This window comes from Neltuma alba, unplaced genomic scaffold, assembly GCF_004799145.2.
Source record: "Neltuma alba isolate B1F8T4 unplaced genomic scaffold, ASM479914v2 tig00010592_pilon, whole genome shotgun sequence".
NCBI lineage: Eukaryota > Viridiplantae > Streptophyta > Magnoliopsida > Fabales > Fabaceae > Neltuma > Neltuma alba.
The window spans coordinates 241706-494695 of record NW_021635455.1 but is presented as its reverse complement, the minus strand read 5'-3'; the positions used below and the strand labels follow the sequence as shown (position 1 = coordinate 494695).

Below are 252990 nucleotides of genomic sequence, written 5' to 3'. Positions count from 1 at the left end.
TACTTGCAACTTAATCTAGCCCCCACCCCTGTGCCTGTCGAGAAATCGATCGCAACCTAAACACACCACAAAGGTAATAGATGTTCAACTACAGAGTTTCCAATAGGCAATTTTTAGCCATCAGACTGATTGTCTTTGTCACAATGCTACCAGCAGATCATAAAATAGAAAATAAAAACAATAAGGGGTAATTTTGAGAACAGCAGCAACAGAAAAGAAAAAAGCAGATGTCAGTCATGTCAAAGTACAAGACACTAAGACAACAAGAAAGCATCCATCTGCACCATCAATATTAAAAATTGGTTCACCAAGAAGGTTGATGGATCGCATCGTCATAAAAAAATGAACGACCCAGAAGGCTTTCGCACATCTCCAGTCATGGCAAATTCTTGTCAATAATCAAGAATTATTCGGGAAACTTGTACATGACGAGGGTAGATCAGCACACGGCATCTCATATGATGAAGGTCGGACATATTCAGGCACATATGATAAGAACATCATGATCCATGAAAATTACTAATGTAAATATGGAGTAAACAAATCCTATAACTGAGAGCATATGGTACTATGGTGGTTACTTTTGCTGAAACTGCAGAATTCGCCAATCTTAGACTACCACTGTATAATTCATTAAACTTCAGTTCCTCCTGTAACTGGTTTTTATAATCCTGTGACTAATGCATCCAGAAAGATACCAGCAAATCAATAAGAAAGTGAATGAATGAAAATGAAGTAATTAACAGTGAAATAGACCATTCTCATTGTTTGCAACAGTGAAGACTTAAGCCATTCCACGAAAGAACGAAAAAATCTAAATACGATATACCAAAGTCTTGCATGATTCGCTAACGGAAACTTTGCATTTGAAAATGGAGTTATCCATTAAGCAACGATTGATCTCAAAACACAATTGAATTCCATGCTTCTCTTCAAAGTACTTACTTCAGATAGTAGTTCCACTGTGCCCATAGTTATAGGAGAGAAATTACCAGAAAGACAACATCATGTACAAGATTGTCAGATCCGATCTTGTGAAGTTGCTTGCATGCTTCAAGCCAAGTGATATTCTTTAATTATTGGTCAACTTGCACCAGAACAGACTTTAGAGGGCAGCATTTTGGAAGATGCGCTTTTCCATTTTCCTTATCCCATATTAAATATGCATTAAATTGATCTTAATATTCAAATTAAGCATTGCTTGATTACTTTCTATGCGCTAAGTTTTCTCCCAGCATGCATCACTCACAGAGAAGGGGAAATTTGCGCAAGGATTCCTCTCTAATAGCATCTCTTCTAGTAAGATATTTCTCCAGTGAAGGCTATATACACAAATCCCAACTTCTTCACCACTAATAACAACGCATTAGAAAATGGCAATTTCGCCGAGTCCTAGGATTGTCAATGATATGTGGTGGCCGAAGAGATCAAATTTTACTAAACTGCAACTTCAAGCATCTAAACCTTTCAATTAACTAATGTTGCCACAATATTGACCAAATCCATGCAAATTCTTCCACAATCAAATGTGTTGTTTTCCGTTCTTGGATGAATTAAAGATATTAAAATGAAAAAAAATTGATTATCTACAGGCAAAGTAATAATAACAAGAAAGCACAAAAGCAGGGTATATCATTGTTATTCTTTTACGTGTGTGATATTCTGCCACAAAATTTGTGAAAGCTAAATTGTCATGAGTGAGAATTTTGTAGAATTTGGTCAACATCGTTGTTGCAACATCAATTATTGGTCAGGATGCACATGTTCAAAGCAGCAATATAATGGCAAAATTTGACCCCCTACCACACAAAATGAGATTTGTACAGTAGCGAGGTAGGGATGAAGTGCAAAAGTCACATTACTTTTTTTTTGGTCAATCAATTATTAATGATCAAAACTACAGATTTGACCACACAACCTCCATTGGAGAAATGTCCCAGTAAGAAAAAACGAAATATGTTTCTACTCATGAGCCTTTACAAAATGGTCTATAACGTAGGGAAACTTACCACAGTTTAAAGCGCTGTAACAAACTGGTAATTTTATGGCTCACAATTCCCTCTAGATGGGTGCTTCGAAACCGGCTCCAAGGTGGGCAGATGTTGAATCATCCTAAGAGCTACCACTACAATCCAGTATAGTAGCGCACGATGTGACCCAAAAACCTTAAAGAATATAACAAGAAAAGGGTAAATTTCCTCGCCGATTAAGATCCTATTGATATGCCATCATAATCATGAACCTTAATGCTGCCGTGAGGTAAGTATGTCCCTGATATGTTTGGGGTTTTTTGGCAGCGTTAATCCAAGTATCTTAGTAAAATCACATTGTAGGTGAATAAAATAGAAAATATTTACCCTTCTGAACATGCTCAGTCCGAGTCAGGCCCTCTTCAGACAGATTCACAAAGAACAAGGTCATGCAAGTCCCACTTGAGTCAAATCAAGCTGAGGATGCTCCACTTATGCATAAAAGTGAAACAGTGATCCCTATCAAGTCCAATATGCTCCCTGACTCATTATAGGACCACACTTACCACATGATTTTGTTTTTTGGCCCTATTTCCGACCACCATCCACTATCCCCACAGAATGGAAAAATAACTGACAAACACTGTTCTGAAACGATACTTGAAGCTCGAAGGAATTGTTTAATCTCTGAGTTGTCTCCAAATTTGGGAGAACCTATACCGTCTCCAACAAACCCAGAAAATAATACTCTTGGACGGTGCAGCCCAACAAAACAAGACGAACTAAAGGAGCATAGACGCAAAGCAAGCGAGAAGTACCAAAAATTGAAAACAAAAAAGAAAGAAAGAGAACAAAGAACAGTGAGTTGATACTTGATAGGACAAATAACTCTGTAGGAAAAAAATCAAGAAAAACATATACAAATAACAATCTCATAGTCAAGACCATTAACTATGGAAAATGGGTACAACATTAAGGATACAAAAAAGTGAAAGTCAATGAATGACCAAAATCCTCCATATACTGTCCTGTTCTTGGCATTTCAATATAGGATAACAGAAAACCAGATCGATGACGAGTCTTATGCTCTCCTCTGTCTTCCTTTAAGGTCTCAGGTTGCCGCAAAACAAAAGGGGAGAAAGGAGTAGAAGTGTAGAACACAACCAAAAAAAAAAAAAAAAAAACCAAAGAAAGACGAGGGATTAAACGCATAGGGGAAAAAAGTTTTTTTTCCAGCAGCCTATGATGGAAAAGCGAAAAGAAAAGAGACGAGGTATATTTTAAGATAAATATATATAATATATATTGCCTGGCTCCATCCTGTCTGCCTTTTAGGACCCAGTGAGAAGCGAGAAGAGAACACAAACAGCCACATTGTAAAGCTCTCATCTAAGAATGGATTTAGAAAGGGAGAGTGAGGCCGGTAACTCTCTGGGAGGAAGAACATAATGGCGTTGATTGCATGAGAGGGAAGAGAGGATCACGTCGTCTTCGTCGATGGCCATTGAAGACAGGAACGGGAGCCAAAGGCGCGCCTTTGTTCTTTCTTCCCTCACAGAGAGAGAGAGTAAAGAGTAAAGAGGAATGTGGATTGGTGGGGGAAAAGGGGGGATGAGGCTTTTTAGGAATGGAGGGAGAGAAAGGCGTTTTTCAACTTTCTGAGTGTTGCTGTTTGTGGAAACGCTCACCGTTTGGTGTGTCCTGTCTTGGGCTCCAATCGCTGCTTCTCTTTATTTGCCCCTTTCACATCGAAACCATACAAATTAATATCACCAAACAAACCAACAATGCCAGCCTGAAGGAATTTGATGCCTCCTTCCACCCATGCGTCCCTTTTCCCCCCATTTTCACTGTCTTGTGACGTCACTCCCACCCTCCTTCCCTGCCCTCCTTCCTTTTCTGGTATACGAGTACAAGTAGGAAAAATTGCATCTTTTGTTTTTAAATTTTAAAATATATATTTTGGCGGCTAATATTGACAAAATATTCTAAAATCCTAATATATTCAGTTTAATTTTAGAAATAAAAATAATTGAATTAAAAGATCTAAAGCATAGCATTTGAGATGAAGGAGTGTTTTATTTGGATATGCGTCCTCCTTTGGATGGTTGACCGTAGTTCATCGCAACAGTTAAACACGCGGGCCACAAATGAGTTATGAGAGCTTTTTTCAGGCCTTGGCTGTCAATATCAATCTCTCCATGCGTGATGCACCCTCTTCTGTTCATCTGTACACTCACGTATTTTAAGGGCAAATATAATTTACAAACCATCCTCCTTAAATGTACAAATTAGCGAAATTACAACTGCTATCTCCTGTCTAGAATATAAAGAGCACAGGGTTGATTATATATATACACATATAAATTTGACCAACATACATATAAGTTATTCGTTGGATCATAAATTGTTATTCTCCTTCAACAATTCAATTCTATAATCATTAAATTATTATTACCTCCTGTTTTTGATATAAAAGTCTATTTAATTTTTATTTTAGTCCTAAAAATAAGATCTCAACCCACTCTATCTCTCATATTTATTCATTTTTCTTTTAAAGTAGTCCTTGTAATAATAATAATTCTAGTCAATACACTTGATTAACAATGATAGCTTAGAAAAGATAACACTTATTTATTATAAATAACTAATTACTTTAATCTACTCAAATTAGTCAACTGCTTTTTATATTAAGGACCGAAGATAATAGTTTTTGTCAAGATTTACAATCTAATTGACATTAACTTAACTAATTTTTTTAATTCACTCAAATTTTTTTTTAACCAGGGGAAAAATTATGAATTTGATAGATAGAACGTATACTAGAACTAGTAGTTCTTACTTCGAGGCATGGCATGGGCGCGGGCGCCCCCTTGTTGCGTATGTCCTAGAAAAAGTCAAACAAGAAAAGTGTTGGATTTGGATTTTTTTTAATTTATAAAAGCAGGCGGTATTACGCAATTGTATCATGGAAGTAGGGGTGTGCATGGACCAGACTGGACCGGGTTTGTTATCAACCCGAAGTCTGGTCCAATAAAGACCTCGGGCTGAAAAAGACAGCCCGAGGTCTGGTCCAGTCCAATACCAACCCGAGGTCGGGTTGGACTGGACTTGGTCCTCTGGACTGCCTGGACTGGTCCAGGCAGTCTATGACCTAAATTTAATTTTTTTAAAAAAAATTTTTTTCCTTCAATAGGAGACAAGATTGTAACTTATTATATAAAAAAGTTCATCAAATTTAATCATTCTCTTTCAATTTCCCAATAATGTCATGTTTTATTAATTAATCCTCATTAATATAGATCTTATATTATAGAAAATATATACGCATGCTCATTACTTAGGAAGTTAATAAATAAATCTTGATTATTTGAATAGACAAAAAACTTATCTAGAAAAATTAAACCAAATTAAAATTATATAAATAATAATTAAAAAAAACCGGACTAGACTGGACTGGATTAACTAGTCTGAGGGGTCAGTCCTTAGTCCAGTCCAGCCCGATGAGACTAGTCCGGTCCAGTCTGGTCTAGTCTTGTTTCGGGCTAATTTTTTCTGGACCGGACTGGACCGGGTTTACTCGGGTTGGACTGGACCATACCGGACCACCGGGTTTTTGCACAGCCCTACATGGAAGTGCGGTGCCTTGCAATAAAACTTGATTATATATCTTCCTGTTCTCAATATATAACTTAATTATTGAGTTTTTTTTTTAAATATAAAACTTATTTATTATATTTATCAATTTTCTCTAAATTATTTCTATAGATATTCCCTCAGCCATAATCAAGTAGAAGATGGAGAGAGGGTATTAAGAAAGATAATTATGGTATTTTAGAAAAAACGTGTCATATTTCTTATAATTAACTAACTTATCTAACTTTGTTAATTTAGTCAAATTAGTTAAACGGGTCTTATATTAAGAACAGGAGGAGTATATAGTGAAATTGTTTAATAAATAAATAATTCTATTTCTATGTTTAAAGAGAAAGTTGATCTTAAATCCTGTTCATTTAGCTATATATTAAATGACAGGGAGTTTGGATATCCTTATAATCAATTGGAAAAAAAAAAGTATTTATATGCAAGTTAAGAGAAAACTCCTCTTATATATTTATTCCAAATGTCAAAAATTACTTTTTAAAAACCAATTCAGAATCAAAGTAATAATAAACGAAATGAGAGACGGGGGGCCTGGTGGGCTGCCCCTGCCCCGCTCTCGGATATTTATGCGCTACCCATAGTCATAGACGAGAGCTGTTTTGTTTCTATATTTGCAGTCTGCTTCCCTCTGTTGTCGTGCGCTTTGCCTTCAACGCCACGCAACTACCTTCTTCCCCCTTTCTTATTTCCCTCTTCCATTATAAGCGCACTTTATTTATATATGCTTTTATAAAATTAAGTAAATTTGACCACAAAATATAATAAAATAAAAAGGACAAATAATTAATATTTTAATGTTAAAAAAAGAGAGCAGAAAACGTCTCGAAATCCTGAATTCAACGCATAAGTTTTTTGGCCTTATATTTAGAAAGAATGGAAAAAGGGAACACGAATAATTCGTGGGAGGGGCTGAGGAGGGCTAAGCTAAGAAATGACATCTAAAAAAACGGCATTGAATGAGCTTGGATGGGTTTATATTTTTGAGGTCCTGATTGGCCCCCCAGATATTAAGGTTTTGTTAATGTATCTTTGCTAACTGTTGAATGAATGAATGATCCCTCCCACGTCGTGGCCAGATAAAAAAAACAGGTTGTCTTCTGCCTTATTATAGCAATTCCAAAGACACGGAAATACTCATTAATAGTAGCATTTATTTTCCCACCTTTAAACATGTCCCATCCCTCTGAAAGAGCCTTCTCCTGAAGTGGCCGCTCTTTTCTCTTTGCGGGCTGCTAAGTTTGGGGCTTTCCTGAAAGCATTGGGCTCGTGATTTAAAATCTGGAAGATATTGGGCCTCAAAGCAAATGGGAACCTGGACTGGGCCTCCAAGGAAGCATTATGCGGCCGGGCGCTCTGAATTAATACTCATGTCACTGTTAGCCATGCACGTTCCACGTACGAGACTTTGCGAGAGCTTAAGAAGTATGTGGGGGGAAAGTTCAGACCCATTTTAAATTCCCTTAATGTGGGTGCTCCACTAATTTTGTTCTCAAAGAAGTGAGCGAACAATTATGACGGGGATCATGAAGTCTCGAATAAATTGGCAAGCTTGGCGTATTCAATTTTGAAGTGATTGAAATCGGCATTACGTCGAAAGATGTCACCTTGGTCATATTTATTGATTGTCCCTTGGCACTTTGACAGCATTATATTATTTTAACAGATAATGTTATGTGCAGTGTCCATATTAGCTGGTTGGATTGGCAGGTATTTCTTCTTAAACCAAAGTTTTAAATTGTACGATTGAGGGGCCACTTTGAATTCAGATACAACCACATTTTTGCTGTAGTAGCAGCAGGAACCTTGTTCCTGAATCAAAACATCGATAAGTTTTTATTTTTCTTCATATTTTTATTTTCCTTTTCTTTTGAATGCTGCAACGGTTTGATTCAGTAAATGTCCCGGTCTCACACACACGTATATTCCTCCCTTCTGGGCTACACTGATATCTGACTTGTCATGAACAAAGATGATATATGATATCTAGAATATTCGCTGACTTAATACTATGCCGGTGTCCTTGTGTCTCAATTCCTGGCCCTTTTGCTTGTACTTATGGCGGACATTGCGCATGTTCTGGAATTAGCTTCTTGGCCACAGTGAATTAGTCAAAGCAGGCTTTGATCCTTTTGTCTTGACATTGATTTCTTTATTATTATCGAAGCTTCTTACTTTTTTCTTCATGGGCTTTCCACCACTCCCAAAGAAATAATTTTCCTTTTCTTTGTGAACCCCATTCTTCTAAAGGTGACCCCGCCATCCACCCATACAGAGACATAATACACTGGGAGTTGCAGCCGCACGTGTGAACCAGAACATGCATATATACTTTCGTGTCAAAGGAAACAATAATGTGTCCATGTCCCTGTGCTTCCTGCTTTTACAGTTTTCCTCCTGTAGAGTTTTTGACCACCACAAAACCTTACCTTCCACACAACATGTCTTGGGTTTCCCTTAACGATGTGTTTAGATCCCTCATAGTGTAATTGCATATAATTTTCTACTCAGAATGCTTGACATTATCATTGCAATAAGCTAGTGTTTATGGCAATGGAATACTGATAACTCACTTAAAATTTTCTATAATAAACTAAGCAGGAATCGAGCTTGTGAGTGGAGATTCATGCATCACAATGTAAGGTAAGGCTTGGAAGATGCTCCTGTCAAGCCACACGCGCGCTTCAGTTCTCAAAGAACAATCAGAGTCTCCACCAAAAGCAATAAAGAGGGAGAAAATAATTAAAAACTTGATTGACATTTCTTTTTTCCCCCACTTTTTCCAAGCTAAAATGGGGACATGATTCTTCACAATAGATTTTCCCATTCATCTTTTCTGACTGTTAGCTTCGTAAGGGGCCCTCAGCTTACAAATTATCCTCCATTCCATTGTATCTTTAACCAAGGACTGAAAAGTAAAAAATCATCAGAGCAAGTTGGCGAACGATATCAGGTGTGAGACTATGAAATATGGATCCTGTGTTGTATTAGTATAAATAAAGTTCCATAGCATTAGTACTCAGAATTTTCTTTACAAGATTAAATATACGTCAGAAAGGGAAGCAGCAATAACGACAAAGAGTCAGAGTCAGAGTCACAGAATCTACAGACTACTTTTGCATATATAGGAAAGATAATAACAAGTTGCCCTCTACAATGGGTCCCTCAATTACACAGCGGGGGAGTCTGAGACTTCTGATCTGGCAACAGCCGGTCAAATCGCCCCCCCTTTACCCTTCTAAGCCCATCACTTAATCATAAGTTTATTATGGCAACAATATGGGATATTTATTTGGTGTCGGTCCTGTCTGACAACTTGGCAGAATGGAATCTGCATGGATCTGCTTCAATGAGTCGTTGAACCACTTCCTTCATGGTTGGTCGATTAGCAGGAGATTTGTAGGTGCACTTAATGGCAATTCGGATCACTTGTATAATTTCCTCCCTGAATAACCCTGATAATCTCTCGTCTATTATTTCATTAATCCCTTCCTTGCTGTCTACCTTGTTTGAAACCCAATATACAATGTTCCTGTTCTCTCCAAACTCTGCCTCCACTGGCTTCTTCCCAGTTATCAGTTCCATTAGAATCACCCCAAAACTGTAGACATCACACTTGGTTGTTGCTCTAGCTGAATATGCATATTCTGTGACACCCATGAAGACACGTGGAGTCAAACATTCATTGAAAATTACATTACGAAACGCACAAGTGTGGAAAGCATTACTGATAATATTATAGGTCTTTTAACAGATGTTTTCTTCAAATATGAAAGATAATGACTTGTGTCAGAGAATTATTTACCTGGGGCTAAGTAACCGTAGGTTCCTGCAATCACAGTTGTGGTGGAATCTTTGCCTCCTCTTGCTTGTAAAACCTTGGCAATTCCAAAATCTGCAACCTTGGGCTGGTAATGAGCATCCAGGAGGATGTTAGTAGACTTGATGTCTCTGTGGATAATAGGAGGAAGCAGATCGTGGTGGATGTATGATAAACCTTGTGCTATCCCTAGTGCGATCTGATGACGAGTAGGCCAAGTCAAATTGATCCAACTTTTGTGCAGGGCGTCCCAAAGATTACCATTTGGCATGTACTCATAAACCAACAAGCTGAAGTCAAAGCTCGTGAAGTAGCTGTACAGTTTGACTATGTTCTTGTGTCTTATATTTCCTAAGGTTGCTACCTCATTTTTCAACTCCTTGTCCAAAACCATGCGATCTTCTTGATCTGAATCCTTTGATGTTCGACTCCATAGCTTCTTGACAGCAACAAGTTCACCGCTCTTCAACTCAATCTTATACACTGTACCGGATCCACCGTACCCCACTATATTCTTATCCACCATGGCCTCAATGATCTCCTGCCGATCATAATTTAATTTGTGGAAGCTCTTCAAGTCGTAAGAGAAGAATGAAGAAGACAGTGACTCGTCATCTTGTTCCGTTGAGGCCTTATTTTTGGTAGGCCTACGTCTCATGGCCAATACAGCTCCAAATCCAATGATGATCAAAGCTACAGCAATTGCACCTACCCATATGACACTTGGCCTTTTTTTGCTGCTACTTTGTGTGCACACAGGGAAATTCTGGTCTGATGAGTTAGCATAAACCGGCAACACACAGAGACGAGGATTCCCTGAAAAGCTTTCTAATAGCCCTCCTTTCATCAACGAGGAAGGAATTGGACCAGAAAGCAAATTGTTCGAGAAATTGATATAGTTGGGTAAGAGTGCAGATAGACTGTCAGAGATGCTCCCACTCAAGAGGTTATTGGAGAGATCAAGAACGTTGAGGGACTGCAATAAAGAAAATGAGCTGGGGATGGAAGAATTTAGCTTGTTTCCTTGCAGCATCAGTGAATTAAGCCTCTTCAGGTTTCCGATTTCTGAGGGTATTGGACCAGACAGAAGGTTGTAACTGAGATCAATCTTGACCAGATTGGCAGCACGAGATATGGTAGGAGGTATGAGTCCAGAAATTCGGTTCCTCTGTATGAAAAGCTCTGACAAGTTTCTAGAATTTCCAATGGACTCAGAAATGGAACCAGAAAAATTATTGTATGCCAAATCAATTATTGAAACATGAGGCAGGCCAAAGAGATCCCTAGGAATTGAGCCCTGCAAGTGGTTATTGCTCACTCTGAACCTCAAAAGAGTCAAGCATTTTGCATAAATGTCTGGTAGCTCTCCAGAAAACCAATTATCCAGGACAAGAAAATAGAGCAGTTTACCTCCCTTGCAAACCTCTGTTGGCAATGGACCGGATAGTTGGTTTTCAGACATGTCTAAAACGACCAATTCTGAGAACTGACCCAGATTTCTTGGGACGTGACCACTCAGGAAATTATCATAAATAGACAGTATACTCAAGGACGTTGAGTTTTCTATCACGGCCGGGATTTCTCCTGTGAGGCTATTGTTGTAAAGCTGCATGACTTCAAGCTTGGGAAGGCGACATATAGATTCTGGGATTTTCCCGGTCAACTTATTGACTGACAAATCAAAGTCTCTGAGCTCCATGAGATTTCCTAGCTCCTCAGGTATAACACCAACAAGACTGTTATAGTACAGCTCGAGATATTGCAGATTTTTCAGCATCCCAAGCTCTGGAGGAATATGACCAGTGAGGAAGTTTCCACTCAACTCAAGATCAACAAGAGACGTAAGGTTCCCTAAGGATGCCGGAATTTGGCCCTGCAACATGCATGTTGTGAGCACCATAGACTTGAGATTTTTGAGTTTGTGAACATCCTTCGGAAGCGTCCATAAGTTGAAGCCTTCATTTTCGTTGAAGTTAAGGACCTCAAGACTGGAGAGGTTGAACAAGGACATGGGAAACCGACCCGTGAAAAGGTTATATGACAAATCAAGAATCTTGAGAGACGTCAGAGGTGAGAAGTCAGGAAGCTTTCCAGCATGAGACATGTAACTCATGTTAAGCTCTTCCAAGTGGGAACAGTTGACAATGGTGTCGGGAAAGTTTCCCTTGAGGCGGTTACTGCTGAGACGAAGAACACGTAACTCCGGCAAGTAAGAGCATATATTCTCAGGGAACTCGCCCGAGAGCGACCAACCGGAGACGTCAAGACTGACGACGTTTCCTTGATTGTTGCAGGCAACCCCAGTGAAGGTGCACACAGCTTTTCCTCCGGTGACATCCCAACTGGATGGGTACTTACCGGAGAAAGAGTCCTTCATGAGAACAAAAAAGTGAGACTGATTGGTACTAACACTAAAGACCAGTGGAATACAAGACATGGAAACAAGAATAAGAAAGAAAACGGTTTTACGATCCATTTTGAGAGAAGAAGGAAAGCTGAACAGAAGAGCGGGTATAGCCTGTTCAAGATTATAATGTTGCACGGAAGGAGACGAGTGAGAGGTGTATATAAGATGAATTCAGCAGTACGTGACAAGGTGGAGGTAAGTGGATCACTACCGGGTGAAGCAGTAAAGAGATAGCTCTTAGTAGTGATGGAAAAGCAGGTTCTTGATGGGTATATACATAAGAGCCAAACATATATATCGTAATAAAGAGGCTTATACGATTATACTCCACTAGCTCATGAATAATTCATCGACTTTATACTCCTATATACGGGTTGCAGAATAAACTGCATCTGATCCGGGACACCGCATTATTCACTGACCACGACTTCTTCCTCATCCATTTGCTTTTTTTTTTTTTTTTAATTCCCTCTTCAACCTTGCCGTGGATTCCTTTCAGTCAAAACCTATAATACTAATTATGCGATTTCTACGATGGGTACAGAACCGAACAAATACCGTTCCAGTGATCTTACTTGAACCGAGTTTCTGGATAGTTAATTTGTTCGTTTCTTTAGCAAAGGTTAAAATCAGTGGATCGACGCACCTGAAATGGGTGCCTGTGCATGTTTGTTTGCAAATATTTAACACTTGAAACGTCTCATTCAACTATTTGAGGTTACTTTAACCACAAGGAGTTTAACTAACAGACTCCTCAACTAGGTTTGTTCAAACCTGAAAACGCTAGTGAGAGATCACGTGTAAAGTCAAAATATTTAGTCAGTGATTTAGTAGGGAAATTTTGATCAGGTGAGTCAAAAGAGTCTATCCTTCATTATTGCCGAAGCGCACTTCAGTCATTTCTAAACTAATCTCCCACCAAGATTCATTATAATAAGCGAACGAGTAACTTTCTTTTTGCTTTTAGAAATCGCCTGGTTACTGTGTGCATTTTTTTGAAAAAAATGAAATAACTCTTAGTGCTTTTAGAAAAATGAAATCTTCCAAAGAATAAATGTTAGTTGTACTACTTTTATCGATCACTGCCTTCACAACTTTTGCAACTCAATTAAAGTGGCCGTACTTTCAAAATTAATGTTGAACAGCTAGGTGAATTCATATATATAATGACGTTATGACAAAAATTCTTGAATACAATATGATAATCGTATTATTAATTTGTTAGTTTATGATGGCTCGTGTACCTGCTGATAATTTAACCCGTGAGTAAGCATCGTTTCCTTCGGTTGCAGGCTCTTTTATACTCGTTAGCAGATGATGATGACACCAATAATAAGCGGAGTCCGAATATATATCATGTTTGCACAAAACAAACATATAGTTTAACATAAATAAAGCTGGCTAGATCGTCGGAGAAAAGGACGTAACAGGACATATATACTCATAAAGTTTAGTGTTTTCTTGTGAATTTAGTTACGTCTCAATGATGTTCTGCTTGCCATTATTCCCTACTTGCCTCTCTCCCATTAACTAAAAAGAAAAAGAAAACCAGTTCTGGTGTTAAGGAAAAATAAAAAGGAAGAAGATGAGGATTTTTTATTAGGTAGACTTTACTGTAGATTCCACTTGCTTTTGCTTTTTTTCTTGCCCAAAATACAAATTCAACTGGATGTCAGCGATGAAACTAGCTAAAATTCGATATGGGTCACAGGTAATTCGGAATTATGAAGAAATGAGAATATATACATATAGAACTGTTTGACATATTAAATCAAAAGGGGCGGCTTAGGTGAGGTTGAACCCCCATAGGCTAACATGAATATATAATATAGATAGCCCAATCCCACATCAATCATCAATACGAATCTCTAATATCGCACGTCTATATGTGGAACGCGTCTAAGCAAAATTCCTTCCCCCCCCCCCCCGGGGGTAATATTGCTTTCGTTGTTTATTTCTGTTTTTTTCAAATTAACTTCACAATGCGGAAGAAAATATATATGTATTTAACGTTGTTGGAATTCAGCAGGGGAGAATCATTTTCATTAGTTCATGGTAATTGCATGGTTACTACAGATTATATCTTCTTAAACATGTCGGGGAAAAGGGTTTTTGTTTTTGTTTCATGCGAAGGAGTGAAAGTGGATATGAACGATGACAACATTAACAAATGAAGTCCTCTTTTCCGCTAAACCTTTTGAGGTTTATGTTCGATATTTTCCCACTCCAGAAGTTTAGGGCTGTGCTCCAAAGTTTGAGAAAAAGGGTACTTTTGTTGGTTAACCAAAAGATTAAAAAAGGTCAGAAATAATCATGTTGATTCACGTGGTATCGATCTAAATTGGAAACTTAGCCAAAATATTGGCGCAAAAGAACTGTGTTCTGGCTGAGTAGTTTTCACTAATAGGAGAATTAAGGAATCCTTATCGAAACACGAAGACCCATCGGTTACTAACTACTGTAATTAACTCTGTTTTCCGTGCATGCAATGAGGATTCATGGAGAACGAAATTAAAATATTAACAGGAATTATGATAAATTTGAGAGAAATTAGCAAAGCAGGATATGAGAAATGAATCGGACAGGTTGGACACTATGTGAAAGCCCAAAAAAAAGGGGAATCAAGCTGTGATGAGTGCTCAACGATGGAAGCGCAAAGCAAAGATGCGCACTCACTACTTTCCTTTTCGAAAGTTACATACAAAAAGGTGTCCATATACTACTATATTTTATCTCCACAAAGTTCAGATATGCCATTATACCTTTTTCTGATTCTCTTTTTTCCTACCGTGCCCCCACAAAGTCCTTCGCACTTGTCAACTGGTTAGTAGAAACCCAAAATTCCTTTTCCTTTTCCTTTTTCTCAACAACTCCTGTCGTATGCTCATTGTGCTTCTGCTCCTCATCAATCTACTAAGTTTAGATAATCACAATGCCCGTCTTTGTCCATTGAACAAGATTCAATTGAACTTGAAAAGCAGATTTTTTTTGGGTACAAGTGTGGGCCTAGCCCGAAAGAAAAAATCACCTCATCGGGGGATTGAATCCCAAGTTATGTAGGCTTCAAAGTTAATCAAGGATAATATTTGTGGAGGCTGGCTAGGCCCAAATTATGTAGGATTCCCTTCTTGCCCAATTAGCCCATAACATGACGAACACCACAGCCCAATTGAAACTCCAGGGTAGCATTTGGCGGTTCGTCGTCGTGATGGACCCATCACAATAAATAAATGCCAGAGTTCTGCTGTTACTTCCCATTGTTTTCTATGCTGGTGCAACCCCTCCAGACTTCGGAGTCGCTTTCAGTAATTTCTTTTACTCACTTCGTAGAAAAAATTCGCAGTCAACTTTGCTCCGACAATGAGTTCGGTCAAAATTTTAATTGTTGTCGGCTTTTACAGTACCATACTGTACCATACTGCCCCTTTGAACCACACAGGATACAATGGACAGAACCAGCTCAAAGTTGAGACTAAACAGGGTTTTGTATTTTATACTTCTGAAGCCTCAGGGAGAAAAATGCTACGGCATTGAATAGTAAAAGATAGACTCATAATTTACAATCAAATAAGGGGAATACTATTGGAGATTTGACGAAACATTTACTTCACACTCTTGGAGAACCATCTTCGTCCTTGCCCAGTCACAAGTCATCTTATTACTGTCACGATTGGATAAGGGTCTGCTATACTGAGAGGCGAAAGCTGAGTTTGTTATATACCCATTAAACGCGATTATGCCACCCCAATTAAAATCTGATTTTGTAATGTAACAAGTCTCTTAAGAGTTAACCCCGAAGAGAAGAATCAAAGAAGTGGATACCGAGTTAATTCCTTTATTGAAAACTGCTTCTTCTTATTCTAAGTTTAGCATGCATGATGCAGAATCAGTGGCTAAATAATTCACAAGAGTTCCCTCCTACTCCTCCCTGAAAAATTTACATTTTGTACTGCTGACAAGTAGGGAGGCGGTTTCTCCGATCCAACGATCCAAAACTGAAGTCTCTCAAGTGCTTGGCTTGAGCTTAAGCGTTTGAGTGTCCTGCATTTTCTTCTCAGAGCTGTCTTTGCTAATGACGATTCCGACCAATTTACAAGGCTCAGCATCCTCCAGCATTTGAACCACACTTCTCATGGTAGGCCTCAAAGCTGGAAGCCTTGCGGTGCACAGAATCGCTATTCTCAACATCTTCACAGCCTCGTCTTTATGCATATCTTGTATTCTAGAGTCCACCAAACCTATTATGCTCTCATGACTCTGCATCTTGCTGCACACCCAGCTCACTATGTCTTTGTTTTCCCCATATTCTGCTTCAATTGGCTTTTTCCCCGTTATTAGCTCCATCAATACTACTCCAAAGCTGTACACGTCACTTTTCTCGTTCACTTTATATGTGTACCCATATTCTGCACCGGACATTAAACATCACGTTGAGAAACGGAAACGTAATATTAAGATCAAATGAAAATGATGGATTTTAACTTACCGGGAGCGATATACCCATGTGTTCCTGCAATGACTTGCGTAGAATCCTGGCCAACACTGGGCTGAACAATCTTGGCAAGTCCAAAATCAGCAATCCTGGGCTTCATTAACTCATCCAACAAAATGTTACTAGATTTGACGTCCCTGTGAATTACTGGCCTCTCACACCCATGATGCAAGTACTCCAATCCCTTGGCAGCTCCGACTGCGATTTCATGTCTTTTTTCCCAGTCCAGTTCCATCTTCCCGCTTGAGTGAAGCCGATCCCATAAGCTTCCATTTGGGAGATACTCATAAACCAGCAAGCTGGAATCCTCGCTTGTAATGCTGCAGTAAAGCTTCACGACGTTCACATGTCTTATGGAGCTCAGTGTCTGCACCTCTGCATCGAATTCCTTGGACTTGGACTTCCCGTCATGCTTTCCCATCATCGGAGTACTACTGCGGCTTTTCTTCCGGCCGGCGGAATCCATATTCCATATGTGCTTAACGGCGAGTTCTTTACCGTTTGAGAGTAGGACTCTGTACACGTTTCCTGATCCCCCTTTCCCTATTAGATTCTCTTGCTTAATGGAATCTAGAATCTCGTCCTCAGTGAAACTCAGCACGTGGAAGGATTTCAGGTCCCAGGATTCTTCTTTCAAAGAGCGTTCTCGATATTTCTCCCTCTTATTCAGCTTCATGTAAAGAGCCAAACAAGCGAGAAGCAGGACCAGAGCTATTGTAAAGCAAATGATGAGGGTGCGGACGTTGCTGGGTATGCCTGGATGAGCAGAGCAAGGCCTGAAAGAGTTGATCGCGTCTAGAGTGCAGAGACCTGGATTTCCATCAAGACTACCATTGAAAGCTTGAATGGATAGAGATTGTGGGATTGGACCTGTTAACCGGTTGCTCGATAGATCAAAAAGGCTCAACCGGAGGAGTGTGAAACTAGCCGGAATCTCACCGGAGAGTTCGTTTCGGGACAAATTCAATGCATTAAGAGCTGGTAATTTACCCAAAGATGAAGGAATATTTCCAGAGAGTGAATTCTTTGCCAGTTCGATATCACTAAGGGAAGTACATGACCCCAAAGAGTCGGGTATAGACCCAGATAACCTGTTGCTCTGTAAATGAAGACTGCTCAAACTTTTCAGCTGCCCAATACGCGATGGAATTTCCCCGGAAATTTGATTCTCACTCAGATCAATTGTCACCAAGGACGTTGCTTCTGAAATTTCTTTCGGTATCTCACCGGACAAGCGGTTCCTCCTAGCATGTATGGTGGCTAGGGCCTTCGCGTTCTTGATATCTGACGTAATTGAACCTTCCAACTGATTCAGTTCAACATCGATTATCTCCGCTTTGGGCAATCCCCATATTCCAGAAGGAACCGTCCCCGAAAGCAAGTTATCGTTGACTCTGAACCGAATTATTGTCGTGCAGTTCGCATAGGTAGCCGGTATTTCACCGGAGAGCTTGTTCTGAAGTACGAGTAGTTTCTGCATCTTTCCCTTGCTGCACATATCAGGCGGAATAGGACCCGTCAACATGTTCTCCGACACGTCGATGAAGTTAAACTCTGCCCAAGAGCCAAGTTTCTGAGGAATGGGCCCCGATAAATTATTAGTGTACAACGATAGATTCACGAGTTTTCTGAATTCACCGAATTCAGGGGGAATTTCGCCTGTTAACTTGTTTTCAAATAGCTGCAGGCTAGCCAGATTCGTCAAGAACCTCAACTCGGAAAGATCGCCTTCAAGCTGATTCATGGACCCGTCCAGTTTCGCAAGGCTTGTGAGATTTCTGAATCCGATTGGGAATTTTCCGGTTATTGAGTTGTTGTAGAACTCAAACTGCAATAGCTTCCGAAGATTCCCAATCTCCGAGGGAATCTCGCCGGATATAAAATTGTCCGAAAACTCTAAATTTACAAGCTCAGCGAGATTACCTATTCCCACTGGTATTTCCCCTTCGAGGCTGCAGTTCGTTAGATATAGCCACTGGAGGCTTTTCAGATTGACCACCTCAGATGGAAAAGTTGTACGGTGAAAAGGGTTATCTCCAACGCTTAACTGCACGAGACGCGTCATGTTTAGCAGAGACTTCCATGGGAAAGTTCCAGAAAATCCGCTTTGGTTCAAAAACAGAGATCGCAACTGGCTGAGAGGAGATATATCGGGAAACGGGCCAGAGAAATCGTTGCTTCCCAAGTCTAAGTATACTAAGTTGACACAGTTTCTCAAATCCTCTGCAACTTTGCCATGCAAAGAGTTGGACCCGAACGCGAGCTTCTGAAGAGACGAGAGCTTGCAAATGGAGTCGAGAGGCAGAACCCCAGATAGCTTCTGAGACGAAAGATCGATTTCCGTTACGGAACCGTCGGAGTTGCAGGCAATCCCGTGGAAATTGCGGAGGGGGTTGGTGGAATTCCAGGAGTCAAAGACAGGGGAGTTTGACTCACGCTGGAGTACGGATTTCAAGTTGAGAAGGAGTTGACGGTCGTCGGACTGAACACCGGAGAGGAAGGAGAGGAGACAGAAGAGACAGCAAAGAGAGAGGAACATGTTGGATGAGGGAGTACGCAAGGGAGGAGACATTGTTGGTGAGGGTGTGAAATGAAGAAACTTGACGCAAAAGAAGAAGTGGCGCCTCAGCCAACAGTGAAATAACCCCGGAAATTTGTATTATCGTTACAACGGTCGGTCCCTTTCTTTTTCCCACATGAAAGCACTGGGGGAGAGTTAATGCTGCTTTTCCTAAAGCATTCTCACTCACAAGATTATGAGCTTTGCGAAATTGGCATCACTCAGTTGCTGTGCTGTTCCAATGAGCCAGCTTCCTTGCTTGGTTAAAAAACAGCCACCAGGCAAAAACTGCGAGTATTTTAGGATTTGCTTGAAGTTGAGACAATGATTACCTCAAGACTGACAAGGAGAAGACGACAGGGGAAAAGTTTTAACCGTGACTTAGAAGTTGCTTCGTTGTTGTCTGCGAGAAACGTCACTGACTCAAATTCATGTTGAGTTAGACCTACTTGTGGCGATGTTAATGCCATCAAGACGCATGTTTTATCTTGAAGTGGTAAAGATTTGATCAAATCGGAGTCAAGGATGACCATGTCAACCTCGGGCAAGTTTTGCTTCTCATATTTTTGACCTCCCTCCCTTGGCAGGTATTTTGTTTATTTAAAGAATTAATTTGTTTAAATCATGGTAGTATTGAATTTAATCAAGGTTGTTCAAACTAGTAAACCTATAAACCCCACTCCTAACCAATTTGGTTCGAAGTTTTGAAAGGGTTGAATTTTTTTTTCTTTCTATTAAATTTGAAATCATATTATTTTGAGATAGAAAAATAAAACAGCCAATTAGATTTATACTTTAGTAATTCTATTTTATTGAATTATGTGCATTTTGTACATAATTTTTTTTACCCGTGAATTGAGTGTTTTTTGCAATACTATTTTTTCATAATTACATATAAATGTTTTCTATATTTTAATTAAATTATAGTATACGGTTATAATCGACCTAATTTAAACCCAAATTGATGATGGGTCCGGCTTTCTTGAAATGATTAGTATTGACAATTAGGGAGCGCGAGGTGGGGAGTGGGGGAGGAGGGAGGGGATACTGGGGAAGAAGCGGTGTGAAACACGGAAGAGAAGAGCCGCCCAGGTTGACCAGGGAGATCCGGCGCGAGGGCAAAGTAAAAACGACAAGACACCACGTGGGAAATCCTCCCAATCTGACAAACACCTGACGGCGACCCCCTCTAATGCCTGCCCAACCAATTACTTTAATTGAGAAGCATTATCGTTAGTTGCTGTTCCATGCTACTGCCTCCTATTTTTAATATAAAATATTATTTAATTTTTATTTTAATATTAAATATTTCAACCTATTTTATCTTTTATATTTATATATATACTTTTACAAAATAGTCATGGCCAATAAATTTAATTAGCAAGAATATTTAAAAAAGATAATACCTATTTATTATAAATAACTAATTTAAATTATTTTTTAATTTTTTTAAATTAATTAACTAACTTTATAATTATATAGGAAGTAATATTTTGATCTATGAATGTTATTAAAAAATGATCACAAAAAATATCGTTGCTTAGATCTGCGATGCAGCATTCTGTACGCACATATATATGTGTGTGTGTGTGAGAAGCGGGGGGGGGGAAAAAAAAGTAGTCGTCCAAATAAAAGGTATGGATTAACCTGGTCACTTTCTCCAGTCATCAAAACCCCCCGTGTGTGTGTGTGTCCAGGAATGTGAGCGATGAAAGGAGCCGGACGCATAAAATTGTAAAGAATAGTATGCATATTAAATTTGTCCTTTTTTTTTATAATTAAAACAGCTTAATCCAATTTGATAAAACTTACTGTACTATATATAAAGTATAGGCTCACTCGTTCATCAATTAAGATGGGATTTAAAATATATTGTAATAACATCCAATACAAAGCTTCTGGATCTCATAACTCAACTAATACTAAATAACCTTCATAAGAGTTTTTTAAATACAAAATGATGAGTTCGAATGGTTAATAAGAAGTATGATGAGCACAAATATAATGGGCACGCGAGGTATGGTAAAAATCATACTGCCTCGATCCTTAATATAAGATTCTGTTTGATTTTTGTTTTGGTCCTAAATATAAGACTTCAATCCACTTTGTCTCTTATATTTATATATTTTTTTCAAAATAACCCTTCTAACAATGATAATTCTAGTCATTACATTTGATTAGCAAGGATATTTTAGGAAAGACAACACCTATTTAGGACAAATAACCAACTCAACTTACTTCTTTAATCTTCTCAAATTAATTAACTGGTTTTTATAATTAAGACAGGAGGTAGGTAGTATCTAACACGGTTCATTATGTCAAGATCCGTATCCTATGATTTCCCCGAAACGCGCTCTCTCGAAAACATTACTACTGGCGGCGACAATGAGATGATCCTGCACAGTGTGCATTGTTTATGCATGGCCATGCGAGCGCGAGCAAAACAACAGGAGATCTTAAATAGTTGTACCTTCGTTTGACAATTTGCATATTCCAGGCCAGTTGGCAACAACAAATCCATCCTACCCATATGAACACCGATTCACTCATTTTTGAAAGGATCTATGATGTTGTCTTGCGGGTTCCATCTCAACATTATATTAATTAATCAAATTAACCGTGATTAAAAATAAGGTATTATTATTTTAACAGCCACGCTATCCATACTATTTTTACAATTAACAAACACCTCTTCTCTCTTTTTAAAAAAAAAATGCAGATCTGTTATTCTCTCACTTGTCTTTTTTTTTTTTGAAAAAAAAAGAAAATATGCGGTCAAATTTGCGTCGGTGACCCAAAGTCTCAATTGATGCGAGATGCGAGCGCGACAATGAACCGCACGAGTTATGATCATTGGCTAGAGGCCACCGATCGGGAAAGAAATTAAAAAATCATTAGCTATATTATTAAAATACAAATACAAATATAGCCAAAAGGAATCAACACAATCCAATTTCTTCCGTGAAACGACTCCGGAAAAAAACAAAAAAAACAAAATCGAGTAGAAGACGGAAGCATTGAAATTGATATTGGGCACAGTGCCACGTATTGATTGAATCGGATTCATTTGGAGTCGTGAAGGACAAATTACAAAATGGGTGGGGGGCATTCTTTACCTTCACATACTTTATATTCGGCCTCACTGGGCCACTTCATAATATGAGTATTTTAGCTTCTAATATTTATCTCTGTACTCCCCTCGACATTTTAAAAACAAAAAAAAAATCGCAAACTGACAATCTTATCTTGTTCATGTTTCATGTGGGGGAAAAGGGAAGGCACGTAAATTTGAGTGTGTGAGGCCAAATAATTGAGCATGCACGATCTATAAAGTGAGAAACAAAAGAGAGAAAAAGATGATCAAAGGCCAAGGGAAAGAAAAAAGCATTGGGTCGTTGTGGAGAAAGGATTAGGAAGAGATAAGTGGAATGAGATCATCAGCTCAAATCATACCACCCTTTTATCTCACAAATAAAACAACAACTTTATATTGTGTATTTTTGTACCTTTTTCACCAATCAATCGTATAATCATTCAACTTTGAAAAGTGCTTTTTTATGTCAATTTTACTTTTAATTGTTAAAATACAATGGAGGTTGTTCACAACCGAGAAAAAAAAAAGGCACAGAAAATTTTAATTTATTTCGAGAAAAATAATTGGATTTTGTTTTCCTTTGATAGCCAAAGAAGAAGAAAGATGCTCAAAATTCCAAGCCTCCAGGTGTAAATTCAGAGCAGCAATCCATTTTCTGAAACAAATTAGCCCAGCAGAAACTCACGGATGATATATATATATATATATATATATGTATGTATGTATACCTTATAAGATAAATAAATGATACTTTAGAAGTAATATTATATTGCTGTAAAGGATAATGGGCGTAAAAAGAAAGAAGGAAAGGAAAGGCGAGGGACAGATAATCACATGCCAGAGGGGAAGACAAAAGCAAGCGATGGATATTACAAATATATAAACACACACATATTATACAGGGGTTGTTTTCTTTGTTCCAACTATTATTATTATATTAGACTTTATGTGACTTGCTATAATTGAGGCGTTTGAATGAGGATGGAATTTTTGGACATGTTCTAGATGGTCTGCAATTTTAGTCAAACGTCCCACCCCCTCCCTCCTCCCAAACCACCCTGGCCATGCCCATTGCTTTCAGAGTTAGTATCATACAAATTACGATGAGACAAGCATCTCCGTTCGTCGCAAGTGCCAACCTGTTATTAATTTTTTTAAGGGAAAAAAATTGATGATGATAACGATAATGACCTTTTTTCTTAAAAAAATGGTAAAAATTAATCAATGGAACCTTCTCCGCTGGGAGTTGCTAGTTATTTTTACCAAAAAAGATTCACCAGCAAGGGCGGCATGCAAATGGTAAATCTCAAGTGGTAGAAGTTGGGTCAAAAATTAAAGGAGCAGAATCCAGAGGATCTGACGTGGGAAGCTTGTGTCGTTTGAGACGCGAACAGGGTCAAAATATCTCTTGCCAGACTAGAACGTGCAAACCACGTATGCATGGCTTTTCATTAGGATCCTCTTCCGGAACCAGTCTCGGATGTTTATCTCTTTGATGGGTACCTTAGACTTATCAGATTGTAATCATTCATATCTCATTTATATAATTCAGATTTAATATCTTTTTTATTTTTATTTAGCCAAAATAATTATTTTAATATATATAGAATCTAAAACAGAAATAATCTCTTAAATGTTATTCTTTCAAAAAATAGTTTTTTTATTCAAAAATAAATAACTAAAGATTTTAAATCTGAATCGTTCAAATCAAATATAGATGGTCCAGATCTGATAAGTTTAAAATGCTCGTTAAAATGATAGTTATTAAAACCAGTTCCCTTCTAACATTATTATCTTCAGTAGTATTAGTCTTACCATTAACAGAGATATGCTCCTAATCAACTTTAATTTTCGTTATATCTTATGCTATTGATTGTCTCAGTATTTCTTTTTGAAATTTTATTTGACAAACTAAAGAAGTTCCAATCAAAACAACAAAAACGAAAGGGAAGAGGAGACAATGAGATGCTGGAAATAGTGGATGCTGTGTCACACGGCATTACGAAGATAAGAGCGCTGGCCATGTTAGGGTTCTATTAGGCTCGTCCCGTCCCGGCTAACATATAAAGCAACCTGCATGTATTTACGGGATACGCGTCTTCTCTATTAGCAGGCGGCCGGGCTATCAAAAGAATTAAGGATATTCACTGTAACATTTAATGTTTAATAATGCCCAACTCAAATACTCTGTTAAATATGGTACTTTAGAATTTACTTACTTTGTTGAATTGGAACATTATACCCCAAATCTTTTTTTAAATAAATTACAAAATAGTTGCAAACATCATTGAAATTCTAATTTAATCATTTTCAAAATTTGGAGAACTTCAAAGTGACAGATTTTATGAATCTAATGGGCTGCGCATGCGTGGGTGTGTGACATATGTCTGTTATATATTTCTCTTGGGTAATATGCTTCTATAATTGTCTAATATAAGGTTGGATGAGCATGCCCCGGTTGAGGTTACGGAGAGAAAGCGGGGGTTGGGATATGCAGGCGGGCACCGCCAGGACCCATTTCAGGAGAGCTGTCCCTATTTTTTTTTTCCAGGTTTCTTTTGACTTCTTTATTTTATTGTCATTTATAATTATCCTCTCTATATGTTTTTTAATTCATTTTTTTAAAACAGATATTGTCTGTTAAAAGGCCTTTTCGTGAGCAAACTGCAAATCCATTGGTGTTATCGTGAGAGTGTTTGAGTTAAAACCAAATTATTACTTTAAAAGTAATTTTATAATTATACAAAATAAGTATGTAAGAGTAGTTTTATTTTGATTTACGAAAAAATATTTTTAAAAAATATTTTTGTCATATAACAAACACTCCCTAAATCAAGTTGCTCCTCATCCCGATTAAGTGAAACAACACAATAAAATCTGTGACTATTCTTCTTTTATCCTTCTCTTGAAGATAATTTTATTTGAGACCTTATTAGATGTTAAATGTGAATAAAATTTTTAATAGCAATTTAAATCCTAATTTTTCACATCGAGAAGGATTAACTCATCTGCGACTCTTCCACTTCTTGTTGGGTGTTTTTTACTTTTTTACCACACGAAACCATAAACAAGTAACCCAAACATGGTGCAGTAACCGACAGGACCGAGCGACCCAAAAAATGAGATTGTCAGGCCCAATTTTACTGCTGACTGGGCAACTAAGTCCCTTTCTTCGGGCCAGCGGTTATTGGGTATGTTTGGACGACGTACTCAACTGAGACAAGCCCCTTGGTGTCAAATGAAAAAAAAAGGAGGAAGAAGAAGACGGCCCAATTTTATACCAGTACTGCACTGCTCCTGGGCCTACTCAGCCACGACGTCTCATATATTTGGCCCACTCTTCTTTACTTAAAAAAAAGGAAATAAAAAAAGAGGAAAGTGGGTGGGGTTTCCATTTTTCTTACACCCGAAGAATTTAGGCAGGGGCAATGGGTTAGCCTTTGCTCGAGCGGGAGAGACTGGCTCTAGCCTCGAGGCAGCCGACGGTTTGATTTGATCTGTGGGTATAAACTAAAAGCAGTTGAGTGCCGATAACGTTGCCTTGATTTTCTGCACTTCCCAAAATTGAAGAGTTGTCGTCCGCGTCGCCGCTTCTGTTTCGAACCAAGAATTTATACTATTACATGTGTAATCAAGAGATTAGATAAAAAGGGTTCTCTAATTTTGGAAATAGAGACAACTGTTACAATAAGGTCGTCATTAACATTATCCTTCTCTCTCTCTCTTTTTGGGGGGGGGGTTGTGGGCATGATAAATTGATAGTAGTTCTTTTTTTTTTCCCTCGCTGAAATAACCGAACCAGGTCTTAGATATATGGAGTATTTGGGTGGAAACAAAATTATTGTTTTAAAAATATTTTTACAGTATACAAAATAAATTATAAAAAATTTATTTTGATTTGTGAAAAATATTTTATCAAAGCATTTTTTTAGTAATCCCAACACTCTCATGATAGTTGCAAGTTTAACCACCAAAACTCGTAACTCCTGTGATGGGCACGTTCCCCATTCTCATGAAAGTTTGTGGCTGAGAGGGCATTTGTTTATGTTTTTTTATTTTTATTTTTCAAAGAGCTTGTTTATGTTAAAACCATTATTTTAATGCGAAATCAAGCGTATACATAACTGCCCCTTGGTTGAAGGGTACTGGCTGCCGAGAGATTCTTTTTTGGCCTGAGGCTGACGAGAGGTTTGATTCTTGTTTTCTCCTTATCGCATTATGTGAGTAACATATATCCTCAATTACTTATAAACTTCAAATTGTTTTTTCATCATCAATAAAAACATTTATATTTATTTTTAAGAAGGAAACAGCAACGTAACGAGACTGATTAATTTTAATTAACCCCTGCATTAATAGCTTGTCTTTTTGGCGGGGGAGGGGATGCAAAACTCGTTTCCAGAATATCAAAGGACGCGACTTCGTCAGTAGTGATTTTGGCACCGGATGGCTTTGGATTATTTCCGTAACGGAGCAGGCCTGTCGAGATACACGCTTATAGTTGCGGGTTTCTGGACAGGACAGAATTATTAGAGTGAAGAAGCTTGACCCGCTCTGAACCGCGAGTCCAACCGCTTCCCGAGACTCCTTACGCCAAGCTGAAACTGAGCCGCCGCCGCCAGAAACTGCACCGTCTGCGACGGTCTCAGTATTTCTACCACCTTCCTCGACGTCGACACTCGCAGCTCGTCGGCCCTCTCCAATACCTCCCTCATCGCATTCTTCAGCATTTCCAGTGCGGTGTCCAGCTCATCAACTTCCCCATCGATCAGCCTCCCCACTCGCCTCGCCAATTGCAGCATTGACGGTCCTCCTGGGATCTCCTGAACGCTCGCCATTGCTCCCGTCACGACCCTTTCTTGCCTCCTGGTATCGTCCTTCACTCGCTCCAGCATCGCCTTCTGCTCCGGCGATAAACCGTCCACGGCGCCGTCCACCAGATGAAGCACCAGGGAAGGCTTATAGTCCGCAATCCAGAGCAGAGCTCGCTCATAAGAAGTTAACCAGGTCGGGGAAAAGAGGAGGAAGACATCGTCGGCGAGTCGGGATCTCTCTTGAAAGTATTGCTGGTAGTGGAAGAGAACTTGGTCAATGAGGGCACTCTGTTGCTCCATTTTGAGGGGAGAGTCGGGGGCGAGGGAGAGAGTGAGGAGCTGATCGAGGAAGCTCTGTTGGCGCGAAAGCCATCCCTCGAAGAAGCTCTGGAATGAGCTCCGCGCATTCTGCTGCTGTGGCGTTTGTGCCATTGTTTTGGGTCTATGCAGTGTCTCCTCTGCCCGGAGGAACAGGGCGGGTATGGTGTTCTATTTATATGGCTTTTCATTGGAAAAAAGATGTTTCTTAATGTATAAGGATTTGGATTGAAGTGAGGGAGCAGTGGTTTCCTTAGTCGGGATAATAAATTTGAAAAGGCAGCAGGAAGAAGGAAGAGATGTCACAGGTTGTGTGCTGATGCCATGGCGGTGGGAGGGCATTCCCTGTTGTGCCGCGGAAACAGAACATCGAGGCAAGCATGTCATGTGACGTGAGTCAAAGTTCCTTCTATCCCTTTTTTTTTTTTTTAAATAAATTATTATTAAATTATTACTCCCTCCGTTTTTTATTATAAGATACGAATAACCGAATCACGTTGATAAAAAAACAGTTAAAATTAGTTAAGAACAATCAATGTGTAAAAAATATAATTTTTTTTCCAAAAATACCCTCATTAATAAGAAGAGAGAGTATGAGAGGGAACAATTAAATTATTGAAAGGAAGAGAAGTGAGAGGGAGAAAGAGTGTGAGTTGTAGACAATAAATATGGGTAAAATAGGAGATCAACACAAAAAAGTAGAGACAACTTTTAAGTGCTTCTTATATATAGAAACATGTCATAAGTATCAAACGTATCTTATAATAAGAAACGGAGGGAGTATTATTTTTCCCCTTCAAAAACCCATAATTTCACGCTGCTCTTTGCTCTATCCCCGTCTTCTCTTCTTCTGACCGACAAGGGGCAAACCGACATTCAGCGGTTGAGTCCTCTTTGGGCCACCCATCATAGAGTATTCATCTTGGGCCACTGCCTTCTTTTTGGGCCTCTTGCTCTTTGTCACCAGCCCAAACCATTATGCCCTTTGTGGACATGAAGCCTCTTTCTCTGAGATAAAATCCAGACTTGTTCTAGGATTCTTCATGCGTTGCTTATGGGTTGTTATTTTCAAACGCTAACGATAATGATATCCCGACGGAATCAGTTTGCCTTATTTACGGTGACGCATGATTACGTATTCAATTTCCCAGATTAAGTTAAATAAATGGCTGAGCCATTGTGGACATGATTGTAACGTTTGCGGTTAGTTGTTCAATGAGGCTGCGTGGGATATTTCCTTTTTCTTTTTTTGGGTGGGGGAATCGGTGGGATATGTATATATTTTTTATTTAATTAATTAAATCCGCCGTTGTCGAGCCGAAATTGGAAGCATTGATCACATGGTTTTGAGGTGACAAGGACTGAAAAGGGGTGAACGTAAAAGTGGAGATGTGAAGAAACAAAGACGACGGATATTTTAAGGTGATTAATAAATCATACGTACCTTTCACGGAATAGTGGAACCCAATGACTAAAGTGAAGCAGGACAAAATAAGTGATCAAACAAATCAAGACATTATTGACGGCTCTGCTTTTGCTTGAATCGTGTTATTACCCAAAAGGCATATTCGTCCCTGCTCCGCCTCCCCATCGCTACTCATATTATCTTCGCAGTTTGTATTTCTTTAATTTTAAATAATATAATAATCTGTGTTTAGTTATTACTAACAAATAAGCCTTGATGAACGATGCCCCATGCCCCTGGCTTCAGAGCTCGATATTTTAAATCATCCTTTTTGTTTTTTTTTCTCAGCTTGCGTTTGAATGTAACTTTCCTTCTGTGTGATATATCATCAACAAAATAATAACAACAACGACAGCCGGATTATTCAAGAGCTGTCACTCTGTGTGATCACCACGGCACCACCTCACCTACCGCTACCAGCTGCTATGATTTTTTCCCCTTCATTTTTTAATTATATTTTTATTTAAAATGGTGATCAGAACTTTTTTTTTTTTTTTAAACAAGAGTTCTCAAACACTCTGTTACGTTGACTGATTCTCATGCTCGCGTCTGGAACGGGACTATTCGTGAAATATCTTATTCTCACTGTGAAATTAAAAAAATAATTTTCGTCACAAACATAAAAGCTAATTAATTGATTTGAGAAAATTAAAAAAATAATTTAAATTAATTATTTATAATAAATAGATATTGTCTTTCTTACTTCCTCACTAATAGATAGAAACAAATGGAAATAACCAAACCACGTCTACAAAATGCCAGTACCATGCAGCTGCTTCAAAGCCAATGTGATGCTTCTTGGTCAGATAACTAATAATTAGAACTATTATTACTAAAAAAGGCTATATTGAAAAAATATATAAATATAAAAAATAAAATAAATTAAAAAATTAAATATTTAGAATCAAAATAAAAATTAAACAAGACTTTATATATATAAAAAGAGGTGGTAATGCTCAACGTCGCCTTCATTTTAGTTGTTGTGCCAAAATCGAATTTGTCCTCTTGGGGGACAGCTACTCTATACATTCATGCGAAGAAAGATCTCGATATTTTTAAAATACGAGAAACTTGTTGGGTACTTTTGTCACAATCTTAAGTTAACATTATCGGGTAATAGAATCTTCGATGCATGTTACAATGGAGAGAGGACAACTGAAGCTTTTCACAAAATCAAGGTAAGCTTACTATTTTCGTACCACCCAGACTAGATTAACGGCATTGCTTATATTTTAAGTCGATGTGAATCATTTTTTTTTTTAACCTTTTAACATTGTTCTTAGCTTGGGCCGTGGACTACTGAATTTGTGGTGGTTGGGATTACGCGATAATATAACATGTTAAAAATCAATACTTAATATCATCATTACGGCTTAACTCTGGAAGGGAGTCTATGTAGCATATAACTCTGCCAAATACTCTTCGGTCCTAATTATAAGACCCAATTGACTTATTTGAGGAGATAAGGAAGTAAGTTAAGTTGGTTATTTATAATAAATAAGTATTGTTATTCCTAAAATATTCTTGCTAATTAAGTATATTGGCTAAAACTATCATTATTAGAAGGATTATCTTGGAAAAAAATGATAAAAAAAAATGGGTCTTATAATTAGGATCAAATAAAAAGTCAAATTGGGTCTTATAATAAGGACCGGAAGATATAATCTGGGAAAATGATTAAAAAATTCACTACAAATTTGAGCATTAAAGTTTTTAAATGATTATGACTTTTTCTCCAGCCGTATGTAACACATCTTCATCCATATATAAATATATTCCATTTCATACATAATTAAAAACAATTTACATGTCGCTAAAAAATTAATGCACTGGATGAAAGATATGTTGTATCTGGACCTTCATACAAATTTTGGTTCGCTCAGACAACTAGGGATTTTATCAGTAGCTTCTCATATAAATGTTGTTTCGAAAAATAATAATAGTGGTGAGCTCAACTAAAATAATAGTAATAATAATAAATAAAAAAAGGACAGAGAGAATTCAACGACAACCATATTTAGAATTTAGTGGGGTATCGTTGCTGCCTGTTGGATAAGCTTTCAGGAGCCACTCAGCAATTCTTCCCCGCGCGTCCTCGTGATATTTTTGACGAAGAGAAATAATTCAAATCCAATTCATTGTCGTTTTACACATAAACGCCAATTCGCACGCGCCGTGTGGTAAATGTGGCATATCAATTTCTCATCATGACTCGCCTTGGCAAATTCTGGGAGTTCCGTCCATCCGTTCCGCAGCCCTCCCAAAAAAGCGAGGGGAAGTAATAACCAACAAAAACAGCTAAGAGATTTTGGTCATTTTACCGCTTTTTTTCTTTTTGCCTTTGTGGCCGAATCTTTTTTTCTGTCATTCCAAAACAGTGATGCCTTAATTCTTCTGCCTGAATCAATTCGAAGATGGATCGGTAAATCCATTCAACCAAGATGGATCTGTAAATACCTGCCGGGACGAAGTTAGATTCCAGCCACTGTGAATAACGCTCTTCTCAAGTATACAGTCTTCCTTCGTTTTTTCTTCTTCTCGTCCATGCTCTGATATTCAGATCAGCGAGGCTCTGTGAAGCCGCCGCCTTTCTCTCTCTTTCTTCCTGTTATTTCATACCCCCTCGCGGAATCGGTCTCGGCCAACGTGGCACTAGATAGCGGAGAGGGAGGCTAGCTGAGATTACAGTGCCAGACTGTGGGATGCCGAATCCCCAATCTCAACGTCAACGGTCACGAGCTGCATCATCATCGGCGCGGCCTCCGGCTGGGGCCAGGGTTCCGCTCAGGCAATTGTTTCGGGTGGCATCGGTGGCTGGGGGCATTCAGTTTGGGTGGGCCCTGCAGCTTTCTCTCCTGACGCCTTATGTGCAGCAGCTTGGAATTCCTCACGCGTGGGCTAGCATAATTTGGCTATGTGGCCCTCTTTCTGGTCTTTTTGTTCAGCCCTTGGTGGGGCACATGAGTGACAAGTGCACCAGCCGGTTCGGCCGCCGGAGACCCTTTATCTTTGCCGGAACAGTGTCCATCATTATTTCTGTTCTGGTCATTGGTCACTCTGCTGACATTGGCTGGTGGTTTGGTGACACGGAGAATTCTCGGCCGAGAGCAATAGTGGTATTTGTGTTCGGGTTTTGGATTTTGGATGTGGCCAACAACATGACTCAAGGTCCTTGTAGAGCTTTGCTTGCCGATCTTACTGGTAAGATCTTCTTGGACTTTGCCTTCAAATAATTGAACATGTGATTGTTCCGAGGCAATGAAAGCCTTAACTAAACCCTCCCTTGGAAAACTCTTCCAGTTTTAAAGTAGTAACGTTATAACTTCCAAATGCCGAAGCATTACTTTAGCAATTCCTTTTCTGAAAACCAGATATATCAGTATTCTGCCGCTAGATGCTTGACTGCACAATAATGCAATTTGTGTCAGCAACTAAAGAAGTTCAATAAAGATCAAACTCCTTTTGATATTTGTTATTATCTGGCTTCCCTATCAATGCTTGACACCATAAGTTGACTTGAATGGTTACTGATGTATCTAAAGTAACAGTCGAACAGAAGTATTATCAGATCAATGATCTAACAAGAATAGTTGTTTTTGTTCTAAATAATCTATTAAATATTGTAAATCTCACAATTTGAATGAATTTACTCAGACAATGATGTAGGAAATCAAACTTTGGTGCTCGATTTGAATATTGTGTGCTTTTGGTAAGTGGTATACATATCAATAACTTGATAATTTGTTAATGATAGGTACAGCGAACATGCAAACATGCCACCAAACATGCCACCAAATTATTTAAGAATCAATAATTAGCTTTAGAACAGGCTCTCTAGGTGCCGAAATTCAATTTTGGGGATCGCTCTTTCTTTTTAAAAAATTACTTTTCAGAAATTTTAAATGATTGTTTAAGATTTTAAAAATAATTAGGATAAAAAATTAGATTTTTTATTATTTCAAGAAGCTATTCTAAGTACCTTTTAATTATTTTAAGGAGTAATTTGTTGTAAAAAAATACTTTGTGATTTTTTTAATTATTAACAAACACAAAGTAACTTTTTCTTTTCGTAAAATTTCTAAACAAAAAATCATTTTTTTGGCCGGTAACAATATGGAAATAAAATATAAGTTCTAACAAAAAAGCTTACCAGATTAATGTAATCATTAATTTAGGGGCAATAACTTTTTCCTGGCAACATTCTTTTAGTAGTGGCATCTAACGTAAAAAAGTGGTTCCATTTTTATTCTGTGCCTTTGTGTGATTCATGCAAACTAGTAAAAGCGTTGTTTCTGGTTTAGAACACAAATAAATATTTGCGCAAAACATTCGAAACTATGTTAATATGGTACTTTGGTTATTGTAAGTTGTTACATACGCGCAAATGCGATCGTAAGAGTAATCTTCAAATCATGGGAAGCCTCTGTGAAGTGAAAATTTTCACTCATATCATCCCTGTCATAATTTTTGACCAGACATGGGTCTTGTATGCTTCAATTATTCTTTCTGTTACTTAGGGATAGAAATTGGTCATTCTGGAGGAAAAAAGAGAGGGAGAGGGGGGAAACCAATGAAAACCCAAATGGCAAGCCACCATGAGATTATTGTTTTTATGTCAATTGCAATTCATTGAGAAATGAAAGTGATCACTCGAGTGAAGAAACAATACTTTGACATCCTTCTTCCTCCTTTTCTTGATGTTTTCTTCTATATAATGTTAGGCAAGGATCATCGAAGGACACGAGTGGCAAATGCCTATTTCTCTCTGTTTATGGCTATTGGTAACATTCTTGGCTACGCAACTGGGTCGTTCAGTGGTTGGTACAGGGTTTTTTCTTTCACTGTTACCCCTGCATGTAAAATTAGTTGTGCAAATCTCAAGTCTGCTTTCTTTCTCGATGTTGTTTTCATTGTGATCACCACATATATCAGCATTGCAGCAGCTCATGAAGCGCCTCTTAGTTTGAATGGGGCTGCCCATACTGAAGAAGGGGCAGGAGAGTCGGGTACTGCAGAAGAAGCGTTCCTGTGGGAGCTATTTGGGACATTCAAATATTTTTCAGCTCCTATATGGATAATACTGTCTGTTACTGCACTGACTTGGATTGGATGGTTTCCATTTATTCTGTTCGATACTGATTGGGTGGGTCGAGAGATTTATGGTGGTGATCCAAATCAAGGTCTTACTTATGATGCAGGAGTTAGAATGGGGGCACTTGGTTTATTGCTGAACTCGGTTGTTCTTGCTATAACGTCATTACTCATGGAATGGCTAAGCAGGAAGCGGGGGGCTGGCTTTTTGTGGGGAATCTCAAACATCGTAATGGCTGTCTGCTTTATCGCAATTCTTGTAGTAACCTATGTGGCAAACAGCATTGGCTATCTTGGCAAAGATGAACCGCCAGTTGGCATTTTAATAGCGGCAATAACAATTTTTACCATTCTTGGGTTTCCATTGGCGGTAAGTTGCTCAAATCTGCTTCTCTGTGGTCAACACCTCCTATTGGTTCTCTGAACCCTCAGATTAGGGGGGAAAAGGTCCTATTGCGCTCTCTTACACACAATTATGTCAGTTCTACCATGATGTGCTAGAAATGCAAGTTTGGAATTGCCCCATAAAGAGGGCACAAATTCGATATTATGTGCGCGTTACGCATGATTTAAACTGACTTATCGATAATGATTATTTCAGGTCACTTACAGTGTCCCATACGCCTTAATCTCAGCACATATTGAGTCTTTAGGACTTGGCCAAGGTGAGCTTCTAGTTATGGTCTTCTTCTGTTCATTTCTTTTGGAGATTTGACTGCAGAACTGTTTATGTTGATTGTCGCTAATTACAGGATTATCGATGGGAGTTCTGAATCTGGCAATTGTGATCCCTCAGGTTTCATTGCTTTAAGATATTATATCCTTTTAGTTGAATGGGAAGTTCTCTCTGGAGTTTTTCTCAGGGGCTGTTGAATTGACAATAAAGCTTGATGAAATTGATTTTTACTTTTAGTATATGCCAATTTGAGGCTAATCAACTGCCTTAATAATTGAACCTAATTTTCTTGGATTAAGCTTCACTCAAGAAAGTATATAATTTGAATAATTAAATAATTGAGGCCTTGATGCATGCCTTCTTAGACCACGGAAAAGAGGCTAAAGTCCTCAGCAAAAGATTATATACGGATAGAGCTTAACAGACAAACTCCTCTAAACAATTGACGCTGTCGGATAAGCATCAAATGCAGGCCATCAACTGATTCCAATCTCCGAAAATGCTTAAAGAGCTAGATAGATTATATATCGAAATCCTCCTCGGCAAAATAATATTCATTTTATGTTAAAATGGATCGAGAATAATCTCAATAATTCCAGTCCTTTGTTTTTAAACTCAAATTCTAAAAGTAACACTTGATAGTTCCCTTTTGATTTATACGTTGTTAATATTGAAATAGGATTGTCATTTTGGATGTGAAAACCAATTCGTCTGCCGAAGAACATAATTGAATTAAGACCCTCAACTTTGAAACTAGCTATTACAGGAAGCAGAGGATATCATATCTAGTTGTACACAGATTACATGAAAATCTAGTTGCATTGACAAACAACTGATTGCCAGAAGAGTTCAATTGAGACATCATATCTAGTTTATAAAAATAATTATGCAGACAAGTTCTTCCCCGGTCTAAGCCATTGAATCTTTTTTGTGGTTTGAATTTAATGATGACTTGTCTTTTGTAAATATGTAAACCGTGAGAAAGGACCTATTTTAAGTACAGTTTCTATTTTTGGAGCTACTTGACTTATACATTTATGATTTTTGAAACAGATAGTGGTGTCTCTGGGAAGTGGACCATGGGATCAGCTATTTGGTGGTGGAAACTCTCCAGCATTTGCTGTGGCAGCTATTGCAGCCCTTATCAGTGGACTCATTGCTGTCTTGGCTATTCCTCGATCTGGTGGTGGTTCTCATAAGCCTAGATCCCACGTTTGAGGTGCTGTGTTCTTTCTGGCTATGGCACTGGTTTCTTTTGAAGAGGGATGGTGGTAAATCATGGGGTAGCAAGAATTTGTATATAGCTATTTTTGCTCCTATCTGATTTTAGCCTTTTTCTCGAGCTTCCTTTCATGAGAACCCTCTTCACCCAATCTGTTTCTAATAGACAATTGTATCCTTTGGTTGTGCTTTCGTCTTATTGGTCATTATTTAGCCATTGAGCCATATTTTTGCCGTTCTATAGTTTTCATAGGCCTTTGATTTCTTGGGAACTCGCTCTCTATTTGGGGATCCTGATGACTTTAACAGTATCCGCAAAACAGTCAGAATGGTTGTAGTATGTAAACCATGACAAATTCTCTGTCTAGTGCACGAAAGGTGAATGCTCTTCAATCTTCATGTCCAAGGATTAAAATAAATCGTGTAGCGGTTCTTTTAGGTATCCTAGCCCCTAGCATGTAACATTAAAAGTTATCACAAAATACTAAACAGGAGATTATCTGCAATCAGTGGAGAATTTCTTCATTGCAAGTCCGTCCCACCTGTATAAGTTGTTGCTTCTATGGCCAAAATGCTGTAGCAAATTTGTTGGGGTTGGAGCATCTTTGGAAGGTGCTAAAGCTTCCGTCAGGCAGCATACTTTCCAACCGAGATGAGTTACTGTTGATTGGGAAATATTCCGCATGAAGTGTTCATTGTGCGATGGTGATTCAATTGATGATGTATTGGAATCTTATGCATGCGTGTGATTTTTTTGTCTGTGTGAAGAATGTGCTTAGTGGCCAGCAGTGAATATGTGAATTGTGCTGATTGAAACCGTGGTGGAGACTCTGCTTCAATGCTCCATTTTTTGGCACTTCCTAAAGCAAAATTCTTGGTTGAGGGGTTTTCTTATCGTCAATTGTCAATAAATGCTTTCGAATTATGCAATAAATTATCGTGTTTTATTTTTATGCACATACTATCTGTGAAAGTGTCTACTGCTTTCCCGTACAAAGCCTGTTACCAAATTCCAAGGCAGCCAAGAGCATTTAAGAATATCAACTTTGGGTTGATTATTAATTATTATCACTATAAAACATATTGTATATTGCAAGTCAGATAATTGATATTCATAGTTCATGAATAACTATGCGTAGATTTTATATAAGCTTACAGAGAGAAATGTGTCTAATTTGTTCGAATAAAGGTAAAAGGAAGGAACAGAAGAAAAATCCCATCATTCAGTAAGGTGGCAACCCCTTAAAGTTCATTGTGGATTATTGTTAATATTAAACTACCAGACCATAATTTTCGTTTCGTATTTGATTTTGATGGAATATATGCATGGCAAGGAACAGTTGGGCACAAGGGCAGACGCGTTATTTAACGTCAGAACGATTTGGTGCAGCGTCTTGTTCACATAACATAAATACTAGCGAATCCCAGGTGATTAATTCAGGTAGTAAAATTGGAATTTGGAAGATGATAATCGCACAGGTGTCACACCGGTCACTCCGCGTAACCAGAGAGGTTCGAGAGAAGAGAAGAGAGGAATGTGTGTGGTGAATGGCCCAGCGAGGCAACGACGAGTTCCGGCAAAAGCATCCACCTTTGAATGGCGGTGGGAAAAGTTGAGAGTTTTAGACGGATACAACTAGGGAATCTGATCACACTTCTAGAGGAGCATAATCTTTTGCCCATATCAAGTTAATTCTAACGCGTCTTGTCACTCTTTTCCAGAAATTTGCATTTTAGGTATGTTATGTCCCAAAACACAAACAACTGTGACTGATCCCCCACTAATACCAACTTGGCTTAAGATAGATGTCTTCCTGATTGATGACGCTACATTTGCACGCCATTATCGCAACCTTCCTCGTTTCACTCCCTCCCCTTTGGTTTAACTCAGCAGACGCACCTGCCAATTTGGATGCCAGCTTCAATATTCCCATGCATCCCTTTTCACGGAAAAACGACCTTTTTTTAAAAAAAAAAAAATTGTCCATAATCAGTACTCACTGTGCTTATTGCTTTCTTCCATAATAAATTTACCAAGCATTTGGTTCTGTTTCATGATACATATCTTTCAGCAACAGCAAGGGAGGGAATCTGAGAAGGAAGATGGGTTTGTATTCAATGTAGCAGAATAAAAGCTAGCGCTTAAAGGCTAATGAGAATGTGGAAGACAAGTTTTGATGTTATGGGGCGAGTGATGAGAGAAGAATGGTGGTAGGAGGGGAAGATGCTTGTGGCTTGTTGGCTTCCCTCAACCTCAAGAGACAAAGCCACTGCCTGATGATGCTGTGGCCTGCACAGGGCCATCTTGCCACCATAGAGATATACATTAAATGGCTCTCATTGAAGCACGCAACTTCTCTCTCCCCATTGTCTCCCCTTTTCCTTCTGTCTCTTTTCCATATGGCCATCTACCTCCTTCCCTCTTCAACCCTCCTTGTGGGGTCCCACATCCATCCACACATGACACTAACACTTCCTCACCTCCATATAAAATATAGACGTATATATCCATCAGGATAACAGAACCTGCAACAATCTATTTGACCTTTTTCCCCTGCTAGAAATTGAACTTTTTGAGGTGATTTTATCTCGAAAGTGATATGAGAGAGATGAGTTGTACTCAGTAGGACACACATCATGGGTTATTTATGGCCTAATGGGCATTACCACTGATATAATATAAACGAGTTAGTACTGAGTTTGGAGTGAATGACGAGAGTGGTAAAAGGCAAAGAAGTGGACAAAACTTGGGAGTTTGGGTGGTTCAGGTTCAGATGAGATGGACCTAGACAGACAGTGAAGAGTTATGTTGGGACAAGAGAGCGGACTGGGGAAGAACGGAACATGCATGGCTGCCTTAAAACATGCAAAAACATTTCCCTCATGCCCTCAAAATTAGCAACCAAATACTGTGCATCAAACAGTCCTTCATTTATATGCATTGCGTTTTTTAATATTCGTACAAATATACCCAACCGCATTACTAGTACGCATGCTTCCTGTCTTTTTACGGATCAGGTGTCCCACCAGAGGAAAAACGAAGGAAACAGAAAATACTGTATGGGAATTGGCTTCTCCTTCGATTATTCCACTGCCTTTCCCTGCTTCAGGATAAAATTCTTTATGTTCCTCGCACAGAAATATCTCAGCCAAACACGGCGTTTCAGAGAAGACTAACCACTTCCATTGGTTAAATTAAGACCACTATTAGCGCCGTCATTAAGAAAACATACTAATCCTTTGTTGCTTTGACGGCTGTTAATTATAACCCGTTTCAAGCGAACACATTCATTGCTTTTTCTGCAGTTTTAATTCACCGTCCCTTGGGATAATGTTTCCTCTCTGCACTCGATTTCCGCAGTAGCATAATTTTTCACTTTTTGGTGCATTTGAGTCAGTTAGCGACACGTGCTCTTCCAAGGGCCCCAGGCTTCATGCATATAAACCAGTCCCTCCCATCTTCTCCTTCCCACATACAAGAGACCCTCTTCCCCTTACAATCCTCTGACAAACACAAAGGGCACGATCCCCAGTCCCTACGACTTCTTAGTTACCTCGTCATGTGTAATCCCAAGTCATCTCTTTCAGCATCCCCATTTCTGTGTCCCACAAAGACCCATCCCGCAGCCCCCCAGAAACCCATGGATCCTCCCTCTGCAGATCATGATGATGATCTTAGCAGATGGCCAACTCCGAAAGAGGTATCCTTAGGAATATTACTTTTGTAATTGTAATTTTACTGAACTAGTTACTTTATAACCACTCACGTGAAAATAAAAAGTTACTCTGTGTTCGGTTTATATTATGACATACCCATTAATGTTATTGTCTTCTTTTTTACCGCGTTCAGGTCGTATCAGAAATCAAAGACATAAGCAGGATATCAGGCCCAACCGCCATCACCGGTTTACTCCTGTACTCGAGAGCTATGATCTCCATGCTCTTCCTTGGCCATCTCGGCGAGATGGAACTCGCAGGAGGCTCCCTTTCCATCGGCTTCGCCAACATCACCGGTTACTCTGTCATCTCCGGTTTAGCCATGGGGATGGAACCTATCTGCGGCCAAGCTTACGGAGCCAAACAATGGAAGCTTCTGGGCTTAACACTACAAAGAACAATCCTCCTTCTTCTCTCCACTTCCATCCCCATCTCCTTCATGTGGCTCAACATGAAGACCATCCTCAATTGGTGCGGTCAAGATCAGGACATATCATCGATGGCTCAAACCTTCATTCTTTTTTCCATACCAGACCTCTTCTTCCTCTCACTTCTTCACCCTCTTCGAATCTACCTCAGGACTCAAGGCATCACATTGCCATTAACATATTGCACTGCAGTCTCTGTTCTCTTACATGTTCCTCTTAATTTTCTTTTGGTGGTTCACTTCAAGCTGGGTATAGAAGGGGTGGCTATAGCAATGGTTTTGACCAATCTCAACCTGTTCCTCTTCGTTTCTTCCTTTGTTTACTTCTCCGGTGTGTACAAAGATTCTTGGGTTTCCCCCAGCACGGACTGTCTCAAGGGATGGGCGTCTCTGCTTTCACTGGCGATTCCAACATGCGTTTCTGTTTGCTTGGAGTGGTGGTGGTACGAATTGATGATAATGCTGTGCGGGCTTCTGGTGAATCCGAAAGCGACCATTGCTTCCATGGGAATCCTCATCCAAACTACCTCTTTGGTCTACGTCTTCCCTTCATCTCTGAGCCTCGGTGTCTCCACGAGGGTGGGTAACGAACTGGGCGCGAATCGGCCGGCAAAAGCCCGCATTTCCATGATTGTGTCTATGTTCTGCGCAGTGGGCCTAGGCCTGGCGGCCATGCTTTTCACGACCCTAATGAGGCATCAATGGGGTCGATTCTTCACCGCCGACGAGGAGATTCTGAAGCTTACTGCCATAGCATTGCCGATTGCCGGAATGTGCGAGCTCGGAAACTGCCCGCAGACGACGGGGTGCGGGGTCCTGAGAGGAAGCGCAAGGCCCACCATCGGAGCTAACATCAACCTGGGTTCCTTCTACCTTGTGGGCATGCCGGTGGCCATGCTTCTGGGGTTTGTGCTCAAAATGGGGTTTGCAGGGCTGTGGCTGGGGTTGCTTGCAGCCCAAGCCTCCTGCGCTGCACTTATGATGTTCGTCCTCGTAAGAACAGACTGGAAGGAGCAAGTTCGAAGAGCAAGAGACCTCACTGCAGCCCCATCTTCTGCTTCTGATCACTCTGCAATTCCCACATTGGCAAAAACTGAGACTAACCACGACTCATGTTATCTTCAAGAGATAGTGATCAGTGACGATGAGCGGACCAAGCCGACGTCGCTTGAGACAGACCCGTTAATATTGAGCACAGTGTGAATTGAAGTGATCGGAGTTGTTGGTTTTAGCACCATTTTTTCATCCTTCCAATCGGGAGGAGTCGAAGGCAGAGTCCCCAGTTCTATTGGACTGTACTGTACAATAATTTTCCGCCCCACTTTTGCCGCCTTGATTATCCCTTGTCCGATAATAATAGTATTTGAGGAGGAAAAAAAAACCAGACTGATCTTTTAATTACTTCGTGCTAAAGGCATTGTGATGGGAAAACAGACCTGAGGCCCGGGATGAGATTTGGGCGGTCGAAGCTTTTTTATTAAGATTTTAATGATTTCTTATTTTAACTAAACCACGATACGAAATAACAACAACAATATGAGATTTTAGATTATTCATATTTAATATTTTATAAATTCATTATTGAAATAGTAAGTTGTAATAAATCTAAATTATTAAAATGTTATTAATCAGACCAGTGAGACTTGTAGTAGGAAATCAGATGCTAAAAAAGAATATCACTTTGTGAAGTATTAAATATAAAGTGAGAAAGCTTCCTTCATGCCATAGCGTGGCTGTGGGGATGGATGGAAAGAAAAAACATAAAGAATAAGAAGGAAAAGAGAGGAGATGGGGCTGTAAGCTGTCGGTTGTTTGTGAGGCGCAGGAAATTAGTGTTGCTGCCTTCCATAAAAGGTAAAGCTTGAACAGCCATAAATGGACCATAATCAAAGCAGCGCCTAACTCTTGCTTTGTTAGCCTTTTATTATTATTGTTTTAATATGTAGTGATGTGGAAAAGCATCTTGTTCTCATGTATGCTCCCTCTGAATTTATGTATAAGTAACATCTCCCAAGGTTATTGAGATCAAAATATTTGCTAAAATTAATCAAAAGCATTAAATATGTAAGATTTTTTTTTTAAAGACACCATAATTTACAAAAATAATGAAGGAGATGGACAGATAATGAGTGAAAAAACTGAATAAAAGCGACGTATAATTAATTGGAGTAAAAAAGTTATTTTTTTAAAGTACATTAGATTAGATTTCAGACAAATACAAAATTTTGCTTTTATATATATATAAGACTAATTTTATAATGCAAGGGGAGGTTGCTTATATATAGGATTGGGAGAAGTATACGTCTCCTCCTACCTCAAATAAAACAAAAGAAATGACAGAGAATTAAAGGGCAAAGGACAAAATCTATGATCCTGACCTCTCCAATCATAGTATAATTAGTGAAAGTTACCCCTCATGATTGGTCTTGATCTCTTTCTAACCCGTGTTTCCACAAAAAAAAAAAAAAAGATCTCTTAATCCTCCGCCTCCATTCTCTCTATCTCCATGTTCCATCATCCAATTTCTTCCCACACAATCACTTTAATCACCAGCTGAAATGGGTTGCAGGGGTCTCCTTTTTCCCTACCGTACCGTCTGCGTTATAAGCAAAAGACAGAGCTTGAAGAGGGGGAGATACAGATTAATGTCATTTTGTTCTTTTAGAGAGAGAGAGAGAGAGAGAGAGAGAGTAATAAGAGGATGTGGTGGCAGTGAAAAATGTGAAGAAGAGGAGGGGCCTGCTTGAAACTGCAGAAACAAAATCCAGCTGTTCTTGTTTCTGTCGACTTCTCACACGACAAAATTCGGAGCACTGCCACTTCCCCACCACTGAACCCAACCGTGAGATGTTTACAAGATCCATCGTGAGCAGCCATTAATTAGCCTCTTTAACTTGTGTTCCTCAGTGTCTTTCCTTTAAGACGGTTCATTCTGTACTAATACAGTTTAAAGAGGTCGCATATATATATATATATGTATGTATATGCTTTCATGTGTGCATGGGATGGCAGCGAGATACAGGAGGGGCCATCTTCTGGATTTGCAGGTTTTGAGTGGTACACCTAAGAATAAGGCTAATTAAGCTTTTGTCGTCTTGTGCTGCTTTTGAATCTCCTCTCTTCGATTCAAGCTCACCTTATCTCCTTTTTCTCTGGGGGGCTGATAATATCTGCATCCAGCTGCTATATCCTAGTATTGCTCCATACTCATTGAACAGCGCTTGTGGAGAAGAATTAATTGTGTGTGTGATCATGGGTGCTACAGCGTCACCATTTCCTTCATTTTGTTGTGGGAATCTACGTTTCATTCATATTCTAAGTTTCCAACACACATTCATTATTTGGCAGCACTACTCTGTCCTCTTCCTCCTTTCACTTTTCTTTCCCCCTCTTTCCTCTCTTCTTTAACGTATCTCCACGGATCATGTTAGCCAAAAAAGTGATATTGTTTCCTGTCCATAATAACGTTACTTTCAATCCCTAGTATTGAATTCAATATCATATATAGATATATTTTATAAAATTATTTCGTATTTTAGACAATGTCAGGTATTAAATATGAGTATGTCTTTCAATAGAAATTTAAACTTTAATTTGCAATAGGTTGTGAAGGCTTCTTATACAACTTTAACAAGTGGACATAGTTATGTTGACAAAAATAAAGAATTAAAAATAGCTATGGCTGATGCTGATGATTATGGACAGCCGGGCCTTAGGAATCATACCGTTTGACTTCTTGTTAGCATGTGACACTTACTATAGAGGTGTAATCGATCAGTTATTCATTGTATACATCAAATGTATGAATTTTTTTCCCAATCATGACATAGAATTTGATAATAATAATTCATATATGAGTTTTTTAATATACTGTTTTTTAAACGATTTCGATTGAAAATTAAATAAAAGGGATCACATGGTTTTTTTGTTCTTATACATCTGTGATACATTTAGCACAAAATACCTATAATATTTTTCATTAAAAAATTAGTTCTCAAAATTATGACCTACTTTGGTTAAAATCTTTAGAAATACGGCATCACTGCTTATGAGATAATAACCAATACTGTTTGATAACCGTATTCATTAAAATCTTTAGAATTTTGACTAAAGCTAATACCCTGCCAATTCATTATATCTGTCGTTTTAAATTATTCTATACAGATTAAGAAATATGAAAAATATGATATGTTTTTCTAAATTCGCCTTTTATTTATTCCAGGCAATACTTTAATAGTTGGGATATTTCTGTATTTGGATAGATGCTTTGGCACTAATGGATAACCGCAAAGCTTGTCCCCTCCATCCTCTAGCACACCAGATTGCCATGCATCTCCTGCAATATAAAGTTTTTTCACGCTGGATGACACTGGCTATTTTTTTATTGAAAAAAATAAAAAAATAAAAACATTATAAAACGTGTGTCTCTGTGTGTGGACATATAATTATATACACACAAAGACCGTGTGAGATGTGTTATGTCACTATGATGCTTAATGCAGGTCACTTGTAACACAATTTCACATATTAAGAAATGTATTAAATTGACTAAAATTTTGTAATTGTATCTCTTTTTTTGTGAATATGCAAATTTTATCTCATGTCAAAATTATTTTTTATATATATTTATAAAGTATTCTCATATCTCTCCGTTCTTTCTCTCTTTACAATAATTAAGCATTAAATAAAAATAAATTGAAAAATGAAAATTAAATATACAAGTGCTTTATGTTTAATTTATGATCGGATTGAAGTTCTCCTCGGAGCTGACTTGCATTTACGATGGGTCAGAGTGGCATATGTGGAACAGGAGCTGCTCCAATTGTCTGTAACCATCAAGCTCATAATTCATCGTGCCGTTCTTATTCAACGCAGGGGCCAATATCTTCATGCCACGTGTTTTCCCTTTTGGGGGACTCTTCTCCGAGCCGTTTCATAGAATTAGTTTAGATACCGATTGCTGTTATAAAATCTATACCATTTAAATACAAATTTAATAGTTTAAATTTAAAATTTTTAACTAATAGTTTTTAAATAAAAAATATTTTTTAAAAAATTTATGATTAAGAAATTATATATATTTTGGATTATGTACCATTTAAAGAAAAATATTTTTCAAAAAATTTAAAAATTTAAATCTTAACTGTTCATATTAAATTTGAAAATTTAATGAGTATCATAATACTTATTATTGTGATGAGAATCGAAACTAGTTTTTCTATTGCACTCCAACACCAACGGTTGCCCGCACGACACTTGACTCCCACTCTCGCTTTTTTCCCAATTACGTGCTTTCATGAATAAAAAATTTCCTATTTTGAAATCCAAATATGAGTTTGATATATTGCTTCAAAAGATAGCAAGAACACGACGAATGGAATCATCACTATATCATAATACATCAACATTTATAACACTTTCAATTTTACCACTCATCGTGACGTCTTTTAAGACATTAGAATTATCTACCAGGTTAACGTGAATGCACATGGAATTTGTTCTTTTGTTATAGAGTTAATTTATTTGGAGACATGTGTCTTTAATTTCAGACATATTTTATAGGCTTGGTAACTTTCAGAAAGTGCAAATTAATGCTGGAAGAGTCATCCGGGTTTGGACTTTTATAATGCATTGTTGAAAGAGCTGGCCGGAGAATATAATTGGCTTAATCTGGCAATCAGGAACATATGCCTCGTTCCTTCTTAATTTATGTCTCGTCACTCACCAAACCCATCTCCTGAGTAACAGCACCGACGCCATTTCCATTTCAGGCTTGGTGCCCTGTCCAAAAGGCAAAAGCTTCCTCCTCAACCCCTATATTTTAAGCCTGTTATGCCTTGTCTTTCCCTCTATCTCTCTCTAAAATATGCTTATGGGAAGTAGAATTATACAAAAGGCCTCCGTTTTTAAATCCCCCCCCCCCCTCTTTTCGGGTCCCCCGAAGGTGTTCGTAACAATGTCTCGCTGAAATGACCCCCACCCTCGGCCTTCATTTTGCAGTCTTCGTTTTATGGTCTAAGATTCTGCCTGTGCGTGGCAAAGCGCATAACATAATATAATTGCACATTTTCGTACACATACAACTCAGAGATTGCCGCCCCCGTGTTTTCTCCTTCAGTTTCATTGCATTCTTATTGTCTTCCATTATTGGGATCTTTCCTCCCCGCGAGGTGTCTATGTGCAACTTCTAGGTACGATATTCTCGGCGCCAACAAGAGGTGGCCATTATTATAGGTATTTTAACCAAGTTTCACTCTTTCACGTGAAGCTACCAAGGTTTCAATTATTTGTGATTTTACTACCAGTTGACACAGAGGTGTTATGGTCAAGTACGGTCCAATTCATTATTCAACTTTCAGTGAAGAGAGATGCCAATCGTGTGGTACTTCGGAACTGTGATGGAAGCATGAGAAGTTAGGAGTGCCGTAACGGGTTTCATTTCCAAGAGGTGGAAGGGTCCCTTTCGTACACATAGGATAAATGCTACGAGAGAATGCAACTTTTTGAGGTTGGTGTCATCTATAGGGGACACAAATTGTCATTTGTAGGCCACCAGAGGGTCTAGTGCTGCTTTTTGTGTGACTCTGAGCTCTACTTTTAGGCTTATAAAGGAGGCTTCCTCTGAATATGTCTTTCAAAACCCTACCTAGCTTATCATCAGTGCGTAGTACTACTTGTCTCTTGTACAATAGAGAAGGATGGTGGCCTCCTCTTTTACTCCTCCTTTCGGTTCTTTCACTTTGAGTCACCCTCCATTTGGCATGTCTCTACTCTCTAGACGAAAAAGCTTCCTTTGTTTTGGCCCACTTTTGTGCTTGTTCTTTTCCTCCCACTTAACCACTACATTCAAATTAAATAGCCTTATTCACACAGTCAATATTCAAAGACCCACTTAGGAGCCTATCCTCAAATAGATTATCCCCCCTTCACTTTGGCCGCTAACTAGCTTAGAGGGTGTCCTCATCACATAATGCATCTCATTCTATGTACACATAATTAGACTGTAGACCCCGTACACTTTATTTTAATCAGTTGAGACGCAGTGTAGTGCATAATTTATTGATAGTCTGATTTTCTATAAATTTTTTTGTAGGCATTGATTATATATGTATTGAACTATTAGTAATAATGGGGTTTATGGCAAATTGACAATTCTTGTCATAATTAATTATCCTTGCACATGATCTCCCACAGGCAATATATTACATCTCTGGACATGGACAAGCAAAACATGGTTGGAGATGAGAACAGAATTGGGGCTTATGTTGGTTCGCGCCTTCGGGGTGTACCATGAACAATTCTTAATTGTTTCCCAAAGTTGCTTGAAAATCTTTATTGGTAGTGATTAATAATTTGGCTCCTTATTGGTCGTCGTGATTCCTGCAATTCTGTGCGGAATCTTAACTTTTAAGTTGCTTTTAAATTTGACCCTTTGGACCCAATTCTCTAAGGATTATTATTCGAGCAGATGAACAATAATGCAAGAGAAAAAAATGAAACGGGGTTCCTTAATTAATGTGAATAAAATATGCGCGTGCAAGTTGAGTCTGAATAATATAAAAGAATGAGAAAAATGAATTGAATGAAAGGCGTGGACTTGAAGAGACTGTTTTAATTTAAATGCCCAAATACTCAAGCCGAATGAGACAATCCCATTTCTAGCCGCTACTCAACTGAGACTAGTAGTAATAGAACAAGATGGTTGTAAATTTGTTTGAGATCGAGGATCGATCATTACGACGATTTTTTTCTCCTTTTTAACTCTTACGCGTCAAATCATAACTCATAAGCTAGAAACCGACTTAACCAATAAATATCATATTATAAGCACAAGTGACCTTGTTTTGAATTGACGTGGAAGTGAAGCAAGAGAAGATGCTACTTCCCTCAAAGACGGTGGTAGTGGGCTTAGAATTTTCTTAATCTGGGCGAACAACATCTAAAAGGCATTTGACCTATTTTCATTTATAGTTGTGGGGTTTGACTAATTAATTCTGGCACATAACTATAATAACTAGCGACAGCCAATGATCGAAGGCAATTAAAGAACGAAAAGGAAAGTGTCCAAAGAAGCCATAAACGCCAATCAATTTTAAGCATAATGTTGCAAAGATTCCAAAACCAAATCGAGAAAAAGCAAGAAAAGAAAGAAAGAGAGATACATCATACACTCGTAGTGGTTTGTCCAGGCTTGTGTCATGAGTGGGGTTTGGAAATCGAAGACCAATATGCACTGAGATGAATATATCGGCAAGCTTAGAGAGTCAAAAATTGCCAAACACAATAGCGACAGAAACAGGATGAGACGGCATCCCATCGATGTGAGCACCGTCCCAAGCAATGGTGTGATCATAATTAGTTTGAACAGTAAAAAGATAAAAAGCATGTGCGTGTGTGCGTTGTATGTATGTGAACAAAGTGGGTTTAAAAGTCCAACGACAATAATCCACTTATATGCACACATAATGGTTTGCTGAGCCTGACCCTACTAAATCCAAACGAAAACAAACAATCACTTGTTGTGAGCGTCAAGCAAGGCATTTTGACTTTTAGGGGCTTCTGCAGAGTTAGCAGGTTATGAGCGATACGGAAGCGCAGGAGCCTTCACACTATTATGATCGGTTGGGTTCGTGTAATAAGCTAGCTGCTATATTTAATGGATTGTTTGGTTTATAACTTACTTGTTACATCCAAAGGCAAGTGTGTATATAGTTTAATTAATGCTGGAGCGATGACTTTGCTTCATGGTTTGAAATAAAGATGTATATCATGTGCACCAACTTCCAGCAGATGCGTAAACACGAATCTATTATCTACAAACACAAACGGGAGGAGCTGAAAAAATATGGCAGACAAAGATCGATGTTACGGCATAAGTCACGAGAAGCGATGATATGGTGTGGCTTTCAAGTAATGCGTTTTGACTACTTGTGCATTTTGGCTGAGTCAGCTGGTTACGAATAATGCCCGAGAACCTCATCATTATGTGATGTAAATTATTTGTAATACAGTGCAGGTAACCTATTGTCATCATAACATTAAGCGCGAGGTTACTGATTCGACTCTATAGTAACGACTTGATGGGCTGTAATTTGCACGTTTTAAGACTAGTGCGCTGGAAGGAACAAGTACTGGTACAAAGTTTGAACACAATCAACTGGCGTTTAGTTTAGCGTAAAAGACTAGTTCCTCACAACATTGTGACCTAAGATTTAAATTTCTATTAGGAGAGATTTTTACATTTAGCACGTAACTGTGTGCTAGAAGGAATGGTACAAAGTTTGAACGCAATCAACTAGGGTTTAGTTTAACGTAAAGGGCTAGTTCCTCACAACGTGATGAATTAAAATTTGAATTCTCATTAAGAGAGATTTTTACATTTAGTACCTAACTGTGTTTTGAATAGAATGGTCTCCAATGGAAAGATATTTATACCTAACAGAAAAAACAGTTTGAGCACTTTTGAAATTAAACCCTATTGTGATTGGTCGCATAACAATTGGCAAGTTGGGCCGTGCGTCTTAACGTGTTGATGGGTCAAAAGTTAAAAACACGTGAGGCCCATCAGAATCTATGGACTTGGAATGTCTGGGTATCTCGTAATAACAAAGAACGTGAAACGTAGGTAGGTGGAGGTTTTATTCCCAACTTGTGTTTGTGAACGAAATAAAAACTGTCTGGTTAAGAGTTAATCTCGTTATTTTTTATGCCTCGAGGAATATTAATTCTACTAGCGGCAGAAATGGTTTCGGAATGTAAGTGGTACGTTAGGATGATGATAATTTGTGGGAATGAAGATGCATATATGTTCCACATACCTTTTCCCAGCGTTAACGTTTTTTTTTTTTTTTGATACATTCCCAGCGTTAATGTTTATGCTCTAACCCAGCGTCCATAAATTCTTTACCCCGCCTCTATTTCCTACTGGGCAACCAACTTTTTTTCAAAGTCCAAAACTTTTCTGGGTCATTGACCAGGAAAGGAGTTCCTTTAAAAAAAAAAAAAAACTAAAAATCAAGCTCTTGGCCCTCATTCTTATCTCACGCTTTATGGTATTTGAGCTTGTCTTCGACACTTTTTTTTTTTTATTCTTTTGAGCAAAAGAGCTGGTCTTAGTTAGACTCGAGTTTTCAATTTTCATTTCACTTGAATAGTTGTCCACTGCTCTTTTTGTTTGTTCCAAAAAGCCTTTTGGGTTGACGCCGAATATTGATTTTGGAACAAAGCTAATCAACTTGGTTTGGATCGGGACGCATTGCTTCACTATTCAACTTGTACTCCTCCGGTCCTTAATATGACCCAATTCTTGAGTTGGTTTTGGTCTTAAATATAAGATCCATTTCTCATATTATCAATTTTCTCTAAATTACCCCTATAGACACTCCCTCAACCATAATCAATAGAAGAAGGAGATGAGGTATTAAAAAAGATAATTATGGTGTTTAGGAAAAATGTGTAACTTTTTATAATTAACTAACTTACCTAACTTTTTTTTTTTAAATGGGTCATATTGTATTTTTTTACCAAGTTTTAGATCCAGTGAAAAAGGTCATCCTCGTAAGGTGGTAAATTAATGTTTGATTTTTTTTAAAGAGATGTTCATATTTAGTACGTGATAATATTCGACCAGAATCACCCCAATAAAAAATATCTGTGCCAAACCAAAAAAACAAACTTGTATTTGCTTTTGAAAAAAACTTGTATTGGCGTTCTCTTTAGAATCTGAAACATTCTAATGGAGCAAATTGAAAATCAAAATTGTTAAAAAGTGGAAGTTGACGGTCGATTTTGGGACAACTTGATTGCCTAGGCCAGATGAAATTAGCGTTTTCTGCTTTAGATTATTGCCACCGACACGACAGAGGAAAAGACAAAAAAAAAAAAAAAGGCCGCTACTAGCAACTGTGTCTCTCAACGCCGGCTCGCCATCGGCGTGTGATGGGGAGATGAAAGCTGTATTATTGGCAACGAGCAACAGCCCGTCATATTTAAACGGATAATAATAATAATAATAATAGCAATATGTGGACTATAGCATTACTTTGAATAATGAATGCAATATTTGGTTAGTGTCGAAATATTCTCGTTTGGGATTTCACGATAAAACAATACTGTAATGATTAATGCATATTCGTAAAAATTGAAGAATAGCTGATGAATCCATTATTTATATTTGCAGCTACGATTAGTTATGCGTTGTAGGAGTCGCAGGGTAGTTATGGGGTTTGATCAAAGCTAATTAATTAATATGGAGTGGCAGATATTTGTAGCAAGAAAGACAAAAACCAACTGCGGAGAGAATAGTCAACAAGTAGTTAAATGGAACACCGAACATGCCAAAGCCTCAGAAACCATTGTTATGACAGGATGATTAAATTAAATAAACCTTTGTTAAAAACAAACCTTTTTTTCTGGGAGGAGTTAACCGACACAGGGGAAATAAAGCAACATCAGCGTTACAGTACACATATATGATGTGTGTGTGTATTTATGTATGCATATATGTAACCAGCTCAGTTGTGCTGGAGACACACACGTGTGTATAATTCTCCGGATAGAAATCCTCAGCCTAGTATTGCAAATATTGTCAATCAAAATAATATTTTACAACAATATATCTGATTTGATACCTACAAGCCCTGTTCATTACGTGTGAAGATATTTGAACAAATCTTTCATTAATTACTAATTATATATCAGATTCTAAATTTGTTTGCCAGAAGGAAGATTTTACTAGAAAAATATTTGTGAGATTGAATTAAGATGTGTTTTTTTGCCAACTTAAGATATTTTATCGGAAGAATCCCAATAAAATCTCACCGAAATACTTAAACTCAAATTAAGGCTTACGCTTTTAATAAATTCCTAATAAGGACATGAGGTTTAATTTAGGATTTTTGAATGTTGTCAAATGACTAAATTAATGGGAAATGACCTTTTCTTTGGGGGAAAAAATTAACTTAATAGACTTTGTTTAAAATAATTAACTTAAGACATGAGTGCTTGATTTTTTTTTTAACTAATCATTACATTCCTACTCATTTGACGGACTAAGCAGGCAATTAAAATTTCGAACCACTGAAAAATCAAATTCAAAATGAACTTGACTTCCACACACGAAAGTAATTAGTTGAAGAAGTAGTTCATCATGCTCTGTGATTCCACATTTTATTACCATACTCGTGACCGAGACATTACAATATAAAATACTCTCTTTCTTCTGTAAACGAGAGCTGGGTGAGAATTTACTTTGATTAAGTATCCACTCTCAATTTATAATTTTTGTTGATCAAACTATCCATATTAACATGTCGAAAGGTTTTTTATTTCCACAATGGGCGATTCAAATGCAGATGGTTAAGGTTGAGGATGATGAATTGAGGAAAAAAAATAACATGATTTTTAATAAACAATTAGCCTGATTAATTTTCCTAATCTCAACAGATTATTTGTTTAGCTTTTATATATTGGAATAACAAATAAAATATTTAGGATGCACATGTTTCCAGAATTTTGCATGCAAATAGTACTTTATTATGATACGTACATAAAGAGACCGTTCAGCTTTATTTCGCTTGAAATTAACTAAAAAAAACATTTATAAGATATTTTTTTTATTTTAAATATAAAATATATTTTGTATGTAATTCATATTATAAAATATAAAACGTATTTTATAGTACATTTTGTTATAAAATAACGCTATTTTTTTTTTTTAATGCAGCATCTGGAATAATGATGTGATGCCGTAATCTCCCTGAGACAGTGAAGTACGAAACATGGATAAATTTGAAGCAGGCAGGACTGTTATTTAAGATGCGAGAGACTATGTTGGACGTAAGACTATAGTTATCTAAACAAGAAGGGAAGCATCTCAAATAGCAAGAGGCCAATTACTACATAGCAGTAACTGGCCAACCACGCCTAGTTAATTACGTGTAAGCTCACAATTATGTGCTGGAAAACATTTTCTCCTTCTTCTTGGCGGCAGTATTAATACCTGGGAATACAAAACCTACGCCACCCACGTACGTAAACCACGAATTTTTCTTTTATCAATATTTAAATCGTCCTTCAAGATTTTGAGATTTTGTGTGTGTGTGTGTGTTCTAACAATTCAAAGCCCCCACTTCACTTTTTGCTACTTTAAAGCGTGTAACTCACAGCTTCCTCCTTGATAAAAATTTAAAAATCTGAGTTGCCAAGAAGACACCATGAAGCTTGGGATTATTTATGCGAGAAAATTATGGAAACTCAAAACTCCTTTCGGCACCATCTATGTTCTCATCCACTTGCATGTGTGTAGATACTAACAAATAATTAAACACGCAAAGTTGATATTTTTCATATTCTATAATTAAAATTTCGGAAATTTGTCATGCTCTTATTTACTTTAGAGATTTCTTTGATCCTGAAAGTATACAAGTCATACTGTTTTGTAACGTAATTTATGAGATAACACCCGCAATTCTGTATGTAGTATGTGTGATGAAATTACTGGTAGTTCATTATTTGAAGAGCACTTTATATTTGATTTGAATATAAAAGGATATCAAATGAAAAATACTACTTATCCAATCCTTAATATATGACTTAATTATTAAGTTAATTTTGATCATAAATATAAGAGCTATTTATCATATTTATCAATTTTTTTAAATTACCCCTATAGTTACTTTTTCAACCATAATCAAGTAAGTAAAGGAGAAAGGATATTAGGAAAGACGATCACGGTGTTTTAGAAAAAGTATGTGATAATTTTTATAATTAATTAAGTTACCTAACTTTCTTAATATAATCAAATTAGTTAAATAAATATTATCTTAACAACTGGAGGAGTATAAGATAATATTATGAGGCTGGAAAATAGAAGGCGAGCTTTGATTAATTTTTAATTAGGGAAAACGGGAAATGAATAGAATATCGATGATGGAAAGTCAAAAGAGACGGACCAAACCGACGGGGTTGGTCCAAGTGGTAAGCTGCTTGGTATTGCTTAAGTGAGGTCTCGAATTCGAGCCTCAGCGTATGTAGAAATTCTTGTTGGGAGACTTACCCACCACAGCTAGGTGCGTTACGCGGATCGGATCTAGATATAGTCAGAGTAAAACCCCGTAAACTGGGTGGGCAACAAAAAAAAAAAGAGAGAGAGACGGACCGAGCATGTGAATAGTGAATGGGAGGGGCAACCGACGGGCGGCGGGGACGACACACTGGATTTTAGACTCTTCCAACTCAGCTAGCCACGTGTTCTTCCTTGGATGGCGCACTACGCCTAACCCTTTTATTTCTTTATTTATCTCACAACAATATAAAAGATAAAATTAAACGGGTCTATAGTATGAACCGGACCCGAACCCGACCCACCAACACCTCCTTCTCAGGCCTCGCCCACGTTTTCCTGTTCCTCGTTCATTCTTCACACTCCATGGGGCGCTTCAATCGCCAGTTCCAGAGCTCTTTTGCCTCCTGACCTTTCGCTTTCTCTCGTTCCTCCGCCTCATTCACCTTCACTTTTCAGCAGCTGCCTCCGACTTCCTCCGTGCTTTCTTTCTCTCCAGCTTCTACCCACGGTTCCCCCTGCGAGTTCTGCTTCTGCATTCTTCCTCAATTTATACTGATCCTTCAGATTTTTCCTTTGAATCCCTTATCTTCTAGGTTTTTCGAGTTGATCCTTTCGGATCTTTATTTGATATATCTTTTCAATCTTCAAAATTTTTTTTGGATGTTCGGGTTCGATCCCTGTCCCGGATTAGCTTTTTCACGAGTCTAGTATGTTATTCGAGTTGGGCTAGTTATGGATGACTCGTTAGTTCGGTAATTTGTTCGTTGATTAGTTGATGGCGTCGTTCCGACGGACTTTGTCGCCGGCGCACCACGATCGGCAGTACCAAAACGGTGTTGGCTCGTTTTCAGTTTCCTCTCCTCATCACAAGTTTGCTCCTAGTGCCAAGTATGCTTCGCCATTACCAGTGTTGTTTGCGTACGTAACTAGATTGCGGAGATTTCTTGCCGGGTTTGTTATGCGGCGGTATGCTCGGAAGGGGCAGTGGAGAAGAGCATTGTTTAGCTGTTTGATCTTTTTCTTCTTAGGTTTCCTGTGGGGTATGTTTCCTATCGGTCACGTTGTCGATGACATTCGCCGTCAGGATGTCTCATTTGAGATCAAGCCGCCTCGCGCAAATGCAGAACTAGTCCCTGAGGATCGTGCTTTGAAGCGTGATGAGGCTTTTGTGGTTAATCCAGTGAGTTTGAGTGTCGATAAGCATATTGCTGCCGATGGTACGGTCGATTTTGTGCCGAGGAAGCAACTGATTGTAGTGACTCCCACATATAATCGGGCGCTTCAGGCGTATTTTTTAAACAGGTTGGCTCACGTGCTCAGGCTCGTACCTCCGCCAGTTCTGTGGATTGTAGTGGAAATGAATTCAGCTTCTATGGAAACTGCTGAAATACTGAGGAAGACTGGTGTGATGTATAGGCATTTAGTCTGCACAAAGAACTCCACAAGTGTGAAGGACAGAGGAGTTCATCAAAGGAATACGGCGTTGGAGCACATTGAGCGCCATAGACTAGATGGGATTGTCTACTTCGCAGATGACGATAACATATATTCCCTCGAGTTGTTTGAGACCTTGAGAGACATAAGGTATTTCGACCTTGCCATCAACCTTTGATCTTATCACACTTCTTCACTATTCATGGCATAAACAATGCGGCTTGAGATTGATTTTGTGTTTTATAATGAATCATAATTTGTATTACAGCATTAGTATATCTAGATTTGATCCCTATTGCGATTGTTTGTAGGTTTCATTGTTGCAATTATACGACATAATTTGCATCTCGTTTGTTGGGCTTGTGCATGTCATAAGTTACCGTTATTAAAAAGGATTGCCACTGGTTTTTTCGGTTGTACCGTTTGTATGTTCTCTCTTTATGTGTAGGGAGATCTCAGTACGTACTTGAATATTACGTACTTGAAAATCTCAGTGTGAAGTATGTCATGTTTGGTCCCTTACTTTTTCCTTAAATTTACTTTTTGAATTTCATGTTAATATTTGTAATTGTAATGCTTTGTCCTTTGGCATGTCTATAAATGAGATTACAATAAGTCGTTTATATGTGACTAAATTTTTTTGTCTGGTAACAAAGCAGTTAGCACTTGCTGTCGGATTAGTGGTTTCTCAAAGGAACGACTATCTGTTTGTTCAATTTCGTTACAAGTTTTGAGGTGTTTTAGCCTATCATTTATATCAAGATATGTTTGTAAATTGTAATTTGATCCGAGTATGCTTTTTGGTTCAAAGAATTTTCCTCATGCCACCATGTTTTATGAAATAATGTGATCCCCTACCACTGAAAAAAAATATGATTTCATTTAGTTTTTGACTTCCGTTGATTGAGAAAGAGAATTATATTTCGTCTTGGCATACATTTTCTTTATGATTAAATGACTCAAAAAGAGTCTGTACTTCTTATAGCTCTCCTGCCTAATTAATTGCCTATGAAAATATAAGCATTATGTTTTTTTTTTTTACTGCCTCTGTCAATGAACTCTTGGTGTTTTTTCCTATTGTTATGTAAGGTTTGCTCCCAATTATACATTTATAATGGCTTATTCTAATGTCAAACTAATTTTATAGACGCTTCGGTACTTGGCCTGTTGCCATGCTTGCACAAAGCAAAAACAAGGCCATCTTGGAGGGTCCAGTCTGCAATGCAAGTCAAGTGATTGGTTGGCATACAAATGAGAAAAGTAAAAGAGTTCGTAGATTTCATGTTGATATGTCAGGATTTGCTTTTAACAGCACAATCTTATGGGATTCTAGAAGATGGAAGCGCCCTACATCAAATCCTATTCGCCAATTAGACACAGTGAAAGAGGGTTTTCAAGTATGCTTTCAAGCTGTAGTCTTTACTCGGCCCCTCCATTTAACTAATTCAGATGTCCTTTTGCTGTAACATTTAATATTTACTGCTACTATTATTATAATCCGTGAACTGAACTTTTTAGTTTTTGCAGGAGACCACTTTTATAAAACAATTGGTGGAAGATGAGAGTCAAATGCAAGGTTCACCTACTGGTTGTTCCAAAATTATGAATTGGCATCTCCATTTGGATGCTCGTAATACAAATTATCCTAAGGGTTGGCTACTACAGAAAAACCTAGATGCTGTCATCCCTGTGAAGTAATCCCTCGGGCATTCTTGTGAGCATTCAGTAGGTATGTTTTAATTATTTTCGTTAAGTAGCATATGGAAGATTGTCACTTTCCACGCCACGGTGTTTCTGAACGCATCTCATTGTTTCTTCTATCCATGAGTTTTAGAAGCACATTGACTTGACATTCATATAGTCCAAAAATGTTTGTTGATTCATGTCTGTTAGCCTTTTAGAGGGATCTAAAATACCCTTGCTTCGTCTTCTTTTTTTAATTTTGACAGTTTACCCATAATTCATGTCGGCACATCTCTGGATAGATGCTACCTCAGGTTTAGACCAGTGGGACTGCTGCATTTTGTTCCCTGGCAAAGATAGAGACAGCTTACTTTGTTTCCGGAACAGAACAACACTCACTTTTAAAATCAAATTTTGTTCTTGTAAAGAATGTTATTATTATTTCATCGATAGAGGAAAGAAAAGGTTCCCCAGAGCAAGGAAGGGGAAGTATTGATCAAGTTGCATCAGTGTCCATTCGGTGTGTTGGATGGAGCTACTGGGGCCAAACTTGATGTTTGACAAAACTGTTTCTAACTTACGGCTTGTATCAAGATTAGCGAGGGTTACTTCTCAAATATAGTTTCGATCGTCTCCTCCCCATTCTCTTTTTTATCCCAGTGTATAAAGGTTTCGGAATTATTGCGAAGTTGCTCTGCTTCCGTTGTTTTGATGAGTTTCCCTGGTTGGCGTGCCGGGACATAATATATATATATATATATATATATTATCTTCACCTGTCATATGTAATGTAACTGCAGTGATGATTATCATCACACAACCATTTAACCTTCTCCGTGAAAAGAAACACCAGTAATGGTAATGACGACGACCTTGAGCCACAACTGTGTTTGATCGAGCCCCACTTTCTTGGAGCGAGATGGCTTGTGCACAATTATCCATCCCATTTACTCTGTCCTTGATATCTAATTAGAGAGTTAATAGAAACCTTATGTATAATACGTACATATTAATCTTCGGTCGCAAGAAAAAAATCACATTAATTTTTTCCCAAATTTACTAATATTTTTTCCAAAATAGAAGAAAGAGAATTAAAAAACAATACTTAAAATATTTTTCAAAAAAATATCATATTCACTAATTTAACTAATTTCTTTAGTTTATTAAAACCAAGTCTTAAAAATTAGAGGAAGTTTTAATACTGAAAAAAATGCAGAAATCCCAGTGAGAGGACAGACATAAAAAGAATGAGGGGGTTAACAGGATTTTTTTTCCAGGGGGGGGGTTGTTTGGGGTTAAATACAAATACATCGGACAGCCGTCATTGGTGAGTTCTCTACTTATCAGCATTACGACATCCTTCGAGGAATGAATGGACTGACCAGGAAAAAATAACCGGCACTCCGGCTGGACGAGATACGCTACTAGCCGGTCATTCATTGGCTTCCAGGAAGGAGGCATCAAAATTGAATGAATATATTACAAGAAATGAGATAGAACCATAAAAATTACCAATTATACATTTCCTCGAGCAGCCTAGGCGAAATTGCCGGAGCACTGGAATGGGGCTCCAGAGGTAACTTCTCGGCATTGTTGTCCCCAGAGTAGCACGGCCTTCTCGACTCTGGAAAGAAGGGCCCCGTGCCAGTGATCAGTCACTGTATCCACTGCTCTTATTTATCTTGGGACCGCTGCAAAACCTGAGAAAGTGACCAATCTCGTCTATGCTCTACGGTTGATTCAGCTGAGGCAACTAATAAAATTCCTGTCAGTCTCTCGACTATCATGTCGAAGTTGCTCCGTGAACAGAAGAACTTGTGTCAGAGGGGTGCAACGAGGTCGGCGGATGTTGCTGCATTTGTGTTTCATTTGCAAGACCAAGCACAACTAATGTTGATCTGTACATGTGAACAGGAGTTAAATTCTCAAACAATGCCATGATTCTAAGACTAAAATATCAATTTTGATAGCAGAATCAAATATCTCCTTGATCCCTCAGCAGTTAATACACATATTTTGTGCCTCGGTTGGGAAAACAAAAACATGACATCCACTGCGGCAATAAGGTTTAAGTGGGTATTTGCTGTTACAAACGACAATGATCCTTATTTCACCAAAAAAAAAAAAAAAGCCAATGATTATCCCGTACAATTAGCAGGATTTTCACCTTTGAAATTGAGCAAACCACGAAGTATAAACGTGTTCTGTTTCATAGCATAAAATGCAGAAATGGGCAAAAATAGATTGACAAACGTTAATGTCCTCGATCGAGAGTATCCATATGTAATTATGAAATAGATGGGGTGAGCATTTGCAGGTAAATCTTTAAAAGCTCATCATCTCAATTTCAAAATGGTTTCAGGTGCTTGTACAAGTGTTGAATTACGGACAACCTATCCCCCAACCTTTCCTTCCCACAGCCATATGTACAAAAGCTTACCTAGGTAGTGAAGATTTTACAGAGGGTTGACTGGCGTAAGAAGCAAGAGGACCTCTGAGACTTGCATGTTTGGTTAGAGCACTTTCCAGTTGCGGAGGCGGCAACTGCATCCAGAATGCAAAAACAAAGGTTGAATCCAAAGGACAATACATTAACAAGATGTTATGTAGGTGAACAATGAAATACCTGCAATAATACATGAAAAGAACGTGGCTGAGTCTGATATACACATTTTAAGAAACCAACCCAAAGTTTTGGCATCCGCCACACCTGCAATCAGTATGAAAGTAATCATTATCAATTAGTTGTTGAGGAGATAGTTAAATATGAGAAGCAGAGTTGATTGAGTTAAGCTTACCTGTTTACTAACAAGTTTTGATAATATCTCCATAACAAAATCAACCTACAAATAGAGCATAAATATTACACTTTTTAAGCAGACATCTTCGCTTATGTCACACCCGATAAAAGACTTCGGACACCAAAAAGCAATCTTCGGGGGGGGGGGGGGGAATCCTCCAAATTTGTAAAAGGGCAGGCCTTGTGGATTAACTGAAGAACTAATAATAATTAAACATATATTAAAAACAATACTGAAGTGGTTGAGCACGTCAACCAGAAAGCGTGAATCTAAATGTTTCTATAATAACTAAATAGGTTCAAAATAGATATAAAATTCTGCACAATAACTTCCCATAACTGAAAAGACTTCATCATAAATTGGAAAAAGATCCTCATTGAAAATTTGAAATATTTGATAAAGGGGGGAAAATAGAGTATCATTATGAGAGAAGGAAAAAGGGAGGTAGATCAATATAAGCGTGCCTTCTCAAGACATCACCTCTTTGGTAAGAAAGAAACATGAAGACTCAAGAAATACCACCACCGTTCTACTTTCACCTCTAGATTATTTAAATATCGGAAAAAATTATCCTTTCATGAAAAAGCCAGAAAATAGGACTAAGGTACGATGCTGGTCGAATCATTTGCTCCAAAATTGATGCGTACACAAGTTTATCGACCACAACACATTCACTAAAGAGCATTCAACTGCTACCATTACTTTTTTAACAGTTTAACACAAGAAATACAAAAACACTAGAAGCAATAGTCACCAAAAAAATGCAACAAGAGATTTACCAGTACTGGAAAAGCATCAACTGCCTGAATAACTGTTCTCATGAAAAGTAGAGGCAATGGAGTTTGATCAACCTGAAAATTTTGACAAGATTCAAATGATCACATTGTAATATATCTACTAATTACCGTTGACCAGATTGAATCTACTTACCATCTGGTTTAATGCTTTTGCCAAAACCTGTTGTGTGAACACAGTACGTTGCTCAAAACAGGCTGTGCAAGCATCAGTTATCTGATCATGCAAAAGAAACAGACAAAACTTGAGAAATCACCACTTACGATCATTGAACTTCAATTACCTAGTGCAATTTTGATGGGTTAGATGATAAGATTGACATAAAAAAGCAAGGATTATAGTAGTTTTATTGTTCGATTCATAAGGAAAACCAAACCAGAACTACATTATAGAACTCAGATTATGGTATAGGCAACACAATCTGGCTAGAGCTTCAATGCACAATATCTTGAAAAACTTGCAGTGACACGTAGGCAGCTAAAGAGACGCAGAATTTAAAGGATATTAACACATGTTGAGAGATATAAATCTCTTATTAGAAAATGGACCATTAAGAGAAAAAGTTGGTGCAAAGACTAAGAAAGAATAGCAAACTGTTTCACTGCCGCACAAAACTGAAGTTGAACTCATTGGGCTTTGGTGGAAGCAAAGGCTAACAATCTACACTCCTTAAGAATTTAAATAAAAAAAAAAAAAGGGATGAAAACAGGAGCTGGTCAAGTGTTGATTACAAGTACAAACAGCATCAAACTTAACAAACCCCGAAGACATGTACTATTAGAAGAACATGTCAATTGAAATTACAGTCCTCACCAACTCAAATGTATTCTTAGAAGAATATGTCAATTGACATTACAGTCCTCACCAACTCAAATACTCCTCTGATTCTATTTACAACTCACTTCTAACATATTTCTCACAGACTAAGAAAAACTTTAAACTTCATTAACTCTCATTTAAAATTTAATAACTTTTTAACTTTATCCCTATTTAATATACGTTATACTTCATATAAACAAAGTCAACACAATAATAAATGAAGGGTAAAATTGTACATCCACACAAAAAATTTCTCTCAGTGCCCTATAAATAGAACAAAAAAAATGTCTTTTCTCTTTGTCCTATAAATAGGATCAGAAGAGTACATTCTACATGACCTAACACCATAGAAACTGTCTACCAGGTTAAGAACCCATTAGTCGACACTTCTCATAACGAGTATTCAGTTTGAAGTTCGGATAATAAACCAAACACATTTTTTCTACAGGTTTGGAAAATCAAGTCTGATAAGAACATCGCACACAGAACGAGAAGTCATGGGAGGAGGGAGCGTCTCCCAGCCACTTCTTGTTGAACACACTTGGCTTTTGTCTCTAGAAGGGGAAAGGGCGGTTGTAGGTAAGTCATGGGGTGCAATAGTAATTTTACAATGACAGAAACATGCCTTCTTAAGTGGAATGCCATCTTTCTCAGGAACAATGCCATGGATCGCAACCAACACTTCTACAGGTGTCAACGCTGGACCTGTATGGGCAGAGCCCTGAAATAAACATTTGCAATTGTTAAGCAAATCTTAATATCTAGATGAAAATGATAAACAGCAAATGAAAAAAATTCGACAACATTGCTTTACAAACTTCAGATTTTGCTGAGACAAAATCCTACTGTATGTATTCAGAATACAACAACAGCCCCGAAGCGTGTAAGCAACTCAGAACAAGCATCAGAGACATAAAGTATGAACTTCAGGTTAAGCCTTTGCATATACCTGTAGTACATGAGCTAGTGCCATTTGGAACTTTTCCGGTGGAAGATCTACAAGCCGAGGGAATATTGGTAAAACCTGCTACCATAGAAGTTTAACACCGTAAATATTGACAACATGAAAACATAACCAGCTAATGCATCACAATAAAAATTGCCATATGAAGTTTAGGAAGATGATTGTCTGCAATGCAGATGAACCTAATGTTTCATATGTATGTTTTTATCAAAGAATCAGCTTTTTCATTTCCTTATTTAGGGTCTTTTATTCTGATAGGACCCAACCCAGTACTATAATAAAACAGATTACACACGAAGATACACTCAAAAGCTGAAAAGTCATTACATTCATAGAACAAATACTACTCTGTTACACATGAAAAGGAGGAGAACAGTTACAAATTCAGACTACTACACCACAGAAACAGAAACAATAAACAAAGACACAAAGCCACATACACAGTTAGGACACACTACAACCAACTATGCTTGCCAACTTTCTGAGAGGTTGGTTATCTCCTTCCCCAAGGGCCAAGTTCAACCCCAAATTCTCCACACTCCTGCTAAACCCAAAAGGGATGATTTATAGAACCCCAAAAAAGTGACTTTCCCACTCTCCAAAACAACCCTCTCATAGCCTTTGACCACAGTCGCCCTATAGCAACTCTATTTGTCCACTTCTTTCTCCAAAATGGGAAGAAAAAGCTCTGACCCACAATAGAATGTTTTCCCCTTTCATGTATTTTCCTAATTTTCTAAAAGTAATCCTAACATATTCCAGCTATAATGCAATTACTTTTCCATGTTCTGTGATCTCCACCCGATCCTTGGAGACTGGCTCTCTACGTCATTGAATTACAAAGGAATAAAGCATTAGACAGAGTAACAGTCTTACTATGGCCTTCTTTCATTTCCAGATGAATGCAGCTTGCTAAATGGTAGGTTATACACACACACGGAGAAAAGAAAAATAACAGGAAAGTTAATGAACTGACCTCATTTGTGGACAACGATGGAAGCAAGGGTACAAGAATAGAAACATCCTGCAGCACAGAACTTGTATAGATAAATATATATCCAAAAATGAAAGCACCAGAGGAGAATTCGCGAATGTTGTCAAGACATACCCTTAATTTAGTTTCGTATAAATGCTTAACAGTAGCTATCAGATCAGCAGATGGTGTCATTTCTTGAGTCAATATTTGCAACACCTACAAGGACAGAAACAACATCATTATCATTTATCTTGTCCTTCAAAAATCCACCTGCCCTTCTGCACAGTGAAATAAGCTATCCTCAATAGTGTGAGAGGAAGTTACCAGTGTCAGAAGATTTTCACTTCCTTGTGGTGGATCAGACATAATATGGAGAATTTTAGAATATGACTGTCCTAAGGCCCTCAAAAGAATAGGAATGTGACGATGAATGGCCTGCAAAATCAAACACTCATGACGAATGTTGAGTTTCAGGAAAAGATAACTGTTTAACATCCCATTATATTAAAATTAAATATAGACCAAAGACACATTTTTCAACCTCTGACTCTATTCTAAAACAATAATATCGAAAGCAAAATGAAACAATACCTGTTTCACAGTTTTTGGAGCACGGCCATAGGCATCAAAGATAGTCTGAAGAAGACTGGGTTTCTGCAGAATTTTAAATGATGTGTTGGAGTCAACAAAGCAGATGAAAAGTAGGCAGTTGCAGTCATTGTCAACTTGTAAACTGTATGCAAAGAAGTAAAACCAACCTTTATGCATAAAGCAAAAAACAATGAAATGAGACGTTGAGCTTCAGAAAATGACACAGATGCAACAGCAGGAACCACTGGTTTAGCAATTTGAGAGGGGTCATTTTCAGATGAGGTGGATACTGATACTTGCAATGGATCTGGTGTTTCCTGAATTCCAATCTGTAAAAATTTAAAGGCCATTAACTGTAGACAATTAATTCATTTAATTAAGAACATTGAAGAAAAAATCCCTCGAAAGTGATGGAAAATTTAGGATAACAGCACAGCCTGTTCTACTGTGTTACAGAAACCCATGCCCCATTAAAAAGTCCAGATGAATCAAAATGGGCGAAAATTGGTAGCAATCAGCTTGAAATCCAATAATTCATTACCATGAATTCTTCAAAGCAGCCATTTCAGCAGAGTGTAATCAGAAGAGACAACAAGGAGAAGGTTGAAAAGGAATGCAAGTGTCATACCTCTGCATCAGCTCCTTGCTCAATGGGTCCAGACTCAGAAAGACCAGTATCTAAGACTTTCTGGTCCACAGCAGACAGAAGCATTTGTTTAGCAAACTGTTCAACATCTTCTGATATGTAGCTGAGCTGATAGAGCTTGTTTGCCACCTGTCCAACACACCAAACAAGAAAGGCTTGTGATTACCAAATAAATTGATAGAGTCATACAGGTTTTATATGGCCATAAGATTATATACCAGCCGAATAGCTTTTGTTCGAATCTCATCTTGGGGATGGACCGCACACTGTCACATTGAATTGAATACATCAGTCCCATATAAGAAATATAAATTAACAGTGTTGGCCAGACAATTACTCCAAAAATATTAACAATACTTTCAATCCCTCATTACATTTTTCCTCACTATACACAGTTGCTACAATAGGTCAAATAGCAGAAGTATTAAGTGGAGCAACTCTAGCAGTCTTCATGGATTGCCTGAATATGTAAGTAAGGCTTGGGAATTGTCACTCCAGGAAAGCCCAAAGTTCATATTTTCAATTAACAAGAACAAGTCTGGTTTTTAATGGGCAGTATGGTTTTCGACTAGGGTTCTTTTCTCCAGTTTCGGGTTAGTTTCAAATAGGACAAGGTGCTGGTTTTCTGATCGAATCAGTCTGGTCTGGTTTTCTCAACATTGATGAAGGGTTCTTTTCTCCAGTTTCGGGTTAGTTTCAAATAGGACAAGGTGCTGGTTTTCTGATCGAATGAGTCTGGTCTGGTTTTCTCAACATTGATGAAAATTGTTATACCATGCATTAATCAAAATGGCCGGCAATGTGCTTGAAATTAAAATATCTCTAGCCTATACATGCATAAATAAGTTTAATAAACAAGAAAAGAAAAATTGGGAAAAACAAGTTCACTCATTCAAATGGATTAAGAGATCTTCATCAATGAAGCACCGATGCAAAACTGAGAATTTAGCCAAATATGCTATTGATTTGTAACGCAGGCAAACACACCATAGATGGTTTCATCCACGTCTATGAATATAAAAATTGTTTTCCATTTTAATTTGCTACAAATATCAGCATAACTACAAAAACTCACTTCATTGCTGATGGTCATGAGCTTATTCTCATCCTTATTGGCAATAACATGCCCTATCCCCATCATAGGCAATATTCCGCTAGTATATACACATGAATGATAGCTACCTTTAAGGCTATATCCAAGCATGCCTGCCGATATTGTGGACGCCCCAATATCAAACTCCATATCGCACCAAGGCCTTGAGTTATGCGCTCAATGTCACGGACAACTTTACCATGACGATCAATAACACTGGAATAGCAGAGATCATTCAAAACTTTCAACGCAGATTCAGGCAAAACCGGAACTTCACCTAGAAGTCTACTAAAAGACTTGTCCGAAGCTGGGAAAGCCTCCAACAGAGATTTGGCCTGCAGGGAAACTGCTGTTATCTATTCATCCCAAGGGGGATTTTAGTTATTTTGCTGTTTTGATATGCTTCCTGCTCAAGGATTTGAATATGGTCCCTGATTTGATTGTAGCTGTGATGATGAATGGAAACAAGCATCGGCACAAACTATTTTCATAATTTTATTCACTTGACATTTCCGTTTAGAAATCTTCAGAAACAGCAAATAATAATAATAATAATAATAATAATATCATAATAAAAAAGACAAAACAAGTTATAATGTGCCTACCATCCCCAAGAGAAAATTTTCATACAGAATGGCAGCAGAGGAAGAGTTTGGAATTGAATCCAGCATAACACAGGAGTGCAGATGGTACAAAACATGCAATACAAGTTCATGGCCCTGCAAAATCCATTCCAAATATTATTTAAGTATTTAAAAATTTTTAGGGGGGGAAAATGAACATAAACACATCATAAGTGACATTTGTCAAACAGAATGATGATCTCCATCCATAACCATTTAAATTACAAACACCTGTTAAGATGCTGGCAACATACAGATTTGGCAACTTCACCAGCACCAACAGAAACGTTTATATCTTTATTTAACTCGACTAATTATATTGCACAATATGTATTTCTATGTTCTCACAACATCAAAGTTACAGTTTTTATTTCACAAGCAGTAATAAACCCTGAATAAACTTCAAAACACTACAATTTTGTTTTAGTGCAGTAGGTTAAGCTTGCAATAGGACAAATTAACAACTATCTGGCAGGTGAACTATCAGCAAAGTTTGGATTCTCTGGAATCACAATTGACAGGCACTACTCTGCATGACACGGTTGACAATTTGCCAAAGTTCAAATATCACCAAATCAATATATGGTAGCAAATAAATATATCCGACGCTTCAAGCATCATATTATGCAGTTTAAGCATCCGTCATCAAGTACACTCACGTCCCAATCTATTCTTCTGATTTTCACGAATAAATCTAAAAAATGATGCTGGGATTTACTTACAACAACTAAGCATCCATTTTCTAGATAACAAATGCAAATCAAAACATCTTAAAGACTCTTAACTTTTTATCAATGGCAAGAAAGGAAAAAAAGAATTTATTAAGAAGAAAGAAAGAAGAGGAGGATGAATAAAGTGATGGCAAAGACTGCACTCAACCAGGAATTTGCGGAAAAATTAGTGATTACTAATACTGAAATGCAACCAATATAAGCAAAATTAAAGATTGGGGAGAGGGGATAGGGAAAACAAAATTATGTAAAATCTTATCGTTGAAATAGAGCAAGATTCAAAACACTGGTACCTTCCGCCACTGGTCATCCAGGACATGTTTTTGCAGCATCGAAATAAACTCTCTATCATCATCAATCTACATGGAAAAACAATAAATTTATAATACTGCTCAAAACTTGATAGCCAACAAGTGATTAACGCATATCACACTCCAGATTTCCTTTTATTGCACTCGAACTTTTTTCTTTACTGTTTTATGGCCAGCTGCAGCTTAATGTTTCAGGTTAAACAAACTACATTCCTGATACTATCTATCCATTTCCTTTAAGTGGCATATAAAACTAAATCAAAAAAGTTTCTTTCCTAGATTATACACAAGTTTTGCATGACTAGAGATGCCCAAAACCTCAATATCATTCAATCCCCGCCAGACAAAGGCAGCTAATACATGTCTTCAACATATTACAAACATTTTTTTTCGGGGGGGGGGGGTGTTTTACCTGAGCTACCATTCGGGCAAGTAATGGCATGCAAAACTGCTGGCAATCTGTCCCATGCAAATGCTTGTACGACTCAATAAGATGCTTAACTGCCATATGTTTAATGTTACTTTCATGATCTTTGGACAGTTCAACATATGGTGGAAGCTGGGGTAATTCCAGACAGGTATCTTCTGATGCAGATGCAGATGTAGCATCTGGAGAAAACTGATCATATTCCAGCATGGTTGAATTGGTCCCTTTTGCATCGGTATCCAACAGCTTCACTGTACTCTGATCCTCATCTATAACATCAGCAACAGAGTGCAAGGGATCTGAAAAAGCATTTTCTTCTGGACTCTGGTCGATATCCCGGGGCTTCTCTTGAATCTCCATCTTGGTAATTGGTTTTTCAGGTGCTAAAACTTGCGGACCTTCAGAGATGATATCTTCACCTTTGATATTGGCTGTTAGAGGTGCGGGAGCATTGTCAATAGCGGCCCCACCAGAGTGTGAAACAGGCTTACTCAAAGATAAAGATTCATCAGACTCCAATTTCACAGAACCAGTATCTTCCACAACAGATACAGCTGTCCCTGCAGCATTTACCGCTACACGTCTAGGATCTAGGCGACGAGGATCCTGAAAATTTGTACCAGGAAGAATACAAGTCAAATGAACAAACTATTATTATATGATAATAGATACAGAAGTATCAACTATAGATGCCTATACTGGTTTACCCTGCGAGGATCACGTTTGGAATCAACAGGCAGATTATTGACATTGGAGGTGTCAGATAGTGACATGGCAGTGGCTGTAGCTGAAGGGAATGGAGCTTGAGCTGTAATAGCAGAGGATTGAACAGAATTTACGGACGCAGATGCTGCAGCTCGTAATTGACTGCGCTGGGTATCAGCTTGTGTAGATGGATCTCCAAGCCTTGTTAATGATGGTGGTGTCTTAGGCAAGTGCCTCATGTTAGTAATGACAATATCAGCTAACAAATCAGGATGGATCTTTGAAATAAGGATTTCAAGAGATTCAGCACCTCTTTCTCCTTCAGCAAGCAAAGCACCAATCATAGCAATCATTTGCTCCACGGCAGTTAGTTCACTATCCAGCACAGGAACATTAGAGGATAGTTCATTTGCAGAGTTAACATCCTGCTCAGAATCAATTATTTGAACGGATAAAGGAGAGTGTGGGCCAGGGCCAGAATGCATTCGCTTAGACATGACCTCGTGACCATTTGTCAGTTCTTTATCAGTAGGCATCGATCTTTTTCTAGATAATTCCCCGGAAACTGGTGTCTGAGTTGATAGGAAATCATCCTGACCATTAAAAATGCAAATGAATGGCATATAATAAGATGAAATCAGCTGCTAGCAACTAGTTCTCAGTTTCACAATCTTATTTTTCAGCCATGGGTAGTAGGTCACCCCTTACCTTGCTAGCTCGAACATCACGATTAGAGCGATCACCATTTCTAATTAATTTGTCAACTTGCCGAATGACTTGCTCAGCAGCATCCCCTGCATTCATAGCTCGCAGGCTCTTTACCAATCTTTCTCTTGACTGAAAAAAATAACAGAAATCTTTTGAGACAAGCCATTTTATACAAGAGCTGGCCTCATTGTTCCCCCAGTTACTAGTAACATAGGATCCTAACAGGAGCATCCTCTAAACTTCACTATTGTTCTTTGTTGAAGACTGCATGCTTTTTTCGTTTTTGGAGATGGTATGAGAGATGCCGCACTAACTGGAAGCAGTAACACGGTAATTGAACATAGAGAATATGACCTTATAGTATAAGCATTACCCTTCTCTCCCAACTATTCAACAGACAATGGCAATGGTTCACCTTCAGAAGAAAATATTACCTACAAGCTTCTTTTATGGCCTTATTTCCATATTTTAATTTTCGTCCCTTCTTCTGGTTTCATAGGTATGTTTACAAACTAACAAGTATGGAAATGTGAGAGGAAAAAAGGCTAGGTGCCGAATTTGCTATCATAACCTCTGAATTGGTATATGTTAAAATAACTTGATTATGTCTCAATTTGGCTGACTCAACACTCATCCAAAGCAGTATCTCCAAGATCTAACAACTTCTAAATAATCAGATGAAAATATGATTTGAAAGTTTAGTTATACATTAAATCACCAAGAAAGAAGCAAGGAATTCAGGGTGAAGCCAGACCATAAATCAGTGACAAATTATAATTTCAGAAAGTCATTACATTGATATTGTAAAGAAAATATTAGAAAATAATGAAATGATCAATTAGAAATGAAGACTAACAAAGCAGGCCATAAGCATATTTACCTCTAAAATTGGTAAGTAAGTGCACCTTAGAAACCCCAAAAATGCTGTTCTTAAGGAGTACTGAACACTGGCAGCATGACATCCTTTTACCATCTGAATATTTGGATCAAAATCGAGCAATGCTGGAAGAACGGTATTGCAGTGCTGTGGCCTTTTTCTTGCTATGGCCGCAAGACTGCAAAGGAAGTAAACTACAGGGTTAAATCCCAGATGAAAGAAACAAAGCAGCCAAGACGGTAAACAATAAAGAGCACATTAACCACAGAAATCAAATGCGATATTAAGAGCAGCATAACCCATATAAAAAGAAGTTAGACCAAACAATTGCATCCAGGGCATGTGCACTTGGGGGGAAAAAGCAGAGGCTCCAAAACAACCAAACTCTGCCAGCAGCATTTTTTTTTTTTTTTTGGGTCATACAGGAAACCCAACTGCCTAGTGTCAGGTACTTCTTCTGGGCCCTGGCCTTCTGACCAGGACCAAGTACCCGTATAACTGACTAATCCCAATTTGAAGAGACGGAGCATGCCATTTAACAGGTTGGCTCCTCTACCTACCAAGTATGCTTTCTGAGAATTGAACTTGTATTCTAATCCTTATAAGGAGCATCAGCAACTTCCCACTACGCCCAACACTTGTTGGAGCACATGTATTTATTCTAAATAAACAATGTGCACCCCATAATATTTCATTATGGAATTTATCATCAAAAATATAGAGCAGCATTAGTTACACATCTCTACATCAATAAGTATCTCATCATAAACGCCTTGTCCTGCCAATTCTTTTTTATTTATTAGAGATACAAATACATAATTGTGCAATTAAGTTTGCCGATGTAAATTACAGTAACAAAACACCTGAATCACATGCATAGATAGCATGCCAAAGGAAATTTTAGAATAAACACTGATCAAAATTAACAGTACTTCAGTCCCAAGAATACACTAGCATAATGTCTCTTTTCCCCTAATAAAATAGTCGTAAAGGCCCTTTTTTCAGCTTCCCCCCATTTTCTGTTTATAAAATAAGAGCGCACTGTTATGAATAGACAAGCAACGAATCACCCATTGGAAGGAAAAAAAGATGGTGATAGAATAAAGAAAGATGAGCATGCCTATTAAGTTCAAAATAACACTTCCAATAAATTATGCCCCTGTTCCGATCATATTCTTGTTAGCAACATCATGGTAGCATCTAAGCCAGCTAAACAGCTCAACCCCTGGTGCAACTTAAAGAGAAGACATGCTTCGACAACAACACCAAGATAAATAAGTGAGAGTGTCTGTCACAATTCTTATTTCAACACCTTCCTCGTACTAACAGCGTCTACAAAACTCAAATAAAACCTCAGAACCACAGAGTTCCAGACGAGTCAGACTATAACAAGGTTACTACACATAGAGCTCCAAAGCTTTCACTCGCCTTTAAGAAGTTGCAGATGCATTACCAACAATTATCCTAAGCATCATGGACCAGAATGCTTAGATAAGTTGTTAGAACAAAACAAAACGAAAGCAGAAAAAAATTCACTAGGACATAATTTGCCTGGGAAGCAAACTAAATACCAATGCTGTTTGCTAGAGCATAAACTTTGACCTAGCCAAGATAAAATGGAACAAATTGCACAATTTAAAATTTATTGCAAATACCACAATACCCTCAGAGGAGCTGCCAAGCTCCACTACCATGACACATCATCAAAGCCACTCAAACTGGTGTCAACTACACTGCAGTATTATTAATTTCTCACAGAGACTTGGTAGTATGAGATACCAAGTCCTACATTGAGTAGCATGGACTGCTCAGTGGGGTATTTAAGTGGGTCGGTTCCCTCAGCTCAATACTCAGCTATTGGAGTAGAGTTCCCCTTCTCACTCAGGTACCCATTAGTTTGCCCCTCAAAACCCATCATCACTGCAACCTCAAGTCCATGAACAGAAGGTCACCGTGAATCACCTTGACTCAAGTTCTTAATATCCTTTAAAAGCAAAGGACTTAATTGGCAAAAGCTTTTGCCAAATGCACCATTCAGATAGAGTTTAGGTCTGCCTCTATGAAAAAGACATCCAAAAGTCAGCAGAAATTCATAAACAGCGCCCTTTCAACCAAGAGGTCAATGCAAGAAGTTTAGATATAGATTTACTGATTCCCACAAAAGGTGGCAAGCAAGCTATCCGAGGGGTTTAATACTCACAATAAGAACAACAACAACAATAATTAACCCACTCAAATACGTTGATGCTAGTGAAGCCAAAATATATATATATATATATGTTGATACTAGATTTTGGCACGATCATCCAAAACAGCACTTGGTAAAGTAGCAAAAGAAATTTTCAGTCACATGAAATAATTCAATTCTTTTCAATAGCAATATGTTGCATCGCTACAAACTGCAGTCAATCAGTTTATTGACAAAGAAAATTTGATGACAGTCAAGTCCAAATTTTTTCATACAATAGGACTTCCATAAATTCTCTCTGCATCAATGGTTGTAGTACTCAGGTAATCAAATGTATGTTTAAGAACAAGCACGTGCATGATATCTCTGCCACCAGTACAAAAGAAGCATACAACTGCAGAATAACATACAAAATAGCAGCAGTAACTAGTAACAACTAAAAAGACATCTGCAAATTCCAACAGCAAAGCCTTATGGACCACACTTGCATTCTTCATGATGCCAAACCATCTACAAAGTTCCATATATGGATCCATACACCTTATGACACATTCATGGCGATTCAGGACAAGATAGATGACATTTCCACTACAATGAAAATCAGAATATACAGCAACAAGAAGTAATTATGAAATCATTCAAATCAAATGCCATAAAAACTGAAGTTTACATGACAGCCTGTGATAATGACGCAGATGTCAACATTTTAAATTATTAACTTCAAAAAACTAGAGATATGACACATAATGGATCAAAAACTTTCCAAGACTGATTTTCCAATGCAATCATAAATAAATTAGGGGAAAAAAATATAGAAGGAAGAAAAGTTATGAGTCTGAAGCATAATCATGAGAGAAGTATTCCTTTACAAGTACTTTCCAGTCCTTTGTTTGAATTAAGGCTTCAATTTTGAGAAGATCCAATCATCACTCATAAAGGAGCATAAGGTCGGAACAACAACGGCCAGCCAAAAACTCGCAAGAGCTATCGCAAATATAAACTTGAATGATACTTTTATAAATGCTTAAGACTTAATTTCTGGAAAACATTATGTCCATGACCATGCAGTTTAACGGGCCCACGTGTGTCTATTGAAATATTAGCCATAATAAATTCTTGTATGGTTTTTCAAGATTCAGTAAACTCCGAGCACAATGTCCATGTCATGATTGATTTCAAAAGGCAGGTTTGGACTGCATACCAGATGAGCTAATGTAATGGGATGAAAAGGTATTTCAAAAGGTTACAAAGATAATCAAAGAATCAGCAGAACAGATAGGCTAGGATGCACAGGATGGACTGTGTAAAGCCCAACAATCCAAATATAATAATAACACATGGAAAGAAGTTAAAAGCCATAAAGATGGAGCAAAATCACCAAATATAACACAAGCTCTCAACAAAATATAATTTGAATTATTGACACAGTAAAAGCGTGTCAGCTGTTATATCCATCGTAAAATATCAAATACATTTTCAATTTCTCTAAACATCACCAACTGTACACACATACAGCACAAAAATTTACACATTAAATGGTCTCTAAAGTTTGCAATTATAAACTGCATCGTTGATGACCATGTTTCCTCGGTTCACGAGATGACCATTTTATGCATCAATAATCAATGTTATCACCGACCAGCTGGCGCTCCCCAGTACAAAAAATGAACATAGTCTATCCCTGTAACTTTCATTATATGCACCGCCAAAGCAGCAGAATCCAAAGCCATTTACTCCTCACGGAGCACTGGTCACCAAGCTGCAATGATATCAAACAAGCAGTTGAACTTGTTCTATCCATGAGTCCCTGCTTCGGTGATCCCTCCATAATTGTGACGATAGTTTAACCAGGAGGACAATGCAGTTATATACTAAGTTTTTATAAAGCTTTCAGAATCTGAAGTGAAGACATATCATAGCATCAGTAAAGAGAGGAGAGCGTCATGTATAGTTCCAATCATGAAACCATGGTGCGCTTTATACACTAGAATAGCAAGACAAACACAAGTCACCTTCCTGCATGGAAAGGAGTAAAGGGAGTAGCACACTAATATATTTCAAATTTATAAAATGACACAAATTAAGTTGAATAGTTACGCAGTTAACGGGAATCAGTTACAGTTGTGTAGCCATAGAGCACCTTATAAATTAGAATCATAAGAGAAAACACATCACCTTCCTGCATGTAAAGGTGTAAAGGATACTAGACAATAATATGTTTCATATTTATAAAACGACGCAAATTAAGTAGAATTGCCAAGCTGTTATAGGAGTTAGTTAGTTAGTTAGCAATCTGTTAGGATGTTGATTCTGTTAAGAAGTTTTAGCTCATCCCTGTTAGCATAAATGAGGGATATGCACATGTATCAAGTGTGAATGAAACGTCTGTTTACACATGTGCCACGAATGCTTCCAGCTGCAAGTGTACAAATGTTGCCAAATGAATGAGTTCAAAAGTCGAGGACCCCTTAAGATGAGAACCGTTGCATATGTACCTCCCAAAAAAATAAATTAAAAGCTAATAAAAATAAGTGTTGCAAACATCTTTGTGCATTTTGATTCCCCTCCACTTTTAGTAGATGATGATACATCCTCCAATAAGAAACATACAAGTTAATGATTTCATGCAACAAGAAAAATAATCGCTAAAAAGAATCTTAAATTTCTCTGCAAAACCATTAGAGAAACCTACCAAACCAAAGCCAGAGACTAAAACACATTGACATGTCCAAAAAAACTCTATCCAATGAAGGCACGTAAATAGAATTTCTATTATCTTAGCCCCCCAGGCCAGACACAGATAAAAAATTGTACATGGTACCTCAAACACAGCCATTACCCTCCACCAACTTAAGGACTCCCAACACATATTTATTATTTGACATTTATTACAACCAGAATCGGGGGTATAGAAGGAAATCATCAGACTCCAATTATCTCCAACTTTCTAAACTTGCAGCACCATATACGCACTAAAAGTATGAAAGCACAACTTGAATACAGGAAAGAATCAAAATCAACAATTGTAGCTTACATGTTTCAAGAGAAAAGATGCAAAACAGTTTGCAAGAAACTAGGAGTGGTCATAGCAGTTAAAACCAATGAAACCAATCCATAGGAAACCAACAAGCCTTGAAACCACACACCAATGTTGAAGCTAGCAAGTGGCTTTCAACCAACAAAAGAAAGGAGGGGGAAAAGGGACGGAAAAAATGCATAATGAACAGACAAAGAAATTAACTTAATCACATAGCTGATGGTAAATTACCATGTTGCCACACGATGCACAAAAATAACTAAGCCCAGAGAGGGGATATCACAATGAAAAGTGACATATAGTTAAGGATAACAAAGAACACAAGATTAATGAAAAATTCAACACAAACAGGAAAAAAAAAAATTGATTTTAATAAAGAGATGCCTGGGTAAATTTGAAGGACTAAAAGAGGAAAATGTAGAAAAACAATTTACCAAATAAAAATAGTCAAAGAAAACCACTGAACGCTCCTTCCTTCTAAAATCACAATTATGCTTCCCCAGTATATTGACTAAAAGTAAATTAGAACAATCATATATATGTACATAAATTAAAAAGCGGACAACCAGACAACTAGCTCAAGCTTCGTAATCATTAAAAGACAAGGATTAGACAGGATATAAATGTAATAGACCATCTGATTTATTGACTGCTAACACATGAAAACTCACCAATTGACAACAGTAATTGTCAAGCAACCAGGCAGGCTAGCAGCCGATTGCAAAAAGTTTAATAGAATGCCAACAGTCCTACTTGCTTCTGACATGAGCATCACCGGATCAAGAACAGGATGACTAGCCTCCAACCATGAGACATTAAAAACTTTTCTGCCTCCTGTAGCATCCTCGATGTTAAAATTAAAATGGATGAGTAGATTAAAACTATAGCAAATAAATCTGCGTGTGATTATAACAGTAAATTATTTCCATACTAAAGCCATATCCTCTGAATCTCATCATAATATAAATTTTACGTTCAGGAAATTAGAAGAAAAATACCTTCTAAAAGTGACTTCTCAGGATAACCGATGTCAGATGAAAAAAGTAAGACTACTGCTTCCAAAAATTTCAGCGCTAACAATTTCGTTCCAACTGAACCAGGCTACAATATCAAGCAAGACAACATTCAAATCAGCAAAACATAAAGTCCATCACCATCACATCAATTCAAGCAATATGACTACAACACAGGATTTGTGCGGTTCTGATAGATAAGGAACAGTTGCATAAGTGAAGGCTAAGAAATAAACCTGCGTCCAATTAACTAGCCAGAAAATGAAATTATTATGACACATGCATCAAATCATAGCAATTTAATAGAGAGATTACACACACAAACAGAGAGAAGCATTCAAGAACAAGGATGAGAAGTGAAAATTACCAGCATACCATAAACAAAGACAAAATTCACTCTAAATTCTAAATTCCAAATTCCATATCCCTAATCGCAAGAAATTTTAGATATCCCAACTCCCAAAGAAGTTGCAGTGAACGGAATTGCTAACTGAACCCTTCAGCATCCCCGAGGTTGCCCATGATTGTAAGCAAAAGTCGAACTGACTAGGATTTTAAAACCATCTGCTTCTTTCAGCGATTTAAATGTAAATTTGAATCCTTATATAAGTGTATTATTCATTCAGTTGAAAATGGAAAAAATAGGAAACATGCATATCACAGTAATTTATCACCTGTAATGAAGCAGCAATATAAGAATAGTAAAACCTTATAATATTAGCACAGCAGATATATGCACAGAAATCCAAATGAAACTATGGCATTAAATGTGGATCTAAAAGAAGAACCTAGATACCTCCAGAGCAATCCCAAATACAGCATCCTTGAACTTGAGCATCCACATCCAAATCTCCTCTAACCACCTCTCAACTTTACCATATTGTTGATGCTGTCAGATTTCTAAAGTATGTCAGTGGCCTATTGCAAATCAGGGTCAAGGAAATTCTTTTCTTTTCCTTCTTTCTTTTTATTTTTTTTTTTTTTTGAGCAGGGGGATAAAGTATAGTGTTGCATTAAATAACAACAGGTTGATGATATTTAAAAAAGAAATAAATAAAGTCAGTTCCGTTCTGAAGAACAAGTGTGCCAACAATATCAACATTATACTTCTTGACAAGAGGAAAACGGTATAATGGCGGAAATATTCATGAAGTGAAAGGGGAGGAAGAAGGAAAGAAGGGAATAAAGTCAAAAAAGAAATTTTTTTCCTCAAAAATAAACATCAAACGATAGTTAGCTATAAGTTCTTTCACTTAAAGTGGATTAACACGATATAAATATGTTCACATATGGATGTATAGCATACTTAGCCTTTGGAAAACACTAAGTCCGGGACCTACACACATCAGGCCTAGCTATAGCTTATAAATAAAGTCAGTTTCGTACAATAACTAAAAGTTCATATGAACCATCCCGTATTTTACAAGCTTATGATATCCTTAATCTTATAGAAGCCAAGGCCCAAAGAGTACATAGGCAAAGAGAGCCATCATGACCAAGAAGCACATTAGGCAACAAAATAGACACAGAACCATGTGTTCACACAAATTCCGATTTACATGATTTTTGTTTGGGGACGGGGGACAAAGAACAAACGAATATGAGTCTGTCTTCATTTATGCATCAAGGCAACGAGAGGGTTGAATAGTACCTGCATCGTCATCTCGGCCAAAACACTGCAGAAGATATATGTGCCACTAATAAGAGATTGCTTTACAACAGTGGTGTCGTTATCTCGTAAAAATGCTAATAATACAGACATTAGTGTTGGAGAATGCTCTGCTGCTCTTAAACCTATCTCTTCAATTACCCTGGAACACGGAATGAAGATCTTAAAAGAAGGCCACGAGGAAAGACAACAGGCATTGCCACACATAGAGAGCGAAAGTCAAACATTAAACCAGTTCTTGAGAACAACAAAGTACTAAATTTGGTTAGGCAACAAATGCATTATGCAAAATCACGCCAAAAAAATAGTTACGAAGGTTCAAAACAAATTCCCTGTAGGTAAAAGCAAAGGCGTTAGCTGACAAAATGCACATTTTTATGGCCCGAACAAAATGCATGACATGAAAACAACAGCAATGGCCATAAATCTAGGCGCAACTTTGCCTCTTAAAGAAATATATTTTACGAAGAAAGCATAATGGAACCATCCCCAGAATAAGTTTGGGGTGGAGAGCAATTGCAGTGAATTTAATTTAAATAGTCTGAATGATACAACAGGAGCGTCGAAAGGATAGCAGCAACTTTGGAGAAGCAAGATAGTAATAGAAATTAGAATGAATAAAAACTTGGGGCATAAGAACTCACTCGATCAATAATTTTCGAACGAGGGTTTCGGGGGAGGACTGAAGTCCGGCCAAGTAGGAGAAAAGGTCGGCGGCTAAAGACGGCTCCATTGACAGAAGAATGTCCTTGGCTTGTTTCAAAGACGAAATCTTGACAGCTAAGTCGCCATGATTGTTGGCAGCGGCTAGAAGAGAGAGCGCTCGGTCTCTGGGAAATGCAGCCATGACTGAAGCAACAACAACGAGTGTGTAAAATATGACGATTGAAAGAGAAGAGGTTGGGTGATCTAGAAAATTTTCTTAGGGTTTTGGAAGAGAGAGGAGGGAGGTTTAAAGTTTTATGAGAGGAGCGAGGGGTAAAAAATGAAACGAATTGAAGCTCCAGATTAAGCGAGGCTGTTTCTCATTCACAGCTCGCGAACGACAAAGATGGAGCGAAAAGCGAATTGCCAGCGGGAAATTATGCAATTACGTGCAAACGTCCATGAGAATTGTGGAGACTGAAAAGACAGGGTTTTTTAATTACGCACAGCACCGATGCGGGAAGGGGATTTTTGAGAGGCCCAGTTAAGCTCGCCCGATCATGGCTGATCGGAAATTTAGAGTAGGTTTGGATTGTCGTTGAAATAAAATGATTTTTATAACTAAAATTAAAGTAAAAATCAGTTAGAACATGCTTGGATAAGTACTCTTAAAAAATCAGTTAAAAAAATTAAAAATTATTTAAATGATTAATAGAAAAGTTAATTTAGTTGTAAAATGACTGAGAATGGCATGGATTTTATTGAATAGTAGTATTTAAAATTTTATATTTTTAATGTGATGAGAGTTTAAAAAAATACATAAAATTATTATGATAAAATATAAATAGTTTATTAGTGAAATTATAAAATAAAAATATTTGTTATGGAGAAAAATTTGAAAACACATGGTAGATAATTAATTAAATATATATAGTGAACAAACATGAATATAAATTAAAATTCATTTGGTCTCAATAAAAGCTCATTATGCTAACAGAGGAGATAAGGCAAAGGGAAAATGTGAGGGTAAATCTAGGATGTTCATTTTTAATGTTCACCGTTTGAAACTATAGTTTGAAAAGTTAGATTTTTCTCGATTGAGTCTAACTAATATTGAAGACCAAAAGTTGGTCAAAAAAGTTAGCTCAGCCAAACAACGTTTTTTATCAATCTCAATTTGCAACCTCAATTTCACCATTTCTAAGAGACTTTTACTATTGGAAACGGCAATCCAAACATGCACTTAGTTTGTCTTGCCCTTGTCGCGGATAAAAGAAAATCCTACTCATTTTTAATTACCCTACAGCTATTTAGCTAGTTTATAAAAAATTTAAAAAAGGAGCAGTTAAGATGATTAGCATAGCTATTATTGTGCAAAAATTCTGTATTGTTTTCCCTTGAAATGCCCTCTTTTGGTGAGATACTAAATACTACTGTAAACCAAAAATATAGTTAAAACCCTGTAAAATTAATTAAGATGCAGTCTAAATACATGTTTTATTTGTAGCACCAAATTATAGCCCTGTTTGCTGTCACGGTTGAAAATCACTTACAAACACATTTCACGTAAGTCGAGATAAAACTCATCTCACGTATTTCGTAAATCACAATTAAAAAGCAGTTTTTAAACTATTCCAAACGGCCCTATATTTGTCAATATGTTCTGTATTTGAGATTAGGTGGGTAAAAATTAGGAAGATTGGTAGTTTTTTTTCAGATTGGTTCGCCCGGTAAATAATTTGTGGTGTGTGCTTAGTTTAACTAGCTAACATCTTGATCATAAACATAAAATGCATTTTGCAGTGTAAAAATGAGTTTTATATTTAGAATCAGAAAAGTATTCGTTTTTGTTGCCAGCAACTAATTAGCACTATTAATCTAATCTTTGTGGTTTCAGAATATTAAATAAATGAAATCCGCGGTCTGAATGTCACCTATAAGTCAAACGTAAACTTTTACTTGAGTTGTGCTCCTTCGTTGATTATTTCTTAGGATTGAATTTATTTGAGAACGTTGGAACGATTTATTTAAGTCACATGAAGTTAGTTCACCTGGTAAGATTAGGATGGAATGTAAGCGGAAGCCGATAATTCAAATTGCTTCTTTTTCTTTTTTCTTTTTTGGGAAAAAATGGTCTTGTATACAATAACAGAACTGTATCCCAAAAGGTTCTGTTGCGAGCAATTAAAAATATGTTTATGGAACAAAATTACATCAACATCATCATTTTTTGGGCTATGCATAATTATCATCTTTTTTTTCTTGTTAAAGCACAGGTATTACCTTGTTAGAGGCAATCCTATTCGAGGTACTATTAAGTACTAAATGTGAGCATCTTTTTCAATAGGGATTCAAATCTTAATTCACCACATTCTGACCGACTAGTTCCTTCTGTTAAACCCAATCCAGTTGGTATAAGTATCATCTCATCAAAGACAATTCTAAACACTGTTAAATACTATTAAACATAACTCATTCTATTTGACCCCATCTCCTGCCAAGGCCACGAAAATAATGTGAGCAATCCACCTCCCACAAGGAAGTGGGCTGGCCCATGACTTTTAGGCCTTGGCCCACCAAAGGACCGGGGGGTGCATGATATGATGATATCTCAATCGGTGAAATAACACGTTGATCTGCCTAGCCATAACCCTCCAACACCAGTTGTCTCCTCCCCCTATTGATCATCCACTGCTGTCGATTGTCAAGAAGTCCCCAGGCTTCTGGAAATTCTTCATTAATGGTGCCCCTAGTTACCTAAGCTCCCTGAAAGTGACTCTTCAAACTAGCATATTAATTCAGGTCCCGCAAACTTCCTATCCACGAACTCAAAACGCTAGTGAGCTTTCCCATTTCTGAGGCAGAGAAGGCACATCGGGAATAAAAGCGTTTAGTGTGATTAATGAATTATTATTTGTCAAAAATTCCGAGGAACGTAATCACGGCCTATAACTGTTTTTTTTTTTTTAAGAGAAAAAATCATCAAGTACGCATCAGCAAATCAAGCGAGGCACAAGTTATGCTTTATCTTTAGATGACACCTTCTATTACATGCGCGCATATATTAGGTTTGTTGCATGCATTATTTTTTTGAGAGAATTACAATGAGGTCCCAAGTAATTAAAAAACAAGTCCCAGAGGTTGTCATTCTCACTGTAGGACTTGTTATTATAGACTGCTCAGGTTGTTACTTGGGACTGTTTAGTGATTATTTCTCTTACGTAGGACTTGAATGTAATTCTCCCTATTTTTTTAACTGCTGTTTGTTTCTTGAATACGAAGAGACAATAATGTCAAATGAAACACACATACGCACACTTAACCGTATTCTCAAACTTCATACTCCCTCCGTTTCTTATTATAAGAGACGAATAACCGAATTACGTTGATCAAAAAAGCAGTTAAAATTAGTTAAGAACAATCAATGTGTAAAAAATATAATTTCTTTTCCAAAAATGCCCTTATTAATAAGGAGAGAGAGTATGAGAGAGAACAATTAAATTATTGAAAGAAAGAGAAGGGGAATGGAGAGAGAGTGTGAGTTGGAGACAATAAATATGGATAAAATAGGAAATTAACACAAAAAAGTAAGACAACTTTTAAGTGTCTCTTATATATAGGAACATGCCATAAGCATCAAATATCTCTTATAATAAGGAACGGAGGGAGTATAATCTAGCACGAGACTCATATCTAATTTAATCTGCATCAGCCAGTTAAAGGCACGTACATGCTTCAAAAATAAGAAGAAAATGTAGTTCCAATTACAGTGCAACCTAATCATCAGGCTATCATTAATCTTCCCGCCCGCGGCATCATCCGAAGATCTGAATCGTAATAAAAGCATCTACGGAAGAGAAAACGCAGCAAGAAATGAGGGGGGAAAAAAAAGCATATTCATAATAATGGCATTTACAGATTTGTGTGGCTCATATAATAAAATGTCCAACATGCGTGGCAGTACCAATTTGGCGTACTCCGATCTCCTGCATTCACATCCTCCAAATTAAACAATGTGATTCAAATCCAAAAGCTCCAGACAATGAGACACCCCAGCCCAAGGCCAGCCGTTCGAATCAATTTCCCTTTCCCCGCTGGGTCACCCCTCCCCACTCACCTTCCCCGCCACAGCCAACTCTTCCTTTTCTAATGAACACAATTATTAACTAATTGTTCTGAATTCCGACCCCTTCCATTTTTTGTCCCCAAAGAAAAATGGGAGTTTAATTAAAATCTAGCGTTTTCGAAGCCGTGCAAGTCGCTAACTCGATTCAACGACTTCTTCATCATGGCCATCTTGGCCAGCTTCTCAGCCGCTCTCCAAGCCGATGTCGGCGTCAGCGGCTCCCCATCTTCATCCACCAACAACGACGCTTCTCTTTCACTGCCTCTTCTCCGTTGCATCGCCATCATCTGCTGCTGCTGAATCTTATCCATCTGGTGCTGTCTCCGCCAATGAAGTTCTGCCAGCTCAGCTTCCAAGCCACGGATGAACTCGTCGGCCGAGATCGAGCTCGACTGCATCAGAAGAGCTCGAGTCGAAGCCAGCAAATGATGCGCGCTCGTGAAGTCATTGTGCTCCGTCAGTCTCCGAGACTCGGCTATGGCCCTCGTTGTCACGAACAGATTCCTCAACCTCTCGATTCTGATGCCGGAACCTCGTGTAGTTTGAGGTGGCGGTACCATAATACTCTGTTCGCCGCCGTAGACAATCTCCTGCGTGGCAGGGCATTTGAAAACGCACCGTACAGTCATTACATGGTGGGCCCCGTAAGCCGAAGAAGGAACTCTCAGCTCCACCAGAATCTCTCTCTCTTCTTCCGCGTACAAATCGCCGAGCCGCACGGACCCTGAGCTCAGCACCGTGGGCCTCCCGCTGCAAGAGTAAACGGCGCTAATTTCAGCCGGCGCTGAGCCTGCCTGGAAGCCGAGCTGAATTCTCAGGTCCTGCACCACCACGCTCAATAACCCACCAACGCACTTGGCAAACGCATCCTCGGCCGGCTCGTGGCTGTACCCGGCGTTCTGTCCAAACCCGAAGGCATGAACCGGGATCTCGATGTGAGCGAAGCGAGTAGAAGGCCAAGTAGTGGAGCCTTTCCGCTGATTATTTGGGTCCCCAGATTGTCCTCTCTCACCTTGGCCGTCCGATAAGAGCATAACGCTCGCCACCGGGTTTCTGTCCCTCCGGTCTTCCAGCACTTTGGTGGCTTTCCTCAAAGCGTCTCCCACGCAAGTTCCTTGGCCACAGACAAGCCGATCAATGATGCGGCGAGCGGCGCGCTGCCCCTGGGCCGACATTCTTCTTAAAGGTAATAATCGTTTGGCGCTGGCCGAAAAAGCCACTATAGAGAGCCTGTCAGCTGGGCCGAGGGACGAAATAACCAAACGCATAGCGCGCTTGAGCATGTGAAGCTTCGCTCCGGCCATGCTGCCACTCACGTCAAGAACTGTGACAAGATCAACGGGCGCCCTTTGAGACGGGTCCAGAAGCGGCGATGCAATCTTATTGGTGCTACGAGCCGCCGGAGCCTTCACCTTTAAAACCAAAGCGCAAGTCCGGTGGCTCCGAGAGACTGAAACAATAGCGCACTCCGGCACCAATTTCACCACGACATTTCTGGATTCTTCCTTCGTTTGCAAGTCACGGGAGCAAGATTTGATTGAGGATGAAGTTTTAGGATCGACGAAAAAGCCCTGGAACTCCACAACGTCGTCGTCATCTTCACAGTTTTCATCAGCTTCTGGTATGGTAATGATTTGGCCTCCGGAGGTAGGAGATAGAAGTGGCTCGTCATCGTCGTAGGGCCTGATGGAATCGGAACGCTTGGACTGATATCTTTGCTGTGGTGGCGGTTCAACGTTCTTGGTTGTGAAAGCTGAGGGGGAAGGGTTTTCCGTTCTGCTGTCATCGCTGGCATTTGGATGATCATCAATTCTCTTTTCAGCGACGATGTCGTTGTGTTGAGATGATTCAGAGGAGGGATTATTGTGGAGGGCGAGTAGGGGTATGTCTTTCCAGGTGGCGCCGCAGAGTGGGCAGACAAGGCTTCCGTGCTTTCGTACATAAGCAACGATACACGGAAAGTGAAAAGCGTGAGAACATTCTGCTGTATATATGGCCGTGCCCTGACCTGCCTTCACGCTATTCAAACACAGCCCACAAGTACTCTGCTTGCCCAAGAAACAAAAGCAAGAATGAAAATATCATCATTTGGATCTATAAATAAAATACGAATTTCATTATAGCGGAGCAAAAGAACGAGTCTCACTCTAAATTTGAAGCTGTTTTTGAAGAGAGACAACTTCAAAGGCGAGCGAGGAGAGGTTGGATTTGAGGCAGTGGATGGCGGTTTGGGGGATTTGGTCGCCTTGGGAGTGGTGTTTTTGCATTGAAATCTGGGGCTGTCATCAGCTGCTGCAGTTTGAGCCGCTTCTGAAATGGTTCGGCAACGCAAGCTTGGACTTGATAGAGGTTGAGACCCTTGTGAGCGTGGAGTACTAGAGGCGTTGCTTCCACTAGAGAAGAAACCCAATTTGGCACAGCTTCTGGGGCTCGGGCTTGGGCTTCTCTGCTGCTTGTCTGAAACTCTGGATTCTGGGTCGCGAGTGCAAAAGGCTCTTCTCCAACCAGTCCCCATTTCCCCACACTCCTTTTTCTTCTCTTCTATCCTTGTCTGTGCCTTTGTGTTTAAAGTTTCATGAAAGGAATAGAGAATAAGCTATAGCTCAGTAGGTGGAGAAAAACAAATTTTTGTTTGTTTTCATGGATCTGATGACTTCTGAGGATGGCATAGAAGACAAAAAGGGAGCTATGGAAATGGCCAGAAGAGAAGAAAAGAACAGGGGGGATCAAAAGAAATGTGAAAGGCGAAGAGACAAAGTTAAAGCGATGAGGATTATTATACGATAGGAGCGCGCAGGTGTGATCGGGTCAGGTCTTTTGTTCTCCGTAATATCTGTTCTCCTTTTTCCCCTCTCACTGATTGAACAACGCAAAAAAGATCCACGCAATTAAACGCCGTGAGAAAGTTATGTCGTAAGCTCCCCTCTGCTACCTCTCTTTCTTCCTCTGCCCCACTGTCTCTCTATTTGTATGATTCGTTTCAAAGACGAGAAGGTCCTGTTATAATACATACATTTATATCATTTTCCTTCGGGCAAAAAGCAACCTGTTCACTTTCCAAGGTAAATCAATTATTTACCAAGATAATTTACCAAAAAAGGAAAGATTTTGCCAAGATAACAAGCGCGTCGTGGTTTGTTTTTCAAGTAACCGGTCAACGACCCATCCTTTTTAATCACTTCCCACTCTGTTGAGTGTCATCAAACAAGGCGATAAAATCTGGAGCAGAAGAAAGTATATGAGCTGCGTGCGAAGCTTTAATTAAGTCGATAACTAACCGCATAAAAAACGCCCTAATATTGGGTCAACGAAAAAACATGATAATAATAAAGAAAATCCCTAGGAGGCGAATGAGAGAATGTGAGGTATCCCCGGTGCATAAGAACACGTGGGCGAACGTCTGAGTTTTAATGGAAGTGGACAGTAAAAATTCAGATGGGGGCAGAGCACACGATGAACTAGGTTGGTAGATACAGGGGAAGGAAACGACGTGAGCCGTTGATTGCACGCAATAGGGAGGGATGAGGCGGGACTGGGGTGGCATGGGGATTTTAAAAGCAGAGTGGGGACCACAAAGGGAGGTCCCTCAACCTAGGATCACAGAGAGCGGTCACCTCTTTTGTTCTTGTGTGTTTCTGAAACAGTAAAAAAAAACCCAAAAAAGAAAAACAAATAGGCAGGGGAAGGTTTCTGTCCAAAAAAAAAAAATAGGCAGGGGAAGGTAAGAGGAGAGAAGGGAGAAGACATGAAACATGAGTGGTGCTTGGTAGGCATGTCAGGAGTTCGGAGACCTACGGCTACGGAGCCCCTACAGCACCGTTACTAGTATCTGCTTGTTTCCACCTACAAGGCTACAAGACACTGAATGTTGTTGGACCACATTATTCCAAGGCAGCTTTTTGCACTCTTCATGCATCTTTCTTTTCACATCCAAACCAAAACTAGGAAGGAAGGGAGCCAACTGGGAGCATTGTGCAATAGGCTAATAGCATCTCTTGTGTCTGAGCTTTGTGGTTTCGGCCTTGCTTTCTCAACACGTCAACCGTCACTTCATGCATCCCCCCAGATTGAGTAATCATGCTCTAATCTCTCTCCTTTTAACCGCAAAGCCCATCCTTTCCTATTGTTTTCAATTCAAGGGTTAGGCATGCAGCCTTAAGTAGAATTAACGATTCCGTGCGCACAGGAGTTGATGTGGAGAGGGGGAGGGACGTGTGCATGGGAAGTAGGTAGACTTAGGCTGTGTTTGGTGAATGCTCTTCTCTCCCCAGACAACACTCAACCTCCCCACTCTGCCCATGCGTCTGGCTTCAAGGATCTTCATGGTTAATACAAAACCAATTGAACGTGTGTTTGAGCTGCAGAGAGAGAGAGAGACAGAGAGGGGAGGGGGGTAATATAACACTAACTATGCATAATCCACCACGGGGACGAAAACAATTGAGTGCCTGTTTGGAATGGTTTAAAAAATCTTCTATAAGCACGTTTCATGTAAATCGAGACACAATTCTTTTTATATATTTACCTCGTATTTCGTAAATCACTATTAAAAAACTACTTATAAGTTACTTATAAACTGTTTCAAACGGGTCCTGAAAGAGTCACTTTTGCTTCAGTGCTAATAATCATTCATTTCAAATTAAATACCACAGTAATGATAATTGTAGTGCCAAATTTATATAGCCAATTAGGAACCCCTCAGGACCCCTTTATTTCCCTTACTCGATCTTTGCTCCCCTCTGTATGTATTTAAATTGTTTATTACAAGTTCAGTTATATTAGGTTGAATTTCAAAGGGTGTGTGTGGTGGTGGGGGAGTTCTGGTCTTCTGGGTCTTCACTCCACGAAATGTTGCTGAGTACTTTTCTTTAGTTACTGATTATATTTCTTTCCCGAGATCCAAGCAAAAGGTCCTACCAAGCACCAGTGTTTCACTCAATGTCCCGCGAACCAGCGTGACCCATAGTCGAGTCTGTGAAAAACACATTAACTTGATTTCTATAATCTCTCGCGCGTCCAATCTCAACCGCGGAATTAAGTTTGTGTGCACTCAAAAATATCTGAGAGAGCAAGGTAGGAGTGGGACAGTTTGGTCTCACTTGATCAGAATAGGAAAACAGTAACCAGACATTGGAGCTTCCATGTCGTTTTGGGTTTGTTGTTCGCTTGTAGTTTTCTGCTGTTTGTTCCGACTGCATCAATCTTTATTCCGTATTATCGGTCAAAGGAAAAAGTAATCATACCCACTAATTGCTTCATTCACAAACCTTTTCGTACCAGAGAGACTGAATTGTTAAGGGGTTGGGGCTCTTAATGCATCTTCACTTATGTACACCTCTTAAAACCATGCGTGTCGCACATAAATTGAACTAGGCAGTGGCCAGTGGCCGTGGATACATGTGAAAAAGGCACGCCCTCCGCAATTAGTATTTAATTACAAGTACGTAATAATTGATCTATTATCCGTTGCTTTTTGTTATTGGAACACCAAATGCCCCCCCAGGCCGATGACTTGAGATGAAAGCAACGAAACAATCAGATATCAGTACCCCCACGGCGGATAAAGATCGATCACGGACCTGCTTCCACTAAAAATAAAATATTTTTATAGATTCGAAAGCATCGCGATTCTATATAATCCGCACAACTCCAAATATCGGGTGACTCGTGTCATTTAAAAAAAAAAATATTATTAGATTTTTTTAAAGGAGAAAAGGGCACTTTTTTCTACCAAATATATGATATTACGATATTACTCCATGTTTAATATAAGATATAGTTTTTAGTTCAATTTAAATTACAGACTATATTTTATATTAAGTGCCTGTTTGGATTAGCGGTGAACAACTGTAATTTTAGATAATCGTAAATTTTATAAGTGATGCTGACTATAAGTGACACTGGTTAATCGTGATTTCTGTTTGGATATTTTTTTTATAAGTGATTTTAAGAATTGTGATTATGTTTGGTTTTCATTTATTAAAATCACTTTTGGGTGTATAATTACTAAAAAGGACATGAAGTTAGTCAAGTTGTTTACATTTTCATAATTATTATATTTAATAATAAATTTTATTAAATATAATTTAATAAATGACATGAATATTTAAATATTATTTTTATTATTTAAAATCACTTACAAAATTTATGTGTAGTACAAATGTTAAATAAAAGACCCCATATAAGAAAAAGCAATCAAAAGGAATCAAGAAACAATCACAGGTATTCAAGACGGTCATTCGCAAGACGCATCGTGAGGATTGGAGATTGGAAATTTGTGACAATAAGATGAGTGAATTCTGACTTGCATAAAGAAAGTGAACAAATAAGGAAGGAAAAATACCTTTTGATTGCTTGATTGATCCAAGAAGGCGAGATGACGGCCTTTTAAGAAAAAATTTGAAGTGGTTTAGCCGTTTAGGTTGAAAAATTGTAGGCAAAATATATGGAGATAATATTTTAAGAGAGATTTTTGAAAGAGTAAATGCAGAGATATCATTTTAGATAAAATAACAATAATAAATATAAAAATAAGCTGAAAAATTATTTGTCATCGTTATTTTCTTAATTTAACAATGCTCCTCGAATTAGAATATGTCTTGAATATTTGATTACGTTGTTTCAATCATATGTCATCCATTATCTGATTTTTTTTAAAAATGTCTTTTAGATAAAATTAAAAGAAAAACAGTTTCATATTGTATGTTTTAAACAAAAAAAATTAAAATAATTACCATTAGAATTAGGGGTAGATTGGAGAAAATTTAGTTACTAAAGATTCATCGGGATTTTTCAAACGCATAAGCTATTTCTTGTTGCTTATCCTAAAAGTGTGGTGGAAGATTAAAATCACAATTTATCGGGATTCTATAAAAATTATCCAACCACCCTAAACATGCTTTATAAGCATTTATTTAAATTTAAATGGGCTTATTTGATATCCTACCGCTTAACCAAACAGGCTCTAAGTGGGTTTTTAGCGTTATGCGCGACTTTGCATGTGTCATAAATAATTCTAGTGAAGATATTTTTTTCAAAAAATTCTAAAAAATACTTATTCAATTTTAAAATTCTAAATAAGAAATTATCACAAAAATGAGTTATTATTTGCTTTTCAAATATAGTCAGTTGCTATTAAAGTATAGTAAACAAGACTTATTTAAAATTTTAAAATTCAAGAAGCATTTTTCTGAGATTTTTCCTTTTCTTTTTGCTGGATCGGATCATATATGCAGTGAGAATTAACGATTAACTATATCACTATCTTAATGATTTATCAATTAAATGGATATAGGCCCCGTTAAAGTTGAGGGGAAATTATTATCTCATCCTGATCTCAACTCTAATACCTACTTTAAATCAATTTAATGATTTCTTTATTTTCGGTTAAACGTATATTTGCAGTCGATGGAGTGAGTGTGTTTTTTATCTCTTAATTTGGGCATTTTAAGCGGGCACTTGTTCGATTTAGCAGCCACGTGACCGATAATATATATGGTTTGATCAACGCCGATTTAACAAGTAGACGATTTATTAGATTTATGGGGGGCAATAATTCAGAAGGAAAAAGATGATAAGTTAAATATATTCTTTATTAAACCAAGTTATATATATGAAATACAAGCCTTGACAATAATATTTCAGTCAACAGATTAAAATTAGAGGAAACAGAATTGAAAAGGGGATATGTGAAATGAGATGGTTGGTGAGATGTTGTCATTATTGGGTCACATGCCCTGAACTCCTTCAATTACTCACAGGTCACGACCCATGATGACCACCAATTTCTTTAATTTGTCACAGAGTGTAATAATAATGATAATAATAATAATAATAACAACGATAATAATAACAACAACAATAATTAGTCAGCTATATATGGTGCTTGCACCAATGAATATATAATTTATGTGACTGGATGCAACTCTTGACGAACAACTCATGCGACTCATGGCATATCAATAATGTGCTTTACTATATTAATATATTCACAATAGTTTTTTAAAAATGACTATAGTAACCAAAAATTTGAAAAGGAAGGGGGAAAAAAAGGCTCAAACGTGTCAGGGGACAAGTATAGTGACGTGGAGGCAGCAACACCTGGTAACTTTGGTTCTCAGATTCCTAAGATAAACGCAACATCCAATCAAAAAGTAGTTGCCGCAACTGTGACTTGGGAAGTGCAGTATTTTTTATCATCTCGGATACTAAATTAACTCTTATATTTAGGATTGGGGTAGTATGATTAAAAATTTATTTGTTTTAATATATTTTTATATATTACAAATTTTTAAATAAGTCTGGAATATTCAGGTAAAAAAAAAGTCTGGTATAAGTTACACTTCGAAGATATTTAAAATTTTAATGCGTACGTCTCTCTAATCTCTTTTATACTTCTTCGACCTTTTTCCCCACCTTTTCTCTTATCCACTTGTTTTCTCTGTCGACAAGAGTGTAATTGGTTTTCCAAAAAAAAAAACCCACTTTTTACGCATTTATATTTAACTAATTTTAACATACTATTTAATCTATACAGTTTGGTCATTTCTAACTTATAAAAAAGATGGTTGGGTAGATAGTATTCAAAACAAATTGGGACAATATTTATATCGGATAGAAAGACTATCCGTCTCTGACGAGTGTCATGCCACAGACATATACAAGCTGTATCACAAAAGTAATAATATTATAACACACAAAGGGCATATTCCAATATATCTGGATAGAAAGATAGTAGAAATATGTGAGAAATGATGATAAGATTAAGGGTGTAATCAGTGAAAGAAATGAGAGGAAGTGAAGTGATGTGAGGAGTAATTATTGGGGTACGTGGAGTTGTCGTTTGCATGATGGCAACATGAGAGGAGACGACAAACCAATTCCTTCACTGTAAAATCATTTCCTCAAATCATAATCTCTATAACAAAGCTTAATTATACTCATATTTTACGTACAATTATGGATCACTCATGGGCCCTCCAAGATTCGAATCCACCGATGATCATTCACGCCTGATTATTTACCCCTTATTTGCATTGTCCCTTCTCACATTGTAAGTCACTCTTTTGTTTTACCACGCTTGGGCTTATTCACCTAACACTTAACATGACTTGACCCTTTTCCCCTCACTCATTTCCCCCCACTGCTTCCCTGTCATTTAAACATAAAGCTTTTGTACGTTTTGCCATTTTACCATCTAAATTTGAATCACCGATTAAAAAAGAAATGCTATATATGTGTGACCAAAATTTCAGCGTACCACCAGAGAAACGCCTTTACATCTCTTGTCATTGCAGCAGGGAACCAGCAACACAGCAGCCATGGGCTCTTTCGTTTGGTGGAAAAGCACGGAGGCTTATGGTTCTTAATTATTAGGTGGGATAATCGTATACAGTCAGACAGAACCACAAGGGGAAGCCCAATAATTTAAGCACATCGATGGTACCATATTTTCAAAAGCTATGCTTAGTTAATTAATTAATTAGTAGCGCAATCTAATCAGTAAAGTAGAATGGAAGAAGTGGTCGGTCATGTGGCACTGCTTTAATTTAGAGTCATTTAGGACAAGGCGCACAAAATTAGCAATGACCCATACGCTCCAGTTTCCCCCCCATCACTTTCTGATTTGAAGTGTGAAGAACACATAAAGTGAATATATTAACCACGTCCCTCGCTCGCTCGCTAGCTAGCTACTGGCTATAATTTTGTCATCAGAAGATGGGAGCTTTGGTGGTTGGCTTTATCGGGAAGATAACTAATCATACATAATAATGATACCCTGTAGCTGCGCTTAATTATTGGGAGAGAAAAGACTGTGTTTAAAGATTCTGTAAAATGTTTAGGTGAAACAATGTTGTCAAACTAGGTTATCTTGAGGAACCATAATCTCATTTTTGTCAAAAGCAGTGGACTTGGAAAGAAAAGATATAGGCAGATCCATATGGGAAGTTATGGTGGGCAAGGCGAGAGAATTATATTTAATATCAGAAGCAATAATTTGGGTATGATCTCTGCATGTGTCGTGACATTTGATTGCAACCACAAGTGCTGGTAATCACTACTCCAACTTCCTTTAATCATGCAAGAAACAGGCATGGGAAGCCCACGCCATGAGAAGAAAACTTGCCTACCATTTAGGCTTTGTTTAATGTAAAGCACATCCATCTGAATTAATTGCATTATTTCAGACAACGAAACTCAGATAACGACGTGGGTCCACCCAGATTTCTTAGTTGAAATTGCTTCACTCTTCTGATCCCCTATCATCAGATTTTTCTGGTTTAATTAATTTTTAAAATCTTTCTGCTTTGTGACTCTCTACTTCCATCTTTTTTGATTTTTTAGTTTAAAATGATTGCAGGGATGGGCGTAGATTTGGGGATGAGATGGTGGCACAAGAAACAGAAATCAGAACTTCCATGTCGTTCTTGATGCATGTGGTCAAATGAACATTCCACATCCAGATTTGACTATATATCAATAATGAGTCATCGTCAATGTTATTGAAAGAGTGAATTAATTCAAAAGCTTCTCGTTCTTTTAGATTTCACAAAAAGAGAAGACTGCTTACCATAAAAGATACCATATCAGCTGAATCAATTTCTGCAGACCGACCTTTTGAGATTTGCAGGCGGTGGAGAATAATTAGGAGTTAATGGGTAGTTTGGTCGTTGGCTAGAATAATAACAGGTTGCTTTTAAGCGTTGACATGTTTCTGCATGAGACAAGTTTACTACAGAATATATATGCGTTACTTGTGATATTAAACAATTTAAACAGATATGAATATAATGAAAGTGGAAGCATTAATCAGTTGACTTATGCGAGCCTATTGAAGACCCCTTTTTTAGCCTTCATAGTGTTGGAGCCACATCGCATTACGTTAATTGATTATTAAACACCAGAACCGGATTGGTTGCGATAAGGTATGCATCTGTATATAGAAATATATATACACATATATATTTATATATATGAAAGACGGATTAAGTGCTTGTATCGTACACTGTGTAAGCAAACTGTTTTAAAACTGTCATGTAATCATTGATGAAGGTGAAGTTAGTTTTCTTGGCTTAAGTTTGTAATTATTTTCGATCGTTTTAACATGGATTTCAGAGTTCACTCAAAAAACATTTTGTCATGAAAAATCTGGTATGGTTTTTGTTTTTTAATCTCATTGAAAACAATCATATTTAAGGTATTATCAGAAACTAAATATAGGCATCTCTCTAATTTAGACATTCAAACATTGATTTATCACTTTGCAAAAAAACTAACTCGTTTCGTTAATCCAGTTTCTATCAGCATAGTATGAGCTTATACTTTTCTTTTTTTTTGGTTGCCCACCCAGTTTACCGGAGCTTTGTTCCGATTACATCTGGATCTGACCCGCGTTGCGCACTTGGCTATGGTGGGTGAGTCTCCCAACAGGAATTTCTGCATACACTGAGACTCGAACTCGAGACCTCACTTAAGCGGTACCAAGCCGCTTACCGCTTGGACCAACCCCTATTGGTATGAGCTTATACTTGAATGGCTGTGTTTTTCCTCGAAACTTTGAGCCCGTGTATGGGCCATCCCCAGCACCCTGGAATCCACTGGATCTTCAAGATGGTCCACTCCGAATTCATCCCGAACTTGAAAAAAGTTCCCTTAGCTCGTTATTTTAATTGGGAATGAATTTCAGTTTCCATTATCTCTGTAATATACTATTACCTCCTATTCTAAAAATAAAAACTAGTTTTTTTTTTCACCAGAGAATATAGACGCTAGTTAATAGTATAATTTATATTACAAACTAACTCATTCTTATATTTATGATAGGAGGTAGTATTAAATAGCAACTAATAACTTGTCATCAGACCTGACCTTTCAGTTTTCTTTTTGAGAAAGTCCAACTATTTTCTAGTGATTTTTGTAAAAATAAAATTAACTTGTTCTTTTTTTCCCCTTGAAATTTGATAACAGACGATAAAAACATCACGTTTTTTTCCCTGAGAAAATATATCTTCGAATTTTGGTTCATTTCATTTCCCTTCGAGCCTGGGGGCTCTCAAATTTGCGCACACGTTGAAGTGCAGTGCGATTCTTTTTTTTTTTTTTTGTTACAAAAATTTAGATAAGGGTTTCAACTCAACTCAAATTAACAGCAGGGTGCTTGAAGGGCTCATTCTAATCGATACTAATATTGAGCAAGACGAACCTATATTATGTCTCAGATGTTAATCTAGACACTCCCGTTCTATGATGCCTCTACAAGCACCGAGATGGAGAATCAAACCCTTTTTCTTCTGGGTGAGAGGGTTTCGTTCTTACGTCTCAACCCATAGACAATGGGTGTGCCTAATTCTAGATAATGACAATAATTTCTTAGCCAGAAATTTCAAAAGTTGAATTGTAGCGTGTAACTTTATTCTTATCCTTACGAGTAATTGTCATGTTCTCCTAATTCCTTTTAATTGGTTGGGCATCAAACCATCTTTAATAAGCTGTAATTATGTCAGCCTAAAAAGGTTATGCATATCAATTACCGTATCAAATCCTCACATAGTAATATAATTCCATGTCCATTTTCAGGAGCAAGAACAAAGAGGCAGGAGCATCCCTAAATCCATTATCAACTACTCCATCCTTTTGTTCTTATTAAGTTGCGATTTTTCAAACGCATGTATTCTTTATTATACGTTACGCTTGATAAAAGTTTAAATATTTAATATTTTTTATTTTGAACTTCAGTTAATTACATACCTCACCCATATTTTTTTCCCTCTCATCACTTTTTATACAGCTCATTCTCGCTCCCATTTATTGTTTCCGTAAATAAACGTAGCTGTAGAAAATAAATTGTATTTTTTATGTATTTATTTTCTTAATTAATTTTAAACAACTTTTTAATCAATATAATTTGGTTCATTGTATTATATACAGGGATATGTAGTATGTGGAATAATATTTAAGGTTAGCAAACCTCTTTTATAAATAAACCTCTGATATTTATGATTTGCCCCCTCATCATATACAAGAAATATCATTATAGTCCAAACACATTAATTTTTATAACCATCATACGCATTAAGCTTTAAAAATTTTGATTTTGAAATTAAACATTTATTTTAGCTTAATACCACCTCCGGTTACTATTTATAAGATTTTACTTATAGACTATAAATAAAATCTTATAATTATGACCAAATAAAACAACATCACATTTTTAAATATTTACATGTACCCGCACCTTCGATTATTAATTCCAACACCATGCCCTACAAGCTAGCTATTATCAGAGTTTCACATGCTTGGCTCCTGGATCCCCCAACATCCAAATCCAAGGGTGGGACATTATATCTCAGTAGTTTAAGGTAAGGGTCAGAGCATCATCAAACACAACGCTTATGATATTGGAAAACCCACAAACCAACAGGTAAAAACCCCACGTATCACAATTTCTGCTCGTGTCAGTTCCTGGTTATATCCCAGCTACGATATGGAAATGCTTCCAAAACATGTCAGTGCCGTCGGCAGGTAATGAATGGTGACAGTGAAACTGTAAAAGGTACGAGACGGCGACGCATGGCTTTTTCTTTTTACAATCACACAAGCATACATACAGACAAGGTTGAACCGACAACACAATGTGCAAACTACAGATCCTGCGTCACATCAAGAATTAACCCCCATATCTATGTTCTTCCATAGCTTATTACTCAGCATAGACACGGCTACATCATAAAACTGTCATGGTAAATAGTATCATGGTTAAGGAAGCTTAACATGAAATTTATCCAGATCATCATGCCTTCATCCCTTGCCTTTAAGTAATCACAAGCCCTTCGATTGCTCCCCCCACATCACCTTGAATGAAGCTTCCAATCCCGTACACAGTTCAATGTACCCGGTTTCACTTCTTATTTCTTCCTGGGAGCTGCAAGAACGCCAAGAAAAGTGATAAATTTTGTGAATCATAAAGAGTAAACACTCAAACACAAACTAAAGAGTAGAGCTGTTAGATATATTTTGTGCAGTATCCTTCGGATTGCTTTCACTTCCCTGGGTAAGCAGAAGAAGGCGGGATTTCAACTTCTGTTTCACAGTCAAATTCTGTTTAACTGTGGAAGTCAAGTTTTAATAATAATAATAGGACTAATTGGGATTTTGGAATTCAGATTCTAGGACTTGGGACATTTGATCCTAAGGTCAGAATAAAAATTCCTAAAATTCAATTCATGAAACGCAAGAAACAATCTACAGTAGAGCCACTCAAGTAGAACCATGTTTCAGTAGTACTGGCTCAAGATACGTGGTCAGTGGTGTGGAGTTGAACAGGAATACTAACCTAAACCAATGGCTTCAGAACTCTTCATGATCCTCATCCTCCTGCATGTCTCAACAAACATCCTGCAAAGAGTCAAGGGTATGGACGGTGACAATCAAAGTCAAACGATACATCTTCGTTTCAGAGAAATTTTAAGTGGCAGGCAAAAGCATCAACCATGTCTGTATCAAGATCATAGCAATGTGACTGGGAAGCTCAAAACTCAAAAGCATATATGTGGTGTTTCTCTCTTTTCAAACACAACATGACTTTTGCACGCCAAATTATAAAAAATAATTAGAGTTATAGTTTTTTCACCTCAATGCTGTGAGTAATACATCTCTATAATATAAATTTGCTGTGATGGAAATTATTTATCAGCCAATCAGAACTTACTCCCAGGGAACATCACCCACAAGCATCCAGTCACTTTCTTTGTCCTCATAAGTAAGAACATATTCAGACCCCCGAAGCAGATCTCTCATCTTGCTTTCATTCAGCATCCCCTTACCCAGAGTTCCATTAGATCCGCATTGACCTGAAATCACGCCAAAACAAGCAGTAACTAGATCCAGGCAAACCAATCCAGAATGTTTTCTTTAGAAGAAAACTGCTCAATTCGATGTATCAAATTGAAGTTTTTCCCTACCTATGGTGAAACAACTGAACATCTTCTCCAGAGAAGAAGATAGTTCTGTATATGCATGGTAATTCTTCAAGTCTACTTTCCTTAAATATGGAGCACCATCCATACTGACCTTGACAAACAGTGCTTTTCCATCTACTTCTTCAGTATTTTTCGTAGTGGTAGCCAATGAATTTTTCCTAAATGATCTAATAGGAGGCCAACCCACAACCTGTGCCCTGCCACAGAAGCAAGATATCAGATATCATTTTCATCATCATCACTACCAAATCCCCCCTTTCCACTTACTTAGTAGTATGTATACTGCTATTATTTGCAGAAACATTATAGTTTGGTTTGGTTTTGTCCACAACATGGGGACTCTCTTGTTCCACCTTTGGTGGTGCTGCTTCTTTTGCTTTATCGAGCACAACACTTGTTTTCAATCCTAAATTAGCAGAGGGTTTAGGTGACAAAATTGTATTCGCCTCCGTATTTGCTAGGAATTGCCCCTGCATGAATAGATAAGGAACTTGTTAATGTTTTGCCCAGCAAAAAAGTACATGCCCCTTGAGTGAATGGGATGTAACTTACCTTGGAGAACTCATTCATAGCATCTGAGAACCCTCTTTTGTTACCCAAAACAACATTCTTTGACGAACGATGTTGATCATCCGTTGAAGGATGCAAGGGAAAAAGAGGTTTCTCATCGAATTGAGTTGAACTTTCAAAGCACCGATGATCTGAGTCTTCTCTTTCAGGAGATTGAGATCCCGGAAGCCCCAGTCTCAGCTCTGTAGCTTTTAGGTTCAGCCTAGTTTTACTCTCGTCCGAGAAGGACTGAGCTGAGCTGTCCACTGAAGAACAATCAGACAATCCCATGTAGTTGCGTTCTTTCAGTTTGGAGCCGTTGAGGCAAACACTTTCCATGGTGGTTGAGGAGGCCAACACATTGACATCGCTTTGATCTTTGTCCTCCCTTATGCCGAGCAGCAGTGTAGACATTAGGATTCAGCCGAGGAAACTACTTATTGTGCTTACCCTGTCGAACACAACAGCATTTGACATTGTTCAGGGAAGAGATACACTGCTCGAGTAATTTAACGAAGTTGTAACATACAGAACACTCAAGTCGGCATAAAAATTTTGAATCAAAGCAAGCAAGAACAGCTAGCCACAGTTGATTAAGAAACAAGCCCCGCGAGTATTTATCTGACATTGCGTAAACCATTGAAGCATAGCTCTGCGCATAAACTATTTGCTTTGTCCATAACAGGAGTGAAACAGGCAACAATGGCCGGGTATTGATATTCAATAACGCGAAGTTACCAACACTTCAGGATTTAGAAGCAACATCTTGAAAAAGATCGGTGAAAAAATAGCCACAAGACAATATTCCTTTACGCTTACAGAAGAAGTTTCGCGTACCTCACAATAGACTATTCAGGCATGTAAGCTGAGGAGCTTCTACAGTAGAAACCAGTAAGCAGAAGAAATCAAGCGAGGAGAATTACGTGCTTTTCCATGTGACGAGTGTTCTCTGTTTGATTCATCAGAAGGTGAAAGGGAGAGGAAGAAATATTGAGTGGCTGTGCTCGGTGAGAAACACAGTGCTGAGTAAAAAAGAAAGTACCAAGTGCTGAAAGACTTCGGGGAAAAAATAAAAAGAAAGGGACAGGTTGAAAATTTCCACTAACTGTATGGGAGCCAGTAAGGAAAGAAGAGAAAGCTACGCCAAGTTGAAAGAACCACAGAAAAATAACTATGAAATCCGAAACGAATGCCTCGTTTTAACCCTCAAAACTTGGAAGAAAAATTGAGAGGCTAAAGATCATGACCGTTTTACCTGAATATTACCAGAGCAGAGAGCTGAAGAAGAATGACGACGCAGACTTCGGTTGAACACAGAGCAGCTGAAGCAGGGAAGAGAGAAACAGAGAGCAAAAGACACTCGGCCTTGATGTAATTTGCATTTATATTAAAGAAGAGCATAATTTGCTTTTGTCTACGATTAATTTCATCTTAAAATCCGCCCAACAATACGTGTGCAGTCAAATCGAAGGCTGAGATTCTCTGACAGTTGGTAACACACCGGTGATTCTTTCTTCGTATAAAATAGCTTCATTTTATGCATGCATGACATCAGACTATAGGAGGCAGTTAAAGGAAGAATACAAATAATATATGATGCTTCCAAGATAAACAGACAGGGTTCCGGCAGTTAATTGATTTTGCGGTGGTGTTTCTACGGTGGGTTAAAAAATTATTCATCGTGGGATTATGGTTATAATTAAGATTACAATTAAGGAATGTTAACTGTTATTTTAAAGGCCAGAGTGGTGGTGGGATGAAATATGCATGACATGTGGATGGCCTCAGCATCGCTTTTTGTGAGAGGGGAGGCAATTGGCATTGGTACTACGGAATCCACGAGAGAGAGAAGGGGGATAGGTGTTATTTGATTATTCACTAAAGTAGGCATTATCTGAATAAATAATTCATTTATTTGCTTGCCTCGTTTTTACCAAGAATATGTCTATTTATGTTAGTGGCAAATCTACAGGCTAATCACCTGACTAACCCGGGCCCATATATGTTTCCCCCTCCTCACATGCGCGCGTTAGAGTTTGCTCGTAAGCTTGTGATGATATGTACTTCATATTTAATTTTGAAAGTTTTTCTGAGCACTTGTTTAAATCAAAATATACACTCAGCAATTTAATTTGAGTTTCTTTGATGAACTATCTCACGCCAATTTTAAATGCATACTCTTAACACGAATATAAATAGAGGTGCCTTGGTTATTAAAAAAAAATTGTGTAATTCACTTCTCTTTTTGCGGACGAGTTATTATATATCGGAAATTTGGGAACATGGCAAACGTAATGATCACGAATGTGTTACTATTTCGCAAACTGTATAAGGACGACTTAAAATAAGCAAATCATTTACAATACTGAAGGGGTTTTGGTACCGGTTGACAAATCCTTGACCGTCGTCTCTTAAAAAGATTGCAGCTCAAGCTTCAAAGTTGGAAGCCAATCTTATTGTCAATATTATGTACTACCTCCGGTCCTTAATATAAGACCCCGTTTAACTTTTAGTTTGGTTCTAATTATAAGACTCAATCTATTTTGTCTCTCATATTTATGCATTTTTTTCCAAGATAGTCCTTCTAATAATGATAGTTCTAACCAACACACTTAATTAGCAAGGATATTTTAGGAATGACAACATTTATTTGTTACAAATAACTAACTTAACTTACTTCCTTAATCTCCTCAAATTAGTCAACTGGGTCTTATAATTAGGGCCGGAGGTAGTATCATTTACAAATTTTTCATGTAATTACGAATAGCTCATCTATTCACAAAAAAACATAAGAACTTTTAATTCTTTTGTAAGAAATATTAGGGAAGTGTTTTTGGACGCACTAATATTTTAGAAAAAAAATTAAGCGGGGTATTGAATGGGCTTGCGAAAAGAGGTGATGGATATCATTGTTGTTTCGATCAGTTGATGGTTTTTTAATTTTTTCGGCTGAGCATGAATATGGCTCCTTGAGGAGCAGAAAATCCAATAAAGTCCATGACTGATGGGTGTTGAATATTATTGATGGCAAAATTGTCATTCTAGGCAGCACTGCCTCAATGAAGAAATAGGAGGCATCTAAATCGGAACAAGCTTCTCTTGCCATCCTCGTCCCCTCCCTCTAAATGGAGGCTGATTCCTTTTTAAAAACAAAAAAAACAAAAAACCAACATTATTGAATGTGAAGTATTTTTTCACCAGCATTCAGTGTCCTAAAATAATTTTTACTCTCTTTGGCACCCAAATCTTTTTTTTTGTAGTATTCAGCATCTAGCCGGATGTACATACTGTGAACCTTTTCTTGTAGCACTCAATATCTTAAATTAATTTTTAATATGTCCGGTGTCATAAAATAATTTTTAGTATGTTTGGCACCCAACATTATTTTTCACTAGCTAGTACCCATTATCCTACAAGCTGCACTATAAACTATTTTTCTAATAGCACCAAGTATCCTAAATTAATTTTTATCACATCTAGTATCCTTCATTATTTTTCTAATTAATAATAACATCCAATATCAAAATTAGTTTAGGATATAGTGTGATTTTGGATAGAGGAGGAGAGGGGATCGTAAGGGTAGAGGAGGAAACCGGTTCCATCTAAGTCACCGCCCTCCAATGTCGTCATCCCGCCCTAGCTCTTAACATATCAGATCCCTTGCTCCCTTCAAACGGGAATCGTTTTTCCTCTATTATTGTTGCCCTGCCTCTAGCTCCTAGCTAGCTGTTGTTATTTTTTTCACCTAAACATGGAAATTCACTTAACCCACTGCGTCATGTCTCCAACCATATTTTGTGTTTTTAACTCTTAGTAAGCGACTTCATATGAATGGATCAAAACAAAATTCCTTTCATATATTTCTCTTATATATTGTCAAACTACTTCTAAAAAGATAATTTAAACACCCTTTAACTGTCAGCTTTCAGTTTTGTAACACATCACACAAGACTCATCGCAAGTTACTAATTAACATTAGTCAAATTGATAAAAATCTAAGTCATATATATCATATAAGATCGACCTTGTACAGGCAAGCAAACACCATAAATATGGCTAAGAACTGTAAATTTAATCTTGATTTAGTTTCATGCATTGTTTGTTTAACAAAAAATCGCAAGATTCCGCGTGTGTGTGTGTGTGTGGGTGTGGACACACAGCAGCACACACTCACGTGCATGGCTTATTTACGTGGATGGCGCACTGGGCTTTCATTGCTTCACATGGTGGAAGCCATCGTTATACTGCCTCCTGTCCTAATTATAAAAACTTGTTGACTAATTTGAGGATATTAATAAAATAAGTTAAGTTAGTTATCTATAATAAATAAGTGTTATTCTAAGATATCCTTACTAATTAAGTGTATTGGCTATAACTATCATTCTTAGAAGGATTATTTTGGGGGAAAATATGTAAATGTGAGAGACAAAGTGGATTTGGATATTATATTTGAGATCAAAATAAAAATTAAATAAAGTCTTATATTAGAGACCGAACGTAGTCTATAGCTAGGCTGGGCTTCTCCATTTACGTGTATAAAAAGGGTAAAAATGGAAGCACTGGACTAGATAATTTCTCAGTTATCCGTTCTCTTGGTCTGTCACTCCTCTCAAGTTCATTGATCAATTATGCATAAGGGACGATGAGGGGTCCGCGCTCATTAGGCTGATGAGCACGGAGTGCTCAGCACTCAAAGCGCCAACGTTTTGAGTGCTGAGACCTTAGTTTGTTTGTTTTTTTTTTTCTTTCTTCCCTTTTACCTTTCTTATTAAAAAAAAATGCATGAAAATTATTTTTGGTTTACATTTTATTTAAAATTCTAAAATATTTTTTAGGTATATTTATTATTCTAAAGTATTGTGTTTCATCTAGCACATTAAAATAATTTTTTCAGATGTGTCCCACATCTTAAAGTATTTTTTGATGCAATTATCCAATACCCTAATTTTTTTTAAGGCAAGTTGACTATCCTAGAAATATTTTTTGATTCGTCCACTGCCTTGAAATATTTTGTCAAATGTGTTTAGCATCCTAAAATATTTTGTGATTTATCAAACGTTTTAAAATATTTTTCAGATACATATAGTATTTTTACTGAATACACACAAAAAAATATTTCAGAATATTGGATAAAACTTAATCCAAAAATAATTTTAATATATATTACCTTCGGTTTTTAATATAAAGGTAGATTAAGAAAACTAGTTAAATTAATTATTTGTAATAAATAGGTGTCTTTTTTAAATCCTTGCTAATTAAATATATTGTCTAAAACTACTATTATTACAATGACTACTTTGAAAAAAAAAGATAAATATAAGAGATAAAATGAATTAAAATCAAAATAAAAATAAACAACCTTTTATATTAAAGACTGAAAATAATATATTTTTTATGATGAATAAGGAAAGAGAACAAAAGAAAAAAAAACTAATGTCCTACATTGCTCAGCACTCAAAATGCCAGTGTTTTGAGTGTTGAGCACGGTCCCAAAATACATACTCATATTACCTAATTAATGACTTTAGAACTTCATGAGATAAAAGTCTGGTACTGTATATAAACTTATTTTAATGTAATTTATATTACAAAATAGGTTTTATATTTAAAATTAAAAGAGTACTTGCTTTTCTGATTAAAAAAATGTGTGTGGGGCACACATGAGTCTTGTTTTTTTTTTTTGACCAGCAACACGTGGATCGATATAAAGTTTTTAGGCTCAGGCCCAGTCTTACCGCCACGGACTGAGCTGAGCTGTCCACTGAAGACCAATCAGGTAACCCCACATGGCGGCGTTCTTTGATCTTTCCACTTGAGGCTGTTCCTCCGGGCGCGCACGGTTGAGGAGGCCGGTTACCACGCGATACGGACACTGCTTTTCAAACCCCCCCGGGGGGCGGGCGGCGGGTGTGGCAACCACACCGGAGCTACGAAAAGAAGAGAAAAATTTCTTCTTCCCAAATTACTCAGCAATTGGGTCTGGGCCCGGTGATCATGGTACGTTGGTAACCCTTTTTTAAAATATCAGGGAGGGGCTGTGGGCCCCGTGGGACCGTTTGAAACTGTAGATAGCGAGGATGGTGTCGACACGTGGCATGAAGTGTGGAGCACGCGTGCCGATGGAATTTTCAATCTGGTCCATTTTTATAATATAAATACTCTTCTAATTTTAAACAGGAGAGCCACTTTATAATTTAATTTATATTATAAAAGTTAGCCTTGATTTCAGAGAATATTATAAAGTAGATTTTATACTTAGAATCAGATGTATTATTTGGTTTTCTAAACTAAATTAAAGCTATTATTGCATCCTTCATTTGTTGTTTACATAAAAGATCTATTTAGACGAGTGTTTAAAATTATTTATAAATATATTTTATATAAATTAAAATAAAATTTTCTAATATAATTATTTTACATTCCGTAAATTATAATTAAAAAATTACATATAAATTCTTTTAAATGACTCAAAAGCTTGTCGCATAAGTTACTTGATTAAAGCTGGAAAAGTACATTCTGTGTCGCATTTTTGTACACGTAATAATTAAAGCCGGAGGAATTTAAAATTAAATTCCATCCGCGGAAAAAAAGAAAAAAATTGCGCTTTCTACTCGCTATCATTCCCCTCTGGCCTCTGCCTTTACGTGATGGTTGAATGGGCCGCCCGAAAATAAAATCCTGTAGAATTTAATTTTTAATGCTTCCCGGATTTACATTTACTTTTCTGGTTCCGCAATCTAACCTAATCGCATCTTAAGTCATGTTAGTTATATATTTAGTATTCGGTTTTGAATTCTGCATGCTCTTAAAATCACTCGTGAATTCAAAATGTGTATAACACACGCATCCCCACCGTGCTGGCTAGCGGAACTATGCAATAGATATAAAAATAGGAGGATTGCAATTAAATCTCAAGGAAAAAAATTTATAAAATAAATCTTAAAAGTTGTTATTTTATACTCTAAAACTTATCATTATAGACTGCTTAAATTGTTATTAAAACTTTTTAGTAATTATTATTTTTATATTTGGAATTAGATTATAATTCTCCTTATAGAAATAGAACTATAGAAGGTCCAAGCAACGTGAGGCTGGGACTTGGTGGAATGATGAATTAAGAATAAAGTATAAAGGCACTTTGAATGGAAGAAACTGGTTGTGAATCATATGCATTTGAATAGTTGAGGAATGAAGAGGGGAGCATGCTGTTGGGCATTTATATGCATTGATTAGTAGTTTTCCTTTTGGTTGAGTATCAGACGCGGCACCTGAGATTCTGAGAAGAAAATTCTTAAATTCGCAGGGAAACACGGGCATCACTCACCAAATACTCCTCCGGTGTATTTTATAAGAGCCTAAGTAGTGTTATTTGAACATTTAATATATTTTTATTATTTTCATCCTTGCAGCTTGACATACTATTTTCCTTACATCCTTTCTTTCATTATTACTCTATTTTTCTCTTTTATTTACTTTATATAGATAATGATATACTTTAAAAAAAGTTCATTTCTTACCTATTTATTATTTTAAAATAATTTTAACTGTTTTCTTTGAGGGTTAATATAGTCTTTAATCCTTCGAGTGTACTCTCATTTTGGTCTTAGTTACTCAAATTTTAAACCATAGGTTTTAATCATTGAAGGGACAAAATGATTTAATTTTTTATTAAATTAAAGAGATCCCAATACTTATAGTTTGAAATCTGAGAGATCAAAACAAAAAAGAAAATAAACTCGAGGGACCAAAGTTTGTATTACCCTTTTCTTTAATTATATAATTTAGCTGTGAAACTCTTATAATTATATATGCATATAAAATTAGATTCCGTAATGCTGTGAAAATTGAACCAGACGTTTCTGTTGATACCCCCGGCGATGGGGGGTGTTCTCTAAGGCCCATGCACCGCCATGCGGCAACAATCTCTTCCTTTGTACGTGCGTATATACTATTTCTGATTTTTAATACAAGATCTTATTTAATTTTTATTTTAATCTTAATTATAAAATCTTAATATATTTTGTCTCTAATATTTATATTTTTTTAAGATAGTCATTCTAATAATGGTAGTTCTAGTCAACACACTTGATTAGCAATGATATTTTAGGAAATACATCTATTTATTACAAATAACTAACTTAACTTATTTTCTTAATATTTTTAAATTAGTTAACTAGCTCTTATAATTAGGATCGGAGGTAATATATTGTTTCTAGGTAAAATTGCAAATAAAGACTCCTGAATGTGTAAAATTGTGATTTGGGATCATGAATTGGGAAAATAGCAAATAAGGACTCGATTCTACTTTTGTAAATATGAAATGTAAGTGAAATGTCTGAAATGCCTCTAAGTTAAATTGTGATTTGGTCTACTGAAATTATCATTAACTAAAGTGAACTTGTCATTTCTTATAGTTAACTCGTCATTTAGCATATCCCCAGCCAGGTTGTAATTTGTTCTATTGAAATTGTCATTCCCTAAAATAAATTTGCATTTCTCATAAATAACTTGTTATTTGGTTGAGGGGCATTTCAGACATTTCATATTTGCAAAAGTGAGACCACTACCAGGTCTTTATTTGCTATTTTTCCAATTCAGATCCCAAATCACAATTTTACATATTTGGGGGTATTCATTTGCAATTTTTCCTTGTTTCTAATCATTATATTTATGGTTTCATGATTTATTAATTATTTTAACTCTTGACGCAAGGCCAGCGGCTTCTTTTGGCTCTTTCTTCGCAAGTAGGGTGTACGTAACCTAAATATTCAGTATTTATAGTGAATAACATGACTTCTATTTTCTTTTTCTTTTTTTATCATTTTCAATTTCTATTTATACCGTCCTGAAAGTTCGGTTAATGATTAAGATGATAAGTTCAGGTTTACAAGAAAGGGAAGGCCCACAAAAAGTTTGCCGTGGTCAAGATTTCACCAGCCCAGGACGCGTGGCGCGATTCTATCTGTATTGTCTCGCCATCGACCCCCAATCATCTGCGAGGCCTGTCCTCCTTATTTGTTTATTTTCGCTATATGTTCAATGCGGGACCAACCCTCAGCGTCGACATACGCCGTACGTAGCGGCGGAGGTTTTAGTTTCTCACCATTCCTATGATTTATAGTTGCATCTTGATTATAATTTGGTTCTTACTGATGTTTGAAATCTGGAATATAACAACAGTTAGACTGGCCTCGATCAATAGTGACTTGGAGTTCACAGGGCCAAAATGTCGAATACGAAGAACTAAAAGTGTGCTGTGCAATCCTAGAACCGATGATATAAAGCAAAAGAAAAGCAGATGCCAAAAGTTACACTGGGGCACCATCATATGCAAAGCACTAGATGATATCACAATAATTTAGATTAAAATAACAAATTGGACATAAATTAAAGAAAAACAAAAAATTTCGACTCCTGATCTTCAATTCTCGTGCTTCATTGCTGCGATCCCGTAGATTTTGCTCAGCTCCGTACACAACTATTAGAGTCTGGAAGAGCTGTTTGCGTTTGTTTGGCCAGATTATGGTTCTGAGCTTTCTGGTGAGATCCTAATATAGCTACCTTCATTTGTTTTGAGCAAGCCTACGTCGTGACAACTAATGAAACCCAGAAGCATAATCCTCAAACTCGAAGAATAATGGAAAAATCTCAAGCATTCAGGCGCCCTTTTGCACTTGAATTGTGATCTTTTCTTCCTTAGGAGGTTGACATGGACAGGCCAAGGCTATGAATTTTGGGACCTCATCTCCTGGCATCAACACCGGCAAGCTCTGGACCACCTCTTGTTTCGTCACCTGCCCATATCAAACCCAGATGAATTAACAAACAAAAATTCATCAGATTTCTCATCAAATGGCTCCTTAACGAGCATAAGTTCTGAGCAAGAGAGGCAGTAATTAATTACCACATAGGGAAGCTCCGGCTTGTGGGGAGGATGATAATAATAAGCTGAATCTGATCCGAGCACAGCGTTGAGAAACCCAGAACATGGAAGCAAAGCTCGAAACTTGTCCCACTGTAAACAACAACAAAGAAGTCCACACAGCAACAGCAACAAGGCGAAGAGAAGGCCCAAGCTCAGAGGGAACCCAACAGACACTCGACTAGCCGTGTCCTCTACCTCCATGTGTGTGGCTCCTTCCTCACACAAGGAAGGAAATGAGGAAACTTGGCTTTAAATGGTGGGTGGGGAGGTTGATGGGAGGGGTATCTACTGGTATGAGTGGACGGTGAAATATTTATTACCTGACGTTGACGTGAGTCAGTAGAAATGGTGTGGGTCATGGTACATCCTTTCTTTTGGTACGGAAGCCCCAAATTTAATTACACTTAGCATTTTTGCATCAATTCTAATCAGTGAGGCCTGCCGTCATCGCTACGTGCGTTGCGTTCTCTTGTGGGATTCTGGAATGTGCTGGACCAATCAATGATGCGCGACACAGGAGTTCCAATGGAATTCACAACATCATATGTATTCCCAAAAATCAGAAGGACGGTACTAGTATTTTACCTTCTCATTATTGCTTCAGACGTTTCTCATCATGATTTGGAAGCTACGGTTCAATGATTAGCGTGCGTGGCCGGCTATATACGTGAAATAAATTTTCCGGGGGGAAAAAAAACACGAAGCGGGAAGGAGATCCTGAAACGAAACCATGCATGTCACGGCAAAGCGTGTGGTTTACAATAATTCTGTCTTCATTGAATAGAATGTGACATGGGCTTCGTTATGGAATCACATAAATGTTTCTGTCTGAACTTATCAATAAGGTTTTAATCGAATTAGATTGAAGTCGACATCACGGACACTAGCACTCCTACGCGGAATGCACTATTGCTTCAAACCTGCCGTTGTTTATAATTAGCTTCCCAGATCGAAAGAACTCTGCCCTTCTCTTTCACTAAACTGGAGATTCTCTCTCTCTCTGTTTTTTTTTTTTTTAAACGAGCTGTGCCTTCCATTTATGCAACGCACAAAGTGTCACACTTCATGATAAAAGTTAAATGTGTTCATTTCTTTAAACAGAAATTCAAATTTTAATTTCTTACGTTGTAAAGAATTAGTCATTCTGTTAGATCTAACTCTCTTGATGGCCGATGCAATGATTGTAAAGTTTAAAGCTACAACCTAGTGGTAGGGAGGACGTGAAATTACAGTCTGGTCCCTAGCTGGGCCTGGACAGATCAGCCTTGGCCCATGTACAAAGGATGGGCCTCAAAAACACTGTTTCATGAGTCCTGCCTATTGGGTCACCTCGAAGTAGAAGAAACAAAATCACAAAATGTTCAAGCCACAGTGGTCTGTGGTGCGCGCATGTATAGAAAGCTGTGAGATTAATGATTGAATCATCGCTAACGTCGCAAAAATCTAATCTCAAATCAGAATAATACCATCCCAATTATACTTGTTTGCTGTGTTTGCATAATGGAGATGAGATGACTGGGCATCTTTAGAGTGAAAGCCCTAGCCTTCTTCCCTGTGCTGCGAGCTTGAAGTGACGCTATCTTTAGCATTCGATATTTCTAAAAAGCAGTGAGGCCAATTCTTTGGTTGTATCTTAAAGATTCTCACCAATTATTTTAGCAAAGTGAGGACGGGGTGACTCACGATTTCAACTGATTGCTGTCTTTAGAGGCAAATTCCAACAAAAGCAAGGGTCGATAAGATCATGATTTAACAACCAGGAGAAAAGGGGATAAGAATATCATTGTCCCCCCAGTCTCTATGTTTTCTTTTCTTGTTTCTCTTTATTATTCTACCAAGCAATGACTGCCACCTAGGTGGCTGGAACTTGGAAGCTTCACGTTTCTTTGTTACAGAATGTGAAACTGAAAACCGGATTACGTATGAAACAAAAAGACATCGTTTTCACTTCAGTTAATATTAGTTTTCGAGTCACACATTGGACCTATGGCTGTTAGTGCCGACCAATGTTGACTCCAGTCGTCCGGTGAGACTATTCGAGGCCTTTTCACGGTGGATTTTAGTTGGGAAATTAATTGCACCTGGCTTTGTGAATAGTGCAGTCTTGTGTAAATCTTATGTCGATTTCTTTTTAACCCCACATTCTAGTTAATCACTGTGTGTGATTTTAGAAAGAGAAGCCCATTAATCATTTTTGCCTATGTACTTAATTTTGTCGCACAGAGTAAAACTGCAGTTGAAAAGGTAAATTTCAATTAAAAAAATGTTAAAGTTCAACTTTTTCAAATGGTTAGCTTTATCATTTACTCGATAAGATGGAGTGGAGGGGGAAAACTTGAGAAAGCCAGTTAAAAAGGAGTTATTTGAGAGTACAATCAAAATAACTGACCAAATGAAGTTGTAGATATTGGCATGCTAGACCTGCTTTGTCGCATCATTCAGCAGTGTGAAAACTAAAAAAGGAAACGTCTTTATAGTTTATACATAAAAGTTACACACACACACACAAAAAAAACAAACTGAGGTGGAAAGGAACAGACTAAAAAAGATTGAACTTTACCCTCTCGTTGTGTCTTGCATTTTTGTCCTTCTTTATACAGAGTCCTACTGGACCTGATACAGCTGAACAACCGAATCAAGGGATTCTCGGGAACAATAACTGCATTATATTCTCTCATTGTCAAATATTTTCATGTACATGCGTGAGCATATTTCATTGAGATATGTGAACGTGCGTGGTAGAGGAATTAAAACTTTCTAAGACGTCTTTGAAAGTCTTGTCCTTGGAATTCGTTGAAATTTGCCAGAGAATGGAATGCGCAGGGTCCATCACATTAATTACAGTAGTTTGATCAAAATGTCCCTTGGGAGGCATTTGAGGGGATTAATAGAGTTATGTCCCTTTGAAGGAAATGCTACACTCTCCTGCTCAAGAAATCACTTTTATTTCCATGGATCGAGGGAGAAAATTGGAACTTTCACTTGTGCTTTAAATAAACGGTCTTCATATATAAAAGTGCGTTTCCTCGCTTCCCTTCTTGCACGCTACAAGCATCTTCCCCCATACCCTGCGCTCCTAAATAGTGCTTGCTTTATATCTTCACAACTCAGTACTCTCCTCTGCTCCATTTCCTGTTCCACGTCAAATATGATAATAACATTAGCACATGATATGGATAAAAATTATAATATAGATGCAGAGACTTCGGCAGGAATGTACATCTGAGCAAGAAGCCTGCACAGTGAAATCATTGAAACAACTTATAACACACTGTTCAATCTCAAGACCAAATGCTTCCAAAGTGTTCATTGTAGATTGCAACAATCCTGGCTTTCCTGCACAGCAAATTTCAATCTGTGTATCCTCATTCTTCCTCTTCACTTCAAACTGCACACAAGAAAAAGAAAATGCATATGTTGAACTTGAAGCAATCACAATTGGTCAAACTATCTTGGTGGGTAACACTAGAAGAGTAAGTTGATATATACCTTGGGTGTATTTCTCACCAAGATTTCATTTTGCTTTTCATCCTTCAAAATGCCTCCGATGTTTGAATCCACCTCCAATTCTTGTTGCAATTTGTTAATCTTCTCCAAGAGTTCTTTCATGTAATCTATAGTGTCTCCAAGGATAGATGTTCTGTCCATCTGCAATGGGCATTGAACAACCAAATTAGCTCTGCCTAACTAAATTTAACATCTCAGAAAACCAAATTGCTAATTTGCTCTCCAATGGACTGTTAATGCATAACGAAATCTAACATCTCAGGAAACCAAATTGCTAATTTGGTGTCCAAGGATTGTTAATGCATACCTTGCTTATCTTGGGGACGATTGACCTCAGCATTGAAAGGCGATCGTTCAACCTCTTTCTCCTTCTCCTCTCAGCCATTAAATTCTTGGAGGGTTGGCCCTGAAGCCTCTTTGCTCGATTCTTTCTTTCCAAAGACGCATCGCCCATGTTGAAAATTGGCATTTCTGGGGAGTGGCTTGGCTCTATCTTGCATGGGGTTTGCAGGTCCAAACTCTGAAGTTCATCCCCAAGCAAACCCGGATCCTCCAAATCTTCCATCATGGACAATCGATAATCTTCTTGACCCATAATTGGAGTATCAAGAACGTTATAGGATGAAGAAGATGAATCAACATTCTGGGGAACAGAGAATTCATCAAGTAAGGAACTGTAGATTTCATTGAAGGCGAAGTTGTTGTTGTGGTAACTCTGAGGAATTTCTTGACAGGAAGAGTTTGGAAGAAAAGGTAGAGAGTTTTGATTAAAACAATCAAAACCCCAGCCATTAGAGAAGAACTGGTTTGATTCTGATGGGATGGTGTCCAATGTTTCCCTTCTCACAGCCAGTAATTCTTCCAAAAAATGATCATGTTCACAGAGTTCCATTTTTTTTTCCTCTTTCTCTTTCTTTGTAAAGTGAATGCTAAAGCTTAAGGAAACACCTTGAGATCAAGTGGTACTACCAAGTTGGAGAATTTATAGGGAGCACAGGGTGAAGCTTCTGGCAAATTGATTATTTATATGAATTGAATTAGCGAAGTATTAATTATGTTTTATCAAAAAAAGTATTAATCATGTTGTATCCAGTAGTACCTATAGCCTAAGACTGAAATGGAATCTGCTTTTCATCCCCCCTCTCTCTCTTCAGATATCTTTTTCACCGAAATCTCTGCAATCAAAAGGGAACTAAATATTTAATTGGCTTACTAGGAAGAAAACTTTGACCCTCACCCTTGTCTGCTACCAAAAAGGATGGAGTTACTCATCAAAAACCCTGCCAGGTTCTTTGCATGTTAAAGCTTCTGTAAAATATATTGTTAAGGAACAGAAGATTAAATTTGAGCTGGGTCCCACCCCTATGTACCTCCAAAATTTGGCTTAGCTCACAAATTCAAATGAGTTGGTGATCTCTTTTGTTGTTTCTAGCACTATCTCTCCATTCCAACATACTTTATACAATATTGTGCATGCTTGTCATATTAAAAAAAGGTAGTCTATCTATTTTACATTCATCTTCTTGGAGACATTTTGATCTATCAAAGCTCCAATTATATAATATAACCTCCATTTGCAGCTTCTCACTCCACCTGGCAACTTGTAGTTGTAGAAGACACCGTACATACGAAGACGAATTTACAACCAAACTACACGTGAAATGGATAATTTCGGGCTTGTGTTTATGGTTATATCAGTTAACAATGTTCGAATATGCAACACCCATTGATGCCTAACTTGCCCTTTTGGTTCGTTTCTGATCTTCAACTACGGGACTGTCCCTATTTGTTATAGGGGTTTTCTAGTCTTTTGACCCCGTTTCATGTCTTAGTCGATCACACCACACTAATTAATGAGATCATAAAACTAGCTAGTGATTAGAATCGTTGCTGTTGTTGTTATCGCCGTTGTAATTAACAAAAGTGGTTTTTCTGTTTAGGTCGTAAAAACTAAAGCACAAGCACAGAGACAAGGCTCACCCACACGTTTGACTTAGCAGCTTTCCTATGTACATAAGCCTAAACGTACACTACGTAAGAGTTAATGATGCTACGCTTTAGATACGGTCATGTATCCTTACGTGGAAACGTATATAGAGAAGACTGTGTATAGGACCCGTGAAGTTGTGCACAGCTGCTTGTGAATTGGGCATCATTATCATGTATATAATACTCCTCCAGTCCTTAATATAGGACCCAATTCTTAAGTTGGTTTTGGTTCTAAATATAGGACCCATTTCTCATATTTATTAATTTTCTCTAAATTATCCTTATGAATACTCCCTCAACCATAATCAAGTAGAAGGAGGAGAGGGGGTATTAAGAAAGATGATTATGGTATTTTAGAAAAAATGTGTCACTTTTCTTATAATTAACTAACTTACCTAACTTCCTTAATCTAATCAAATTAGTTAAATGGGTCTTATATTAAAGACCGGAGGAGTATATACGAGGCATTGTATATATATGAGCTTGATTCTTTCACAGGGATGAAGAAATAAAGTAATTGCCAGGATGTGCTTAAGATCCTTGAAGAAGTAGATTACTCGATATAATATCACTCTCTGGCTTTGAGAGCAGTGAAAAATAAAAATTATGAAAATGCAAGTCACGGGAAAAGGAAAAGGAACATGGGGCCAAAGTGTCTTATTTTCTCGAGTTATGATCATCCCGTGTGAAGAATAATCTGGCGAGGTCACATGCTATTAACTTCTAATTACCCAAAAAAAAAAAACAAAAACACAAGAAGGCCAATGATTTACGAAGTAATGAATGCCTTTTAACTAACACGTGTGAGTAAAGTCAGTGTATTAATTAACCTGGTTTAGTATATGAAATTATGAATCATGGCAAGCCTCTATCATACTAAATGATAAATGATAATTGCTCGCCATATATCCACGAAATTTTACTATTAGCTTTATGTAATTTTACGTGCACGTAATTAGAATTTATTAATTGCATTGTGCTCTTAACTAGTAGCTACAATCATCTTGATCAGGCAGGCTTGTTCCTTTTTTTGGTTAGGTCATAGGTGACACGAACGAACTTAATTAAAGTGACTAAAATATTTTCCTTCTAGTATTATGGATCGATCAAAGTCAACTCAGCAACCACGTGAACAGAGGTGGTGCCCATTTTCATAATGTTACTGTGGAATCAACCTGCTTTCAAAACGTGGAATTTGAGCAGTGGATGTGAACGATAATGAGTGATATACAATTTACACAGTTCTTTTCCCCTTATTTGGGGCCAATGTTGATAATGGGTTTTAACTGAAGGGGGGGGGGGAATTAACTTTGTACATCTCTAAGATGGTTACTTTAAATTTTTTAATAAATAAGTTTTTGTTTTTACAATCCGACGGATGTAAATTATTTTATATGCAGAAAAAAAAGCAGGATATGCATGACTGTTTTTGTGGATCGATATCGTTATTACTAAAACTTGAAAGGTTGATGTGAACAACAACCAGAAAAAAGAATCAGCAAATAATTAAACAAAACGGGGTAGGTAATTAAGGCTCGTTCTATTGTTAGCTAGGCCTTCAACTTTGAATTTTCCACTAATCTTATGACTTCTCTACCTTAGCTTAATGGGAAATTCGCCAATTAACCAGAGGCTGTTCTACTTATCAAAATGATTAAACACCAAGTCAATCATTCGCTTCACCAGATTTTTCAAAAAGTTTTGGAATGATGGTGTCTGGCCTTTCGCAAACCTTCTGATGCAAGAATGACTTGCTCGGAAAGTTCTTCTATTACTTGTGAAAGCTAATTATAATTAAAAATGTCATCGAAAATAATTGATCTCTAGTTATTCCAAAGGCAAAAATGCATGCTGATGTAACCAATAAACAGTAATAATAATGTCACAAAAAATAACGTGAATAATAATTCATCATGAGCAAGGTCCGAGGTATGTTCTGGGATCACAATTCACTGCGACATGAATTCGGCTTTGAAGTTGTGAAGTACCTCACGTTACTATTAAGACAATATTAAATGGCTCCTCCACGCGGAATAATTAGATCGCGGAGTCCACCTAGTACGTATAACTTAGTGACTGTAAATAGCTAGCCAGAACGACTTATTTTTTTTAATAAATATATAGATATATCGAGACTAGTAAAAACGTAAATGTAAAAAAATATATTTTAGACACACTATTTCTTCGTACAATTTTTATTCACTTCTATATATAATTGCATGCACGAATGTTGGATTTGTACGCATCAATGAACCGAGTGGAAGCGAGCTGAACTATCTCATGCCACTTACATATCTAATCAACACTCCCTTAATTTGTCGTACTGCTGTTATGATGATTAGAAATTTATACATATCACCGACAAGTTGTTAGTTGATATGATAAGCAATTTTATCTTGTAAATAAGAAAACATAAGTTTAAATATAAAAAAAAAACACACTTGTCGAGAAGATTTTAATCTTAACGCTGTGGTATGATTAAAAATGTATACATATTATATGATGAGCTTAATTATGCCCTGTACAAGATTTTCATTAGCTTTGGCCATTCTTATAATTTCTATTAATGCCCACGGACAGTGCGTATATATATACACTGTGACTGTATATATGCTCTGTCGCGTATAAAATACAACGTGACAAAAAGAAAACTTTTGAGATTAACATAAAATATACGGGCTGCGCTGTAAAAAATAAATAAATAAAGAGAAACTGATAGTAACGGCCTGAACAGTAGCGAGTAATATTGCGTTATGATGATGTTTGCAGTTGGACCCAGCCAATGTTCAGACCTAACAGCAGGAAGAGTCCTTTTGGTAGAGGAGAGGCAATGGGCAGCGTCAAGTTTGATGACAGATCTTAATGCCTTTTCATAAATGAGAAAGCAATCACAAAATGAGAGAGGGAGGTAGAAGACAAAGTAAAATGAGCAGAAGAGGGCACGAGGAGCACAGAGTCAAATGCTATGTGGCTGAAAAGGAATGGCATTGGCAGTATATAAATTGGTGGGAGAGCGGTATCATAAAACCGCGGCAGTTTCCTCCCACGTCCCCGACACCAATTAGTGGTATTCTCAAAACCACATCTTCATGCTTCTTTCTCTTCAAATCAAGTTAATCTCATACCAGTTTTCACAGCCCACAATATCTCATTTTTGGAATTCTGCTCTTTCCACCAAAACCACCAACTCTCCTCCTCTCCTTCCTTTGTCAGCTAGCGTTTTGTTTGTTACTCCCCACTGATATATTTATATGTACTGGTATATATCATCTGAACCACTTTGTTGATGTTGAAGGGTAGCTATATGTATATAGGTAGGTCGTCGTTTTGCATAATTTGTCGATAGGTTCGACTTGTGTACGTGTGGTTGCCTGGGTATACACATACATTACCCTCTGCATATGCAATAAGATGAAACATGTGAGAGACTGAGACTGGGCCGTATATTTTATTAAAAGAAATAACTTCTTTTCTCTATATGGGAGCACTGGCCTGTGAGGTAATAATACGTGCAGTGAGTACTGTAGGTAATGGAGAGAAAAAAGAAGAATGAGAGAAAGTGAGAGGGGGTCACGAGTGAGATATATATGTGTGTATATATTATATGGGTGAAAGGAAGAGGAGAAAAAGATGGAGAAGGAGCAACCAAACCCCACCAAAATGCACATAATTAAATGCTTGTGGTTGTTTGGATTGGATCATGAAAAGCCGTGCAGGCGTAGTGTGGTTGTGTTACAATATAATCCTACAAGGCTCCACTTTCTGCTTCGTTATATATTTGAATACTCAGCCAAATTAAGCCTACGTGCTCCAACCCTCTTCTTGTCGCTTACAAACTTGAGCTAATCACAGCACCACAACGTCATATTAGTAGCTATTTTATATTTTGCTGGTAAGGGTTCCAAGTTTTGGGAGATATTATGCTCTTCATCACTGTATTTAGGGATGATTATTATTGGTGCGGGTCTTTTTTTTTTGGGTCAGAAAAAGTATAATTTGGTGCGTGTCTAACTGATAAATAATAATCAAGGAACGCAATGTCATCTATGCTTGGTACAACTCATGAAAAGTTGACCCATAACATAACTCCAAATTACATACAAGGGAATTATCGCGAATTCTAGTTTCTCACATTGACGGGGTATTGGTCTTTACAAGATATTTTTGTGATCAAATTAGTGATGTTTCAGAATGCACCCTAACAACATTAAGAAAGCACTGTTTTAGTCCTGAGTTGCAAGCAAATGCATGAACGGTTAAAATTCTCCTAACATGGGGCGTTTTTATTAAAAAAAAAATGGTACTAGTATATTTTGAAGGGGCTAGATTTACGTGTGGATAACAACTTAATATTGGAGAGTATTCTTCTTGGCCTTGTTCGTCGTGCTTTGGTGATATTAAACCTTGTGAGTATGCAGCTTAGGCATCGCTATCAATGGAGGCAGACTAATGTTGACATGTGCATTGTATCATTCACCTTCTTTTGCTTTTCACTTTAATTTATTACTCCATCCAGTCCACATATATCATTGAAGTGGCAGCAAATTCATGCAATTAATAATTATCGTGGAATTAATTAATCAGCATTTAATGACATCCAACTTGTAATTATCTGATCATTTTAAATAGCATTAATTAAATTCATGCATGTACGCCCACCCTCTATATTGTGTGATGTGTCCCACTTGTCCTTTGATTGTTTAGATAGGAAAAAGAATCCAATGGGCGGAAATGGATGGATTAATTAAATGTAGTTATTCGTTTCCGTAGAAATACAATTGTTAATTTCGGCAAAAGGAAAAAAAAGAAGAAGAAATAAAATGGCAAAAAAAATCAAGAAATATATTTAATAGGTGTTTCTATCTTTTTGTTTTGTTTTTAAAAAATTTAGGTGAGTTGAGTTTCTAGAACTCATCAAGTGAAGGTGTGTCTCCAGACATAGAAAATACTTATAGAGGTATTTAAAGATTGTTTATCAACAAAATTCTTACACTGATAACAAGATTTAATCTCATAATCTTGTAGTTCTGGTGTGCCGAATTCAACAATCACCTAATAATATAAAGAACTTGCTATACTAAAATGACTTTATAACGTTAGAAGTGTACAAAAACAAGCACCCTGTTTTTGTAGATATGGAGTATATACAGATAATTATCTTAAAGAAATCACCGCCAAAAAGACCATATATATTATAGCGTAATTATATTGTCTTGATTTATCAATTTTAAATTTTATCCACCATACACGATTTTAATTTTAAATTTAAAACAAAAAGCAACATCTCTATGCTGCATCGATCGGTAATTAATTGCCTGATCTGTATGTCAACGAGTTAGACTTTCTGAGATTGTAGCAGAGTCTGAAAACTATAATAATCTATATATATATATATATAGGTTTTGAATTATGCAATATGCATTATGGATCTGTTGGCAAAATATATATATATATATATATATATATGCATTATGGATCTGTGATCTAAGGCGTCTAATTATGCACCCATCTCGAGTTTATTCCGATATATGACTGATGAGTTATAAAAAAAGGGAATTTTATTCTCTTTCTTCTGGTTCGATCAAAATTAATTTCAGTTGCTCAACGAAGAATATATAACTCCAAAAATATATACGGACACTCACACACACATAATAATTTGTGTGTGTGTGTGTTTTGCCTTCTCTATAACTTCATAGTTCATACAGAAGATTTTCTAAATCCATTATTGGCTCCTTTACCGAGCACGGTCGAGTAAATATGACACGAAATTTCAATGCTCTCCACTTTCTACTATTCCTCTCTATTTCCAGGTTTTCATTTTTCAATATTTCATCCCATCCCTTTTTTTTTTTTTTTTTGAGGTTGATGCGAGCGTTGTTGGTGAGTCATTCTGAGAAAATTCTTTTCAATCAACTTGCTGCTGATGGAATATGTGTAGTTACTTTGTACAATTATGCGTTGCCTGGGAATCAAATAAACTATACCCTAGATTTCTGGCTTCGAAATTGGAAGTCCTGCTTTTTAGTTCGATGTAGATTTTATTTCAGTAGGTTACGACCCAATCGTATCTTTTCATGAGATTCTCATGAAAACCGATCGATCCTATATAAATAAGTGTTATCTAAATGTATATCAACGATTAGGCATCACTTGTCTACCTTCTTAATTATGAGTTGTGATCTTTTTCCATGGTTTCAGAGTATATATGTTTGATGTTGACCCAAAAAAAAAAAAGAGCATATATACGTTTGATGCCAGTTTTGAACGGCCCTTTAATTTGTAGGGTGGTAGCACTACAGTGTAATCTAACCTTTGTCTTTTTAGGGATAGTAGATATAAAAATATACGCACAAAATTATTAAGTATATTGTTGCATCAACCACTGATCATTCAATTTCAAAGAAATTAATTATTTAAACCATACGCACCTATATGAAAGAAGGAGATAAGCTCTTATACATATATATACATATATATCCGCATATATATATTTTAATACACAAACATATTACGTCTACGCTGTTACGCTTTCCCCATGTTCTTAGAACAAACAAATTAAGATCTAGGAACCAGTCACTTACGTCCAAATACCTACTTTCTACATTTGAAAATGTTATTGTCCTGCTTGTATATGAATAGTTTGCAAATAATTAAAATATACCAATAATACGAAGAGCACGAAGTAGCTAGCAACTAAGATTCTGCATTAAGATAGTTCAATATGCTATGATAAAATCTAGAATCCTCATCATATCCTCCCCAGAAGGGAATTACAACTGGCTTACACATGATTGGGACCAAAAAATAGGGAAAAAAAACAAACATGGAATTTGATAATTAAATTTCAGTTAAACTAAGGCAACACCCAACTAGCGACTCATTGATTTGTCCTTTTTCGCTAGAAGCATGTTAGTTTAAGTCTGCATTGATCAAAACTAATTTTTAGTCAAATTTATGTGGGGGCACACTCTGAAAAACAAACCCAGGGAAATCAATCGAGATTTTTGATTTGGACTAAGAATCCAATTCTCCAGGTAATCATTTATAAACAAATTAAATTATCTAATCCAACTTGTTTGTTTCTCTTGGACCAAATTTTGTGGCTGCCAACTGATCGTTTTATTTTGTCATTAATTATAGGCAATTTCAGCTATGGCTAGCTACGTACCTTCCTTGCTTGCCGAGTTTTCCAAACTATGCCTATATTACATATTATCATTAATTAAACCACACTATATATAGTTATAATTAGCTGTCCGAGTTAAATTCAACATTAATTTAGGTTGTTTTCACATTTAACTTGACACATAGTTTCATTGACCAACTCGCATATATATAGTTGAGTGATGAGAAACGTAAAAGATACTGTCATATATCAGGTTGGCTATTTGTCAACCAGTTCCAGAATTTTGAAACGTTTGCAGAAACGACAAATTTTGGGCAAGCGAGCAAGCCGAAATGGACCGCCAAATAAATTTCTTCGGTGTGAACATATATATTATTTCTCATTATGTTCAATTTATACTCCTTGTGATTTTATTCTCGAAAAGATATTATCGTATTATTGTATGTTCTGTTTGGGGAAAGTGAGGGTTCTTGTGGGTGTTATAGAATTAAGGCGTGAGATGAGATGTTTTGTGATATGAGTCGTTTTGTTTGAGGAAAGAGTTGAGAATAATGAATAGTACGCAGTACATATATACGATATGAATTTAATTTAATTTTGTTTGGCATATTTTAGATGTGCGTGCAAATGATAATCCAGCTGGATGGTCATTAAAAACGAACTTTAGAGAATCATTAGCGTGGACTTTAAAATATTCCAAGCCAAATTAAAAGCACGCATTATTCATTTTGCACTACGTATTAGTGATTATCACCACTCAATCTTCTACTAATGACATATCCACCCATAAAAGAAAAAATCTTGAATTTATTATCAATTTCATCCTGAATTTATCCTGATCCTATTGAGGTTAACTCGATAATTCCTGACTATAATTGGGCAATCTCTTACAGGTATTAATATTGCACGTTTTAATAATTAAACTGGTTGAAAAATATAAATCTCCCTTTCTGATCTCCAACGCTCACGTACAGATATCTATTAATGTCATAAAAGATTCGATAAAATTTTATGTTGGCTATCGAAAGCCTAACACAACCCTCTTCTTTTATCCAGACTCGCGTACAGATATCTGTGTTTAAAAATTGGAAGGACCTTCATCTGTGTGCAAAAGTCATGGAAAGACACATCTAATTTCATAATATGGTGGTTATATGAAAAATTATTGGCATACTTGTGTAATATGTGCCTGTAGAGACTAGCTTGAGAGGGCGGGTAATGCACAAACAATGAATACAGCTAAGTATGGAAGAGCTAATAAAGGTCAGGTTGGTTAGATTGGGTTTAGCGTTCGATGGACATTGTCCATAAAACAAAAAAGTCAGTCCACTTATTAAGGATTCGACTCAGGGGTGAGTTTCGAATCTTAATCGGTAAACAATCCGCACACACTGTTATTAAGTGCCCTCCGCACTATAGGATTTGATCGACTTGATCAGTACAGCTAAATTTTGAAGAATCAACTCACATGTTGAACCCCCTTCTTAATTAGTATATGAGGTGGAAATGAAAGAGGGTTGGGAGAATTAATCAGGAGATTTTTTTTTTTAGAAAAAAGAAAAGGTTCTTAACAGATTAACTAAGCGAGCCACTAGCTTTTACTAACTTTTAACAAGCGAAAAGGATGAGGAGCGTAGTTACTGCATCCAATCAAGAGGGAAAAGCTGCTTTTATGCAGCACTTTATTTCATTTCCATCACTTCCTGAGTATTTGGTTTTCTAGGCTGTAGGGGGCGGTAACCCTTAGAAGCCAAAGAAGATCTAGGGCTTGTTGTGAGTGATCTTACAAGAGGAGGGCTGAAGCATGTGCGCGCGTGCATGCATGCAAGAATTTCACAACATTTTCTGTCTCTTCCATTCTCCGTGTTTCCCGGATTAATGTGCAGCAGTTTAGCTGATGATATCCCATGCTGCAATTTGAGCCTCTCTGGACTCTTTCGATCGCCCCCATTAATTGCTTTCCATCAATCTTTCTTATTCTCCCTTAGAAAAAAGCAAAAACCAACAAAACTTGAGCGGAAATAACAATCTCTGACGCCTTCCAGGGAATAAAAACACTCGTCTCGCAGATTCCGAGTGTAGTGTGGGGTACACATGATCTCCAATAGTCCACTTTATAGTTGATAGAAGAACACGAGATGTCGTGTCTCATCGGGATGAATATATGCTTCCCCAATGAGCGGGTCGAAATTATCGAAGAAATATAGGTTAGTTAAGGCTGTTGGGAGGGAGCCCAGTCTGGGTCCGTCGGTATCCCGATCCGAGTTGAAATTTCTCTTTGTAGTGGGACCACACACAGGTGATACGGACTTTGGGTCGAAAAAGAAAGAGGAGGCCCAAGAGTGGTGAGCCTCGTTGGAACCCATCGTTACGGGAAAGTCCATATAGAAAGAAAAGGTGAGGCCCAACTTGAATGATCCTGCTCCCCATCACCATGACTGTAATCAATTGGTTTTTTTTTTTTTTTCAAAAAAAAGAGGAGCAAGTATTCAGAATTCTGAGACATGATTGGGTATTGGTGTGCACAAATCATGGTACGGTTTGACCGAATTTCAACCTACGCCACGGCCTACAGTCCACACCGACCTATTCGCTAGAGTAGCTGATTTAAGTTTTGAACTCCCTATCAGAATTTTATGAATTGATGTTGGTTGTTAGATACAGACTTTTGCCTCCCAGGTCCCTTGGAAAATCTAACATGACGCTCTACCCCAAAAAGACCAAAAAAAACCTGTAACATTGAGGATTTACAAATACAATATGTAACTTTTGTTTTTTGGTACAACGTCCACGGGGCGTCCATAAGACAGTCCGACCCGGCTCCGAGCGTCTACAGTGCTGGCATGTAGATAGCATACTTTTTAATTTTTTTAAAAAATGATGGAATAAACCATATTTTCGAAAATATAATCTGAGTCCTGAACTTACAAACATCACCACGCGATGTGCTGCGTGAAAGATTGAATGCGAGACTACAGCGACTCCCACAATTTTCAAACATGCTGGCTTGAATTTGTACCCTTTAATTATTTAGGTTACATCTAGTAAGAAACATTAAAAATGAGAGATACAGAATTAAAAAAATTTATTAAAAGACTGTTTAATGTAAGAAATTACTTGTTATATGGGATTAGCCAAACCCATATCTATGAGAGTGGTATTCCCCAATTTCACATTTATGGGTTTGTCTAATCCTATATAATAAGTAATTACTTATGTTAAATACTATTTTAAGGATTTTTTTCAAATTACAGTCCCAATTCAATCCATTATTTTCAGTGTTTCCTATCAAATGGAACCTTATGTTTACCGAGCTAATTTAGCTATTAATCATGGGGTATTAGAAAGCGGCATTGCTATGAGGAAAGCCAAAATCGGAGTCAATCACCCCCGAATCCTGGGAAAAAAAAATTAAAGAAAGGTAGTAAATTGAAGTATAATATTAAAAGGTACAATTAAACTTAGTCTGCACCAAGATAAAAGGGATTTAACCGAGGGATCATTCATTCACAAAAGATGAAGCGAAATCAATAGCAATTTCTTGCAAACACGCGGAGGCGAAGATTCTCCGCTAATGTCATCGTCACCTGATTCTTCTGGATCTCATGAGATCGCTCTTCAATTTCGTAATCTCGTCTCCCCCTATTAGCTTTAAAAAATAAATAAATAAATAAAAGTATCCCCACGCTGCCCTTGCTCCGCACCAAAATCTGATGAGAGCACAGGCCCCACCAATTCCTCTATGGGCTCTGGCGAAGGTGAAAAAAATAATTAAAAATTGCTAATTTATCGCCCGAAAAACAATTAATAAAGATTTGTCAATAGACGACAAATTTAATTCCTGAGAGCAAGTAAACCGGAGAAAATCACATACTCCAAAGGATCAAATTATTAACGATCGTAGATTTAAATATATGTTTAAATTTATGTTTTTGTAAACGAAAAATAATATTTATCCTTTTCAATTGTAGATTTACGTTGTGCAAATAGTTAATTTCGGGCTTTAATAATATATTTAATATTTGTTAACAACTACTTTATAAATTTTGTGTGTCATTGCCACTCCCCCCGCAAACGACAACCCAGAGCAGTGTTTCCGCCGCTGATTTAACCGAAACCGGGGAAATGTTGTTGTCTTCTCCTATTGCTTCCACTGCTTTCTATTGTTTTAAATCTTTTCTATTTGTTTGGTTGTGTGGTTGCATTGCGATGCTGATTCAAGTACGTGAATTGTTATTTATAATTGATATTTTTATATTCCTGCAACGATAATGAGTCCCCAGCCAAGTATGGGACAAGCACATGAACAGCATACTTTTAGATACATCTTATATTAGTACCTCCGGTTCTAATTATAAGAGTCAGTTAACTAATTTGAGGAGATTAAGGAAATAAGTTGAGCTAGTTATTTGTTCTAAATAGGTGTTGTCTTTCCTAAAATATCCTTACTAATCAAGTGTATTGACTAGAACTATAATTATTAAGATGACTATCTTGGAAAAAATTGAGTAAATAAGATAGACAAAATGGATTGGGGTCTTATATTTAGGACCAAAATAAAAATCAAACAAGGTTTTGTATTAATTACCGGAAGTAGTATTATGTATCAATTCTATCATGTCCACATGTAAATCAATACAGATTGCGGTATTTTTTTATGATATCATATCAACAGCTCTCGTGAGATTCACAAGATTAACCAGACAAGTTAAATGTCAGGAATTTTACAACCTTTTGTTGACATGTTTGACGGATAAAGTGAAAAATGTAAGAGCAAAAGAGATCAAAGAGTATGTATTAAAAAAAAAAAAAAAGAGAGGTTAAAGAGTAATAGCTGAGATTTTATAAATAAGATGAGAGAAGCAGATGCAAATGAAGAGCATGTCAACTGTCACCAGAACACGAGCACATGCTGACATGAGTTAAATTAACCAAGGAAGAGCCAGTTGTTTGCCATGAAAATGTGTGAAGTCAAACACTAACCGCATTTATCAATGCGTTATATGTATTGCCAGCTTTGTCGTGGACTCTAATCTTCAGATGGGGTGCGAACAGTGCAGCTGGAGGCCATTCGACCCGCTTGAAGCTAATTACGAGCTTAGAGTTTTGTTCATTTTCAACGCGCGCGCGCGCGCGCTCGCGCAGAATTAAGCAGGGGGCCTCCTGAGAGTGGTGATGAGTTACTATGTTTACTTTAATTTTTATGGACTTGAACATCGGACAGGACAAACATGACATCAGGAATCACAGACCATGTGGCACAACTATCCCCATTTGATCAGGCCATACAATATTACTCCTACCTCACCAAATAAATAATGACTTTTTCGATTTTAAATATAGAATTTATTTTATAATAGCCGGTCAAAAAAAATTTATTTTATAATATAATTCATATTATAAAATAAATTTTATATTTAGCAAACAAGGAGTACTTACATAAATAAATATGTCAGCACTTTATGATCCAACCGCAACAAGCTCATTTCATGCGCCTCACCATATATTTATATATATATATATATAGGCCCTAGCTCAGCTTCCGGTCAAAAAGAGAATGTAGGCTCTGGCGTGAAGGGAGAGGAAAAGAGGGGGAGGCTCCTGTGCCTGTAAACCGTTTATTTTTTTCATTAAAAAAACTAGTTCTCTCATGGTTCTGCTATTAATGATCTAGTGGGGTACGTACTAAACTAAACGCTCCTTTTGACCCCCCAAAAACAAAAAAAATCTCCTCAGTCACAAAAATTTACTGCTACCTTTCGTTTTAAACATAAAAATTAATTTTATATTCAATTTAATTTGAAATATAATATATTTTTTATATTTATAGTAATTAGAAATATTAAATATTTCATGACATAATATTTTTAGCTAATACATATAATTAGTAACGATATTAAAAAATCTATTTATTATAGATAATTATTTTAACTAATTATTTTAATCAATTTAAATTAGTCTAATAATAAAAATTTAAAATCCGAAAGGCACTCACTTTTGCATTTGTTTTTCCAATTTACAATTATAAAGCCACACAAGGGGTCTCCATCCAGCGAAGAGAAATTTTATCGATCCGGCGCTGAACAAACCAAAAGGTGGGACCCGCATCCCCGAGAGAGCTCCGCGTCGCTTTATGAGAATCCGCTGCCCCACGTCCCATAAAAGATCCGGTGTGCCGTCACGCCGTTTTCCTCACTCTACACAAACCCTCCGCAGTCCTGCCATGGCCTTCACCTCCCTTTCTATCAACCCCTAATTCCCCGACACACTTTCTTCAGACCCTCATCCATGGAGAACTATTCCTACTCTTCTTACCCTGATTCGCGCGATTCCTCCCCCAGGTCTCGCGAAATCGATAGCGAGAACCCCCCCTGGGATGAGCCTACCAATAATTCCACCACCAATTACAAAGTCAAGTTTATGTGCAGTTATGGCGGAAAAATCCAACCCCGGCCTCACGATAATCAGCTTGCTTACATCGGCGGGGATACCAAGATCTTAGCCGTCGATCGCAACATCAAGTTCTCCGCTCTCATGGCAAAGCTCTTTTCCCTGTGCGACGCCGACGTCTGCTTCAAGTACCAACTTCCCGGCGAGGATCTCGATGCTTTGATTTCCGTCACCAACGATGAGGATCTAGAGCACATGATGGTTGAGTACGACCGCTTGTACCGTGCCTCCGCGAAGCCCGCTAGGTTGAGGCTCTTTCTTTTCCCCCTGGCCCCGTCGGCTCCGGCCAGTTTTGGGTCGTCCGAATTGAAACCGGAGCGGCAGTGGTTCGTGGATGCTCTCAATTCTGTGCAGATTCAACAGCTGGATGGTCCCTCGCCGCCGGCTCCAGTCTCGGCTACGAACCCGGATTTTCTGTTTGGGTTGGATAAGGCTTACCCGGGGGTTCCAGTGACGAAATTGCCTGATTCTGCTCCTGTTCCAACGGCCCCGGATGTGGTGGCGAAGGATTTGTCAACGGGATCAGAATGTGTGTCGGAGGATCGTCACGTGGTTGGAGAACCATTGCTCTCGCCAGCCGAGATCCAAAGACAGATCCAGGATTTGCAGAGATTACACATTGTGAACAATGAGCAACTCCTACAGCGGAAAAGCGATGAAGGTAATGGAAGAGTTTATACTATGGACTATTTCTCTCAGAAAAATCCAGAGAAAGTGGCGCCGCCACCAGTGCCTTCGAATGTACATACAGGTCCAGTTCCTGCGTCGGCGACGTCTGCGTTTTTGCCCGAAAGACACATGACAAGTACTGCTTATCCACTGGGGGCTTCTGCAGCCGGAACTGATCAGCAACAGCCGGTGTATTTCATCCCGACACCGGCCGGGGTGTACCATGCAACTACTTTGCGACCTATGACTGGACCAGTTGGTCAGCCTTACTATGGAGTCCCGAGGATGGTCCCGGCGGAAATGTACAATGCGGCACCACCGACGTCTCTATCACATGCCCAAACCAAAGTTGGGGCTTACACTGAAACTCCTGGAATTGTGCAGCAGCCAAAGGTTGGGGTGTCTGAACCTGGATATGCTCAGGTAGCCTACGACAATGCTGGCAGGCAGGTCTACTATGCAGCCGCAACATCGGCGCCTCCACCAGGTGGGGTGGTGCCACCATACCAGGTGGTAACAGCTGGAATTGACGGCAGACAACAGGGTGGTGGGGCTTTGAATCAAGAGGGTAAGATTGCGGCCAAAGTTTCATCTGCTGTGTGAATGAGATACTGAATGGGAGTTACTTTGATTTTCATTATTACACTGGGCTTCAATAACGATGAAACTTGAACAGGTTGTGATGATTGATGAATGTTCATTTTTAATGGTTACTTTTTCTCTGGCATTGGTATGAACATTGTTTGCTGTGCATAGTTGAAGGGACCAAGGCATTGTTTAAGAGTGTAAATTTTAATTACTTTTTGTATTAGTTTATTGCTTTTCCTGAGCAGCTGTCTCCATTATCCATTATTGTTGCAGTATAATCAGGATCTGATGCCGTGTTTGATATTTACTAATCATTTACGTCGCTCGACTGCTTTAGTTATAAAACCAACCAAGGCAGGAACATAACCCTAATCAGGACAGGCCAGTGTTTATGACAGAAACGGTGAAAAAGAATCATTAGCTTGTCTTCTATAGTGATGCAACAGTCTAGTAGTTAAGGTAACCGCATGGTGCAGTGCGATTCACACTCCGCTAACACCCATGTTCTGTACACCTAAGTTCTTTAGCCAATTTCCAGTTTCTCGTTGATCATGCAGATCTTTGAGTGATCCGTACAAAAATTCAAGAGGACACGACGTTGTGTTGGCTTTGGTTACGTTGATTAATATCAATATTCGGCATTCAATTCAATGTTAAAAGCGTGGCGCCTGCTCGAGTTTATTACTCCCTCTGTTCCTTATTATAAGAGACATTTAATGTTTATGGCATGTTCCTATATATAAGAAACACTTAAAAGTGGTCTCTACTTTTTTGTGTTGATTTTCTATTTTACTCATATTTATTGTCTCCAACTCACACTCTCTCTTCTTCCCACTTCTCTTTCTTTTAATAATTTAATTGTTCTCTCTCCTTATTAATGAGGGTGTTTTTGAAAAAAAAATTATATTTTTTACACATTGATTGTTCTTAACTAATTTTAACTGCTTTTTTGATCAACGTAATTCGGTTATTTGTCTCTTATAATAAGAAACGGAGGGAGTAATGTTTAATAAATTCGCACTCGTTGTGAGCAAAATTTATAAAATATTGTGGGCTAATTCTTGTTGGTCGTAACTGGATGAATTATTTGTCGCATAAATTTAAAAAAACCAAGTTGGTGTTATAATTCGTGTATAACACGAGATTGTTGCACGATTACGGAAATTTAAGAGTAACAGAAAATTTAAAACTTGGAAATGATGATAAAAATGTTTAAATCCTCACAATGTAGTGGTGTTAAATAATTAATGGAAGAATTTCGCTGTCTTTTGTGATTTTGATTGGTTTAATGTGGACTAATTTTGTGAAGTCTTCCATTTGAAAAGGGGCGTATCCAGTGATGTTACCAGTGATATAATCAGAAAATAAGAGAGAACTTGAGAGAGAGGAAGAAAAAGGCACAAGTGTGGAGGATGATGAGGAAACTGGTATCAAGAAGTCAGCTGTGCTGTAACTGCTTTACGTAGGTCATGCTCTACATTTACATGTACTAGTATTAAAAAAAGAAGGTGGGGAAAGCCGTGCCCGACACTCCAGAGCAAGCACAGAGTTTGCTTTCCCCCATACCCTGACGAGTCTAACTCAAATGAACTTGGCGCACTTGCTAAAATTAGGTATCCTCACCACTAAGCACTTAGGTTCATTGGTGAGGCATTGTACTAGCTTAATCAAGAGTCTTGAGTTTGAGTCTTAAGCATGTAACAGCATTAAATACTTGGTGGTAGGCTAGCCACTTTCCCGGTCCTGTGACGACTGAATGTAGATTAGTTTGAGTCTGAAGAGTTTCCCATAACATATAAAGTAGCTTGAGATACCGGGTGAAGTATTTAAAAAGAAAAAAAATTAGGGGCATCCTCACTATTTCTCTTCCTCAACTCTGCACATAAATGATCCCCTCATCAAAAATTCAAAATTGGCGCTATGAGATCTCAGTTTTTAAAACCAATCTCTTTGGAAATATAATATCTAATTTTAAAATATCATTTCATTTATTAATAATTCATAGCCCCTGGCAGTAGCAAGGCATTGATGTTGGGAGGTAAAAGAGTGAAAGGGGCATCAAAGGAGACACGTCCACGTCCGTGGCTGTCCGGGGAAACCTCTTCATTTGTCAAATTCCGCTGTCTCCGTCGTCACGCCCCCATTACCGCACCCCACGTTATTACTTATTACGCCACTCCCCACCTAATATTCTCAGACTCAGCATGCCATCCCATTACTTGCTTCCCATCATTATTATAATCCATACCAACTTTTATGCAAGTTACTCTCTGGATTTACATTTACTTACACTAAAAATCTCACAAAATAATAATTTCATACTGACTCTAATGCCGTCTCTCTTGAGCTACGCCTATGTCCATTTCTAAATGTTGCATTTTGTAAATTAAACAAAATTATATGTAGAATATTAAGTCATCCGAATAATTTTATTTATCTATTTGATTATTATTATTTTTCCTTGTGTATTGATTCAATTGATATTTTATAAGTTCAAATTAAAAATTGAAAAAATAAATTTGGCCTGATCTTCTGATTTTTATTTTTATTGAACATGTTTGAGCTACGATTGGTACTTTGTTTTCTTCTTCTGATCTTTTTTCCTTCTCCCCAGTGGAGATCCAGCCAATCTTTGGTCGTTGGTCCGTATTCCAATATTAGTTCCCCGGATTAGTTTCTTCTTGCTTTCCTGTCTGTGTAACTTACCAAACCACTTCCCAGCTGGCCTTCATTTTTCAATTCTAAATCCTTCCCATCCAAATCAACAACGAAGACAAATTATTTAAATAGTAATTGGAATTGAGTAGCTTGTTAGTAAAGTTGGATTTGCAACAAGCTTTAGTGGAGTTCTTGGCTGTGAGAGTGTGGTTTCGCTGGGGTGAGAAAAGCAGAGAGAGAAGAAACAGAGAGAGAGCGAGAGAGGCAGCCATGGTAGTGAGGAAGGTGGGAAAGTACGAAATCGGGAGAACAGTTGGGGAGGGAACCTTCGCCAAGGTGAAGTTCGCTCAGAACACAGAGACTGGCGAGAGTGTCGCCATGAAAGTGCTCGACCGTAGCACCATCATCAAGCACAAGATGGTCGATCAGGCAAGTGTAAAATTCCCAATTTTTTCTACTTGTGACGACCCATTTGTTAGATAATCGGCCCTCTAATTGTTCAAATCACGCCTCTCGTCGAGGAAATGCATGACTTAGTGGACAAAAGCGATGTAATCTTGGAAAACGGGACTTGTTTGCTCTTTAGTAGCTGTGAAGGCTTAGCTGATTTCAAATATAATGAGTTCTCTGAATTTCCCTTCTTATTGGTGTTGTGATTTCCCCAGCTTCTTCATTTCGTAGGTGAAATGGCTTCCCCCAGTTGATCCTTTAGAGCTAGGAGTTAACTAGTTGCATTGCCAAACCATACGCTTAGCAAAGCTTGAATGTCTCGAGCACTTTCCACAAATACACCATGACTGTTCTTCTTATCAGTGATAAATTATATCCAGAAATTTAAATGCAGTTATTATATACTGACTGAGCCAAGCAGGCATTCCAATAAGTGACTTTAAGAAGGTGTTTTGTTCGCTATCTAGGTGCTATTCATTTACGGATATTTGGATATGCGAGTTTAACATACCAAGATTTAATATACACGTGTTTCTGAAGATCTCTCCTTTTGGTTTTAACATGAACATTTACAATCAAAGTAAGGCCAAAATTAATGGTTTATGAAAGTCGGCAAAGCTTTTCGCTCACATACCTTCTGGAGTTATGAAATACTTATAATCGGAGGAAATTTCTCAAATTAGGTTGTTGTCTTCTTCTCTAGCATCAAAAGGGAATTCTAACACTCAGTTGAATTCAAAGGAAAGAATGGGGAGCCCCCAATCTGCCTATTAGTGTTTAGATGTTGATCTTGTAATCTTGTATCTGTGTACCATTCAAATTCATCTGATCTTTAACATATCTAAAAACCCAAAATGTTTGAATAAAGATGATTAAATGCCAAACATGGTGTAAGAGGCACGGCCCTGGAGCCTTGGATTATGCGTCCCTTTTTTTCTTATTAAGGCAAAAAATTCATTTGTATTGAATTTTTCTCTATTATGCAGATCAAGAAGGAGATTTCTATCATGAAGCTAGTTCGACATCCATATGTTGTTCGTCTGCATGAGGTACGTGGTATTTTCTGTAAAATCATCTTTTATATGATGGCCACTAAGTCCTGCTGGGTTTTGGTTCTGAAATAAAGAATTTATTCACCAAATCATGATTAGCGACAAAGTATGAAATATGGTATTTAGCAAATTTTTTAGAAAGGTTTTCAGGTAAATACAAGTGGGGTTGAATTTATAGAATTTCTTTCTATTTTCTTTTAAAGAGGAATGGTGTCGGAAATTTATTTCATAATTTGTATTGGATTGCTGTAACTTTCTCTCACTCATTGGTTTTTGTTCCTTTTAAATGTTTTGAAAGAAGAGCTTGGCGGACTGAAGATAGTTCTGAAATCAATTATTAAGATGTTCTTCCTGTTGATTGTCACAGTTAACGAGTGCTCGCTTCTTTTGTAAATTATGATTTTTTTCAGGTTCTAGCAAGTCGTACAAAGATTTACATCATATTGGAGTTCATTACAGGTGGTGAATTGTTTGATAAAATTGTGAGTAGCTCAAGATGGACCTGTGAATTTGTAGCTTTTACTGATTTTTATCTTTTACTATTTCGTTGCAATCTTTATAATAGAAGTAAAAATGAATGTGCAGGTACACCATGGCCGTCTTAGTGAAGCTGAAGCTAGAAGATACTTCCAACAGCTTATTGATGGTGTAGATTATTGCCACAGTAAGGGAGTCTATCACAGAGATTTGAAGGTTTGCATGGACTGGGATCTGTGAAGCTGCCTATCTATCCTTACTTGTGATTTTCTATTGATTGCTATTTTTCCTTTCTGCAGCCTGAAAATTTACTGCTAGATTCTTTAGGAAATATAAAGATTTCAGATTTTGGTTTGAGTGCATTGCCAGAACAGGTGAGATTTTCATCAATAGATTTGAAATCTGACTTTGACTTGAGGATGGGATTATATTGAATGGTTTGATACCTGATGAATATTTATAGGGGGTTAGTGTCCTTCGGACGACTTGTGGGACTCCAAACTATGTAGCCCCTGAGGTAAATTTGAAGTTGGATCAGAGCTGGGTTAGATTTGAGTTGATGTCAACTGATAGTTACTAATTTTATGTTTCATTCTCTATTTGGCACGCATCATTTTCACCTCAGGTACTTAGTCACAAGGGTTACAATGGAGCCGCAGCAGATGTTTGGTCCTGTGGGGTTATTCTTTATGTTCTAATTGCTGGATATCTTCCCTTTGATGAGTTGGATCTAACTACCTTATACAGTAAGGCATGAACTTAAACATGTCAATTATATATTATTAATTTCTCCACACATAGAGTTTATCTCCCAGGTGCTTTACATATATACACGTGTGTGTGTGTGAAGAAGCATGCATGATCTATCAGCCTTTTTCCCCCCCTTAAAGACATGATGTGTCAAATTTTATTATTGCATAGAATGAAAAGTTCATTGGTAATCTTGTGCATATACTGAGGTGATAGCTTAGTTCCTCAAGTTTCTTATGGTAAAGATTGCTTCATAAATTGTGTTTATGTTGGAGCGAAATTTTGATTATTATCAATGCTTTGGTCCTTTTCTTGACTCTTGCAGATTGAGAATGCAGAGTTTTCATGCCCTTCGTGGTTTCCTGTGGGAGCAAAAGCTTTAATACATAGAATTTTGGACCCAAATCCTGAAACTGTAAGATTGAGAATGCAGAGTTTTCATGCCCTTTGTGGTTTCTTCTGAACTCATGCTTGTGCTAAATTTATGCATGTGATGTAATGGTATCACTTATTTAATGAATGAATTCAATATTTTGATAAACATCTATTAAGGTTTCTGGTTGTTCTTGACAAGCCTCTTTTCCTCTTTGCCCCCTCTTGTGCATGTGTGCTTGCAGCGCATGACCATTGAACAGATAAAAAGTGATGAGTGGTTTCAGAAGAACTATGTTCCTGTCAGTCTTCTTGAGCATGAAGATGTGAACCTGGATGATGTAAATGCAGCTTTCGATGATGCTGAGGTCAGTATGACTTTTAAATTCTGCATCTTGTTGAGCAGAATTCTACTAGAATTTTATGCCTTTGAGCTAGGTCTCATGAATCCATTTAGTTTCAAACCTTTAAAATGAATTATTTACATTATGCATTCTCGTCCTCCTCACCAACATATTTTCCATATAGATTTATGGAGGAAAAGTCATTATAACCATATTAAATACTTTTTGGGTTGTTGTCTGAAAATTAATTGCTGACATGGTGCATCAACAAAATCTGGTGTGCTTATGAAAGGTCAAGGAGGATAAAGCAAATTTTAAGTCAAGGAAACTGACTAAAATCCCAAAAAGTTTGACATTTTTTTCACATGCCCCTTTTTCTTCAATCAAGGAGGCTGGATTCCCCATTGCTAGAACATCCGTGTGGCAATTACTTTCTCAGTTTCGATGACACATTGATTGATTTGTCATTGAAGGATCAGCGGGTTAACCAACAATGTGAAAACGAAGACGGGGGTCCATTAATGCTTAGTGCATTTGACTTGATAATTCTATCTCAAGGCTTAAATCTTGCAACAATCTTCGATCGTGGACGGGTAATCATCTGTATTCTTCTTTGTCTTCTAGTAGTTTAGTAATCATATCTAATTACCATCAGAATTCAAATAGACGAATATAGGTTCATATAGACATCGTCTGAGGTAGAGCTTTCCATTTTAAGTCTGGGATCTTTTACCAAGTAAATAGGCATGCTGTGATAAAATATATCGCCATACCTTATTACTCTTGTCCTTTTAACTCAAGGTTTGAGGCTCTAAATATTTGTCATATCTAGGGTTGAGATGTGATGCTTGTTTTTGAAATATCTTTGCAGGATTCCATGAAGTACCCAACACGCTTTATCTCTCAAAAGCCAGCAAAGGTGGTTTTATCAAGCATGGAAGTTGTGGCTCAGTCAATGGGATTTAAGACGCATATTCGCAACTATAAGGTGGGCATCCTCATCCTTCCACTAGCATTGCTCTGGATCCCCCCCCCCCCCCCAAAAAAAAAAAAACCCTTACCAAAAAGGAAAAAAAATTTTTGTCGCGCAAACATTCATCAGAATCTATGTTTCAACTGGAGAATAATTTTGCTTGAAGTTCTCACTAATCCGGAGGCCTATTGGCTTGAATTTTCAGATGAGAGTGGAGGGTATGGCAGCAAATAAAACTTTTTTCTCAGTCATCCTGGAAGTAAGTTTCTTTCCCTCTGCTAACTTCCCATGACCCATTCGTCGCTTGGCTAATTATTTAATTCATTTCTTTCCCTTCTTGTCTGAAGGTTTTTGAAGTTGCTCCGTCATTCTTCATGGTGGACATTCAAAAGGCAGCTGGAGACGTAGGTGAATACCTCAAGGTCAGTTGTCCTGAGAAATGCTGTTACGTTTCACCTCCCTTCTCCTCAGCCCCATTTTTTTGAATTTTAATTTTATGATCACAGTTACTTCCTCTATGTTGCAGTTTTACAAGAACTTCTGTAGCAATCTTGATGATATCATCTGGAAACCGCCCTATGAAGAAAGCAAATCAAGGAGCTCTAGCAATAAAAGTAGAAGGCGATCCTTTCACTTCATGTGATATCTTTTTCTCTCGTTCACTTGGAAAAAATGGGGGGAAAATCTAGTTCCACACAGAGATATAGAAATGGGCCTTGCGAAGCGAGGTTAAAGCTGGCTTGGCTTGCCTTTTTAACTCCACCGCTTCCTTATCTTTAACCCACGCCATGCTTTGTGATCTCATATAGAAGATATAGTTCAAATTCCAGAGAGAAACTGGAAACAAAAAAGTAATATACACAATCTGCATCATTATACCTTTGGTTTTTGTATATCTATTCATATCAGATCTAGTTTTGACATTATGGTTTATCCTGTAGTATTTTATGTGTTGATTATCAATTGATACGTACGTAAGTGAGATTCAGGCACCAGGATAGAGAAATGCACTAGTTCCATCAGTTGTACTTTTCGTTGAGGGTGCTTGATTGATTTTGAATATAAATGAAAGCAAAGGAGTACGGTTAATGCTTAAATTTAGTTATTACTTTTTACATGTTTGCTATCGGTATTATTTTTCATTTCTGTGTCTGTTCTGCATTTTTCTTTTTAACTTAATTTTGAACTCATCTCGTTTTAAGAGTCTTGCTTGGCCACCGAGATAAGTCAAGGATTTTGACAGCCTAAGCTTGCTTCCATTTTAAACTCTAACCTCCTAAGCCAAATATAACAGTTAACAAATACGTCTAATTAAAAAAAGGAAAAAAAGAAAGAAAGAGGAGTAGCACGCTATTTTAAGTAGCCAACTCATAAGAAACCACAATATGAAAGTAAAATTGATGTGTGAGAGCTGCAACTTTATCAGCATAGAATCGTAAGTTACTATTAAGTACAACAGGTATAAATAAGGGACTTGCTTTACATGGTCAGCTTTTGATAGCCAGTTCTGGAATTTACAACTGCTTCTTCGAGGATATATCAGACAAATCCTCCGAAATCCCCACAAGAACATTGACCATCGACAAACTTATGAAGCCGCTTGGTATCTCGAATGACAATTTCTCTACCAGTCAGTTTTGAGACATACTTAATAAAGTTGTGACAATCCCTGCACATTATTGTACTCTTGATAACTCTTACTGGTGATGAATTTGGCGAGTTCTGCAACCCAAATGCAATGGCCAGCTTCTCGCTGTGATAAATAGCATGTGTCCTCGGGACTGATGATGCCCTTCCCTCTTCCTCTTCCTCGCTTAATTCCATATTTTCTAATGACTTGTATCCAAGATTTTTGGCTTTAACAATCAAATCCTCCAGTGATTGATACACTGTCGAACCCTGAGGATGTCCCTTGTCATTGGGCTTAAAGGAATAGACCTTATCTTTGATAAAAATTCGGCTCAAATCCTTTAATTTACCAACTTTCTCTTCTTTCATTATCTTTCTCACCCTTGAAACATCCTTATATCGACCCGCCGAGATGTACATATTCAACAATAAAACGTATGTCTCAGTATCTTTCGGTCTGAGATTAAGTAATTGTTCAGCAGCGTGAAACGCCAACTCTAAATTTCCATGGCTTCGACAACCTGCAATCAAGTTAGACCAAATAAACTCGCTGGGCTCAAAGCCCATTTTCTTGATGAAATTGAAAGCTTCCTCTAGCCGACCCAACCTCACGTACATGTCAATCAAACAACCATAATGGTCCATCACTGGTTTTATTTTATATTCTTTCTGCATAATCTCAAAGTATCTGAGTGCTTCATTGACCAAGCCAGCATGGCTACACGCTGATAGAACACCCACAAAAGTGATCTCGTTTGGTCTCACTCCTGCTAATCTCATATCCTCAAAAAGATCCAGTGCTTGCTGAGACCTACCATGCTGTGAATAACCCGTAATCATGGATGTCCATGATATCATGGTTCTAGTAGACATCTCTAGAAATGCTTTGCTTGCCCTCTCAATGCTTCCGCATTTATTGTACATGTTAATTAGTGAAGTACCTACGACAACATCAGACAAGAACCCAGTTTTGATAGCCTGAGCATGAATTTGTTCCCCCTGTTCTAAAGCCACCAATCTACTACAGACACTCAAGACACTTGAAAAAGTAAATAGATCGGGTTTCATGCCTGATCGATTTAACTTCAGGAAGAGATCAAGTGCTTCACTTCCACTCCGATATATCGAAAAATCATCCTTTGCGAGTTCCATCATTTGTGAATGTCCAGCAATCATCGCATTCCATGTAACCAAGCTGACACTTTCCATTCTATTAAATAGCCTTTGAGCCTCGTCAATCCAACCAGATTTGAGATATAAATACGATAAAGAATTCCTAATGCGTAAGTTTGAATCATAGCCAAGTTTAGTACCAAGTGAATGAATTTGTGTCCCGAGTTCTAAGGAGAGAATTTCACAACAAAGGCCCAACGCACTAGCTAAAGTAAACTCATTAGGCTGGACATTCTCAGAAAGCATCTCAACAAAGATTCTTAAACCCATTGTAGCCTCCCCGTTGTCACCGCAGGCAGAAATAGCTGCAGTCCACGAAATAACGTTTTGTTCGTTGACTCTTTTAAATGCTCTTAAAGCATAATCCAATCTGCCACATTTGGAGTATAAGCTACAGAGGGCATTGCCAATGCTGGTGTCAGAGTCGATATGATATTTGATTATGAAAGCATGGAACTGATCCCCCAACTTGACAGAGTTTAAGCAAGTACACGCGTTGAGAGCAATAGCAAGCGAGTAATTCGAAGGATAAGATCCCGCATCCAGCATTTCTTGGAATACTCGAATGGCATTCTCTGGCTGCGAATTCTGCACGTAACCCGCCATTAATGTGGTCCATGATATAACATTTCTCCTGGGCATATTGTCAAATACCTTGCGAGCACTCTCTATGTCCTTACATTTAGCATAAACATTGACAAGAAACGCCATGACAAATACATCTTCATGGGCACCAGTTTTTTCGATGTGGCCATGAACAATTTGTGCATCTGAAAGAGAACCTGTGTCCAAGCATTGTTGCAACAAGGGAGCGTAGAAAGATGTCTCCACCGCTCTGCCCTCTTTTATCGCCGATAGTGCTTCTCGGAAGTCCAGATATTTTGTATCTAAACTTCCATCTAAACGCGTGAATCGGTGACTTTTCTGGAAAGAAATGCTTGGACTCTGTAGGTATAAATTGCAGGCCATTAGCAGGTTTTCGAGTTAACGTAAATAAACGGATATATACACAGAATTGTAGCTAATAAAGTGAGTAACCAAGAGTCTCAGCGACCATGTGACTTCCAATATAATCAAACAATATGCATATATAACACACTGAATCTAACGCAAGTATATAGACAATTTCATTTAAAGAGATACGAGAAAATTGTTGGGAGAGGGAGGGAGATAAATCACCTTTTCGCCGGGAAGGGAACTTGCAGAAGATTTTCTGGAATCGTGTTCACGCTTCGGGGTTGCAGTGATAGCAACTGAAGAAGGCAAAGAAGCCATGAAGGAAAAAGGCAGAGATAGCAGAGTCGATAACAGTAACTAACTACGTGATTGGGTTAGTGGTGGCACGGGCAATTATCTTCGCACGCTAGTGCTTGGATATAATTGTGTGCCATTGCTCGCCTTGGATATATTCATATGTCTGATGCCGACCAATCATCGAGCGTATGCTTTTTTTTTAAAATTAATTTCATTTTTATAATGTCAATTAACTTTAAGTTTTATTGCAAAAAATTATACTGTGATCTGTATTCACTATAATCCAAATAATCTCGCCACGTTACTGCTCAGATTGACGATCACTCAAATGCCTGATCGACAAAATAGTGTGACTTTCTAATCATATATAAATTAGTTTTTAAATAGTTTTTTAATTTTATCTATGTATATTTTTTTGTGAGTATAAATAGTTTATTTATTTTATTGCGAGCTATTAAATTGATGTTTGCATCAGTTTAAAATAAATATATTTACGTTTTATAAAATAAAATTTTTCCCACGTGCTTATTTTGTATTTTTCATAAATAATTCAAATTGTTGCTTGGACCTTTGAGGTTTATTAGTATATTTAAATTTTTCTTTTTGTTCCCAACATAGCAATATTATAGGCATTATTGATGATTATGAAGGACAGAGTAAAGGAAAGGAACCGCGATGCAATAAACAGAACAAAAACCAGTTTATATACTGGATTATTGGAAGCTAACTTCCAGTTCTAGACTTGTTATGCTGTACAAAGCAGGTCGTCTTTCAAATTATGTGACGTGGAATATGTCGTGATCAATGCACAAAACAGTTCATGCAATCCCTCATGAATTTCAACGTATTCCATTTTGATTATGAGATTTCATGTTATTTGTTATTTTTAAATGACACCTCTTAATAAAGATTCTAGATATATGCTGATTAGTGGCTAATGATTAAGGATCGCATCAGAACTGTTTTCATAGAACTATCAGAAATATTTAATGCATCTCTTGTGTGTTTAGATTCTCACTTCATTTTTTATTTTTTACTCTAATTATTACTAGAAACCTACGAGGATGACAAAGAAATTCATTCAATGAATGGACGGAATAAAATGTCCTTTGTGACTTTGATTATCTTGTTTAGATACATACCTCGTTCTACGTTTTATTTAGGGAGAATGACAATTAACGACCCCATAAAAAACTTAATAATAAATTAAGATTTTTAAACAGTTTTTTTTGTATTGAAATATAGAAAAATAATAAGTACTGAATTTAGGAACTTAAATTGTCATTAGGTTAAGTTTTTTACGTTCTTAATTCTCATTCTCCCAAAATAAGAGGGGGACTTGTGTGAAGAAAACTTTATAAAAGAACATTTCTTTTTCTGGTTGAATTTGGAATATATGCTGCTCTCTGTTTTCTTATGATAGTTAACAAATAACAAAATAAGTATGTGAGAGTACTTTTATTCTAATTTATATAAAAATACTTTTTAAAAGTGTTCTTTGGATATTCCAAACACCTAATTAGTACCTTTTTATCTTACCAGTGGAAGTTGAAATATGGGACTTGAAAAGTGCTTCTGTAAAATTTTAATTTGCTTAATTTCCATTAGAGCTAAGAGGAGCTACTCTGGCAAAAAAAAGGCAGGGAATAAATTTTTTATAATTGATGGTAGGCAAAAGAATTACTGAAGGAGGAACATTTTCTTTGCCTGATACTGAAGGAGGAACATATTTGCGATAAACTGAGATCGCTTCAATAGATATCATGACAAGCCAAAACAAGGAAAATTGTAATTACAAGTATGTGAGAGCATTTGTGTCCCAATTTATATAAAAAATACTTTATAAAAGTGTTTTCTGGACATTCTAAACACCTAATTAGTACTACTTTGTCTCTAATTATAAGAACCTTTTGGTCAAATTGCGCTTTTTAAGAAAACAGTTAAAATTAATTAAAAACAATTAATATGTAACAAATGTCATTTTTTTCCAAATATACCTCTAATAAATGTAAGAGAGTAATAATGAGATAAATAAAGAGAGAATGTTGCCTTCAATGCAATATATGAAATTTATTAGAAGTAAAATAGGTAACAATGCATTAAATGTTCAGACAAACTCAAAAGGGACCTTATAAAAAGGGACAAATCCATTCAAAAAAGTAAATATTATAATTAGGGATGGAGGGAGTACCTCTTTATCTCACCAGCGGAAGTTGAAATATGGGACTTGCAAAGTGCTTCTGTAAAATTTTAATTTGCTTAGAGGATGTTTGGATGAAACCAAACTATTACTTGGAGAATAACTTCTGGAGAATAGATTTTAAGAGAATATATATTATAAAGAATAAATTTTGTAAAAGTGATTTTGATAAAATGAGAGTGTTTATATAGTTATTATCAGAAACACTTTTTATATGTACAAATTACAAAAAAATGCATAAGTTAATATGATAATTATATAAAAGATATATTTTATAATATATTTTAATTTGAATAAATAAATTTGTTAATAATATATTTTTTTACCAACATAATAAATAAAATATAAGAAAAGATAATTAATAATTAATTAATATGTGTATATATATTTATAAAATATAAGATTAAATAAGTTTATAGAAAAATGATTTTTTTGGTCAACAGAAAAATATTATTTTGCTTTAAAGATTTTAAACATGAAATTCTATAACATTTTTTCACAACTTATAATTGAATAATTGAATTATGGAGTGTTTTTTGTCATGTATATTATCTGACAGCTTAAACATCACCAACGGTCCTTAATTTTTTTGGCCATAAGTGGTTTCATTTTGCTTCTTTGCAAACTATACTTTTGGGCTTTAAAACCATGGTTTTAGCCCAAAAACAAGGTTTGATCATTTTTTAGGCTGTTTGGCAAATTTTGGGTCCAAACTATGATTTGGGATCCAGAATCACTTTTTTGTAGATTGCCAAACAGGCCCTTAATTTCCATTAGAGGTAAAAGGAGCTGTTTTGGCCCAAAAAAAAGTAGGGAATAAATTTTCTATAATTGACGGTAGGCAAAAGAATTATTGAAGAAGGAACATTTTCTTTGCCTAATATTGAAGGAGGAACATATCTGCGATAAACTGAGACTGCTTCTATAGATATCATGGCTGACCAAAACAAAGGAAAATTGTAATTGCAAGTAAATGCACCTAAATGTGTATCCTCTGGAAGGAAAACCAGGATTGTAAAAATTACGAGGTATATTTGAAAGAGGAAGAAAATTTTATAATCAACCAAGCTCATTTTGTACAAGCATAATAACGAGCTATGTAAAGAAACGAGGATAAAGAGTATGAAGTGTCATTAATGATTAACAGGATACAATAACCCTCATAGGGCTAACCAACAATCCATAACTATTGGGATCAAGGAGGGAGACCCAAATTATCCTCCCTCTCATTGGTGAAGATAACATATCCTACACACTAAACTAACATCACATTAGACCCATTTATATAGAGTCCAACTCAATTAACTAATAACTCAAGAGGGAATGAGCCAGCACATGAGGAATCCCTTTATTTTAGAACAAGATATCGAGCCACTATCCTTTCCAAATAGGGAGGAGCCACCTTTTTATCGAAAATAATGACAGCAGCCATCACGTAGGCAGCAATAATGACCAATCTTTAATCCCTACTCAATCAAACATTAGATCCGCTAGAATCAGACGACTACCTGCTTTGGTTAATGATTATAAATGTGGGCAATTGCCTTTTCTTCATCATGATAATCAGATACGACAACACAATGATTTGCACAATGATAATATTTTTCTTGATCCTATCAATTATGCTGATTTATCTTCATGTTATCAGTACTTTCTCTTTGCTATTGATAAAGAAATTGAAACAGATTCTTATGAGAAAGCTGTTAAGGATCCTAGATGGGTTAAAGTCTATCTAACTTCCTCCTCTCTTTCTTTGGTTCTCGAATTCTCAGATTACTTCTTTCTTCTGCTTGGGCTCTCCATGGCGGACAACCTACTAGCCTTGATTCCAGGAGCTCCTAACCAGTAAGCTGAGAGGCTCCACCAAGTGGAGCTTTCTTGATTTTTGAGGGACAACCCTGCTTATATCCCCAGTCAATTGGTGCAGGTTTTCATCGGCACTATTAAGAGCACAAAGTTTCATAAACATCCTGTATTTGTTTTAGATATTAAAAATTTTAGAGTTCCATTTCATAATGGTGACGATGTCACCCTCTTTTCTGCCAATGGTGATGAAATTTTTATGCTGTTTAATAGCCATAGAATGAGCTACTTGTTGGAACTGTGTTCCAAGGTCGCTGACAAATTCTGGGAGTCTCTAGTGCTCCCTGATGATTCAGATTTTACTGTTTGGCTTTTGCGGACTAGACCTCAGGTCTGATTCCTCGTTTCTTGAAGTTGGCTAGGTGCAGAAGAATCGGCTTTCTGGTTCAATAATATTCATGTATGTTATTCAGTTTATCTTTAAGGCCCACTCATTAACATGGTACCAGAGCCCACAGTACAAACCTGGATTTCAGAGTTCCCAACCTACTTGCCTTCTGATACCATGTAAAGAAATGAGGATAAAGAGTATGAAGTGTCATTAATAATCAACAAAATACAATAACCCTCTTAGGGCTAACCAAATCCCTCACTTGAGAGATTAACCAACAACCCATAACTATCAGGATCAAGGAGGGAGACCCAAGTTATCCTCCCTCTCATTGGTGAAGATAACATATCCTACACACTAAACTAACATCACATTAGACCCATTTATATAGAGTCCAACTCAATTAACTAATAACTCAAGAGGGAATGAGCCAGCACATGAGGAATCCCTTTATTTTAGAACAAGATATTACGCCACTATCCTTTCCAAATAGGGAGGAGCCACCTTTTTGTCAAAAATAATGACAGCAGCCATCACGTAGGCAGCAATAATGACCAATCTTTAATCCCTACTCAATCAAACATTAGATCCACTAGAATCAGGCGACTACCTGCTTTGGTTAATGATTATAAATGTGGGCAATTGCCTTTTCTTCATCATGATAATCAGATACGACAACACAGTGATTTGCATAATGATAATATTTTTCCTGATCCTATCAATTATGCTGATTTATCTTCATGTTATCAGTACTTTCTCTTTGCTATTGATAAAGAAATTGAAACAGATTCTTATGAGAAAGCTGTTAAGGATCCTAGATGGGTTAAAGTCTATCTGACTTCCTCCTCTCTTTCTTTGGTTCTCGAATTCTCAGATTACTTCTTTCTTCTGCTTGGGCTCTCCATGGCGGACAACCTACTAGCCTTATTCCAGGAGCTCCTAACCAGTAAGCTGAGAGGCTCCACCAAGTGGAGCTTTCTTGATTTTTGAGGGACAACCCTGCTTATATCCCCAGTCAATTGGTGCAGGTTTTCATCGACATTATTAAGGGCACAAAGTTTCATAAACATCCTGTCTTTGTTTTAGATATTAAAAATTTTAGAGTTCCATTTCATAATGGTGACGATGTCACCCTCTTTGCTACCAATGGTGATGAAATTTATATGCTGTTTAATAGCCATAGAAGGAGCTACTTGTTGGAACTGTGTTCCAATGTCGCTAACAAATTCTGGGAGTCTCTAGTGCTCCCTGATGATTCAGATTTTACTGTTTGGCTTTTGCGGACTGGACCCCAGGTCTGATTCCTCGTTTCTTGAAGTTGGCTAGGTGCAGAAGAATCGGCTTTCTGGTTCAATAATATTCATGCATGTTATTCAGTTTATCTTTGAGGCCCACTCATTAACATGGTACCAGAGCCCACAGTATGAACTTGGATTTCAGAGTTCCCAACCTACTTGCCTTCTAATACCATGCAAAAAAATGAAGATAAAGAGTATAAAGTGTCATTAATGATGAACAAGATACAATAAACCTTTTAGGGTTGACCAAATCTCTCACTTGAGAGATTAACCAACAGCCCAAAACTATTGGGATCAAGGAGGGAGACCCAAGTTATCCTCCCTCTCATTGGTGAGGATAACACATTCTATACATTAAACCAACATCACATTAGACCCATTTATATAGAGTCCAAACTCAATTAACTAATGACACTATTACCCTTTCTAACAAGCTAAAACAGTAAAATTTGTAATTACAAGTAAGTGCACCTAAATGTATATTTTCTTAGAATAAAATAGAGATTGTTGACAAGTTAATACTTAATTGGACCGAACACAAGGTTGAAAAAAATAGAATGCTGGCTATTTGTATTTATTTGCTTCCATCCCAGTTTTCTTTCCTATACATACTATTATTCTTTTATTTATTTTCTTACTGTGGAGTGAAGGGTGGGAGAAGAATGAAAGTTGTCTCCAACTAGGCACCCTGGTCACGTCAAAAAGGTTTTTCAATTTCATCCATTGTTTTTTTTTTTAACTTATTGGCATCCTTTCAGCATTAAACTTATAAAAATCCCAAAATAAACACAAAACAATCCAATTCGAGATAAATTACATTAGTTATAAATCACGAATAGCATGTTCTCTCAAATTTAATGTATTATCTATTCTTTGATTATTTTCTACACATCTTATTGTATTTTGTGCAAAACTTTTTCTATTTTCTAATTTTAATTTTTATATATTTCAAAAGAATTAAAATGATAGGAAAAAGTTATGATCTTTTTTTTTTAAAAAAAAGAAACCTATTGTCTGAGTCTAGTCACAAGTGATATCATTTTGCTTATTAGATAATTATAATAATCACAGAAATATTTTAGCCCTGTCATACTCTTTTAAGCATAGACTAAATATGAATACACAGAGTACACACTAAAAAAATATGAGATCAAAGTACTGATAAATTATAAGTAGTACAACAGAATATTTTTTCTGGCTAACAACATGATACTCCTCTTGTTCAGAATCAAATTGGGGAGATAATATTGATCATATATAAGAGTTATTTTGTATGTTTATCAATTTTTTTTCAAACTAATCTTATTGATATTTTCCTAATAATAATCAAGTAAAAGAATGAGGGATGAAATTAATAAAGATAATCAAGTAAAAAAAACACATCATATTAATAAATTTAACTAATATCATTAATATATTCAAATTAGTTAATTAAATATTATATTAATAACGAGTGGAGTAATATTTTTTATGATGCAGAACTTTGTGTGTATCAATTTTTCGCTCTTTAATATCAAGTGTCAAACGTTTCCCCTTTCGTTTCTGTTTGTGAAACAGAAGCTATGCCATTCAGAGATAATTCATCTTTGCGCTGAAAATAGGTCGCGTTGTGAAAAAGTGTTATAATTTCTTAGCGACTAATATTATCTCTTATTTTTTTAAATTTATAAATAATTTTAATAATATTTCTTAATTAATTCATTATCCTATCATTAAAGTGTGATACATCTTTAAAAAACAGATCTTTTAAATCATTTTAAACAAACAATATGTAAATATAAGTTATTATTTAAGTTTTTATTAGCCGAAAAAATCTCTTCAGATTTCCATACTAATGAGATAACATCCGACGTAATGAGTAATTAGGATTATCTGTATAAATTTTTAAAAATTCATGATCAAATTAATTAAATTCAAGAATCAAAAGAATTATCTATGCATAACCTAACCACCGTGACTCACAGAGGTTATCCTATAAAATACGACTAACGTCGCTCCCCCATGTGCGGACGACAGAGTGATTTGCAGGGAGTGAAAACAGAGCAGCATCATGGCCTCCATCGAGGTAGAACTCACGGTTCTCAAAGAGGACAACGACGAATCACCGATCGAGGAGGTCCGTGTAACGGTGCCCAACGACGATGACCCGACCCTACCTGTGTGGACATTCCGGATGTGGTTTTTGGGTCTCATCTCAGTGGCGCTCCTCTCCTTCATCAACACGTTCTTCCAGTACAGGGCTGAGCCCATGGTCGTCACCATGATCTCTGTTCAGATTGCTACGCTTCCAATCGGCAAGTTCATGGCAAAGGCGCTGCCCACAACCAAGTTTCGGATCCTCGGGTGGGAGTTCTCACTCAACCCGGGTCCGTTTAACGTAAAGGAACACGTGCTCATCTCCATCTTCGCCAACGTTGCTGGTAATACCGCTTACGCCGTGAGCATTGTAAATATTATAAAGGCTTTTTACGGAAGAAATATCAGCTTCTTAGCTGGTTGGGTCCTCGTCATCACAACGCAGGTGAGTTCAAGTTTACACACCCAAATACCCAATAACCAGGGTTTGATCTTGACGCACGCGTGTAACTAGTGCATTTATTAGTGCACTTCAACGCAAACTGCAAACAGAGTGAATATAATTGACGTGAACATGCACGTAGGTTTTGGGCTATGGATGGGCTGGGATACTGAGGAAGTATGTCGTAGATCCAGCGCACATGTGGTGGCCTTCTACTCTTGTACAAGTCTCCTTGTTCAGGTCTTCTTTCTTTTCATTTTTTCGGCTTCATTTATTTGTTTGACCTACTAGTTATAACTATATTTAGTGTTTTTTATGAAGGCTTTCTGTAAGTATAGTAAAAGTTTTTTTTCCTCAATTTTGGGCAAGTAAATGTTGGAATCATTTACCAAGTTTTATTCGAGAACTTGCACCAGATGTTTCGGTCGACCTATAAATTGAGCAATTCGAACTGGACCAGGTTTAACAATCCTGTACCGACTAATCCAACCCGTAACAAAAAAGAACCGATTAGAAACCAAGCAACCCGATATAAACCTACTGATGATTCCTAGAACCACAGGTTTTTATAGAAATATCCTCATCATTGAGCTTTAGTGATGCTGCCAAGCCTTCAGGTCAATAGCGTGATCTTGCATTTCTAATCTGCCCCCTTTGTGACTAATTCATTTTACTATTTCGGTACTTTGATTCAGTTTTCATTTGCACCTTATAGCTTTCATGCATTGGTTTGATTTTATGTCTTTTTAATTTCTGATGAACCGTAAGCCATATGATTGACAGGGCTTTGCATGAAAAAGACCATAGGAGGATGTCGCGGGGGAAATTCTTTTTAATCGCATTTGTATGCAGCTTGGCATGGTACGTTGTGCCGGGCTATCTTTTTCCGATGCTATCAGCTATTTCATGGGTGTGTTGGGCATTTCCCAAATCAGTAACAGCCCAACAACTAGGATCAGGCATGCAAGGACTTGGTTTGGGTGCCTTTGCCCTTGATTGGACCGTTGTTTCTTCCTACCTCGAAAGCCCTCTCGTTTCTCCCTTTTTCGCAATCGCTAACGTCGCCGTCGGCTACATCTTAGTCATCTACGTCATGATGCCCTTAGTGTATTGGGTCTTCAATTTCTATAATGCCAACACCTTCCCTATCTTCTCCAACGAACTCTTCGATTCCAAAGGCCTGCAATATAACGTAACGGCCATTGTCAACGACAATTTCCAGATTGATTTGGACCACTATGCTAAACAGGGTCGGGTGAATCTTAGTGCGTTCTTTGCTGTGACCTATGGCATTGGTTTTGCTGCTATTGTTTCTACTTTGTCTCACGTCGCCGTTTTTAATGGGAGGTAACAATGAATTTGACTTAATCATTTGGATTCCAATTTTTTCCTTTTTTTGGAACACCGTGCTAATAGAGTTCAAAGCAGGGAGATATATCGACGATTCAGAGCTTCACGTACAGAAAACGAGGACATTCACACAAGATTGATGAAGAAGTATGAGGACATACCCAACTGGTGGTTTTATGTGACTCTTGCAGTCTCGTTCGTTCTTTCACTTGTACTCTGTGTTTTCATGAAAGACGAGATACAATTAGCTTGGTGGGGACTCATCTTTGCAGCTGGGCTTGCTTTTATTTTCACACTTCCCATTAGCATTATAAGGGCCACGACTAATCAGGTAGGAATAGGAACCAGTTTATTTAACCTAATGATGCAAATATAAAAGAGAAAATAAGCTGAGCGTACTTAATTTTGGCGGCTGTTTTCACTAATCGTGAATTTCCCCGCATCCGTTTAGTTTCCAGGATTGAATATCATCACAGAGTATATAATGGGTGTGATATCACCAGGCCAACCAATAGCCAACGTCTGCTTCAAGACCTACGGCTATATAAGCATGTACCAGGCCGTTTTCTTCCTAAGTGATTTCAAGCTAGGACATTACATGAAGATCCCCCCACGGTCCATGTTCATTGTTCAGGTATTTATATTATATGCAACGCATATTTAGCAATCACCACAGAATAAGAATTAATGATATCAGCAAATATATATATAGATGAATTTTGTCTATATTAAATGCGTTGCATTTATTGTATTATGCATAGATCATAGGGACTATAGTAGCTGGAACCATCAACATTGGGGTGGCATGGTGGCTTCTGACTTCAATAAACGACATATGTCATGCGAACGCACTGCCTCCGAACAGTCCATGGACCTGTCCGAGCGATAACGTCTTCTTTGATGCGTCGGTGATTTGGGGATTGGTTGGTCCCAAACGAATCTTCGGATCTCTTGGGAATTACGCAGCCCTCAACTGGTTCTTCCTTGTGGGTGCGTTGGGACCATTAATGGTGTGGCTTTTCCAGAGAGTCTTCCCTAAGCAGAAATGGATTTCCCACATTCACTTCCCTGTGCTTCTCGGTGCAACGGCCAACATGCCACCGGCTAGCGCCGTCAACTTCAATTGCTGGATCGTCGTTGGGACCGTCTTTAATTACTTCGTCTATAATTATCGTAAGAAGTGGTGGCAACGTTACAATTATGTTCTGTCAGCTGCCTTGGATGCTGGTACGGCCATCATGACGCTTCTTCTCTTCTTCACTCTCACCATGGAGAACAGGACCTTGAGCTGGTGGGGTTCGTCCGGCGAGCACTGTGATCTCGCCACGTGTCCTACGGCCAAGGGTGTAGTTGTTCCTGGTTGTCCTGTATATTAATTGATTTTGTTTTTTATCATGTTAGGTGACAAACTTGTGTGGGACATTGCTTCTGTAAATTTTAGTTGGATTTGCCGCGTGCTTAGTGTTAGGAGGATGATGTTACTGAAATTATAATTATGGTCTTTTTTTTAGTGCAGTATTTTTTAAAGGACGTTTTATTTATATTTTAATTAAAAAGTCATATCAAATCAAATGGACCAATAAATCTGGTTCATTAAAAATACATCAACTCTTCCGAAAAGCATAAATTCCTACCAAATAACTTCTGTATCAGCTGAAGCAAAAGTGGAGTGCAAGACTGGGGTCAACTTGTTCTGTTTTTCCACCGGTTCTCTGTTTTGTTGGGTACGAAACAAACAAGAAGACAAGCCATGACGGACACTTGGATTATGAGACCTATGCTGTGCAAGAAAAATAATTAAGAAAAAAAGCAGTAACGAAAATGGAAACGCATAATAGTTTTCTGAGATCATATGACTTTTATATATCTCAATATCTTATTCCTCGCTGCAACGGCAAAATGAAAACAAACTCTCTCACCCTCTGTGAAAGGTTAGAGAGAGAGAGAGAGAGAGAGCGAGAGAGAGATCTGGAGTAACCGTATGTATTCTGATAATGACCCGTGGTCCAGTATTTAGCCAAAGACGAGCGTACCCCTGATAATTATTAACTAACAGTACATCTTAATTAGCTACAAATATAATAGAATAGCTTAACCATCTAACTAACTACCGATCACCCTGAAGCAAAATAAGGAACTCAACATAATCAACCATCTTTATTGCTCTGGGTAGAGAAAGCCCCAACATATTTACCTTTGACCTCATTTAGTTGCAGGTCACCAACCGAACCATCCGATTAATTCATTAATTTTGAGATTGTGTTTCCCTTTTGTAATTATCCTAACCGGACTTTAATCTTTGGACTTCACCCTTTTAGCTAATGTTTGAACTGCACTGAGCTTCTTATTCAAGTATTTCCGTATGACAGTTGAGTTAATAGACAGACGATGAGAGAGAGAGAGAGAGAGAGAGAGAGAGAGAGCTGGTACTAATTAAATGAAAATCATATAATTTGAAAAAAAAAAAACAGCTGAAGCTCAGTGCTCATTTTCGTTGCATATACCATAACAGATTATCGATGAATCCCAATTAATGTTCTGTATTCTTCCCATTAACTACAGATATTTCTAGTCTTCTGTGCAGGTGATTTTTAAGCTTCGAAACCGAACAATTGTATCGATAATCAGCAACAATAACAAAGACTACTCAAAACAGTTCTTAAACAAAATCCTCTAGAAACATAAGTGTATATAAATATATAACTTGAGCCTCAAGTTGAAAGGCTATAACCTTATTTGTACACAGTCGGCGGCGATTTATTGTGAGTTGAAGGGGCTGCGTATCGAGCAGAGAAGCCACGACGTGTATGAGCTTCATCGTCATCGACCCAACCTTCATCGAAGTTCTGGGCATAGCTTAGAGGGTCATATTTAAAGCCACCAATAGGTCTGTAAGTGCTTGCTCGCTTTCCCCATGGAAGCTTCAATTTCAGACTTCGCCAGCATGAAAGGCACCCGCCACCATCTTCTGTGCCTCTTGGAGATGAAGATGCGCTCTTCTCCATTGGCTTTGGGATTACTTCATTGAACCACACAGAGCCTTCGTGGGGTCTTCTTGCTCACTGCTTTCTTGTGCTTTGGGATTTTGAGCGTGTGGTAGAGAATAATATATAACACATAATCTTCTAAAATATGAATATATAATGGGATGGACTATATATAACCAGTCAACTCTTGAGATTCGTATTTCCAAACTATAATAAAAAAATAAGAACTAGAATCAGAAATGAATGTAAAAAGGAGGTAAAGTTAAGAAGAGAATTATGCCGTGTCAAAGGAATCTGACATACAAGCGAGTTTGTATAAAATAAGAATAAGAAATAGAAATTTTGGTTAAAACAAAATAGGAAAGCACAGGTTATAATTAGTGACAATAATCACAATGATAGATTAAATTTAAACAGAATAGGAAGTAATTACCCTTAATTAGAAACTACAAATCAATCGCAATCAAATTATATTTAATTAGTTATGTAGAGAGAGAGAGAGAGGGAGAGAGAATATAAATTTTGTCATCTTCGGCTGATTTTGTACGGCAAATAAATCTTAAGAGTGCATTGGTATAGTAAATTATTCATTTAAAAGTAGTAAAACCGGTTCTCAGAAGATAGAAGGAAAATGTCCATTAGAATGATTCTTGATAAATCTTTTTGAACGTAGTTATATTTGAATTTGTAAACAATATACCTAGTTACCCCCTTTTACAAGACATTACGAGTATAATTAATATCAACTATCAAACCTACACTATTTATTGATAATTAATTTTGTACATCTTATTTCTAAAATTTTAGATTTCGTGCCATATTACATACCGCCCAATATTTTATTTCTAAAATATTACACACAGAGGTAATCCGGTGTGCGATCACTGCTAGAATTATAACTCCAGAAGTGAGTCACGAAAAGTTTTATTAACATGTCATATTTACCACGATAAGTCTTCCGTTATTCCATGAACATCTTTACACTTTTTTCCGAACACGAGACAACTTTACGTTTTACTTTCCATCTGTTTGATTGTCATTAAAATTCCCCCCCAAAAAAATTTGGCTTTCTTCAATGCTAAAAGATTGTAAATTCAAACTGTATCAGTTCCATCAAAGCTTTCTAACACTTTTTCTTCCCCAAAAAAGAAAAGAGAAGCTAGGAAATACCCGTATGATTTAAGTAGAAGCCATGGGTTTTTGGAATCTGGAAGAAAGATTTTAAGCATAAGCAAGAGGACCAATCGCCATAAATAAAGTTGTACAGGAATGAGACGCATCTTGTCCGGATCATATTGAAAGTGTGGGGCCAAGTTTTTTGGAGGCATTGAAGGAGAATATTCGCAGGAGACAACTTGTACATCTAATCTTAGTGAGCTTTCAGCACTCTGTTCTTTTTGCTTTTTTCTGGTCAGCATTTATGCCATGGTCTTCCTTCCGCATAAAACTCGGTGATAGCATGGAATTAGAATCCTCAATAAAGGCCCACCGCTTCTCGTTCACTCACATTCACTTTTGGGCACCACTTTTTTCTCCCTATTGTTTCGAAAGTTCTCTCCATACACAACCTGAATCGATCATCCATATTAGTGGAACCAATAGGTAGAGCTAGTTGTACTTATTTTCACTTTTCTCTTTCAGAACGTGTGCTCCATCTGGAAGAGAGCGTTGTGTCCGTCCGTTCGCAAAAAGAATCCAGAACCGCCCTCTGTTCATGCCATAGGCTGACTCGACTTCCTAGTTGAATCAAAGAGGTAATAGTGTAATACTACACCGGTCTTACTCATAAAATTTTATTTGTAGACTGTAAATGAGATCTTATAATTAAGATCGGATCTAGTATTTGATAATATTTGGAAAACTTTAAATTCCAATTCTGTATTTGAAAAGTGGAGGGAATCAGGAGCCCAGATTTCCTCTCCCGAGGAAAAATATTATTTAGGGTAAAATTTCAGGGCTTAATCAATTCGAACCATTGAAATGGTTATGGGAGTACAAAGAACAATAATTCCAGGGAGACAAACTTCCCACCGAGCATCCATAATTGGCGAACCATTTGGTCCGATGAGTCCAAGCGGGTCGGTTTTTAATCTGGCCATAATTCATATCCTTCGGTTTCTAACCGGATGGATCAACGTCACTGTCGGGTAAGTTAGCCAAACAGGAGAAGTTGGACAAAATGTAGCAGCATAGATTCGCCACAAATTGCATTATAGATGATATAAATGGCTGCCTTGCTCATCCTCTGTTCAACCGTATTAGTCAACAGAAATTTGTGCACGGGATTTGGACAGAAGACAGATGAAAGACGCCCAAAAATACTGAAAAGCTGCTCAAGTATTAGACCGTAGATAGAGAAACCGCAAGAAACAAACTGGGCGGGCCATTACGCATGATCCATTCACGTGATTCTGCGAATCTCATGTTGAGGCTTGAGGATACATTGAAAAAAACCCCTGCTTCAATGTTACAAAGTAGGTCTCTCAGGCACAGCTCCCCTGATATTTAATGACTCAGGCTGCTAATGTAAATACTATCTTCGGTCTTTAATATAAGACTTTTTTTATTTTTATTTTGATCCTAAATATAAAACCCCAATCCACTTTATTTCTCACATTTATACATTTTTTGCTAAAGTAACCCTTCTAATAATAAGAGTTCTAGTCAATATACTTGATTAGTAAGGATATTTTAGGAAAAACCACCTATTTATGACAAATAACTAACTCAACTTACTTCCTTAATTTCCTCAAATTAGTCAACTGGTTCTTATAATTAGGACCGGAGGTAGTATATGATTTATAACACAATCAAGTTGAATTGAGCCTTGCCTTAAGCATGGGTATTTATTACTACATCCGATCCTTAATATGAGAGCTAGTTAATTAATTTGAATAGAATAAAAAAATTAATTAAGTTAGTTATTTGTAATAAATAATTATTGATTTTTCTAAAATATTCTTACTAGTCAAGTGTATTAGCTAGAACTACTATTATTATAAAGACTATTTTGAAAAAAAAAAGATAATTATGAGAATAGAATGAATTAGAATTTTATATTTAGAACCAAAATAAATATCAAATAAGTAAAATGAATTAGAATCTTATATTTAGAACCAAAATAAATATCAAATAAGTTCTTATATTGAAGAGTGGGGGCAGTACTCTATTTGTTTATTCAAAGAATCCTCTCAAGCTAAAAGATCTTGTAGTGTTTTGCAACTTTAGAAGATCTCCCTGCATCTGTGCTTGCTTGCACAGAACTTTGCATCTCAGTCCATTCCACGTTTCCTGATTCTTTTGCGAAATTGAAACCCATATACATGTTATTTTTTCTCTAGCTAAAAGGATTTTGGATTGACGATATTTTGTTTAAAAAACACTTAAAATTGAACTAAAGTACGAAATGACTTTTTTGTTTACCCATAATTTATAAATATAGAGATGCATTTATATTTTTTTTATTAAAAAATGAATGGAAGTCTATATAATTTACTCAAAAATAGGAGGTACTTCTCTCCTAGTTAAACATTGACAGGAAGGTTTCCTCATTAGACATTATGTCATGCTTGAACTCTGAACATGAATGCATTAAGGATATTTGTATTTGTCCATTTGACGTCACAAAATATCTAAGCATCCAGCTATACTGTCTAAAAATCTGGCACCAATATGAGGAAAAACCATGGCCACCAATTAATCAGATTAAGTCGTTTTACAACTGCAGGCGTGACAATTTGTTGCAAACTATTGCTCTGTTCAGCGTATAGACAAGAAGTGGGTCCCTGCAATAAGTACTAAGCAAATTCAAAACTAACATGGCATGAAGCCCAAGAAGAGAGCCATGCTTCGGAGGTCTTGCGAACAACACGGCTTGCCATAACTTTCATAGATGTATCGGTAGGATATGAAATCGTGACTTGCAGCAAGAGACTCATAATTGGAGATAAAACTATGTTTAATGGATATCAAGAAAGTTTCAGACATATGGATGGTACATATGTAAGTCGGGGCAGTATATGGTACAATTCAAGAGTCAAAACTAAATTATGTCTAGATCAGTTACAAGACATCTTGACAAAATTGAATTTCGTACTTTGCATTGCTTCTCCTTCCTCATAATGAAAATCTAAAATTCTAGATCATCAAATCACTGACACAAGGGGGCTTACAAAATCCAAGTGCATAATATGATACAGCCGCCAGTGAGTTAAGAATAAATATGCATATCCTACATTTTGACTGCTACCTGCTCAGCTGAACTTTTCTTCACAGCCCCTCTGGAGCATAACTCATTCAATAATGCCAAAGCCTCTTCAGCTAATCCTTCATACGCAATGCCTTCTATAAGAATAGTGTATGTAGCTTCAGTGGGTTTACATCCTCTTGAGATCATACGAGCCAGAAAATCAATAGCACGACTGGTTTGTCGAGCCTTGCAAAGTCCCAACATGATTGAGTTGTACGTTATAGCATTTGGCTTAATACCTAATCCTTCTAAATCATAGAAAAACTTGATTGCTTCATCTACCTTTCCTTCACGACTCAGCCCTCCAACTAGAGATGAGTACGTAATTATATCAGGTTTAAGACCCTTTCCACACATCTCTTCCAACAGTTTCACAGCAAAATCGGTCTTTCCCACCTTAGAAAGTCCATCAATAACTGTGTTGTAAGTAATTAAAACAGGAGAGCACCCCTTGCCACCTAGTTGATTCAATATCTCAACTGCAACATCCACCTTCCCATCTTTGCATAATGCAGTTAGTAAAGTATTATAGGTGACTATATCAGGGTAACAACCTCTACTTACCATTATTTCCAAATACTCGATTGCTCTGTCCATCTTTTTCTCTTTGCAAAAGCCATGAAGCAACGGATTGTAACTCAGGGAATTAGGAGTGCAACCATGCTTTGGCATCTTCTCCAAGACATCAATGGCTCTACCCAGTAAGCCTTTACGGCACAGAAAATTAATCAAAATATTGAATGTAACGACGCTGGGAGAACAGCCCTTACGAAGCATGTCAGATAATAATTTCTCGGCATCCATCCATCTCCCAGTACTACACATGCTACGTAAAATTATATTATGTGTAATTACATTAGGTTGGCAACCATAGGATGGCATGTTATTCAAAAACTTAATTGCCTCGTCCAACCTACCTTCCTTGCACATGCCATTGATGAGAACATTATAAGTAACCACATCAGGTTTACATCCCTTGTTCCTCATCTCATCTAGCAGCATCATTGCCTGACCAACCCCACTCTCCTTACAAGTTGCTTCAATTAATATAGTGTACGTGATTACATCAGGATAGCACTCCCGTTCCAACTGCCTATCAAGAACTTCCATTGCTTGCTTCAGTTGCCCACTATCACACAAACTACGCAAAATTGTGTTATAGGTAACAACATCTGGAGCAACGCTCATTCGCTCCAAAACCTGCAAGGCTTTATCAATTTCTCCTGATTTACAGAACCCACCAATTAAAACATTGTAAGTTATAACATCAGGGACCGCTCCAGACTCCTCCAGGATTTCCATAACTCGAGTGGCCTTCTTAGTCCTTCCCATCTTGCAAAATCCACGAATCAGACTTGTGCAAGCAATGACATCAGGTATGTCGCCACGGTAAGTCATGCGCTCGATGAACTTGAAGGCTTCTTCTAATTCCCCGTTTCTAACTAACCGGCGGAGCTTATTGTTACTCTCGAACTCCTCAAAGCTCCGAGAAGAATTGAACCCATTTGGCGAGTATTCCGCCCCATTCAGAGTCCCTTGCGGCGTTCTTCCAGACTGCTGCAATTTCCCATTTGAACCAGAGTTTCTGCCTTTGAAGCAGCAAACACGCGATTGCCCAAATTCTTTCGAGACCCCCTCGGTTTCCCAAACTCAATAACACCGTCGGCATACAGAACGAATGAGCGAGCTTTGCAGCCCAGCGGTTTGAATTTGTAACCAGTACCAGTATTATCCCAAACCCTACCTTTGAAGCATGAGGTTCTTGCGCCATCCCTGTGAAAGTGTTGAAATAAACAAAACTGCTCCTGATGACACGTAGTGGGTGCCACTAAATCCATTGCCCTCACGAACTTGTAAAGCCAACAATTCAAGTTTTCATGCTCCGAACGAAATGCGGTAGGAATCAGATTAGAGAAACTAATCCTTTTTCCCTTTCGATGCTCCCCAGAGGCAGAGTCTAAATAGTGCAGCTAGTCAAGGCTCAAAGGGGTTTAAGGCGAGAGACGCAAGGAAGGGATAAAGCACAAGCTTAGGTTTTTCGCGGAGTAGAACGCGCCAGATGAGTAAATGCTTATCCTATCACAATACTCTCATTGTTGGCTTTCCTTTCGTATCTGCCAATGAACGACGACGCCGGCTGAAAATTTGGGTCCGATGGGAGGGAACGTCATAACGAGTTTGCATATTTGGGCCGATGGGTATTGGGATTTGACATGGCCCGGAAAATTGCTCGGCCCAAATCAACCATCTGTTTTGGAAATGGAATGTACTCTGAATAAGTTCAAATTGGTATTACCTAATGTTCTAAATATAATAATTAATTAACTAATTTAAATAAATTAAAAATAAATTAAATTATTTATTCATAATAAATATGTGTTTTTTTTTCCTAAATATCCTTACTAATCAAGTTTATTAGCTAGAATTACCATTATTAGAATGATTATTTTAGGGAAAAAAAAGTTAATCAGGATCTTATATTTAAACCAAATAAAAATTTAAATGAGATTTTATATTAAAGATCAGAGGTAGTATATTACATTTATGAAAAGTACCCCACTGGAATTCTTATTTTATATGCATTGTTAAAAAATATTCACTATACTTACAATAATGCATGATAACTAAATTGTGGAATTCAGATTTGAGGCGAGTTTTGTATATGTGACAGGTCGAGCTTCTTATGTTTACTTTTGTTTCTTAATATAAATTTTATTTAACTTTTATTTTGATTCTAAATATAAGACCTAATTTACCTTGTTTCTAATATTTGTGCATTTTTTTCAAGATAATTCTTCTAATAATAGTAGTTCTAACAACATACTGATTAGCAATGATATTATGAAAGACAACACTGTTTATTATAAATAACTAACTTAACTTATTTTTTTAATCTTTCAAATTGGTCAACTTGCTCTTGTAATCAGGACCGGAGGTAGTATTATATACTCATTCGGTATTTAATGTAAGACCTAATTAGCTAAGTTAAGTAGATTAAAAATGTTAGTTAAGTTACATGGTATGATATTAAATTACATGATATGATATATTTTTTTCAAAATATTCTAAGCATTTTCATTAATTCTCTCTCTCTTTCTTATTTGATTATTATTGAGAAATTGTTAATAGGTTAATTTTAAAAAAAAATAAATAAAACTAAGTCTTACATATAGAACCAATATTAACTTTCCAATTAGCAGTATTAAGATTGGAGAAGTATTAAACACTTATTGATATATTGATATGCAACAATTATTCAGCTGAAAACCCTTATAAATAACTTTGGAATTTACAATGGGCGTGAGTAAATTTGAATGATGTGTTAAAATGTTACATATATTTAATTCCCATTTGTTTTGGTTAATTATTCTGTCATTTGCCAATAATGTACTGATTTTTTTCATTGGCTAAGTGACCTGAGATAGGCGTTTCGGATGGCCCTTCAATGACTCTTGGAGTCGAAAGAATCATTCGGGTGGGAACAAAAAAAGTTTAAAGGATCATGAGTAAGAACATCATAAAAAGCGCATCATAAAAAGCAGACGATGGATGGAACTTCCGGGACAAAAAGTATGATTCACTTTTCACGTTGGGGATAGGACTGGGCAGAGTATCTTCCCCACCTCGGGAGATTTTCACAATTAAAAATTGTGACAATTGTGTATGCGCTGGCGACCTTAAAAAATGTTATTCGAAAAGCGTCCATGAGGAGCTACGATTGCTCGACACGTCTCCACCTTAGTTGGCTCATTCCTTTATTCTTTTTGTTTTGTTTATTGAAGACTCTTCATGCGACCCGCTCAAGAGGTAGTTAACTTGGTTGTCGCCTTATCTAGAAGAGCCTGGCATAAATACGTGTCAGTAGTTCCATCTGCTTCAAGGAACGTTTCATGGCAAATCCATTGCACCAAATTAAACTTTGAATTCTTTATTGGGGACTGCGTCTTGGATTTGCTGGTCTTCTTAAACGTGTCGTGTCGAAAGTTAGCCATTGTTTCTGCTCTATTCCTAATCTTTTGTTTCCCCTTTTGATTATTATTATTTTTCCCACTAAAAATCTAGAAGCATGTTCATAAACACTGCCTGGACTTATGAATCGAGTTACCAACAATTTACTGTACACAGCCAGAACAATTTTATTTTTCTTTCATGAATAACAGACTAGTTTTGATATTGATGATTATAACAATGTATTCATTTAGTATATTTGAAAAGAAACATAAAAACACAGTAAACGTAAAACAGGGATAAAATTGCACGTCCTGAGCTGATAAAAAAAAAATCTAAATATAACAGTAATAAAATGGAAAAGAATTAACAAAGAGATGATAAGTAGTCTTATTTTTTATAAAAAAAAGAACATATACTTAAATTCTGAAAAACAACCTTTACATCCTAAACCACGACAAAAATCTTTAATTAAATAAAAAAAATAGAAGAGACATGAAGCGGAATTCTTTTGGCCACATTAGCACAAAGCCGAATTCAGCTCGCGGACAGCATCACTGGATAAATTAGCAGTACTAGTCATTTGATTAAAACAATCAGTAGTAGTTATTACAGTACTGAATATAAAAATTAGTTAACTAATTTGAATAGATTAAAAAATAAAATAAATTAGTTATTTGTAATAAATATGTATTTTTCTTAAAATATCTTTACCAATCGAGTATATTTACTAAAATTATCATTATTAGAAGAATTATTTTAAAAATAAATAAATAAATATGATAGATAAAATAGATTGAAATCTTATAATTAGTTAATTTAATTAACCAGTAATAAAAATAATAATGGATCGCAACATCGAGAATGCAGACGCGCCAATCTAGCGTGTTCCGTTAACTGTTTAAAGCGCGAGAAGCTGCCAATGCCCTTCCCCACAATTACATATTTAAATCCCTAATTGCTCTAGATATTTTCTGAGCTCAGCCTCCTCTCTACTCCCCCCCCCGCTCCCTACCTCCATCAGACGCACACGCTTCATGCGTACCGACGGAAATCCTCTGAATCAGCTCGCTTATTCTCTCTTACATGCTTTATTTCCGCTTGTTTTCCCCCGATCGTCCTATTGATTCCGATTCACAAATTCACCCCTGGTAATTGCGATTCTCTCTGAGAAGCTTGTTTTGATCAGCATTCATGATCCGAGTTCGGCTGCTTCATTTGTTACAACTTTCATGGCTGCATGACTTGAAACCGTGTATGGTTGAATTCACTTTCATGGAACCTCTTGAGGTTTCTGCTTCATGTTTCCGTACTCCGCATCTGTTTGGTTCCCGAGAAGCTGTGGAAAAAATAAAAGAAGAGAGATAAGAAAACGAAGCCGGTAATCTTATAACTTATTACACAGTCATTGCTGCTCTAACTTTGGCGAGATTTATCTTTTCACTACCATTACATTCAGATGTTTTCTAGAGAATACGCAACTTGCATTCTCTTGTTTCTAATATCATCGCAGTATTACGTGCTGCTTGTAGTATCAATTTATATGTCTTTTTTCATATTATCTAGGTTATCATAAGCTAGTCTTCCTTACGGGAATAGTGGGCCACTTTTTGGACAATGCGCGTTCGGATCTCAGGTAATTAGGAGGTGCAGTCTACGAATATATTTCTGTTTGTTTAATTGATCATGTTTCCTATTTTCTTTTGCCGGTTTAGGACAGTCTTCAGTGCTTGGTTGATTCATTATATCGAATATAAACGTAAATTTGACCCTCTCACACGTTCTTACTTTAAATTCTTTTTCTTATTTCAGTTTTCTTTTTCCCTCCGATATGGAAAGTATGTCGGTGAATCCACTTTTCAGTTCTGTAGCTGTAGACAGTAGACTGGCTGAAGATTTCATGTATTTTTCCCTCTTACGCAGCGAGCACATTCTTGCTTATTTTGACTGACTTCATTTAAGTGAAATATATGCTAGATTAAATTTGCTAAACTTAACAAGTCTGTGGACTAGCATTCATTAATTAATGGGAATGTTTAATTTTATTTTAAGCAATTAGTCTTGTTTGTTGTAATATTATACGCCTAGAACAGATCGGGCCCATTTTCATGTATGTGTTGTTTGATAGGTTGGTTCACACACATGGTGGTCTATAGTTCCCTATCACCATCTGTCTATCATAGAGAAATCGTGAGGGATAATTATAATAATATACATTTATTTATTTTATATTTTATATTTTATAACTAATGGTAAACCTTAGCAGTCAAATACATCTCTATGTTACTATCATTCTTTATTCATGATAACGCTAAACGGCAAGGTAGGCTGAAGTACCTACTTTAATTACTTTCTGAGGTCAATTAAGCATCTATGGGATCTTTACCACGTACGTATCCTATTCTTAAATGTATCCTTGAGACCATACATACACATATGTCCTGCAATGATGTAATGTTTTTGCCTCCCCCCCTCCTTCCCAGAAACTAAGGGTAGGCTATGACGAGTATTGTGTTTCTCAAGTTTTATTTTATTAGAAAAATCAGTTATTAAAGTGTGCCTTGGATAATGTTGTTAGGTTGAACATAAATACAGACTTTGTTCCCTAAGACATATATGCTCGGACGGCTTAGTCCCTGAAATTTCTCTCTACACAAGTCAGACCCTACAGTTTTGTACTTACAACAGTCCCACAGTCCGCCAAGCATGTTGATATTTCATGGACATGTTGACGAGGTACATTAAGTGTATGTTTTGGAAGCTAGAAAGACTTTTTTTTTTTTTTGGTTTTTTCAGAAAGCAATTTTTCCCTAACTGATGTTTGGTTACTTTTTATTTTTAGGCTTAGTTTGAAAAACAGAAAATACACATGAAAAGCTAGTTTTGTAAACTAAAGTGAAAGTAGCGTTTGTCTCTTTTGCAAATTGTAAACCAAACATGCATTAAGTCTTTAGAGGGAATGTTAATTGCTTATCTGTACCATAGCTGGGTTGTCCATGGCAGCCACCCTGGCATGGCAGAATTCGAAGAAAATGCTTTGGGACTTCCATGATGTGGTGATGTTTACAGGGAGTTGCCATGTGGCATCCACTTTGATTTAGTGGCCACCCTGGCAGAATATAGAAAATTAGATGTTAGCCACAGTGTGTTGTAATTAAACAATTGTAGAGATTACCGAGGCTGAGGGTATTTGTTACATTTGATATTTCTATGGTGATTTAAATTAAAAAATCTGAGCCTTTCACTATTTGTCACATCGTGCCGTTGACAACCCTATACTGTAGTTCTTCTTCCTTGGGCTGTCCATTGTGGGAGCTCTCTTCAAAATTTTGTAAGTTGTCCAATCTAATATGGATCCCCCCCCCTCCCAAATCAATAGAATTCTTAAATCAACAACAACTTGAATCATTATAAAATACTGAGTTTGTCAGTAAATGTTGAGCCTGAAAATTTTCATTTTATTAGATTGGGCTGATTCAATTTTTCTAACTTGAATTTATGGCAAATTGATGCTTAACATTCAGCACTGAACCTATTCATGATGTTTTGTTGTAAAAAAATTTAGTAATATCATATTATCATCAAATGATAAACATTTTGAAGTTCTTCATTCTTCTCATGCAAACAGTCAATTTACTGATGCTATTTGTATGATGCATCCTTTTGAAGTAAATTCAAATTATTAAGTTGAATGAGGAGTGTGCGTGCGCATTTTACTGAGTGTTTATTCTTAATCTGATGGAAAAGGAAATCTTAGAAAGTGGCAATAATGTTGAAATTATCCATAAGGATCAAGCATTTTTCTCTCTAAAACAATATAATAAATTAATAATGGCAAGAACATGAGAAAGGCGCGTCAGTTTTATGTGGACGAGTCTCCCTTAAAGAAACAATGTGATGCAAGCAAAAATGAGGCTAATAATCATGTTTTGCGTATTCCCATGTATTGCCAACCTTATCTTCTCCCACTGTCCCTTGGAAAACTAGTGTCTTAATTTGTGATCTCAAATTCTTAATTGAAATCTGATGGAATTAATCAATTTGCAAACCATGCCTGTGGTGATCATATCATTAGTAGTCAGGATCTGGATCCCTGCCTTTACTATCCGATTGAAGGACTTAACAGATAATGAAGATGACACTGTTATTATTTATGTGATTTTTATGTTGAAAGGGAGAATGCAAAATTATGTTTGATAGCAGTCATTTTAATTGAAGACATAGCTTTTAACGTCGAGCAGTTGGTACTCTAATTTCTGTCACAGTTTTATTTACAAGTATACCCGTTCTTCTGGCTTTGTCTTCTTGTTTGATGTGATGATTTGGATCTAAGTGATCCAAGTTGTTTGTGTTGGTTATGTCATTGAAGGTTGATTCTTTTGCTGTAACCATTTGCTTGAGCTTGTCGTTGGTTAACCGTGTCGTCTTTTCCGCAAACCTGAGCACTGTGAGCTGATTAACTTGTTTTTTCAGAAGATAGTGTTGGTACTCTAATTCAGAACCTTCTTGCTTGAAGAAAACTAGGTAACATTAGAACTTGAGAAATCAATTACCACTTACTCATGACTAGAGAACACACCTTTAAAATGCAAGTTTTTTGCTGAAGTGGTGCCTTTGATTGTATAAATTAAAACTGAAGTAGTGATTTGCATGCAGTTGTGTCCCATATGTTTACGTCAACGTAAACAGTGTGATTAGCCTATCCCTTGAGCTTTGTTGCATTGTTCATTTTGGGATCATTCCAGTCTTATTGATATGCTCTTCCCTTGCCTTTAAACTCCATTTCTAGGAATCTTTGCAGTGTCTGTAACTAATAATGCATCATCCTTTCATATTTAAAAAAATGTTGTCTGCCCCTATATGGCATGATGTTGAGCTTCCTATATCAGTGCATATATCATGGTAAATCTCCTTCTCTAAGTGTAAACAACGTCAAAATCAGAAGACAAGACAATAGGTAATTCCAGCGGCTCTTTTTTAAAGTTAAGTGAGATGTGGGTCGAGGTAAACTATTGCAAATTAATTTCCATTTTAGTTTGATTTTTGCTTTTCTGTTTAGATTCCTACTGTTGATAACATTATGATTATCATCCAAAAGGCAAGAAAATCTTTTAACAGAATAAATAAGTAAAAAATGCATTTCACATGGCTGCAGTTTTGAAGAGTTTTCTGTTTTATTTGGTCTTAACTTTACACAAGATGCTGTATTCATTATTCATGAACATGGCACAAATGCTAGAGTTGATTTTGCTGATAACTTCAAGTTGGAATCATAGAGCTCAATGATACTAGGCTTACATGACCCATCATGAATAAAGCACAATACTCAAATCTAACCCCATAATCTTGATGGCATCAAGAATCATGCATCTCCTGTAGATCCATCAGTGCAGTTGAAATCTGCTGCAACATTCAAACAAATTTTATATAATGTTTTTACTATTGTTTCATGATTAATAGCTCATAGGCTAAGGTTCAAAGATTGTACCTCAATTTTGTGGCTCCTGAAGGAGTCTCATCAGTTTATCGCTCTGGCTGGCTGAGTTGGAGATTTACAGGAACTTGCAAGTCCTCTCTTATGCCCAGACCATTCATAAGAACAGAGTTTCTGTTTGTTGCGCTCCCATATCTTGTTTCATAAACCTGGATTTGTGAAATTTCTCTTTTTTTGAGAATTAAATTCTCAACAAATTTTCACTGGTTTGAAAATTGCATCATTTATTATGAAGAGACTGTTTAAGTTTGTAGGTCTAATTAGCTACCCAAACCAATACCTTTTTATTTAATTCTATGTTTTCTTGACGAAGTAGGTTTACCTTCTTATAAAGCTCCACATTTTCTTGGTGTATAAGGCTACCCTGCAGAAATTAAATAAAAGGCTTAATCGAAGGTAGAGGATTGTAACCACTTTTCATATGTTTTGGGACTAACCTTTCGGTTTAGTTCTTGTATTTCATTCATTAAAAGTTGGTCCTGCATGAGTCATGTTTAAATTTTAGAGCAATGTAGGTCTTTTTCAGAAAGCAAACAATTATTGTTTGTGCTATCTTACAGTTTCTTAATCAGAGTACTTCATTTAGGTATCACTAACCTTTTTCATACGGACACCCCGAAGGCTAATTTCCATTTGGCTTTCCAAACCCTGTAATTCTTTTATAGTCAAACTTGACAGCTCTTCTCCCATCATTTGCCTGTTAATTCACAATAGAAGTTTGAGCTGCATCTTGGGGACTGATAATTAATCAACAAGGCTAGAGACATGGAACATATGTTCCAGCAAGTACAAGCTTTCTGTATGGTTTTGTAACTTCTGCTTTCACAATGCATTGGCGAAAAAAATGCTTACAGCTTAATGTTTCATACTACTTTATTTGCTGATACATTTATGGTCTATTAAAAATCTGTGTGTGGGAACATGAAAGTATTTCTCATAAGCCTATATAAAAATAGTCTTTGGAATCGGAAACTAGAATCTTATTGTATCCAGAGGTGTTGAAGATGCGACAGTCTGTTCAACCGTAATAAAAGTATAGGGCTGGATCAATAAAGTGGAAGCCCAATTTTTAGAAAGGGTTTCTAGCCTATCCTTAGGGCTCAACTGATTTAAGCGTAGCCCTTGGGACGTGAGGTTTTTTTGTTTTTAAATGACTGGTTACTATGGGACCTAATTATTTATATGTAGATCTCTATTGCTAGCCTAGGATTTTTCCAGCCCTTGTTTAGGAATTGCCTTGCTTGATCCCAGAATGCTTAGGACCCTGGAAACAAGAATCTTGCCTATCCTTTTGGCTTTGAGGCATTGGAACTTAAGGGGCTTACAGTGTCTTTGAACTAATACGTGCATATAGATATGTGGATATGGTTGTATAAATAGGTTTTTGATAGTGCAAAAATGGAGATACTGAAGCGGATGTAATGAGAGTCAGCTTCTGGCCTGAATGCTGAGGCTGTGAAGCATGGACATTTCAGAATAGAAGGCATGTCTCTGGGCAACGTGTCTAGGGCACTTGATCATACACATGACAGTGACACTGCAAATTACATTTGGATCATGTCTTGTTTTACTGCGTCTGCACCTGTGTCCATGATTCTGACCTTAAAAGCAACATTCTCTTGTTTCTAAATTTTGCTGACATGCATGCTCAAATTAGACTTCTTTATATCATGAAGTAAATTTATGTTGTAGGGAAATATATGTACCGGTGATTTTCTTGCAAGTTTTGCAATTGTTGCCTTAACATTGCTGCCTCCGTTTGCCAAAACTAGAAATAATTGAACAAGAAAACAGAAAGAATGTTGCACTTAGATATCAAAGTAACATGAAGCGTTAGATATAAATTCTTGTCAACCATGATATCACCCAGTTGTAGAAGTATCCAAAGATATAGGACAACTTTCTATAGATGTTCAGGTAGCCATGTTTATTTATATTTTCATGATCCAAAGTAATGAAAATTTTATTCGATATGTCTTGAGCTGATACTTTGTTTCAATCACATTGGAGAGAGTGAAGATCATTTATTATTTATCAACTTTTTGTCCTATAGCCTAGGAATTAGAGCTGGACTCGATCATTTTCTGGTTTGGGATGGATGAGCAGATCGTTTTCTTGTAATATCTTTGGAAACTGTTGGTGAGAGTAAAATTTCCATATGTGTAGTCTTTAATTGATATCACAGAACTATCCACACTATACTGTCTTTTGACCAGCTTTCAACTCTTTTTTTTTTTTACTTTATTTCCTAGCTTAGTCTTGAGTGTGTGATTAATTGTGAGTAGGTATGGTGTTCTAACCTTGTTTTCCCAGTTGACTACTCCAAGGTAACGTTTGAAGGTGTGGATGTCACTATTATTCCATTTGCTAGAAAGACACGAGCACTGATACTTGTCTAGAAGTTGATGTTCAATGGTTGTATTCTTATGCGTGAAATGAATATGACATGAACGCAACCTAAGGGTTGCATGGGCATTGCTGCAATTTATGGATATCTAAAAGTGCTCAAGTTTGTAAAGCTTTTTTTTTTTTTTAATTTTACACTTCCCCCAATTTCCTCTGAGATGAAAGGATAAAGTCACTTTACACTCTTTGGGTAAATTGCACTAACAACTTCTTGAAGCTATGATGTTTAACATTTGTGTGCTTAGCTGATAACCCTATATGCCCCCTCTGGTTTTGTGTGTGTGTGTGTGTGTGTGTGAAAATCACCCATAGATTGCAAGATCACTCCCTTGCAGACTAAAAAAAAAAAAAAAAAATCCTGCAAAGCCATGTGGAGATTTGTTTTCTGAAGTATGAGGAAACCAGGTAATGGGAATGGGAGAGGCTTAAGCGTTAAGTGGGTTTACTCAAAGTAGAGAATAGGGGAAAAGGTCACTTGTTCTTTTGGTGTGTTATTTAGTGAAAAAGTTGCTATCCCTGATCCTTAATATAAGAGCTAGAAAACTAATTTGGGGAGGTTAAGGAAATTAATTAAATTAGTTAATTGTAACAGATATGTGTTGATTTTCTTGAACTATCATCTTTAATCATATGCATTGGAACTATTTATTGGTGAAATCTCTACAATCATTAGGGATATTTTAAATAAAACATTATGAATTAAAGAATTGAGATTTTTTATTTAGGATCAGATTTAATCTCCCAACTAGCTCTTATATTAAAGGCTGAAGGAAATATCTGACCTCTCTAGTGTCAATTAACCAGGTCGTGAAGTTGTAGGGTTCCCAACACTTGGAAAGGTTAAATTGTAGGATTTATTTGCACTTGTGCTGATTTTTGTGACATCTTGAGTGAACGTTGATAATTTTTCTTGTGATTCCCCTGGGGATCCTTTTTTTGGCATTTAGGTCAGTAAAGGTGACCTCTACCTTTCTATTACACAAGGTAGTTTCACATTCTTATTAGCATAACCAAACCAGCAGATGTTAGAAAGGTCCTGCTTAATTCCTGCTTCCCTTTTCCCAACCATGTGCCTTATGCTTCAAGTTCTGATTTCAATCGCTTTATCTACCCTCCTATAGTTTTTTATGCTCTATTGAAGCATGGACCTTTTTCCTGTAGGAACAAAGGTGTGTGTGTGTATATATATATATATATATATATATATATAAAAGCACACTTCAAATTGATTTGCTGAATTGATAAACTCCATATAGACTTTGTACCATCTGATATGACAGAAGGGTTTGTGTGTAAACCCATCTTAGTAGCAAAATTGCAATATGCAGAAGATGCTTAGAAATACCTTCACTTCAGACGTTGAGCTCCCTGGATGAGGATGTTGAGCTTCTTTAGCTTTGTTGTATCGATCAATCACTGATTTCATGCTGGAGGAAGTAAATCAAATTGCATCAGGCGTGGTCTAGTGGTTGCGAACATATAAAAGCCATGTATAATTTATTTAATGCAGATAACTGCATGCTGTGAGGAGGTAGTCAGGTATAGCCACGTTAATGTTTGAAACTCCAGTGATCCACATCTATTTCGCCCCTCCATGTACAATGTAAACTCAAATTTGGGCGAACAAGTTGCCATTAAAAGACAATACAGGTTTTACTAAAAATCATGCTTCTGAGCTTTGAATGATGGTGTAATTATGAAATCACGAATATCTGACCATCAAATCAAAATTTGCCAAACCATGAAATCCCAGTCACCAAACGTTTCTGTCACAATCAGAATTACGCAGTCACTTGCCATTAATTTCGGCTGGCATGTGATGTATTTATGTTAGCTGGAAAGTTAACTGGTGCCCTGGTAGGTGTTAATGTTCATATATTAATTTTGCATCCTAGTTCAGAGGATGAACTGTACATTTTTAAGTTTCATGCCTTATCTTTATGGTTGTCCTGTACTTTTTAATCCTTTGCGATGGAGTTTGAATCTTTGGCCATTCAGTGGTTGGTCGTTGGCATTGCCTGGTATTACAATATTCTAGGAATAAGTAGATTTTGGCCTGGTGATGGCGGGTTAAGCTTAACATGCGGTCAGGCTAATATATTTTGCATTAGGTCTTTGGAGATGTTTGTACGGGTTGTAACTAGGGGCGGGGGATGTTGATTGCAACAGAGAATTTTCCCTTGAGTTACGTGGTGGCAGACCGCCAAACACCAGAAATTATACTTGAAGGGTCTGTTGAATGTGATATAATGAGGGTAGGAATATATTTAGGTCTTGTTTGGTACAAAGCATTGTAAATGAAGGATAAAAATTGTAATTAGAATTGAAAACATATGATAGAAGATATTTAGCGTGAGTAATTTCTTATTACATGAGATTAGGTAATTCCATGAAGATGGGATTGGAGAATACCACCTTTTCTTATGGTATTTTTCATTCTCACATATATAGATTTATCTAATCTCGAGTATTAAAGTATTAAACAATTACTCATGTCAAACATTTTTTTAATACAGTTTTTATTCCAATGTCAATCCTAATTCCCACATCTTATTTTCAATGTTTGGTACCAAATGGGATCTTAATGTAATGGTTAAGGCCATTATGCGGAGGGTTTCTAGAAGAAAGTTATGAACATAGGACTAACAAATGAAGCTTATGAGAATTGCGTAGCCAGGAGTCAACCAGCAAGGCCAGATAGGATAATAAACAGTAGTGCATAAGAGGAGGTGTCAACCAAAGAAAAATGTTGCAGACTCCCTTGAACGGGATCTCAAGTCCAAAGCTTGAATGCTTGACGAGCCTAAGGAGAGAGGACTTCTGAAGAGAAACGTCGGGGACTTATTAGTTATCATAACTCTACTTGAAGTTTAAGACAGAAGTTACTGGTTAAGGGAAAAGGGAAAACAAACTTAGATCAGCATAGGCACCATAAACTTGTCTTTTGAACATGTGGTTGGAATTTTTTGTGGGGCTTTGCATAGGTGTGTTCTTATTAGATGCAATCTTGTTTTAGGTATTATCGGGCATTGTAAATGTAGGTGCTTCTTTTAATAAGAATTTGAACTTTGTTCAAGTTGTAAGACTAGCTATATATTGGCTCTATACTGTAAAACAAACTTGAATGATTATTTTAACCGTCTACAGTACTTAGGGGTCTACAAGTGGCTTGAATTTTGGTTACCAAAAAGTGAGCTTGAAACGGATACTTTAATGATTAAGATGAAGTGTTACCATAGTAAGCGTTGAACTTGTATGACCAACATCTATGCCGGTAGTGCATTGTCTCTTACTGGAGCGAGTTTGGATATGAAACCTACGCATCCTTAGTGAGGTCCCTGCTCTCATTGAAGTTTTGGCTGTTTAACATAATCTTGGGACTTTAGTTCCTACCTCTGTAAAGTATAAACTAATTAGTTTTCTTTTGATCCCGACACTGATCCCTCACTAACGAAGAAGAGGGAGAAAGATTGACGAAAATAAAAAAACAACTAGAAGGCATTGATGATCTAACTAAGAAGAGGGGAAATCTAAAGGTAGACGGTAATCCATATTTTTAGATTTTCACGGTTCTTATTTACCTTACAGTCCTAAAAGGTATCGATACCAAGAAGATGAGTTGATCTATTAAGAAATCGACATGGTCAAAATTTAAAATCATAATAATAATAACACTAGTCAGGTCAAATCTTTCCCTTCACAATGTAGTCAATGTACTGTGATTTTTTTAGAACTATAAAAGAGGCATAATTCTAGCCAATCATTTAAGTCCTTTTTTCTTTAGAAAAAAGAACGTGAATCTCAGATAACCAAATTATTACAATTACTTTCATAAAATTATTATTTCCCTGCTTCAGTCATAGGGATGTGTAAATCTATCCTCCAAGCGAGGATCCTAACTTGACAGCGGGAAAATTTTATAAACTGTTTTTTAATTGTTTTATGGGGAAAAATTCAGTCATACTATTTATGAACGTTTTTTAATTATCAGTCTGGATTGGCATGATGGCTAAGGGTGGCTTTTGTCATTTAATTAAATTGTTAAAAAGTTTGAATCTAAATCCTGATATATATGGCAACCTACAAAAGTCTACTATTTGTCTTCAATCCCCTAAAGGAAAATAGTCTCTATTGTTAGTGAAATGTATTTATTGTGTCTGAAAAAAGTTCCTTACATCTTTTATCGGGTTTCATATAATAAATGTGAAAAAGACTGGTATACAAAGTTTTGGAGTTGTCGTCTTTCCTATGAACCACTAAAAACATTTACCTAGAAAGGCATAAACACGGGGCCCGTGATAGTTTCCTAAAAGATTTTGTCTCATTGATCAACTAGACTTTGAAAATTAAACAAATAATGACATATAGGCAGAGTCCTACTAAAGTGATGAGGCTGTGACGGGAGCTGGTGATCTTCCATTCATATATATAAATATATATATATATATATATTTATATCAATTGGGGTGGATTTCACAATGCATAAACGTTTAGAAATAAGGCATATTGTTCATGATTCATGAAAAGTCTAGCTTATTAGGCTTATCATAGTTTTATATTATTTAACATTATTTAAATCTTCATGGCTTTTACTTAACTTGTTAAAGCACTATGACAAGTGAATCTGTCTAACCTGCGAGATCATTATGATTTATGCATCAGACAGAACTGCACAACCATTTACTTGTGCTCAGTTGTTTGTTTTAATGAATTGTTTTTTAATTTTAAAATATTTCATAAATACTAGGATTTAATGTTTTAACAAATAGCATAAATGTTTATTAGTGAGTTGGAGCAAAATATGTTGTGAATTTCACTGTCTAAAAAATGAAGGGTCCGTTTGGTTCCTTTCCGTATGAGGGGATGCATGATGCTTTCTAACATTTCTACGATTTGGTTGGTCCAAAGTAAGGTGGAAGGGACTAGATTATGCAAGGAAAACCATCTCAAATCCTGTCATTGGAATTACATTATTGGACCTATGTAATCCCTGTTCTACCGCCTCTATCCCATAATACCATTTCTCATCCATGTTCATCCCATCCCTCCTCCCTCATCATCTTCGAATTGGGAGGTTGTTGTTTTCAAATACTATCTACGGTTCTTATAAATATAAGACCTAAATTCACTTTGTCTCTTATATTTATTTATTTTTTTAAGATAGTTTTTGCAATAATAATAGTTCTAGTCAATGCACTTGATTAACAAGGATATTTTAGAAAAGATCATTTATTTATTACAAATAACTAATTTAATCAGTTTTTTTTAATCTACTTAAATTAGTCAATTAGCTGTTATATTAAAAGGCAAAGGTAGTATGTTTTTTCAATCCTTATTTTCTGGATTGTGGGTTTTCCCAGTTTGATTATGTCACTGTTTGCATTGGTATGTGTTGGCAAATATGTTGGGAAGCCATTAATGAGGAAGGAGGACGATATGGGGGAGTTTGTTTTCGTGGCTGGGGGTTAAAAAATTGTTTCACAGTTTTTTTGGTTTTTCATAAGAAATATATTCCTCTTGTAACATATTAAGCAAACACATGGTGATCATTATCATTTTACATTTTATCACGTTTCTTACGATTTATTGAACTAAATAGATGCCAACAGATATGCATGTGCATTATTCCAAGTTATGAATAAATATGTGCTTTTTCAAACTATATATAATGCACAAAAATAGTTTAATTTACAATAAAAAGCTATGCATACAAAAAATTTGCATAAATTTTTTCAAGGCAAATAATGCAACACAATTTTGTAGCTCTTGTTTTTGTTAGGAGCACCAATCTCCTGCTGAGGGCTCCATGCCAATATATTTATTTTGAGAATGAGCCGAATAGGCATAGAATACTTCGACATATAGCAAAACGAATTGTTTATATATCTTTATTGCAGCAACAACAAGAAGAGATCAAACAACAACAAAAAAACATTGACTAGCTGATGAACCAATATCTTATATTAATCTGATTCTTAATATAAGAATTAGTTGAAAATTAGATTGGTTCTAAATATAATATTTTAATTCACTGATCCATCAAATTTATAATTCATTCTTTAAAGTATTTCTATTGATTACACATATCAAGAGGATTTTTATTTAAGGATAATCATAATTAAAAAGATATTTTAGGAATATTTTAGATTTGTTAGAAATAATTAACTAACTTTCTTAATATATCAAAATTAGTTTAATAGCTCTTATATTAAAAATTAGAGATAATATATCAGTTAACATTGACTAGAGGGGGATCCTATACACCTCCTAAAGAAGGGTTATAAAATTTTTCAACTTGTTCCCCATATTAATTAGTAAGAAATTCTGGCAAAAGACTTCAAAAATCACAACTGACGGCTGAGGTTCACGCAGCTTTTGTCACCCTTGATTTTGCAAGATCATCGCACGGGACTCGCCAACACAACTATTTGTATATATGCATTAGTGATCTTATTTGACTATTAGTGTACTTCATATTACAATACTACAAATGTCATATCTTTATTTTAGATTATTTTCACATTTGTATTCCAATAAAAAAGATAACATAAAACAAAAGAATCGTTTTCAGGTATTTGCCATGAGAACTTTGTGAGAGGGATGTTTTGACGGAATTATTTATCACAAAATTGTGATGATTATATTACTTTGTCATTGTCAAGTTTGCGACAAAATTATCTGTCACAAATTTGTGAGAAATCTTTTGATGAAAATTTTCATTGCAAATTTATGACTCTCCAACGGAAAACAAATTCCTCACATAACAGGATGATAGTTATGTCCCCTAAAATTTTGCAATGGATTTTTCTGAAATGTAATTTTTTTTTCCAATGCAAAAAATTGCGATATCTCTACTTGCAACAAAAATTCATCTTTCCCGAAACCGACGGATTTTTCTGTGGCAAATCACATATTTTGATGCAATGATTAAGGATTCAGACACCAAACACAATCAAATGCACATTGTGTGTATTTGGCATTAAGAGATGATATTGACAAGGGTCTTGGACCAAGAACTCTATATTACATCGCCTATTCTAGGGCAAAACGGCCATCGGCATCATAAAAAAAAGAAGAAAATGTTTTTTTAATTTGGAAGGTAATGAAATAAGGATAGACGTGTATGACTTCTAAACTGAAGAAATCAAACATTATGGATTGCATGCTAAGTTTCCTTAATTACTGCAGTACGTACTTGGAGAGCCTAGGTTCACTAATAAGACGGAGGCACTGAGAGCTCTCAGGCAATTTGGGCGTCTTTCTTTCACACGATTCCTGAATCTCTCTTTTTGATTGCAATTCAGGACGAAGAGTTTAACTAGTATTTTTTTCTTAATGGGATCCCTAATAAAAAACTCATTTATCTACCTGTCTAATCCTCCTTCAGGCTTGACTGTCAAATGTGTAATTGGATAGAGAAAAATTACAAAAACTTATAACCGCATGGTATCCTGTTATACAGGATCTAAACTAAATTAAAAAAGAACTCGCGGGTATATGCCCGAGTTTACATGCATATCAACACAATTTGATAGGAATGGCCGTAAGTATGTCTAAACCGGGTCTCAGTTTAACATGACAGCCCGCTATGGTCTATGAGTGATTCCACCAGTGGTGTTAACCGTTCGTAAGAGTAAAAGAAATATAAATACTTTCATATTTCTGCACATTCTCGTTAGCAATTTGTAAACTGCAAGTCTAAATTGCTAAAATACATTTACATATATAATAACCACAGATATTCATTATCCAATATCTAAACTAATAAATTCTTTACAATTTTTTTTCAAATTCTACGTTCATCAAGGACGACGATTGAGACTAAAGTAATTAGTAATAAATAATATATTACATGTTGGACGATAAGCAGAATTCATTTATATAAACTAATTCACGCCTTTTTCATAACTAACAAACACATAAATATTCACAACAAAGTGAATTATACCCCTGATTAGAAGCTATATATCCTTCCATGTCAATCCACAGGTGCTAAAAAAACTCAAACCTATACAGTTCTACGCTAGTGAACTCGTGTAACTTCCAACGGCAAGTTCCATATATCATTATGTGACGCCAATATTCACGTGGTCTTAACAACAAACATCTTATCTTCATGATCTTATAGACAATATCATTGTCATAGCTCGGTGCCACATGATATAATAATAATGCGAGAGAGTCTCTGCGTTTCCGATCACGAACATTGCTCTTGAACTCGACACACCCTATATAGTGTTTCCTTTAAAAACATTAGGAGAGATTTCACTAACTCCAATCTTCTTCCATGGGACCCGACTTCAAGTTTTCAACCAATTCAGAATTTCTAAAACTTATCTTCCGCTTCCTTAAATAAACTCCCACTCACTGAAACTAATTAGTGAAGATTAAGAAGAACAAAGCTCTTAACCTCCTTATATCAGATCAAATTAAAGTGCATGAAGTTAGCTTAGCTTTTATTATTAATCATTATATTCACCAAACCAAAGAAACAAATCAGAAAGCCAGCATGCTCATCTTCAACAATGATCTCATAACAAATCATCAACAATTCATTTTGCGATAAAAAGAAGGAACTGGTCATCAAAGCAAATAGGAGATCTAAGAGCTTAGGGAGCACCTGGTGCTAGCGAAATCGTAGAGTTTACCAGTGCTGGAGAAGATGATGGCTCCGACCTCAGCGTCGCACAGTATTGCCAGCTCCTTGGCCTTCTTTAGTAAACCATTCCTTCGCTTCGAGAAAGTTACCTGCCGGCTCGTCGAATTGTCGATTCGCCTTATGACGATCTTGCCTCTTCCCATACCAGTAAACCCTAACTGAATACATTTTCAAACCAAAATTGTTACTCTCCAACAGAAAGGAAATCGAATACGGAACAAGACTTGCATGAATACGGAGGAAATCAAAAGATGGATGGAAAAATTGTTCATCTATTGGAGAGAAATTTTTTTCGCAAACAGATATTTCGATGGAAAAGCTAATGACGCACGAAATTAGTTGATCAAATTGATTTTCCGAGAGAGATAGAAAGAATCGATAAAGGAGAAGGAACAAAGAAAATGAAAAAGAGTGAGGGAGAACGAGCGAGCTCTTACTAGCAAGAATGCCTGCGCAACCGTACTGATAACTGACGAGTGAATTGAATTCACTTTCAGCATTCGGCGACAAAGATCTATATAAGGAAAGTGTACAAAACCGCTTTCACGGGCGGAGAAAACCCGCCATTGGGCTCGTAGAAATCCATAACCGGTTTTATGGATTGGGGTACGTGGCCCAATCAGGTTTTGATTCTCGTAAGACGATTGGCCTATTTTATTCCGTTTGAAAGTGGAGCCACCCGCCGTATCTGCCACTGACGCGTGGAAGTACGAAGACGCATGCCGTAGTTGCTTTTTAAGGAAATGCCGCTTTTCCAATTAATGGGGTCCAGTGTCTGTAGAATGCCTAAAGTGTCCCTGAGAGGCGAAGCCGCTAACCGCTAACCATACTTGAAGTATACGCATGCGATGACGGTGGCAATCTTTCAAGGATAAAAATTTACTGAGAGAATTCATGATTTATTCAATACATGAAGTTTATAATGCTATAAAAATCTCAACGTTATTGTCCCAGTTTTTTAAAATATCTCACACACATATTAATGTGAAGCGACAATATTGCATATATGTATTAGTTAAAATAGTTAAACTTTTTCTGGCAAAAAAAATTGTTAGACTTTTAGTCCAATAAATATTACTCCTCTCGTCTTAAATATAAAACCTTTATACACACTTGTATAAGGGTCTTATATTTAGGACCGGAGAAGTAGTATATGTTTTTCTTGAAGCTGATAATGCCTCGCGCTCTAGTCGAGATTAAATTTTTCTTTCTTTTATTTACACTCCTAACCCCATCTTTTAATTTACATGATTTTAAATTGTAGTAGTACCCAAAACATCCGTAATGCCCCCGACAAGCTTTTTCTGCTCCAAAAGGGCTAATGTGCATGCGTGGAGGATGAGAGTTGGGGTGTGCAAAGACCCATATTTTCATTTTGCCATACTGATTTGTACGGTACTCATTGAGTATGTAATGCAATTTAGACTATTCAAAATATGATATGAACAGTGTAGATTTAAAATTTTTAATATATAATTTTTTAATAATAAATTTATTTTTTAAAAAAAATTGTTGGTTACAATATTATTTTTATCTTAAATTTTATGTCTATTAAAACAAAATAAATTAAAATATATAAAAAAAATTGAAATTTAATATGGATCATCTAAAATCAATCTGGATAATTCAAATTACGCATCAAATGAGCATGAAATGTACTCTCAATTTTTATTAGTGATAGCAGTGCGAGTGGGCCCCAATTTAATCCAAATCGTGCATGGGAGAACCATGGTATATGGGTTCTTTTATGTTGTTTTAAAAAGACTACTCTTGCCAAAAAAAATGTAGAACACGGACATCTATCACTGGGGTAGTAATAATAATTTATTTTATATTAAATATATGAGTAAGTGAAAAATTTTATTATTATCAAGTGAAAAAATTTATTATTATTATTATAAACATATAAGAGATCAATTTATTTAATCTTTTACACTTATAATTTTTTGAATCATTCCGATTAGTTGTGTATATAAAAATATTTTTTATTAATACAATAATTTTTTATATAAACGATTAAATGAACTATTTGAAAAAAAAAACTGCACATATTTTTATAGGAAATTTATAATATAATGCAAATTAAGTATCTAAATTTTATACGTATTTAAACTGCTGCATGAAAGAAGGGCAGGCTCGTCAAATGTCACGCAGTCAATGAAAATGCGCCACAACTCGGCGAGTGCTCGCCGCCCAAAGTACGATGAAATATGGTGCACGTGTCACTGTTCTGTATGGGAAATAGAAATGGAAAATGAACTCTAAAAAGTGATTTCCTTTTTCTGTTTTTTAAGGTTTCCCGATCAGGATTATTGGTGACTGTGCCTTTCCCTTTCTGATATGAAACCTTTTTTTCCCCGGTCCTCGTTCTGACACGAAGCTTTGAAAATTTAAATGTTCTACCTTCAGATTATGTTAGGTACTTCTCTGATCTTATTTATAAAATATTTTTAGCATATTTTATATAAATAAAATTTTTTTAAAATGTATTAACTCTCTATTAAAATATAAATTTTTTTTAAATTTATCTATATTTAATATATACACTCTTCAAAAGAGATAATTATCTACATTATAATAAATGAAGGATAAAATAGTACATTCATACTGAAAATTTAATGAAATGACTTATAAATCGGATCAAAAAACTTTCTCTCTCTGCTCTAGGACTAGAGGAGTATAGTGTTGGTGATATATGACTTGCATAAACTTTTTTAAATCAGGTAAAAAAAAGAATACTCTTTTTTAAATGGATTAATTAAGACTAAAACCAAATTTGCTCATTTTAAGGATAAAACTTAAAATAAGATTAATTTTAAAGATTGAAAATGTTAATCTTAAATTTTATAACAAGTTTAAATTTTTCTTTTATTTTAACAAAATTTATTATGAGTGACTTATAAATAAGTCAAAATAAATTATTCAAATATTTTAAAAGTATTTAACAGAAAACACCGTAAATAAAAACACACTTTACTGTGCCAAAAAGGCAAAGAGGTCCACTTCTATTTATCAACTTACCATAAATAGCTGGCTTTTTACGTAGCAAGACAAAAAGGAAAAAGCTACAGTACTGAAATAATCCTACCGGACGAGTTAGTATAGTTAGCTAATTTGAGTAAACTAAAAAAGTTAATTAAATTAGTTAATATGATATATCTTTTCTAAAACATCCTAAGCATCTTATTAATTTTCTTCTCTTGTTTCCTGCTTGATTATTGTCGAGACAATATTAATATGATTAATGTTAAAAAATTAATAAACATATAAAATAAGTCTCACTAATATCAATTCTCAAGTTAGGTCGTACAATAAAAACTAAAAGAGTATTAATTAATCACCAGAACTTACGCCTATCATGTATGTTTAGCCTAGGCGCGCTGTTCTTGTTCCCCTCTCCTCTATTCTTTCACACAATCATACTTACGGGCGCCGGCGTGCTTGTACGATGCATATGGGCCCCTGGCAAACTCAGCATCATCTTCTTCGTCATCATCATTATATTTCTCGACCATAAACTCTGAATCACTATCACGCTATTCACGACATATCAGACTGTATTACTTGTGATAATGGAACATGCAGTTTTAAAAGCTCTGCTGATTTTTTTTTGGGGGGGGGGGACAGAGAGGGAGAACTATACTGATTTACTTTCTGTTATATAAATTCATCATATTTATTGAAAATGAAGATATATTGCTGCTAAATTCTTTTTTTTTTCCCCCCATATCGGAACCATAATTAGCTGCCACCTGAATACTGGCCAACTCTGATATATGCTCCAGCATGCACTTTTCGTAGTGGGCATAAAAATGTATGGTACTTAATTATGATCGTGAAATCCAATATCCCAGTGGCAAACAGCTTTTGACGCTAACCTCTGATTTGCGAAACCTTCCATACTTAGAAGGGTTCCATCACACACACACACACACACACACACAGCAGCTTCTGTTAAATAACCAAAATTATTATACCAATTGGTAACAGTATTACGTTAAAAAATTTAAATTGTTCATGGTCTTTTGCTTCTTGGATGTTAATGATGGATATCGATTTTCGATAATTATTAAGCGACTATATCATTGCTTGTTTTAAAAAGGCTGAAAATTTGAAAAAAGAAATTACAAATTGATATATATTTTTCTTAAAAAAAAATCTTGGTGTCACATATATTGAATAATTGCGTCTACCGGCGGCAGAAAAAGAAACAAGCTGAGTAATCACTTTATCACTTCTCCTCGCCTTTGCAACTTTCGAAAAATTTGCCTATATATTTTTATTTGGCGTATTATAGTATAGAGCCCCTGTATTGTTTTTTTTGGCAAAATTACCTCTAAATTACAGTTTTCATTTTTAATTGTGATTATCTTACAAGTCACTTATACCTACTTCTATATTTTTTCAGGGTGAAAACCTACTTCTATATTTTAATTAGGGAAAACCATATCATGGGTATCTCTACTTTCTCTCAATTTTTAATTTGATACCTATGTGTTTTTTCCTCTTAATTAAACATTTAATTTTATTTTTTTTAGCAACATTAGTCTTATAACTTTGTTCTATTGGTATTTTTAGTCTTTATATAATGATTAATGATGTTAATTGAACAAAATTAAAAATTTAGTTAAGAACAAAAAATATATAGGTATCAAATTAAAAATTAAAAAAAAATACAGGTAACTCCAATATGGTTTTTCCTTTTAATTATAATCAAAATAAATTTTTCAGTACAAACACAGCGGGGATTTTACGCGCGTTTCACTAAAGAGACAAAAAAGCCTAATACGATGCAAAACTACCCGGCTAATCTGAGCATAGGGTTAAGACTCGAGCTGCTCTTTGTGGCTGGTTTTTTATTGGATGAACCCACGTGAACCATGTCAGGGAGGAGGTGGGGCCACAGGATCAGAAGATATGATATGATCTGATATTTTGGCATCAAAGAATACATTAGAAATTAGGTAAAATGATGATTTTCTCAAACGCTTTTTACATGTGTCAAAATTAATCATCAACTTGCAATGATGCTGGTAACTGCTAACGTGAGTTGTCAACAAGTTAGATAACCTACTAGTTTAGTTTTTAATAAAAAATTTATTTAACTAATTTAATTAGATTAATAAAATTATATGAGCTAATTAATTATAAAAAATATGATATATTTTTATTAAAATGTCATAATTATCCTTTTTAATATCTTATTTCTGTTTCATATTTAGTTATAGTTAGGAGAATATTAATAAAAATAATTTTAAAAAATAGATAAAATAAGTTTTATATTTAAAATAAAAATTAATCTAATAATTAAATTATATATTAAGAATTGATAGAGTATAAGTTATCACCAAAAACATTCAAAAAACTGTGAGCTTAAAGACGCAAAATTCAGTGGCGAAGTAAAAAAGCATGCAAAATTCGAGATCACGGGAAATAAATTATGGTTCTCCCCGCCTTACAAAGGAGACCAGCGGGGGCAAGTGTCAATCATGACCCACATCGTACACGAAAGTCTCGTCAATTTAATTTAAAATTCTTTTGACATTTTTTTTTCAACTTTTAATATATGACTTAGTTAATTAATTTAACTAAATTAAAAATATTAGTTATATTGATTAATATGATATTTTTTTTAAAATACTTTAAATATTTTTTAATTCCCTCTCTTCTTCTCTTACTTGATTATTCTTGAAACATATCAATAAAATTAATTTAAAAAAAATTGATAAACTTATAAAATAGATTTTATATATAAGATTAATATCAATTTTCTAATTAAATCTAGCGTTAAAAACTGAAAGAGGAGTACCTATTTTCTATAAAATAAAATTGTTTAAAATAAGATAATCTAAAGCGCCAGAAGGGAGTGCGCCTCATTACTTCCGTCTTCCACCGTAAGCTTCTTTGAACTGCGATAGAGCCTAAGAAAGAATACAAAGCAAAACAACCGCAGCGAATGGCATAGCGGTTTCTTGGGAAAGTGATCGAAGAGTCTTCGTTATGTCTTCACGTGACCCCTGTTCTGGTGTTTCATCTCTGCACAGTCGAGGCAAAATTGAGCCTTGTACAGAATCTGAGGACATTCAAGCCGGCGAGAAAGGACGCCTGATGAGTGATGACAAATGAGACTGAAATTGAATGTCTTTTGTGTTGTATAGAATTAGCAAATGGTAAGTGATTTTTGGATGTATGATTTGGTTGAAGTTTTTTGGTTTATATTGTCATGTTATCCCCTTTTTTTAAAACTGAAAAATTTACACTTCCACACAAATAGCCCACAAAATCCGGGCACTTAATTGAGCTGGGTTTATAAGAAGCCCAAAAGTTAGGCCTAAACTAACAAGCCTAGATAAAGTTTAAAGGGGACTTCCTAACTGGCCCAATTTTATAAACAATGGCGGCTCACTTTCATGTTTCATCCGGTCCTCATCTGCGCGAGGGATAAACTAATAAACACTGATAATTTACAGAAAGTACTACTCTCTTGATTCTTAATATAAGATGTATTTAACTAATTTAATTAGATTAAAAAAATTAGATAAATTATTTAATTATAAAAAATATAACATATTTTTTTCTAAAATATCATAATCATATTTTTTAATATCCCATCTCTTTCTTTTATTTGATTATGGTTGAGGGAGATTCACATGGATAATTTAGAAAAAAATTAATAAATATGTAAAATATATCTTATATTTATGATCAAAATCAATTTAATAATTAAATCTTATATTAAGAACTGAAATAATATTTCTTTGCAAAATGCCTCTAATTATTACATTCGAAGAAAGAAATGCGAGGCTCAAAAAGCAAAGAAGAAAGAAAGCATTCACACGAGAGCTAGCCGAGGAACAACAATAAAGTAGAGGAAGAATAAATTGTCATGTTGATTACATTATTATGTTTTTTTTTTTTTCCTGACACACGAAATTTACTCGAAAGCAGCAAACAACTTTACACAAAATGCCTTGAAGGGCTTATATCTTTTTAATTGAAAGACACTAACTTCAATCCTAATTATAAAAATTAGTCGATTAATTTAAGAGGATTAAAAAAATATGTTAAGTTAACTATTTGTAATAAACATGTGTTATTTTTTTTAAAGTATCTTTACTAATCAAGTGTATTGACGAAAACTATTCTTATTAGAAGAACTACTTAAAAAAAAATATATAAATATAAGAGATAAAATGGATTGAGATATTATATCTAAGATCAAGATAAAAGTAAAACGAGATTTTATATTAAGAACTGGAAGTAGTATTAATTACTAAATTGCGATCTTATGATATTGAGGTTGTAATTGCAAATTTTATTTTAAAAAATAACAGAAGTATTTGAGGATCTAAATTTCTCCCCGGATGCTATCAGGAAGGAGCAGGAAAAAATATTCGATTTAAGATTGCATAAAAATGGTCTTTAAGTCAGAGTTAATTGTTAAAGTGCTTAGAGCCAATATTAAAAAGCAACTGCAATAAACAAAAAGACAAATCTGGTTTTCAGAAAAACACTAAAAGGTCAAACAAAAAAGTAGAAATAACAATTTCGATCGGACAAGTTTTCATTTTTCAATTATGGCCCAAAAAAGTTTTTCTTTTTCAATGATAGCACGGCAAAACCGGCAGTTAGACCGCCCAGGGCAGAGTGTCTACAAAATGTCAAAATTCCTTGCCAACGCAAGTCGTTAACCGAAGCTATCGATCTCTTTTTGGGCCGCCTGAAGCCAGAATTTCAATTTCTGGTACAACGTGGGTCTCCAGTTTTAATAAAATCTCTCTATCCGTGCCCTTTTCCCCCACCGTCTACGTACGCAAGTGCTTCATTACCCCTCGAATTTTTACGTTTGCTTTCTGAAGATTTGATCGCAGAACAACCTTCAGATTTCTGTCTCTTCCGCCATGGCTGCTGTGTCCGATGACGCCACTAGTATATGTGCTCACTGGTAAACATAGGATTTACGGATAATTCTCCTTATTTGCCTTCCCCAAATTTGTTGACGAATTTGTGATTTTCTTCCTTCTGAATTTTGAGCTAAAATCGCTTAATTCGATGGGAATCTGGGGACTACTTGCTTCGTAGGCTGTGTGCTCGTGTAGAATGGTTTTGCATACCCATTAAGGCGGTTGAAAAACTGCAATTTGACTTGAAGGATCGCCTCGCGGCGACGAACTTTCTCTTACGCTCATGTGTTAGCCTACTTTTGCGATATCATTGGGTGGTTGTAGGAAAATTTTTGAAGGTTCTCTTCCCCTAGACATGGTTTATTGCATCGAAGTGTAGTTGTTTGTGTTCTGATTGCCTTCAGCCAGAAATTGTTGATGAATTGTTTTCTAATGTTACAGTAATCGTGCTATCCCTGCTGCAAATATTGCTCTGCATTACGCCCATTGCTCCCGGAACCTTGAAAAATGCAAAATTTGTGGTGATATGATTTCAAAAAGAAACTCCGAGGATCACTTTTTAAACACTCATGCACAGGTATGTGAAGTTTTGTCTTTTTGCTCTCTTCTTTCCGATTCAAATTCAAAGGAAGTGGTAGAAAAAATCAATGAAGGTCATGTTACGTGGAGATAAAGTGAAAAGGGGGAAATAGGAATACAAGAGTTGACGTGGATGTCAAAGGAAAGACGTGAATCTGTCTCATGTAAGGCTGGAATTTGTAGTAAACGGTCTGAGTCTTTGTTTGGGTGCTACCAGTTCAAAAATTGAAGTCTTGGTGGCAGTTAATAGCCGATCTGGAACTTGACCAAAATGGATGCAATTAGCCATTAAACGCACCATGCTGTGGGTTTGATGGTGCTCGAGTTTCAAAAAGGTTTAAATGCTGTTGATAGGCAGCTTTTATAAGACATGAATACTTGGGCCTTGAAGTATTATCATTCTGGAGCCACTAGATAAGGCCCATGTGTTCATCTCTTGTTCATGATTGCTGCACTTTCATGGTCAACTGTGTAGCTGTTGAAGTAATAGCTGCAAAACAAACTTCTTCCAAAAGTTCTCTTCTGAAAATACCATTGCTATTTCCCCTTCCTCTTCAATGCATGGTCTCACAGATTAAGTCCCCTCATCCTGTACTCCCATTTGTGTCGATCTGATGAGAGATTGTCCACCAATCTGTTGCTCCATTCTCTTTCCTTTTCTATACACAATCTCATGGGCATGGCCTCTGTTCTGCACGCCAATAACTGGGGCCTTGCCTTTGTTTTTCATCCACTTTCCTTTTAGCTGTTTGAATTATTTGGTGTTGGGACATGCATTTGAACTGGTAATGGTTTTGTAAACAGGGATTGTATCACTATCTGGGTTGTCTAATGGGATTTATCAGGTATTATACTGGGTTCTCTGGTGGGAATATTGGGTTGGCTGAGGGTAATTTAGCAAGATCCCTTTCATTAGGGCAGAAGCCTGTTTATGTAAGGCTTTGATGGAGGTTTCTTGAAGGCATTTTCACTGGCTACGTACATGGTATTGGGCTGCTTGGATGCCAGAACCAATCCCCATAATAGAATAGCTTCTAGATAACTCTTACTTGAACCAAGAACTCTTCAGCTCCTTAAACTTTTCTGGGTATCAGTTTATCTCCATCATGGCGTCCACCTCAGGCACATCACTGAAATTTTCATGTTCTTGAAATAGCCTCCCCAACTTCTTCTTAATGAAATTTGAGTGCTGCTGTGATGCTTTCCTTTTGACGTGTACACAAAGCAACTGAATCCTCTAGTCTGCTGAGGCGTGTCAATGTTAAGAATTTCTTGGTATCGGAGACCAATCCACAGAAATCACCTCTGTTGAATTTGCGGAGCTCAATTCAACATTGTTTTGTTGGAACAAATAATTGAGATTAGTCCTCTAGTCATTCTTTTTCAACAATGGAAAATGCTTGTCAATCTGTTATAGCTGACCATGCCAAGTGCGTAGTTATTGCCTTGTGGGTCCAGCTATTTGTGATGTTATCATGTAAAATAATATCTGGCTGTTCGTGATCTTAGTGTTAGATATGCATTTCATTTTTATTTTAGTGGTTTTCCAGAAGAGTTGTTCATTATGCAGGTTGCCTGTTCGATGTGCCACAAGATAATGGAGCGCAATCTGCTAGAAATCCACGAAGGTGAAAGCTGCCCACAGAGAATTGTCACCTGTGAGTTCTGTGAGTTCCCATTGCCAGCAATTGATCTGGCTGAGCATCAGGTAGTGTTCACTAATGACGTTAAATTTAGAGGCTTTGTCTCTCCATATTGATGGACATGCGCTTTGGCACTAATCTTAGTATGATGTTCATATTTCTTAGGAAGTATGTGGGAACCGAACAGAACTCTGTCAACTTTGTAATAGATATGTCAGGCTATGTGAAAGGGACAACCATGAAGCCAGGTGCAATGGCATCCCAGATAATATTGTGGGATCTTCAAGGTTGGAACTTGGAAATATCATTATTTAATTTCATTCCTGTTAGGTGTTATTGAATTTTCCTTTTAATTGATTTTTGTGCTCAAAATCACCAGTATTTCCAAAATTAAAACCGTTATGTTATGGTTATTATAATATTGCAAGCATTCTATGAGCAAGAATATATGTTACCCTCTTCTATGAGCAAGAATATATGTTACCCTCTTTTGTATGTCGCTCATATGGATGGAGATGGATGAAATAGTAATATCGGTGTCATGGACATTATGCAATATGAACGTTGAATTAAATACCATCTATTTGATATTCGATATATCTGTTCGATAAGTTTCATCGTATGTGAGAATATTTAGCCAAATTTGTCTTTGATTTTCCCGCCTAGTAAATGAGTTCGAAAAGGCTTGTTATAAAGTTTTATGAAGTAAGTGAATCTTCTGTGTTGGGAAATTTATTCCCTTGCAATGCATCCTGTGGCGATGCTGACGAAAGGCATTTCTTCCTTGTGATTGAACCATTTGCTTGTTATGTTTGTCTGAAGGGATGCGAGGGCACGTGAAAGAGATGAAGGTGCTAGAAGGCGACCGCAGAATGACTACTCAAAAAGTCATATTCTACTCACTGTAGCGGTTACTGGCGTTGCTGTTTTGGTTGGATCTATTTTGTTCCAGAGGAGGACGGAGCACAGTGATTTGCATTAGCCGCTGATTTTGAGCATGTTTTCTACGATTATATGCTTCGAACTATTCGTATCCAGCATAAGTCATATGACCTATTGCGATTTATACTTCGCTATATTCTATTGCAGCACTTCGGCATATGCATAAACTCATCTATCACAATAGCGCTTCCTTTTGTTCCCTTGTAGTATCAGTAAAATTTTGTCCTCCGTTCATACACGAGATAAATAATCGAATTGTGAGTACCGAAAAAATATGGTTAAAATTAGTTAAATTTCTTAGATATGTTATAAGTTTAAAAATTTTTCCAAAAAATGTTTATATTAAATATTTGACATAATGATTTATTAATGATACTAATTTAATTATTTAATACAATTAATGGTCCAACATTTTTTGTATTTAGAAGAAAGTCAGAAACGCTCATGTTTTTAATTAAGAAGGGACGGAGGAGTATGAGCACATGAATTAACCGTTTCGCCTGTCGGGTGAGTTTTATTGCTAGATTATTTTCTCATACGCGCTGGAGGTGAGAAATTGAGAATGGTTCTTTTTGGCCATTCGAATGTTTTTTTTTTTTTTTTGAAAAAGAAGTAAAATGAGGGGACCATCTGTCTAAATGACCAGGCGGGAAATTCTCTCTCACATTTTTTTTTTTGCCGTCTGAAGAGGGGAAATCAGGAATGCTTTTAACATTTTTTTTAAAAAAATATTTTCGTAGACTCCGTTATGCGGCACCGTGGATGCCATCACTGTGTACTGTGTAATGTTCCTGCTGTTTCCTTTTCTGTTAAGTCGTCACTTCTGCGCTTGCTGCGGCCAAGAGATCATACTTTCTGCTGCGTCTCTGGCTCCGTTTTCGTCAACTTTCCTTTTCTATAACAAATCATGAAAGCTATTGATGTCTTGGCGAATTTATTTTGCTGTAAAATCTCTCTCCCCCTGTAATTTCTGGCCATTTCTTTTGGTTGTTAAAATGATCTAATTCAATTGTAATTGAGTCATTGTCTAGGAAGTTAAATGGAGATGTCAACTATTTATTTCACGTGACGAGGACAGAATCATTGATTACCATCCTAAGCTCCATGTTTTTGTTGAGAGAGGAAACCGAACTTCATGAAAGATACTAATATTTCTGGAAGACGAAGCGTAAATATATATTCAAAATCGTTTCTCTTCCTTTATATGGAAATTTTTATTGCATCACATTGACATGCATTGAAAATTCACGTGGAAGAGAAGTGATGATCGATCGATTCTGTCATCTCGTGAAAATGTTTCCTTTAAATTCTGCAGGACTCTCGACCTAGACTCGAGAATTTTACTGATCGCAGCAAGTTAGTCAAGATAAGCCACAACACAACATGTCGACCCCAGGGGTTCGGTGGCATCTTCAAGGTCGTCATGTAAGTTGATTTGTTCAATTTTTTCCGCTTCTTATTCTAATTTTCCATTGTAGAATCTAGATTTACCTTTATACTGCCCAGAACACTTCTGAAGATTTGACTTATATTTGCAGGTGGTGATGGATAATGGCATACTCCAAGTTACCTTATCAAACCCTGAGGGAATTGTTACCGGGATTCGATATAATGGTGTCGACAATTTGCTTGAGGTCCTTAACAATGAGAATAATCGAGGGTATGCGGTGTGAGAATTTGATTCATAAACAAAATTTTATTTTTTTGCATAGAACAATGAACTCTAACCTTCATGTTATTAAAAGGATTTTTTAACGATTGTGTAAATATCAAGGGTAGTTGACATATGTTGAGCTGGAAGTTGATCTTGCATTCAATTTAATATCTAGGTACTGGGACCTTGTTTGGAGTGCACCAGGAAGCAAAGGAATCTTTGATGTGTATGGCGATGCTTCTCACTCTTGCCCTGGAAGTCTATGAAAATTTCCAGTCCTGTCAATTTTTCAGAAAAAATGCATCCATTAAAATGAGATTTCCCCCCCAATATCAGACCATAGTAGAATTGAAAACTGGTTCTCAAACTCCTCTATCTTATATTGTGTCCCTTTAAAAATCCTATTGATATATATCATTTTTTCTCAGAATGATCACATGCAAACTAAATGTGAAGCATTCATTTATGATCCAGGATAAAAGGGACGTGTTTTGAAGTTATTGTTCAAAATGAGGAACAGGTGGAGCTTTCATTCACACGAATGTGGGAACCTTCTCTTGAGGGGAAGTTTGTTCCCTTAAACATTGATAAAAGGTCCTTGCTCAGATAGTGTAGATCATTTCCTTTTTATTCAAATGCTGGCTGCAGAATTAATATTTGTAAGTGGTGAATTTCAGATTCATAATGCTCCGTGGTTCATCAGGCTTCTACTCTTATGCAATATATGAGCACTTAGCTGGATGGCCGGATTTTGATATTGGTGAAACGAGGATTACTTTCAAGCTGAGAAAAGACAAGTAAATAAAAAATTTGTTTTTACACGCTTTATGCATCACACTTTGTTTTACACGCTTTATGCATCACACTTTGTAATAAAAAACATGGATTATATTTGTGCAAAAATAAAGGACTATAAAAGATAATACAGTTTGACGAAAATAGTGTTACTCATTCTTGGTTTGTTTTTCCTATTTTGTCTCAACTAGACTTTACGATGCTTTCTTTGTTTAAAATTTAACTTCTAAATTATGCGATAAAACTTGGAGATAGCTTTGCAAGAAAAACAACAGTTCTATTGTACAAATCTGAAGGCAGAATTTATTTTAGCACTTCTCTCTATGGCTTATGTTCATGACGATGACATTTCAAGGGTGAGCAAAGATGGTCACATGAGACGATAGGCAATCTTTCTTTGTTATTTTTAGATGTTCAACCAATTTAACAAAGAAGTATATAGGTTTAATTACATGGCTATAGAAGACAGTCGGCAAAGGATTATGCCTCTTCCAGATGATCGGTTACCAGGAAGATGCCAGCCCTTGGGCTATCCTGAGGCTGTCCTGCTAGTCAATCCCAAAAATCCACAACTCAAAGGCGAGGTACTTGTTGCAATGATTTCCTTTAGTGTTTCTTTTGTCATCTTAAATCTTGCAATAGTATATTTTAAGATTTTAAATCGATGTAAATGTTGGTGGAACCAATAAGTTTTGAGTGCGAAGGGTCCACCAAGATCATTTTCATTTGGCTATTTGAAAAGGATATAAAGATGGTTTCCTCTTCATAGATTCAGTGCCTATGAAGTGATCCATTGCGTTTTGATATGACTTCTTCATGCACAGGTGGATGACAAGTATCAATATTCATGTATTAACATGAAAAATCAGGTCCATGGGTGGATATCTTTCAACCCACCGGTGGGATTCTGGCAGATCACACCTAGTGATGAGTTTCGTTCTGGTGGACCCCTTAAGCAGAATTTGACCTCACATGTTGGCCCTACCACACTTGCTGTAAGTGAATGATCTTAGAGCGTTATGACAGTTTCCTGGCATGGCTTGCTAACTGAGTGCCACCACAAATTGAGATTAAGTGATCTCATCTGATTGCAATGTCATAACATAAATTACATTGTCATCTTCAGATGTTTCTTAGTTCACACTATGCTGGACAAGATTTAGATCCCAAATTTAGATGTGGTGAACCATGGAAGAAGGTTTTTGGTCCTGTATTTATTTATCTTAATTCTGGATCAATTGGTGATGACCCACTCTGGCTCTGGGAGGATGCAAAGATACAGGTTTGCCATGGAACTCTTGCACTCCTCTTGTGATGGGGTAGATAGAGTGATTTGAATGGTGAGGTTTTGTGAGAGACTGACGGAAAATAATATTCAGATGACGACTGAAGTCCAAAATTGGCCGTATTTTTTCCCAGCTTCAGAGGATTTCTTGAAGTCAGATCAACGGGGTAACATTAGTGGTAGGCTAAATGTGTTAGACAGGTAAGCAGTCGGTATGGCCTTCGTTATCTAAACTTTTTCCCTTTTGTATAAGATTTTTGGATGAGTTGGTGTGGTTGGCATACACACTTGGTTTTACTCCTTGAAAATTTTCAAACATATAGCTCTTATAGCTACAATTATTATCTATTCACAACATTCATGATTTTCTTACAACAAAAGAAAAAAATCAGTGAGGATCAAGGATTTTTTTTTTTCACTTTAAATTTACTGAGTTGAATGAGGAGTATAAGTCAATTAATGAGTTGCAGCAAGACTGTGGTTGCTTTTTTACCCTTGTCCGGGCAATTGGATTAAAACTACTCTAAATTTATCTTTAGGTGCATCAGCACAGATTTGATCCCAGCAACTGGTGCTTATGTTGGTCTTGCCCTACCGGGTGAGGCAGGGTCATGGCAAAGAGAATGCAAGGTTTTCTTTACTCCTCTCATTTATTGAAACCCAACGGTTTAGTTACATGAATAGCATGCAGGTTGCACTCTATTTTATTCTCTTGGGGTGAGGGTGGGGGAATCACACCTTTTTTTTCTTTTTCAAAAAACGGATTTTGTGGGACCGTGTTACTTTTTCTTATTGCTCGTTAGGACTAAATTGAACTAGATGACAATCCCTTGCAGTGTCTTACAGAGCATATTATTGGTTCTTTGGATCAAGCTTCTGAAAAGAGCTGTCTTTTGTAGTGCTGCAATGATCTTAAAGAGATTTTAGCAATCTTGCAAACTAATTTTAAAGAGATTGTAGCAATCTTGCTAACTAATTTTAAAGAGATTGTAGCAATCTTGCTAACTAAGGCATTTCGTTTGGAAAACATATATCATGTAAAACAAAGTTCTAAGAGGAAGATAATCATTAGATGTTACCTTTGTTTAGGATTTAAGGGAGAATGGACCAGGAGAGTTCTATTCTGGAGTGCTAAAAGATGCCCCCTTTTCAGATGATATTCTAACTTTTGCATCCTGTCAGGGCTATCAATTCTGGACCAGAGCAGATGAGAATGGATTTTTTACCATTAAGAATGTACGTCCAGGGGACTACAACCTTTATGCTTGGGTCCCTGGTTTTATTGGGGACTACAGATTTGACGATCTGATGAGGATAGATTCAGGTGTTGCATCCTCAACTTGTTGAATTTGAGATCATTTATCATCATATGATCAACATGCACATACTGTAATGCAGGTTCTTATATCGAATTGGGTGAAATTGTGTATGAGCCCCCAAGGGATGGACCCACGCTGTGGGAAATAGGCATTCCCGATAGATCTGCTGCAGAATTTTACATTCCTGATCCAAATCCGCTTCTCGTCAATAGGCTTTTTGTCAACCATCCAGACAGGTTAGCTACTATTGTGGTTGAATGGTCAATCTTTTCTTCCATTTATTCTTTAGTTGCTAAAATCATTAGTGAGCCTCATGCATCGCATGGAGTTTGAGTTGTACTGTGCTCGTGACTTGTAAATAGTACAACTTGTTGTAGATTTTGCATCATATATTGATATTATTTTTTTTTGCACACTTTTGAATTTATGCTACATGTAACACGAATAATTTTTAAATATTTCTTCTTCCAACTGAGCCTTCTTTCAAGGATTGGTTAAAGTACTTCGTTTTCACATGCCTTTAGGTCTCATTTCTTTTCTGCAACTGGCAGGTTCAGGCAGTATGGACTGTGGGACAGGTATACAGAACTGTATCCTGATGCTGATTTGATTTACACAGTCGGTGCTAGTGATTATTCCAAAAACTGGTTTTTCGCTCAGGTTCCCAGGTTTGAGTCCCCACCATCGATTTTTGTTTGCATAACGTGGCTGACTAATCGTATAATACCTGCTTCTTGATATCTGGTTGAATTTCTGTGTTATAAGATTACAGAACATAGACTAATTTTTCAAGCCTTTACAACTGTAGAAAGAAGGAGGATAACACTCTTCAAGGTACAACTTGGCAAATTAAGTTTGATCTCTGTAATGTTGCTCAGGGAAGTACATATAAACTAAGAGTTGCAATTGCATCTGCAACGTTAGCCGAGGTGCAGGTAATTTTCCCTCAATCTCTACCACACCCACGCACACAGAGGGAATTCTTGTCTGGTTCTTGTGCAAAATACTAACAAAATTTTATGTTAAACTATATACATTTTTCTGTGAAGATTCGAATAAATGATCCAAATGCAAAGCGTCCCCTCTTTACCACTGGATTAATAGGAAGGGACAACTCAGTTGCAAGACATGGAATTCATGGGCTCTATCGGCTGTACCATGTGAATGTACCAGGTGCTGCTCTTGTTGATGGCATAAACACTATATTTTTAACGCAACCAAGATGCAACAGCCCTTTTCAGGGAATCATGTATGATTATATTCGTTTGGAAGGCCCTCCTTGTTTTTAGAGAAGAACTTTAATATCCTTTTAAGTCAAACATTAGGACAGAGAACCATTTGGTACAAATTTGTGGGCGCATACGTCCCCTTGGAATGTCAGTTATTGATAACGCTATATTCTATTATTATTATTTTTTGTCATTTTTTGTACTCAAGTCTTATGGCTTGAATTATAAAGACAGCAACCTTGTCACATATTATAAACAGATAATTTATGCACAGCCATACTTCTGTAGACATCTTCCATCTTTAGAATGCCATATCTAGGTTGCTTAGGTTACACTTTGTGGTCCATGGCGATAGATCTGAACTTAAATTTTTCACAACTGGATAACGTCTAGTTATGCCCCAGCCCTCTTTTTTCCTGAAAAAGAGGAAGGACCACTTGTAGTTGCTTTGCTTATGGTATACTTCCATGTAATGAATTGTGGTGAATACAGGTATGGCTCGGTTGTTATATGCTTAGCTATACTCTTTTGTTAGTTACAGATTTATCAAACTATTGGTTGCAACTTGCAATGCTGATTAAAGGGATATGTAAGAAATCTCTCCTGACTGATTTGTTCCAACTGCTCTAGGGCCAGCTGTTTTATAAACATCGGTTCTATTTCATTTGGTAGCGCTCATAGGACCACTAGCTGATGTTATTAACAAATATTGACTAATGTTAAGTAGTAACAATAATTTTTTTTTTTTTAAAAAAAAGAAACCTTAAGTTTCCCCGCTATAAGATCGAGCTCAACCAAAATCTATAAATACAGTAGTGCCCATTGGTTTCCAACTTTCCATGCAGCTTTGTTTCATTAAAGAAAACTTGCGTGCTCAATTTATAAACTCATTTGGTAATTAAGGAGCAACTTGGTGAACATTGAGATTCTAATATTTCTTTTGTCAACGTTTATAGTTTTCTTGAATCTGAGTAAAAAGTCAATTCCCAGCAGCTCTACCGAGCGAGGTTGCGGCTTAACTCTCAATCAAATAGACAAGGGGAAACCAAAACAGGAAAAAAGGAAAAGGAAAAAGTAAAGCTGTCTCACATTTTTTATCTGCTGCTTCTTCACTTGTACGCTTTTATCTAAACACACCAAACTGCTTTGGCGACGAAGTAAAGAGATTAAACGAGAGTCTAATAAAGAATGCTTTCTTGCTAGTTTAAGAAAACTAAACCAATCCTTTGAAGTCCCCTAAGATTTCCCCAAATTCTATTGGCAGATTGCTGTGCAGTAACACGTAAGCGCAATTTGTTTTCTCAAGTCGTGTTTGAAAAAGCTTCTCATTCTAACGAAGGCCACCCACTATTTAGTTCCCATCGACAAAATGTTCTAAGCCATTCTCAGAGAACTCTAATTTTCGAAGCCTTTCATCTCTGACTCTGTGAGAGTACCATCATGGCGCTAACAGGAGTGCACCTGCTTATTGAAGATAGACATGTACTTGAAATCTTATTTCTAGCTATAAAGATGTTCTTTTCATCTTCATACTGTTCTTAATTAATTATTGTTCATTATAGAATATTCTTGCACTATGAATCGAGGGGTCACATTAAACTTCAGTTCATCAAATACGTTTCTTGTTAAGATGCATTCTTCAAATTAAATTAAATTCATGGTGCAGGTTGTGATTGACAATGGCATACTAAAGGTCACGTTGTCAAATCCTGAGGGAATCGTCACTGGAATAGAATATAATGGCATCGACAACTTGCTCGAATATCAGAACGAGGAATCTAATAGAGGGTATATTATATTGAATTTTTTTCCCAGATGGTATATAATGTTAAATACTTTGCTAAGTCCTTTTTTTTTTTTATGAGTATACTTTGCTAAGTCCTACTTGTTTAATAACTAATCTTTTCCCAAAAGAAAAAAAGAATAAGCTGCTTCCTTTTGTTCTTAACAAAACATATTAATTGACCACTCTTTTTTCTTGATGTATAGGTACTGGGATCTTGTGTGGAGCTCACCGACAAGTCCCGGAACGAGTGGAACATTTGATGTGTATGTCTTTTGTCTTTCCCTTCTATTCACGAGTTCCATTTTTCTTGTTTTCACTCCTCGCATATGATACAATATGAGTCGTTCATTTGCAGCATAAGGGGAACCAATTTTAAAGTGATAGTGGAAAACGAACAACAAGTTGAGTTGTCCTTCACAAGAACGTGGGATGCCTCACTTGAAGGCAAGCTGGTTCCCTTAAACATCGATAAAAGGTCATTAACGTTATAATCAACCATTATCAATTACATCGTTCGTAAATTATAAGATAATGCGGATCAGTCATCAGAATCTGACTAGCTATTATAATTTTTGTGAGCAGGTTCATAATGTGTCGCGGTTGTTCTGGCTTCTACTCCTATGGTATTTACGAACACTTAGATGACTGGCCCGCTTTCAATCTCGACGAAACAAGAATTGCTTTCAAGCTCAGCAGAGAAAAGTATATATATATGCACCTTTCATATTTGCTTGATTTTTCTAAGTTATTTCAGTTGCCTTCGTTAAGTTTCCATCAGGTTGATACAGTGCGAATGAGAAATAGAGTGAAATAATACACACACGGATGTAATTAATGTATACTGTATAATGATGGTATTTGGGCAGGTTTCATTACATGGCAATGGCAGATAATAGACAAAGAAACATGCCTCTTCCAGGTGACCGAAACCCACCGAGAGGTCAACCCCTTGCTTATCCTGAGGCTGTTCTTCTTGTTAATCCTGTCGAGCCTGAATTGAAAGGAGAGGTAATACTATAGATTTATTTTAAAATGATCATCGGTTGATAATTATGATTTCTTTAATTTAAGTTCTTGCGGATATATAGCAATAGCCAAAAGCGAAATCTAGCAAGCCTCCAAACAAAAAATGTTGATGCTTATTTTGTTCTGTAATTAACAAAACATTACATTTAAAAGGAGTTGACGTTGCAGAAATGTTTCCAGGTCTATGCTATAAATTTATGTTTCGTATACATCGTGCAATTGCTAATAATATATTCTTTAAGGTTGTCTAACCTTTTTACCAACATGTGGATAATAAAGCGTAGCTTTTGCTCATAACATCCTTCGAAGTAATTTATTAAAAAAGAAGTTACTAGCATCTCAAGGGGTTAACGATAAAATGACTTGATATTGATATTTTGAACAAGTCATTAGCAAGTATATTGATCCAACTAGAATATTGATTTGCACTAATATTAGCAATTGCTCTGAAGAATTACAACAAAGTTTAATAAAATGTGATAATTCTGAAAGATATAATATTTCGGCAAAAGGTGGCGCCGTATAATATTTCAGCAAAATATACTTTTAAATTAAGAAGTGCATGTGATGTGTGCATAGGTGGACGACAAGTACCAATATTCATGCGACAACAAAGATAGCAAGGTGCATGGGTGGATCTGCACCGATCCGGCGGTAGGATTCTGGCTAATAACTCCCAGCAACGAGTTCCGATCCGGCGGACCCCTCAAGCAAAACCTGACTTCCCATGTGGGACCCACCACTCTTGCGGTAAGTAGTTCCTTGATCGATGATTTAATTGTCTTCTCCAAATGTTCAATTATCTACTGAAACTCGTTATACAAATGCAATCTCACGGGCGTAGCATAGTGAAAACCAGACAACATGAAGCATTAACCTACATATTATGCATGAACCATCCCTTCATTATAGGTGAATATTGTAAATTAATGGGTGTCTTCTGAAACGAGGGAATCAGGTGTTTCTAAGCGCTCATTATAGCGGAGAAGATCTGGTGCCAAAATTCAAAGCTGGCGAGGCATGGAAGAAAGTTTTTGGTCCAGTTTTCATCTATTTGAATTCTTCCGATAATGGAGACAACCTATATAATAAGCTATGGGAAGACGCTAAACTTCAGGTCTCAACTCAGGATTTCCCTTACATATCATATATACCTCCATCCATTATCTAACACATATATAGCTTCGTGACACAAAAAATACACATTCTAAACTTGCAGATGCAGATAGAAGTTCAAAGCTGGCCCTACAATTTTCCTGCCTCACAAGATTACCTGAAGTGGGACGAACGTGGCAATGTCAATGGTAGACTATTCGTCCGGGACAGGTGTGCTCTTTTGACGCATTATTTTTTCTTGTTCGTTGGAACCTTGAATTGAATCAAAGATGATGATGACCTAAACCTGTTTGTCGAATTGATTGAAGCAAGCGGATATTGCTGCCATCTTGTGCTCTAGTGTAAATTTTGCTTGTTTCACAGATTTTGGTAGTCAAGACCTTCAACGAAAACATGATAATAATTGGAAGTTTGGGTTTCAAAAAAGTTTGTCCGCAAGGCATGTATTTATAAAAAATTTTGATAAGATGTGCATGAGGAACATTGCTCGCTTTAATTGTCTTTTGGTAATAACAATGGATATAGTTATGTTGGAGATGACAATATCTCAGCAAAAGGGGCTTATGTTGGCTTGGCTCCACCAGGAGACGCTGGATCATGGCAAAGAGAATGCAAGGTGATTATTGAAAATGGAAACTTTTCTTCCGTCAGTGATCTCATTTTCATTATAACGTACAGCACCATCTGTCTTTCAATGACTCAAATATGGCATTTTACTGGTTATTAGAATTATCAGTTTTGGGCCAAAGCAGACGATGAGGGATATTTCTCCATCAGCAATATACGCCCCGGTGACTATAATCTTTACGCATGGGTCCCTGGTTTTATTGGTGATTATAGATATGATGTGGTTATGAACATAACTCCAGGTACTGCTAAATATACCCATTATCCTTCTTTTCTGTTTTCTAGTTTCAGACAATCTTCGTCTGATTCTTCAATACGCTTGGTTTACGTATGTCCTGACCCCACAAATACTGAAATATGTTAAAAACAGGTTGTTACATAGTCGTAGGTGACCTTGTGTATGAACCTCCTAGAGATGGTCCAACATTGTGGGAAATAGGCATCCCTGATCGCACAGCTGCTGAGTTTTATGTTCCTGATCCCAATCCCAAATATATCAACAAGCTCTATGTTAATCATCCTGACAAGTTGGTCGCCCATTTATTTAATTTTTGATATGTGGATTGGCCCAAAAATATAATGATATATCATACATGGAACTGAATTTTTTTTGGAAGGAAAATGACTATGTAATTCATTCACTTAATTAAGACGCGATTATAATTGGCAGGTTTAGACAGTATGGGTTATGGGAGAGATTTGCGGAGTTATACCCTGACAAAGACTTGATCTACACAGTTGGTGTTAGCGACTACGCCAAAGATTGGTTCTTTGCTCAAGTTACCAGGTTCGTTTATTTTTTGCAAAGCATTTACGTTAAATTATTTTGATAGTTCCTATAACTTTTCCCAATTTTCAATTTTATCTGTACAAAAGTCTGTAACTAATTCTTCATACTTCTGTTACCATTAGTGTGCCATTCATTTTTTCGATTGAAAGAACTAAGCATTTGTCTCACAACTAGTAAACCCTGGCGCCATGAATTTTTAATTTGATCCTTCTGTTTAGCAGGAAGAAAGATGATAATACATATCAAGGAACCACGTGGCAAATCAAGTTCAAACTGGACAAAGTGAACAAGAGAAGTTTCTATAAACTTCGCATAGCTCTGGCATCAGCAACATTTTCTGAACTGCAGGTACTGAGGGAAAAAAAAAACTAATTTCACGTATTGGTTATACTAAATTCTCTCTTATACTTGAACCGATAAATACATGATTTATATGATATTTTTAGGTTCGAGTTAATGACCCAAAAGCACCTCGTCCTCTGTTTTCTAGTGGGTTGATAGGGAGGGATAACTCCATTGCTAGGCATGGGATTCATGGGCTGTATTGGCTTTTCACTGTGGACATAATAGGTGCTCGACTCGTGGAAGGAGATAATACCATCTTTTTGACTCAGTCAAGAGGCAGTGGCCCATTTCAGGGCATTATGTATGATTATATTCGTTTAGAAGGCCCTCCCTCCTCTGCTTCCGACGACCAGATTTGAGACTGAGGAGGTGTTTGGATAGAAACCAAATTATGGTTTTAAAAGTGTTTTTATGGATTACGAAGTAAATATGTGGAGGAGATTATCTTGTTTTGCGGAAAAGTGCTTCTGAAACTGTGGTTTTGAGGATACCAAACACTCCTGAGTTGTTTTGAATTTCTAACAGAATAATTTGAAAATAAGCAAAAACGATATGCAAATCATTCCGATGGAAAAAGGCAAGTTAAATTTAATTTTATGAGATTGTTTTTTTTTCTTTCCAATTTACTCTCCCCTCCCCCCTATTTTCTCATTATATTGTATTTCTATGTAACCAAATCATGATTCCAAATGGAAAAAGGCACTTATCTTTACAGTTACACGCATCATTTGCATGCACAACGCTATAAGCAATGGAAAAGTACCCAAACATGATACTATCTCTGGCCCTAAATATAAAATTTGTTTAACTTTTATTTTGATTATAAATATAAAACCCAATTAACTTTGTCTCTCGTATTTATCTTTTTTTTTCTTAACGTAGCCTTCATAATAATAATAGTTTTAATTAATATATTTAAATAGCAAATATATTTTAGAAAGATAATATTTATTTATTATAAATAACTAATATAACTAATTTTCTTAATCTACTCAAATTAATCAACTAGTTCTTATATGAAAGATCGGAAGATAATAATAGTTTAGGACGAAAAATTTTATGGCAATTAATTTGCATATATATTATTGAGAAATTATGTTTGACTTCGATCGTGCGGGGACCGCCTTCATCTAAGTGCAAGATGCGAGCCATATACCATATTTATGCGCAATCCTTTTTGGGGGATCCTCTTAGTTATAGTCATAATTGGATGGCATGATTTCATTGCAGAAACAATGATTCTGAGGGAGTAAGTATGAAGAGCACCGCCGCTAATTTAGCACCAGAGAGGAATAAGAGCACCACCCCCTTTCCATTAGGAATATGGTTGCAATGATGGAGCGCCACGTGTACATGTCTAATAATCATCTTAAAATACCCATCAACTTTCATAAAATGGAAACTTATTGGGCAAATTTCTAGCTTCTTTCCGCTGATTTTTTGTTGTTGTTGTTACTTGATCTTTATTATAATTCGTGAGATCAAATTTTAACGCGATAGGTTTCAAATCAAAATCACTAAATTTAATTAGATAATCAAATATTGCCGTGAACTGTCATCTCAGTGAATTTTTTTTCCCAAGTTTGAGAATATAAAATTTGTTTATACTCAATTTTTTTATATGATCATTTAGTGATACGTAGCATTTGAATGAAAAGTGAAATCTTGTTTACCGTTAACCTTGTAAATGGACAAATCATTCATCGATCCAAACACAAAAAAGGGAATTTTTTTCCTAGTCAAAAGGAATAGATCCATTGTCCGCTATTTCGGCGATAGATACATGCTACTCTCAAATTAAAAGGGATCTAATAAATAAGGCAGTTGCACGGCATATAGGTTTTAAAACCACGAAGGAAGTCATTAATGAGTAGTTATTCTACAATCCAAATCATTTAAGATGAAATCAAATCAAATTAATAGCGCAGATTGATAATTGATCGGTGCCCACATTAGGCGCCCGCTTCAAATCTCCGTACACCCTGCTTTGCAAAACACCATTTGCGTAAGCACAATTACCCTCTTATATTCCTTGGTTTATTCATGTGATTTCAAGCTTGCACACCCGTGACCAGCCGTGCCAGGGAGTCACGCCGACGAAGAAAAGGCCAAAACGGATTGAACAGAGAAATTGTCGGTAAAAAATAGATGCTTTGTCTGTAGTTGAAGAAAACTAACCCACCAATATTCCCCCACAAAAAAGTCTTTCACATGGCTCTAGTTTCCTCCCTGTTACCTAACTAGCATAACTAAACCTTTAGATTCGTTCCACCTAATAAATACTCCCCTTTTTTTTTTTCATTTGAAAGCCTCACTTTTCTTTAGTGGCTAACTGCAATATGCTTTTGCTCTTAAGCTCACAAGTCATGGCGTTATCCTATCTAGAAGCCACCCTCCCAATGAGAATGTCAAGTCAAATAAAATGTTATTCAATTTACCTTCCACCTAATTCTCCTGCTCCCAATGAAGATTTTCAATTGCAAGGCATTCTTGTCAAGTCTGCTAATGAAAGGTATGTGGGTTTTGCGTAGAAAACCGACAAGGACTAGGAAGCTGAATATTTTGTCATCAAGAAAAGCCCAGAGAGAGTGAGGCCTCGGAAGAGGACGATCGATGGTGACGATGATCCTCGCCAACCGTTTCCTGTTCTTCATGCTGCTGCTTGTTTTGGTTCGGGGCTATGTTCCTTATCCAGGTTTCTTCACTTAATCTTCTATAATCCTCTGTTCTGAAATTTTCTGCATGCTTTTATTCTCTGCAAAATAATAAAGCTGCAGTAGAATCGAATTTATGATAATATTGAGTGAAGATTGTGGGACATTCCAAGAGACTAATGTGCATCGTGTCATCCCCAGGAGTGCGATTGGAAATTCAAGATAAGCATGTAAAACATCCTCTACATTTCCTTAATATCTAAGGATAGCAATTTACACTCCATCTGTTTTCTTAACATTGGTAAGCCCCTGCTTAATAGCTTATATCAGTTTTATAAGCAAGTATATATGTAAATACTCTGCCCAGGTTGTGATGGATAATGGCATAGTCCAAGTCACCCTATCAAATCCTGAAGGATCAGTCACCGGAATCCAATACAACGGAGTTGACAATTTGCTTGAAGTTCAAAACAAGGAATTTGACAGAGGGTATACCAATTTTTTAATCTACCGCTCGTTAGAAATCATATCATCGGGAAGCTCTCACCTAAGCAAATTCACAAACACTTGACGTGCATGAAATAGCTATCAAATAGCGTACCATACTGACATTTCAAGTTTTCCCCTCTTTACATTCTTCTTTGGTGTGAGTACAGTTACTGGGATGTTGTATGGGGCGAGGCTGGTAAAAAAGGAACAAAGGGTACATTGGACAGGTAAAGTTCTTAAACCATTCCAATTTTATGATTGAACTTCGAACCCAATTAATGGTGAGGGTTATCCAGGTTGGAAGCCGCAAATTTTACAGTAATTGTTGAAAACGAAGAACAGTTAGAGTTGTCATTCACCAGAACATGGCTGCCTTCCCTTGAGGGAAAGATTCCGCCGCTCAATATCGATAAAAGGTACTCGAGCTTCCATAGTTCTTTCACAAACCAAGCCCTCCATTTTTAAATTTTTTGCTCTGTTTGAAGAGCTAAATAAATTTTTACTTTTGGTAGATTCATAATGCTTCGTGGTTCATCGGGCTTCTACACATATGCAATATACGAGCGTTTCAAGGGATGGCCTGCCTTCAATCTTGACAACACTCGGATTGCATTTAAGCTTCGGAAAGACAAGTAGGTTTAGATCCTCAGACTTTGGGAAAAAAAAACGTTAGCTCAATCGATGATCCTGATATGTTTGGTGCGTATAAACTGTAAAGGTTCCATTACATGGTTGTAGCAGACAATAGGCAAAGATTCATGCCGCTGCCCGATGACCGGTCAGAGGGAAGAGGGCAAGTTCTAGCCTACCCCGAGGCCGTCCTCCTTGTCAATCCTGTTGAGCCTGAATTCCAAGGGGAGGTAGGTTCAGAGAGAATGATGCACATTTCGACGTATTGGGTATCACACAGATTTTTCTTTCAACATCTTATTTTTTGGATTTTTTCGTTGACAGAAAGTTTAATTATACATTTCTTTAAGAATTTGAAGCTTACTTCTATTCTAGCATGCCATTCAATTCTCATAACCTGAATCAATCTCATGGAACAAACCCAATTAAACCTTTTTTTATTATTAATTTATTATGGTAAAAATATGATGAGGTGTGAGTAAATCTGCTTTTTTTTTAATAAAAAACTCGGTCGGACGAGTGGGCTATGCCAATACGAGCCCAAAGCTATACTACTTGGGCTTTTTCCCTCCTCTGTTCGGAGATCATAAACTGGGCGAAATTGTGTGACTAGGTGGACGACAAGTATCAGTACTCGTGCGAGAGTCGCAACAACAGGGTTCATGGCTGGATCTGCATGGATCAATTTGTTGGGTTCTGGCAAATCACCCCTAGCTACGAGTTCCGATCCGCTGGGCCCCTCAAGCAATTCATTACTTCCACGTGGGCCCCACCACACTCTCCGTGAGTCACCCTTTTCGTTTAACCTAATTTAAAAAAACCCCCAATAGTCGATATTTTTCTGACCGGCATTCAATTGTCTGTTTTGGATCTCCTGGATTAGGTGTTTCATAGCACGCATTATTCAGGAGCAGATCTGGTAATGAAATTTGGGCCAGGAGAGCCATGGAAGAAAGTGTATGGGCCCATTTTCATATACCTTAATTCTATGGCTAATGGAGGAAGCCCGATCATGTTATGGAAAGACGCTAAACAGCAGGTTCTCTTGTTCATTATTTTCCATTTTCCTGTCCGCATGGTAAATTCAACGTTCATTGTCACGGAAGAACTCCAATAAATAAAAATAAAATTGCAGATGGTCAATGAAGTTGAAAGCTGGCCCTATGCATTTCCAGCTTCGGAGGACTTTCCCGCATCTGACCAACGAGGCAAGGTTAAAGGCAGATTACTGGTACGAGACAGGTATGTCTCCGAAGTCCAAACACATCATCTGAAATGCTTCTTTAGCTACCAAGTTTTCCTTTTAAAAAAGCGGATCTCTCCATATTCATAATACACTTGTTTCCCTCTGTTTCTTCTAGTTCTTAGTATCGATTAATGCTTTTCGGCAACCAAAAGGAAAGTATTGGACACATGATTTACTGTCTTTGTCCCACTAACTATATTTCTTTACCTCATTCTACATGTATGTATATGTGTAAAATCTTCATCTTAATCAGTGAACTTAAACTTTGAATAGGTTTATCACGGATGGGTGCGTCCCAGCGAGTGGGGCTTATGTGGGATTGGCTGCCGTAGGAGATGCCGGATCTTGGCAGATAGAATGCAAGGTGATATTTCAGTTCCTTTGTTTTTCTGTTCTAAAGCGAAGAACTGAAATCTTGCGCCACACAGAAGGAAACTAATACGAGTTGGTATGTGTTAGCAGGGTTATCAGTTTTGGACCATCACTGATGATAAAGGCTACTTCACAATCACTGACATACGGCCCGGGCAATATAATCTTTACTCCTGGGTCACTGGGTTTATCGGCGATTATCGATATAACAATGTCATTAACATAACCTCAGGTCTGATACATATATTTTCTCTCAGTCATGGTTCATGAGCACTTAAAAGAGTCTGTTTGGGAGAATTGGAAAGTGAACCATGTGTTGCTCTCCCTTTTCCCATAACTGAAATAGTTAAGATTCTCAAATATACCGTGTTGTTATACTAAAGTCTAAGATCATTGAATGGGACAAATATGTAAAGTAGGTTGTGAAGATGATGTGGGAGAACTTGTTTATGAGCCTCCAAGAGATGGCCCTACACTGTGGGAAATAGGAACCCCTGATCGCTCTGCAGCTGAATTCTATATCCCAGATCCAAATCCCAAGTACATTAACAGACTTTATGTCAATCATCCAGATAGGTTAGTTTCCTTACCAATTGAAATAATAGTTATGATTAAACAGAAGGTGTGTATCTTTCCTATTTTACCACAGAATGTTCTCTCTTTCGCTGGGGTTTATGAACTGTTGGTCCGCCATTATCACTTGAATCTTCTTTTGACTTCGGTAAAAGGGAGAAATATGCATCACAGTCCCTAAATTTGGCAGGTATAGGCAATATGGATTGTGGGAGAGGTATGCAGAATTGTATCCAAATGAAGACTTGGTCTACACCATAGGAATCAGTGACTACAAGAAAGATTGGTTCTTTGCTCAAGTTAATAGGTAATTCTCTTCCCCTCCGTCTTCCAACTTTTTAATGAAGAGCTGTAAAATGCAGCTAAAGACACCTCTTACTTGAAGGCAAATTTGGTAATGTCTATATTTTGCTACAGTAAAACTAGTTCATGCGTTCACAGTGAGACAGTGGGGAAGTAATAAATGAGTATAATTATAATATGAGCCCTATATATTATACACAATCAGATTTTTTTTTTGGCATCATTATTTTTTCAAATGCATAAATGTGTGAAATATGAATAGAGGAAATATTTGTTCGTTGGCTTTAATTTTTTACGTGCAGAGCAAATATTGTCCTTTTGGTAGTATACCAACGGAATTGTTGCGCCACTGCGCAGGAAGAAAGATAACAACACATACCAAGAAACCACATGGCGAATTAATTTCAAACTCGATAATGTGAATACGAATGGGACCTACAAATTGCGACTGGCTCTGGCGTCTGTGCACTCTGCTGAGCTGCAAGTATATATCACTTCATACTAAATTTTTCCACAGAGCTCTGCGCATATCTCTTCATGCTTACACATTCACAATTCTTTTTTTTTTTTTGGGTTTAATTGTTCTTGTCAGATTCGGGTAAATAACTCAGAAGCAAACCCACCTTTGTTCTCGAGTGGAGAGATTGGAAAGGAGAACACAATTGCTAGGCATGGAATTCACGGGCTGTACTGGCTGTTCAACGTTGATGTACAAGGCACTCTACTTGTGCAGGGGAACAATACCTTTTTTCTAAAGCAAACAAGAAACACAAGTCCTTTTCAAGGGATTTTGTATGATTATATTCGCTTAGAAGGGCCCTCTTCTATAGCTAGTAATGATCGTATTATGTGATCTTCGTCCGTAATATTCGTTAAATAGTACATCTATTCAAATCGTTTTTTATTATTATAAAAATCAATTTGTTGATCCTGTGCTTGGAAAGCCATGAGAGTTGCAAATGCTGCCTTAATTCTTTTTCCTGACAAACATTAAATTTGTGCTTTTGACCGAAAATCACATGCTAAACAGCCTGCAATTCTCTGTTCCCCCGGAAGCCTACCAAGACTAGTCGGTTTCTAGTTTTAACGGGAAAACACATGCCAAACAGCTTTACCTAACTACATATGAGAACAATTCTCATCACACCAAGAATGTTGAGCAACTCATAATTCCAGTTGTGTGTTTAATTATTGTAAATTATTTAATCCATTTAAGGCTCTTCCATTTAAGCTATTTAAGTTTCAACATTATGCGCCAAACAAATGAATCAAGATTGAATTATAAGTCCATCAACCCTTGGTAGTTCAGCTTATTGTATCCTCTATTTGAAGTTAGGTTCACGCTCAGTCGCCATCCGTTTTTTATCGTCCAGTTATGCCTTTCCTTTATATATTGTTTGGTTCTTCACTCTCGTCCACAAACTAAAGATGAAGTTTTGACTTCTAAGTTTACAAGGGAGAGAATTTAGCTTCATAGGAAGGACAAAAATTCTTAAATATGTAAGGACTAAATTTAGCTTCGCCCATGTGTTGGTTTTCCAGTGAAGATACATACTCTGGTTCATGATACCAAACGCTCTATTTGATCCAGAACAATTTACAGTATAATTTTTTCCAGCAATACCTTGCATTGATTAGTACTTCATATATATAATGAAAGAGGGGTGCTTTAAAAGGAGTTAACTATGTAAATGTAGACATTTATTCGATACAAGGGTAAAATTGGAAAGATATAAAATTATTAAGAAAAATAGTGTTTTAACTAACAATTTTTAAGAACCACAAATTAATTAACATCACTCTATGCTGCGATCCAAAGGGAGTATTTTGGCAAAAGAAAAAGGAAATAAAAATATTATGTTGGATTGGAGAAAAAGGAGCACAGTATTATATATTTTTCCATAAAGACCTGATAAGGATTACCTGAAATTACAAATGCAGTTGTCAAACTTCGATAGTGACCCTTGTGAAATTTAAACGGGGAACACAAGACCAACAGGCAGATTTGATATTGACTTTAATAGATTTTAGATCGCATTTTCTTTCTGTTTCGCTATTCAGTGTTGGCACGCATATATTTAATGCCGTTTGTTTCCCCAGAACATCAAAACGCACTCGGCTACATTAGCGACAGAGTAAAGAAATAACCATGAAACCCCACAATAAAGGACACAATGCTTAGCCTTTGGTTGAAGAAAACCAAACCAAACCAAACAGAAGCTTAATTAAAAAGAGACCTTAAAAACATAACATGTAAAGTCAGGTTAATGAGGGCTCTTGGAGAATAAAAAGAGTTTGTATCGAGCAAAGATCGATTATTCACCATGTCAACGCAAGGAGTTCAGCTGCATATAGGAGACAGTCATGTAGGAAACCATTTGCTTCTTTCAACTTTTTGATATCTCATAGCAAATCAAGCTGTTTTGAGTCGTCGATGTATTATTTGAATTGCAGGTGGTGATGGATAATGGCATAGTGAAAGTGTACTTGTCCAAACCGGGAGGATTTGTCACAAGAATACAATATAATGGCGTTGATAATCTGCTCGAAGTTCTTAACCAAAGAGATAACAGAGGGTACGCACACACAGGACACGTAAAGCTTTAGACCTGTTTTTGTTCTATTTTTAGTTTGTTTCTTTTCATGCATATCAAAATAATGAATTCTTAGATACTGGGACGTCGTTTGGAGCGAAGAAGGAAGTACAGGAACCACCGGGACGTTCGAACGGTATGTAAATTTTGCCTCTTTGATTCCGCATCTTACTATTTCCACACTCCATAAAATCAGAAAGAAAGCAGAAGCTATGATGAAAACAGAAAAAAGTTATATAATTTACTCTTCCGTTCTTTTCCACTCCAAATATAGACGTACGCGTTTCTAACTCTTTCCCTGGTTATGAGCTGGTTTAAATCAAGACATGATGAATATCGGCTATGACTTGCAGCGTCATCGGAACAAGTTTCAGAGTGATGGTGGAAAATGAGGAACTGGTGGAGATCTCATTTACGAGAACGTGGGATCCATCTCTGAAGGGAAAGTTTTCGGCATTAAATATAGACAAGAGGTATTCCTATATACTCCGTTGATTGAACTTATTGCTCGATAATTGTGGATACAGTGATACTCTATGATGATAATTACATTAACGACTCCGATGCACTGCAGGTATATCATGCTTCGCAATTCCCCCGGCTTCTACTCATACGCCATTTTTGAGCACCTAGAAGAGTGGCCCGCTTTCAACATACCCCAGATCAGGATCGTCTTCAAACTGAGAAAAGACAGGTATTTTACTTGTCACGTACGTAACCTTTTGCATCACCCGTGACCTTTTTCCCTAGTACTCAACATGTTAAATGTGTGTGTGTGTGTGTGTGTGTGTGTGTGTAAAGATAAATGAAAGAGTATCTTTACTTTTGTAGGTATCATTACATGGCCGTAGCGGATAATAGGCAAAGATTCATGCCACTTCCAGACGATAGATTACCAGGAAGAGGAAAAGAACTTGCTCCCCCAGAAGCAGTTTTACTTGTGAATCCTATAGAGCCAGAGTTCAAGGGGGAGGTAGTACTTATTCCAATGTGTTTCTCTATTTATTGACCGATTATTAGTAGAAAAGCAATTATGCTTCTGCGCGATTAATAGAATTTGTTAATGAGTGATTAAGGTGGATGACAAGTATCAGTACTCGAGTGAAAACAAAGATCTGAAGGTGCATGGGTGGATAAGCTCCGAAAAAGAAATCGAAGCTCCCATGGGGTTCTGGGTAATCATACCTAGCAATGAATTCCGATCAGGGGGACCCGTTAAACAGAACCTCACCTCTCATGTGGGCCCCATCAGCCTCGCTGTAAGTCAACGTAATAGGGCATTTAATTTGAATTCCTACACGGTTATTACTTTATTATCGAGCTTTCAAGGACCGAAACAAAATGCCTTGCCCTGTTTTTGGTGTGTCAGATGTTCTTAAGTGCTCATTATGCTGGGGAGGATCTAGTTCTAAAACTCAAACCGAATGAGCCTTGGAAGAAAGTATTCGGGCCAATCTTTGTGTATCTGAACACTTTGTCGGATGATCAAGACATACGATGGCTCTGGGAGGATGCCAAAGATCAGGTTTCTTTAGCAGACGAACTTTATTGCACTTTTTAGTTTCTTTCAAGCAGATAGTGATAACAATGAAATCCCGCTAACTGAGACGCCCCAAATCGGCCTTTTAGATGACGAAGCAAGTTCAAAGTTGGCCTTATGATTTTCCAGCTTCAGAGGAATATCAGAAGTCTGACCAACGAGGCAGTGTTTGTGGCACACTGCAAGTCCGAGACAGGTAATATAACATCGAACTCCCACATTATCATTGCCCCACAGGATCTCTAGTCCTTATTTTTTAGGATCAAGGTACACCCAGCACTCCGAATTATTTTTTTAGGTACGTCTAATAATTTTTGATGTATCTATATCCCAAACTGACAGAAACATAATGTTTGACTGTTAACGCGTGACTCAGCTCTAATTTGGCCAAAATAATCTTAGCTAGCTACACACATAAACTGATGACGTGGCTTTTGTTTTTAAAAGAAATTATTAAGCTCTCCAAATTAAATATCTTAGTAGACGGTGACTTCTACAAGGACGATGAAAGACAACGGCAACTCTGGTGAGAACGATGGTGGATGTTGGCTCTTCGTTTTCTCCTTCGTCCTTCAATCTGCGGGTATGTTTGGATTAGCGTTGGGCAAAACTGACTTCTAACCTAACTGACTTTTGTAACTGAAGTTAGAGTAAAAGTGAGTTAGTGTAATGCAATTTATGTTTGGATAGATGCTTTTAAAAAGTCAGTTGAAAAAGTTAAAAGTTGTTTGGATGATTAATAGAAAAGTTAGTTTAGTTGTAAAATGACTGAAAAGGATATGGAGTAGTGTTTGAAATTTTATATTTTTAATATGATAATAATTTAAAGAGACACGTAAAATTATTATGATAAAATATAAATAGTTTATTTGTAAAATTATAAAATAAAAATATTTGTTACAGAGAAAATTTGAAAATATATTGTAGATAATTAATTAAATATACATAATGAACAAACATGAATATAAATTAAAATTTATTTGGTCTCTAATTAAAGTAAATAGAATCACACAACTAATTAGATCGTAAGCTTTGCACAATTTTTCCACAAGTCAGTTAGAAAAGTTGATCCAGATTGTGTTGGATAAGTCAATTAGAAAAGTTACTTTTTTTCATAAGTCAGTTAGAAACGAAGTTCAATCCAAACAATCTTCTGAGCTGCAATAAGCCACAAACCTCAGTTTCATGCTTTTCCGTGTGTTTTGGCATTCCAAACGGCAATCCAAACAAGCCCTACAATGGTATAAAACTGAGGAGTTTCCTTTTAGTGGTGCCACACTGCACAGTGCTACTCCCTAACGTCAACATTTCAAATCCCTCTGATGGCGTCGCTACTCTCCCGCCATCCTTTCTGCCACTGCCAACCACCAGCACTCTCTCCGATGAACCTGATCTCCCCAAGTAGTACTGATGATCAACAAGATGATTGCGTGCTTGGATATTATTCTCCAACACGAAGCCGTAACTGTGAACTTTTCTATTTAGGTTACTCGTTCTCCATTGCAGTCGGTATCAAATTTCTACCAAAGATGTCAAGGAGTGGAGTCAAGGCACCTCCTTGGAGTCCTAGTTGGCAAAGATGCCAATTCCCGATCCAAAGTAGGCCTACCGCATCGTTCACCAGATTTATGGTTCGTCCCACTACAACTACCTATGTGTCAACCATGTAGGATATTTGGGGTCAATTTTGAGCTGAGTCATGGAATTAACAGTCAAACATAACATTTCTGTCAACCTGAGATATGAGTACATCATATTAATTAGTTTAGAACACTAGAGACACGAAAAATTACTTTAGGATACTGGACGCAGAGAAAATAGTTTAGGATACTGGTCGCACCTTAATCCTATTTTTTATAATAAGTTAAAAGGGTTGATATGAAGCTGTGAAAAGTAACCATGTTCAGGTGTCGGAGTGACGATTATATAATGGCACAAGGTGCATATGTAGGACTAGCCCCACCTGGGGATGCCGAATCATGGCAGAGAGAATGCAAGGTGACCAAAGATCGTTCCCATTGGTTCATGAAATGAAATACTTTGATTACATATACAACTGTAGTGATCAAGCTGCAATGTTTGAGATCAGGGATACCAATTCTGGACAAGAACAGACGAGGAAGGCTGCTTCTCCATTAACAACATACGAAGTGGGGATTATAATCTCTATGCATGGGTTCCTGGTTTCATCGGAGAATACTGGAACAATGTTGTCCTCACCATCACCCCAGGTTCTTTCATTTAATTCTTCATGGGCATGAGTCATTTATACAGGTGTATGATGTGGTCTGTTAATGTTGTATGAGCACTATGCAGGTTGTGAAATCAATGTTGGTGACATTGTCTATGAGCCCCCAAGAGATGGTCCCACCCTATGGGAGATAGGCATTCCTAATCGCTCTGCTGCTGAATTCTGTGTTCCTGATCCTGATCCGATGTACATAAACAAGCTATATGTCAACCATCCAGATAAGTCAGTCCCTGTCTGAGTCTTTGCGGACACTGCTTATTTGCGTATAGATAAGAAAATTCAGTTATTATAGTTAGCTTACGTTGGCGTTATTACAGAAGGCGATGTACACTCTGATGCTGCACTCTGCACGTAAACTCAATCTCAAAAGTTTCAAAATTCATTGGGCTTTTTGTTGACAACATTTGCAGGTTTAGGCAGTATGGCTTGTGGGAAAGGTACACAGAACTATATCCAAAGGAAGATTTGGTTTATACAGTCGGTTTTAGTGAGTATAGAAACGATTGGTTCTTTGCACAAGTCACCAGGTCTAGTTCCTTATGACTGCTTATAGTTCCTTTCTTTTGGGAACCTAGATAGCTCAAAAAAAAAAAAACATATACCTCTGTTTTTATATTTTTACGGAAAAGTTGGTACTGATGAATGAAATACAGGAAGGAAGATGATGGAACTTACCAAGGCACTACTTGGCAAATTAAGTTCAAGCTTGATAACGTGGTAGGAGGTGGGACGTATAGGTTAAGACTGGCACTCGCAACTGCAAATGCAGCCGAATTACAGGTTCATAATCTTACCAAAAAAAGATTTTCGCTTGTTCCTGAAATATACCATGAATTGGATGAGTGATTTCAGCTTCTGTTAATCTAACTTATAGGTTAGAGTTAATGATCCGAAGCAAAACCCTCCTCTATTCACGACTGGTTTGATTGGAAAGGACAACACAATTGCTAGGCATGGAGTCCATGGACTCTACAGGCTATACAGCATTGGCGTGTCGGGTCGTTTTCTGATCAAAGGCGATAATACTTTATATCTCACGCAGGCTGCTGCTACTGGTCCTTTCGAAGGGATCATGTATGACTATATACGCTTTGAAAGCCCACAAGCCACAAGTTCCCCTTCATAGGAGAAAATTAAAATGACAATGAAGACGTGTTTGTTTAAACAGTGTGACCATGTTCGACTAGACAACCTCAGTGATGGAGATTACGAATTCTTTACAATGTTCCATTTTCTTGCTGCAATTATTTGGCTTTTGTTTGTCCCTTTTTGTTTCTCAGCTTCCACTGACCCAGACAGTCTAATTCTACCGAGATCAAATATCTTATATTTCTCCGATGATCAAATATCTTATACTACCTCCAGTCCTTAATATAAAATCCTGTTTGATTTTTATTTTGGTCCTAAATATAAGATCCCAATCCACTTTGTCTCTCATATTTATATATTTTTTTCCAAAGTAACCCTTCTAACAATGATAGTTCTAGTCAATACACTTAATTAACAAGGATATTTTAGGAAAGACAATACTTATTTAGGATAAATAACTAACTTAACTTATTTTCTTAATCTCTTCAAATTAGTTAATTGACTCTTATAATTAGGACCGGAGGTAGTATTTCTCCAATGATCAAATATCCAAATATTTCTCTGATGTCCTTTTTCCCCTTGCTCGCGTGTTGCACCGTTTCATAAGAGTGACGAGATCCATTTTTTCTGTTTTTCAATCAGAATAATTTCATAATTTTTTTTAGTAAGCATATTTTTTCCTAACCATTAATAGGGTCAAATCTAGAATTGGTAATACGGGCCAACCCGGGCTTAGGTTGGCAAAATGCCATCCCATCAAGGTGCGGGTTACTTTAACTCGTGAGTTGGCGGGCTAGCCTGCTTTTTTTTTTTTTTTTAAGTTTTCATATAATTCTTAATATATTATACAATGTAATTAAAATATTTTGATCCTCAGATTCTACATGAGCAATTAAACATTGTCTTATTCATATCATTATATATATAATTAAACACTTTATATGTTTGTGACTATGTGTAGTTATATAAAGAACATCGTTCATTTTTTATTTTTCATTTATTTGTCCCGTTACTATGCAAGCCTTTATAAGATTAAATAAACATGTGATACTTATATATATATATACATAAAATATCTACTTAATTAATTTGGATAAGAAAACTAGTTAAATTAATTATTTATAAAAAATATGTGTTATTTTTTTAAAAATATCTTCTTAAATTATAAATTAATTTTCACATTATTTTATTATAACCCCCTACTCAAATTCAAGATTTCAAATTAAACTCTACCTATATAATAATAGTTTTTATTAAAAAAAATATTAAGGCGGGTTGGTATTTACTAAGGTGTGGATTATTTCAACCCGCACAGTTTTAAGCCTGCACTGTCACGGGTTGGCTTGTATCTATACTACCAGCCGCTTTCCCACTTCTAGTCAAATCCACGTCCACAAAATTAACACCATCTAACCCTATCATAGTCTTTGTAAGTATTTTCGAAAAAAAAAAGGGCAACTAAAAGGATTCGCAACTAAAAACAAAATTAAAGCAGGGGACTTTTCCGGATTTTTTTTCCCGCTAACGACGGATAGAAAGGACGGAGGTTTTACTGTACGAAAAATTACAATGATTTGAGAGTGTTTGAGTTATCGTAAAATTATTTTTAAAACTATAATTTAGTTTTCATTTAAAAACCTCCTAACTGGGTTTTGGTCGCTTCCGCAGCGTGTGCAGCCGCTACCTTCATCTTCTCAGTCTCGAGCTCCGCTGCGGATGCTTCTTCCTCATTTCTCGCCTTTATCATCTTTGTCTGCTTTGGTTAACACAAAGACGGCATGTAATAATGGTAAAAGAGAGAGAGGCAAAGAAATTACATCCGAATGAGAGGAGAAAAGAAGTTTTAAGACCTGACCGATGAAGAAGGCTTTTACATATGTGAGGCCTTCCTGCAAAGAAGCTACGAATAGTAAGCAGTTTTTCTTCTGGCGAGATCCGAACGAAGTCGTCTTGTGCTTTCGCTCTGAGTTCATCGTCGACGCTGGGGATGAAGAACCGATCTCTTTTATGGATTAGAGGCACCCAGAAGAATCATGAGCGAGCAAGCAACTTCGGAAAAGGATGCACCAGACACGTCCGTGTTATTTCATCACGTGGCTGTTGTTTGCTTTATCCCCGTCCTTATTTGTTTTGGTTTTCGTAAATTTTTTTAATAATAATAGAATAATTTATAACTCATATGTACTGTACTGCTTGTTTTTTTCATTTATCATCCCACCTGTATAAGGGCTCTGTTAACATCCTCACACGCACTACTTTATTCTTGATATAAAAATTTATTTAATTTTTATTTAATTGTAAATATAAAATTTTAATCTATTTTATTTTTTATGTTTATTTATTTTTTACTTAGATGGTCCTTTTAATAATAGTAATTATAGCCAATACACTTAATTAGTAAAGATATTTTAAAAAACATAACAATTATTTATTACAAATAACTAATCCAACTAACTTTCTTAATCTATGCAAATAAGTCAACTAGCTTTTATATTAAGGACCAGAGTTAGTATAAAATTCTCATGTACTCTCTTCTATCCTCAATATAAGATTCAGTTGATTTAATTTGGAGAGCATAAAAAGTTATTTAAATTAGTTATTTGTAGTAAATAAATCTTATCTTTCTTAAAATACCCTTATTAATCATATGTATTGGAATTACTTATTGATGTAACTCCTTAATATATGCAATTACTACAAAAATTATTTTAATACGAAATAGATAAATATTGGAGATAACATAAATTGAAGTCTTATATTTATGACCAAAATGAATGTCAAACTAACTCTTATACTACCTTTGGTCTTTAATATAAGAACTCATTTGACTTTTATTTTAGTCCTAAATATAAGATCTCAATCTACTTTGTATGTCATATTTATCTTTTTTTCTCTCAAGATAATCCTTATAATAAAGGTAATTTTAGCCAATATACTTGATTAGAAAAAATATTTTACTCAAATTAGTTAATTGGTTCTTGTATTAATGATAAAAGGGAGATAGTATAAGATTTGAGTAAGTTTTTATTTCACTTAAAAATATCTCTATTATGCAGCTTTTCTAAAACGCAAACAATATAATTATGCAGTGAGATCCATCGTTAAGGCGATTTTTGTAAAGCTCTTTCTTTCAGTGATAGGGATCTTTTGGTTTTTAAGTTTATGGCAATGGTTTGTAACTATGAATCTCTCTTGACATTTTTTTTTTTCCTGAAAATTCTGACGTCTATGGGGTGTCACGTGATGCGGATGAGAGAAAAGGAACAACAAAAATGAAAATCCTATGCGAGGAGATAAACGTCATTGCATCTCAATCTCCACCATCGCACTAGATAAACGTCATTTTCACATACCTTAATTCTATGGCCAATGGACTTAATTGTCAAAATCCCTCTTACAACCCTTCCGCGTGATGACAAGATGATTTGGGCTCCTGCAAAGGATGGGATCTATAGCGTCAAAGCAGGGTATAGAGTAAAAGTTGCTACTTCTGAAAGCAAAAAAGGAATAGCTCGAGCATCAACATCTGGGAAAGTGGACACTAGAATCTGGTCCACAGTCTGGAAACTGAAAGTTATGCCCAAAATACAGAACTTTATCTGGAGAATTTTAAACAATGCACTGGCCTCAAAAGAAGCTTTATTCAAGAGAAATTGTGCTCCAAATCCCGTTTGCCCTGTGTGCGGTGATGAAACTGAATCCCTTGAACACTTATTTCTGCTATGTGATTGGGTCAAGGCTGCTTGGTTTGGCTGGCCCTATGGGAATCCACGTCTCTCCTAGAAATATCAAAAGCATGGGACTCTGGCTGGAAGAGATACTAATGATTAGAGATCCTGACTTTGATTACAGTAAGGCGTACGTGGCCTCTATGCTATGGGTTATATGGAAGCTGAGATGCCGTATGGTCTTTGAACAAAACGTTCCGAACCCTTCAGAAGCCATAGAAAAGACGAATAGAACCATAGAGGAGTTCTGGGAAGCAAAATCTCTGCTTCCAAAGGCACCCAACTTGGTGGATACCGAAACAATCTACAAGTGGAGGAAACCGCAAAGTAATACTATCAAGATAAATTGTGATGGGGCCTTCTGTGAGAAAAATGGGAAAGCAGGTATAGGAATTGTTTGCAGAAACTCTGAGGGCCTGCTGATCAAGGGCTGGGCAGAAAAAGTGAGGGCTTACTCTGCCTTCCACGCTGAGATGCTGGCAATAGGTAAGGCAGCCAAATTAGTTGCTGAGTGGAAATGGCAATCTGTAATTATTGAAACGGACTGTCATGATCTCTATAAAGCTGTGAGCCTGTACTCCTTTCGTCACTGCCCATGGAGTCTTCATGGACTGCTGAATGAAATCACTGATCTTGTGCAAGAACGAAGTTTTGTCTCCTTCTCTCTCATTCCCCGAGAGGGCAATTCTGCAGCTGATTGTTTGGCTGCTTTGGCTTCAAGGGAGGTGGGACCTAACGGTCTGATCACTGAATCTCCACCTCCTCTAGCTACTATCATCCTTCGTGAAGCACAGGCCTTTGATGGTGTGTATCGTGACCGGCGGAGCTTGGAGGCCGAAAGGGAGGGAATTGGCTAATGTTATTTATGTCTTTATTAGCTCCCTGTGTTTGTTGTCGGTTATTGCTTTCTTTATTCCGTGTTGAACTCCCTGTTTTTATATTTCTATGAATGCCTCTTTGCTGGTCAAAAAAAAAAAATGGAGAAAGCCCGACCATGTTGTGGAAAGACGCGAAACAGCAGGTTCTCTTGTTCATTATTTTCCATTTTCCTGTCCGCATGTTAAATGCAACGTTCTTTGTCACGGAAGAACTCCAATAGATAAAAATAAAATTGCAGACAATGAAGTTGAAAGCTGGCCCTATGCATTTCCAGCTTCAGAACACTTTCCCTCATCTGACCAACGAGGCAAGGTTAAAGGCAGATTACTGGCATATGATCTCTTCACAGTCATAATACAGTTGTTTCTCTCTGTTCCTCGTAGTTCTTAGTATCGATGAATGCTTTTCAGCAACCAAAAGAAAAAAGTATTGGCACATGATTTACTGTCTTTGTCCCACTAACTATATTTCTTTACCTCATTCTACATGTATGTATATGTGTAAAATCTTCATCTTAATCAGTGAACTTAAACTTTGAATAGGTTTATCACGGATGGGTGCGTCCCAGCGAGTGGGGCTTATGTGGGATTGGCTGCCGTAGGAGATGCCGGATCTTGGCAGATAGAATGCAAGGTGATATTTCAGTTCCTTTGTTTTTCTGTTCTAAAGCGAAGAACTGAAATCTTGCGCCACACAGAAGGAAACTAATACGAGTTGGTATGTGTTAGCAGGGTTATCAGTTTTGGACCATCACTGATGATAAAGGCTACTTCACAATCACTGACATACGGCCCGGGCAATATAATCTTTACTCCTGGGTCACTGGGTTTATCGGCGATTATCGATATAACAATGTCATTAACATAACCTCAGGTCTGATACATATATTTTCTCTCAGTCATGGTTCATGAGCACTTAAAAGAGTCTGTTTGGGAGAATTGGAAAGTGAACCATGTGTTGCTCTCCCTTTTCCCATAACTGAAATAGTTAAGATTCTCAAATATACCGTGTTGTTATACTAAAGTCTAAGATCATTGAATGGGACAAATATGTAAAGTAGGTTGTGAAGATGATGTGGGAGAACTTGTTTATGAGCCTCCAAGAGATGGCCCTACACTGTGGGAAATAGGAACCCCTGATCGCTCTGCAGCTGAATTCTATATCCCAGATCCAAATCCCAAGTACATTAACAGACTTTATGTCAATCATCCAGATAGGTTAGTTTCCTTACCAATTGAAATAATAGTTATGATTAAACAGAAGGTGTGTATCTTTCCTATTTTACCACAGAATGTTCTCTCTTTCGCTGGGGTTTATGAACTGTTGGTCCGCCATTATCACTTGAATCTTCTTTTGACTTCGGTAAAAGGGAGAAATATGCATCACAGTCCCTAAATTTGGCAGGTAGAGGCAATATGGATTGTGGGAGAGGTATGCAGAATTGTATCCAAATGAAGACTTGGTCTACACCGTAGGAGTCAGTGACTACAAGAAAGATTGGTTCTTTGCTCAAGTTAATAGGTAATTCTCTTCCACTCCGTCTTCCAACTTTTTAATGAAGAGCTGTGAAATGCAGCTAAAGACACATTTTACTTGAAGGCAAATTTGGTAATGTCTATATTTTACTACAGTAAAACTAGTTCATGCGTTCACAGTGAGACAGAGGGGAAGTAATAAATGAGTATAATTATAATATGAGCCCTATACATTATACATAATCAGATTTTTTTTTTTGGCATCGTTATTTTTTCAAATGCATAAATGTGTGAAATATGAATAGAGGAAATATTGTCCTTTTGGTAGTGTATCAAAAAAATTGTTGCCACTGCGCAGGAAGAAAGATAACAACACATGCCAAGAAACCACATGGCGAATTAATTTCAAACTCGATAATGTGAATACGAATGGGACCTACAAATTGCTGGCTCTGGCGTCTGTGCACTCTGCTGAGCTGCAAGTATATATCACTTCATACTAAATTTTTCCACAGAGCTCTGTGCATATCTCTTCATGCTTACAAATTCACAATTCTTTTTTTTTTTTTTTCGGGTTTAATTGTTCTTGTCAGATTCGGGTAAATAACTCAGAAGCAAACCCACCTTTGTTCTGGAGTGGAGAGATTGGAAAGGAGAACACGATAGCTAGGCATGGAATTCACGGGCTGTACTGGCTGTTCAACGTTGATGTACAAGGCACTCTACTTGTGCAGGGGAACAATAGCTTTTTTCTAAAGCAAACAAGAAACACAAGTCCTTTTCAAGGGATTTTGTATGATTATGTTCGCTTAGAAGGGCCCTCTTCTATAACTAGTAATGATCGTAATATATGATCTTCGTCCGTAATATTCGTTAGTTTTTTATTATTATAAAAATCAATTTGTTGATCCTGTGCTTGGAAAGCCGTGAGAGCTGCAAGTGCTGCCTTAATTCTTTTTCCTGACAAACGTTAAATTTGTGGTTTTCACCGAAAATCACATGCCAAACAGCCTGCAATTCTCTGCCTTCACTTTTTTCCCCCTGAAGCCTGCCGAGACTAGTCGGTTTCTAGTTTTAACGGGAAATCACATGCCAAACAGCTTTACCTAAGTACATGTGAGAACAATTCTCATCACACCAAGAATCTTGAGGAACTCATAACTTCGAGTTTTGTGTGTTTAATTATTGTAAATTATTTAATCCATTTAAGCTATTTAAGTTTCAACATTATGTGCCAAACAAGTGAATCAGGATTGAATTATAAGTCCATCAACCCTTGGTAGTTCAGCTTATTGTATCCTCTATTTAAAGTTAAGTCCAGGCTCAGTCGCCATCCGTTTTCTATCGTCCAGCTATTCTTTTCCTTTATATATTGTTTGGATCTTCACTCTCGTCCACAAACTGAAGATAAGTTTTGACTTCTAAGTTTACAAGGGAGAGAACTTAACTTCGTCGGAAGGATAAAAAGAGTTTGTATCGAGCAAAGATCGATTATTCACCATGTCAACGCAAGGAGTTCAGCTGCATATAGGAGACAGTCATGTAAGAAACCATTTGCTTCTTTCAACTTTTTGATATCTCATAGCAAATCAAGCTGTTTTGAGTCGTCGATGTATTATTTGAATTGCAGGTGGTGATGGATAATGGCATAGTGAAAGTATACTTATCCAAACCGGGAGGATTTGTCACAAGAATACAATATAATGGCGTTGATAATCTGCTTGAAGTTCTTGACCAAAGAGATAACAGAGGGTATATTTACACACACACACACAGGACACGTACAGCTTTAGACCTGTTTTTGTTCTATTTTTAGTTTGTTTCTTTTCATTCAACTCAAAATAATGAATTTTTAGATACTGGGACGTCGTTTGGAGTGAAGAAGGCAGCACAGGAACCACCGGTACATTCGAGCGGTATGTAAATTTTGCATCTTACTATTTCCGCACCCCATAAAATCAGAAAGAAAGCAGAAGCTATGATGAAAACAGAAAAAAGTTATATAATTTACTCTTCCATTCTTTTCCACTCCAAATATAGATGCATGCGTTTCTAACTCTTTCCCTGGTTATGAGCTGGTTTAAATCAAGACATGATGAATATCGGCTATGACTTGCAGCGTCATCGGAACAAGTTTCAGAGTGATAGTGGAAAATGAGGAACTGGTGGAGATCTCATTTGCAAGAACGTGGGATCCATCTCTGAAGGGAAAGCTTTCGGCATTAAATATAGACAAGAGGTATTCCTATAAATTCCGTTGATTGAACTTATTGCTCATAATTGTGGATACAGGAATACTCTATGATGATAATTACATTAACGACTCCGATGCACTGCAGGTATATCATGCTTCGTAATTCCCCAGGCTTCTACTCATACGCCATTTTTGAGCACCTAGAAGAGTGGCCCGCTTTCAACATACCCCAGATAAGGATCGTCTTCCAACTGAGAAAAGACAGGTATTTTACTTGTCACGTGCGTAACCTTTTGCATCACCCGTGACCTTTTTCCCTAGTACTCAACATGTTATATGTGTATGTGTGTGTAAAGATAAATGAAAGAGTATCTTTACTTTTGTAGGTATCATTACATGGCCGTAGCGGATAATAGGCAAAGATTCATGCCACTTCCAGACGATAGATTACCAGGAAGAGGAAAAGAACTTGCTCCCCCAGAAGCAGTTTTACTTGTGAATCCTATAGAGCCAGAGTTCAAGGGGGAGGTAGTGCTTATTCCAATGTGTTCCTCTATTTATTGACCGATTATTAGCAGAAAAGCAATTATGCTTCTGCGCGATTAATAGAATTTGTTAATGAGTGATTAAGGTGGATGACAAGTATCAGTACTCGAGTGAAAACAAAGATCTGAAGGTGCATGGGTGGATAAGCTCCGAAAAAGAAATCGAAGCTCCCATGGGGTTCTGGGTAATCATACCTAGCAATGAATTCCGATCAGGGGGACCCGTTAAGCAGAACCTCACCTCTCATGTGGGCCCCTTTAGCCTCGCTGTAAGTCAACGTAATAGAGCATTTAATTTTAGTTCCTGCACGGTTATTACTTTATTATCGAGCTTTCAAGGACCGAAACAAAATGCCTTGCCCTGTTTTTGGTGTGTCAGATGTTCTTAAGTGCTCATTATGCTGGGGAGGATCTAGTTCTAAAACTCAAACCGAATGAGCCTTGGAAGAAAGTATTCGGGCCAATCTTTGTGTATCTGAACACTTTGTCGGATGATAAAGACATACGATGGCTCTGGGAGGATGCCAAAGATCAGGTTTCTTTAGCAGACAAAATTTATTTGGTCTAAACAGAAAAAAAGCAGACCAACTTTATTGCACTTTTTAGTTTCTTTCAAGCAGAAAATTATAACAATGAAATCCCGCTAACTGAGGCTCCCCAAATCGGCCTTTTAGATGACGAAGCAAGTTCAAAGTTGGCCGTATGATTTTCCAGATTCAGAGGATTATCAGAAGTCTGACCAACGAGGCAGTGTTTGCGGCACACTACGAGTCCGAGACAGGTAATATAACATCGAACTCCCACATTATCATTGCCCCACAGGATCTCAAGTTCTTATTTTTTATAATTAGTTAAAAGGGTTGATATGAAGCTGTGAAAAGCAACGATTTTCAGGTGCCGGAGTGACGATTATATAATGGCACAAGGTGCATATGTAGGACTAGCCCCACCTGGAGACGCCGGGTCATGGCAGAGAGAATGCAAGGTGACCAAAGATCGTTCCCATTGGTTCATGAAATGAAATACTTTGATTACATATACAACTGTAGTGATCATGCTGCGATATTTGCCATCAGGGATACCAATTCTGGACAAGAACAAACGAGGAAGGCTGCTTCTCCATTAACAACATACGAAGTGGGGATTATAATCTCTATGCATGGGTTCCTGGTTTCATCGGAGAATACTGGAACAATGTTGTCCTCACCATCACCCCAGGTTCTTTCATTTAATTCTTCATGGGCATGAGTCATTTATACAGGTGTATGATGTGGTCTGTTAATGTTGTATGAGCACTATGCAGGTTGTGAAATCAATGTTGGTGACATTGTCTATGAGCCCCCAAGAGAGGGTCCCACCGTATGGGAGATAGGCATTCCTGATCGCTCTGCTGCTGAATTCTGTGTTCCTGATCCTGATCCGATGTACATTAACAAGCTATATGTCAACCATCCAGATAAGTCAGTCCCTCTTTGCGGACGCTACTTATTTGCGTATAGATGAGAAAATTCAGTTACTTTAGTTGGCTTACGTTGGCGTTGTTACAGAAGGCGATGTACACTCTGATGTTGCACTCTGCACGTAAACTCAATCTCAAAAGTTTCAAAATTCACTGGGCTTGTTGTTAACAACATTTGCAGGTTTAGGCAGTATGGCTTGTGGGAAAAGTACACAGAACTATATCCAAAGGAAGATTTGGTTTATACAGTCGGTGTTAGTGACTATAGAAACGATTGGTTCTTTGCACAAGTCACCAGGTCTAGTTCCTTATGACTGCTTACAGTTGCTTTCTTTTGGGAACCTAGATAGCTCAAAAAAATATTTTTACAGAAAAGTTGGCACTGATGAATGAAATACAGGAAAAAAGATGATGGAACTTACCAAGGTACTACTTGGCAAATTAAGTTCAAGCTTGATAACGTGGTAGGAGGTGGGACGTATAGGTTAAGACTGGCACTCGCAACTGCAAATGCAGCCGAATTACAGGTTCATAATCTTACCAAAAAAAGATTTTCGCTTGTTCCTGAAATATACCATGAATTGGATGAGTGATTTCAGCTTCTGTTAATCTAACTTATAGGTTAGAGTTAATGATCCGAAGCAAAACCCTCCTCTCTTCACGACTGGTTTGATTGGAAAGGACAACACAATTGCTAGGCATGGAGTCCATGGACTCTACAGGCTATACAGCATTGGCGTGTCGGGTCGTTTTCTGATCAAAGGCGATAATACTTTATATCTCACGCAGGCTGCTGCTACTGGTCCTTTTGAAGGGATCATGTATGACTATATACGCTTTGAAAGCCCACAAGCCACTAGTTCCCCTTCATAAGAGAGAATTAAAATGACAATGAAGACGTGTTTGTATGAACAGTGTGACCAAGTTCAACTAAAGAACTTCGGTAATGGAGATTACGAATTCTTTACAGTGTTCCATTTTGTTGCTGCAATTATTTGGCTTTTGTTTGTCCCTTTTTGTTTCCACCCTTCCACTAACCTAGACAGTCTAATTCTACTAAGATCAAATTTCTTATATTTCTGTGATGATCAAATATCCAGATATTTCTCCGATGTCCTTTTTCCCCTCACTCGCGTGTTGCACCGTTTTATAAGAGTGATGAGATCCATTTTTTCTGTTTTTCAATCAGAATAATTTTATAATTTTTTTTAGTAACCATATTTTTTCCTAGCCATTAATAGGGTCAAATCCGAGTCCACAAAATTAACACCATCTAAGCACATCATATTCTTTGTAAGCATTTTAGAAAATAAAAGGGGCAACTAAAAAGATTCGCAACTAAAAACAGAATTAAATCAGGGGAACTTTCCGCATTTTTTTTCCGCTAACGACGAATAGAAAGGACGGAGGCTTTATTGTACGAAAAATTACAATGATTTATTGAGCTTGGTTTTGGTCGCTTCCGCAGCGTCAGCCGCCGCAACCTGCATCTTCTCAGTCTCAAGCTCCGCTACGGATGCTTCCTCCTCATTTCTCGCCTTTATCATCTTTGTCTGCTTTTGTTAACACAAAGACGGCATGTAATAATGGTAAGAGAGAGAGAGAGTCAGAGAGGCAAAGAAATTACATCCGAATGAGAGGAAAAGAAGTTTTAAGACCTGACCGATGAAGAAGGCTTTTACATATGTAAGGCCTTCCTGCAAAGAAGCTACGACAAGTAAGCAGTTTTTCTTCAGGCGAGACCCGAACGAAGTCGTCTTGTGCTTTCGCTCTGAGTTCATCGTCGACGCTGGGGATGAAGAACCGATCTCTTTCATGGTTTACTGTTTTCGGAGCTCTAGAAATTAGAGGCACCCAGAAGAATCATAAGCAAGCAACTTCGGAAAAGGATGCGCCAGACACGTCTGTGTTATTTCATCACGTGGCAGTTGTTTGCTTTATCCACGTCGTTATTTTTTTGGTTTTCGTAATTTTTTTAATAATAATAGAAATTAACATGAAAATCTAATTATAAAATATAAATCTCTGTTCGCTTAAATAATTTATAAATCGTATATACTGTATTGCTTGTTTTTTAATTTATCATCCCACGCGTGGAAGGGCTCTGTTAACAGCTACACACATATATTATCTCATATATTTCATATAAATATTTGTTTGATTTTTATTTTAATTGTAAATATAAAATTTTAATTTACTCTACCTCTTATGTTTATCTACTTTTTATCAAGATGGTCCTTGTAATAATAGTAGTTATAACCAATACACTTAATTAGTAAGATATTTTAGGAAACACAATATTTATTTATTACAAATAACTAACTTAACTAACTTTCTTAATATATTCAAATTAGTCAACTAGTTTTTATATTAAGGACCAGAATTAATATAAAATTCTCATGTACTCCCTTCTATCCTCTATATAAGATTAAGTTGATTTAATTTGGAGAGCTTAAAAAAGTTATTTAAATTAGTTACTTGTAGTAAATAAATCTTATCTTTCTTAAAATACCCTTATTAATCATATGTGTCAGAGTTACAAGGAATTACTTGATAGTAACTCTTTAATATATGCAATTACTATAAAAATTATTTTAATGAGAAATAGATAAATATTGGAGACAACGTGAACTAAGATCTTATATTTATGACTAAAATGAATGTCACCCTAACTCTTATACTATGTTTAATATTTAATATAAGAATATGTTTGATTTTTATTTTAATCCTAAATATAAGATTTTAATCTATTTTGTATATCATATCTATCTTTTTTTAAGATAATTTTTGTAATAATAGTAATTTTAGGCAATATGTTTTGTTAGTAAAGATATTCTAGAAAAAACAATATCTATTTATTACAAATAACTAATTTTCTTAATTTACTCAAATTAATCAACTGGTTATTATATTAAGAATAGGGGGAGATGGTATAAGATTTGAGCAGGTTTTTGTTTCACTTAAGAACATCTCTATTATGCAGCTTTTTCTAAATCGCAAACAATATAATTATGCAGTGAGATCCATCATTAAGGTGATATTTGCACAGTTCTTTCTTTCAGTGATAAGGATCCTTTTGGTTTAAGTTTATGGCAATGGTTTGTGACTATTAACCTCTTGACACTTTTTTTTGTTTTAAAAATTCTGACGTCTATGGGTTGTCACGTGATGCGGATGAGAGAAAAGGAAAAACAAAAATGCAAATCCTATGCGAGGAGATAAACGTCATTGCATCTCAATCTCCACCCTCGCACGATATATACCTCAGCTCCAAATTCTAGGGTATAAATAGCCCCAAATTTGTTTGCTGACTTCGCTACAAGTTCCAAACGTTATCGAGCCAAACGTTAACGAGAAAAGCAGCAGCAGGAAGAGAGGAAAGAGGTGCTCGCAACGTCGCCACCCGATTCGTAATATGAATTACCATTCCAGATCTTCATTATTTTCATTTTCTTGTTGATCCTTTTGCTTATCCTTGCTTCACTGCAATTTAATCAATTTTTGTACGCGGGCCTTTTGGTATGTTGTTTATAGAATCTTCTTCGGTGTCTAATATTGACGTAGATCGCATTCAGCAAGCAGGAATGGCGACGTTCGAACTGTACCGGAGGTCGACGATCGGAATGTGCCTTACTGAGACTTTGGATGAGATGGTTCAGAGTGGTACTCTTAGCCCTGAGATTGCTATTCAGGTCCTTGTCCAGTTCGACAAGGTACTTTGAGAAGGAGTCCAGTTTAATTGCCTTTCTTCATATTCATGCACAATGTGAAATTTTAATTTTGAGTTTGTTTTGACATTTGTTCTTATGTCATGTGGATTGCTAGTCTATGACAGAAGCTCTGGAAACTAATGTTAAGAGCAAAGTCTCTGTTAAGGTAACAATGTTATCGCTCAATTTTGCTTTTGATGCCTTTAGTTCCATGTTAGAAGTCACACTTTGAGCTAGAGCAGATAATGGGGCAAAGTAGTCCTAACTCCTCACTTGTTCCAAGGAATTTGCTGCTGGCATGTTACGTGCCTCATAAGTTTGTGAACTTGTTCATAACGTCTTCTGGAATTTACGTGCAGATTATTAGTGGAGTTGAGGGAGTTACCCTTACTACTAATCGTTTCATCTTTTATTTAGAAATTCTTGGTTCAATGGTGTCAATCGATAACTTCCTCTAAGTGTTCCCCCAACCCCCCGGGGGTGTTTGAGCTAAGTATTTTGAACTAGAGAGAATGTTGGAACGACCATAAAAGCCTGTGAACATTAGCAGAGTTTCATTTCATGTAGAGTTGTTAAGAATTGAATACATATAAATCATGGTAATCAACAGCATTAGTCCCAATTAAAATAGGAAGTACTTTGATAGAGTTGAATTGCATTGACATCATTCGATGGCAATTTCTATTCAAATAGTTTAGTTTTAATCATTTGAGTCCAATTTTCACGATGTTAATGATAGAATTGTCGGCGCTTGATTGTAGAATTCTGTCTAAGTTGATTGCTGGGGGTTGGAGATTGCCTCTCACTCTTTGGGGATGGACTTTATTTTTGGTTTCCATGTCAACCTTCCTTTGCATATGTGTTTTTGCTTTCTTGTGTGTAGCCTTGTATGGTCTTAACTTTAAGTTGGTATTAGGAAGACATTTATGTAGGCAACCATTTTTTGAACTCAATTGACAGACTTTACGGTTTTTCTAGTTGGCATTTAAATTTGAGTATATTGATATTTATTCAACTATAATTTACTCATTTAAAGGCTTGCATTTTTGTTTCAACACAAGTTTTGCCACTTTTGTTTGTAGTTAAATATATAATCTCCTTCTTGTAGACATCTGAAGATAAGCTTTGGAGCCACAGGATACATCTCTTTATTATGATATTATGATTTGCTTATTGAGGGCCCTCCTCTTAAATACCCCCCCCCCCCCCAAGTATAGTCAAGATAACCAAATAATTTACAATGGCCCATTTGCCTCTAGTTTATTCAAGTTCCTCCTCTATTGTTCCTTTTCTAACCTTTTTCTTTTTAAATAACAATAAATGGAAGATTTCTATGCCGTTGCTTCACATGCCAGGCTGCTAGCTATATAACAGCTCTGAAAGAGGTTAATCATATCAAGTGGAATCTTCTTATTCCTGATATAAAAGTAGCTGGACTGGTAATGGATAAGGTCTATCATGGGCGTATCCTTTTAACCTTGGAGCTGTTTCCTCTTATAAGTTTTAAAGTTTTTGGCGGGCACTAGAAGGCTAAGACTTTGGGTGTGTGATTTATGAAACCATCCAATATACGACACTTTTGATTAATTCCTATTTGGGCCAAGTTGGACCCCGATTGAGGGGGAGGGGGAGTTCTCTCAATGTGGTTTCTCCCCCTATCCGCAAGGCTCAAACTTGAGACCTTACTTAAGGAGTGTTGAGTCTCTTACCATTCAACCTAACTTTCATTGGTAATTTATGCAATTCTCTGGTGGATATGACATATGAATGGGGATGTCTATATTTTTCTTTGCACATAGATGTCTTATGGGATTATTATGCAATACATCCAATTTGAAAAATGATTTGGTAACTCTGATTTCAATACAATTTTGGGAGTTATTGTACACGTTATAATAACGAGGTTCTAGTGTTCCCTGGTTGCTCCGACTATTGACTGCTTATCTATATTTCTGCGTGTTTAGCAACAGTTTGTCAAAGAACTAACTAATGGGAAAGTCAAGATACTAATACCTTCTTAAGCCTCCCTTTTTCTTTCATCATGCTCAAACTGAACTTGGAGGGGGGGTACTCCGGCTAAAGTAGAAATTCCTCATATACTACCTCCGGTCCTTAATATATAAGAACTCATTTGACTTTTATTTTGGTCCTAAATATAATATTCTAATCCACTTTGTCTTTCATATCTATCCATTTTTCTTTAATATAGTTCTTGTAATAATAGTAGGTCTAACCAATACCCTTGATTAATGAGGATATTTTAGGAAAGGCAGTACCTATTTATTACAAATAACTAACTTAACTAGTTTTTTTAAATTAATCTATTCAAATTAGTCAACTGGCTCATATATTAAAGACCGGAGGTAGTATGATTTTATTTTGCAGTTCAACAGCTTTCGTCTGACTGTGAAAAATCGATTCTGATATAATTGTTGTCTTCGAGCATGCTGATGAAATCTAAGCTGGATTCTCTTTCTTGTTCATTTGGAAATGCAGGGCCATCTACATACTTACAGATTCTGCGACAATGTTTGGACCTTCATTCTACAAGATGCTGTGTTGAAGAATGAAGATTGCCAAGAGAATGTGGGACGGGTTAAAATAGTGGCATGTGACTCAAAGTTGCTTTCGCAGTAATTGACACCCGCCTTGTTGTCAACAAGGAGATGTTCTGACACCCGCTTGTGATATTGATGGGAATGATGGAAAATCCCCAGTGGCGGATGGTCTAAATTGTATCAAGTGCTTTGCAGTTATGGGACGTTTTAGATTTTATGGCCATCAACCTTGACATCTTTAGGAATGTGATGTGAAAGTGAAAGTGAGTATACTCAATGGGTAGTAGATGAGTCTACTTTAGACTTTTGTTGATCATCAATACATGAATCCTTTTGTCTCGTGGGCTTTGTGGTTTAGGAGCTAAGTTATCTGTTAAATCCAAATGTCAAGATTGGTGAAGATATTGAACAGGGGAGGAAGTAAGAGTCATAGAGAAGATATATTTTATGCATTCTGTTCACATATTTCATGAGGTAACTAAATGAAGTTTGATTGCCTTCCTCATAGTTAAAAGGGTGTTTGCATTAGCTTTTTTAAGAAATGATTTCACAGTATATAAAATAAGTCCATGAGAATTTTGTCTTGATTTGTATAAAAATATTTTTTTTAAGTGCTTTTACTATTTACCAAACTCTTCCTAAACGTGCTGGACTTGGCGAGCTCCTGTACACCAAATTTGAATTAACTTGAAGTGCTCAATAATGTAAAAATTAGTTAAAAACAGTGATTTCATCATAAGCTAATATTATGACGCAAACTAATAAGTGTGTAGCTTGGATTGACAAAAAAAAAAAACTGTTGAAATTAAAAATTATATACAAGGACCTGTTCATAAAAATTATAGTCAAGATTCATAATATTGTTGTCAAAACACATACTAATATTGTAATAGGTTCTTATTTACAATTTTTTTATTTCAGCTGTCTTTTTTTATAATTTTTTCAAAAAAAAAAAAAATAGGGAGCGTCTCGCAAGCAGCACCACGACCTCAAGACATGAATGTGTTTTTAGGCCAACGTTTCAGCCAAGTGATGGTCTCTTACACTGTTGCTTTAATATTTGTAATTGGTGGCCTAATCTTCCAATTTTTAAATGCCATGTTTTTAATGAACATTCTCATACACTATCATTCTTAAACTTCTATACACTACTTCGATTTTTAATAGATTCTTAATATAAGTCATTTGTGCCACATTCTGGTATGTTAATGAAGGCGTTGAATTATTTTATTTTATTTTTATTAAAACTTTTCTCTCTACATTTACAAATTATTCTTAAATCTCTCCCTTCTCTCTTTTTTCTAATAAAAATAAAATAAAATAAGTATTAAAATATATTATAAGTGACTTATATTTAGGATTAAAACTGTGATATTGGATAATATTGTTTAATACACAAAATGCATAAAGTATTTTTTCCAATCCATGCTCATAATATTCTTGAAACCCTGCTCGCATTTAAACTTTAAAAAAAAAATATTACAAAAAATAGGCTTTTTTATTAAAAAAATCACTTTTTAATAAGGAGAATTATAATAAGTCCCAAAAGAAGAAACATAATTACTAAAAAATCTTAATAACAATTTAAATAACAAGTTTCAGAGTAAAAATAATGATTTTTTAAATTTATTTGGTAGTTATTATTTTTTTAGGACCTCATTATAATTTTCTCTTTTTTTTATATCAATAATAGTTTTTTAAAGATTAAAAATAATTAGTAGTGTTAAAATCAACTGTTTGAATAATTAAATATGCCAGCTTCGCTTGGCGTGAGGAAAACGCTAATGCCAATGACCAAAATAATTTTTTTAAAAATATAATAAAGTTCTACCTAAAAGAATTAAATATAATTTTTTTAAAAAAATCATCAAATTAATATAAAATCTTAAGAGATTTCATTATAAGAAATTTTATTTATTTAATTATCAAATTATTTTTATATTTTTTTAAAAGTATACATTGATAATTGAAAATGCAGTCGTTAATAACTTAAAGTGTAACGATTAACAACTATTGTGATATATATTGACAACTCATATATTTCATTTTTGTAATGCCTTGAAAAGATATGTTATTAATACTTATCGCGATAGTTATTAATCATTACATTTTAAGTTATTAATAACTACTCGTTCAGTTATCAACACATATTTAAAAAATAAAACAATTTTATAATTAAATAAATAAAATTTTTTGTAACAATGTATCTTGACAGAATAATTTAACAATTTAAAAATATTTTTTTATATTTAATTCTTTTCGTGAGATCTTATTATAATTTTCTCATGATTCAATGTGCCAGCTTGCAAGGTTTCGGGTATAAATTCACACTGGTTTGTGGGATTCCTGTCTATCGCTGGTGGCAATTGCAGGATAAAAAACTTTGTGCGTGATAATCGATCTTTCCTTTTCCCTCGTCGCTTTAAAGGACACGGTTACAGCTGAAGCATCCAGTTCTTTTCCATGACCTCACTAATTTTCAAGTTACAGAAATTCACACCCTACTTTTTGTACTTTAGGGTTTTCAGATCTACGGTTTATGAAGAGATGTTCCTTCTGCAAGTCACAATCAGGAGGGCATCGATTGTTGGATTTTGCTGTTGCGAACACGATTCTCTATGTAATTAAACTTGATATAAGCGGCTAGGTTTCATATAAATGGCATCGTTGGTCTTAGACACTTCGGAACCCAGTTGGTTCATTTTGTCGCGAAGAGGGTTGCAATGGCGTCGTCCAGCGCTGGCAACAATAGTCAGGTCCCTCGAGTTCGTCATTTTGATCTAATAGACGGAATGCAACTCGAGGTAAAAGGGTTCCATTCATTTCTGAACGACGATTTTGGCACATCCAAAATCTAAAATAAATCACAAAGATTAATGCCGTTCGTTCGTTTTTCCAGATTAATATATCTGGATCTGCGGGGAAGCACAACACGAGAATTGAATTTAAGCTCAAGAATTGTACGAGGACTTGGATTCTTCACTGGGGTTTTCTCTTTCGCGGGAATAAGTATGGCAAAAATCATTTAGCATTTTATTCACAAAGAGAAAATCTATATATGTTAATTCCATCGCCTATAGGTTCTGCCGTTCTGGTTAACAACAAATCATCTAAAGGCTTGTTTAAATCTATGAAATACAAACTACGTTATGATTTTTTTTTTTTTTTAAAACTACGTTATGTTTTTGAACATGACTTAATAACTAAAATTAATCCTTCAAGTTTGCATCAGTTTAGGCCCTTGCTTGAGCAAAATCTATAGATTGGTTTAAAAATGACCTATCAATGTTCAGCGGATGCAAGGGTTATATTTTGAAGGCCAGGACGTTAATTGACTCTAATTTGTGTTGGGAAAAAAAGACTCTAATTTGAATGGATAAACAATATTTTCTACCCAATGACATGGCCTCTCCAGGAATTGGTTTATTGCGGCTGATGATTCTTCAGGGGGGAAGTCTTACAAGCATGGTGCTTTGCAGTCACAATTCACGAAGGTTGTCTTTCTAAAATTTGGTTTCCTGATAAAGCTGGTTATAATTTATCCTTCTCATATCGTTAACTTGCAAATATATATATATATATATATATGTATGTATGTATGTATGTATGTATGTATGTATGATTGCAGCATGGTCAGATACATGTGGTGATCATTGAGCTGCGAGATCCTAATGTACATGCCGTTGAGTTTGTTTTGAAAGATGGCCCTCACGACAGATGGTTTGCTTCAACTTCTTCTTTTTGGTGGCTTTCAATTTCTGTGTCTGCTACATTGCGCACTGCTTTATTTCTTTCTTTGTTTCCCAGGTTGAAATTGAACCATGGAAATTTTAGGATAGAGATACCTGCAAGTGATGCTCCTATACCTCATTCTAGCACACCAAAGGAACTAGCAGAACACAAGGCGGACTCACCATGGGATACTAAGGGCAGGCCTGTTATCTCACCTCAACCGCAGAAGGTAGTTTAGAGCATTGCAGTTTGAAACATGTGCCTGTTTTTTGTTAGAAAATGTTTTCCTTTTCTCTCTGTTATCCACTGATTTAAAAAAAAAAAAAAAATCATTTGTCTTCCCATTGCGTTGAGACAATTCTAATTAAGAAAATCATTTATAAATGACTTATTTTTTTTGTCATAATGAAAAAAGACCATAAAGAGCAATGAGAACAGTTGAAAGATAGAACAAGCTAAGTCCATCAATTCTGGAAGTTGAGCTACTTTGTCATGCTGCTTCAGAGTTGTTACCTTCTGGTCAGCGGATTATCTATTGATATTTAGCTAAACTTGAAGGGAAAACATAAATAGAGATAAAAGAGTAAGGTTTAAATGTGACGTATTTTTCTATTTAATTTTTGCGGTGGAGTGATCATCTGTTTGTGTTTCAATAACTGTGCTCACCGTTTTTGTATCATACAAGGTGTTGCTTGGTATGATTGATCAAGCAATATTTGTGGATGGAGCAATCAATTAAAGTTTATGTATTTATTTACAAACTTTCGGTCTTGCTTGATATTTTTATTTTGATGCAGCAAGGTAATAATACATTGAGAGAGATCCTGAACCGTTTGTCAAAAGGAATTTCCCTGAATGAGCCCCGCAATAGTTACGCGGCTGGAAATACAAAAGCTGTAAATGGTAATGGGGATCAAGTCAGGAGTGGCATGCAATACTCTTACAAAAGGAAATATAATAATGTTGAAGAGTGGTTGCAAAGGCATTCTGGAGAGCATCCCAAAAGATCCCATGAGTCAACATCAGCTCTGGTGGATCTTATAGAGACATTTGTGGGTGGAACAGATTTAATCTCATGGCAAAGATACTATGTTCACAACTACGAAATATTGGTTAGTTTTCTAGTATTTGTTCTTGATATGTTGAAAGTTGAATGAATTTTTTTTGGCCTCGTTAAACTTGCTGGTCTTTTGTCTGCTCCCGTCTTGTTTCTTTCCAAGTATGCCTATAATCGGTTGGTTATTGAGTGTATGATTGCTAAGCACATACAGGATCTCCTGCCCCATTTTATGGATTTTAATTTTCAATATATTTTCAGTAAACATATTGATGTATTTAAAAAGTGTTGGCCGTGAGTTACTTTACTTTTGAAAAGGACCTTCTGTCTATTAGAATGGATTTACTAATCTATCAAGTTTTTATAGCTTAGTGCTTCAAAAAAAGAAACATCTAATTTCAGTTATAGAGGAAAGTATCTGTTTTTCCTGTTTGAAGGTGTAAAAATCAGTTGATCCAAGTGTGATACCAAGACAAAAAATTTTATGCAAATAGTTTTTCTTAAAATATCCTGCAGGAGTGGATTCTAAAGTAATTTTAGTCACTGAATTGTAGGGTTTTAATTTCCACAAGGACTAAACTATTTGGTTATAATTTTGGCTTGCATTTTGTTATTGACCTGGTATTAGCTAGCCGAACAATTTCTAATGACTTTCAGAGGGACAAAATTAACTCTTTTTTTTTTTTTAACCGTTTCTGTAATTTGTTTGTACATACAGGTATTTTCAAAGATCATAAATGGTGACTATCACATTTTTGTTGCTTCAAACACGAAAGGCACTACGATACTTCACTGGGGTGTATCTAAGTCTTCTCCTTGTGAATGGTCGGTGAGTTATAGGATTTCAGATTCCTAAACATTTAAAATATGGATGTCCATGTTAATTTTTGACTGCTATAAGGACAAATATTTACCTCTTTGTCCGGTTTTGCTGCCAAATGAAGGTACCACCAACAGATATTTGGCCTGAAAACTCAAAACAGGTTTCTGGAGCATGTCAAAGTTATTTTATGGATAAGTTTATAGGAAATGGGTCCTTTCAGGTAATTTAAGCGATGGCATTTTTTTTCATGGTCTAATCTACATTTGCTTGTACTTGTTATTCAGAGGGGAGTATATATTGACTTCATCCCTTTTTTCTTTTGATTTTGCCCTTTCATAAAAGGTTATAGATGTTAATCTGCAGAAAAGGAATTTTGTTGGTATTCAGTTTGTTATCTGGACAGGTGGGTTTTGGATAAAAAATAGTGGGAAAAACTTCTTTGCTGAACTCAAACGAAATAATCCTACTGAGAGGGTAATTTTCTTTTCCTTTTTCTCCCCCTGTATCCCATTTTCTGTTGAATTTATGTGTCAATATGCAGGGCCAAAAGTCCTTAATTTTAACGTGTAGCTGGATGTTGATATCAATTGTGTATTTTCCTGGAAAACTAGGATTTTTCATATAATCTATACTCAGAACACAGCACAAGTAATTAAACTTATTCATCATGTTATTGGCATGCTATTTTGCATCTCATTTCATTGAATTCTATCATATATTTTAAAAAAAAAAAATTGTCAGGTTAATACAGCTGTGGAATGTGACAAGCATGTTGATAACTCAAGATCGACCATTAGGGTGTCCCTCATTCTAACCTGTAGGATTTATACTTTCTTCAAACTATGAGATTCTAGATTGTGATAAATAACTTGTGTCTATTGTACGTATCACATGTACAAATCACAAAAATAAATGTTGTTGCTATAACAAACCAAGGATACACGCACACATGGTCATTATTTCTTAAAGTAGCGATGGTAGAAACTATTAATATGATTTTTTTTTTTTCCATTTGCTCTAAATTCCTAGACGATACATATTGGTCCTATGATATCATTGTTATCCCTACTTGTGTCCGGACCCCTATGGTTTTATTTTAGCAGTTGAGTCAGTTATGTGAATTACTTTTTCTAACAAATTTTGGTCTGAAACGCCTTGCATGCAGTTTAGTCAAGATCTGAAAGAGCTTGTTGTATGGTTGCTCCATGAAATTGCTCAAAGGGAGAAAGAAGCTGAGAGATCTTTGATGCACAGGTGAGATTACGAGATTTATTTCAGTTTTTTCTTACTACAATTATTGTTGTTCTTTTTGTAAGTTTTGAACTGCAATTATTCTCATTGCAGTTCATTTTAACTAGCTTTTTTTGTCCAATGACACAAAGGCAGGAAGAAAACAGTGTAGTATGACAAAATTCTCTATGAAAATGAAAATTGCCTTTCATCATCTACTGTAGTTTTATGATAAATTGTACTCTTTGATATGTTTAATTCTTTATTTGTGAAATAGGATTATTCCCATTGGTGTTCTTCTCAGCTATTTCTTTGTAAACTAACACAAAATGGAAGTAGAACATTATTTTGTGGAAAAATTCTGCAAGAAATAGAAAATTGTCTGTGATTGTCTACTCTGGTTTACTAGATTATATTATTTTATTTGCTTATTTTTTCTCAGGTTCAATATTGCCACGGAACTGACAGAGCGCTGCAAATCGGAAGGTGGATTGGGGCTTATAGGAATATTAGTCTGGTTAAGATTCATGGCATGCAGGCACCTCACTTGGAACAAGAATTATAATGTGAAACCACGGTAAAATATAATAGTAAATCATACTTGAATTTCAAAGAGAATTTGTTTATATAGAAAAGATATATACGATAGACTTTTCAGAATTTTTCTTTCAAATGATATAAGCATGGCTGCAGGGCCTTGAAAATGTTCGTACTAAATTAATAATGCACTTGAATCTGATTACATATTGACGAACTTTAAGCATATGACTTAGGTTTGCTGTTTAACTAATTGCAACTGTTGTTCGTCTAAGCAATAATGCATTTCAGCTAATTGCCTAATATATTTGATTTGCATGATAGTTTCGGTGACACCGGCCTCTGTATTTCCTTTCAAAATAATGAATTGCATGTCATATCCAGTGAAATAAGTGAAGCTCAGGACAGATTTACTTGCGTGCTGCAAAAAATATACCTAAACCAGCCAAGTGATAGGGAGATAGTGAGAATGATAATGGCATGTGTTGGACGTGGAGGGCCAGGTGATGTTGGTCAGAGAATTCGTGATGAAATACTTCTGATTCAGGTATATACAGATATAATTAGTTGCAGGATTAAATTGTCCTTTGCTTAATAAAGGCGCACTAAGTTCTTTATTTCTTTTCAGAGAAATTATGATTGTAGGACAGGCATGATGGAGGAGTGGCATCAAAAGTTGCACAACAATAGTAGCCCTGATGATATAATAATATGTGAGGTAACTGTATAAGAAGGGCATTTTTCTCCGTTGTTGATCTTCTGTTTTCAGGTCTATGGCTAGTGGATGTGTCGAGCTGGCTGGTTATATACTTTCTATAAAATGAAATATATCATTTTCAATGGTATCTACTCATTTATTATTTTAAAATGTTCAGGACAGTTGATAGAGTATGGGAAAGACATACTAAAAGTGCATTTTAATATTTATGATGAGTGTAGCGCTTATGACTTATGAGTGGGGCTACATTTGTTGAGAAGTTATAGAAAATAGGACATTTACAATAAATAATATCTTGGTTTATTTGGATATTGTAGTTATTGACTATTAGAGAATTTCTTAGTACTTGGTGTTCTTAGGCTGTGATTTGGAATCAAGACATCTATGGAATCAAGTTTTCCCTCTTGTCCATTTTGACTCTTCTCTCTTTCTATGGAATCAACTTGTTTTATCAGCAATCTTACCAAAGTTCCCACTCTTATTGAGTAGCACAGTACTGCTATACTGACAATAGCGATCTGGTCTATAACATAAGAATACTTATTACAATTTGTATTTATTACTGCAATAGGCCCTCATACATTATGTAAGGTGCGGTTTCAGAATTAATGTTTATTGGGAAACACTAAATGCAAATGGTCTCACAAGAGAGAAACTTGCAAGCTATGACCGCCCAATTGTTTCAGAACCGGATTTTAGATCTGATTTCAGGGATGATCTTATCCGTGACCTTACTGCATACTTGAAGACATTAAAGGTATGTTTTAGACTTGGATGAGTAGTATATATTTTTCAACTTGGATATCTATCTATCTTAGTTTCATCAGACATTTTATAAACATGATCTCTTCCAGTGAACCTCCTTCGCCTCTGAACTGCTTTGTACAAATTCATTTATCTTTGGCATGACAGGAATATTATATCCAAATTGGAACTAAAAGCAATAGTATGTATGGAGTACTAACACCATTAGAAATTCTTCTCTGTGAACAATAAATCCGTGATATCCTCTGATATAATTTTTATTTGATTAAATTTTCCCCACTATTATCTCATTTTTAATTGTCACAGCAATAAGCCATTGAATTAGTTATTGATATCAAACTAGTGATGATGAAAATCATAGCGCTGATATATTGTGTATTCGTTTACAGTTATCTGAATAATGTTTACTCTCTGTGATAGGCTGTTCATGCAGGTGTTGACCTTGAATCCGCCATTGATGTTTGCTTGAGTTCTTCTTTCAAGGTGATTATTGCAGTTGTTAGTTTTATAAGCTGATTTCTTTCCCCTTGTTCTGATTCATGTCATGTCCAGCATGATATTTGTAACATTTAAAATCTTGATTGCAATCTTGGCCTTGCAGGATGGCACTGTTGAAAAGGCAATCAAACATAGGTCCGCTGCTGGTTTGCCATCAAACCTGCTGGTAATTGCATTTTATTGGCATTTCAAGTCAATTCGTGCATAAAAAGCATGCTTGTCAGTTCTGCGGCTATAGAATTAGCGGTAGATGACATTACATGTGTTGGTTTGCTCATCTATAACCATATCTTGTCTGTGGTCCTCATTATTCAACCGGGACACTAGAGGTTATTTTTCCCTTGCTATCAACTCGCAGGAAAGTCTGAATTTTGTCAAAGCCCGTTTTGGCGATATCAATATTGGCCCACTAATGGAGGTCAGTTTGTACTTAGACATGGTAGGGCTTTTATAAAATGTTGTCTCAGTAAATGTCCAATATTGTTTTTCTCAGAAATTACTGGAATCACGCATTTTGCTTCGCCCTATTCTGCTGACTTCCCATGGAAGATCAAAAGACCTGCTTTTCCTTGACATTTCTTTGGACTCAGCAGTCAGAACAACAATGGAAAGGGGACTAAAGAATTTGAACTTTGCATACATACCGGTATTTTCCCTTTATGCTCAAAATGATTGCATATTTGGTGAGGACTGATGTTTAAGCAATATAACTGAGCTTCTTATAATTGTCAACAGGAGGCCTTGTTTTTCTTCTCCTTGATGCTTGAGAATCTATGCTTGTCAACTGTCAATAATGAAGACTTCATTTACTGCACTAAGGTATGAGCTTGACGCTTGAAGTTTTTTTTTGTTAAGAAAAGGCTTGCCTATGGTTGTACTTCTCATCCTTTCTTCACTGACTGGTTAATGTGATTCCTCCTTGCATTTGCTGGCTGCTATGCTGTATACTAAAGGACTGGTATCATGTTTGCGAATCATTCAAATCCGGTGATAGTCAGTGGGCCTTACAGACCAAGGCTATACTTGACCGGTTGCAGCTAGTACTTGCTGAAAGGTCTCAGCATTACCAGAAAAGTATCCAGCCAAGTGCCCAGTATCTTGGTAAATTGCTTGGTGTTCAGAAATGGGCAGTAAGTACTCAGATTATGTTGGAATTTGTAAAATAATACAGAACTACAGTAGCATGGTCGTAGGTCTTTCTGGAATTCTCATATTTGCTCTTCTTTACCATGACATTCAGATTGATATTTTTACGGAGGAACTGATAAGGTCGGGCTGCTCTGCTATTTTGTCCATTCTCATTAACCGTTTTGACCCTATTCTTAGGAAAGTTTCAAATTTAGGCTGGTAAGAATGTTATGTACATGTGTTTGTGTGCTTAATTTAGTAGATTTATTCTAAGCTAAGCTGCATGATTCATTTTTTTCAACTATTGCTATCATAATAAATAGTATGTTCTTTCTTTTTCTTTTTCTTTTTTGGGTCAACATGTTCTTTCTTTTATTCGGATAAAAATAAAAGCAGCTTTTTCCAAAAATCCCCCTATTGCTGGTTGGTAGCGTTTTTGCTCTTATGAATGTATGTACATTTTTTTCAATGGCAGCTGGCAGGTTATTAGCCCAGTGGAAGCTTCTGGCTTTGTGACTTCAGTTCATGAATTGATGAAAATTCGAAATAAGGTTTACAAGAGACCAACCGTAATAGTTGCTTCAAGGATAAGTGGAGAGGAAGAAATTCCAGATGGAGTGGTAGCTGTGCTAACCACTGATACACCAGATGTTCTGTCCCATATTTCCATCAGGGCCAGAAATAGCAAGGCATGTATTATAGTTTCATACACATTTGTTTTGATTTGATATGTGAGGACAGTGGAACTGAATTTTTTTACGTAGAAGTTTGAATTTCTAACATATGATGTGTGAAGTGTTATGCAGGTATGTTTTGCTACATGCTTTGATGTGATGTGTGAAGTGTTATGCAGGTATGTTTTGCTACATGCTTTGACAAGAATACATTCCAGGATCTCAAATCGAAGGAGGGGAAAGCAATATCAATAAAAATTAAGTCAACCAATTTGGTTATCAGGTTGTATGTCCAAAAGTCGTTTGATTGATTTATTATTTGAGGATATTAAATGAATTTACAGAACCATCATTATTTGTGTTTGTAGTGACGTCATTAGCACCTTTCTATCACATAAATCCATTGGTTTTCACTCCATTCCCCGAGGAGTGACCATAAAAAAGAAGACATTTTGTGGTAATTATGCTGTTTCGGTTGAAGAATTTACTGGCGAAAAGGTATGCCTCTGTGTATCAAGCGTCAATGTCACTTTCATTCTATATCGAGAGAGAAAAACACAGCATGGATCAAGGTCTTATGTACTGCATGCTTGGGTGCAAGTTTTGATCGAAGCCTCGGTGGCTGAACGCTAACGAATTTTATGTAGGTTGGCGCAAAATCTTGCAATATTAAATTATTATTAAGTGCACGGATACCATCATGGATTAAGATCCCAATGTCACTTGCTCTAGCATTTGGATCGTTTGAGACAGCTCTGCAAGACAAACTTAATAAGGTAGTGTAACTGCTATTCCTTAATTCATTGAAATTGTTACATTATTGTTTCCTCCCTTTGTTGTGCATTTGATGGTGTGTGTTTTTCACCAAAAAATGAATATCAATAACGGATTATTCGGGATTTTGTTACAAACATACCACATGTTCATAGATTAGTTTTGGCTTAAGTCTGAAGTCCTATAAATGGTAATGCCTGTATTGCCACAGTCTAATAGACCGAGTGTTAATCTCAAATGACCACTGTTTTTCCCAAGGAGTATCTTTTTTTTTTTTTAATCCCTTTATATACATGAAAAGAGCAGACTTCAACTTGTGATGGCAATTATCTTAATTTTTATATAAATATTGATTGAAACTTCATCTGATATGACTTGATATAGTATAATCAGTTCTTGATGTCATTAGTGTGATTTAAATTTCTGTCTCCTGACAGTGAGTCCTGAAATATTAAGTTTCTACTCTAGATCATGGTTAGTGAGCGCAACATATGACTTAGTTTAGTGTGAAGACTACTCCCCAAGGGGAACTACCAAGCACCAGGGAATTGAAATGCATAGCTAATATAAGTGAAGGAACTTCTTTTATATCATACAAGGTCTATAACTACGAACCATCCTGCAAATCTTTTCCCAGTAAGTTAACAGAACAAGGAGCGCTCTTATAGTTATGTTTATGAAAGTATTCTCCAAGCATATGCTTGTTTAGTTATTTCATGCTTAATAATTCTGCCAGAAGTTTTCCAAAAGCTGAGTTTAAATTCGTCATTCGCTGGCAGGATGCAGCAGACAGGATCCATTCTTTATGCCAATTAGTAGATCGCGGTGACCATTCAAAACTTGGAGCAATTCATGAAGCCATCCTAAAAATGCACGCTCCACCGTATCTGGTATTTTTCACGCATTATGAGATTCTTGGACTGTGATTTTTCAAACCCTTAAATATTGAGATGCTGCAAAATGGAGTCTATAATATTTATTTAATCCTGCAGTAATTTGTTTTCTGACAGGAAAAGTCGATTGTTTATGACAGACTTCTTCAAGCATGTCAAAAACTCGCCTTTAATATCTTCCTCTTTTTTTTTTTTTTTTTTTAATCATTCTTTGATAATATTGTGAATGCCATAATTATTCTCTGCAAGTAACTTTTATGCCTTTAGCCAAGATAATGCATGGCATCACTCCATGATATTGAAATGCTTTACATGACAGTTCTGATCGTGGTGCATATGAAACTTTTAACTTCAGCCACGTGATCTGGGATCACAGTAATTTAATATATATGTGTGTGTGTGTGTGTGTGTGTTACTGTATTTTTAAAAGTTGAAAGAAGTTGAACTAGTCTCAGTAGCTCTTTTCGAGTACTGTACAAATAAAAGGGGCCCATTCTAGTTTCTATCATATTGAAGATTATACATTCCTGTTGATAGTTAGTGTTATATTGGTTATAAGTTGTCAGTCCTTCAGTTATGAAACTTATGGGCCAGTCATAAAACCACCTACATACAACCCTGTATTCTACAGTCAGAATAACTCAATTTACAGGCAATGGGCGTTGAGCTTATATCCTAACGCCCATAATACAAATTTTGGCAGACAAATGAGCTTAAGCGCAAAATGAGAAGTTCAAGATTAGCATGGCTTGGTGATGAAGGTGAAGACAAGTGGAGTTGTGCATGGCAAGCAATAAAGAAGGTAAGAATTTGTCATCATAAATAAATATGACTTATTATTTCTCAAATTTTGTTTCCAAACTTTGTATCATCCTTTTGTTTATCTTTGTCTCACATTGTTCCTTTTTTTTTTCCACTTTAATATGCATTATGGTTTTCCTATGGTTTTCATTTGAGTTTTTCTGGGATCTTATTGGTTGCAAAATTTTCATGTTAACAAATTTTGATAAAGGCTGACATGCGCATAATTACAGAAATGCCTAAATGTTTGATTGCTTTGGATATCTGATGGTTTTCACATATAAGGAATTTGGCTGCTTGTCAACAAAATGTCATTAGCCTGATCCGCAAGCACTGAATGTTTATTATCAGTGGACAAAACCATGTAAAATTTGTTATTTCCAGGTTTGGGCTTCAAAGTGGAATGAAAGAGCTTTTCTTAGCTGCCAGAAGGCCAAGTTGAATCATGACGACATATGCATGGCTGTGTTAATTCAAGAAGTAATTTGTGGCGATTATGCTTTTGTGATTCATACAAAGAATCCCATATCAGGGGATCCCACTGAGATATATGCAGAGGTAAATGTTGCCTCCTGGTTTATTGACAAATCAAGGAAAATGCTTTTCTTACCGTTTCCTTCTTTGGTGCAAAAACAGATTGTGAAGGGCTTGGGAGAGAGTTTGGTGGGGGCATATCCAGGACGTGCAATGACTTTCACTGTAAAGAAAACTAATCTGAAGTCTCCTACGGTAATGCCAATTTCTCTTCATTGCTATATGTTAATGTGTTAAATTACGCCCGTCAAGTTGCATCATGTCCAATTACTTTGAATTCCAATAGTTTTGAAATGGCCACTCATCAAATTGAAAGGTGGCAGAGCCGTTTTTCTACCACTTAAAGAAGCAATGGATTTTATTGTAGGTTACTGGTTACCCGAGCAAGCTGACAGGATTGTACAGTAAGAAGTCCATTATATTCAGATCGGACTCTAATGCTGAGGACCTTGGTGGATTTTCAGGTGCCGGCCTTTTTGACAGGTAAAATATGTGGCTTATTCTTAAATTATATACAAATTGTATTACAGTACATTGTAATATAATTGAATTGTTGCTGGACAGCTAAGATTTTGAATGCCCACATTTTTTAAACCAAATAATCTATTCTATAGAGATACAATATTTGAATTGGTGGTTCTGGCTGTTTAGACTGCGATGCAGTATGCATGACCTGTGTAATATGGAAAGGCGAACTACAGTGGTAGTTCAAAGAGATCTAGAATACTAAATTTTTATTATGAAGTGATATGGGAGATTCTGGTAAGTCACCAAGACGAAAGACCAAAAAAAAAAACTGTGGAAAATCGAAACTTGAAGTGGTGTTACCGGGTTACAACGTATTAAAGGCTAGCTAATTTCTTGGATTTGTGCTGCAATGGTTTTACACTATATAGGTTAGCTGGTACGAGTGATCCTAGAAATAATTTTCTGGAGATCACTTGACGATCCTAGAAATAAGTTCACTGGAGACCACTGTTTTCTCGTATCTTGCGAAATCTCCTCCTTTTGTAACTATGTTTTGTGATTGCTTGGAGGGTATGCCATCTAAATGCCTGCTCAAATATTCTGCAGTGTGATCATGGACGAAGTGGATAAAGTCGTATTAGACTACTCTAGAGATCCAATTATAGTTGATAAAGCTTTTCAAACATCGCTGTTGTCGAGAATTGCAGAGGCGGGAAAAATCATAGAGGCCCTTTACGGTTGCCCTCAGGACATTGAAGGGGTGGTTAAAGCCGGGATAATATTTGTGGTTCAGGCACGGCCTCAAATTTGATGCTATAAAAACGTCAGAACTTCTGAAAATTTCTGCTGAAATTGTACTAAATTTGCAGATATATCAGAAAATCATGCTAAATTCTCAGTTGTGGCATAAAATTAGCCCTCGTTGGAATTGACAAATACAAGCCATGTGAACCGCGGGGGATTGTGGAGTGATTATTTAGATGAAAAGCAAATCATAGTTTTAAAAGTGACTTTTATGATACATGAATGGTGTATTTGGATTAGTAGTAACGAAACTATTTTTTATTCTAACTAACTTTTACAAATATAAATTAGGATAAAAGTTTGTTGGTATAATGTGATTTATGTTTGTATTGATTTTTACAAAGAAATCAGTTTGAGAAGTTAAAACTTGTTTGAATGATTGATAGAAAAGTAAATTTGTATATAACATGACTGAAAATGATGAGTTTTATAACATATATTATATAATTTGATAATTTTTTTAAAAAATATTAAAATTTAAATTAAAAAAAGAATTAATGTATTATTAAAATTTTAAATAATAAAAAACCTTCATTAATTGTTTTTACTTAAGATAAAATCATAAAATAAATAATTTTTATTAGTAAAAATTAATTATTATTTTATTAAAAATATACAAAAACAAATAACATGATGAAATAAACAGAGTGATTATAAATGAAACAAATAAAAAAAATGCAAATATTAAAATATGAGAATCAAGACGAAAGTTATGACATTGAAGCTACAAAAGTTGAGAATGACCCCTCAGCTGACAAGAAGTATTCATGTCAATTTTGATGGTTTCTCCAATGCGATTCCCGATGATAGTAAGAGCCTCCTCATCATAATACTCCAGAAAAACCTTCGGCATTCTCACCCACACCGCCACCTTATCAATTGTTGCTCTCTCTGGTCTGAACTTTGGAACCCATGGTCTGACAGTTAGATAGTGATCATAGATCATCCATGGCCCCCCCGTTAACGCATGAAAATAATCCTCCCTATTGGTAAGCTTGACCACGTAAAACCCATGCCCAATATTAATAAGACTAATCACTCCCTTCTTAGCCCACATAGCTTGAATACGGGAATACAGAGCCTTATATCCAATGCTCCTATCAAGAAGTTTCGCGATGACTGCCTTCTTCCATGACCTGTAAAGTTTTTTCTTCATCCTTCCAGAAAATTCAAAGGTGGGAAAATTTCTGTTGGGGTCTTCTATAGTTTTACAGACCGGTTCTTCTTCATCACTTTCAGCTTCGTTAGACTTCTCCGACTTCGTATCATCAGTATTTACGTTAGTATTAACCTCATCCTCCATGTCATCATCCGAGCCATTGTTTCTTCTGTCTATTCCTTTGAGTTTTTCAGCGAATGAGGGCCCTCCTGCAGTAAAGTTGGCTCCACTCTCACCTAGCTTTGGCCAATGTCCACGTAGGAGATTATCCCCCTCCTTCCTTACAGCATTCTTGATCTTTTTTGAGCTTCTCATCAGCAAATCGTCTTCCTCTTGAGAAGACGGAACCTGTGAAGACGTTTTCTCAGAGAGAACTAGAGCCATTTCCCTGTTAAAAAATCTTTTAAACTGGTGTTCAGCATAAATATTTAGTTGATCTGGGAAAGCAACTTATGTCTGGCTTTTCATTAGACGGTGAAGACTATTATCTAGAATATGAAGGTTTACATATGTTATGCACCAATTGCGGGACTTACAGGCATAGATTTGAAGCTTGTCCGAAGAGAGAAAAAGCAGAGGAAACTGATGTGAATCTAAAAACAAGGCACACTAATGTCCAGAACCATGATCAGGCAAATGAGAACTCTTATAGCCAAAAACAAGAGCAATGGCGGATTGTTCAAAAGACTCATCGGCAACGAAAAAACAGAGACAACAAAGGGGAAGCTTCCCGGCCGGAAAACAGGGGATCAAGATTCGGGATACTTGCTGACGTGGAAGAGCCAGTGCACTACGTGGAAAATAACGAGCTACCTGTGCATGTCGTACAGGACGTTACTCCGCAGCGACCACAACACCAACGCACTAATCCTGCACAGCAGACGAGAGAGAAGAAAAAAGTGGTCCAGAAAAAAAAGAAACATGCAAGCAATGAAGGCACACAACAGATCGTGTTATACGTACCACAGGAGATGTTGCAGGAGAATGAGGTACAAAAACGTTGCGAGAAAAGAACAAGAGAGATGATGAGAGAGGAAAATTTGAGAGGAGGGCCAAAAAGTGATGAGATTATAATGGCAACAGGGGATGATTCAGAACAGGGAGATAAAAGAGGTGAGGTGTCATCAGATGCCATGGACTTGAATGATGCTGAAGAGAATGGGGCTCCTTTGCATGGATCTCCGCAGGATAAATTGAATAGGGCCCAATCTGAAATAGTGAAGGAACCTTCAATGCCGTATGACCCAGGAGAGCCCATTTTCGAAGAAGAGAGTCCCAATGATCACTACTTTGGGCCTGACCTAGAAAGCCCAGAAGATGTTGGTATGGATTGCAGTGTGAACCCAGATGAGACTCTTGTGCCGGAGACCCAAGAGACTCGTGAACGGTAAATGGGCTTTCCTTCTAAAGATTATTTTATCATGATTAATTTATTTTTTTGGAATGTAAGAGGGGCCTGTGGTAAAGGGCTTCTTAGTAATTTGAAGGTTATTATTAATGGGTTGAATCCTGCTTTGTTGGTTCTTGCCGAGACAAAGTGTTCTGACCCAGCTAAGTTTGAAGTTTTGAAGACACTGGGATATGATTCTCTCCAGGTCATTCCAAGTGTGGGGAGGTTTGGTGGGCTTGTTGCTAGTTGGAGGAGTAGTGAACTGTCAGTTCTCATGCTTGAAGAGGATCGACAATTTCTACACCTTCGATGCAGATTTCAGAATCAACCTGTCTTTCTACTCACTGCGGTGTATGCAATTCCCCACTCAAACTATCGAGAATTGCTGTGGGAAAAATTAATAGAATTCTCGAATTCAATCTCTGATCCATGGTTGGTTTTCGGCGACTTCAATGATATTGCTAAAGTGTCTGAACGATGCGGCGGTGCTGGTGGGTCTACTCGCCGAATACAATGGTTCCAGGACTGTAGCTCGGAGGCTTCTCTTATTGATTTGGGAGCTGTTGGTCCCAAGTACACATGGAAGGGGCCTCTCCTAAACGGTTACAGTAGACTCTATGAAAGGTTGGATCGTGCTCTTGCTAATAGTAGTTTTATTTCTACTTTTCCTGATTCTGTGGTGAAGGTTTTGACTAGGACTAAATTCTCTGATCATAATCCTCTTTTGATCTCTCTGGGATATCAAAATGCGGGACACTCTAGTTCCAAACCCTTCCGTTTTGAAGCCATGTGGCTTCAGCATGAGAATTTTACTGCTTTCCTTGCTGAGAATTGGGATAAGAAGGGAGAAATTGACAAGAATTTGTTAGAATTTAAAAATTCTGTTAATATCTGGAACAGAGAAGTGTTTGGGTTGATTGAAAAAAAGAAAAGACAAGTTATAGCTCGTCTTAATGGCATACAAAAGTCAGATGCTTATCCTTATTCGCTGTTTCTGAGGAATCTGGAGTTTGAACTGCAACAAGAGCTAGATGATATACTTAAAAATGAAGAAACAAAGTGGTTTCAAAAATCACGCTCTGAATGGGTTACAAAAGGGGATAGGAATACTCGTTATTATCATCTGAAAACTACTTGTAGAAGAAGGAAAAATAGAGTTTTAGCTCTGAAGAACAACAGTGGTATCTGGGTTGAAGAAGAAAATGATCTTCAGTTGATGGTGGTTAATTTTTTTAAGGCACTCTTCAGCAATGATGATTCTTCTGATTCGGAAATTTCTACGTGTACAAAATTTCCTATGCTGAGTGAATTACAGGCTTCTTCGCTGGCTGCCATTCCTTCTGAAGAGGAAATAAAGAAAGCTATTTTTGCAATGGGAGCTTACAAAGCTCCGGGTATTGATGGGTTTCCCCCTTTATTCTTTCAATCAAATTGGAAAACAGTCAAGGGTCACTTGATTAATTTTGTGCAAGGGGCGTTCAGAGGCACAAACTCCTTCAAGGAGGCTAACCAAACTCTCATCTCTTTAATCCCAAAAAGAGAGAACCCTGAATTGGTGAGTCACTTCCGTCCAATTTCTTTGTGTACCACTCATTACAAGTGTATTACAAAGATAATTACTCAAAGATTGAAAGGCTATATGGAGAATCTTATATCTCCCTTTCAAGCCAGCTTTATTCCGGGAAGGCAAATTCATGATAATATCATTGTGGGGCAAGAGATCATGCACTCCATGAATAAAGCAAAAGGGAGGAAAGGATTTGTGGCCTTGAAGATTGATCTTGAAAAGGCTTATGATCGCATTAGATGGGATTTCCTTCAAAGGGTGCTACTCGAAACTGGTATGGAGCAATCTTTGATAAACTTGATTATGAATTGTGTAACTACTGTTTCTTATAATGTCCTCTGGAATGGAAAGCAGTCTGAATTTTTCTCTCCTCGACGAGGTTTACGACAAGGTGACCCAATCTCGCCTTATTTATTTGTGCTCTGCTTGGACAAGTTGTCACATATAATCTGTGATGCTGTTAATGATGGGAGGTGGAACCCCTTTCGAGTGACTAAAAATGGTCCCCTTATCTCCCATTTGATGTTTGCCGATGATCTTTTGCTTTTTGGGGAAGCCTCTGAATCACAAGCAAGAATTATTATTCAGTGCCTTGATCAATTCTGTTCGGCTTCTGGTGAAAAAGTGAACAAAGCGAAATCTTCTATCTTCTTCTCTAAAAATGTCAAGCCTCCTTTGAGGGGGCAAGTCAAGAGGGTGCTGGAGATGAAAATTTCAGAGGAAATAGGAACTTACCTTGGTTTTCCTCTTACTAGAAAAAGGAATCAGACTGCAAAGTTCCAATATATTGTTGATAGAGTGAAAAGTAAACTTTCGAAATGGAAGGCAAATTGTCTCTCTACTGCTGGACGTTCTATCCTTGCCAAATCTGTGATTAGTACTATACCTCTCTTCCCAATGCAAGTGGCAAAAATTCCCGTCTCAATTTGCAATGAAGTTGAAAAATTACAAAGGAATTTTGTATGGGGAAAGAGCTTCCATCCTGTTTGCTGGGAAAAGATCATAAGACCAAAGGAAGGTGGGGGACTTGGATTCAGAAGATTACACTCTGTTAATAGGGCTTGCGGAGCAAAATTGGCATGGAAATTGATCACTGGAACCCCTGCTTTGTGGGCTGAGGTGTTGCATCACAAGTATATGCTCCATCAAGAAGAGAATTTGTTGACTGCAAAACCGGGTGACTCTCAATTATGGCAGTTTATCTGTCAGCAACACGATATTATAGATGCTGGAACAAGATGGAGGGTAAGGGATGGCTTGAATGTGAGCTTTTTCAATGATCGCTGGATATCAAGTGATACAATTATTAGAGAATTTTGTCTAAGACCCCTCACCAGTGAGGAGGAAAGCTCGACTGTGGCAGATTGGGTTAACACAGGGACCTGGGATCTCTCTCGGCTAGCTGGACTAATACCACAAGAGGTAATAAATATGCTTCTACCTATTATTCCTCCAAGTGTCCAGCGCGGTAGTAGTGATGTTATGATGTGGAATGGAAATAATAATGGTCAATTTTCTATTAAAAGTGCCTATAACTTAATAGAAGGAGCTTATGAGAGTTCCCATAATTCTGTTTACAAGCTTATATGGAAATGGAATGGTGCTGAGAGAATAAGGTTTTTTATTTGGCAAATATTCCAAAATAGGCTACCTACAAACCTATGGAGAAGCAAATGGTCTCATGCTTCTCCTCTTTGTGACTGGTGCCAGAATGATATAGAAGATGTTCTGCATATTTTAAGGGACTGTGAATACGCAAGAAAGTTATGGTTGAGTATCTTAGCCCCTTCTACGGTTAAACAGTTCTTTTCGGCCTCACTTGTTGAATGGGTCTCTATGAATCTGAAGCAGAATTTTGCTACTGATAGCAGCACTGAATGGAGCCTTATTTGGGGAGTTGCAACTTGGAAACTTTGGCATTGGCGAAATGAATTCATCTTTAAAGGGGAGACTCAGAAACCTCATGAACCAGCACTGGTGATTTTAAAAACCTGTAACCAATTCAGTATGAGAAAGGATCACTTGCAATGTGATGTTAATACTTCTAGCTCTAATCCTAAGCGGTGGGTTCCACCTCCTCCTAACATTGTTAAATTAAACGTGGATGGAGCTAAATCTGAAACCGCTAAGGCAGCTGCTTGTGGGGGTGTTTTTAGAGACTATCAAGGTAATTGGATTGCTGGGTTCTCGAATTATCTTGGGAATTGTAGTGCCTATGAAGCAGAAGAGTGGGCAATGCTTAAGGGTCTCTACTTAGCTTGGGAGATGGGATTTAGGAACATTATCGTAGAATCTGATAGCAAAACTCTTACTGATACACTACTGGAAAAGCAAAGCTCTAATGCTACTTGGAGCAATACCTTATTGGACATTAAACGATACTTATCAAGAACGTGGCAGGTGCAAGTCAATTTTGTCCACAGAGAATGCAATAGGATTGCGGATAGCATGGCAAAGAGGGGGTTTACAACTACTTCTCTGCTTGACATGGCTCCTCAACGTATGAGGGCCCTGGTTCAGAAAGAAGCTATGGGATTACAATCCCCAATGTTTTAATTCTTGCTTTTGGCTTCGGCCTCTCTCATGTACCAAAAAAAAAAAAAGTTGAGAATGAGGACAAAAGATATGAGGGCAGAAAAGGACAGAGGAAAAAAATGGGGAGAAGGAGATGTAACCTAACACTGGAAGCTAAACAAATTGGCTTTTACAGTAATGAACTCTTTTTTCCAAAAAAGGCAGATGAAAATAAGTTATTCAAACAATCTTCCATTTTCAAGTGCACCATTAGCTCACATTTTACACATCCCAAGACATGTTTTAAAGATAAAACAGTGATCCAAACACATCCAAAATAAGTGTGTGAAAAAAATTTTATCTTAACTTCTAAAAATATTTTTTGGGGCATCCAAACACTCTTGCCATATAAATTAGTGTTCACGACACATTTTTGGAATGGCCCGATATTTGTAGATCGGGCCATGATTAGAATTTGGGCTTTGTTTGATTTTATTGGGCTCGGCCCACTAAAATGTCAGGCTGAAGAAAGTGGCCTATTCCTCTCTTGTTTTTTTCCCCAAAAAGCAATTTACAATACCTTTAAGAAGATACATACACATTGCCCAATGGGTGAATCATTGCCGGGATCCTCAGGAAAAAATAAGGAGCAAAAAAAAAATTAGAATTTAAATACAACACACAGAAGGGACCATTGTGGATAATTGCAAGTCATCA

The 252990-nt window shown here is 36.8% G+C and overlaps 25 protein-coding genes, 2 long non-coding RNA genes and 2 pseudogenes across 44 annotated transcripts; 16 read left to right on the top strand and 13 right to left on the bottom strand.

The window, feature by feature from the left end:
* Nucleotides 1-8617: 8617 nt before the first annotated feature.
* On the bottom strand, nt 8618-12136 carry LOC114757354 (receptor protein-tyrosine kinase CEPR1-like). Its single transcript, XM_028946376.1, has 2 exons — nt 9436-12136; nt 8618-9277 (listed from the first exon to the last, which is right to left on the bottom strand). Exons 1-2 carry the CDS (start codon nt 11924-11926, stop codon nt 8919-8921), a joined length of 2850 nt encoding a protein of 949 aa, XP_028802209.1. The 5' UTR covers nt 11927-12136; the 3' UTR covers nt 8618-8918.
* A 3533-nt stretch (nt 12137-15669) lies between these two features.
* On the bottom strand, nt 15670-19003 carry LOC114757278 (receptor-like protein kinase 7). Its single transcript, XM_028946277.1, has 2 exons — nt 16344-19003; nt 15670-16263 (listed from the first exon to the last, which is right to left on the bottom strand). The coding sequence occupies exons 1-2, from the start codon at nt 18919-18921 to the stop codon at nt 15863-15865; spliced, it is 2979 nt and encodes a 992-aa protein (XP_028802110.1). The 5' UTR covers nt 18922-19003; the 3' UTR covers nt 15670-15862.
* A 7524-nt stretch (nt 19004-26527) lies between these two features.
* Nucleotides 26528-27280, bottom strand: LOC114757280 (protein DOG1-like 4). Its single transcript, XM_028946279.1, has one exon. The coding sequence runs from the start codon at nt 27247-27249 to the stop codon at nt 26533-26535; it is 717 nt and encodes a 238-aa protein (XP_028802112.1). The 5' UTR covers nt 27250-27280; the 3' UTR covers nt 26528-26532.
* Nucleotides 27281-31020: 3740 nt separating this feature from the next.
* On the top strand, nt 31021-36522 carry LOC114757279 (sucrose transport protein SUC4). Its single transcript, XM_028946278.1, has 5 exons — nt 31021-31801; nt 33322-34061; nt 34293-34356; nt 34444-34487; nt 35421-36522. The coding sequence occupies exons 1-5, from the start codon at nt 31303-31305 to the stop codon at nt 35583-35585; spliced, it is 1512 nt and encodes a 503-aa protein (XP_028802111.1). The 5' UTR covers nt 31021-31302; the 3' UTR covers nt 35586-36522.
* A 2581-nt stretch (nt 36523-39103) lies between these two features.
* LOC114757343 (protein DETOXIFICATION 48-like) lies at nt 39104-41113 on the top strand. The gene is made up of 2 exons (XM_028946358.1): nt 39104-39289; nt 39439-41113. The coding sequence occupies exons 1-2, from the start codon at nt 39149-39151 to the stop codon at nt 40933-40935; spliced, it is 1638 nt and encodes a 545-aa protein (XP_028802191.1). The 5' UTR covers nt 39104-39148; the 3' UTR covers nt 40936-41113.
* Nucleotides 41114-54178: 13065 nt separating this feature from the next.
* On the top strand, nt 54179-57623 carry LOC114757344 (probable beta-1,4-xylosyltransferase IRX9H). Of its 2 annotated transcripts, none has more exons than XM_028946360.1 (4): nt 54179-55381; nt 56379-56628; nt 56759-56956; nt 57181-57623. In XM_028946360.1, the coding sequence occupies exons 1-3, from the start codon at nt 54573-54575 to the stop codon at nt 56927-56929; spliced, it is 1230 nt and encodes a 409-aa protein (XP_028802193.1). In that variant the 5' UTR covers nt 54179-54572; the 3' UTR covers nt 56930-56956; nt 57181-57623. The 2 variants fall into 2 exon arrangements, with proteins under 2 accessions (XP_028802193.1, XP_028802192.1); XM_028946359.1 differs by having other exon boundaries at nt 56759-56960.
* A 468-nt stretch (nt 57624-58091) lies between these two features.
* LOC114757341 (uncharacterized) lies at nt 58092-79031 on the bottom strand. 4 transcript variants are annotated; one of them, XM_028946353.1, is made up of 27 exons: nt 78533-79028; nt 77871-78030; nt 77016-77108; nt 76205-76307; nt 75878-76040; nt 69985-70159; nt 69105-69233; nt 68399-68989; nt 67677-68297; nt 67247-67312; nt 66205-66318; nt 65689-65934; nt 64725-64772; nt 64489-64635; nt 64028-64189; nt 63861-63923; nt 63594-63704; nt 63402-63485; nt 63270-63317; nt 62279-62353; nt 61955-62050; nt 60646-60726; nt 60495-60566; nt 59713-59757; nt 59541-59624; nt 59355-59458; nt 58092-58812 (listed from the first exon to the last, which is right to left on the bottom strand). In XM_028946353.1, the coding sequence occupies exons 1-27, from the start codon at nt 78733-78735 to the stop codon at nt 58698-58700; spliced, it is 3999 nt and encodes a 1332-aa protein (XP_028802186.1). In that variant the 5' UTR covers nt 78736-79028; the 3' UTR covers nt 58092-58697. The 4 variants fall into 4 exon arrangements, with proteins under 4 accessions (XP_028802186.1, XP_028802187.1, XP_028802189.1 ...); XM_028946354.1 differs by lacking the exons at nt 58092-58812; nt 59355-59458; nt 59541-59624; ... (17 more) ...; nt 69105-69233; nt 69985-70159 and adding an exon at nt 73554-74185 and having other exon boundaries at nt 78533-79031; XM_028946356.1 differs by lacking the exons at nt 58092-58812; nt 59355-59458; nt 59541-59624; ... (17 more) ...; nt 69105-69233; nt 69985-70159 and adding an exon at nt 73554-74066 and having other exon boundaries at nt 78533-79029.
* A 3209-nt stretch (nt 79032-82240) lies between these two features.
* LOC114757342 (E3 ubiquitin-protein ligase WAV3) lies at nt 82241-85747 on the bottom strand. 2 transcript variants are annotated; one of them, XR_003741552.1, is made up of 3 exons: nt 84806-85747; nt 82498-84704; nt 82241-82380 (listed from the first exon to the last, which is right to left on the bottom strand). XR_003741552.1 is itself a non-coding variant. In XM_028946357.1 (2 exons), the coding sequence occupies exons 1-2, from the start codon at nt 85172-85174 to the stop codon at nt 82761-82763; spliced, it is 2313 nt and encodes a 770-aa protein (XP_028802190.1). In that variant the 5' UTR covers nt 85175-85747; the 3' UTR covers nt 82403-82760. The 2 variants fall into 2 exon arrangements, 1 of the variants encoding a protein (XP_028802190.1); XM_028946357.1 differs by lacking the exon at nt 82241-82380 and having other exon boundaries at nt 82403-84704.
* A 10370-nt stretch (nt 85748-96117) lies between these two features.
* Nucleotides 96118-99559, bottom strand: LOC114757375 (auxin-responsive protein IAA9-like). Of its 2 annotated transcripts, XM_028946402.1 has the most exons (8): nt 99442-99559; nt 99024-99135; nt 98190-98637; nt 97905-98107; nt 97620-97834; nt 97367-97508; nt 96992-97053; nt 96118-96580 (listed from the first exon to the last, which is right to left on the bottom strand). In XM_028946402.1, exons 3-8 carry the CDS (start codon nt 98598-98600, stop codon nt 96564-96566), a joined length of 1050 nt encoding a protein of 349 aa, XP_028802235.1. In that variant the 5' UTR covers nt 98601-98637; nt 99024-99135; nt 99442-99559; the 3' UTR covers nt 96118-96563. The 2 variants fall into 2 exon arrangements, with proteins under 2 accessions (XP_028802235.1, XP_028802236.1); XM_028946403.1 differs by lacking the exon at nt 99024-99135.
* A 7757-nt stretch (nt 99560-107316) lies between these two features.
* LOC114757367 (uncharacterized protein At5g65660) lies at nt 107317-116892 on the bottom strand. The gene is made up of 3 exons (XM_028946394.1): nt 116887-116892; nt 108091-108327; nt 107317-107980 (listed from the first exon to the last, which is right to left on the bottom strand). Exons 2-3 carry the CDS (start codon nt 108310-108312, stop codon nt 107843-107845), a joined length of 360 nt encoding a protein of 119 aa, XP_028802227.1. The 5' UTR covers nt 108313-108327; nt 116887-116892; the 3' UTR covers nt 107317-107842.
* LOC114757366 (transcription factor bHLH93-like) lies at nt 110454-112553 on the bottom strand. Its single transcript, XM_028946393.1, has 4 exons — nt 111926-112553; nt 111601-111759; nt 111332-111499; nt 110454-111243 (listed from the first exon to the last, which is right to left on the bottom strand). The coding sequence occupies exons 1-4, from the start codon at nt 112508-112510 to the stop codon at nt 111157-111159; spliced, it is 999 nt and encodes a 332-aa protein (XP_028802226.1). The 5' UTR covers nt 112511-112553; the 3' UTR covers nt 110454-111156.
* Nucleotides 116893-126918: 10026 nt separating the features above from the next.
* On the top strand, nt 126919-128718 carry LOC114757256 (uncharacterized). Its single transcript, XM_028946249.1, has one exon. It carries the CDS (start codon nt 127025-127027, stop codon nt 128456-128458), a length of 1434 nt encoding a protein of 477 aa, XP_028802082.1. The 5' UTR covers nt 126919-127024; the 3' UTR covers nt 128459-128718.
* A 2320-nt stretch (nt 128719-131038) lies between these two features.
* Nucleotides 131039-136376, top strand: LOC114757259 (CBL-interacting serine/threonine-protein kinase 8-like). The gene is made up of 14 exons (XM_028946253.1): nt 131039-131530; nt 132538-132600; nt 133014-133085; nt 133189-133296; nt 133380-133454; nt 133544-133597; nt 133706-133831; nt 134156-134245; nt 134448-134570; nt 135020-135139; nt 135418-135534; nt 135725-135778; nt 135867-135941; nt 136046-136376. Exons 1-14 carry the CDS (start codon nt 131372-131374, stop codon nt 136160-136162), a joined length of 1353 nt encoding a protein of 450 aa, XP_028802086.1. The 5' UTR covers nt 131039-131371; the 3' UTR covers nt 136163-136376.
* A 519-nt stretch (nt 136377-136895) lies between these two features.
* LOC114757286 (pentatricopeptide repeat-containing protein At5g04780, mitochondrial-like) lies at nt 136896-139673 on the bottom strand. The gene is made up of 2 exons (XM_028946287.1): nt 139501-139673; nt 136896-139266 (listed from the first exon to the last, which is right to left on the bottom strand). Exons 1-2 carry the CDS (start codon nt 139594-139596, stop codon nt 137059-137061), a joined length of 2304 nt encoding a protein of 767 aa, XP_028802120.1. The 5' UTR covers nt 139597-139673; the 3' UTR covers nt 136896-137058.
* A 7644-nt stretch (nt 139674-147317) lies between these two features.
* Nucleotides 147318-150511, top strand: LOC114757287 (oligopeptide transporter 2-like). The gene is made up of 6 exons (XM_028946288.1): nt 147318-147788; nt 147928-148025; nt 148569-149132; nt 149214-149466; nt 149587-149769; nt 149897-150511. The coding sequence occupies exons 1-6, from the start codon at nt 147318-147320 to the stop codon at nt 150509-150511; spliced, it is 2184 nt and encodes a 727-aa protein (XP_028802121.1).
* Nucleotides 150512-156290: 5779 nt separating this feature from the next.
* Nucleotides 156291-158421, bottom strand: LOC114757313 (pentatricopeptide repeat-containing protein At1g09900-like; annotated as a pseudogene).
* A 2839-nt stretch (nt 158422-161260) lies between these two features.
* LOC114757314 (uncharacterized) lies at nt 161261-164107 on the top strand. 2 transcript variants are annotated; one of them, XR_003741549.1, is made up of 3 exons: nt 161261-161700; nt 161886-161955; nt 162898-164107. It is a non-coding gene; the product is annotated as an uncharacterized LOC114757314 (long non-coding RNA). The 2 variants fall into 2 exon arrangements; XR_003741548.1 differs by lacking the exon at nt 162898-164107 and adding an exon at nt 162132-162377.
* Nucleotides 164108-165426: 1319 nt separating this feature from the next.
* LOC114757312 (MADS-box transcription factor 23-like) lies at nt 165427-177384 on the bottom strand. 4 transcript variants are annotated; one of them, XM_028946317.1, is made up of 9 exons: nt 177316-177384; nt 176840-177036; nt 169565-169646; nt 167520-167581; nt 166411-166510; nt 166251-166292; nt 166094-166177; nt 165808-165962; nt 165427-165722 (listed from the first exon to the last, which is right to left on the bottom strand). In XM_028946317.1, exons 1-8 carry the CDS (start codon nt 177376-177378, stop codon nt 165843-165845), a joined length of 750 nt encoding a protein of 249 aa, XP_028802150.1. In that variant the 5' UTR covers nt 177379-177384; the 3' UTR covers nt 165427-165722; nt 165808-165842. The 4 variants fall into 4 exon arrangements, with proteins under 4 accessions (XP_028802150.1, XP_028802151.1, XP_028802152.1 ...); XM_028946318.1 differs by having other exon boundaries at nt 165427-165719; XM_028946319.1 differs by having other exon boundaries at nt 166136-166177.
* Nucleotides 177385-184578: 7194 nt separating this feature from the next.
* Nucleotides 184579-188148, top strand: LOC114757283 (TRAF-type zinc finger domain-containing protein 1). The gene is made up of 5 exons (XM_028946281.1): nt 184579-184823; nt 185224-185359; nt 186932-187069; nt 187170-187291; nt 187827-188148. Exons 1-5 carry the CDS (start codon nt 184780-184782, stop codon nt 187984-187986), a joined length of 600 nt encoding a protein of 199 aa, XP_028802114.1. The 5' UTR covers nt 184579-184779; the 3' UTR covers nt 187987-188148.
* A 766-nt stretch (nt 188149-188914) lies between these two features.
* Nucleotides 188915-194519, top strand: LOC114757360 (rhamnogalacturonate lyase). 3 transcript variants are annotated; one of them, XM_028946385.1, is made up of 15 exons: nt 188915-189371; nt 189485-189606; nt 189776-189826; nt 190075-190194; nt 190278-190397; nt 190838-190979; nt 191220-191390; nt 191522-191667; nt 191765-191881; nt 192220-192310; nt 192863-193004; nt 193079-193235; nt 193551-193667; nt 193808-193934; nt 194049-194519. In XM_028946385.1, exons 1-15 carry the CDS (start codon nt 189330-189332, stop codon nt 194286-194288), a joined length of 1905 nt encoding a protein of 634 aa, XP_028802218.1. In that variant the 5' UTR covers nt 188915-189329; the 3' UTR covers nt 194289-194519. The 3 variants fall into 3 exon arrangements, with proteins under 3 accessions (XP_028802218.1, XP_028802217.1, XP_028802219.1); XM_028946384.1 differs by having other exon boundaries at nt 191522-191677; nt 191775-191881; XM_028946386.1 differs by lacking the exon at nt 189776-189826 and having other exon boundaries at nt 191522-191677; nt 191775-191881.
* A 1107-nt stretch (nt 194520-195626) lies between these two features.
* Nucleotides 195627-200277, top strand: LOC114757359 (rhamnogalacturonate lyase-like). Its single transcript, XM_028946383.1, has 15 exons — nt 195627-195710; nt 195895-196016; nt 196218-196277; nt 196370-196489; nt 196597-196716; nt 196881-197022; nt 197620-197790; nt 197999-198157; nt 198260-198366; nt 198682-198772; nt 198884-199025; nt 199154-199310; nt 199454-199570; nt 199795-199921; nt 200020-200277. The coding sequence occupies exons 1-15, from the start codon at nt 195669-195671 to the stop codon at nt 200275-200277; spliced, it is 1935 nt and encodes a 644-aa protein (XP_028802216.1). The 5' UTR covers nt 195627-195668.
* Nucleotides 200278-202354: 2077 nt separating this feature from the next.
* LOC114757308 (rhamnogalacturonate lyase B-like) lies at nt 202355-207113 on the top strand (annotated as a pseudogene).
* Nucleotides 207114-208377: 1264 nt separating this feature from the next.
* Nucleotides 208378-225068, top strand: LOC114757310 (rhamnogalacturonate lyase-like). 2 transcript variants are annotated; one of them, XM_028946314.1, is made up of 16 exons: nt 208378-208495; nt 221228-221283; nt 221372-221493; nt 221598-221657; nt 221861-221980; nt 222081-222200; nt 222322-222463; nt 222567-222749; nt 222860-223015; nt 223155-223261; nt 223375-223465; nt 223557-223698; nt 223784-223940; nt 224121-224237; nt 224340-224466; nt 224561-225068. In XM_028946314.1, the coding sequence occupies exons 2-16, from the start codon at nt 221242-221244 to the stop codon at nt 224810-224812; spliced, it is 1938 nt and encodes a 645-aa protein (XP_028802147.1). In that variant the 5' UTR covers nt 208378-208495; nt 221228-221241; the 3' UTR covers nt 224813-225068. The 2 variants fall into 2 exon arrangements, with proteins under 2 accessions (XP_028802147.1, XP_028802146.1); XM_028946313.1 differs by lacking the exon at nt 208378-208495 and having other exon boundaries at nt 221195-221283.
* Nucleotides 208415-213899, top strand: LOC114757311 (probable rhamnogalacturonate lyase C). Its single transcript, XM_028946315.1, has 15 exons — nt 208415-208551; nt 208640-208761; nt 208856-208915; nt 209133-209252; nt 209354-209473; nt 209611-209752; nt 209856-210038; nt 210149-210304; nt 210409-210515; nt 212227-212317; nt 212409-212550; nt 212636-212792; nt 212981-213097; nt 213224-213350; nt 213445-213899. The coding sequence occupies exons 1-15, from the start codon at nt 208510-208512 to the stop codon at nt 213694-213696; spliced, it is 1938 nt and encodes a 645-aa protein (XP_028802148.1). The 5' UTR covers nt 208415-208509; the 3' UTR covers nt 213697-213899.
* Nucleotides 218365-220611, top strand: LOC114757321 (uncharacterized). Its single transcript, XM_028946327.1, has 8 exons — nt 218365-218408; nt 218627-218692; nt 218809-218899; nt 218998-219139; nt 219327-219487; nt 219675-219787; nt 220100-220223; nt 220335-220611. Exons 1-8 carry the CDS (start codon nt 218365-218367, stop codon nt 220593-220595), a joined length of 1002 nt encoding a protein of 333 aa, XP_028802160.1. The 3' UTR covers nt 220596-220611.
* Nucleotides 225069-225254: 186 nt separating the features above from the next.
* LOC114757258 (uncharacterized) lies at nt 225255-225850 on the bottom strand. The gene is made up of 2 exons (XM_028946252.1): nt 225598-225850; nt 225255-225492 (listed from the first exon to the last, which is right to left on the bottom strand). Exons 1-2 carry the CDS (start codon nt 225754-225756, stop codon nt 225367-225369), a joined length of 285 nt encoding a protein of 94 aa, XP_028802085.1. The 5' UTR covers nt 225757-225850; the 3' UTR covers nt 225255-225366.
* A 1363-nt stretch (nt 225851-227213) lies between these two features.
* Nucleotides 227214-230721, top strand: LOC114757284 (transcription initiation factor IIA subunit 2). 3 transcript variants are annotated; one of them, XM_028946285.1, is made up of 4 exons: nt 227214-227349; nt 227504-227652; nt 227765-227808; nt 230139-230721. In XM_028946285.1, the coding sequence occupies exons 2-4, from the start codon at nt 227524-227526 to the stop codon at nt 230284-230286; spliced, it is 321 nt and encodes a 106-aa protein (XP_028802118.1). In that variant the 5' UTR covers nt 227214-227349; nt 227504-227523; the 3' UTR covers nt 230287-230721. The 3 variants fall into 3 exon arrangements, with proteins under 3 accessions (XP_028802118.1, XP_028802115.1, XP_028802116.1); XM_028946282.1 differs by having other exon boundaries at nt 227765-227815; nt 230146-230721; XM_028946283.1 differs by having other exon boundaries at nt 227226-227349; nt 227515-227652; nt 227765-227815; nt 230146-230721.
* A 1897-nt stretch (nt 230722-232618) lies between these two features.
* LOC114757370 (alpha-glucan water dikinase 2) lies at nt 232619-245784 on the top strand. 3 transcript variants are annotated; one of them, XM_028946398.1, is made up of 31 exons: nt 232619-233011; nt 233107-233216; nt 233623-233701; nt 233836-233927; nt 234015-234168; nt 234737-235051; nt 235715-235825; nt 235941-236039; nt 236162-236293; nt 236985-237073; nt 237492-237626; nt 237971-238133; nt 238215-238304; nt 238876-239061; nt 239490-239552; nt 239671-239733; nt 239926-239985; nt 240061-240213; nt 240303-240386; nt 240521-240697; nt 240808-240836; nt 241171-241384; nt 241549-241652; nt 241738-241867; nt 242017-242145; nt 242923-243033; nt 243740-243838; nt 244222-244395; nt 244474-244566; nt 244739-244854; nt 245446-245784. In XM_028946398.1, the coding sequence occupies exons 1-31, from the start codon at nt 232931-232933 to the stop codon at nt 245648-245650; spliced, it is 3840 nt and encodes a 1279-aa protein (XP_028802231.1). In that variant the 5' UTR covers nt 232619-232930; the 3' UTR covers nt 245651-245784. The 3 variants fall into 3 exon arrangements, with proteins under 3 accessions (XP_028802231.1, XP_028802230.1, XP_028802229.1); XM_028946397.1 differs by having other exon boundaries at nt 240808-240914; nt 241171-241315; XM_028946396.1 differs by having other exon boundaries at nt 240808-240914.
* A 1459-nt stretch (nt 245785-247243) lies between these two features.
* On the bottom strand, nt 247244-247853 carry LOC114757371 (uncharacterized). Its single transcript, XR_003741553.1, has 2 exons — nt 247766-247853; nt 247244-247672 (listed from the first exon to the last, which is right to left on the bottom strand). It is a non-coding gene; the product is annotated as an uncharacterized LOC114757371 (long non-coding RNA).
* Between the last annotated feature and the right edge of the window lie 5137 nt (nt 247854-252990).

Bases quoted from the DNA above. Each gene is read 5' to 3' on its own strand.
- LOC114757354 (XM_028946376.1), bottom strand. From the start codon at position 11,926: ATGGATCGTAAAACCGTTTTCTTTCTTATTCTTGTTTCCATGTCTTGT. The intron at 9,278-9,435 runs GTAAATAATTCT...TGGGTGTCACAG, and splicing joins CTACGGTTACTTAGCCCCAG to AATATGCATATTCAGCTAGA.
- LOC114757278 (XM_028946277.1), bottom strand. From the start codon at position 18,921: ATGTCTCCTCCCTTGCGTACTCCCTCATCCAACATGTTCCTCTCTCTT. The intron at 16,264-16,343 runs GTAAGTTAAAAT...TGTCCGGTGCAG, and splicing joins ACATGGGTATATCGCTCCCG to AATATGGGTACACATATAAA.
- LOC114757280 (XM_028946279.1), bottom strand. From the start codon at position 27,249: ATGGCACAAACGCCACAGCAGCAGAATGCGCGGAGCTCATTCCAGAGC.
- LOC114757279 (XM_028946278.1), top strand. From the start codon at position 31,303: ATGCCGAATCCCCAATCTCAACGTCAACGGTCACGAGCTGCATCATCA. The intron at 34,062-34,292 runs GTAAGTTGCTCA...TGATTATTTCAG, and splicing joins TTCTTGGGTTTCCATTGGCG to GTCACTTACAGTGTCCCATA. The intron at 34,357-34,443 runs GTGAGCTTCTAG...CGCTAATTACAG, and splicing joins GTCTTTAGGACTTGGCCAAG to GATTATCGATGGGAGTTCTG.
- LOC114757343 (XM_028946358.1), top strand. From the start codon at position 39,149: ATGTGTAATCCCAAGTCATCTCTTTCAGCATCCCCATTTCTGTGTCCC. The intron at 39,290-39,438 runs GTATCCTTAGGA...TACCGCGTTCAG, and splicing joins GATGGCCAACTCCGAAAGAG to GTCGTATCAGAAATCAAAGA.
- LOC114757344 (XM_028946360.1), top strand. From the start codon at position 54,573: ATGGCGTCGTTCCGACGGACTTTGTCGCCGGCGCACCACGATCGGCAG. The intron at 55,382-56,378 runs GTATTTCGACCT...CTAATTTTATAG, and splicing joins GAGACCTTGAGAGACATAAG to ACGCTTCGGTACTTGGCCTG. The intron at 56,629-56,758 runs GTATGCTTTCAA...TAGTTTTTGCAG, and splicing joins CAGTGAAAGAGGGTTTTCAA to GAGACCACTTTTATAAAACA.
- LOC114757341 (XM_028946353.1), bottom strand. From the start codon at position 78,735: ATGGCTGCATTTCCCAGAGACCGAGCGCTCTCTCTTCTAGCCGCTGCC. The intron at 68,298-68,398 runs GTAAACCAGTAT...ACAAATTTTCAG, and splicing joins CCAAACGTGATCCTCGCAGG to GATCCTCGTCGCCTAGATCC. The intron at 65,935-66,204 runs GTAGGCACATTA...GTTTCCCTGCAG, and splicing joins AAAATTTTCTCTTGGGGATG to GCCAAATCTCTGTTGGAGGC.
- LOC114757342 (XM_028946357.1), bottom strand. From the start codon at position 85,174: ATGGGGACTGGTTGGAGAAGAGCCTTTTGCACTCGCGACCCAGAATCC. The intron at 84,705-84,805 runs GTGAGACTCGTT...TTGGGCAAGCAG, and splicing joins AAAACAGCTTCAAATTTAGA to AGTACTTGTGGGCTGTGTTT.
- LOC114757375 (XM_028946402.1), bottom strand. From the start codon at position 98,600: ATGTCTACACTGCTGCTCGGCATAAGGGAGGACAAAGATCAAAGCGAT. The intron at 97,835-97,904 runs GTAAGTGGAAAG...CTTCTGTGGCAG, and splicing joins AGCAGTATACATACTACTAA to GGCACAGGTTGTGGGTTGGC. The intron at 97,054-97,366 runs GTAAGTTCTGAT...GACTCTTTGCAG, and splicing joins GTGGGTGATGTTCCCTGGGA to GATGTTTGTTGAGACATGCA.
- LOC114757367 (XM_028946394.1), bottom strand. From the start codon at position 108,312: ATGGAGGTAGAGGACACGGCTAGTCGAGTGTCTGTTGGGTTCCCTCTG. The intron at 107,981-108,090 runs GTAATTAATTAC...TGATATGGGCAG, and splicing joins AGCCGGAGCTTCCCTATGTG to GTGACGAAACAAGAGGTGGT.
- LOC114757366 (XM_028946393.1), bottom strand. From the start codon at position 112,510: ATGGAACTCTGTGAACATGATCATTTTTTGGAAGAATTACTGGCTGTG. The intron at 111,760-111,925 runs GTATGCATTAAC...TGCCCATTGCAG, and splicing joins TCGTCCCCAAGATAAGCAAG to ATGGACAGAACATCTATCCT. The intron at 111,244-111,331 runs GTACATTCCTGC...GACGTGGAACAG, and splicing joins TGCAGGCTTCTTGCTCAGAT to GAAATGGAGCAGAGGAGAGT.
- LOC114757256 (XM_028946249.1), top strand. From the start codon at position 127,025: ATGGAGAACTATTCCTACTCTTCTTACCCTGATTCGCGCGATTCCTCC.
- LOC114757259 (XM_028946253.1), top strand. From the start codon at position 131,372: ATGGTAGTGAGGAAGGTGGGAAAGTACGAAATCGGGAGAACAGTTGGG. The intron at 132,601-133,013 runs GTACGTGGTATT...GATTTTTTTCAG, and splicing joins ATGTTGTTCGTCTGCATGAG to GTTCTAGCAAGTCGTACAAA. The intron at 135,140-135,417 runs GTAATCATCTGT...ATATCTTTGCAG, and splicing joins CAATCTTCGATCGTGGACGG to GATTCCATGAAGTACCCAAC.
- LOC114757286 (XM_028946287.1), bottom strand. From the start codon at position 139,596: ATGGCTTCTTTGCCTTCTTCAGTTGCTATCACTGCAACCCCGAAGCGT. The intron at 139,267-139,500 runs GTGATTTATCTC...TTATACCTACAG, and splicing joins GTTCCCTTCCCGGCGAAAAG to AGTCCAAGCATTTCTTTCCA.
- LOC114757287 (XM_028946288.1), top strand. From the start codon at position 147,318: ATGGCCTCCATCGAGGTAGAACTCACGGTTCTCAAAGAGGACAACGAC. The intron at 147,789-147,927 runs GTGAGTTCAAGT...ACATGCACGTAG, and splicing joins TCCTCGTCATCACAACGCAG to GTTTTGGGCTATGGATGGGC. The intron at 148,026-148,568 runs GTCTTCTTTCTT...TATGATTGACAG, and splicing joins GTACAAGTCTCCTTGTTCAG to GGCTTTGCATGAAAAAGACC.
- LOC114757312 (XM_028946317.1), bottom strand. From the start codon at position 177,378: ATGCTGAAAGTGAATTCAATTCACTCGTCAGTTATCAGTACGGTTGCG. The intron at 169,647-176,839 runs GTGCTCCCTAAG...TACTTCCTCCAG, and splicing joins TACGATTTCGCTAGCACCAG to CATGAAATCAGTGATTGATC. The intron at 165,963-166,093 runs GTATTGGTTTGG...TCACAAATCCAG, and splicing joins ACATAGAATTAAATAAAAAG to GTTTATGAAACAAGATATGG.
- LOC114757283 (XM_028946281.1), top strand. From the start codon at position 184,780: ATGGCTGCTGTGTCCGATGACGCCACTAGTATATGTGCTCACTG. The intron at 185,360-186,931 runs GTATGTGAAGTT...TTCATTATGCAG, and splicing joins TTTTAAACACTCATGCACAG to GTTGCCTGTTCGATGTGCCA. The intron at 187,070-187,169 runs GTAGTGTTCACT...CATATTTCTTAG, and splicing joins TTGATCTGGCTGAGCATCAG to GAAGTATGTGGGAACCGAAC.
- LOC114757360 (XM_028946385.1), top strand. From the start codon at position 189,330: ATGTCGACCCCAGGGGTTCGGTGGCATCTTCAAGGTCGTCAT. The intron at 191,882-192,219 runs GTAAGCAGTCGG...ATTTATCTTTAG, and splicing joins AGGCTAAATGTGTTAGACAG to GTGCATCAGCACAGATTTGA. The intron at 193,236-193,550 runs GTTAGCTACTAT...TGCAACTGGCAG, and splicing joins TTTGTCAACCATCCAGACAG to GTTCAGGCAGTATGGACTGT.
- LOC114757359 (XM_028946383.1), top strand. From the start codon at position 195,669: ATGGCGCTAACAGGAGTGCACCTGCTTATTGAAGATAGACAT. The intron at 196,490-196,596 runs GTCATTAACGTT...TTTTGTGAGCAG, and splicing joins CCCTTAAACATCGATAAAAG to GTTCATAATGTGTCGCGGTT. The intron at 196,717-196,880 runs GTATATATATAT...GTATTTGGGCAG, and splicing joins TTCAAGCTCAGCAGAGAAAA to GTTTCATTACATGGCAATGG.
- LOC114757311 (XM_028946315.1), top strand. From the start codon at position 208,510: ATGTCAACGCAAGGAGTTCAGCTGCATATAGGAGACAGTCAT. The intron at 209,253-209,353 runs GTATTCCTATAT...GATGCACTGCAG, and splicing joins GCATTAAATATAGACAAGAG to GTATATCATGCTTCGCAATT. The intron at 210,039-210,148 runs GTAAGTCAACGT...TTGGTGTGTCAG, and splicing joins TGGGCCCCATCAGCCTCGCT to ATGTTCTTAAGTGCTCATTA.
- LOC114757321 (XM_028946327.1), top strand. From the start codon at position 218,365: ATGGAGAAAGCCCGACCATGTTGTGGAAAGACGCGAAACAGCAG. The intron at 218,693-218,808 runs GTATTGGCACAT...AACTTTGAATAG, and splicing joins TCAGCAACCAAAAGAAAAAA to GTTTATCACGGATGGGTGCG. The intron at 219,488-219,674 runs GTTTCCTTACCA...TTTGGCAGGTAG, and splicing joins TCAATCATCCAGATAGGTTA to AGGCAATATGGATTGTGGGA.
- LOC114757310 (XM_028946314.1), top strand. From the start codon at position 221,242: ATGTCAACGCAAGGAGTTCAGCTGCATATAGGAGACAGTCAT. The intron at 221,494-221,597 runs GTATATTTACAC...ATGAATTTTTAG, and splicing joins GACCAAAGAGATAACAGAGG to ATACTGGGACGTCGTTTGGA. The intron at 224,238-224,339 runs GTCTAGTTCCTT...AATGAAATACAG, and splicing joins TTCTTTGCACAAGTCACCAG to GAAAAAAGATGATGGAACTT.
- LOC114757258 (XM_028946252.1), bottom strand. From the start codon at position 225,756: ATGAAAGAGATCGGTTCTTCATCCCCAGCGTCGACGATGAACTCAGAG. The intron at 225,493-225,597 runs GTCTTAAAACTT...TAACAAAAGCAG, and splicing joins AAGCCTTCTTCATCGGTCAG to ACAAAGATGATAAAGGCGAG.
- LOC114757284 (XM_028946285.1), top strand. From the start codon at position 227,524: ATGGCGACGTTCGAACTGTACCGGAGGTCGACGATCGGAATGTGCCTT. The intron at 227,653-227,764 runs GTACTTTGAGAA...GTGGATTGCTAG, and splicing joins TCCTTGTCCAGTTCGACAAG to TCTATGACAGAAGCTCTGGA. The intron at 227,809-230,138 runs TGTTAAGGTAAC...TGTTCATTTGGA, and splicing joins AATGTTAAGAGCAAAGTCTC to AATGCAGGGCCATCTACATA.
- LOC114757370 (XM_028946396.1), top strand. From the start codon at position 232,931: ATGGCGTCGTCCAGCGCTGGCAACAATAGTCAGGTCCCTCGAGTTCGT. The intron at 237,627-237,970 runs GTAAAATATAAT...TGTCATATCCAG, and splicing joins AATTATAATGTGAAACCACG to TGAAATAAGTGAAGCTCAGG. The intron at 241,653-241,737 runs GTTGTATGTCCA...TTGTGTTTGTAG, and splicing joins TCAACCAATTTGGTTATCAG to TGACGTCATTAGCACCTTTC.